Source organism: Saimiri boliviensis, chromosome 9 (genome assembly GCF_048565385.1).
Source record: "Saimiri boliviensis isolate mSaiBol1 chromosome 9, mSaiBol1.pri, whole genome shotgun sequence".
Lineage (NCBI taxonomy): Eukaryota > Metazoa > Chordata > Mammalia > Primates > Cebidae > Saimiri > Saimiri boliviensis.
In genome coordinates this window covers 53,510,752-53,799,109 of record NC_133457.1, presented here as the reverse complement: position 1 = coordinate 53,799,109, position 288,358 = coordinate 53,510,752, and the positions used below count along the sequence as shown (strand labels likewise).

At 40.0% G+C, this 288,358-nt stretch overlaps 2 protein-coding genes and 2 pseudogenes across 4 annotated transcripts; 3 read left to right on the top strand and 1 right to left on the bottom strand.

Moving 5' to 3' along the window:
- Positions 1-29,412: 29,412 nt before the first annotated feature.
- On the top strand, positions 29,413-30,299 carry LOC120360847 (small ribosomal subunit protein uS2-like; annotated as a pseudogene).
- A 38,650-nt stretch (positions 30,300-68,949) lies between these two features.
- PPP2R3A (protein phosphatase 2 regulatory subunit B''alpha) lies at positions 68,950-230,331 on the top strand. Of its 3 annotated transcripts, none has more exons than XM_039461890.2 (14): positions 68,950-69,076; positions 108,511-110,946; positions 135,893-136,159; positions 149,448-149,551; positions 156,961-157,063; positions 175,320-175,394; positions 183,354-183,440; positions 187,886-188,042; positions 193,956-194,004; positions 196,972-197,061; positions 207,292-207,467; positions 208,614-208,732; positions 212,404-212,510; positions 229,725-230,331. In XM_039461890.2, exons 2-14 carry the CDS (start codon positions 108,958-108,960, stop codon positions 229,846-229,848), a joined length of 3,447 nt encoding a protein of 1,148 aa, XP_039317824.1. In that variant the 5' UTR covers positions 68,950-69,076; positions 108,511-108,957; the 3' UTR covers positions 229,849-230,331. The 3 variants fall into 3 exon arrangements, with proteins under 3 accessions (XP_039317824.1, XP_039317825.1, XP_039317827.1); XM_039461891.2 differs by lacking the exon at positions 68,950-69,076 and adding an exon at positions 69,368-69,635; XM_039461893.2 differs by lacking the exons at positions 68,950-69,076; positions 108,511-110,946 and adding an exon at positions 131,631-132,250.
- LOC141585731 (protein downstream neighbor of Son pseudogene) lies at positions 161,086-163,668 on the top strand (annotated as a pseudogene).
- Positions 230,332-234,104: 3,773 nt separating the features above from the next.
- Positions 234,105-276,512, bottom strand: MSL2 (MSL complex subunit 2). The gene is made up of 2 exons (XM_003930945.4): positions 275,263-276,512; positions 234,105-237,423 (listed from the first exon to the last, which is right to left on the bottom strand). The coding sequence occupies exons 1-2, from the start codon at positions 275,402-275,404 to the stop codon at positions 235,832-235,834; spliced, it is 1,734 nt and encodes a 577-aa protein (XP_003930994.1). The 5' UTR covers positions 275,405-276,512; the 3' UTR covers positions 234,105-235,831.
- Between the last annotated feature and the right edge of the window lie 11,846 nt (positions 276,513-288,358).

Here is a 288,358-nt window from a genome sequence, read left to right as displayed (position 1 = left end):
GGTAAAGCTGGGGGATTGGGGATACTCTCAGTCCAGAGTCTGGAGCTCAGTGCTGCTATTTTATGAATTGTATAATTGTAGCTATATGTAACCAATTTCTAAAGCTTCTTTGCAAGAAGGAAAATATTTTTAAGCCAGAATGCCAACTTATTAATCTATCCATTGGGGATAGACATTTATAGTGACTGAAATACTCCTTATAGCTATTTAGAGTGACTGTTCCTGTTATTAAGATAACTAGAGCCCTGAACCAGTCATCAAAATGTTACCCAATGAGTACAGAATAAGTTAGATCTGAGCTGATGTGGAGAGAGGAAAGAATAGCTTATGGAAGTTCTAAGGTCAGATTAAAGAGGGTGTTCTCTTTTGTTAATATACTTTAAGTTCTGGGATACTTGTGCAGAACAAGCAGTTTTGTTACATAGGTATACACGTGTCATGGTGGTTTGCTGCACGCATCAACCCATCACCTACATTAGGCATTTCTCCTAATGCTATCCCTCCACTAACTCTCTACCCTCTGACCCGGTATGTGATGTTTCCTTCCCTGTGTCTATGTGTTCTCATTGTTCAACACCCACTTATGAGTGAGAACATACAGTGTTTGCATTTCTGTTCCTGTGTTATTTGGTGAGAATGAAGGTTTTCAGATTCATCCATGTCCCTGCAAAGGACATGAACTCATCCTTTTTTATGACTGCATAGTATTCCATGGTATATATGTGTCACATTTTCTTTATCCAGTCTATCATTGATGGGCATTTGGGTTAGCTCCTAGTCTTTACTATTTTGAATAGTGCTTCAATAAACATATGTGTGCATGTGTCTTTATAGTATAATAATTTATAATCCTTTGAGTTTATACCCAGTAATGAGATTGCTTGGTCAAATGGCATTTCTGGTTCCTTAAGGAATCGCCACACTGTCTTCCACAATGGTTGAATGAATTTATGCTGCCACTAACAGTGTAAAAGCATTCCTATTTCTCTGCATCCTGTCCAGCATCTGTTGTTGTCTGACTTTTAATGTTTGCCATTCTAACTGGTGTGAGATAGTATCTCATTGTGGTTTTGATTTGCATCTCTCTAATGACCAGTGATGATGAGGTTTTTTTCATATGTTTCTTGGCCACATAAATGTTAAAGAAGGTGTTCTTAACCAAAGGTCTCAGACATAGGCCTGGGTTTCAAGAGATCTATGACCCTGATGAAATTACATGCAAAACTGCATATGGATGTGACCATGTGCATTTTTCCAAGAAGAATGTTTATAGCACATATAGTTTCTCAAAGGAGTCTGCGATCTCCAAATGTTCATGAACCACTGAGAAACACAGAAGAGACTCAACATAGGGAGAGAGGAGTCCAAGGCGGTTCTGAAGAGTTTGTAATCAGGAGCCAGAGCTGAGTCACAGAGTGAAAATTCTCTAATAAAAGGAAGAAAGGTCAAGCAGCAGCCTGATCTAGGCCAGGTGAGACGTCACAAAGGTCAGTGCCATGGATCAGCCACAATGACTCAGGGGCCCCCAAAAGAGGTCTCACTCATATGTAGAACTGCCAGCACACCAAGCCAGAGTTCCTGTCAATCCTGCCAACTAGTTTACCTAATTCTGCACGATCACTCACAAACAGATGGGACTAGGTCCTATTCACCCAACTTCAGTCTAGCTCACAACCAATCCCCTTGTGTTGAGCACTGGACTGCTATTTCTCTTATCGCACGTTCATTCCATGATATCTCTATGGGCAGACAAGACACCATGGGAAGAGAGGATAGGTGTTGGCCCCAGGAGGCCAGCAAAAACACGAGTATTACCTCTCACAAGATCTTTTGTCAGAGTAGACAGTTGACACATTAGGCCAAGGTGGTCATTCAAATTTAAAATTTAATTGATTAAAACTAAATAAAGTTTAAAATGTACTTCTTCAATCATACTAGCCATTAGTTACAAGTCAATAGCCATATGTTGTTAGTGGCTATCGTGCTAGATAACACAGCTATAGCTAGTTTCCATCATCACAGAAAGTTCTTCTCTGTATAATCCAGCACTTAAGTCTATGACACAAACAATAATTACAATAGTAATTCAGAGAAAGGAAGAATCTAAAGTGAGCAGAAATTGTTCTAAAGAGCTTCACGAAGGAACTAAAATTCAAGATGAATTTCAGGGAATGAGGTAGAAGCCTGGGAAGGAGCATTTCATTCAGTCTGCAGGAGAAACAAAGGTAATAATTAGGAGAAAAAAAATTGGTCCAGGCTTGGAGGGAGCCTGGTACATGTTTATGATGAACATATATTACAGGGATGGAAAGATGAGTGAATGTCAGGAAAAGAGGTAAGTAGGCAAAGTAGAGGGAGACTGCACAGGAATTTCAATGTCTGGCACAGTAACGTAGGCATGACAATAATTGCTAGTAACACTAGTTATCACTTATTAAATGCTTATTGTGTTTCAAGTTTTGTACCAAGAGATTTATATAAATTATTAAATATAAATTATTACATTTACTCTTCACAGCACCAGGAGGTTAGGTATTTTTAACTCTATGATAAGAATGACAGAAACTGATTTTGGGGGAATTTAGGTAACATGCCCAAGGTCATGCAGTGAGGAAGTGGTGGGCTGTGAAGAAGTGATTTAAACTAATACCATTGTCACCAATGCCTTCACCTTATATTTTCATCCTCCCTGCTCATCCTCCAGAAATCTTTCTTTTTAACTGGGAAGGGCTTTGCCTCCACCCTTTACAGTATAAATCCACAGTTTCCAAGGTGTCTCTTCTGAAAATCCCTTTACCTTTTTCTGAGGCTTAGGGGAAAATACTCTCTTTACAGGGAGCCCTTAGCCATTTAGAATGCATAGTATTAGCAAGAACAGGAATATGGCAGGAAGCACTTGGAAAATGGCAGCGATAGGCCCTGCAGCGCAAACAAAAAGTGTATTTTAAAAAAGGCCCTTGTACTCAAGGCTTCACCAACTTTTCAAGTGATATCTGTCCAGAAAGTTATCTCCCTGACTTCAGAGTCCTTCTGTCTATCAGATGTGCAAGGCAGGGTTCCTGGCCTCATGGGCTCTCGTCACCTTTGTGGTTCCTCTCATTGTTTCTTATTCTTCTAAGATACTTTTGTAGGTTTGTGTTTGGGAGTGTGCATGTATGGACACTTCCCTCCCTTACTATCATGACTACAATTTGAGCTGGCTGCTCCTGGGCAGACCCATAACGATAGATTGGAACAAAAGGCTTCCCACAGGAGAAAGAGAACTAAACATGCTTTTCTATGCCTCTGTGCTTTTTCTATAAAAACAGAACACTTTATTAAGCTAATAAAGCACAATAATTTATCTCAAATTATTATAGATAAAAATTGATCACAGCATTTAGAGCAAGATTTAAAGAAACATGCATACCTTGTTACTACCTTTAACAGTCATCATTCACTGTTTAATCTAATTTTGGCACTTGCTCCACACTTAAACTGGAATATGCCTTGTGTCTTTCCTTGGAGTTAAAATCCTCTGTAGGGTTGATACTTGGCTCTTTTTCTTTGGGGCATTAGAGATTTTGGCACCAACAAGTATTCTACATGGATTCTCTCCAGCTTTTTACAGTTTGAGCTGCCTTCACACAGCTGATCAGTGAGAAGGTGCCCTGCTGCAGTCTTAGCATTCTAATTAACAGTCTTGCTATCTAATCACTCTGCTCTTCTACATGAGAGAGACTGACCTTCTACTCCACAGCATTGCCAACAGCCAAGAAGAGAAAGTGATTAGAGCCCAGCCACATAATATCCATGGCACGGAACGCACACACTCACACACATACACGTGCTTGGGAAAAGATTATGGAAAACCCCAGAAGAAAGGGAGGACCAATCAACCCCCTCCCAGCTTTTACCCCTGCTTCATCTGCTGCAGCCCCTCACTCTTCTAAAAGAAATGATCACAACTGCCATTATAACTGCTTCGGGCAGCAATTTGCTTTTCCTACTTATCTTGGCTTCGATTTTAATAGGTGTCTTTTTGATAAGTATCTTCAATATGTATCTAAGATGAAAGTGGAATTTTTTTGAATTTTTGTCTTTAAAAAACTATAGCAAGAAATAAACAAAAGAATAGAAAACACACGTAGAATCGTAAGTGAGGTTACAGGCAGATTTCTCATGTTTAAATTACCAATGGCTTGAAAAAATTATTTGGCCAACACCATTTACTGAAATCACCCAAATTCATCAAAATTTACCTCACCTCTGACTTATTTAATTTTCCCAAAGTTAATGGACCTCTATTTTTCTCAGCAGAGTTTGGGGGCAGATTTGCTCATGACCTGTATGACCCATGTGGCTGGGGCCATCAGTCCCAAATTCTGTCTCATACAAACGCAATCTCTTCACACTAGAAGTTGGTATGCTTACCAGTGATCATAAATGAAGTACAATTTCTTACTTCCTGCCCACGAGAGCTAAGCAGGTTTCTTAATGTCTTAATGTAAGCTGAGGCCACTTTTGCCCTAACTTATAGACTGCGCAAGAATGAACTACCGTTGAGTTTGATTGCTTATAGATGGATTTTGATGAAGTGAATTTGAAGAAGATTGAAGGCTGCTTACAGTGCTTTAAAAGATCTTTATTCTTTTTGTTAAAAAAAAAAAAAAAAAAAAAAAAAGCTAGATGTGATTGAGGCCAATTAGATCCTGTGTATGGTCTATGGAGATGCCTGCAGTCCTCAACTCATTGACAGAACGAAGTCATAGACATACCCAGGGCCCGGTGAACTAACAAATCCTCCCTGGGTCAGAAGCCATCTTTGCTCATGCGTGCAGATGCTCCTAACACATTCAAGAGCTCATCCCCTCCCCCCACCCACTACCACCTTCCCACTACCACCCACACCTACCCCTTCACTTCCACTCCCAAGACTGTTGTAAAAATGAGAGCCCTTTATGCAATAAAAATGCATATGACCAAAGAGGGGAAGCCATTCAATTCCAAACCTCCACAGTTCCAATCTAGCATTGTGTTCAATCCTACTTCCCTTCAGTATAGCTTTCCAAGTAGTTTATTTTTTGTCATTCACTCTAAATTGAGCTTGTATTGGTTACAGTAGGCTAAATTTATACAACAAACACATCCATGGATGTAATAGCTCAAACACAAAAGCAGTATAAACTTGCTCACGTAATAATCCAAGGCAAGTGTTTCAGAGTCAGCAAGAAGCTCTTCTTTACCTACTGATTCAGGGATCCAGTCTTCTTCCAATTTGTAGCTAAACCAATCCCTAGAGCCCCATCATCCTCTGCATTCAGCTGGCAGAAAGGAAAAGACACTGGAAAGGTCCACCTGCCTCTTAAAGGCCAGAGCTCAGAAGCAGTACACAGCACTTCCAATCACATGCCAATGGTGAGAACGGGTCACGTGGCCCCAGCTACTACAAGAGAATAGAGGAAGTGTAGACCACCTGGACAGCAGCTTCCTATGTCTAAGTTGAAGGGAAGAACAGGTTTTGGTGGGCAGCCAGTAGACCTGGCCACCAACCTTAAAGAAAGGGGAGAAGATTTGGTTAATGGAAATCACATAGGCAAATAAAAGAAGGACTCTGACTTTAGTCCTTTCTTTGAATTCGTTTTTTTCTTTTGAATTATTTGGATGAGTTTTCTCAAAGCAATCTATGCCTTGCAATTTTGTTCATATACTTATTTGTATTCTTTTCTCTGAAGCTGTCTACTAAAAGATTTGAGACAGATACTAAAGTCAGAGAGGAAGAAAGAATGATATTAACTTTTGTTCAAGGCCAAAGCAAACGTTATAAACCAAAATGCTTTTGCCAGGCAAAAGGTCAAGGAACTTGGGGGAAGTCTAGTTCTCCCATAAATATGGTCCCTGACTCCCTCCTCGATGTGATTTTCCACCCATCTTCCCCTCATGCACCACATTCTAGCTTCCCTGCCCTGCCTACTCTTCCCAGAAGAATCTAACCACAATTCTACAACATGATACTTGCATCTGTTCTCACCGTCTGGAAAACTCTTCCTTCAGATATTAACATGGCTTGCCTTCTTATTTAATTCAGGTACCAAACGAATGCAGCTGCTTTAGAAAAGCACCTCCTGACTTTCTTACCCAATTTAAATAGTATCCTCTTCCCAGCCCCCAAATCACCTCCACCCTTTTATTCTTCTTTTTCTTCATAATACTTATCACTGCTACTATATCTTACACATTTGTTCATCCATTTACTTATGCCCACTTTTCTCACTAGCATGTAACCTACATTTAGGCAAGGATTTCACTGCTGTTATCACCATCAACTTAGACATATGTGGCACAAGGTAGACGCTCTGTATTTCCTGGATGAGTGAATGTATTTGATTGGGTACAAACAAAGCCATACAAACAAATACTATTCGACCTACACTAATACTCAAAAAGTTCTCACCAAAAAAGGAGACTCTCTTGTTGTTCTAGTTTTTTTCCCCCTTTTTAAGAGGTAATAAGTGACAATTGGATATCCATATACCAAAGAATAAAGTTAGGCCTCATCTTACACTATACATAAAATTTAACTCCGAATTGTTTATAGACATAGATGTAAAAGCTAAAACTATAAAATTCTTAAAATAAATAAATCTTTGTCATCTAAGCATAATGGTTCATGCCTGTAATCCCAGCACTTTGGGAGGCTGAGGTGAGCAGATTGCTTGAGTCCAAGAGTTTGAGATCAGCTTGGGAAACATGACATGGTGAAATCCTGTCTCTAATAAAAATACGAAAAAAAAAAGCTGGGTGTTGTGGCACATGCCTGTAGTCTCAGCTACCTGGGAGGCTGAGGTGGTAGGATCACTTGAGCCCAGGAGGTCAAGGATGCAGTGAGCCTTGATTGTGCCACAGCACTCCAGCCTGTGGGAGACCAGGGTAAGACAAGAAAGAAAAGAAAAGAAAGAGAGAGTGAAAGAGAAAAAAAGAAAAGAGAGAAAGAGAAAGAAAAAAAAGGGAAGGGAAAAGAAAAGAAAGAAAGAGGGAGGAAGAGAGAGATAAAAACAGAAAGAAGAAAGAAAAAGAAAGAAGAAGAGAAAAAAGAAAGAAAAAGAAAGGAAAGGAGAAAGAAAGAAAAAAGAAAGAAAGACAAATCTTTGTGACATTGGGTTGGGCAATGCTTTCTTAGATGCAATAAAGGCATACGTGATAAAAGAAAAAATAAGCAAGACTTCATCAAAATTTTAACCTTAGCTCTTCAAAGAACACCATCAAGGAAGCAAGAAGACAACCCACACATAATGGGAGAAATATTTGCAAATCGCATATTTGATAAGGGCTTATACCTAGAATACATAAAGAACACTTAAAACTCAACAATAAAAAGGCTAATAACTCAATTTTAAAATTGGCAAAGGATTTGAATAAACATTTTTCCAAAGAAGATATACAAACGTATGTTCATTGCGGCACTGTTTACAACAGCAAAGACCTCAAACCAATCCAAATGCCCATCAATAATAGACTGGTCAAAGAAAATGTGGAACATATACACCATGGAATACTATGCAGCCATAAAAAACGAGTTCATGTCCTTTGCAGGGACATGGATGAATAGGGAAATCATCATTCTCAGCAAACTGACACAGGAACAGAAAACCAAACACTGCATGTTCTCACTCATAGGCAGGTGTTGAACAGTGAGAATATGTGGTCATAGGGAGGGGAACATCACACATCACACACTGAGTAGATTGGGGGCTGGGGATCTAAGGGAGGAACAGTGGGAAGCAGGGAGGCTGAGGAGGGAAAACACTGGGAGAAATGCCTTATGTAGGTGACGGAGGAGCAGTCGGAGACTACAATCCACCATGGAATGTGTGGACCTATGCAACAAACCTGAGGGATATGCACATGTACCCCAGAGCTTAAAGTACAATTTTAAAAAAAGAAGATATACAAATGGCATGTGAATTATCTCTCAATTTTTTAAGAAAGAGTAATGAGCCCTTTGTTGGGTTTGTTTCAGGAACAGACTTTAGATCCATATCACACCTACACTGTTGATACTTTATTTAAACCACTTACAATGTTCTAGAGTTGTGGTGGTCCCAAAGTATGGTCCCCTAATCAAGGACATCAGCATCCTCAGGAACTTGTTAGCCAACTGTCTGGCCCCACTCCAGACCTACTATATCAGAAACTCTGGGGTGGGACCCAACAGCGTGTGTGTTCATAAGCCCTCCAGGAGATCTGATGCTCACTAAGGTGTTAGATCCACTTCTCTGGGCAAAGAGGAGCATAAGATATCTTTCCTTAAAATAAATCTGATGGCACAAAATTCCTACCCATCTCCACCCTCCAGACATTGGAGGAGCTCTATTCTTTCTTTTTCAATAAGAGGCAGGGCTACTTTGCTCTTTTCCACTTTTCTTTCTCCATGCCTGCTCTGCATATGGCTACTCATTCCCACCTCTCTGATTTTCTTTCTCTATATGGCCACCCTGGTAGAGATGATATCCCAATATTTAGCTTTGGGGTAGCTAGAAAATCCCACTTTTTGTTCATGAGATCTTAGGCAAATGGACAACTCAGTCTCTTACCGAGTACATTGCATTAGCATGTTGGGTATTTGATTCTGAATTTGTTATTGTCCCTTGGGTATACAGCTCCCTTGAAACTCTGTGGGTAAAGGGGTGCTGTCAGGCTAGGTTGGAGGCATTTCAGGTGCCTGCCTGAATGACTTCATAATAGCATCAAAACCACCCTCAGCCTCTAACATCCACCAACATGGCAGTTATCATATCTCCCAGGTTTACACATGTTTACTTTGCTTACCAAACACCTACCCCTCTTAAATAAACCTACTTCATTTACCCACACTTCCAGCTACGTGGTTAGTATGATCAGAGAGCAGTTCATGTACACAATCTTTATGTGCTTATCAGAGAGTTTTGGGAAGCTTGCAGGCATAGGCAGTTGGTCTACGGTTTCTGAGGGTCAGCAGTAGAACCCTACTGCCTTAGGCAGCATAGCTAGCTGCAGGCCTATTCCCCACAAGAAAGCAAGCCTCTTATTTAAGTGTTGATTATAGGTCACCTGCCCTTATGAGGATCATGCCTGGGCAAACAAGTGACTTCTATCAGCCATGCTCAAGGTGTATGCATATGTGTGGATACAATACATCAGGGGACATGAAAATAAATCCCTCACTGGCTCCCTTTCTGCAACAGAAAACAGAAAACAGAAATAGAGAGAAACTTAACAACTGCAAGCTCAGAGCCAAGTTATCAGAAACCAAATTAAAGCTGTTGGGTATTTTTGTTCAAACATCTCTACCTCTGAAATCTAATTTCTTGCAACTTTCCATATAGGATCCTGTGTTGTATTATTTATAAGAAAATAATATTCTACCCTCCCTTGACAGCATTTCCAGGCTGCAGAAACCACTGCAGCCATGAAGTAACAGAATAATTTTGGTAATGTTTCCATAGCTACCTTGCTTCGAAGTGAGGTTTATTCTGTTTTAAAGTCTGCTGACCTATTCACAACCTTATTTGAAGTATTTTCAATCTAATCCCTTGTCTACCTATTATTGTCTAATGTTCTTGTGATTTCTATATTTAAGGAGGCCTTGGGTGCATAAATATATGGTAATCAGGACCTACATTTAGATATAACAATATGATGATTTTTTTTTCTATTCTTTTCCGATGTGTGTTCATTCTGTTCCTCCCTTGCGACGCAGGGAAACTTCCGGAGGATTTTGGAAGTAAAGGCTGTTAAAGGTACACTGGTGCCCTCTGGTGGTCACTCTGGCCTTGTGCTTTCCTTCCCAGAAACCTTAGACAATTGATTTTGCAAGAGGTTAATGAAAAAGGATACCTCAAAATGCCATTGCTAATTGTCATAGGTGTCCTTGTGTCTGTCTTTTGCCCCTTGCAGGCATGAGGGTCTGTCTGAATAGCAATGTAACCCTGAGGGACTCAGGCCTCTGCTCTTCCCTTCCAAGTCAGGCTTCATTAATAAGAAATGCTGTTCAGGGGTTAGGCCTCAGAAAGTGACCTGGGACACACATATGGAGGAAGACGGCAGACCAAACTACTCTCAGAAAGGCTCTGAATGAGGAAAATCCACAGAAAGAGAAGGTGGGGCTTCACCTCAAGAGAGCACAGCTTATCAAAAAAGAGAGCAAGGAACAGATAGCACCATCTGCCTTTTTAACAGCTGAAAATATAAACTCCCCTGCTGGCTCAGAAAGCACAACCAAACAATCTATAAAGTACTAATTAATTCACTATGATTCATTTTTATTCAATGGACATAACAGGGGTAGATAATACATGGCCCAGCGTTGTCCAATGGAACCTTCTATGATGATGGAAATGTTCTGTATCAGTGTTGTACAATACAGTAGCCACCAGCTCCTTGGGCTGTTGAGCACTTGGAATGTGAATAGTGAAACTGAGGAACTAGATTTTTTATTTTATTTCATTTTGGTTAATTTAAATAGCCACATGCGGCTAGTGGCTACCATATCAGACAGCCCAGGTCTAAGGGTACAGATAACTACAATATAACTAGAATTCATAGTATAAGCGTAGACAAATAAAGTTCCATGGTGGAAGGGGGAAGTAGGGACGATCAGAAAAGTTTCAAAAAAGAGAAGACATTTAAGCTAGACCTTGAAGAATGAGTTGATCTTATTAGCAGAGATCAGGAAAGCATTCCAGACATCAGAAACAGTATGCACAAAGGCAGGAGGTGGGAAAATTTTAAGTAAATGTTGTAGAAAGAGTTGTGGAGTGTCTTCAATATGTGGCTGGATGTAACATGGGAAATGTTGAATGAAAGCAAGGAAGAGGAAGCCTTGGATTCCTTGAAGGGTATTTTGGCTAAAATCAATCATCAGTAAAACCTGCAACAACTCCTCCACTAAAAGAGACTGGGAGGGGAAATGAGAGCCTGCTCTAATATGGGAGAGCCTGGGTTCCCAGGAGGCTAGGGACTCCATAGCAAAAGCCACTGGAGCCTGTGTGTGGAGGAACTGGAGGGACGAGGGCCTCAAGGCCGGGTGTCAGGAGGAAAACATTGCAACAGTTGGCCCGATGAGAAAAAGGGAGGGCCTTAACAAGAATGAGGACAGAGTGATTCCCACTTGGTCCCCCTTACCTCCTACACAACTGTCATGCTATTGTGACTCTAGTGGAACCAAAGACCGGAGTCAGAGCAGCGACACACCCTAAGACATGCTCTTCAGCAATCAAAAAAGTAATGTCAAAATAACTTGCATTCTTTCTTGAATTTCTCGAACACTTTGGAGCTGCCTCAGGTCATCCCCCTGCACCTTGAGGGCTGTGAGCCTCAAAGAAATTTTCTTGTTTCTCCCATCCACTCCCTCCATGTACCATAGCCACTCCCGCACAGCTCCCCAAAGCTGCCCAGAAAACTCTTCCTGCATCATTAGGCACTGAGCCCCCATCCTCCCTCCCACTCCCTTTCCTCCCACTTTCCAGCTCCCTCTCCATCCCTCAGTCTCCGTTTTTTTGTCCCTCCAAATTCTAAGAAACAGTTGCCTCTGTTGTTTAGGCAAGAGCAAGAAACAGAACCCACAAACCAAAAACAATCTTTAGGTGGCAAGGAAGGGTGAAAGCCAGAATTTTTATTGACTCACCCGCCTCCCATTCCCAAAAAAGGACTGTCCCATAAATGAATGGATCTCCTACTTCAAGGTCTCCCTTCTCCTCCTCCTGCTTCTCTTTTGTCTCTTTCTACAGTAATTTCAAAGTAGGGTCCTTAGACCAGCAGCATTGCATCATCCGGGAACTCATCAAAAATGCAAATTCATGAGCCCCACTTCAACCTACTGAATTACAAACTCTGGGAAAAGAGCCCAGGAAAATGTTTAAATGTGGCCTCCAGGAGACTTGCATTACATTAAATTTCAGGACTCACTGGTCTATCAGGCCAGGCACAGTGGCTCATACCTGTAATCCCAGCACTTTGGGAAGCTGAGGCAGTCAGATCACCTGAGATCAAGAGTTCAAGACCATCTGGTCAACATGGTGAAACCCTGTCTCTATTGAAAATACAAAAATTAGCTGGGCATGGTGGCGGGCACCTGTAATCCCAGCTACTTGGGAGGCTGAGGAAGGAGAAGTGTTTGAACTCAGAAGGTGGAGGTTGCAGTGAGCCCAGATTGCACCATTACACTCCAGCCTGGGTGACAGAGTAAGACTCTGCAGAAGAAAGAAAAGGAAGGAAGGAAGGAAGGAAGAAAGGGAGGGAGGGAGGGAGGGAAGGAAGGAAGGAAGGAAGGAAGGAAGGAAAACATACACACATATACACACACACACACACACAAAGGTAATGGGGAGTTTCCCAGGCAGAGACATAAATATTCACACCTAATCCTCCTCCCCACAAGAGTCCTGGCTACACATGATGGCCCACAAGGAAAATGAGAGAATCTGGAGGCACACTGGGGTGAACACAAGAGATGGCCAGCAGAGGCATCAGGCAGCTCTGGACATGGGGACGAAAGCATGCCTGGGGAGAAGATTTCTATTTTCCATAAAGGAAGCAAATGTGAAGACCATCTCCTAACACTTCAATGCTGGGTTCCATCTCACCCACTGCATCCTTGAAATGCCAAGAGTGAGAGACTAAACTGCTGCCACAGTCCCACTGGTGGCCCATTCTGCCACCCAAAAATCATATTAGAAGGTGCACTTTCTAGTTCAGGTCCTAAGCTGCCTCTGAGGTGGGAGAGAAAGAGTCTGTAGATGTGGATATTATAATCTGCTTCTTCCTCCAAATTGTTTTTTTGTTTTGAGATGGAGTCTGGCTCTGTTGCCCAGGCTGGAGTGCAGTGGTACAATCTCGGCGACTCACTGCAACCTCTGCAACCCGAGTTCAAGCAATTCTCCTGCCTCAGCCTTCTGAGATTGCAGGCACCCACCACCACGCTCAGCTAGTTTTCATATTTTTAGTGGAGATGAAGTTTCAACATGTTGGCCAGGCTGGTTTCGAACTCCTGACCTCAGGTGATCTGCCCGCCTCAGCCTTCCAAAGTGCTGCGATGACAGGCATGAGCCACCATACGTGGTCCTTTCTCCAAATAGTAAATTCAGTTGAGGATTTCTTCTAGGATAAAAATGAAGCCATACCTAACATCACATTTCTGCTTCCAACTCCAGCCCCAGAATCTCAGATTTATAACTTGGTTACTAAATCCTGCCTGCTCCAGATTAACTGCTAGTCTGGCCTCCCTTTCTCTTAGCAGAGATACTACCAGCCAGCAGGAAGAATTGGAGGAGTGAGCTTTCAAGATAGTATGAAGTCCAATATTGTTATCCTGACTGAACCCTGCCCGCCTCGGTTCTCCTGCCCCCTGGCAGGCTACCTGCTGCAGGACTTACATAGTAAGCACACAAGACAGAGCATACCTCTTGATCACCGGTGCACACGTACAAACCCAGCCTGGAAACAGCAGTTGTGGTCCACCTCGCCACACGTCCATTCTAGGTGGCAGGGCAGTCCTGCCCAGAAAAGTCCTTCTTTAATCACTGTAAGACCTGAAAATCCTCACATAGAAGATGGCATCTCTCTGTCTTCTAGCCAGCCCATCCTTAAATCATTTCTGATCCATTGTATTTACATTATAAATCAGGTCTAGTATTTTCTACCTTTCTGATGATTTATTCTGCCATTCACAAGTTACTTTAGAAGTGTGCTCTTTAAATTTCAAAATGTATGAAAGCTGTCAGTCACATTGTTACAGATTTCTAACTGAATTGTATTGTGATGAGAAAATATAGTCTGCCTGCCAGTAGAGTTATTTGAATGTGTGTGTGTGTGTGTGTGTGTGTGTGTGTGTGTGTGTGTGTGCCTTAGGTTGTCTTTCATGTTTTCTATGTCTTCATTTCTCTGTACTGTAATTCAGTTCATCAATGTTCTCTTCAGTCCTAATTTGCTGTTTAACCCATCCGTTAAGCTTTTAATTTCAATAACTGTACTATTATCATTTCTAGAAAGTATATTTAGTTCTGTCTTTGAGTTCTGTGTTTTTAACAGATACACAAATTTCTCATGTTTCATGGCCTTTTTTATATCTTGAATCATAATCATCTAGGAATTCATTCAACACACACTTATTGGGAACCTAGAATGTACCAGTTACTATGGGAATTGAAAAGTGTATATTATTTCAAGGAAGCATGAGTTCAGTGAGAGAAAAAACACAGTACATAAATTATAACATAGTGTGTGAGGACTAGATAGATATTTGGCTAGGATACTATGGGAAAATTGAGTAGAGAATCTCACTAAACACAAAAAAGATCAGAAAAGCCTTCCAAAAGTATATGAGCCCTGGACTAAGTCCCAAAGCTTAGGAGAGATTAGTCAGGTGAGCAAATGATGTGAGAAGAGACGGCATGAGCAAAGACAAGAAAGTAAATATATGTATAAAGAGTGCCAAGAACAACTCTGGCTCGGGTGTCCAGATCTTAAAGTCCTGGGGCTGGATGGAGGATGGGGTTTGAGGGGTAGGCAAAGAAAAGAGATGGAAAATAGAAGTATGATTACGGGCCAGGTCATAGAAACCCTGGTAAACCCAGGAGAGGAGCTCAGAGAGTATCAGATATACAATGGAGAACAAGAGCAAGCAAGCTGTCGCAGGGGAGCATGTGGCCCACTGTAACTGAAAAATCCACAAGTGACAAAGAAATGCCAGTGTTAGACGAAGTTGCTCTTGCGTTAGATCACATAGAATGGTCCTGTCTGCTCCAGTAAATAACATAAATGTGTCAATAGACTGAGGAGCACACACCCTGATTAAAGAAAAATTAATTATGAAAGAAAGAAAGAGAGAAAGAAAGAGAAGGAGGGAAGGAAGGAAGGAGAAAGAAAGAGAGAGAGAGACAGAAAGAAAAAGAAAGAAAGAGAGAGAGAAAGAAAGAAAAGAAAGAAAGAGAGAGAGAAAGAAAAGAAAAGAAAGAAGAGAAGAGAAGAGAAGGAAGGAAGGAAGGAAGGAAGGAATTGATTAAATGGACAACATGCTGGCCAAACAAACCACTTGCTGGCCTAGATCATTTTCTTTTTTTTTTTTTTTTTTTTTTTTGAGACGGAGTTTCGCTCTTGTTACCCAGGCTGGAATGCAATGGCGCGGTCTCGGCTCACCGCAACCTCCGCCTCCCAGGTTCAGGCAATTCTCCTGCCTCAGCCTCCTGAGTAGCTCGGATTACAGGCATGTGCCACCATGCCCAGCTAATTTTTTGTATTTTTAGTAGAGACAGGGTTTCACCATGTTGACCAGGATGGTCTCGATCTCTTGACCTCGTGATCCACCCACCTCGGCCTCCCAAAGGACCATTTTCAATTAGTGTGTGTAAGAAAGCACTGAATCCCAACTGCTGAATTTTCCAGAACTTAATTTGTGTAGTATCTGTAGTTCTCTGGATACCCAAATCCAGCCTTGTGTCTAGTGCCATCTTAAAGTGAATATCGAGGGAAAGTTGAGGGAAGAGAATTCCATGTGACCTCAGAAACCCAGCTGAAGTTGGGATATAGGGTGAAGAACCCTACATGGTTGGCTATCAATGGTTCCTGAAGAGTCCACCCACTCTCTAAAAGCTTTGTCCAAGAACAGGACACTCTGAGGTATGGCCTTGCATGTGCCCTTCATGAGCCTAGAAATTCTTGGAAAATCATAGGCACTGGAAGTGGCATCATGTCCATTGCTTAGTAGACAAAACTGCACCCACAGTCTCCCAGGTCTGAAGCCTGAAGGAAATCTTTAAAAACGTACCCAATACTTTCTAGTGCTTGCCATAGGCCAGACTCTGTTCTATAACCTTTAAATGCATTATCTCATTATTTTTTCACAATATTCCAATGAGTTAGGTACTTTTATTACTCCCACTTTAACAAACAAGGAAACTAGATCACACAGAGTTTAAGTAACTTGCCCAAGATCACACAAGGAAGTGACTGAGGCAAGAGTCTAGCCTAAGCAGTCTGGTTCCAGAGCCTGTGCTTTTAACCTCTAGGCTCTTCTGACTCTCAAGAGTTCAAAATTGTTACCATGGACACTGCTACAAAAGGAAAAGTCGCAACATCTATTACAGTATTCACTGGTCTTCATCTGTACCAAATCAGAAGGTACATCTCCCTGTCTACAGAAAAGTTACACCTAACCCCTCTACACTCTGTTGTATGAAATCAAGAGAAGGCAGGCTTATCCTGGCCATGGATTCTCTGGAGAACAGCCCCATCTATGTTCATCCCCACTGATGATGTTCCCTGGGGATGTTCTCCAGAGAATCCATGGCCAGTATCACCTTTTCTCCCACTGACACTCAGTATATTCTCAAAGCTATGGCAATATCATCATTGATTGGCCTTGGAATATAGAGAACTACAATGGGAAAAATACTGTTGTATTCTTCTGTTTGATTTTAAAGTTATGGCAGTTCTAATTGAAATCGTGGTTTACTAGGCTTTATAGAGTGACAAAACACCACATCCATATGAAATCAGAGCATTCTGTTTGTCATCCCTTCATGATCAAGGTGTCCATTTCAAATTACTTCTCTCCACTCTCTCCACTTCTATGACTTCCTCCTTTTTCCCACACTCCCTCCTTTCCTTCCATTATTCTCCTCTTCCATCTATCCCCCATTGTCTTAGTCGATCATATTGCTGTAAAGGAATACCTGAGCTGGATAATTTATACAGAAAAGAGCTTCATCTGGCTCATAGTTCTGCAGGTTGTACAAGAAGCATGCTACCAGCTCCTGCATCTGGTGAGGGCCTCAGGCTGCTTCCACTCATGGCAGAAGGCGAAGGGGAGCTGGCCTGTGCAGATCACAGGGTGAGAGAGGAAGCAAGAGAGAGAGAGGGAAGGTGCCAGGTTTTTTTTTGGTTTGTTTTATTGTTGGTTTTTTTAACAACCAGCTATCTCAGGGAAAATATAGAATAAGAATTTAGTTGCTTTCCACCAGGGAGGGCATTAATCTACTCATGAGGGCTCTCTGCCTTGACACGAACACCCCCCATGAGACCCCACCTCTAACATTGGGGATCAAATTTCAACATGAGGTTTGGAGGAATCAAATATCCAAACCATAGCACGCACTTTCATATTTTTCCTATGGGGGAGAAGGCCCACTGCGTTGGGTGACATGTAGTGAAAGAGACTCAAACTGGAGTACAACTCCTCAGATTGAAATGTCAACTCTCTAGGCTTCATTTCTTTGTCTAAAGATGAATATAAGAATGTTTATTCTCAGAGTTCATAAATATTTACTTAATAGCTACAGTGCACTGGGCACTACACTAGGCATTGGGGATACATCAGTGACTAGTAATACAGGTGGTCCCAAACTTATGATGGTTCAACTTAAGATTTTTTGACTTTATAGTGATTTATCAGGATACCCCCATTTTTAAGTAGAGAAGCATCTGTAATTATATGCCAGCAATTGTAAGAGGTGCTAAGGAAAATCATACACAGTGCTATCACAGCGTATAGCATGAGAGTCTGTCCTTCCAAGAAAGGGCTTAGAACTACCACAGTAAAATAAATCGAAGTGTATTAAAGGACTTTGTAAACTGTAAACTAATATAGAAATGTAAAGTATCATAATTTATATTCCGATCTATTTCTCCTCTCTCTCTTTCCTCATTTCTTTACCTTTCCTTCTTTCATTTTTGGTACCCTAGGGTCAACTCTAGATTATCAAACAAGGATTAACAATTACCAGATGGTTATATAATCAGAAAAACTCCAGTAAATATTTAGGAGGAATGGGATGAAATGTAGGGTATAGAAATACAGATGAAGCTTCAAGGATTGTTTATATAAAGTTAACATTTATTCTTTAAATAAAGTTAGCATCTCTTGAGTATCCACGTCTGCCAAATGCAGCGTTAGGCACTGAAGGTACAATGAAGCTCACATCTGGAGACAGCAGAGCACACAGTACAGTATGTATTTGAGTGACAGAGAAGGAAGAGGGTGTGCAGAGCACAGAGGGAGGCTTCAAAACCAGCCTGCAGTGTCAGAAGCAGCTTTACAGAGGACACAAGGTCCAAGCTGAGTCCAGAGGACAAGTAGGAGTTGCCCAGTTGGTCAAACTGAGGGAAATCCGCATCGCCTCAAAGCAGCAGCATAAAAATAGGCACGGAGCAGTAAAGGACTTTAGAGCAGTACGAGGAGTGCATTTCAAATAGTCTAAGGACCAGAGCTTCCTCTCTCCTAGAAAAGCCACAGAGGGAGAACACAAGATGGCAGTGGTGCGATGGGACTGCATGAAGCAGCGAGACCTTGATGCATCAGACAAAAACCGAAACTTATGATAGAAGTTGGCAAGAAATGGGTACTCCCTTGCCCTTGGGGGGCTTGTGAAATGGAGGACAAAGTGGCAATATGTATCAAAAGCCCACAAACGTTCAGGGTCCTTGGCCTAGCAATTCAGCCATTAGATATGTAGCCTAGAACACGGTTTACAATAGCAAAGACCTGGAACCAACCCAAATGCCCATCAATGATAGACTGGACAAGGAAAATGTGGCACATATATACATGGAATACAATGCAGCCATCACAAACAATGAGTTCATGTCCTTTGTAGGGACATGGATGAACCTGGAAACCATCATTCTCAGCAAACTGACACAAGAACAGGAATTCAACACTGAATGTTCTTACTTACAGGCAGGTGTTGAACAATGAGAACCCACGGACACAGGGAGGAGAGAATCACACACTGGGGTCTGTTGGGGGGGACTAGAGGAGGGACAGTGGGAGGTGGGAAGGTTGGGGAGGGATAACATAGGGAGAAACGTCAGTATAGGTGACAGGGAGATAGAGGCAGCAAACCACCTTGCCATGTAGGTACCTATGCAACAATTCTGCATGATCTGCACATGTGCCCCAGAACCTGAAGTACAATTAAAAAAAAAAAAGAAAGAAATGCAGCCTAGGTAAAGATTTTCATACAAGAAGGTCTAAAATGGCATTGTTTTCAAATGGTGAGGAGCTGGAAACAAGCCAAGGTCCAACACTGAAGTCTTAAATGAACTGCTACAGTAAAATAGCAGATGGCCAATTGCAATCATGCTTTTGAACAGCATTTAACGATGAAGAAAATATTCATAATATTAAGTACAAAAAGTAGGATCTGAAATTACGTATACAGTATAGTTCATATTTTATTTAAAACTTTTCCATGGACGTATGTACACGTGTATGTGTATGTAAAGAAAAAAGACTGGAAGAAAAAAATAAAATGTTGGCCGCGGTGGAATTACATGCAGTTTTTATGTTATTCTTTAAGCTTTTTTCTAAATTCCAAATTTAAAATATTCTATCCTAAATTTATAATAAACATTGTAAAAGAAAACATTAACAGGCTATCTCTAAGAAATTAAGTCAAAGTTGATTCATTAAATTCCATTTTGGGGAATAGGGGTGGGGAGACAGAGTTTCACTCGTTACCCAGGCTAGAGTGCAGCGGCATGATCTCGGCTCACTGCAACCTCTGCCTCCTAGGTTTAAGCTATTCTCTTGCCTCAGCCTCCCAAGTAGCTGGGATTACAAGTGCCCACTACACATACAGCTACTTTTTTATATTTTTTTGTAGAGATGGGGTTTCACCACATTGGCCAGGCTGGTCTTGAACTCCTGACCTCAGGTGATCTGCCCACCTTGGCCTCCCAAAGTGCTGGGATTACAGGCACACCTGGCCTGTTAAATTCTTTATGCTTTCCAAAATATTTTCCCAAAATTTTATGCCTTTTTTTTTTTTTTTTTTTAAAACAGGGTCTTACTCTGTCACCCAGGCTGGAGTGCAGTGGGGCAATTTCAGCTCCCTGCAACCTCCACCTCCTGGGCCCAAGCGATTCTCCCACCTCAGCCTCTGGAGTATTTTGTATTTTTGGTAGAGATAGGGTTTCACCATGTTGCCCAGGCTGGCTACTGCTTTTTAAAAGAAACCAATGAAGAACATTTTTTACTAGGAACCCAGAATGCTTAGAAAACAAACTGCCGCCGGGCGCGGTGGCTCAAGCCTTTGGGAGGCCGAGGCGGGTGGATCACGAGGTCAAGAGATCGAGACCGTCCTGGTCAACATGGTGAAACCCCGTCTCTACTAAAAAAATACAAAAAATTAGCTGGGCATGGTGGTGCGTGCCTCTAATCCCAGCTACTCAGGAGGCTGAGGCAGGAGAATTGCCTGAACTCAGGAAGTGGAGGTTGAGGTGAGCCGAGATCGTGCCATTGCACTCCAGCCTGGGTAACAAGAGTGCAACTCTCTCAAAAAAAAAAAAAAAAAAACTGCCATTTTAGGGATTAGTGATTAAGTCACCTGCTAGGGACAGATGTTAGCTTAGTGGAGAATGATGTGGGGGCTCCCTCCATGGCCCCAGGACCAGAGGACCTCCTACTGCCCTTCTACCTTTTCTGTTCTATGCATATACCTTTGAGAATGAGAAATAGGCAGGACTTTTGACCTTGATCTTTAACCTGCAGTTTTAACTCTGTTATACCATTTCTCTGTAACCTAGCATTAAGAGAGTTTACAGGTGGGTGGGCAAAGCCAGCCCATTAAGCTTGGAAGACACTTCCTAGAGAGCTGGGAGAGGATACTTCACATGAAGGACATCTTTCCAAAATAAGTACTCAGATCCTTTTGTAAAGTATCTCCTTGCCATTCATTTTTTACACCAGATTAATTAACAATTTTTCAGCAAGCACGACAGGTAGGGATTTGGAGCCTGGGTCACTTCCTCCATCTTTCTTTCTCCTTGGTGTATTTGTTGTGCCATATGGAGCTTGAAAGCCATTCTTCCTTTGTTAGAAGAGACAGAAGTGGCCAGGCATGGTGGCTCATGCCTGTAATCCCAGCACTTTGGGAGGCTGAGGCAGGTGAATCACTTGAGGTCAGGAGTTCGAGACCAACCTGGCCAATATGATGAAACCCCATCTCTACAAGAATATAAAAATTAGCCAGGTGTGGTGGCACATGCCTGTACTCAGGAACTACTGTACTTGCCTGCCTGTACGTAGGCCAGCTACTCCCTCAGGAGGCTGAATGAGGAGAATCACTTGAACCCAAGAGGCAGAGTTTGCAGAGAGCCGAGATGGCACCCCTACACTCCAGCCTCGGCGACAGAAAAAAGAAGAGACAGAAGCAACACCAGAAGACCGTAATTCTCCCTCAGTCTTCATTATTTGCAAATATTGCCCTAAATTTCCCTAACGGCAAGCCTACACCATGTTCTTCTTGCTCCATCAGGGCTTTTTAAAAACCCTTTTGCTTGTCTTTAGCCTTTCTGTTTCCTCCACAAGCTTTGGCTTGCTCTGATTGTCAGCCTTCCTGAAACTCTTCTCCTGGCATGACAGGCCTGGGCCAGCCATGGATTCCCATTGTACCCCATTCCTATAGGAGTCTGTTTACCTCACTGTGTAAAAATGTTAAATATATTTTGTTTCCCAGATTTTGCACCTTTGTGCATAGATCTCAAAGCTTTTTGCATACTATGACCCACTGACTGGATGCTTACACCTGAAAATATCTTTGTTTTCATATTTACTTTATGCTATAGTGGTTATCTGCCCTGATACTTGGGTTCATGGTTTTATTAGACCAATTTCTCCCTTCCCCTTCACATTTGGGGTGAAATCTCTCAAGTAGGTAGGTGTTTCCTGTCAAACAGGTCTTCCCAGATTTAGTGCAAAGCACTCAGTAATCTCTGCCCAGAAGTGCTGGTATCAGAAGCCACAGTCTCGAAAACCAACGCCTGCTGACACCAGGTGTAGCCAATATTTCAATTTTCGTTCCTCATTATTCTTCACAAGTGGCAACCTTTAAAATGGAGGTAACCTTAGTTTTCTGTGTTTTTTATAAGCGCCTCCAAAGCCAATGAAGAGATATGGCAGAGTTCTTCTGCCTCCAAGACTCACTGATTTGTATGCAAATCTGTAGGTGTGAGTGTTGATCAATACCACTGCTATCTCCTGGTAGGTGTTGGCCACATTCTGCTTGCCTGCAGAATGCCTGCTTGCCTCCAGCAAGACAACTCACCCTGCTCCCTGCGTCAGGCCACTTGGCTCCCTAGAAGGGAGTTGGTCACCAGCTTCCATGACTCACCTCTCTCTCACTGGGTGGGAACAGCCTTGCTCGTTCCAGCCGGTGCCCCGACACTTCAGCAAGCTCCCTGACTGTAGAGTGCGGTGTGCTGCTGCGCAGGCGCACAAAGACACCGTCCTCGGCCCAGGCCAAAACAATTATGCTCCACCAGCCCCTCCTGATCACTGTTTTCCTTGCAAGCTTCTTGAAATTGGCCTAAGTTCTCCTCCCCTCTTAGAAAGGCTTTCTTTCTGCCTTCCTGCCTGACGTGCGTCTCCCTGCAGTCTATGCACCCCTTCTCCTCTTCAGTGTTGAGGGAGCCCCCAACAAGGCTTGCACCATTTCTGCAAGCAAGGAGAACCAATTGTGCTCAAAGCACTCAGTGCTTGCTTAGGCAAGAAGCTGAACATGGTGCAGGCTGCAACAATTCTCTAGGCCCTTGGTTTTCCTGGCCCTCCTTGCAAAGAAGCACTTGTTCACCAGTTGGTTCTCTAGAAAGCCTGTTCACAGTTCTCCTAAAAGTATAGTTCTTAAATTGGCTGAATCAGCATAAATCAGCAACCTCTCACTGTTAATAACAATTCATTAACTCTAGTGAGCTCTCAGCTGTAAATGTTTAAGAAGCAACAAACACAAAACACACAGGAACATCTTACACTCAAAATGGTCATAATTTTCCCCTCACCCCTAAGGGAAGGGGTAAGGGGAAAAATGCCAGATCGAGCAAATAAAAATGTAGGAAAGCCCCTTTGCTGGGTCTTTAGAATAGAGACTCAGCTGGGAGCTTTCAAGAAAAGTAAGGCACCTCACCTAACCATGCCTTGCTTTTCCTTCCAGGGCCTCAAGTCTCACCTCCACAGCTATGGAATTGTAGATACAAAATGAACCTTAGAGACAATCTCCTCACTCTCATTTTTTAATCTATAGCAGATACAAATTTTCACTCACAGGCTCAGAGGTGAAAAATGTGATTTTATTATAATTGAACTTGGTTCTTTTTTTTTTTTTTAAGATGGAGTCTTGCTCTGTCGCCCAGTGCAGTGGCATGATCTTGGCTCACTGCAACCACCTCTGCTTCCCAGATTGAAGCAATTCTCCTGCCTCAGCCTCCCGAGTAGCTAGGATTACAGGCATGCACCACCACACCTGACTAATTTTTGTATATTTTTTTTAGTAGAGACAGAGTTTCATCAGGTTAGCCAGGCTGGTCTCAAATTCCTGACCTTGTGATCCACCTGCCTCAGCTCCAAAGTGCTGGATTATAGGCGAGAGCCACTGTGCTGGGCCAGAACTTAATTCTTAAGTTCTCATTTCTGTTTAATCTTGCCAGTTCAGAGTAACTCTTTTCAGGGTTTTTCTCTCAGGTCCTTTTGGGTTAATAGTCAACCAGGTGAGGATTCTCTGTGTGTTCTCCTCCCCTTACCCAGAATCTAAGTTCAGGTGAGGTACATGTGAGGTGTAGCTTATGTTTCATTCTGGCATTTGAGGGAATGGGTGTCAGTTGGGCCTACAGCCATTCTCTCACCGTAAGTCTCTGGTGGGACAGCCAGCTTCTAACTCAGTCCTCAGCACCCAGCACCTGTGTTCACTGCTGCTGTCACCAACCCTTCAAGGCCTCTACTTGCCAAGTTGAATGGGTTGTGTCCTCCTCACCTAGGAATGCCAGATTTAGCAAATAAAAATGTAGGATGGCCAAGCACAGTACTCACACCTGTATTCCCAGCACTTTGGGAGGCCAAGGTGGGCAGATCACATGGGGCCAGAAGTTCAAGACCAGACTGGCCAACATGACAAAACTCTGTGTCTACTAAAAATACAAAAATTAGCCAGGCATGGTGGCACACACCTGTAGTCTCAGCTACTCAGGAGGCTGAAGCAGGAAAATCACCGGAACCCAGGAAGCAGAGGTTGCAGTGAGCTGAGATCACACCATTGTACTCCAGCCTGGGTAACAGAGCAACACTCCATCTCAAAAAAAAAAAAAAGTAGAATGCCCAGTTAAATTTAAATTTTAGGTAAACAAGGAATACTGTGGTTTGGGGTCTACCTACTGGCCACCTTTCAGTACTTTCTCACAGAAGTAGAGGAACCCAAACATCCCTGTCTCACCCAGGGAGGCAGGCCCTCACATAGATCATCCTTCTTGTCCTGTGGATGAAAGATAAAGCCAGAGAAAACCACCCCTATGTGTGTGACTTCCAAATACACTGTGCCCTCTTCCTCCAGGAAGCAGGGCCCGGCCTACACCCCAGAATCCAGTCCTATGAAAAGTCCCTCTTCATGTTTAACAGGTATAGTGTTTCAGTTTGTAATAATGAGAAGTTCTGGAGATGGATAGTGGTAATGGTTGCAAAACAATGTAAACGTACTTAATGCCATTAAATTGTACACTTAAAGCAGTAAATTTTAGGTTGTGTATATTTTATCACAATTTTTGTTTTAACGGTCTGCCTTCATGGAGGGAAAGGAAGTAGGGAGAAGACAAGGACTGCCTTCTTCGATTATAAATTAAAACGTCAGGATGTTTAAAGTTTGCACTTTGGGACTCTGCGGTCATTCTTAGTTAAGATGCATTCACTTCCTCTGCCCTCCTCAGTGCTTTGGCTTCCCCAGTGCTTCACTGGAGGCAAGATGGCTGCAGCTGGTTTGGCCTCACAACTGTGTGTGCAACAACAGCTGTAAAACGAGAACATCCCGCTGCTGCTAGGAGCACGCCTAGAAACTGATGTCCCCCGCAGAAGAACCAGTAAACCTCTTCTCACACCTCATTGGCTCAAACTGGCTCAAATGCCCATTTGTTACCCAATCCTTGACAAGGGCAATGAGCATCCCATAGGACCAGTCAGGCCCAACTCTACAGTTAGTTGTCAGGCAAAGGTGGAGGAGGGTTGGATGCCTACATAAAAGTGGCTCTGTTAGGAAGGGGGAATGGAGAGACGAATGCAGTAGGTAGAAAAGCCAGCATCCAGTGCATAGGGGCTGGGTAGGGTCAAATTGCACTTACACTATATGGTGCTTATTTGGGTGTTTCCAAGTCCCGAAGAAAAAAAAGAAAAGAGGGATGGAGGGAAACTGAGAGGCAGAGCCAATTGCTCCATAATGTGACACATCCTGTGTGACCAGAGAAAAATCAAAGTCTTAAGTAAATTGTACTCAACCAATTGGTGTAAGCTCTGCACAGCTGAATCCTCAGATGCTCTAGCCCTTGTTCACTGTACCCCACACCTACCCCAGCCACCATGGAGCCTGTTTTTCTCAAGGATCCCTCATGGTCCACGAGGACACTTTCTGCAGGTGAGATGCTTTCTATGTCCTCAAATAAGAACACCTGTCAGGCCAATGTGATTGGTAAAGGACATCCTTTTTAAGACTAATGACTTAAACATGCAATTGGATTGATGGGATTTTTTTTTTTTTTAATTTCAAGTAAGGCAGAGGCAAAATTACATGGATTTGGGAGAGATTTAAAATGAATGCAGCAGACCAAGATGTTATGACCCACTTAGAAGCAGTAAAATAAATGGAATAATGAAAGTAGAATTTGGTATGTAGTATTCTTTCAGGTCTGGGAGCCCACAAGAAAAGAAGTTTTTATAAGAAGTTTTGAAAAGCCAGATAAAACCGTACAAGTGTATCTCATCCAACAGAGATTCTTTCTAAAATAAGAAGTGAAAAACATGGCTTCCCTAGGGGAAGGATGGAACCTTTCTAATAATATTTGTGTTTAAGTTCACAGGTGCAGAAATTGAAGAGAATCTGGAAAAGGTAGTTAAAATCACCATGCTGTGCAACAAACAAAACAGACGTGAGGTAACATTTGTCTGTGGAACTTTGTGCACTATTTCCTCCAGCAAATATGCCACACATCATTTAAATAAACTTTTTTAATATTTAAAATTCTATAATTTTTAGAGAGTGTGTTTATGACATGGTGATGTGCACTTACCTGCGTTTGGCAAAGTATGTTAATCATTTATTCCACAAACATTTCCTAAGCATCTACTTTGTATTTTTAACTGCCTTCATATGTGTGTAGGTTTCATATATAAACATGGTATTATAAATATTTAAGAACTATCTGAAGAAAGAACATGTTTTTTCCGCCTACACATACCCTTTAAAATATGTTCACACCAGTGCATTGTGATTAGTTTGATCTGTTTGTTTCTTTGTTTACTAAAAAAAAATGGGACATCAAATTGTTTCTAAATTAATTTGAAGGTTTGCAGCAAAATTATAGCTTTTACAGACATCAAAGCAATAGCTTAGAGCAATTGTAAAATAATAAGTAAATAAACTAAGCTAAGAAATGAACATGGCTATTTTAATTGAGTGTTCCTATTCTTTATTAAAGAGGATAAAAAACATAAATTCTCATGTCAGTTATTTTTCCTTATAAAAAAGACTGTGATAATCTTTAGTTCTGTTGATCACTTTGATAAAGTGGTGTTTTATTATATTACTTGTATTAAAATTTTCTCTGCAAAAACTGTAAGCCTATCTCCATGTCCTATCTGATCTGTATTTATAAATAGAAATTTGCTAAATTTACAGTACTTTGTAACCTTTCATAAATTGAATTGTTCATCAAGTTTAATCAATTTGAATTATTTATGGCTATAATTGTGTTGAGTAAAAAGTGATTGAAGTTAAGATTTTGAAAAGCTGGCCATAAATTGAGCAACATTAGTTTTAAATGGAACTATTCCATCATAGATTTCATTGTTCAGCCATATGAATAGTACCAACAGAAATTATCCGTGGCAAATAAAATCATTTTTATTTAATTATGTTTTACCTTTGTCAATTCAGAATGGCCATTCCTCTTTAAATATAATGCATCTGTTAAAAAAAAATTCTCTGGACAGCTGTGGGTTCAGTCGTGCAATTTTTATACTATGTCAACCAGGAAAAACATCATGGAGTATTTAATTCATGGAGTTTGGGTGGATACTTGCAACCAAAATAAAATTCTGCTTACATGTAGCTCTGGGACTGTGCCATTGGTTTCCGGGAATGCAATCTGGCAGCAATCAGAACACCTGGAGGAAAAGCGCCAGCCGGGGTACCTTAAGAGAATTGAACATTGCAATCTGATGGTGGCCGTGGTTGGATTCCTTACAGATTCTGTTTTATCCTCATTTGACATGTGGCTGGTAAGTGATGAAAGGGGATCACGGAAGATCTGTTGGATAGAAGAGGTCTGTGCACTTTCCACTACACACTGCCTTGCTAATCTGTGAGCACGAATTCAGTCCAGGCTACGGGCAACATTAATTGGAGGTCCATCCCTCCTGCCTGCTCATTCCCAGTGATCCTAGACCCAGTAGTGGATTATGTATTGTAGATAACTTTCACTTCCATCTTTCCCCCTTAATTTATATCCCTCGCACCTCCCATGCCATCTCTTAAATTACCCTCTTCTGTCCCACTCCCCTGATTGTTTCTAATTCAGTTGGAAAGTTAAACTTTCTCAGAGTTTGGTTGGCAGTGGGGTATAGCGGACAGAGTACAGACTTTGGCTTATTATCAAAAACACCTGGATTTTGATCTCTGGTTATCTCAATCTTGAGCAAATTATCTCACTTCTTGATTTCCTCATTGACAAAATGAGGATAATAATAATATGTGGGGATAATAATATATCAACAGACTGTATGGAGGAGACTCCATGCTTCAGCCACACTGGCTCTCACCCCTACCCCTTGACATCTAGCTTCTCTGTCACTTTGCTGAAACAGGGAGACTTTCCCAGTTTGTTGCTTGTCTCTTAAGGTTGCATATGGTGACTTTTGACATTTGGATCTTTTACAATAAAAAAAGAAACCAGAAAAAAAAATAAGGTAAATAAGTAATGGATTTCAGGATGAGGAAGTCTTTTCAAAGCTTAAAAGCATTGGAAATTACTTTTATATAATCCCTGCCCTGATGAAGCTTATATTCTAGCTATTCTCACTTGTCTTTTCTTCCACATAAACTTTAGAATAATTTTGCTGTCATCCCCTTTAAAATCCTATTAGCAACTTTGACTAGGATCATATTAAATTTAAGGGGCAGGGTGATCCATGCTGGCATTAAGGCCTTTATCAGAAAAGCAAAAGTTTTTCCAGAAACACCTAGCAAACTTCTGCTTATCTAGCATTGCCCAAAACAGTTACACACATGACTGCCCTTCCCTGAAAACGCTGCCAGATGATGTTTAACTTCTAGACTGCAGAAGGGACGTGGGAGAAGGGAGACAAAGATTGAGGCTGAGTGAGCCCACCTGCAGGGTCTACCACAAAGTCCAAATAAGAGGGGACCAGAGGCAGGAGCTACTTCTATGAGCACCTTTGCAAGACGGGTCACAAGGAGTGTTGCTGTTTGCTGAAAAGGTCACTTTTTGTCTGTCTTTACTGCAGGCAGCTAAGCAGCTTTGTTACTCTAAGGACTTGGAACAACTACTAGGGATAGTGTCTGTCTCTTGCAAATCAAAGTCTGGAGCAGCCATCAGAGCAGTGGTCTTATGGAGGCCTCTCTCAAATGCCTATAGGTGTTGCATCTTTGAGCAAATACTATAGGTTGCCTATCCAACCAGCCCCATCCCATTCTTCATAGCTAACAGAACCACAGTTTTGTTCTGGTAGCAACGGTCCCAGCACCCATGGTTGAATCATGTTTGGTCATTCGTGGCAGTTGCAGCTCCCTTTGGCCAGTGATCGGTCTAGAGATGGGCAGCAAGGCCCAGCTTTGGCCAATGAGATGGAGGGGGAAGTCTACTGGGGCTGGGAGAGGTTCTAGAAAAACACTGTTTTGCCTAATAAAAAGACACATTCTTGTGAGAAAACCTGTTTCTCCCTGCTCCTTTCCCTGCTTTGAACATGGTAATATGTAGACATGATGCTTGGAGCTGCAGCTCTTCCAACTTGCATGTACAAGGCTAAGCACAAAAAGCCATTTTTCCAGGTTAGTAGAATGGAAACATAGAAAGAGCCTAGGTCCTTGATGATTTTGTTGAGTGAGCCAATGTGTCACACCTGGAAAACAACAGGAGCCAATGTATCACACCTGGAACTGCCTACCTCTGGACTAAACATGAGACAATTAAATGTCTTTATCATTCAAACCACTTCTGGTGGAGTTGTTTATTACTTGCAACTAAAAGCATCTATAATTGATATGGCCCTTAAAAAGGAGAGAGGAGGAGTGCAACGTGAGTCAGATGATTCTTGAGTAAAGACCTGGTAGGGCTTTCCGAGCTACCTGCTGAGGGCTCCATACGGCGTTGTTCTGGGCTCCCGTCGCAACTTAAAGGGAAACTTTCACAATGTCCAGAGCCCTTGATGTCCTGCAAATGAAGGAGGAGAATGTCCTTAAGTTCCTGGCAGCAGGAACTCATTTAGGTGGCACCAACCTTGACTTCCAGATGGAACAGTGTATCTATAAAAGGAAAAGTGATGGCATCTACATCATAAATCTGAAGAGGACCTGGGAGAAGCTTCTCTTGGAAGCTCTTGTCATTGTTGCCATTGAAAACCCTGCTGACGTCAGTGTTCTAGCCTCCAGGAATACTGGCCAGAGAGCTATGCTGAAGTTTGCTGCTGCTACTGGAGCCACTCCAATTGCTGGCCGCTTTACTCCCGGAACCTTCACCAACCAGATCCAGGCAGCCTTCCGGGAGCCACGGCTGCTTGTGATTACTGACTCAAGGGCTGACCACCAGCCTCTCACGGAGGCGTCTTATGTTAACCTACCTACCACTGCTCTGTGTAACACAGATTCTCCTCTGCGCTATGTGGACATTGCCATCCCGTGCAACAACAAGGGAGCTCACTCCGTGGGTTCCACGAGGTGGATGCTGGCGCGGGAAGTTTTGCGCATGCGTGGTATCATTTCCCGTGAACACCGTGGGAGGTCATGCCTGATCTCTACTTCTACAGAGATCCTGAAGAGACTGAAAATGAAGAGCAGGCTGCTGCTGACAAGGCTGTGACCAAGGAGGAATTTCAGGGTGAATGGACTGCTCCCGCTCCTGAGTTCACTGCTACTCAGCCTGAGGTTGCCGACTGGTCTGAAGGCGTGTCGGTGCCCTCTGTGCCTATCCAGCAGTTCCCTACTGAAGACTGGAGCGCCCAGCCTGCCATGGAAGACTGGTCTGCAGTTCCCACTGCTCAGGCCACTGAACAGGTAGGGGCAACCACTGAATGGTCTTAAGCTGTTCCTGTATGGGCTCTTAAACAACATATAAGATTCATGGAAAATAAACATCGAGTTTCTTAAAAAAAAAAAAAAAAAAAAAAAAAAAAAAAAAAAAGACCTGGGAGGGAGCAGATATCAATAGATGCTAATGAACTAGCAAAATCTAGGTATTCATATGAACGTGACCTCTTCCATATCCAAAGGCAGTGAGGCCTAGAAACAATCAAGTTATATCTGTAATTTGGGAAGAAATGACATGTTTATACAATACGCGCTTCCCTTTTAGGAAGATAGTGTAATTTCCCCGTTATTTAATTATCTTCTATCCCCGAGTTTTCTGATTTTTGTCATATGTGCCTAACTTAGTTCTTGTTAGGTTTATTCCTAGAGATTTTATGTTTGCGGCTCTCAAGATGTCAAGGTTCCCTGGGGATCTGTCTTCTGCCCTCTTTTCACTTAATAATTGCCCTAAATGACAGAGCCTCTTGCTCCCACCCCACCCTAAACCTTACTTCAAACTGCTACTTCTCCATTCTGGGCAAATACACTTAACCTCCTACGAACATAGTCTTTTCTTGGACTGTTTTTTGGAGGTCATCCAACGCTGATTGACAGAAAAAGGTAACATTTGGAATCCAGTGAGCTTGAGGTTAAAATATGTCATGTCAGCAATTGCTAAACAACAGTACATCAGATTAGGTCAAGAATTTGTGAAATGTTTGTGCCAAGTGAAATGTCAAAGCACAAAGTGTATGAAGGAAAAAAAAAAATCTCCGTGCCAGTCAAAATGTCATTCTCTCCTACAGCAAGTAATTTATTTCTTTCTGTCATTGCTGTTCTTGTTTCACATGTATTAATGCTGCCTCTAAATAATTGAAATTAATAGTGGCATTATCAATGGTTTGGAGTAAAAAACTAAACAGCTAATTTAGAATCACTCAGTCAATTTGGGGCTCATTTTGAAGATGGAAATTATTGACCCAACCTTAAAAACCGTGCCTGACTGTCCAAAGCATTTATACTGCAGCCATTATTTGTTCTGTTAATTTTTGTAATATATATAAAGAAAGCATAGAAGAGGATAGTAGAGAATGAACTTTTTTTTTTCATGCTGTATCAGGAATTACAAACAAGATAGAAATGCTATAAGTAGGATTAGTTGATCCAGGTAGGCTTTAACAAATGGAATGCCAGTGGCTTGTTGAATCAATTATGAAGCATAATGACTCAATGTTCGTCCCCATTTTCCCACTGGTTTTAATTTCTAAATTGGCAGAGCTTTCCAGAACATGGCTCTTCTCCATACCATTTGCTTTCTCTGAGAGCAGCTTTCTGTTGCACAGTCATGGCCAAACAGTAGGGAGCTGGTCCTGCTCTTCATGCTACAGCTGCCTGGTTAATAAACCAAAATGCTTCTCTGTAGGCATCAGGGCCAGGACTAGGGTGAGGTGAGCAAATGCCTGGAGCACAACATTTAAGGAGGCACTCACTCTCAGGTGCTTCCTTAAATGCTGCACCCTGTGCAGCTCACATGCCTCACCTAGTCCTGGCCCTGGCAGGCATTACTGCTGTCCTTGGAATTGGAGAAAGAAACTCGGAAGTAAAGAAAGACTTTATAAATCTTCTGACACTAAATACTGGGTTCCTAACAAATCATTAGAAGTTTTACATTCCAAATTTGAAGAGTAATAACGTATTGCTAAAAATCAAAGAAACTTCCCAAAAAAGGAGCCCAATTGATGACTCAGAATGGGCTCAACAGCCTGAAAGGACCATGTGGGACCACCATGTTCCAGAGTTTGGGATCTAATTTTTAGGTTTGGATCTCAACTTTATCAGAGACATGGTCAAACTGAGCAAAACTGGATAAGGAAATTAAAAATCACTCAGAAACCCAATTTACTAGATTAGAATTGTAGATATTTTCCAGTGGCAATACACTCTGGTTTAATCTTGAGCCACCCCTCCCCAGAGTTAGGGTACCTGGGACAAAATATTGTCATCAGACGGCTGCAGGTGAACACCAAAGAAACAAAGAGGAGTGGATGGCAAGGTATTCCATCCAGGCCCAAAAAGTCCTATCTCACCCCAGAATATTGCTCCCTCTGTATCCATTCACTCAACAAATATGAATTGCACAACTACCATGTACTCAGCAAACTCTGTCAGGTCAACCTTCAAAAGAATCTCAGTCCTTTACTTCACCCCACCTGCACAGTAACCGTCTAATTCAGGCACCATCTTCTCATACCTAGAGAAATGGAACAGGCCCCTAACTGGTCTCTCTGTTTCCACCTACTGTCCATTCTTCAGCCAGCAGTCAGCCTGATTCCTCTAAAATCTAAGTCAGCTCATGATACACCTCTGCTCAAAACCCTCCACTGGCTGTCTTCCTGTTAGAAAAAAAAAAAATCCAAATTCCATTTTTTGGCTGCAAGGCCTATGAATCTCACCCCAGCTCCCTCCCTGATTTCATTTCCCACCACTTATGCACCTCACTCATTGCACTCTGGTTACAGAGATTCATCCTACTCCTGGGACACGCCCCAAGCGTGCTTCTGCCTCAAAATCTCTGCACATATCCCTCCTGCTTGAATAATTTATTCCCAGATCTCTGCATGGCTCCGTCTGCTTAATGCTTAAATATCTATGCTTAAATGTCAGCTTAGAAGCTTCCATAACCACCTCATCTAAAACACAGCCTTTTAACACTTTCTGTAATTTTCTGATGTATTTTTTTTAACCATCTGACAACTTTTCTGTCTCCTCCCAATAGAAGGTAAACTTCTGAAAATGTTACTTTTTTGGTTTTGTTTTGTTTTGTTTTTTTCATTGTTATATTCCCAGCACCTAGAATGCTGTCTGGAACATGGTAAATGCTCAAAATCTGTTTGAAATATTTGTTGAAAGAAGAGTGAATACATGTAGGTTGTGTATAGTTCTGGTCACTAGAGGGTAGCATTCTTTGGTGACTTAGGACTTTTCCCTGGCCTGGACAAAATAGCCTTTCAAGACTCTCTCCCTTTGCTTTCTGCTGGACTCGATGATGTACATGAAGGAAACAGAAGGATCAAGGCAAAACCAAGATTTTTAGCAGGAGCAAATGGAAGAATAGGGTTCCATTTATTGAGCCAGGGACAACTATGAGCGGAGCAGATTTGGGGGCTGAAAATCAACAGTTCATTTTGGATATGATAAGTTTAAGATGCCTCATATATATGCGGGTGGAGAAGTATAGTAGGCAATTGGATATGAATCTGTGATTCAGAGGAGAGGTCCAGGCAGAGTATATAAATTTGGCAGCATGTGGAAAGTATTTAAATTCATGGATTGTTTGCAATCCCCTGGGAGTAAGTGTAGACAGAGTAGAATTCTGAGGTCTAAACCCTGGGGTTTAGATTTGAGGGGGATAGCATTTAGAATTGAGGGGAATGAGAAAACACTAGTGAAGGGCGCTATAAAGGGGAGCAGAGGGAAAAGTAGTAGGTGAAGGAGGATAGGAGTCTAGGAGGAATCTTTTAAATGTTAGTATAGTCAATGCAATGGAAATGATCCAGCGAAGTGGGAGAAATTAATGAGGCAGAAGAGAAGGACAGTTGCAAGAGCAAGTTTCTAGAGTGGGAGAGAGGGGCTGGATGCAAAACAGAGTCTTGGATAGAAGCACAGACAGTTTGCCCATCATAGCATGAGGAAAGGCAGAATCTCTAAGCACAAATGCCGGAAGGTAGGTGGATGTGGTGGTAGGAGCTTGTGGAAGTTTTTTTCTGGTTGCTTCTGTTTTCCTCAGTGAAATAATGGATTGGACGTTTCAGTGGGATGGGAGAATCACAAGGAATCAGGTATTCAGAGGAATGTATTGGGTAGAGGTGAGGAACTAGGATGTTGAAAAGTGACATAGAATGCGGGGTGATAGTGTAATTATCAAAGTGACTGGGCTGAGGGTATGGCCATAGAAGTGGTGATTGAGGGGGGAATGGAGACAAAACTAGAGGTGACTGTCCAGGAGATTGATGGAGGGTCCTTTCTGATGTAATCTTGGGCTGATACACATGTGAATAACATTAGCTACTGTTCCCTGAGTGCCTCCTAGGTGCCAGAAGATAAGTGCAATTCTCTACAATCCTCACAACTCTACAGCAACCCCAAGAATTGGAGATTGTTATCCTCTGTTTCATCAAATATGAAAAAAGTTTCATTAACTAGCTCAGGGTAGGACAGCGACATGGATGCAGGATTCACACTCAGGTCTTCTGACCACTAAGCCGTGTCCTTACCCTTGGCCTACACCATACATCACTGCACCACCTGCAAGCTTTAGTTCATGTCCACAAGTTACATATGAGTTTGGCCAGGACCAAGAAGTATTAAGTCTCAACTTTCGTTGTTTGAGCCTGAGGCAAGAGACAGATCGAGAGGCTGCCTGCTTCAGTCTCCTGAGAGAATAAGCCTTTTTAAACTAATCTAGGTTAGTGTCACCTTGAGCACTGGAAACTAACATAAGAAGGCAAGTTTAGGCCGGGCACGGTGGCTCACGCCTGTAATCCCAGCACTTTGGGAGGCCGAGGCAGGTAGATCACGGAGTCAGGAGTTCAAGACCAACCTGGCCAATATGGTGAAACCCCGTCTCTACTAAAAGTACAAAAATTAGCCGGGTGTGATGGCGGGCACCTGTAATACCAGCTACTCGGGAGGCTGAGGCAGAGAATTATTTGAACTTGGGAGGTGGAGGTTGCAGTGACCCAAGATCATGCCATTGTACTCTAGCCTGGTGACAAAGCGAAACTCCATCTCAAAAAAAAAAGGCAAGTCTAACCATCATCATAGTCTGTTTGGATTTGTTTGCCTCAGAACAGGCCAATAAAGTGAAAGTCACCCCCTGAGGCAAACAAACTCAAATGGACTGTAGACAAAGACCTTTGTCTTACTACAGCAGGAGACCGGTGGAAAATATTCTGTAGTCCAGGCCAGGGGACTTCTTGGTCATTCACAATGTGCAAACCCCTCTTCCACATTGATACCCAGGCCTGATACCCAATCACTGGTATTTTTTAAATGTTCTACTGCAAGGCCAGGGCTTCTTATTTCCAGGAGATAATTTATACAAGTGATATGTAAAGATAGTAGAAATGGCTGGGCACAGTGGCTCACACATGTAATCTCAGCACTTTGAGAGCCCAAGGCAGGAGGATCGCTTGAGGCCAGGAGTTCAAGATCAGTCTGGACAATATAGTGAGACCCCTGTCCCTACAAATAATTTCAAATTAGCCCAGGAGTTCAACGTTCAGAGTGATCTGTGATTGTGCCACTGCACTCCAGCTTGGGCAACAGAGCAAGACCTGGTCTCTAAGGGGAAAAAAAAAATACAGACATGAAAGTTTCCACAAAATTCATATATTTCTTACTGCAGTTGGGAGAAATTTGCATGTTTTTTGCTTTGTAATAATTCTCTTAGAGAGTAGAGAAATTCTACCTCTCAGTATCACAAATGGGAAAAAGAACAGTATAATTGGATGCCATCACTGCTAATCATCTAGACCAGAACTGGTCCAGTTCTGTTGGACTGGCTCTAGTCCAATAGAAGTTTCTGCATTAAAGGAAATGTTCTATACCTGTGCCTTCCAATTCATTAGCCATTAACTACACACGGATACTGAACACTTAAAATGTAGCCAATGCAAATTTAAAAACTAAAATTTCTATTTTATTTATTTAAATTTAAGCCATATGTAGCCAATGGCTGCCATATTGGACTAGGTAGCTCCAGATTATAAAACAGGAGGCCAGGCCACCTCAGCCCTTTGAATACAGTGACCAAGTTTGTCCACAGAACCTGGCCATAAAGACCCTTGCTTGGTCAGCTCCTCCTAAGAAAAGATGTCTCCACTTCTTACTCCTTTTCTTTTTTTTTTTCTTCAAGGCCGATATGTTTCTTTTTTTATTATTATTTTTGTGTTTGTCATAGATGGTTGAATGATTTCATTTTCATTTATAAGCATTACATTAATTTCCACACAAAAACCCAAGATGGCATATGTCTGACTTTAATTGGCCAAAATTCAACCCATGAATTTGGACATCCAAGACCAAAATGAAAACGTTGCTTGACCTTTCCATTAGTAGACATCATGGGTGCCCTTTGAAAAATCAGCAGGCCTCCTGACCTCTTAAACACCAGTTTGCCATGAGTCCATACCGAAACAGGGAGCCAATGCCTTGCAGCACCTAAATCAGGCAAGTAACTTCATTAATGAAGCCAGGACACCTCTACACCAAGGCTGCCACCCACAGATATTTCCTGGTTTCTGCTCTATGGCAATACCTTTTTGAACAGATGTGGTATCTTCCATTTGGGGATTATAAGTTCTTCCTGCCAGTTTTCCTCAAAACTCTCAAGAAGAGTAAATTTTTACAAAAAAGCTTACTTCCATGACCCCGAAAGGAATAAATACAAAGACACCTACTTTTTCAAGTATATATTTTCCACAGCTTTAGATGGAGTCAACATGTGTAAAGTTTTAAAAATTTCTCTCAGTAAGATAGGAACCAGGAGTATCAAAGAGGGCAAAACAGGAACCAATAATTGAAGGAGAACTAAGCAAATGCAAATAATCATTCCATTGATAGAGAGAAATGGGCAAAATGAAAAAATGATAGAATTTCAAGAGTGGTTGTTAATTTATATTGAAACACCCTTTGCAATTCTGACAATGGCAAAGACTTCATTAGTGCAAATAATAATTATAATGGTATGTTCTTTAATAGAATTTAAATAAGGCTTCAAATAATTACATAGGCTAAAACTAACATTTGGAAACCTTAATTCTGTTTGGAAACCTGTCAAGCATACCCTTCAAACCACCCTATGTTTTCTGATTTGAGGACAATTACATTCCATGAAGTTGCTCCAAAACACAATTTGTAGTTTTATCACTTTCAAAGTTTACATTGTTTGGTGGAAAAATGGGGAAATACTCTGGTCAATGGTCAAAATAAATAAATCCAGCTAACATGCCAGGTAGTTCCCAGGTTTGTATGATTCTCAAATATCAGTATGTTCACTCCTTTTCAAACAAAAGTAGAAACCCAATGTGATCATTTTCTATTACTGCAACTAAGTGCCACAAACCTTGAAGGTTAAACCAACACATATTTATTATCTCACAGTTTCTATAGGCCAGAAGTCCATGTACAGTGTAGCTCAACTGGGTTCTCTGCTGGGGTCTCACAAAGTCCAAGTCTAAGGTGCCAGCAGGGCTGTATTCCTTTCTGGAGCTCCAAGGAAGAATCCACTTCCAAGCTCATGCAGGTTGTTGACAGAATTCTGTTTCTTGTGGTTGTGGGACTGAGGCTTTTGTTTCTTTCCTGGTTGTCAGCTGGGTGCTTCCCTTAGTTCCCAGAGTCCTGTCTCTGATTCTTACACATGGCCCCTTTTTCGCAGTTGCAACAGCACATCAAACCTTTCTCATGCTTGGAATCTCTCTGAGGTCCTGCTCTGCCCTACTCTGACCTCAGCTAGGAGAAAGCTCTGCTGTTAAGGCTTCACATGATTCCCTGGGACCCACTCAAAGAATATCTCTATTTTGAGATCAGTTGATTAGTACCTTAATTACATATGGAAAGTCTCATTTGCCAATTAACATAACCACAGGAGTAACACCAGGGGGCAAAAGTCCTGGGGCCAAAATTCTACCTATGACAACCTAATAGCAGAGAATGGAGAAACCAGTGAGGCTACAGTTGGTCATTACTTAGTGCCTTCTTGAGTAGAAAATAAAGCAAGCTTGTTGAAAAAAAAAATTTTTTTAATTTGTTTTGGACAGGCACAGTGGCTCACGCCTGTAATCCCAGCAATTTGGGAGGCCACGGCAGGTGGATTGCTTGAGCCCAGGAGTTTGAGACCAGATTGGGCAATGTGATAAAACCCTATCTCTATAAAAAACAAAATAAAATAAAAGTTAACTGGGCATGTTGTTGCATGCCTATAGTCCCAGCTACCTAGAGGTCTGAGGTGTTGAGGATCACCTGAACCCGGGAGGTTGAGGCTGCAATGAGCCATGATTGTGCCACTGAACTTCAGCCTGGGCAACAGAGTGAGACTCTGTATCAAAATAAATAAATAATATATTATTGTGACTATTTTCTCTTAGAGTCCCAAGTCATCTGTTTCACCTCATTATGAAAACAAACCGGCAACGTGATGCTCATCCCTAACCTCTGTCAAGGATCCTCAAATATTTCAGGTTACATTCCTTGGAGGGTCCTAATCTTTGGGATAGTTTGAGCAAGGCAGGAGAGCTGCTACATCACTTTGGAGATCTTTCTCTTCACAGGAGAATCTACCAGCAATTCATGCACTCTTTCCCAGTTTAGCCAGTGCTGAGTTAGATATTAAGTCAGGATAAGGACAACCTGGCCTGGAGGCTGTTAATTAATAAACAAACTTCATATGCAAACTAAGCTACTCAGCTCCGGTTAGCAGATTCCAATAAGAAAATGAAGTGAGTGGAAAAGTACTTCCTGCTAATTAGGTGAAAGGAGACACTGAATTTTCAAGTTCTGAACAAAGAGCTGTTTTGTGTCTGTCTTCCTCCTGGGGAGATGGGAAGAAGGTATCTTTGGGCCAAGAGTTCAGAGAGAATGCTGAGAGAGGATCGAGCTGTTACCTGAAAGAGTGAATAAGGGACAAGCTGATCCGTTTTCCAAGAGTGAGGGTCCATGTGGTCTGGGAAGTCTCATGAGAGAAGTTAGCTCAGAGGGCCATAGTGTTGAGAACCAACCACTGGTTTCAGAAGGTCACCATTCTACTCCAGGACTGCAGAAGCTGTCAATTTCATTCCCTCCACCACCTCTGCCCATTGTATCAGGAGCCTCTTAAAATGCACCTACAGGTTAAGCCCTATTACAGATTCTGGGAGCCAACGGCCTTAGCCAGGGATAACGAACATAGAGAAGAAAATCTACCCAGCTAGCTCCAGGATTTCTCTTAGAGGAGAAACTCTCTTGTTTAGGAAAATACCTTGAAAAGCCAGGCGGGAGAAAAGAGTGAGCCCTAGGATTGAGGCTGGCAGGAGTTAACAAAGAAGCTGCTAAATTTCTCTGCTTAGAAAAGGTAAAGGGACTTGGAGTAGGAGTGAGAAAGCGGGGAGATGGAGGAGACAGGAGATAAGGAAAGAGAGAGTTCACACAGTGGGAATCTGGAGTGCAGGAGCTGGCAGAAATGACAAGGCTACTTTTAAGAACAGGACTGTCTGATATTAACTCTGCATCATTCATTGTCTAGTACTGATCCGTAGCTCCCACCAGCAGTTAAAGTTCCACAACATGCTGCTAACTGCCGTGAGAGGTGCTTCAGGAGGAAACCAAGGAGAAGGAGCTAGGTCCCTTGATTTGATCCACATTGAGATGGGAAAAAAAACAGCCAAAGTTGGAAATCAGAGCAGGAATGACCAGGAAACTGCTAGCCCATGGCACTGTGCATAACCTGGGAGGGCACTGTACTTCCCCAGGATGGGGCTTGAGTCAATCTTAGCAGATACTAAGAGTCAGACTGACCCTAGCTGACATCTAAGTTGCATAAAGATTAGATTAGCCACTCAGTGATTAAGCATTGTATCTATCTTGTTCCTTTTTCTACCTTGATTCAATATCATGGTTTTCCCAAAACATGAGTGTATAGTTTTGTTTTGTTTTCCCTCTTGGACCAAGTTTCTAGCTTCACATCTAAATCCTCTATGACTGGCCACCTGTGCACTGTAGGGTTCATTGAGGTGTGGTCACCCTGACAATAGAGAGCAGGTGTCAGTAGACCCATTGCTGTGATGATGAAGATTCTTAGGAGCAGCTTTAGTATAAGATCATCAGGTCAAGCTAGTTTAGGGGCTGAATTCTTATCCTTCCTAACCCTGAGGACTCTATAGCTGAGAGTCAATGCTCCCTGGAAGACATCAAGGGATGAGAGTATGTTACCAACATAAGGAAAAGTTTGGTTAATTTATCGGAACCCTTGTGTAGATGCACTTAACAGAAGGCCTGAGAGCATGTACAATTCTCCTCCTTTCAATTAAGATCTAATAGTTTTACCCTCCCACCTTAAGGCTGGCTCATGCTACAGCACAAAATAATCTCCCAGCCATGTTGCATTCATTTGGAGGCCTGGGCAGAAGCCTATCATTGCTGACCGGCCGTAAGGGTGGGTAGCACCAAGCTTCAAACACCACTGATATCCTCTCTACATGGGCTTACGCACCCCTTATGTCTGGGGCCTGTGCTTTACCACTCTGACATGCCTTGCCTCCAGCCTAAATGCTAGCCATTTCAATGGCCTGTCTTTTCCTGTTAGCATCACCTCTAACTTCCCCTTAGCTCATCCTCCTTCTTCTCCCTCTCCTACAACCCAACCCCTTCTGCTGGCCCTCTGAAGCCCTCATCCACTGGTTAACTCTTTTCTTTACAATGAAAATCTTTCCCCCATTGGTCTCCTTTCTCCTCCTACCTTAACTGAAACACAGCCCTTGCTGAAGCACATTGCCTTTCCTACAACCCCCTGGAAGTGAGGATGTTGGTTTTTCACACATCCAGTGCTATTTAAGGAAACGGACACGTTCACTCTTCTGGCTCCATATTACCATATCCAAACTCTTATTCTTCATTGGTTAGAAAAGCCCCTTACCCTGTTTTGTGGCCACTGATGTCATCTATTCTGCTCTTCGTCGTTCACTCCACATTCACTAGACCTCCATGGAGCCCTCCTCCTCAAATCCTGCCAAGATTTCTGGTAGCCACTAGCCGCTTCCTCTCCTATGGCTTTACCCTAAATATAATCACTACCCACAACTATTTCAACTCTGTCAACTTTAACTCTGATATCACACCAAAAACCATTACCAGTCCATTTTCCAGTTTTCTTTCTTTTAAAGAAAAAAACAATTACTCTTTGACCTCATTTAGAGTGCTAATCCATGGATCTCTCTATTTGATCCTATGCTATCTCCCATCTGCCTTCACTGTCTCACCTACTGAGACCCTATGTGCTATCCATCAAACCAGTATTTTGCCACTATCTTTTTTTTCTTTTTGAAAAGTGTGATTTTTTTAAAATTATACTTCAAGTTCTAGAATACATGTACAAAATATGCAAGTTTGTTACATAGGTATTCACATGCCATAGTGGTTTGCTGCACCCATCAACCCATCATCTACACTAAGCATTTCTCCTAATGCTATCCTTCCCCAGCCCCCCAACCCCTGACAGGCCCCAGTATGTGCTGTTCCCTTCCCTGTGTCCATGTGTTCTCATTGCTCAACTCCTACTTATGAGCGAGAACATGTGGTGTTTGGTTTTCTGTTCCTGTGTTAGTTTTCTGAGAATAATGGTTTCCAGCTTCATCCATGTCCCTGCAAAGGACATGAACTCATCTTTTTTATGGCTGCATAATATTCCATGGTGTATATGTGCCACATTTTCTTTATCCAGTAGGCAATTGATGGGCATTTGGGTTGGTTCCAAGTCTTTGGTTCCAAGTGACTAGTGACGCAATAAACATACATATACATGTGTCTTTACAATAGAATGATTTACAATCCTTTGGGTATATACCCAGTAATGAGATTGCTAGGTCAAATGGTATTTCTGTTTCCAGATCCTTGAGGAATTGCCACACTGTCTTCCACAATGGTTGAACTAATTTACACTCCCACCAACAATGTAAATGTGTTCTTATTTCTCCACATCCTCTCCAGCGTCTGTTGTTTCCCAACTTTTTAATAATCACCATTCTAACTGGCATGAGACGATATCTCATCGTGGTTTTGATTTGCACTTTTCTAATGACCAGTGATGACGAGCCTTTTTTCATATGTTTGTTGGCTGCATAAATGTCTTCTTTTGAGAAATTTCTGTTCATATCCTTCACCCACTTTTTGATGGGGTTGTTTTTTCCTTGTAAATTTGTTTAATTTTCTTGTTGATTCTGGATATTAGCCCTTTGTCAGATGGTTAGATTGCAAAAATGTTTTCCCATTCTCTAGGTTGCTGCCTGTTCACTCTGATGATAGTTTCTTTTTCTGTGCAGAAGCTCCTTAGTTTAATTAGATCCCATTTGTCAATTTTGGCTTTTGTTGCCATTGCTTTTGGTGTTTTAGTCATGAAGTCTTTGCCCATGCCTATGTCCTGAATGATATTGCCTAGGTTTTCTTCCAGGGTTTTTATGTTTTTAGATTTTACATTTAAGTCTTTAGGATTAAAGACTTAAATCTTAAGTTAATTTTTGTCTAAGGTGTAAGAAAGGGGTCCTGTTTCAGTATTCTACATATGGCTAGCCAGTTTTCCCAATACCATTTATTAAATAGGGAATCCTTTTCCCATTGCTTGTTTTTGTCGGGTTTGTCAAAGAGCAGATGGTTGTAGATGTGTGGTGTTATTTCTGAGGCCTCTGTTCTGTTCCATTAGTCTACATATCTGTTTTGGTACCATTATCATGTTGTTTTGGTTACTGTAGCCTTGTAGTATAGTTTGAAGTCAGGTAGTGTGATGCTTCCAGCTTTGTTCTTTTTCTTAGGATTGTCTTGGCTATATGGGCTCTTTTGTGGTTCCACATGAAACTTAAAGTAGTTTTTTCTAATTCTGTGAAGAAAGTCAATGGTAACTTGATAGAGATAGCATTGAATCTATAAATTACTTTGGGCAGTATGGCCATTTTCATGATACTGATTCTTCCTGTCCATGAGTATGGAATGTTTTTTCATTTGTTTGTGTCCTCTCTTACTTCCTTGAGCAGTGGTTTGTAGTTCTCCTTGAAGAGGTCCTTCACATCCCTTGTAAGTTGTACTCCTAGTTATTTTATTCTCTTTGTAGAAATTGTGAATGGGAGTTCACTCATGATTTGGCTCTCTGTTTGTCTCTTATTGGTGTATAGGAATGCCTGTGATTTTTGCACATTGATTTTGTATCCTGAGACTTTGCTTAAGTTGCTTATCAGATTAAGGATATTTTGGGCTGAGACAATGGGGTTTTCTAAATATACAATCATGTCATCTGCAAACAGACAATTTGACTTTCTCTCTTCCTGATTGAATACATTTTATTTCTTTCTCTTGCCTAATTGCCTTGGCTACAACTTCCAACACTAGGTTGAATAGGAGTGGTGAGAGAAGACTTTCTTGTCCTGTGCCAGTTTTCAAAGAGAATGCTTCTAGCTTTTGCCCAGTCAGTATGATATTGACTAACTATCATCAGAGAATACTATAAACACCTCTATGCAAATGAACTAAAAAAACTAGAAGAAATGGATAAATTCCTGGACACATACACTCTCCCAAGACTAAACCAGGAAGAAATTGAATCCCCAAATAGACCAATAGCAAGTTCTGAAATTGAGGCAGTAATTAATAGCCTACCAACCAAAAAAAGTCCATGACCAGATGGATTCACAGCCAAATTTTACCAGAGGTACAAAGAGGAGCTGGTACCATTCCTTCTGAAACTATTCCAAACAATAAAAAAAAGAGAGAGTCCTCCCTAACTCATTGTATGAGGCCAGCATTATCCTGATTCCAAAACCTGGCAGAGACACAACAAAAAAAGAATATTTCAGGCCAATATCCCTGATGAACATCAACATGAAAATCCTCAACAAAATACTGGCAAACCAAATCCAGCAGCACATTCAAAAGCTTATCTACCACAATCAGGTCTGCTTCATCCCTGATATACAAGGCTGGTTCAACGTAAGCAAATCAACAAACATAATCCATCACATAAACAGAAGAACCAATGACAAAAAACACATGATTATCTCAATAGATGCAGAATAGGCCTTTGATAAAAGTCAACACCCCTTTATGCTAAAAACTCTCAGTAAACTAGGTATTGATTAAATGTATCTCAAAATAAGAGCTATTTATACCACTATCTTTTATTGATCCAGTCAAATATAGAAGCACCTGAGAATAGGCAAATTCATCTATAAATGAAACACTGAAAACAATGAACAGTGTTCTATGTAAAAGAAACACTAATGACAATCTTAAGATTTTTCCCCCAGGGGCTGGCTAATATTTAACGACTAATTAAAGTCTAAACAAAAGCACATCAGGTGCCTATAGGTAAATTCTGCTTGGATTTAGATAGAGCCAAAGATGTACATCATTTCCCAGTTGGATTTTGAGAAGTATTGGAACAGTGGGACTTAGAGAATCCTATTCAGAAACAACTTTATTTGAGACAGGGTCTCTGTTGCACAGACTGGAGTGTAGTGGCTCAATCACTGCTCACTGCAGCCTTGACCTCCAGAGCTCAAGTGGTTCTCCCACCTCAGCCTCCTCTCTTTGCCTGCTGCAGCACCAGCTGCCCCAGCTATTAGTAGAACAGAGACAAATATCTGGGGCCTGCAGTTCTTACACAGGCCTATCGCTGGATGATTGACTCCAGAGAAGACTTCACAGAAGAGTGTCTGGCCAAGCTGCAGAACCTGTTCTCTCTGTACCACTGCCACATCATCATTAACTGCACAAGGACTTATCCCAATGGTCTGAATCCAGGAAAAGCTATTATAGAAATCTATAAGGCAACCTATAAGGAGAAGAAAGCTTCAGCTTAACTGTGTCCATACTAAACATGATTTGTAACCAGCTCAAAGGTGAACATAATTTATATCTAATTTGAGTTCTTTTAAAGATCTTGGTTTTCCATGAATACAAAATGTATAATAAAAAGTTTAACAAATAAATAAATGTTATTCTACTTTATTAACAACAACAAAAAAATACTAACCTTTAAATCAACTCTGTGCAGGAAGCTTTGACCTGGACAAATAGGCTTTACTCTTCAGGTGGCAGGCACCATTGTCCTTTTCCTTCTCCCCTATAAGCCATGGCTCTTTGGAGTTGAGTTCCAGAATCTTATAAGAAGACGATTGCATCTTCAAAGTTTGCATCCAGCAAAGAGTTAGGAAAACAGTTGCTAGGAGTTGTAATAAGGAATAGGAATGTAGAGCAAAAAAAAAAGCCAGAGATTGGGGGAAAAGATCAACAATAACAATAAAAGACAAAAATCTAAGTCAAGTGCAACAGATTTATCTCATTTACAGGCCGAGGACTATGGAGCCACAAGAAGGGCCCACTCAAATAACTGGAGAAAACACAGTGAGGGGGCACTGAGTAGAAGAGAGTCACTGAGGCACGAGGGAAATGGGAGCATGGGCCCACCTCAGGAAACAGGGCTGCCAGGATCAAGGTATGAAGCAGACTGCATCCACCTGCCTGACATGCAAGGACAAGGATTTCCATCCCTCCACACCACCTGGTGCCAGTAACTTGGGCACCCAGGCACAAGAGGGCTTAAGAATAATTAGCCCCTCCCTGATAGGGGATGACTGCAGGGAACCTGGCATCTCCACCTGCAGGTTTAAATGCAGCCAAATACTTACACCCAAATCCCACTGATTTGTGACACTAAACCTACTGATTTGCCAGTCTCTCCTTGGAAGGGGTGACATTCATAGGAACAGCTTTGATGGCACTTTGAGGTAAAGGCTAATAACACTTGATTCATCCATTGATCTTTTACTGAAAGTATGATATTATGTACAAGCAAAATACAAAGTCAGCCCCAGAGTGTCTGCAAGATTAGAGCTGAGGTTTGCATTGAGTTTGCTACCCCCAGGCAAAGGGAGGACCTAGAATTTTCAAGCAGGGCTGAAGCAATCACTTTGCTCGTATGTGCCAGCCAAGTGACTAACTCGCAAACATGTTTAATATGAAACAGCATTAGGAGACTGAATTTAGCCTCAGGGAGATCAGTTGCTAAACAGCTCAGATTATAGCTGTAATCGCTCAAATGTGGCCACTTACAGTGTCTCTCCAAGTCTTCAGAGGCACACAGCTCTGTGTACAGGAAAGGGACTGCCCTTGATGTTGAAAGATCAGAGTTCTTGTTCCCATTCTGTAGCAGTTTGTCATGTGACTTGGATCAGCCTTGTCTGAAAAATGAGGCTGAAGCCTTGTCCATTAAATGGGGCAACGCCTTCCCTGTCTACCCTCTGTGGTAGTTTTGAGGATCGAGTGAGAAATATTATGAGAATTAAATGTGATGATGAAAATGGTAGAGCACTATGTACCAAGTGTTAGATTATACACAAGTATCACAAATCTCCTTCTACACTTTCATTGGTACTAGAGGGAATTTCTTTAAAATGGCAGGAATGAGGAAATCAAAACAATAAGATTTTTGGTTCATACTTTAATATCAACACAATCGAAAGCACCAATTGAGCTGTTTATTGTGGACTTTTGTCATCCCAGGCAGTAAGCTGGAGTATTTTCAAAGAGAAGATTAGAGCTCCTTCTTCAATATTATCTAGGGCTATCAATTAGACCAGCTCTGATATTTTCTAATGGGTGCTTTAAAGAGATCCCTATTTGAGAAATGTATGCAAGTATTTCTCCTATCTGCAATTACACAGGCAAGAAAATAAGCAAAAGGATCTTTTATCTTTCTTTCTTTCTTTCCCTTTTCTTCTTTTTGTTTCTACCCATGTGTATATCTCACAGAGGAGCTAGGGTGCAGTGGGTGAGCTGGGTGAGGTGAAGAAGGCACTTGCTTCAAGTGCAAATTTAGTGGAACACCCAAAAACTCAAAAGTCAAGATATGTAATGTTTTAATGCAATATTTTTAAATCAATGCAAAGAACCATGATGAACAACATATCAAAATTGTGAATAAAATTGTGAAAAATTGTCTCAGCCATGCTGAGACACTTTTGAAGGCTGAGACAAAAAGAAAAATCAGTAATACTGATCCTGTCTTTATTGAAAATTTTGCTATTTTGTTCATCATGGATTTTTTTCATTCATGTTTATGTATCACATAGTAGCAATATTTTTCTTTCTTAGGGGCATTTAAAATTATAGTCTGCTTTAATATCGTTGGCATTTTTGATTTGGTTAAATGCTTTCTAAGTGGTATTTGAAGCAAGCATAACTCCTGGCAATCAAAACCCAACTTGACTTTGTCTCCTACAGTTTTCTTTAAATATTTATTCAGTGAAAGTGAACTTCCCTACTCCTGAACAAAAACTGGGAGTCCCATGGCTTTTCTGTTCAAAACTCTTAAATAATGGAAAAGCTTCACAGCCATTTTAAGTCACAAACACAGTCTCAGTTTTGCAGTTAAGGCTCACACCTGTAATCCCAGCATTTTGGGAGGCTGAGGCGGGCGGATCACAAGGTCATGGTGAAACCCTGTCTCTACCAAAAATGCAAAAACTAGCAGGGCGTGGTGGTGCATGTCTGTAATCCCAGCTACTCAGGAGGCTGAGGCAGGAGAATCACTTGAACCCAGGAGGGGGAGGTTGCAGTAAGCCAAGATCATGCCACTGCACTCCAGCCTGGGTGACAAAAGCAAGACTCCATCTCAAAAAAAAAAAAAAAAAAAAATTGCACAATCTGCTGAAATCATCAAAACTCATAACTTCACTTAGTAGTAAATCTCCCTTCTACCAGCTGAGACTGGAAACCTGCAGTAGGATGGGAAGATCGGGCCTTCTGCTCTCTACCCTCCACGGCTCACACCTCTCTCTCCCACTCAATATCTGATGTTTTGTTCTCCCCTAAAATGGTAGGAGTTTGGTAGGGAGAAAGAGGAAAGGAATAGACCAGTTCTTGCCTCACTTGATGGCTTCATAGTCCCTGGGCAAGGAAGATGGTTAACAGGGACCCTTTCTTTCTGGACATTTTTATTGGGTCATCGGAACTTCCCGATGGGACCCACTCTTCTCGTGTAATGTTTATCCATCTGGGTGGTGGGTATGTGGATGTTTATTATGTAATTAGCTGTACTTTTCTGATGCTTTTGATTATTTTTAATTTTCTTAATTAAAAAAAAAGAACTGAAAGGAAATAAGGGGGAAGAATTCTAACTCTACATGCAAACAACCTTTGCTGAATAGAAATTTGCCTTATCAATCTCTCTCTGTCTCTCTCTATCTATCTATCTGTCTATCTGTCTCTCTCTCTCTCTCTCTGTGTGCGTGTGTGTGTGTGTGTGTGTGTGTATTGCCAACCATTTCTCCTCTCCTGGCCTTCATTTTTGTCACCTACATAGGCCTATAAACATAAAAGTTTGTCTAGATTGAGATTAGCTCCCTTGCCCTGTCACATGCTAGTTTATTTCTTACTCCTTCTGAATAAGCAGAGCAATACTCCACTGGTTTCTAATTTCTTCAAGAATAAATGGCCCTGGCCAGAATCCAGTCCACTCCCAGTCTCCTGGGACCTCATCAAGAGAACTGGAACATCTCTGCCCTCAACCTCAAAGGCAGAAATCAGCAAGAGTCCCACAGCAGGAAATGCACTATGAAAACAGCAGTGTCCTCAAAGGCAGAAAACACATCTTTTTCTCACCACTGAGAGTTCCACCTTACTGCCTGTCTCCAGGCATTAGAAAGGAAGACAGAGAAGATGTTGCAGAGGCTAAATAGTTGCTAACATCTTAATAAAACAATTACCTTTATTGTTTAGCTTCACAATACCAACAATATTTTACTAATGTATTCGAATACTTCTTCTCCATAGCAGTCTTCGATATTCTGATTTACCAGTAATATTTAAATGCACAGTTGTATTTTGCCTTCTAGGATCTATGAAAGTTGGAACTGGAAAACAATTTCAATTCTTACACACTCCAAAGGCCCTGCCCAGATTTAGGACAATTCAGGATATCTATAGCAAAGCACATTTCCAACGTGACACGTTTAAGGACCATAAGAAGGAGAGTACTAGCTGTGGGTAGGTTATGTAGACAGATCAACAAAACACAGAGAGAAACCAAGACGGGGTCCAACCCCTCTGTGACTAGGACTGATTTTTATTTCTGGGAGTTACTTGCACCAGCAGACTGGGCCCAGGAATGCAGAGCATTAAGTGTGGGAAGGAAAAAAAGCATGGGGGGAGGGGCAGAATGCCCAGCATCAGTCCAGGAGTCAGGTCTGCACCCATCCATATCCCTCACTTGCCTCAACCTCCTTCTAAAACCTGCTGCTCTGGGATTGGCGGGGGGTAGGGGGGCTTCCTACAAACGAAGAGAAAATGGTGGTAGATGAGGCTAATTAAAAAGTAAAATGTGAAAAGTGTGCAAAATCTCCCAGAACAGAAATAAGATTTTAGGAATCCATGAACTCAGGTGGAGAAAAAAAAAAAAACCTGCATTTTAATTTTCACTAATCTGTAGGTGAAAGTCTAGTATTTCCTTTTTTTAATGAATGGAGACAATAAATCTTTGCAGTAGTAGTAGTAGTCATGACTGTCACCAAAAGAATTCACAGATATTTTTAATTAACTTTATGTTGTTGTAAATATCTTGAAATAACATTTTTGTTCATCATTGCTCTAAAATTATGATACTAAATAAATCTGTCACTAGGTGTTGATATTTAATCTGTTAATTAAAATTTTTATACGGTAGTGTGCCACATAACTATCGGTCAACAACAAACCACATATACCAGGATGGTCCCATAAGAGTATAATGGAGCTGAAAAAATTTCACCTAGTAACATTGTATTAATAGCTGTCACAGCTTTGTAGCACGACCCTGTGTTACTCAGGTGTTTGTGGTGATCCTGGTGTAAATAAAGCTACTGTACTGCCAGTCCTATAAAAGTCTACCACATACAATTATGTAAAGTACACAACATTTGATGATAATAAACATTATATTACTGTTTTATGTATTTACTATTTATCATTTCAGAATGTACTCCTTCTATTTACTTTAAAAAAAAAAAAAAAGGGCCGGGCGCGGTGGCTCAAGCCTGTAATCCCAGCACTTTGGGAGGCCGAGGCGGGTGGATCACGAGGTCAAAGAGATCGAGACCATCCTGGTCAACATGGTGAAACCCCGTCTCTACTAAAAATACAAAAAATTAGCTGGGCATGGTGGCACATGCCTGTAATCCCAGCTACTCAGGAGGCTGAGGCAGGAGAATTGCCTGAACCCAGGAAGCAGAGGTTGCAGTGAGCCGAGACCGCGCCATTGCACTCCAGCCTGGGTAACAAGAGCGAAACTCCATCTCAAAAAAAAAAAAAGTTAACTGAAAAACAGCCTCAGGAAGTTCTGTCAGGAACTTCCAGAAGAAGGCAATGTTATCAAAGGAGGTGACAGCTTCGTAAGTGTTAGTGCCTCTGAAGACCTTTCAGCACAAGATGTGGAGGTGAAAAACAGTGATATTGATGATCCTGATCCTGTGTAGGCCTAGGCTAAATGTGTGTGTTTGTGTCTTCATTTTTTTTAAAAAAGTCTAGAAAGTAAAAAAAAAAAAAAAAAAAAAATCAAAAAAGTTTTAGTATAAAAAGTTTATAGAATAAGAATATAAAGAAAGGAAATATTTTTGAAGTTGTACAATGTGTTTTGGGTGGGGGAGGTTGTTTTGTTTTTGTTTGTATTTTGGCCTCCTTTTGTTTGCCCAGGCTGGTCTTGAACTCCTGGTCTCAAATGATCCTCCCACCTCAGCCTCAAATGATCCTCGCACTTCAGCCTCCTGAGTAACTGGTATTACCCCACACCACTGCACACAGTTTGTGTTTGTGTTTTAAGGCAAATGCTATTACAAAAGAGTCAACAAGTTTTTTAAAATTATAAAGTTTATAAATTTAAAAGTTACACTAAACTAAGGTTACTTAATTCTCAAAGAAAGAACAATTTATTATGTAAATTTAGTTATACTAAATGTACAGTGTTTATACAGGCTGTAGTACTGTACAGTGATGTCCTAGACCTTCACAGTCACTCACTATTCACTCACTGACTCACCTAGAGGAACTTCCCATCCTGAAAGTTCCATTCATGAAAAGTGCCCTATACAGGTGTATCATTGTTATCAATTTTCTTTTTCTTTTTTTTTTTTTTTTTTTTTTGCTTTTACCATTATTTTTAATTGACACATAATAATTCTACATATTTTTAAGGTACAGTGTGGTATTTAGATACATGTATACAATGTATAATGATCAAGTCAGGGTAAATAGCATATACATCACCTCAAAAATTTATCATTTATCGGGTTTGGAAACATTCAAAATCTACTCCACTAGCTATTTGAAAATACCACAATAAATTGTTCTTAACTATTGTAACCGTATAATGCTATAGAACTCTGGACCTTATTATTCCTATCTAGCTGTACTTTTGTGTCTATTAATCAACCTTTGGCTATTCTCTCACCCCCTTACCCTTCCCCTAAATAGAATAGCAAACACTATTCTACTCTCTACTTCTATGAGGTCAAGTTTTTTAGCTACCACATATTGCTATTTATCTTTCTGCACCTGGCTTATTTTATTTAACATGATGTACCGTAAGTTCATGCATGTTGTCACAAATGGCAGAATTTTATTCTTTTTCATATCTAAATAGTATTCTATTTTGTGTATATATCAAATTTTTTATCCACTCACCTGTTGATGGACACAGGTTGATTTCCTATCTTGGCTATTGTGAATAATGCTGCAGTAAATATGGGAGTGCAGATATCTCTTCAACATACTTATTTCCTTTCCTTTGAATATATACCCAGGAGTGGGATCACTGGATGATGTGATAGTTTGGTTTTTTTGTTTTTTTGTTTTTTTTTTTGAGGAAACTCCATATTGGTTTTCATAATGGCTGTACTACTTTACATTCCCACCAACAGCGTATAAGAGTTTCCTTTTCTTCATATCCTTGCCAGCATTTGCTATTTTTTGTCTTTTTGATAATAGCCATTCTAACTGGGGTGAGATATGTCTTGCGGTTTTGATTTGCATTTCCCTGGTGATTAGTAATGTTATGCATTTTTTTAGATACCTGTTGACCAGTTGTATCTCTTCTTTTGAAAGTGACCATTCAAATCTTTTGCCCATTTTTAAATTGGATTATTTTCATTTTCGCTGTTGAATTGTTTAAGTTTTTTGTATATTCTGGATAATAATGCCTTGTCAGATGAGTAAATTGAAAATTTTCTACTATTCTGTAGATTGTCTCTTCCCTTTGTTGATGGTTTGCTTGGTTGTGCAGAAGCTTTTCAGATTGATACCATTTGTCTAGTTTTTCTTTTGCTACCTGTGCTTCTGAGGTCTTCTCCATAAAATCTTTGCTCAGACCAGTTTTCTGGGGCATTTCCCTGTTGTTTTTTTTTGTTTTGTTTTGTTTGTTTGTTTTGTTTTGTTTTGGTTTTGGTTTTTGTTTTTTTGTTTTTTTCTAATAGTTTCACAGTTCCAGGCCTTACATTTAAATCTTTAATTCATTTTAGTTGATTTTTTTTTTTTTTTTTTTTTTTTTTTTTTTTTTTTTTTTTTTTTTTTTTGCATTTGAGAGAGTTAGGGCTCTAGTTTCATGTTTCTACATATGGACATCCAATTTTCTCAGCACCATTTATTGAAGAGACAATCCCTTCCGCAATGAATGTTCTTGGTGGCTTTTTTGAAAATCAGTTGGCCATAAATGTGTGGATTTATATCTGGATTCTGGATTCTGTTCCATTAGACTATGGTCTGTTTTTATGGCAGTACCGTGTTATTTTTGTTACTATTGCTTTGTAGTATACTTTAAAGTCCAATAGTATAATGCCTCCAGCTTTGTTCTTTTTGCTCAGGATTAGCTATTCAGGGTCTTTTGCTGTTTCATACAAATTTTAGGATTTTTTTGCTATTTCCGTGAAGAATGTTATTGGTATTTTGATAGAGATTGCATTGAATCTGTAGATTGCTTTGGATAGTGTGACCATTTTCACAATTTTAAGTATTCCAATTCATAGTCATGAGATGTCTTTCCCTTTTGTTGTGTTCTCTTCAGTTCTTTTGTCAGTGTTTATAGTTTCCCCTCAAGGGATAATTTACCTCTTTGGTTAAATTGATTCTTAGGTATTTTATATTATTCATTGCTATTATAAATGGGATTGCCTTCTTGATTTCTTTTTCCTCTAGTTTGTTATTGGCATATAGAAATGCTACTGATTTTTGCATGTTGATTTTGTATCCTGCAACTTTACTGAATTTGTTTATCACTTTAAAGAGCTTTTTGGTGTAGCTGTTAGGGTTTTCTATATATAAGATTATGTCATCTGCAAACAGGAATCATTTGACTTTCTCCTTTACAATTTGGATGCCCTTTCTTTCTCTTGCCTAATTACTCTGGCTAGGACTTCCAGTACTATGTTGCATAAAAGTGGGGAAAGTGTGTATCCTTATCTTGTTCCATATCTTGGAGGAAAGGCTTTCTTTCATTTTTCCCTGTTCCGTATGATGTTGGCTGTGGGTTTGTCATATATGGCCCTGTTATGTTGAGGTATGTTTCTTCTCTCTCTCTTTTTTTTTTTTTTTTTTTTTTAGACAGAGTTTCGCTCTCCTTACCCAGGCTGGAATGCAATGGCGCGATCTCGGCTCACCACAACCTTCCGCCTCCTGGGTTCAGGCAATTCTCCTGCCTCAGCATCCTGAGTAGCTGGGATTACAGGCACGTGCCACCACGCCCAGCTAATTTTTTGTATTTTTAGTAGAGACGGGGTTTCACCATGTTGACCAGGATGGTCTCGATCTCTCTGACCTCGTGATCCACCCGCCTCGGCCTCCCAAAGTGCTGGGATTACAGGCTTGAGCCACCGCGCCCGGCCGAGGTATGTTTCTTCTACACCTAACTTTTTGAGAGTTATTATTATGAAGGGACATTGAATTTTTCTCAAATACTTTTTCTGCATCTATTGAGAGATTGTCATATTGTGATCATCTGTTTATGTGATGTATCACATTCTTTATTCTGTTTATATATCGTGTTTATTGATTTGCAAATGTGGAAACATTCTTGCATCCCTGAGATCAATTCCACTTGATTATGGTGAATGATCTTTTTCTTGTGCTGCAGGATTCAGTTTGCCAGTATTCTGCTAAGAAATTTTGCATCTATATTGATCAGGAATACTGACCTATAGTTTTCTTTTTTTGTTGTATTGTCATCGGGTTTTGGTATCAGGGTACTGCTGGCCTTGTAGAATGAGTTTGGAAATATTCCTTCCTCTTCAATTTTCTGGAAGAGTTTGGAAATCATTGGTATTCATGTTTAAATGTCTGTCAGAATTCTGCAGTTAAGTCATTGGGACTTCAAGGTTTTTTTTGTTTGTTTGTTTTGTTTTGTTTTTGATGGGAGATGTTTTATTACAGATTCCATTTTATTACTTATGATTGTTATGTTCAGGTTTTCTATTTTCTCTTGATTCAATCCTGGTAGATTGTATGTGTCCAGGAGTTTATTTCCACTAGACTTTCTAATTTGTTGCCATACAGTTGTTAATAATGGTCTCTAATGATTCTTTTGCTGTGGCATCAGTTGTAATGTCTCCTTTTTCATTTCTGATTTTATTTGTGTCTTGTCTTTTTATCTTGGTTAGTCTGACTGATGGCTTGTAGATTTCATTTATTGTTTCAAAAAAAAACCCAACATTTTGTTTCATTGATCATTTGTAATTTTTTAGTCTAAATTTCACTTGTTGATCTTTATTATTTCTTCTACTAATTTTGGATTTTGCTGTTCTTGTTCCTTGAAATGCACCATTAGGTTATTTATTTGAAGTCCTCCTACTTTTCTGATATAGATATTTTTGGCTATGCACTTTCCTCTTAGTACTGCTTTTGCTATGTCCCATAGATTGTGGTATGCTGTATTCCCATTTTCATTTGTTTCAAGAAATATTTTAATTTTCTTCTTAATTTCTTCATAGACCCATTGGTCATTTGGGAGCATGTTGTTCAATTTTCTTCTATTTGTACAGCACATAAAAAGATTTCTAGTTTTATTCCATTGTGGTCCCAAAAGATACTTGATATGATTTTTATCTTTTTGAATTGTTTAGACTTGTCTTGTGGCCTAAAACATAGTCTATTCTGGAGAATGTTCTATGTACCAATGATAAAATGTGTATTCTTCATCATTGTTGTATATAGTTCTACAAAGGTTAGTTAGGCCTATTAGGTCTAGTGTGTAATTCAGTTCTGATGTTTCTTTGTTGAGTTACTATCTGAATGATCTGTCCATTACTGAGAATGAAGTGTTAAAGCCTCCTACTATTATTGTATGGCAATCTATCTCTCCCTTGAGATCTGTTAATGTTTGTTTTGTGTACTTTATATACAATTTAGTGTTGGCTGTATAGATTTTATAATTGTTATATCATTTGCTGAATTGATCCCTTTATCATTATATAATGGCCTTCTTCGTCTCTTTTTACTGTTTTTGACTTAATCCTTTCTGTATCTGTTTTATCCTATGTAAGTTTAGCTACTCTTGCTCACTTCTGGTTTTCATTTGTGTGGAATGTCTTTTTCCATTTCTTCACTTTCAGTTTATATATGTCTTTACAAGTGAAGTGACTTTCTTGTAGGCAGCATATAGTTGAGTCTTTTTTATCCTTTCTTCCAGTCTATATCTAGTAAGTGGGGAATTTGATGTCTTTACAGTCAAGGTTCCTATTCATAGGTAAAGATTTACACCTGTCATTTGTAATTATTTTCTGGTTGTTTTCTGTATACTTTGTTTCTTTCTTTTTCTCTTATTGTTTATAACTGAAGTTTGGTGGTTTTTCATAGTGATAAGATTTGATTCTTTTCTCTTTTTCCTTTATGTATCTACTCTACCAGTGACTTTTATATTTTTGCACATTTTAATGATAACAACTATTATCTTTTTGATTCTGGATCTAAGACTCCTTTGAACATTTCTTGTAAGGCTCATGTGGTAGGGATTAATTTCTTCAGTTTTTGCTTCTCTGAGAAACACTTTATTTCTATCATTTTTGAAAAGACAGCTTTGCTGTATATAATATTATTAGCAGGCAAATTTTTACTTTCAGCACTTTGAGTATATCATCCCATTATCTCCTGGCCTGTTAGTTCTGCAGAAAATTATGCTGTTATTCTAATGAGAATGTCTTTATGTATGACTGAACACTCCTCTTGCTGTTTTTAGCATTCTCTATTTGTCTTTCCCTTTTCTTTTTAAGACAAGGTCTCACTTCATCACCTAGGCTGGAGTGTAATGGCATAATTATGTTTGACTGTAGCCTTAGCCTCCTGGTTCGAGCAATCCCCCTGCCTCAGCCTCCTAAGCAACTGGTACTACAGGCATGTGCTACCATACTCAGCTAATTTTTCTTTTTTTTCTTCTTTTCTTTTTTTTTTTTTTTTTTGGAGAAACAGGGCTCATTATGTTGCCCAGGTTGGTCTCAAACTCCTGGGCTCAAGTGGTCATCCTGCCTTGGCCTCCCAAAGTGCTGGGACTGAAGGCATGAGCCACTGCACCCAGCCCATCTTTGCCTTTTGACAATTTGACCATAATGCTCCTTAGGAAGCATCTTTTTGAGTGAAATCTACTTGGGGATCATTGTGCTTTCCATATCTGGATGTTCATATCTCTTCCAAAACTTTAGAATTTTTCAGCCATTATTTCATTAAATACATTTTCTATGCCTTTTTTCTTCTCTTCTCCTTCTTGCAGCTCCTATAATGTAAATACTTGCTTGCTGAATGGTATCCCATAAGTCTTGTAGACTTTCTTCACTCTTTTTCATTCTTACTTCTTTTCTTTTCTCCATCTGGGTAATTTCAAATGGCCTATCTTAAAGTTTAAATATTCTTTCTTCTTCTTCATCAAGCCTGCTATTGAAGCTCTGTATATTAGTTTTTACTTCGTTCATTGAATTCTTCAGCTGTAGTATTTCTGTTTGGTTCTTTTATCTTATTTCTCTTTGTTGAATTTCTCATTTGTGTCATGAATTGTTTTCCTAATTTCGTTGAATTTTCTATCTGTATTTTCCTGAATCTCATTGAGTTTTCTTATGATCACTATGTTGAATTCCTTTTCTGGTGATTTTCTGATTTCATTTGCAGTTGGCTCTGTTATTAGAGAGTTATTATGTTCATTTGTGGTATTATATTTCCTTGCTTTTTCATGTTTCTTGTGCCACAGTGTTGGCTGTGCATTTGGTGGAACAATTGCCTTTTTCAAACTTTCTAGAGTGGCTTTCACAGAGAAAGACTTTCACCTACAGTTGGATTTTAGTGTGCCAATTTGGAAGGGTGTGGCGGTTTTGTTTGTGGATAGGTATAGTGGTATAGTCTCCATGCAGCTTCCTCAAATGTGTTCAATGTCAGCATTAACTGTTGGTATCTCAATAGCCTAGGCTGTGGAAGTTTGTGACAGTGGCAATGATGGTGAAAGTTGTTCATGTTCTTGGTGTCAAGGGCTTTGGGAATCCTCCTATGCTCATGTTCCCCACAGTGAGGAGACTTAGTGAACTACATCCCTCTTGGTGTCATGTGTGACATGGCCTGTAAGCAGCTGCAGCAAAGCTGGGTTCCAGGTGCAGGTGCTCAGAGCAATTGTGGGACCAGGGTCCTAAGCTCAGGTTCTCATGAAACTATTGTGGCAACTGGGTCTCTGTCACAGGTTTGGATATTGGTTGCCCACAGAACCAGGATTTGTGCCTCTGAGGCACTCCCTATAAGTTCAAGCCCAGAGGGTAGGTCGTAGCTGTGATTCTACATCCAGGTAACAAGGCACAAAACTGGACTCACTCTAGAGAAGAAGGGGTGCTCTGGAGGTTTGGGCCCAGAGAGCGGGGTTTGGCTAAAATTTAAGAACCTGAATCATTAGTGCTCAATGGCAACTTGGGTCCCAGTGGATGAGGCACTGTGTAGTAGTGACTATAAACTGTAGGCAGTATTCAAGACTTTGTGAAGCCAGGTACAGTGACACCATGTACCCCAGAATGGTGTAGTGCAGCTGTTTGGGCCCTGGGGATGACAGGGAACAGCACAGCAATGACTCTATTCCCCAGAGAGTATGGTGTCTGAGCAACTCAGACTCTAAAAGTCTAGTTCAGCTCCAGAGAATCAGGATACTAGAGTTGTTTGGCCTATAGCATGACATGTCTCAGCTCACTAATCTGTTTCACTGGGACTCTAGGTACTACTATATCCGCTTGGCCCTGGAATATGCAGCTGATCAGGTTGGCCAGGGCACCAATTCCCGAAGGGGCAATGTGTTGCTTCAGCTCAGGCCTTAGGGAGATGACTGTTCCATGTGGCCCAAGGCACCATTTTCCTAGGATAGAGGGCACTGCTTCAGCTTAGGTACTAGGGTTTAGGACCACTTTGAGGGGCCAAGGCAGTTTCCTGTGATACATGCACTGCTTCAATACAGGCACTGTGAGGTATAACTACTTTTAGCAGCCAAGATACTGTTTTCCCAGGAGGCAAGATACTGCTTCAGCTCCAGCCTGAGAGAAAAAGGGGAGGGGCAGATAGTAAGCTCCACTTCCAATTGGTCTCATAAGTAAAGGTCTATGTAACAGTTGCTTACAGCTTTCCTTAGGAACGTTAGGCCACTGAGCTGGGTTGATTCAGTGGTGACTTAGACTCAGGGATCAAGGGGAGCCTTGGCTATTTACCCCCAGAGCAAAGCATACTCCAGCTGTAGTAGGCAGAATTGCTTGAACATAGGAGGCAGAGGTTGCAGTGAACCAAGATTGCACCACTGCACTCCAGCAGCCTGGGCAACAGCACAAGACTCCATCTCAAAAAAAAAAAAACAAAAAACAAAAAAACAAACAAAAGATATATTTGATACACAAATACTTAACATTAACTTCTACTCCAATATTAAGGTCTACCGGGTAGTTAGCCCTCTGATAATACCACACAGTAATCAAAACAGCGTGGTATTGGCAGAGGGATAGTCAAATCAATAAATGGATTTGACTAGGAATAGAGAACCTAGAAATAGAGCCACACAAATATGTCCAACTGATTTTTTTAAATAGACTTTATTCTTCAGAATAGTTTTTAATTTACAGAAAAAATAAGCAGATAGTACAGAGAGTTCCCATATGCACCCAGTTACCTTGTTATTAACATCTTATATCAGTATGGTACATTTGTTACAATGAAGGAACCAATATTGAAACATTATTATTAACTAATAGCCAGAATATAGTCAGATTTCCTTAGTTTTTAATTGTCATTCTCCTTAGACTCCTATTGGCTGTGACAGTTTCTTAGTTTTCACAATCTTGACAGCTTTGAGGAGTATTGGTCATATATTTTTTGGAATGCCCCACTTTAGGAATTTGTCTGGTGTTTTTCTCGTGATAAGGCTGGGGTAATAGGCTATAGGGAGCAAGATCACAGAAGTAAGTGTCATTTTCATCACATCTCATCGAAAGTACATACTATCGATGTGATTTATGACCATTGACATTGATCTTGATCACCTGGCAAAGACAGTGTTTGTCAGGTTTCTCCACTGTAAAGTTACTTTAACACCCTTTCCAGACTGTTCTCTCTGGAAGGTAGTCACTATAGACAAACCATACTTAAGGAGTGGGGAGTTATGGTCCCCTCCTTCAGGGAGGAGTATCTGTATAAATTATTTGGAATTCTGCATGGGAGATTCACCTGTTTTCCTCCACATATTTATCATTCAATCTTTTTCTCAGTACACCCTCATAATATTTATTTTATACTTTGGTCTATAACTCCAACACTGCTTTTAAATTTTGTTACTCAAATTGCTCCCACTTTGGCCAGTGGAAGCTCTTTCAGCTGTCTCTTGGGCTCCTTTGACATCAATGTGGATTTTGTTGTTGTTATCACTTCCTTACTTTCTGACACTGCGAGATCTCTAGGATTATCTCGTATAATTTTTACCCCAGTCCAAGCATCAGCCATTTCTCCAAGGAGCCCTGGTTCCTTTCACTGGAGAATGGTATTAGAAACCATGACCTGAACACTAGGTGTACTCATGTACTTGTTGCAAGTGGGATGCCCAATTGATTTCTGACAAATATTCAAAAGCTACTCAGTGGAGAAATAATAACCGTCTCAACAAAAGGCGTACAGCAATTTGACATTCATAGGCCAAAAAAATGGACGTTGACCTAAAACTCACATCTTATGGAAAAACTAACTCCAAGTAAGTCATGGATGTAATATAAAATATAAAGCCACAAAACTTCCAGAAAAAAAACAGTAACTGTCTTTGTGATCTACAGCTAGGCAAGTTGTTTTTAGACTTAACACCAAAAACGTTATTATAAAAATAAACATTAATAAATCGGACCGCATCAAAATTAGAAACTTGCTCATGAAAAACCCTATTACAAGGATGACAAATAACTTACTACAGACTGGGAGAAATATTGGCAAACCACATATTTCACAAACAGCTGCCATTTAGAATATGTAAAGAACTCTCAAACTTAAGAGTGGAAATACAATCCAATTAGAAATGGACAAAGACATGAACAGACACTTTACCAAAAATGTTATGCAGGTGGTAAATAAACACATGAAAAGACATTCAACAATATTAGCCATTAGGGAAATGCAAATTTAAACCACAATGAGATAGCACTACACAGAGAAATGAAAATTCATGTTCACACAAAAACCTAGACATGAAATGTTCCTACCAGCTTTCTTCATAATCCCCTAACTAGAAACAACCCAGGGGTCCTTCAACAGATGAATTGTCACACTGTTGTACATCTTTACTATGGAATTCTATTTGGCAATAGAAAGGAATAACTAACATACACAACAACTTTGGTGAATCTCCAGAGAATTATGCAGACATGAGTGATTTGCAGGAGCCAGGGGTGTGGTGGGGTGGAGGGATTGACTGCAAAGGAATAACACAAGGGGATTTTGAGAGGTGACGGAAGTATTCTTTATCTTGATCAAGGTAGTAGTGGTCATTACATAACTGTAAGTGTCAAAACTCATAGGACTACACATTTAAAAGGGCATAGTTTATTGTTTATAACTTGTAACTCGCTTTTTTAAAACATGAAAAATAATAGAAGATTTTAAAGCCAACCTCCACTTAGCTCAATTACTAAATTAACCAGCATTCTCCATTCCTTCTGTAAAACATACCTACTGGCACCCAGGACACCTACAGCTGATTACTGGCAGCTAGCAGATCTCTCTCCAGTTTACTGGTGGTGTGTTCTGCTCCCATCAGCACAACACATACCAAGAATCAGTTGTGTTTGTCCCCAAATCTGCAGATGTTAATTTTGTTATTATAATCTCATTTAACTAAATATGACATAATCTCATGAAAGATAAGTGTAGGAAGAAAAAATTATTGTTGCTATGAAAATTAGAAGTGCTTTGGAAAGACTTGCTAATGGCAACTTGCTAAAACATTTTTTAAACCAAAAGTGGATGAGATAACTATGAAAGGTTGCAAAGAAACGTAAAAACCTAAAATCAATTTACATTTACATTGTTTTACAGAGGCTTATAACATAATCTAAACTGGAAATCATGGAGGATACACTACAGGAATAGTTTATGCAACAAAGATGTCTTGGAAGTCTGATTAACAGACTCATACTCAAAGAAAGGGTATGGCAAATGAATGTGTATTTAAATGTTCTTAACTAAACATTTATATATTCCAAACATTTAACTTAAAATGTTAAACTATGTATGAAGTATTATTTACGATTCTTCACTTTAGCTGAATTTTTCCATAAGCCAAACTTATGCAGGCTCCAAATAAGAGTGAAGAAATGACTCAAACCCAAGATTTAACACTTTTTGTGTTGAGTTCAAGAAAAAGCTATTTTTTAATCATCTTGGCAATTTAGGTGTATTTTGTTTGACAGATGGGATATTTGACATGTTGAATTTAGACTTGTGATTTCAATCTGAAAAGTTTAAAAGAACTTAATTGATGGTAGATTGAATATTTAAATTGGAGATGTATAAAAGTTGAATTAATTATGTCTGTAAATTGAGTTTGAATTTTTCAGAGAATTCGAGTTACTAAATCTACAGCTTTTGAGTTATTAGATTTGTAAATGGAGTTTAAGTGCTTAGGAATATTGGTTTATTAAATTTGTAAGCTTGTTTGTTGAGTGCTTAAAGCACTTTAGAGAATCGGATACACTGCATTTATAATTGTAGTTTGAAATATGTAAGAATTTCATCACCTTAATAAATAAATAAATAAATAAATTTAATCTATCTTATTTAAAAGTTGATGTTAAGTTATAACTGAACTTATAAATAAAATTTGCCAGTTTAAAGTTAAGCTTAACCACCTAATAAAAACTAGATTTTAAAATCAGATATCTTTAATACATTTAACATTAATTAAGCAAAAGTGGCCATAGGTGTTTGGGTTTTTTTTCTCTCTCTCTTTGTACAAAAGCCTGCCTCATACATTAAAAAACTCAAATGATGAAAGGTTTAACTTTTCCCAGTCCAGGTTCTCACAAAAGAAAACATCTCCTTATAAACCTTCAGGCAAAGCTCATGACCTAGCCATTCGACCACTAGATATATACTCAAGAGAAATGAAAGCATATGTCCATACAAAGAATGGACATGAATGTTCATAGCAGTCTTATCTGTAATAGCCAAAAAATGAAAGTAACCTAAATGTCTATTAGCAGGTGAATGCATAAACAAACTGCTGTGCAGCTATGCTGCAGAACATTATATAGCAATAAGAAGGGATAAATTACTGATAATGAATCAGTACAATACGGATGAACCTTGAAAACATTATGCTACCTATACAAAAGAAGTGAGATACAAAAGGCATGTATTATATGACTCCATTTATATGAAATGTCCAAAATATTTATTAATGCAGAAAGTAGATTAGTGATTGCTTATAGCTGGGAGTGGGGATGCATGGAAATGAAGAGCAGCTTAATGAGTATAGAGTTTCTTCTGGGGGTGATGAAAATGTTCTAAAATTGATTTTAATGATCATTACACAACTCTGTGGCTATACCAACCACCATTGCATTTTACGTTTTAAATGGGCAAATTACATGTTATGTGAATTATGTTTCAATCAAGCTGAGAGAAAAGAAAGAAAGAAGCAAGGAAGGAGGGAGGGAGGTAAGGAAGGGAAAGAAAGAAAAGAGAGAGAGAGGAAGGAAGAAAGGAAGGAGGAAAGGAAGGAAGGAAGGAAGGGAGGGAGGGAGGGAGGGAAAAAAGAGAGAGAGAAGACAGAAAATAAATCCCTCCTAGAGGGAAATATTTCTGGGAATATCTTGCACATATATGCAACAATTTTATTCTGTTGTGAATGTCCTTCTTCATACTGTACTCTTCTTAAGGTCTTGTGTGATGCATCTGATTAATCCCAGGTCATGTACCCTCCCTTAGCTGCAAAGGAGGTGATAAAAATGAGTTTTGGTTTACACTTTGGGAGTCAGGACTCCTAACAGTAGAGATTCCTCAAATATAGGAAAGCTCTTCTACAGATGCTGAGAAACAGAGACTGTAAGAATGTGACAGACTGGCGCCGGGCGGGCGCGGTGGCTCCAGCCTGTAATCCCAGCACTTTGGGAGGCCGAGGTGGGTGGATCACGAGGTCAAGAGATCGAGACCATTCTGGTCAACATGGTGAAACCCCGTCTCTACTCAAAATACAAAAAATTAGCTGGTCATGGTGGCACATGCCTGTAATCCCAGCTACTCAGGAGGCTGAGGCAGGAGAATTGCCTGAACCCAGGAGGCGGAGGTTGCAGTGAGCCGAGATCGTGCCATTGCACTCCAGCCTGGGTAACAAGAGTGAAACTCCGTCTCAAAAAAAAAAAAAAAAAAAAGAATGTGACAGACTATTCACTGTTCTCAGTTACATGTGGAAAATGAGTTTAAGCAGGGGAAGATAAGAGGCAGAGGGACCAGTTAGGTGGCTGGTGCAGGTCCGTAAAGAGAGATAGCAATGACTTGAACTGAGGCTGCATTAATAGAGGCAGAGTAGGGAAGAGCTTTGATAAATGATTTGGAAGAAAAGCCAGCAGAATGTGGTAATTTGTTGCCAAGACAGATGAGGGAAAGGATAATTAAGAAATTCTGGCTTAAGTGACTGAGTGGACAATGGGGCCTTGATTAAAGATAAGAAAAGGACATGGAGGAGGAGCAAGTTTGTGAGTTAGAGTCGGGAGGAGGGTATATACTAAATTTTAGACATGTTATTGGTTTCTAATACAATTGCACTGTGGTAAAAGAGCATACTCTTATAACTTGAATTTCTTTACATTTAGACTTGTTTTGAAGTACTAAATCTGATCTATCCTGGCAAATGTTTCCCGTGCACTTGAAAAGTATGTGAATAATGTTATTACATGGAGTGTCCTACAAATGTTAGTTAGGTGAAGTTGCTTGAAAGTGTTATTCAAGTCTTCTATATCTTTGCTGATGTTCTGACTACTTGCTTTATCGATTACTAGGAGTAGGGTATTAAAATATACAACTATAACAATAGAATTGTCTAGTTCCCCTGGCTCCTATCTTTTTTTTTTTTAAGATGGAATTTCGCTCTTGTTGCCCAAGCTAGAGTGCAATGGCCTCAAGTGAACCTCCTGTTTCAGCTTCCCAATGTGCTGGGATTATAGGCATGAGCCACCAAGCCAGCCAAAATTGTTATTTTGAACTATTGGTCCTAGAGGTCACATACTGTCTCATCTCATTGAAGTCAGTTACTGGTCCCTTGCTTTGCCCATTTGAGGAAGTTGTGGTTCTCTATTTGCTGTTGTTTCTTGTGATGCATATTCGTGTCTTTTCATTAAAGGATAATGTATTCCAGACTTCTCCGTCTGACTTGTTTTGGATTTTATTGGATATATTTGCTTAAAGATTCTTCACTGCTAGGTTGCTGCCTCCTTTTCAGCTCTAGGTGGTGCCTTAAGACCAGGTCCACCTCAGCTCTAGTAAGTGGAAGGTATCCTGGGATATCCCAGCAATGCGGGAAGGCCGGCTAGGGATTTGTGCCCAAAGTATCTGCAAAATGTAACTCCTATATTATGTTGCTGCTGAACAGACACTAATTTAGTGTCTCCTTTGGCTGAGTTACAGAGCAGAGTTTCCAGTTCTGAGGATGGTAGTCCCGCCTCCCCACTTTACCTTTGCCCATCCTCAGGGATATTTCTCCCTTAAGGAACTTTCAGTGTTTCTGTGGACTAAGACAGGGACAAGTCTCCTGCCAAGGAACCCAAGATGGTGGGGAAGCTGATTGTCCACCTTGATCTCACTGTTTCCAGTGTATAAACTGATTTGGGAGAAAATTTTTTGAATGCTTGGTGCTGGACAGAATGGGGGAGGGGCATCCTGAACGTAGAAGTCCTATTCTCTTACCATCTGCTTGGAGCTTTTTCATTTATTTGTGGCCCTCGAAACTGTCTCATCCTCATATTTCAGTTCTGAGATATTGTTAGTGGTAATTTTGGTGTTGTGTATTTGGTTTTGGTCTTCTTTTTCTGGGGAAAGAGGGGAGCCAGCTTGCTTCTATGCTGCCATTTTAGAACAAGAAGTTTCACATTTAATATGATTATTGATATGGTTGGATTTAAGTCTATCAACTGCTGGACTGGAAATTGGAAGTCTATTGCACTTCTTGGATCTGTGAGTATATAGTTTTCATAAATTTTGGAAACTTTTGGCTAGTATTTCTTCAAATATGTTTTGTCTCCACTCCTCTCCTTTGGAGATTCCACATATTAGGCCACTTGTAGGGCTCTTTAGCTCACTGACGCTGTTTTCATTTAAAAAAATGTTTCCCTATGTTTCATTTTGAATAATTTCTATTGAGGTGACTAATCTTTTCTTTGGTAATGTCTAATTTGCCATTAATCCAATCTAATGTAGTTTTATTCCAGACATTATAGTCTTCATTTGTAGAAATACAATTTTTGTCTTTTTTACATCTTCCCTTTTTAATGTGTACTTAGCTTTTTTGATATTTGAAATATAGTTAGAATAATTGTTTTTTGGTTTTGTTTTTGTTTGAGATAGAGTCTCACTCTGTTGCCCAGGCTGGAGTGCAGTGGCATGATCTCGGCTTACTGCAACCTCTGCTTCCCAGGTTCAAGTGATTCTCCTGCCTCATCCTCCTGAGTAGTTGGGATTACAGGTCCCTGCCACCAAGCCTGGCTAATTTTTTTGTATTTTTTAGTAGAGATGGGGTTTTACCACGTTGGTCAGGCTGGTCTTGGACTCCTGACCTCAGGTAATCTACCCACCTTGGCCTCCCAAAATGCTAGGATTACAGGCATGAGCCACCATACCCAGCCATAGTAATTGTTTCAATGTCTTTGTTTGCTAATTCTAACATCTGTGACAGTTCTGGTCTATTTTTGATTTGTTGATTTTTCTCTTCATTATGGGTTATATTTTTCTAAATCTGATCAACCCTCTAGAAACTACCCTTTATGAGAAATACAAGGGTAGAGGCACATAAACATCACAGCCATCAGCAAAATGCAGAATGTGGAAAATGCTTTATAACAAACAACCTATTTCTTCAACATATAAAGTACAAGAAAAAGGTGTAAGACATTTTAACCTAATGCAATGTGAGGACCTTGTTTGGATCATGACTAGAAGAAATAAACTATATAAAAGATTTATGAGAGAATTGGGAAATTTTGAACACTGTCTAGATGTTAATAAATTATTAATTTAAAAGACAATTTAATGATTTTGTGGTTGTTTTTAAAAATAGACCTTATCATTGAGAGATGCGTAGTGAAATATTTATGGATGCAATAATATGCTCCATGTGATTTGCTTCAAAATAATTCAAGGAAGAAAAGAGAAGGTGAGGGTACAGATGGAACAAATTGGCCATGGGATAATTGTTGAAGCCAAGTAATGAGTGCAGATGAGTCCATTATATTATTCTGCCTTTGTTTTCAATATTCAATATTTTTACAATAAAAAAATTTCAGATGTGTTCTTGTTTAATAAGACTTGCCCTACTCTCTTCTTCCACCTTGTAGAATTAATTGTGCTCATGACTGTTCCCCTACCATTGTATAACTTAAACATTTATTTCCAATTCTTTCTCCCTTACTTGGCCATATGCTCCTTGAGAACAAAGATTGTATCTTCTTTATTTTACATCATTTGTATTCCCACCACCTAGTATAGTCTGGGTATTCAATACATTGTGGTGAATTGGCAACTCCGTAGCCCCAATTCACCATGCTCCTCATGACAGAGAGTTTAACTCAATTGTATTGAATCAAATTTCCAGTCAGGTATTGTGTGCTTTATACATTCAAGCTGTAAGATGTATAAATGCATGGCAATGGTGCCAAAAGAGCCCTAATGTAAAAACACTGGCAATAAAACTGTCAAGACAAACCAAGCATCCAGGTTGGCAGGCTCAGCAGTTTTGACATTGTTTTATGGTACACTGTGTACTTCCCCTTCTTACCGATATGCATTGCACTGTGACCTTTGCAGAATTCTGTCCTGCCCTGCCTTTTTCACAGAATTGCTCTCAGTCTCAAATTTAAGATACAATATGCCTGTGAAAGGGCTTTGGAAATGGAAAAGCAGTATAAAGTTGAAAGTATAACAGTCTCTTTCTCTGTAAGGCATCAAGGCATCTCACAAAGTACATTTTAGCTACTGGAATGATTGACCTTGGGTGAAATTTCAGTATGTAAAGCTTGTTTGAGGTTATCTTACATAATTTTTTCTTTCCTTGTGCTATACACACACACACACACACACACACGTGCATATACGTTTAATGTACATGTATATACACATACATATGGCACCTAGTATATGCCTGGTACTATGATAGATGCTGGGTGGACAGTGAGAACAACCCAGGTGCCCAGGACGTGTCCTCACCGCCCACCTAATCCTTTTAAGTCTTTACATACCTCTCATCCCCCACTCCCATGCTTCTTACTCATTGTTTTCCATCTCCCAATTGATTTATTCAGTATGTTATTTATATGCTTGTGTATTTATAGATTTATCTTTTTATCAAGATTTTTACGAAGATACTCAACTGGAGGTTCCTAATTCTGGGGAAATTTCCATAATACAAATATATTCTTGTAGAGGGTATGATTATGGGCTTGTCACCTTTGAGTTCTTGTGGCAGTTAAAAGGAGGGCAATTTTGGAAGGCTCTTCCAGGCCGTGTCCTTCCAGCTATTAATGAGGTTCTGTTTCAGAGCAGACCATATTACACGCTGTTATTAATAAATCTGGCAAGTGGTTATAAGGGTGTGTGTATCAGAATAATCCATTAAGCTGTACATTGGTTTTATATAGCTGTCTATATTTGTGTTTTATTTAACAAGAACAGTTAAATGGCACTTCTTTTATTTTTCACACAACTTCTTGGGCTGAGTGAAATGTGGCGCAGGTGCAGCCCTCCAAGAGAGGACTGTCTGGTCAGCAGCACGCTGCCCTCAAGGGGCCTCCTTGAAGGCCCTTTGAAGAGAGCAATACAACTAATGACGATAACAATTAACAACGATGACAATACTGACGATGACAATTACTAATAAATCCAAGCAAGAGGCTTGCATCCATCAAATAGCAGCGACCACCACGAATCGCGTCCCCACGGGGCCGCCAGAAAGGAGACTGCACTGGCCGGGCCACGGCGGCTCTCGCGGCCCCCCTGGAGGCCCCCTTCCTGCCGTGTCCAGAGGGGCGGGGCGGAGGCTGGGGCGGGGCTGGACGGGGGCGGGGCCTGAAGTGCGGGCGGGGCTCCAGGCCGGCAGCAGAGGGTGGGGCCGAGGAGGAGGAGGTGGAGGAGGAGGAGAAGGAGGTGGGGGCCAGCGGGTGGCTGGGCGGGGCGCTTTCGGGCCTCCGCTCTTCACGCGGAGCATTCGTAGCCCGAGAGTCCGCGCCGCGGGGAGCTCTGGAGGTGAGCGCTGCCCGCGAGCCGAAGCAGCCGTCCGAGGAGGAGCTGCGGGCACCGAGGTAGGCGTGGGGACACTGGCCGCGCGGCCTGAAGCCTTTAGCTCCCTTGCCCCGGCCCGAGGTGGTGGCGAGGCTGGGGGGCGGCGCGCGGGGGCCGGGGCGGGCGGGGCGGGGACCTGGGGGCGGGGACCGGCCAGGCCGGAGGGGCCACGGGGAGCTGACTGGGCTGTGGTAGTCGGAATTCCAGGCGGTGCAGTGCCTCAGCGCGACCGGCGGGTCCCGGGACACTGCAGCCCGGGAGGTGTGGAAACCGCCTGCCCCCGGGGCGCCCGCGAGGAGGGTAGGCGGGGGCGGCCTGGGCCCTCCCACTTTTCCAGGGCTCCTAGGCCAGTTCGCCCGCGCAGCCCTCGGTAACTTGTTAACAGGAAAGCCTGGCAGAGAAACAAATGCCAGCGTTTTGGAAGAACTGAGAGTCACGTCGTTAAGCGCTGAGGCTTTCTTTTCTTTCCCCGCCCCCTGCCCAACCTCGGCCCGACTTGGCCAAAGAAGGATGTGTCACCAGCTCCGGGCCGCGGGCGGGATCCCCGGCCCTCCTGGAGCGGGGGTACCTGAAACAAAGGTAAACGGAGGCCGGGCGGCCCCTGGCCCTGCACCGCGGCCGCGCTGGAGCGGCTCGGCGGGTCTCTCCCGCGCCGATCCGGCCGCCGCCGCGGAGGGGCGTTCTCCTAGGGGACCTCTCGATGGAAACCAGCTGGCCGGGCTTGGAGTTGATACTGCATCCGAACTCAGTTGTGCTCACGTTATTTGCAGTCCTCCCACTCTGGTAAAGCTTAAGGAAATTTTATCCAGTCTTAGTGGTCAGCAAATGTACGGGAAGACAAATTGCTGTTTGTAAATTATAAGGTATTTTCTAATTAGGAAATAGTCTGAAAACGTTAAATTCTTTAACACGTAAGCAAAAAAAGAGTAATGCCTTCCAACATCTGAGGAAGTGTTCCTCAAGTCTTCATTTATGTACAAAACATCCCCCACACCTTTGGTGCCAGGCATTTTTCTTTGTTCTTCCTTAGTCTCAGGCCTTAGTTTCTTGTAAACAGAAAACCCAGCACCTAGACCCTAAGAATTGCCATACTAGGTCAGAGCATGCGCGTCCAGTTCAGTAGGCAGCGGGCTTGTGTTGTAGTAAAACACTTTTGTGGTTTTATTCTTAGTGATATTGCTAAAAATTATCTCAATTTCTTTCAATAGTATCCATGAAAGCCTTTTTAAAAATCTAAACCACTGTTGACACAATTTATTTACATTTATTGCATCCACTTGGCTTTTTAATCACCTCTGGCAGAAGAACTTAATGGCATGAGATGCTTGTGGGGAAAAAAAAACCAGATCTTTTATACAATCTAGGAGCTCAGAAATCTAGGAGATTTCTAGGAGAACGGGGAAACATATCAAAAAGGTTTAAAAAAAACAAAGCTTTGGTAAAGTGTTACTGGGCCAATCTGGCTGTTGAGTTCAAAAATAGCTTTATCCACAGACAACCTGAGCATTGAGCAGTTAAAGATTTATTTGTACTTGTAAGTATTTGCACATTTTAAAATGTAGCTTAACATTCTGGAAAGTGAAGGGCCTATCTGACTTTATCTTGGGCTGAATTAATTTGGCCTTAATGTTCAGCTGAAACCAGCTACTCTGAAAGAATGGAAGTTTTGTTTCAGTGAGAAAGGAAAAAAGGAGATGAATAATTTTGGAATATGGGTACTTAAGGGGGGACACCTGTTCAAATCATAACTCTGCTTTTAAACTCTTCAGAGACTCCTCATTGCCCATGATGAACATAGTCCCCAGTGATCTGGCCCCTCTTACCTTTCAACACATAGCTGAAGCTTTACCTCTGCCCTGAAGCTTTGCTTGACACCCCTTACCACCCAAAAAGAAAACAGATATTTAAAATCACCACCCTCTGGAGTGCAGTTGACAACTCTTTTGAGTATTACCATCTTCTGAGTCAGTGTTTCTCATTTGTGGTTCTGTTGGCATTTTAGGCCAGATAATTTCTAGTTGCGGAGGGCTATTCTGTGTAACATAGGATGTTTAGCAGCATTTCTAACCTCTACTGAGTAATAGATACCAGTAACACTGCACACACACAGTTGTGAAAATCAGAAATGCTTCCAGACATCACAAATGTCCCCAGGAAGACCAAAATCAGCCTTAGTTTAGACACTGTTGTGAACAGACTGCTGCCTTAACACCAGAGAGGCAGCATCGTCCTCATTTGTTTATGTGTTTACTAAGCTTGAGGGCGGGAACAGTTACTCATTTATTTAACAGATTTCTGAAGGCCTCTTTTGCCAACTGGACACTAGGTTAGGTATGGAAGTAAATTGGTAAAAACAACTCTGCATGCCTGGACCTTAATAGTCCAAAGAGGGTGACATGTATACATTATATAAATACACAATTATTTCATGACAGTTGTGTTAATTTCTGGGAGAAGTGCAGGCAGCTCTGAGTGCATAAAATAGATGTCCTGATGTAGTTTGGAAACTGGGAAAACTTTATTCTCTCTCATTTAATCAAAAACATGTTTTTGATTAAATGAGAGAGAATAAAGTTTTATTTACTTGTATACAGGTGTGCAGTGTTTAATGGGCCATTTAAAAGATTTTCAAGTGTAATTTAAGCACTGGTTTTTGTCTTAGATGTTTCCATCACAATCTAATTCTAGTTTAAGATGTGTCATAAGGCCTGACACAGTGGCTCACACTTGTAATCCCAGCACTTTGGGAGGCTGAGGCAGGCAGATCACGAGGTTAGGAGTTTGAAACCAGCCTGGCCAGCACTGTTAAACCCCGTGTCTACTAAAAATACAAAAATTAGCTGGGTGTGGTGGCAGGTGTCTGTAATCTCAGCTACTCAGCAGGCTGAGGCAGGAGAATTGCTTGAACCTGGGAGACGGAGGTTGCAGTGAGCCGAGATCAAGCCATTGCACTTCAGCCTGGACAACTGAGCTGGACTCCATCTAAACAAAACAAACAAAAAAAAAGATGCACTGTAAAAAGCAAGAGAAGTATGTTTCAAATATAGAAGTGTCATCAAGTAAAGAAAGATGTGGACCAGAAATGATCTGTTGAATTTAGCAAGATTGGAGTCTTGGAACTCAGCAAGAATCGTTTTAGATTGGAAGAAGCAGAAACCAAAATGAAGTAGGTAAAAAGTAAGGAAATGGGAGTGGTAAATGTTGGAAACTCTTTTGAGAAGTTTGCCCAAAAAGAGGAAGTGGTGAGGAAAGGATAGGCATCTTACATGCCTGCATGGTAGGTGTTAGTCTGTTGGTTACTCACTAACTTTTTAGGGATGTAGTCAGTGGTGTCTGATTACCCCTCTCCCATATTCATAAGTGGTCTCGTTTTGGAGACTTTCTACTTTTTACTGAGAAGAAATTTTGCCAGAACTTTTGAGGCTTCTGAAGGGGCTGACTCAGATTTTGGTTATTAGGCATAAGTTTCTTTCTTAACTGGAAAGCAATAGAGTCCTAAAGGCCAGCAGCGATCTGGGCTCCAGTGACCCTGACATCATCCACCCATTGAACTGATGAACAAAGACTATATTGTTGGTATGTTGAAAATGGAATACTTGGCTATGTTATGGAATGTGTATCTAACTGTGAGATTCCCAGGAATAGTTTTTGCAGCTGTATTTTTTCCAATTAGCTTGATATTATAGCTTGATTTTCCAGTTGCATGCATGTAAAAACTTTCATACTTTGAAATATTTATCATTGATGGTACCTGAGGGAGATGGATATAAATTGGAGATATAGGCCCTCACTGAGCTCAGAAAGAAGAAAGCAGAAAGCATTGAGCAAACTGGCTTCCAAAAAGTTGTGTGAAGGCTCTACCTCAAAGACTTAGGGTTACAGTGACTATTTAGGATGGATTGTAATGCCAGTGGTCACAACCAGTTTGTCTTTTATCCATATCTGCCACATTGGCAACTTTAACTTGGCAGAGAGGCTTTAAAGATCAGTTTTGTGCTTCATATTTCTAAGAGTTGTGGTCTACCAATAGAACAGAAAACACACGGGGTGGAAAAGGCCAAGAATTATTGATGAAGAATGGTTTTGATTAATTGAAGACATAAACCCGATTGCTATACTCTTTTGAAAACAGGAATATCATCTTATGAGGGAGCAGACTTCATAGCTGTCATTGGTTTATCAATTAGGTGGATGATGGTTAACTTCAGTATGAAGGATGACTTTGTGACATGAAAGCAGATCTTGGTCCAAGATAGTTTATAAAGGGAGTCCATTATAAGAAAATATTTTATTTAGAAAGTTGTATATGCTTGGACAGCTGTAGGAATTCCATCATCACAAATATGGTTAGGTACTACCATGCCTAGATGGCAGTAGATAGAGGCAAAAGTCTGTTACCAAGGTGATCTAGAGCTCCTTTGGTTTGTGGAGGAAACAGGATGGCTGAGTGGGGAGAGGACTTGGAGTCAGTTCCTGAGTGTAAAGCCTGGATTTGTCAAGGATGAAGTCTGTGATTTTTTTTAAATTGAGGTAAAATTTTAAAGTGTACAGATCAGTTCAATATATACTTTCACGTGCTGTGCAACCATCACCACTATCTAATCGTAGAGCATTTTCATCACCCCAAAAGGAAACCCTGTACCCATTAAGCAGTCACTCACCATCCCCCTTTACCCCTACCACGTGGCGCCCACCAGTTTGCTTTCTGTATGTATGGACTTACCTATTCTGAACATTTCATATAAATGGAATCATACAATATGTAACTTTTTGTATCTGACTTCTTTCATTCAGCATAATGTGTACAAAGTTCACTCAGGTTGTAGCATGTGTCAGTACTTCATTCCTTTCTTTGGTTGAATAATATTCCATTTTATGGATATGCTACATTTTGTTTATCGGTTGACATTTAGATTGTTTATACCTTTTGGCTCTTATAAATAGTACTGCTAAGAGCATTTATATGATTTTTTTTAATACCTGTTTTCAATTCTTTTGTGTATGTATCTAGAAATACTGCTGGATTATGCAGTAATTGTGTTTAAAAAGTTTTTGAGGAACTGCCAGACTGTTTACCACAGATGCTGCACCCTTTTAACATTTCTATCCACAGTTTTTGAGAATTCTAGTTTCTCCACATCCTCACCAACATTTGTTGTTTTCTGGTTTTTTGGTTATAACCATCCTAGTGGGTGTGAAGAGTGGTGCCTCATTGTGGTTTTGATTTATATTTCCCTAATGACTACTGACGTTGAGCATCTTTTCATGTGTTGGCCATTTGTATATCTTTGGAGAAATATCTGCTCTAGTCTTTTATCCATTTTTTAATTGAATTGTCTTTTGGTTGTTGAGTTTAATAGTTCTTTATATATTCTGGATACACATCACGTTTATGATTTGCAAATATTTTCTCTCTTACTGTGTGCTGTTTTTTCACTTTTTTGTTAGTGTTTTTTGCACAGAAGTTTTTAATTCTTGTGAAGTTGAATTTGTTTTTTTCTTTGATTGTGTATGCTTTTGGCATTATATCTGAGAATCTATCACCAAATCCAAGGCCCTGCCAGTTTACCCCTGTGTTTTCTTCTGGGAGTATATAGTTTTAATTCAGTTATTTGATGGATTTTGAGTTATTTATTGTGTGTGAGGTAACGATTCAACTTCATTCTTTTGCATGTGAATATCCAGTTATCCCAGCATAATTTGTTGAAAGATCTTTATGATTTTATGCAAGTCTGAGACTCTTGAGTTTTCTCATTTGTGAAATGAAAGTGATAAAAATACTTGCCTCACAAAGTTGTTGTAAGATTAAACAAGAAAGGGTATATGTGTTACCACTTTGAAAAGTATGTATCATTAAACGAATACTCATGATTATTATTGGCATGCCACATATAGCTTTCATTTGGTCAAGGCCCCATAGATCGAAGCCCTTCAAGGACCATCAGATGTCTTCCCTGTTAGCGCACAGTGGATCACAACATGACTGGAGGACTGAGATCCATGTTGTACTCCTGAGTCCAAAGTCACAGGGCCTCAGATGCAAGAGGTAGTTGGAGAGATTGCAGCTATCCGGAATTGAAAGTGTACTTTCTTGTAGGGTATGTGCTTATTGAATTCTGTTGCTATTCCTCAGAAATTGAGGATTGTCTATTCCAGGTGTTGAAAGATCCTAAAGAGTTTTCAGGCATAGTGGGAAATTAAATGGCAGTCTCTTCTTATTGGACCAAGAATCCTCATGTTTCACTCAATCACCTTTCAAACTTCTAGAACTAAGACTGTTTCAATGGTTAGTTACCTCACTTAGTTCAATCAACAAGTATTTATTAATTATATGCCAGGCACTGTTCTAGATACCGGAGATATGGTGCCTTTTAGTACAAGACCAAACCGTCTTGACTTTGCATTCCCCTCTTAATTTGTTTTCTACAGTTACCTAACTCACTGCCTGCAGTTCCTTTTCCACCATTCTCTCTTGAATCCACATTAATCAGGCGTCTTCTCCCACTGAAACACTCTTGTCAAGCCCACCACTGACCTTCACATTGCTAGCTCCAGTGAATCAGTTCTCAGTCTTCCTCTTACTTGACCTTTCAGCAGAACTTTACACAGTTGATTATTCCTCTTTCTTTGAAATGCTTCCTTCAGTTAGCTTTGCTGCATTCTCTGCATTTCCTTTCACCTTATTGGAGGTTTATTTAGTCTTCTGGCTAGTTCCTCATCATCTTCCTGACCCCTAAAAGTTGGAGCACTGCAAGTCTCATTAATACTGTGTTCTTCCTTATTTACTCTATGTCCTTGTCATTTCACTGAGTCTCACGACTCTAAATACCATCCAAACACTGACAACTACACGTTGACTACCAAATGTATGTCTCCAAATTAGGAAATAACTTGCAGTAACGTCTTTTCCTTGCTTGTGTCCTCCTTTAACTGCCTATTCCCAACACAGCAGCCAGAGGAATCTTGTTAAAAGTAAGTTATCCACTCAGAGGCTTTACACTTACCTACAAGGCCCTTACATAATCTAAACTCCTCTTTGTCTCTCCGACCTCATCTCTTACTACTCTTCCCTATGCTTGCTTTGTCCCAGTCAGAAAGGGGACTTTTTTTCTTCTTCCAACAAGCCAGGCATGTTAATTCCACAGGACTTTTGCTTTCCCCTAATAAAGCTTCCTCCCTCATTCTCTATCTCCCTTCCCTTTCAAACTCTGCTTCCCAACACTTTGGGGTAAAAGGAAGGGGTATTCAGTCACCCTAGCCCCCTACACTGAGCACTAAGGCTGCCCCCTTCCTCTTGTGTGTTTATTCATCTTTATACTTTCATTTGAATAGAGTTCCTCCAGTTGAAAAAGCAGTTTGGAAACTGCTTCTCTGTGAGATTAGAAATAAAAAGCAGAGATTAGTGGTTGTGAATGGAAATGTCATTAAGGGCTTAGGAATCCTAGCAAGGGCCACATATCCCTTCCATTTTGTAGATCATAGGCATATTTCCTATTTTACAGCCTTGGGGATTGGGCCCAGAATATTGCTGTTGTGAGTACTGATGTGCTGCTACCAATGCCCAGTGGTCCATCAAGCACTGTGGCTCAGGTGTTAGCATTTTGTCTTCTCTCAACATGGTGCATCTTGGCAATCTTGTTATTCTTCTAGCAGAAGGTTGAGACCCCTTTCCCACAGTGGGCCCTCCTCAGTGAGTGAAGGCTCACTGGGTGCTGGCAGCAGTATTGGGATCCAAGTATTAAAGGCAGTTGAGGATTCTGTGTAATGAAGAGAGTGTGTTGATTCTACTGAGAAATGCCCCATACCTTAAAAGGGCAAACAGGCCAGGCTAGTGACAGTCTGTCTAGTAGCAGGTTCAGATTCTTCATCAGGGGCAGTGTTTCTCAGCCTTTGTATGCAAACCTACAGGCCTTTATGTGGGCCCTCTGGTGAGTTCATGTTATTAAAATCTGGAATGGTGTCTGTTCCGATTTGTTCTCTTAGAAGAAAAGGTATTATTTCTAATGAATTTTTAGCCAAATATTATATAAATAGTCTCTTTGCTTTCCTTTTCCTAAATGAGCTGATTTCCTAGATGATAAACAAGTAGATAAATAAATATAATTTCAGATAGTGGTAATAGTGCTATGAAGAAAATAAAACGGGCTTTTCCCCTAATGATGAACACTTGGATTGTTTCCCATTTTTCCTTATTTTAAACATTACTACAATGAACATCCTAGTATTTGTGCAACTGCGTGAATATTTATGTTAAATAGATTCTGAAAGGTGGAATTGCTGAGTCATATAACTAAAATTTTAATAACTGACAAATTGGTCCCCAAGATATCTGTACTAATATTACATATATAAGACATATGTAATCTAATTAAAAGCACTAATAATATTGAATACATTCGGCCGGGCGCAGTGGCTCAAGCCTGTAATCCCAGCACTTTGGGAGGCCGAGGCGGGTGGATCACGAGGTCAAGAGATCGAGACCATCGTGGTGAACATGGTGAAACCCCGTCTCTACTAAAAATACAAAACATTAGCTGGGCATGGTGGCTCGTGCCTGTAATCCCAGCTACTCAGGAGGCTGAGGCAGGAGAATTGCTTGAACCCAGGAGGCGGAGGTTGCGGTGAGCCGAGATCGTGCCATTGCACTCCAGCCTGGGTAACAAGAGCGAAACTCCGTCTCAAAAAAAAAAAAAAATATATTGAATACATTCTCTTTGTGAGAGTAATAAACATACTAGAAGGCTAAAAATATTCATACCCTCACCAATTTGTGAATTTCTGCCTCTTTTAAAAGTTATACAAAATGATATCTCCTTGTTTTAATTTTTATTTCCCTGGACTTGAATATCTTCTCCAAAGTTTTTGATCATTTGTATTTATTTTTCTGTTTATTGGGTTGCATAGCAGAGACTGCTGGTTACCTCCTATCATTCATTTTTCTTTCATCTTTAGTAATAGAACCCCAGCTTAAGCCAGGCACATAGCTGCGCATCTGGAACACTTTACCTACTTGGAGCTAAGTATAACCATGTAAGTTTTAGCTAGTGATATATAAGCAGAAGGGTTAGGTGCGACTCTCTGAAGTCTCCTTAAAGAAAGAAAGCACTCCCTTCTTCATCCCTTCATGTGTCATATTTGTTGGAACACAGATGTAAAGACTGGACTGAAGCCCTGATGGCCATCCTAGACCATCAGGACCATCATGGTAGGTCAGTTAGCCAAAAAGGCCAGTCTCTTGAGCATTTGGCAGAGCTGCTGCATGAGCTCTTACCTTCTTTTTCATGAGAGGGAAATTTAACTTGTATTTTGTTTAAGCACTCTTATATTGCATTTTTCTAGAATATATAATAGGTGCTTGCCTTTTCTTATTTATTTATATTCTAGATACTCATTCTTTATTATAAAAATGGCATATTTTCCTCTAGTCTGTTGGAATCCTCTCCCTTTATTGTATCTTTTGTTAAATAATAATTTTTAATTTTGATGGCAAATTTACCTAACTTTGCTTTATATGTTACTTACTTTTTTAATACTGACTTCTTAATGGATGTCTTTTCTGTCCCAAAGATACACATAGAATCTTACTTTTTAATACTGTTTTTAAAATTTACATCTTTAACTTCATCTGGAATTTGTTTTTGTGAATAATGTGAGGGAAGAATCTTGTTAAGTTGGCCATTCATTTGAAATAATAATTTTAATAATAGGTGGCATGTCAAATTATCAGTTACTAAATTCTCATATGTACATAAGTTGGTTTTAGGACTCTGGTCCCATTGATCTTTGTTTCTATACCATTAATACATTTTAAATTCCAATAGTTTTATAATATTTTTTCTTGGTAAGGCAAGGTTCTCCTCCATTCTTTTAAAAAAATTAAATATATTTAAAATTAAATTGCTATAGCAGAATATTTGTGAAACATGTATATAAGGTGTAAAGCATAGCAATACAGTGAACACTTGTTACCCACCATTCAGTGTAAGAAAAAAACATTACCATTCCCCTGTCGTCCCACTCCAAAGTTGTCTTGACTCTTCTGGCACATTTTCTCATTGATGTGAAATTTTTGAATTCCATTACAAATTGCTCTCAGAATCAATTTATATCATTTACATTAATAATAGTTCTGTATCAATAAAATATTTAAATATTTTTCCATGTAAAGACAACAGTTTGAATGGTGTGATGCAAATACACAGTCATTAGAAGAAACTGGTCGAATATAGTCATGATCCCTAATTGCTTATTGTCTACTTTGGTGGTTTTTAACCATTACACTGTTTTTAATTGTTCTTAGTTGCATTTGTGGTTTAATTTGTACTCATAATGGACTGTTGGTTAAAGATGGAACATGTGTGTAACACATGTTAAAATATAAGTTAATAAAGAGCATGAAAATATAATTCTGCTATATTATTTTAAGATGTTATTTATTAAATGCATAAGTTGCATTCAACTGATAGGCATTTTTTTTTTTTTTTTTTTTTTTTTTTTGGAGATAGAGTCTCACTCTCTTGCCCAAGCTGGAGTATAATGGTGCAGTCTCCGCTCCACCTCCTGGGCTCAAGCAGTTCTCCAGCCTCAACCTCCCCAGTAGCTGGGACTACTGGGAATATAGGTGTGAGCCACCAATGCCCTACTAATTCTTGTATTTTTGTAGAGACAGGGTTTTGCCATGTTGCCTCTGCTGGTCTCAAACTCCTAAGCTAAAAGCTATTCACCTGCTTTGGCCTGCCAAAGTTCTAGGTTTGCAAGTGTGAACCACCCACCACACCTGGCTGATCAGCATTCTTATAAAATACCAAGATGTATCTAATATTTTTTAAACTACCATGATTAGAGGAAGCCAGGTGAAGGGTGTTTCTGTACTATCTTTGGAACTTTTCTGGAAATTTAGAGTTATTCCAATATAAAAAGTTTTAAAAAATCATGATAAAGATAGAAACATCAGCCAGGCATGCCTTATATTTAAGTTATACATTTATTTACATATGCATGTAATTGTCATTTGCTATTTCCTATTCTTAAGCCTGCTCTAGAGAAAATAATTTTCAGGTTGGTTCACCAAATACAAATAGTAAGGTACTCTATTAAATCTCATGAAAGATAGCATAGGCCTAATCAATATAAGATGCTTTAATTTCTAAAATGAATTGTCAATTGAAAGACCCAATGTGGTATTAAATAATTAGGAGGTGGTTTTCTTGAAAAATAATTCATTTTCAGCTTTCTATATGATTGGTGTTGTAGACAACTGGATGTGTGGGTTTTTTTCGGGAGGGGGAGGAGTTGTAATTAATTGTACTGTTTAGGTAGTTAAAATTCTAAAAAAGAAAAATTTAAACACTTGAAAATTTGAAGAAGAAAAGATATAGGGTGATTCTATCCAATTTGGCTTTTCATTTATTGGGAATAAAAATCTACAATATGTCTACAAATAAATTCTCTCAAAGAGCAGTGTGAAACCATTTGTCCTGCCTTGACATTTAAAAACTAAACCCCCAGATTATCAAAATAAGCAGCTGATCTTTATAAGCTCAAAAATGGAAGCATCAGGTTATAGATGCAGTTTGTTATTTTGGATGCTATAATACAAGTTAATTTTTCATCTATATTTTAATATACATTTGGTGCCAAGTCCATCTTCTCATCAACTTGTAATTTTCTTTACATGACAGAATAGTTCATTTACTGTGAACAGAAGTCAAAATTTGTTCTTAAATATTATCAGTATTATTAAAAATTATGCCACATAAACTTTATAATACAATATTTAATGATATGCTGATTTAAGATAAAGCAATATTTTATCATGTCATTAAAAAACTTTTTAATGATTTAAAAAATTCCTAAGGAAGTTTGCAATATTACTTTTTAAATATTTATTTGGCTGGGTATGGTGGTTCACGCCTATAATCCCATCACTTTGGGAGGCCAGGCCAGTGGATCACCTTAGGTCAGGAGTTCCAAACCAGCCTGGCCAACATGGTGAAACCCCATCTCTACTAAAAATAAAAAAATTAGCTGAATGTGGTAGCACATGCCTGTAATCCCAGCTACTTGGGCGGCTGAGGTAGGAGAATCACCGGAACCCAGGAGACTGAGGTTGCAGTGAGCCAAGACTGTGCCACTGCACTTCAGTCTGGGCGACTCAGGGAGACTCCATCTCAAAAAAAAAAAAAAAGATTTATTTGTCAAATAAAAAGTTGGGAAGCACTGATCTGCATTAAAGGCCTGACCACTGAAATTGTACTGATTGATGTTCGATTGGATCAGGATCCAGATTGGCCAGCCTGGAAAAGACATACCATCATCAGTGTGGGAACAGGATGTGTCACATGATGGGTTCCTTTAACTGAAGTGCACAGCATTGCTGCTCATTTTAAAAGGGTAACAAGTTTCCCCTCTCAATCCATGTTGTTGCTTTGGTTATAAAAATGGGCACATGGGCACACTGCATCTCTCATCCTGCCATCGTTATAATAAAAGATTAGAATGTCCAAAACATACTGGGCAGAAGAAGAAATATTGCAAGAATCCATTACATAGGACAAGGGATTTTTGGCAACAGATGAAATGAAGAGAGATACCAAAAGAGGGAAGGAGGTAGGGTATTATGAAAGCAAGAGCCGAAAGAAAAACAGAATATCAATTAAGGTGTATATTTGCATGTTGTAGAAATTGATTGGTTTTAAGGAATAAACATCCACTTAAGTATATCCTCTATAAGTAAAAAGATTGTTTATTAAATACAAAGGGAACACATCAGTTCATTCAAATTTTATTAAGTACAGCCAGCCATCATGGAAAATCAACATGATTCTCTATTCTCTCTCTATGTTATGTCTGCTCTGTTTTCTTAACACCACTGTCTCCTGCCATGTTGCTCATCATAGATGCCCCAGAACTGTGGCCTCAGGCACAAAATGATAGGGTCTTTAAGATTCAGAGCTCTCAGCTAATGGAACGTCTTTCAGTTTCAATTTCAAGTCCCCAGGACAGAAAATATAATTGGCCTACCTTGAGTTAGTGTCCCAACCAAATTTTCCAGAGATTGGAAAGCATGTGACACATAGTTCTCCCATCTACCCTGTGGACAAGGCTAGTCTCTAAGAAGTGGGTATAAGTCAAGAGGAAATGAGTGAAATATCTTGTTCAGTACATAAAGAAGACTTGTTTGAAGAGCAGTTAATTGCCGTCTCAAGCCTTGGGGGATAAAAAGGAGCATAACATATGCATAAACCCCTTCTTAAAAAAAAAAAGTTGGTAAGATATAATAGTTAAGAAAGGTTGAGTCAGTTTATAACATGAACTACTTTTGCCCCGGGCAGCTTTATTACCCCAATAAAATTTATAGACAATTCTCACCCAACAGGAACAAGGGGCTTTAGGAGGTGAAATGAAGTACATGACTGGAACTTTAAGTATATAACCAAAAATTTCCATAAGGTATATAGTATAGACTCTTGTACATTGGTATAGACATCTTGGGCCAAAGTCTGTTTCCCCTTAAGAGCCAGCTACCATCATGATAAAAGTCTGTTTAGGCCGTTGCCAAGTCAACCTGGTGATTTCCATGAAGTTCCACTCAGCTCAACTAGCTTGGTAACCACTGATGTTCAAGTGTCTTGAGTTTTCCCATGGTTTGTCTTGAGCCCTTCCTACATAGCAGGTGAGTGACAGCAGGGCATTTACGAGGAACACCACCAGGTGTAGGTATACTGAATGAGACTGGTAACATCAGAAGCTCTTAATGGTTTCCAGTCATCAATACATGTATGTCACTTTGCTTAAAGGACCAAGGCCTGGTTGACTTGGCACCAAAGGTATATTAAAATGTAGATTAAAAATTAATTTGTATTATAGCATCCAAAATAACTGCATCTATAACCTGATGCTTCTATTTTTGAGCTTATAAAGATCAGCTGCTTAGATAACCAAATGTCTATACAGGAATGTGTTCTCTGGGGATTCGGACATAGGCTCTTTAAGTTTGATAATCACATTGATGTGGGTCCACCTTATTGGTGAGCCAGAAGGCTATTCAATAAGTAGACGTCTGTAAAGTAACTTACCTAGCAATAGTAGATTCATAATTGAGTATCTTGCTGGCAGTCTTTCTCAGTTTACATGTTGGTTAGTTGTGCTGGGTCTTACAGCTGTAGCGGATTGTCTTCTGTACTTTGCCTCTTGGTATTAGAGGATTTTGGATGGGGGCCAGGGATGCTGCTCTTAGGTTAAAAGCAAAGGCTATATTTTTTCATCAGGTAGAATGCCAAATGAAGCTGAACAACTCTCAGAAATGGCCAGGAGGGCCACTTTATCCTATATGGAGCCAGTCAACCCCTCTTTAAAACTGATTACAAAAAGCTACTTTTTTTCTAGTCTAGACCTTGGTCAAGGAAACTGAAGTGGTGGTATATTAGCAAATTGCCTTCCTTCTTTCTTGTTTTCCTTCACTGAGTGCTTATATATTCCAGGCCCTGTTTTAGTGTTAGGATGCAGTGGTGACAAACAAAATCCTTGCCTTTGGAGTGTGCATTCTATTGCAGGGATAAAGACAGTAAATGTGTAAACAGTAAATAAATCCAAGAACTTCTAAGTTCTATAAAGACATGAACTCGCGTAATGGGGCAGAGAGTAATGAGATGGGGCCATTGGTCAGGGAGAGGAAGAAGCCATTGGAAGAACTGAAAAAAGGCCAAGGAAGAATAGTACAAGATGAGGTTAGGTAGGTGGCTAGCAGACTGGAGCAATTATAGACTATGGGAGAGGAGTTTAAAAAGAAACACAATTCGCTCTGATTTGTATTACTCTGGTTGTGCTGTTTGCAGAATGACTGGAGTTTGGAGAGGCAAGAGTAGAAGCAGGGAGACCAATTAGAAGTCCATTACAGTACTTCAGGTGAGAGAGGATGATGGTTAGGTTCATTATTCCAATAATGGAGACTAAAAGTGGTCAAAATTAAGAGTTTTTTTTTTGAGACAGTGTTGACAGGTCTTACTGAAAGAGTTGATATCCTAGGTATGGGCTGCAAATATGGCAGGTGGCCATTCCACTTTTTTTTTTCTTTTTTTTTTTTTTTTGAGACGGAGTTTGGCTCTTGTTACCCAGGCTGGAGTGCAATGGCACGATCTTGGCTCACCGCAACCTCCGCCTCCTGGGTTCAGGCAATTCTCCTACCTCAGCCTCCTGAGTAGCTGGGATTACAGACACCTGCCACCATGCCCAGCTAATTTTTTGTATTTTTAGTAGAGACGGGGTTTCACCATGTTGACCAGGATGGTCTCGATCTCTTGACCTCGTGATCCACCCACCTTGGCCTCCCAAAGTGCTGGGATTACAGACTTCAGCCACCGCGCCCGGCCCCATTCCACTTTTATGAACTTGGAAACACCTAACAAGACACCTGTAAAAAGTTCTGTTTCACGGGGCCGGGCATGGTGGCTCAAGCCTGTAATCTCAGCACTTTGGGAGGCCAAGACGGGTGGATCACGAGGTCAAGAGATCGAGACCATCCTGGTCAACATGGTGAAAACCCATCTCTACTAAAAATACAAAAAATTAGCTGGGCATGGTGGCGCATGCCTGTAATCCCAGCTACTCAGGAGGCTGAGGCAGGAGAATTGCCTGAACCCAGGAGGCGGAGGTTGTGGTGAGCCGAGATCGCGCCATTGCACTCCAGCCTGGGTAACAAGAGTGAAACTCTGTCTCAAAAAAAAAAAAAGTTATGTTTCACAATAATGTACTCCAGTTGTGCATCTACTGGATTGTCAGGTTCTTTGTCTATATAATAGGTAATTAATAACAAACTCTTATTGGGCTTCATCTAGAAAATAGAGGGATTCCTGCAGTCCAACATGTAGGATGTCAGCTGAATGAAGAACTTTGGAAGTGTCTCAGGTTCTCATTATACCCTTCAGGGCACCTGAGGCTGAATGGCCATCAAAGGTTGGTGAAGCAGGGTAGGTTGCTGTCCTGACCCTAGAGTTAGACCCGTCAGCTCAGCCTGACATACCACATGTATGACCAAGAAATAAAAAGCAAGTCATGAACAACCTTGCTGGCTGTTATAGCAGATAACTCTATTTATTCTCAACGCTCCCACTCTCAAATTCCTGACTCTGTGGTCAGTCTCCATACCTGTTCTGGCCTTTTGATTTGGACTCCCCTTTGGCTTCTTGAAGTTGAACCTTGCTCTCAGTTCTGCTTTCCCATCTGATCTCAGTATCATCTTCCCCAACTTCAGCCACCCCCCACAGCACATACATACACACACCTCTTTCATAATATTGAATGAAAAATTTCCTGCTGAAATTGCAGCCACAGAACCCCACTAGAGGTGGTACTTCACATTCGTGTCCTATGGATGTTTTTGGTTAGTTAGGTAGTACTTTTGAGCCTACAGGATCATAACTTTTTGCCTGCATTTGTCTTACAGGCAGATGAGTACTTCATGTACTTTTCCAGTTGCCAAGCTCAGTACAAAAATGAACTAATAACGTTAAATGTGGTAAGATTTCATAGTCATGGTTGGTTAAATAGTGGGCATCAGTGGGGTGAAGAAATAAGATACTAAAGCTGTATCCAGGGCAAGAGCTAAGCAATGGGTTCTGTCAAGGGACACTTGAGGACTGTGAAGACTCAGCTCAAAGTAATCTGCATTTTCTTCTTACAGATATTTCCACTAGGCTTTTGCCACATTTCTCTACCCCAGTTTAATTTGGGGGTGTGCTTCTCACCATCTGACTGTTTAAGAAAATATTATTAAATTTATATTTTATACTGTGCACTGGCTATCTGTTGGGGATATGAGAATGAGTAAATTGTGTGGCTTCCTAACTCATCTGCATCTCCCTGATTCATTACACAGCCACCTGAATCCCATCGTTCTCCTTCCTGAGAAACTGTAACAGTTTTATAAATGCTTAATACTAAAAAGACTTTGCAAATAAATGGAAATTATTTCAAAAAGTTTCTTCTTTTCAGAGCATCTTTGCTTTTGTATTTATGTTTTCTCTAAATCAAATCTTGTGTTTTACTCTTCTGTTAAGTTTCTTTAAGTTGGTTTGTCTTGCCCTGATATTTGTATTTTTCCGCATTTAGAGCCTTCTGCGTTTTCTGTTTGCCTCTTGTTGATTTAATCTCACAGGTCACTTTTTTTTTTAAGTCAAGTTTTATGCTTAGCCTTATGGCATGTTTTGTATGTAATTCTATTTCTCGATATGATGCCACTTGTGAATATGCTTTTAATTATGTCCTAGTCAGTTATATTATTGAACAACCTTATTGTCTTCATTATACTTACAAAGACTGACAATATACTTATAGCCTGAAGTTCAGAGAGAGGTAGCACTTAACATTATTCATTGTTTTTTTAAGAGCCACCTGTAAATTTTGCTCTATTAACTTTATCTGTTATGATTTTCTTTTTACAGCTATTTTATGTGTCACAGTTTATTACTCTCTAATAAATTTATCAGGTTTTCAAACTTTTTGGAAAACAAAATTGGGGTTTAACAGAAATCCACCTTTTTGATCATCCTATCAGGTTACTATAGCAACTTCGGTATTCTATAGATTTTCTCTCCCTCCTTCCCTTTCTGACTACTCTTCCCTTACCCTTCTTTCCTTTCCTATTTTGAGAGTTCCTTCCCTAGAAGTTAAGAAATCTGGAATTTTAGCAGGGATTTAAGAACTGACTACCCCAGCTCCTTTAGCCTTAATGTAGACATAGTGTAAGGCAAAAGAGCTTTGATATTAGAGAAACCTGGGCTCAAATCACACTTCTACTTTTTGAGTATGTAATGAGCAAATTTTGTAATTTCTGTAAGTCTCATTTTTCTTGTCTGTAAAATAGAGATAACACTTCAGTGTTGACATAAGAATTAAATTAGATAATGCATTTAAATACTCAGCACAGTCCTAGTAATATGGTTTGGCTTTGTGTCCCAACCAAATCTCACCTGTAATTGTAGTCCCCAAATGTTGAGGGAGGGACCTGCTGGGAGGCGATTGGATCATGGGGGCAGTTTCCTCCATGCTGTTCTCAAGATAGTGTGTCCTCATGATATTTGATAGTTTTATAAGGAGCTCTTTCAGCTTTGTTTCCTCTCTCTCCTGCTGCCATGTAAGATGTACCTGTTTCCCCTTCCACCATGATTGTAAGTTTCCTGAAGCCTTCCCAGCCATGCAGAACTGTGAGTCAATTTTAAACCTCTGTATTAGTCCATTTTCACGCTGCTGATAAAAACATATCTGAGACTGGGCAATTAACAAAAGAGGTTTAATTGGACTTACAGTTCCACATGTCTGGGGAGGCCTCACAATCATGACAGAAGGCAGGGAGGAACAAGTCACATCTTACATGGATAGTGGCCGGCAAAAAGAGAGGTTGTGCAAAGAAACTCCTGTTTTTTAAAACCATTAGATCTCATGAGGGGCATTCACTGTCATGAGAACAGCACGGGAAAGACCTGCCCCCATGATTCGATCACCTTCCATCAGGTCCCTTCCACAACACCTGGAAATTATGGGAGCTACAAGATGAGATTTGGGTGGGGACACAAAGCCAAACCCTAGCAACCTCTTTCCTTTATAAATTACCCAGTCTCAGGTATTTCTTTATAGCAGTGTGAAAACAGACTTATACACCTAGCATATATAAGTACTTTTAAATGATGATGTAATAATATTAATCTTCTCTTTGAGAGCCCAGTACAAGAAGGGTCAGCATAGCAGCATACCTCTGTCTCTGTCCCAATCCTTCCCATTTTGTTTCTCTCTCTCCCTCACTCGCCCTCTTTCTCTCTCTCACACACACACACTCCTCTCCACCTAAGGAATACAAGCCCAGCATCAGAGGATGCATGCCTAGTTCCCTCCTCCTTGCTGTTTATCTGTTGATGAAGGTAGCATGAATTCCTGCAGAGGGTAGTCTTATACCTAATGTATAACCATTCCTTTCAGCCTGTCAGTGGAGGCATACAGTAAACTTTTTGGTAAATGATGTATCTCCAGACGTGTGGTTGTTAGGATGTACTCTTAGATGTTCTAAAGGCTTAGGATATGACCATGGGTTAAAGTGGCTGAGGGTAGAGAACAAGATCGGCATTATTATTGGTGTGGGAAAAAAGGTCAAGAGAATAAAAGGACAGAATATCAGTTGAATTATTTGTTTGGATACTAAAAATAAGATTTATGACAGAAATAGTGTTGGAGTGACAGCCAGAAGCTAAAATCAAGGAATGAAAGGGAGTGACCTTGGGAAGCCATAAATGACTGCAATAAGGAAGGATAGCAGGCAGTGGAGATGCTATGTGACTCAGAGCAGAGGATTTTTAGAGAGGGCAAAGGGCGGATGATCTGGAAACAGTAGTGAGGAAAAAGAACTTACCGGGTCTCATGTTCTGAGGAGTATGGAGGAGAAAAAGTCATCATCTAAAAGGGATACAGGGAAAGCAGCATTCTCAGCGAAGAGTTCAGTTTCTGTTTAGATATGAAGGTAAAGGAAGTTGAAGAAAGCTTCAGAGGTCAAAAATATGAGGATTTTGCTGATAACTGCTCTTGAGTCCCACGAGGCTCAGCAGAAGGGTTAAGGTTTCAGGAGGTGGAAGGGTAGAGGCTTAGATTTCACCATCAGTCACTATCTTCTCTCCCTTGTATAGATCCTCAATTCCTTTGACCCTCTTTCACTTCAGCAATCTTGCCTGGTTAACCCACAGAGTCAGTTAAATCCAATTCTTTGCTTGTTCTATTCCTGTAAAACCATGCTGCTGAACTTGCCTTACATTAATTATCATAATCTGAAGTGGATCCCTAATGATGCCTGATTATTATAGTAGAATTCTCCAGCCCTTTTTTCTCACTTCATCTCCTCTTAGATGACTATTTCTTCAGTCTCCATGTTGGATATCGTCTCCCTACTCTTCACTCCTAACTGATGGCCTTGCTTGCTGTTTCGCTAAGAAACTGAGTCAGGAAAGAGCTTTATCACCACAGATACCCACTACCTGCAGTAATATCCATATACTCTGCTTTCTTTCCTGTTAGTGTGAAAGAACTACCCTGAGTTCTTTGTAATTCTTTCTCTTGTATCATCAGCTTTCCTTTCTACTATTCTCCTATGCATGGATATATGCTTTCATTTCTTCTGTGTTAAAAATAATCCCTCGACTCTGCTTTCTCCTTTAACTTTTGCCTTATTTCACATAAACATCATAGCAAAACTTATTTTAAAAATTATCGGCCAGGTGCAGTGGCTCATGCCTGCAATCCCAGCATTTTGGGAGGCCAAGTCGGGCGGATCACGAAGTCAGGGGTTCAAGACCAGCCTGGCCAATATGGTGAAACTTCATCTCTGCTAAAAAAAAAAAAAAAAAAAAAAAATTAGCCAGGTGTGATGGAACATGGCTGTAATCCCAGCTACTTGGGAGGCTGAGGCAGGAGAATCACTGGAACCTGGGAGGCAGAGGTTGCAGTGAGCCAAGATCTCACCACTGCACTCCAGCCTGGGCCACAGAGAGAGACTCCATCTAAAAAATATATATATATTTTTTTAAATTACCTATGTTCTGTTGCTTATTTTTCCCTTCCCATTCTTTTTTGAACTGAAGCCAGTCAGACTTCTTCCTCCGTAATTCGAGTAAAACTGTTCTTTTCGGTTATCAGTGATGTCCACATCTGTCATTTCTCAACACCTGTCTAACTTAACATTCAGGAACAGAGTTGGTCGCTCACTTTCTCCTCCTTAAAACACCTTTACTTGGCTTCTAAGATACTTGTCAAGAACTATGAAGGATCTAAGATTTTACTGTGTTTGTATACTAACAAGTTAGTGTGCCACAGTTGCATGTATAATGGTAGAAGACATGAGACTTCTGGATCAGAGACAGAGACAGTTTATTACTTACAGCAATAACATAACCAGAGTATCAGTATTTTTGTACTGGTTTCCTGATTTCTATTTTCCCCAGAGCAATTTGAAGAGGCCAGATGATACCTGTACACACAGTAAGGCTGTGTTATTGGAAGGGAAACTTGATCTTAAGGAACCCAAATCTTTTGTAATGGACAATAAGCAAGCCTGCTCTTTGTTCCAGAAGGAAATATTATCTTTATTATGCTGGACAGTAACCTGTTGCTGTGGAGGGAGACACTGTCTTCCAAGGCTATTCAGTATAAAAACACCTTTGAAAAGATAGGCTGGAACTGTCACGTGTCACATCACTGACTATCAAGAGCATGCCCCACAATATTTGCAGAAACGTGAGAGACGTATGGAGAATTGTATCACAGTAATTCTTCCCTCTCTGGCCATTTTTTATCAGTCTTTTTTGCTGGTTCTTCTTCACTTCCTCATAATTTAGATCTGTACTGTCTAGTACTGTAGCCACTAGCTACATGTAGCTATTTCAATTGGCTGTATTTCAGGTGCTCAATAACCACATGTGGGAAGTGACTACTGTTGCATGGTGCAGACATAAATATTTCATCATCACAGAAAGTTCCATTGGACGGTGCCACTCTGCATGTTTGAAGTGCCCCATGGCTCAGCCTTTGGATATCTCCTCATACAGATGGGTATCTCTGTATTCCATCCCTTGGTGATCTCATCTAGTTTTACTTTAAACTATGACTCCCAAATTTGTGTCAATCCAGATCTGTCCCCTAAACTCCAGGCTCAGTTCTCTAGCAGCCTTCTGGACACCTGTACCTGAACATCTTAATAGGCATCTTAAAATTAACATGTCCAAAACTGAACTACCGATCCTCCTTGCAACCACTACTTCCTCTCTCACAAACAAATCTATTCTTTCTTCAGTCTTTCCAGTCTCAATTAATGGCGTTCTCATCTTCAGTTGTTCAAGGAAAAAAAAAAAAAAAGTTTTTTTAAAAACTCTGAGATTTATTATTGACCTCCCTCTTTTCCATAAAACCCACTCATGTATCCTACTGGCTCCTCTTTGAAAATATATCCAGAATCTGACCACGTTTCACCCTGCCCCTACTACCATAACCTAGTCCAAGCCAGCATCATCTTTTGCCTGGATTATTCTAATAGCCCCCTTTCTGGTCTCCCTCTTCTGCTCTTGTCCCTATAGCTTGCTCTCATCCTAACAGCCAGAATGATTTTGTGAAGAACATCAGGTCATACCATTTCTCTGCTTAAAACTCCTCAGTAGCTTTCCATCTCACTTAGGTAACAGCAAAATCTAGCACACTGGCATTCTCCTTCTTGCTAAAACATTCAAGCTGTACTTCCACCTCAGAGCCTTTATATGTGGTGTCCCTTTTGCTTTCTTTTCCCCTAAGCCACCCACTGAAGACACCAGGCCAGCTGTCTTATAGAATGATCCATATCATGAATTTCTCTGCTTCCTCATGGTATTAACTTATTTCTCTATATCCTGCATTTTCTGGAATTGGACATTAGATGTAAATGGTTGATTGATTAAATATTTTTGGTGAGGAAATACCATCAATGATGCTGCAGTCTTCACACTGAATCATTTTGGGAGACACATATGATGTGATTGTCCCACCATTAGTGATGCCCAGTTTGTCTAACGTGTTAAGGTGGAAAATGTTCATATCTTTCCATTATGTATTTACATTTTCCCCTTTGTGGTTAACAAACTGAAGGGGGAATGTTATTTTTTTTCACTCTGTTATTTTAAGAACACTTTTTACTTTGGAACTGCTTTTTCAAGTAAAACTTTTTTTTTTTTAAGAGAGCCAATATCTAAAACATATAAAAAGCAGAGCTGTTCTTGTTGCAGTAAGAAATGCAGCTTCCAAGGGAACTCTGTCAAGCACAGTTTGTAACCCACAGAGCTTACCCAAACACTTGGGAAAGTGGAGACCCAGAGGATACATGAAGTCTTAAAGCCACCTGGAATCTCATGAGAAAGTACACCTTCTATTAGAGTATACTTTGGGAGTTCTGCCACTTCCTTGGAAAGCTGTGGTTGTGGATGTTCATTAGAATGGGACTTGGTTTTTCCCTGGCAGTCCACCCGCTGTTTTTAGTTGTCTCAGTGCTTTCTTGACATTCTATCTATCTGTTCTGCAGATGTGAAGATTTGAAATTACTTCATTTATAGTATGTGTTGGGTTGCAGTCCTTTTTTGTTTCCCTCTTGGAAATAATTCTTCAGCCACAAAGAATTCCAGATTCAGACATTATTCATCCATGTCTGGAACACAAAAACCTCCTGAACTACCATATGTCTTACCTTCTTTGTACCTTTAAAATATTCAAAATGCTGCCACTGCTGAAGTCAGTTTTCTCATTTGCTCATCGCTTGCTTCGTTTCTGTACCTTACTTACCATACAGCCTAACGTGCCTTACTAGAGAGTTAAATGAGTAAATTTACTGTGCCCATACAATGCCTATAGATTGTATACTATGGATTTTTATTTTCAGGGAAAGGAGTTTCTCTATATTAAGTGGAAGAAAAACAGGCAATAAACTATAATTTAATCTCACTTTTGTTTAAAAAATTATATGCACAAAAATCTCCATGACTGTTTATATGTATATGTATTTTTAAAGTCCAAAAGGATACTTACAAAAATGTTCACATTAATACTACCTCTAGCTGTGATCTTTGCTTTCCTCTGTGTAATTGCTCTGGTATCACTCTCACTTTTGTCTGCAGTTTGTCTTATTTCTGTGGTCATTACTTTTATAAAGGTTAAAACTATTGTTAAAAACAAAAAAACCGTAACTTTGGTTTGTCAATTCCAAACTGCATTGAAGGCAAGTCCAGGCTTTACTCTAGCTTACTGCCATCCATACCATTCTCTGGGATTCTTCTCTTACCATCCCACACAAGCAGCTTTTCCCTGATCTCATGATTCTATTTCTTTTACAGTAGGTTCTTGATCAGCCTCTAGAATTTAGACTCTGAAGACCCTCTCTGCTCACTTCTATCAAAACTATCTTGTCAGGGAAGGGAAGGAGGCTGTAAAAATGATGTTCTAAAAGGAATTGTCCTAGAATGTGATCTTCATCAGGACCCAGGAGGAGCTCAATAAATATCTCTTAAATGAATTTACCTGTTAATTTTAGCTCATGAATTCCTATAAACAAGCCTTGTTTGTTTTCTATAATGCTCTGAAAATTTGGAGTACTTAATATAAACTTAATACAGTCCTTTTAAAAATATATTCATACTTTAGTTAACAAATTTTGATTTCTTGTTAACTTTGACCAGAATTTGTACTTGTACAGGAATTTAGAAAAGGACAGCTCTAGTTTTGCGATAGAGATTAGTCACTTAAGCCCCTGAGCTCCCTTCATTTGTAGCCTTACTGATTCTCTTCTAAACTCTGCGGAGGCCTTCTACCTGGCCTACCCAGCTTCTTCTTGTGTTCTCAAGTCTGTCCTCCACAATGCTGCAAGAGTAATATCCCACAGTGCACATTTGACCTTGTCTCCTCCCCCACCTCCAATGTGTAACTGCCCAGGGGCTTTCTGATGCTCTGTTGCCTTTGCCCCAATCCTTCAGCTTTGGCTCCTGGAAGCCTGTCTTCAAACTTGACACTCAAATAATACCAGGTTCCTGCTAGCTCTCACATATCCCATGCTGCTTTCTGCTTTGCTCCCTCTTCTCACAGGATGTTTTCCCTTTCTTCAGCCAACTACTGCTTCTTTATTCCAGGACTGGGTTTGGCAGATAACCTCTCTGATGTGCCTTCCTTTTGCCTAAAGGTTATGTATCTGCTTTCATGCCTACTCAGATTGTGAGCTGCTTAAGGCATAACCATAGAGTTCATAGTTCTTTATGTTGAAGGGTACCTGGTCTGTGGTGTGACTCAATGTTTATTAAACTATGTTGTAAAATACATGTGTTCTTCTAAGTTGCCTAAATGCATTTTGCCTATAGAATGTTACCTGATTTTTATGTTTGCCTCCAAAATAAGAAAAATACTTAGAAAAGGAAATTGTGTGAACTAAAGTAACTTAAAATACAGCTAGACAGAGACAAAAACTATTGGTGATATTTTGGAATACATAATAAAGAATTTTTTATATTAGAAAATGGTAAAAATTTAACCTCAGATATTCCTTTTGGAGATAGTTCTCAGAGAAATCAGTAGCTTTGCAAATTACATGCATTAAAAATTAATAGCCAGTTTTTCATACTTCTGACATCAAATAATACAAAATAGTTTTCTGGTAAATGTAGCCCTTTCCTAATTCAAACCAAGAAAAAACAAATTTTGCTTTTCTCTAGACCCCAGAGCCATCTTTAATCCTGTTTTTCCTGACGAAAAGATGAAATCCCAGTGAGGGAAGTGACTTGACCAAGTTACCGAGCTGGTCAATGCAGAAGCTGAGATCAGGAGCTCCTGACTGACTCACCTTGTGCTTTTTCCCCTCAGCCACATTTTCTGTTTCTCCACTGTGGTAAAAATAAAAGTAAGTTTTTAAGTACTTCCTAATTCCCATGTGCTCAAATCAGGTCTGCTGCTGAATGTTTTTATATTACCCTTAGCTTCATTCAGACATTAGCCCTAAACTAAAGCATTAATTGTTCTTTGATACCCATATATACCATTTCTTTAAGCATCAGAAAATCTTTTCTGTAAGAGATGTTTTATTTTCTCAACTATATTAATTTTATTTTTATTTATTTTATTTTAAATTTCTCAACTCTTTTTGAAGTGGACACAACAAATAAAATATTCCAGGTCTCCTTTTTTGTTCCACAAATAGGCCTTACAGTACATTTTTGGTATTCCTTTAAACTGTTCTGTTGGAAGCAGTTTCCACACTGAGTCATCGCCCCAACATTGCCTATGTTTTCCAGGCAAAGTAATAGTTTTATTATTTCTAAATGACTCATTACTTCTGAATCATGACATGTCCATGTTAAATAAAAAAGTTTTTGAGACAATTTTCTAGTTTTTTCTGCTCTCAGTCTTCAAGTGATCCACCTAAATGACATGGACATTCAGTCAACTCTGTCTTTTGTCTATGATTGATGTTGATCATTTCTTCTTGAACCCTTTCATTAGCTGAGATAAGCAGTGGAATTTCTTTACCTCATACTCTGCTCCAGATGTTTCCTGAAGTGGAACAAATAAATAGCAACAAAGTATGTGTAACACGATTCTACAATTTCCATCATTACATTAATGTTTAAGATTATATTAACTTCCCAAATTTCTCCATGAAATTAGGGAGAGACACCCAGAAAAGTGTATCTCTAATGTTTGCAGGGAGATGAATTCAGCTTCAGTCATGGACATTCAGGAGAAAATATTCCCCATGTAGTTGGATATACTTGGCAGTGAAGAGACAGGAATTAAATATTTGAGAGGAAGCACCAGATAAAGGTTTTAAAGCCACAAGAGTGGACAAGATTGAGCATATGTAGGATGCAAAAGGGGGCAAAGGACAAAACTCTAGGAAGGCTGGCACATAGAGGACAAGAAGAGAGATGCAAGAAAGGAAACAGACAGTGAATTTTCAAAGGGCAGGTGGAGAACCAGACAAATACATCCCAGGAGTCAAGAGAGGAAAGTGTTTCATTCTTTTCAGCTATAAAACCATTGAAAATCCTTATGACCTTAGGATAAGCAAAGATCTTAAGGTAGTATATACAAATGTTTTAACTCTAAAAGAAAATAATGATTAATTGGATTGATGAAAATTAATTCACAGGATTAAAACCTCCTACTCTTCAAAAGCCACTGCTGAGAAAATGGAAAGAGAAGCCACAGACTAGGAAATAATGTCTGTGGGGTTTTTTGTTTGTTTTGTTTTGTTTTGTTTTTTAGAGACAGGGTTTGACTACATTGGCCAGGCTGGGCTTGAACACCTGACTTCATGATCCACCCACCTTAGCCTCCCAAAGTACTGGGATTACAGGCCAGAGCCACTGCATCCAGCCAAGGACCTGTGTTTAAAATATATACATATATATATATATATATATATATATATATATATATATATATAAAATGAACCCTTAGAATTCAGTAATAAAAGATTCTGTATAGACACTTTACAAAAGAAGATATCTATGAATTTTTAATAAGCATATGAAAAAATAGTCAACATCATTAGTCGGCAGGGAAATGCAAATTAAAACCACAGTGGGTTACCACGTCACACTCACTAAGATGGCTAAAATTGACAAGTATCTGAAAGGATGCAGAGCTACTAGAGCTCTCAGGTGCTGCTGCTAAGGGTATAAAATGGTAGAACCACACTGGAAAACAGTTTTGCAGGTTCTTATAAAGTTAAATGTACATTTATCATGATGAAGTAATTCTATTGCTGATTACCCAAAAGAAATGAACACATATTCACAAAAAGATATTTTTACTTGATTGTTCATAGTAGCTTTAATTCATAATAACCTAAACTAGAAACAGCTCAAATGTCCATGAGCTATATGAATATACCAGAATGTGTTTTATCTATTCAAAAAATGGATAAAACACATTCTGGTATATTCATACAGTAGAATACTACTCAGCAGCAAAAAGGAATGTATGATTGATAACAGATAGTAAAACGGATAAATCTTAAAACTAAGTGCTAAATGAGAGAAGCCAGAGAGAAAAGTACATATATAACTATGTTAATATGAAGATCTAGAACTGGCAAAACTTAATCTATAGTAATAGAAATCAGATCCGTGGTTGTTGGATATTGTGGGTGAGGGAAATTGGGAAAGGGCCTACAGATAATTTTGCAGTGTTAAAAATGTTCTTTTTTAAGGCAGTGGTTACATGGCTCTTGTCAAATCTCATTGGACTGCATACTTAATATGTTTTTATTGTATGTAAATTATCAGTAAAGTTGATTTCAGAATAAAAGTGAAGCTCTAAAAAGCTGAGGGGAAGCTCTGTGTTCGTGGGCAGCATTTGTCAATTAGTGGACTTCACTGTAAGGTGATCATGTAGCTAGGTGATGTTTCTGTTTCTCCAGAAAAAGATTATTTTTAATCCACAGTGGGTCCTAGGAGCTGGAAGTAGTAAGCCTGGTTTTTGGTGACCTGGTTTCTGGCCTCTTTTATTTTCAATCCTTTACTGCTGTCTTTGTCTGATGCCCCTGATGTTGGTGTTTTTCTGGTTCACCTTTTTCCTCTCAGCACATAAACTTTCTATTTTCAGCAGGGTGAAAGAAGGATGATTTTCTGAGTTTGTGGAGTTGGGTAGGGAGAACTAACTATTCTTTTACAGATGACTTTTAAATAGCCCTCTATGTTCAGTCCTCTACCCTACTCCATTTTCTGTGGTACCTGCTACCAACAAACCTTGCCTTTCTTTGGGTTGTGCAGGGTAAATTGGTTTGCTTGCCATCAGTAAACTGAGTCACTTATCATTCCTTCTTCTCCTTTCTGTCTTCATATATAGTGATCTGGGATTACAGGTGTCTCCTAGGTTTTTAAAGATGGAGTTTGCCTTCCTGTTTCTCGTTCTTCTTGTTTGGAGGAGACCTTAAAACTGTGAAACCCATGCTGTACATTTTCAACCTTACCAATACCACACTCCTTAATACTTCTCCAAACACACAAGCCTTTTTCTATCTCTTCTTCCTTCATAGAATTCCTTTTTGTTTACAAGGCCCAGTCCAACCCAGTTTTACCTGATAAGGCTCTTATCTTTCAAAATCCAGTGCTTCTCCATCCTAACTTTCCTTATCTGCTGCTTCTAAACCATTGTTTCATAGCAGATCTGCTTCATTAGGAATTGCCACATAGCAGTTTATTGTGGAATTTTCCATAGTCTCTGGAAAGTACTTGTTAGAGTAATCGTAATCTGCTTAAAGTGATGGTAATGGTAAGTGCCTGATAAATATTTGCTGAATGAACTCTGAAGATGCATATGAACCACTTAGCCAGAAATTAGGAAAACAGATTCTGGCCTTTTGTGTAGATGAAAGGACCAGTAGAGACCAAAGGCCTGGGGGGTGGGGCTGGCAGCATGCCACAGACCTGAGGTGGCGTAAATATACACATTCAGAACAATTATTATTTCCCAAGTAGTCTTTTTTACTAGCGGCATAAAGGAGACTATAATAGATATTTAGATTGAAATTTTTTCTTTTTCTTTTTTTTTTTTTTTTTTTTTTTTGAGACAGTTTCGCTCTTGTTACCCAGGCTGGTGTGCAATGGCGCGATCTCGGCTCACCGCAACCTCCGCCTCCTGGGTTCAGGCAATTCTCCTGCCTCAGCCTCCTGAGTAGCTGGGATTACAGGCACACGCCACCATGCCCAGCTAATTTTTTGTATTTTTAGTAGAGACGGGGTTTCACCGTGTTGACCAGGACGGTCTCGATCTCTTGACCTCGTGATCCACCCGCCTCAGCCTCCCAAAGTGCTGGGATTACAGGCTTGAGCCACAGTGCCCGGCCTCTTTTTTTTTTTTTTTTTTCAAAGATGGGTTTTCACCATGATGGCCAGTTTGGTCTTGAACTCCTGACCTCAGGTGATCCACCCACCTTGGCCTCCCAAAGTGGTAGGATTACAGGCATGAGCCACCACACCTGGCCTTAGATTGAAATTTTTTCTATTTTATATCAAGATTATAAAACACTCATTATTTCATGTACCATTAAGAAAGAAAAAACTCTATTGACTATGATAGAATGCTTATCATCTAGAACTTTTTTTACTTATTGAAGGAGTTCTGTGGACTTATGTTGACAGATTTTTTTTTTTTTTTTTTTTTTTTGAAACGGAGTCCTACTCTGTCGCCCAGACTGGAGTGCAATGGTGAAATCTCAGCTCACTGCAGCCTTCAGCTCCTGGGCTCCAGCCATTCTCCTGCCTCAGTCTCCCAAGTAGCTGGAATTACAGGCATGCACCACCATGCCCAGCTAATTTTTGTATTTTTAGTAGAGATGGGGTCTCACCATGTTGGCAAGGCTGGTTGTGAACTCCTGGCCTCAGGTAATCTGCTCACCTTGGCCTCCCAAAATGCAGGATTATAGGCATGAGGCACTGCACCCAGCCTGACACATATTTTTAATTATATATCACTCTTGTGCATACATAAATAAAATACAGTGGAAATAATTGGTTAAAATATTTCTAGAATTTCTTCCATCCAGATTCAGACTCTTTAAAATCACTTTTTAATTTAGAGCCACCTATGTTCATGCTTTCTTTCTCTGCCATCCAGAGTATTTTAGTGATGAAGCATTTCATTTCTTTTTTGAGACAGAGTCTCGCTCTATCGACAGGCTGGAGTGCAATGGTGTCACCTTGGCTCACTGCAACCTCTGACTCCCTGGTTCAAACGATTCTACTGCCTCAGCCTCCCCAGTAACTGGGATTATAGGCACATGCCACCATGCCCAGCTAATTTTTATGTTTTTAGTAGAGACGGGGTTTCACCATGTTGGCCAGGATGTTCTCAATCTCCTGACCGCATAATCGGCCTGCCTCAGCCTCCCTAAATGCTGGGATTACAGGCATGAGCTACTGTGCCCAGCCAAAGCCTTTCTTAAAAGAGTCTTCTGCTATGATCTTTGGGAATTTTCTGCCTAGACATTCTGCATTTTTTTTTTTATGATGGTGTTTTCTTAATCTTACTAGAGTGTGTTCAATAAATGACAACTGTGTCACAGTTCTGCCTGGCCAATAGGGGTTTTAAGATGCTACCAACTAAGATGTATTTCCATTTCAGTGATGCTAAAATGTCCCCAAAAATATATTTTAGAATTGAAAAATACTGTAGCTCAATAATTAATGTGATTCTGGCACCAAAAACTTTCTCTTTGTACCTATTACTTGAAGACTGCTGCTTTTTAAAAATGTATTTATAACCAAACTTTTCTTCTAAAATACTGCTTTTTGTGTGAAAATTTTCAAGGTTTTCTTTTCCACTTTGAGTTTTCTTGTCTTCTCATTTATTTTGCTTAAAGTTAGCAGAGGCACTTTTATCTTTATCAACTTTTAAAAGAAGCGTGATGAAAAAATAGACTGTCTACATCTCAAATGATTTAATGAAGTCTCCGCTAATATGCAGAGAAATATTTGTTGGTTAATCTAAGAATTAGAGTCAAAGTGTATTGCATAAACAGATGTCATCCTAGTGGGAGATTTTTAGTAAACTGCTAAGGGACTTTTTCTCTCCTTTGCTCCTTCCTGGTCAACATTATTCAATCAATAAACATTACCTCATACTTCTCCTGTGAGTGCTTACACCTACTTGAATCTCTTGCTGCAATTCTTTTTGTATTCCAGCCTTCATGAGAAGCCCTGGATCAATCCAGTCATTTGTACCATCTCTATTTCTACATCAATCCTGCTGAATGTTTCACGATCTGTCCTTACTTTTGCCTGTTTCTAATCAGATACTCCTTATTTTCATCTATTTCGGATTTTCACTATCTTCCCAAATTCCTTAATACCTCTCCTGTCTCCTAATCTTTAATAAATAATTTTACTTTCAGTTTCACTGAGAAAAGTAGAAGCTGTCATGGAAAAAAAAAATCCTTATATTCTTCTTCCATCTATAAATTGGTTTCTTTCCTCCTGCCTCACTGGGAAAGGTACCCACCTTCCTCTGAGACTAATCCCCTCACCGAGGCTTTGGCTACTAGTTCCTGTGTCCTCAAAGCTTCCACTGCATCTTTCCCTTCAACATGTACACAAGCTCAAATATCTTCTATCCTTTAAGAAAAAATTCATATCTCCATTCTCTTCTAGCTGACATTTTATAGCCCTCCTTTTCTTAGCAAAAAAAAACTGGTGGAAAATCTGGTCTACCTACACCACTTCTTTTGACACCAAGTCCCTGAAATTGCACTTGATAGGGGTACCAGCAACCTTCATTTTGGCAAATCAAGTTTTTGTTTTTCCTTGATCACTTAGTAACATACAATGCTGGTGACCTCCATTTGGAAAGCCCCTTTTTCAGTCTCCATAAAACTGCTTTCTCCTGGTTTTCTTATCTTTTTCTCTTTCTTAGGCTCCTTCTAACTGTCCTGTGGCCACCCCCACACAAAACAAAAACAAAAAGTCTGTCTTTGAAGTAGCAAGACAAGTCTCCCAGTACTTAAGCCAGAAACCCAAGATTCCTCCCTGTCAACTTTCCCCTCCTGCCGTTCTGTGGATTCTTGGGCTAGTTCTGTGGATTCTTGGGCTAATCTAATCGGTGCCCTCCTCTTTGTTATTACTGTCACCTACTTGATAGATTTTTATAATGACCTCCTAATTGATTTCTAAGTCTTTAGTCTGGTTCCTCTCTATCTATCCTCCACTCAAGTGCTACAGTGATCTTTCTATAACAAATCTCATCACGTTACTCTAGCCTAAAAGTCTTTGTTTTTCTCATAGCTTTCAGAATAAAGTTCAGACTCCTAAGTTTAAGCATACAAGGCCAACTGTGGTTTAGTGCCTGCTGCTCTCTTTTCCTGCCCTCTTGCTTGTCTCTACACTCCCCCCAGTGAAACTAGCTGGAACTACTTGTACTTCGGGACTCACTGTGCTGTGTTCTGTCTCTCTGCCTTCACTTATGTTTCCCTCTACCTGGAGTATTCTTCCCTTCCTTTTTGTCTAAGTAGCTCTCATTGATCCTTCAAAATTATGTACCTACATTGCTATATTTTTGGGAAGCTTTTCTTGACTCTTCAGTCTGATTTAGATGCTCCCTCTCAAAACAGACAGAACGGGAAGAAAGGCTTCACAAGTGAACAATGACAAAATGTCTAATAGGTGAGTGAGAAGATATTCAGGCTTACCAGCATTCGAGGAAATGAAGGTTAAAACAATGTACTTCCATTTTTTCATCAATCAAATTACAAAAAATTTAAAGAGAGGAATCAGTCCAGGAAAACATGGGGAAACAGGCTGTCTCCTAGACTGGCGCTACATATCTAATGACCTTTTTTGAAAAAGTATATACACATACACACCTTTTGACTCAGCATTTTACTATTAAGAAAATATAGCTATATAAAGTATATGTAAAAGAATGTTTATCACTGCTTATTTGAAAACAAACAGTAAATAACCTAAATCTTCAGCAATAACAGATGGCTAAATGAATTATTTTATTTATATGACAGAATGTTATTTTTTCATTAAAATGATTTATGTCTATTTTGACATGGAAGTAAGTTATAGTATGGTCCAAATTTTGTAAAAAAAAAAAAAATCTTTATAATTTTTCATAAGAGAAAGTTAAAGTATATTCATAAGAATATCAACAGTGTTTATTTCTACTTGTGAATACATCTTTTCTGAAGAGAACATTTATTAATTGTGGGAGCAAAATGGGAGAAATTTGCCCTCACTCCTGATAGCTGCTGTGCTTGCTTGCTTCTATCCCTGCCTTCATTAAACATTGAGCACTCTGAAGACCATCACTATATGTCATTTGGCATCATTCTCCCAGGATCTGGCACAGAGTAGGAAATGTTTGGTAAGTGAATTAGAGCAATAACAGCAATAATATTTATTGTGCATTTCCTGTGTCTTAGGTATTGCCGTAAGCATCTGACATGTGTTAACTTAATCTTCATGAGATGGTTATTATTATTCTCTCCATTTCGCAGTTGGAACAGACTGACAGGGTTAATCAGCTTGTATTAGGCCACACTCGCAGGATTGGAATTCAAACCCATGCAGTCTAGCTTTCTCTTAGACTTAGAATAGCATTGTGGTTCCAAGTTAGGTTGGATCTCTGATTGAAAATAGTTGGATTTGATTTCATGTCTAAGATTCCATCTGGTTAACTGAACATCAGTTGAATTATGGTCTGAACAAAAAGGCAGAATTTGACACCCATAGGTGTGAAATACCAGGGAAAGTAATCTTTGATGCTTTGGCTTTTTTTTTTTAATCAAATGATTTTAGACTCGAAATTTCTCATAAGTAGTTGGTGGCTCTCCTTGGGGTTTGGTTTTCTACTATTGATGTCCTTTCAAAACATACTCAAAGACCTAAATTTGTGATTTGTTCTTTAAGTCTTACCCCCATTCCCTTTTTCTTTCTCAGCAAGATGACTCATGAAAAGTTCATCAGATTTTATTTTTAAAACTCAGTAGTGTTCATTTTTGCCATATCTTTTTCTTCATATTTTCTTTTAAAGAATTTCTGAAAGCTGCTTTGTTATTTAAAACCGTACTCTCTGGCTGGGCACAGTGGCTCACACCTGTAATCTCAGCACTTTGGGAGGGCAAGGCGGGTAGATCACGAGGTCAGGAGTTCGAGACCAGCCTGGCCAAGATGGTGAAACTCCATCTCTACTAAAAATACAAAAATTAGCTGGGCATGATGATGGGCTCCTGTAATCTCAGCTACTCAGAAGATTGAGGCAGGGAAATGCTTGAATACAGGCGGCAGAGGTTACAGTGAGCCAAGATCACACCACTGCACTCTAGCCTGGGCAACAGAGTGAGACTCCGTCTCAAAACAAAACAAAACAAAAAAACAACAACAAAAAATAAAGCTATACTCTTTCATATGGTAGCCACTAGCTTCATGTGGGTATTTTAATTAAGATTAATTAAAATAGCCCAAAGATTTAAACAGGTACCTCTCCAAAGATGACATGGGGCTGGTCAATAAACACATGAAAAGATGTTCAACATCAGTAGCTGTTAGGGAACTGTAAGTTAAAACCACAGTGAGATATCCTTACACACCAATTAGAATGGCTAAAATAGAAAATACTGGCAGTACCACACATGCTAACAAAGATGTGGAATCAACCACATCTCTCATATGTTGCTGGTGGGAATGTAAAATGGTATAGCTACTCTGGTAAACAGTTTGGCAGTTTCTCATAAGGTTCAAGATATACTTTCTATAGAACCCAGCATTCACACTTGTATTTACCCAAGAGAAATGGAAACTATATTCACACAAAGCCTCTGTACTAATATTCATAGCAGTTTTGTTTGTAATAAGCCAAAACTGGAAACAACATAAATACCCTTTAATGGGCAAATGGGTGAACAGTGATAGATCCATGAAATGGAATACCACTCAGCAAGAAAAAGGAATGAACTGTTGATACATGTGGTAATGTGAGTGAATCTCAGAAACATTAAGTGAAAGAAGCCAGTCTCAGAAGATTACTACTGTATGACTGCATATGTAAAACATTTTTTTACATTATAAAATTATAGTGGGGGAAAATAGATCAGCGTTTGCTGGGAATTACAGACAGGGTGAGCGTGTGGCTACAAAAGGGTAGTATGAGGAATTTTTTAGGGGGTGATGGGAAAGTTCTGTATTCTGATTGTGGCAGTAGTTATTATACAAGAAAAGAGGGAGAAAAAAAGAGGGTGAGTGCATGTAAAACTGGTAAAATCCAAATAAGGTCTGTAGTCGATAGTACCAATGGCAGTTTCCTGGTTTTGATCACTGTACTATGGTGATGTAGGGTGTCATCACTGGGGGAAACTGGGGAAAGACTTCACAGGAACTCTCTGTGCTTTTTTAACTTCTTTGTGAGTCTAAAATGACTTCAAAGTTTAAAGTTGTTGTTTTTTTTTTTAAATCAAAATTCCATTCTTCAGTTGCACTAGCCTCATTTAAAGCACGCAGTAGCGCCATGTGGCTAATGTGCCATGTTGGTTAGTGCAGATAAAGAATATTCCCACCAATGCAGGAAGTTTTATTGGACAGCACATGTCTGACTTTAGCCAGTGTTTTTCCTTCCTTGACTGTTTCAAATTCCAATATAACAGGAATACTTTCTTGTACTTTCTGTCACATTACCTTATTGACTAGTTGTTTTGGTTATATTCAGAACTAAATACTTCCCCTCTTTATTTATTTTGAAATTTTAGAGAAAAACAGTTGTTTTTATGTCAAGAATTTTTTTGGCCAGGCTCAGTGGCTCATGCCTGTAATCCAAAACTTTGGGAGGCCAAGGCAGACAGATCACCTGAGGTCAGGAGTTTGAGACCAGCCTGGCCAACATGGTGGTACCCTGTCTCTACTAAAAATACAAAATTAGCCAGGTATGATAGCACATGCCTGTAGTCCCAGCTACTTGGGAGCCTGAGACAGGAGAATTGCTTGAACCCAGGAGGCAGAGGCCACAGTGAGCTGAGATGGCGCAACTGCACTCTATCCTTGGCAAGACAGAGCAAGACTCCATCTCAAAAAAAAAAAAAAAAAAACAGCCGGGCGCGGTGGCTCAAGCCTGTAATCCCAGCACTTTGGGAGGCTGAGGTGGGTGGATCACGAGGTCAAGAGATCGAGACCATCCTGGTCAGCATGGTGAAACCCCGTCTCTACTAAAAATACAAAAAATTAGCTGGGCATGGTGGCACGTGCCTGTAATCCCAGCTACTCAGGAGGCTGAGGCAGCACAATTGCCTGAACCCAGGAGGCGGAGGTTGCGGTGAGCCGAGATCGCGCCATTGCACTCCAGCCTGGGTAAACAAGAGCGAAACCCTGTCTCAGAAAAAAAAAAAAAAAAAAAAAAAAAGGCATTTTTGGACACATGTTTTAATAAGCATTTGGATATTTAAGTTTTCCAACATTTATGTATTTTGCCTCTGGACCAGTTTTATAACTGGATTAGGAAATAATCCCAATCTCTCATATAGTTTTCCTACTATACTTTATCAACACTATCCTTTGCGTTTACCTTTCCTTTTATCTTTACCCAAAAGCCCTTTCAAAATCTTGGACTTCTCTAAAAAGGTCTGTTTCTTCCCTGTGTTTTGGATATACATCTCTTGAAAAGGTAGCGTGACCATATTCTCATCTTTTGTTCTATAACATTTTTCCTCTTTGGCTTTTTTATATTTTCACTTAAGAATTACTAGTCACCTCCTTTACTTTGAAGTTTTTTTCCAATTCAGCTTCATCTACCTTGCGTGATCTCTAATTTTATAGTTTTATATAAACCACCACTTGAGATTTGAAGACAAGGAAGTGGACGATGAGACAATAGGTTAAGATCCATTTATATAGCAACAAAGCTAAGATACTGGGGGACAAGAAGAATGAGATGTGACCCACCGGAGGAAAACTACAGAGAGATAAAAGAGTATCAGAATTCAGATTTATATCTCCCTGGGTGAAAAATCTGAATATTGTAATGATGTCAGTATTCCTTCAAAATAATTTATAAGTTTGTTAAAATTGTAATCAAAGTCCAGTAGTATTTTTCTTGAAATTGACAGTTCAACAATTCATCTAGAAGACCATCAAAGAACATTTAGAGGATAAAAAAAGACTCATATCAGTTAACAGGGTAGAAAAGAAAAGAAAAAGAATCAGAACTAGGGATTGAGGAGGCAATGCTAGGTAGTAAAACTTAATAAACAGTAATTTACAATAGTGTAGTACTGGTACAAAAACATAGTAATTACTGGATCCAAAGAACCAGGAAATATAGTCTAGCCAGTATAAGAATTCAAAACAAGAAAGTATTCTTCATGAATTAATTAATTGTACTAATTGATTCTGTATTCAGTAAGTCTCTAATACCTAAATGGGCAACAAATAAAACTAGTTTACCCAAGAACAATAAATAGGCAAAATGAATCATTTTCCATTATTAAATAAAATGTGAAAACAATGAGGTACTGTTTCTCATTATTAAATGAGTAAAGATTTTCTTTTTTTTTTTTTTTTTTTTTTTTTTGAGACCAAGTCGCAATCTGTTGCCAGGCTGGAGTGCAGTGGCATGATCTCAGCTTACTGCAACCTCCACCTCCCGGGTTCAAGAGATTCTCCTGCCTCAGTCTCCTGAATTGCTGGGACTACAGGTGTCCACCGCCACACCCAGCTAATTTTTTGTATTTTAGTAGAGACGGGGTTTCACCATATTGGCCAGAATGGTCTCAATCTCCTGACCTCACGATCCGCCATCCTCGGCCTTCCAAGGTGCTGGGATTACAGGCATGAGCCACCGTGCCTGGCAGATTTTCATTCTTATGACACCAGTGTAGTGATGGTGCAGTGAAAGTAATACCTTACTTCACTCCTTCCCATCATTGCCTCATTGTACCATCCTAGATCAAGTAGTATCCTACTTCTGTCCTCCTACATTCTACCTTCAGCAAATCATGTTGGCTGTACCTTTGAAGTATAGACAGCATCTAAGTATCCCCACAACTGTTATCCAAGCCTCCCAGCCTTCTTGCCGGCCTATTGAAGTAGGCCCTAACATGTTTCCATGCTTCTTATCTTGCTACTCTGAAGTCTCTGAACATAACAGCTAAAATTACCAATTTAAAATGGAAATGTGATCATGTCATTCTTCTGCTCAGTAGCCACCAGTTGTTTCCCAGCTCACTTAGGGTTAAGACCAATAAAACTTAACAGTTAAGACCACAGTGCTCTACAGACTCTGCATGCTTTAGACTCCCACCTTTCCTTTCTGGCTATGTCATCTCCCACATTGTCCCCTTGCTCCACCCACTTTGGTTTCTTTGCCATTCTTTTAGTAAATAATATATGCTCCACTCTAGGGCCTTTGCACTTAAGGTTGTTCTGCCCTGGAGGATATACCTCATAATACCTCCTTGGCCTGCTCCCTCTCTTCTTTCAGGTCTTTGCTCTTCAGATGTCAGTTAGTCTTCTCTGACCCCTCTTCATAAACAGCACCCTCCCAACCTTTCTAAACCCTTGCCCTGCATCGTTTTTCTCCTTAACACATGCCACCATATGATAAGTTTATATGTTTAACTTATATATTGGGTTTTCTTCCCTTTGTTTGATTTGCTGCTTTATCACTAGCATTTACAAAGAGGCTGGTATACACAGTAGGTGGTCAGTATTTGTTGAATAAATACATTGACAAAACCTTCTTGGAAAGCAACTATAGTATGTTTTAAAAGCCATTTAAAAAAAAAAGTGATGAGTAAATTCTGTCCACTTGATGCAGAAAAGAGAGAGATATCTGCATGGGGCAGGGTCTGGGAGATGAGATCAAGATCAATAATGAAAGCTGGTTTTTCTCTCAGTAAGCAAGGAGAAAATTATGGGAGAACTAAGTGTAGAGGAAGTTTGAGACTCAAGAACAGGTACTAGGTGTTGATAATCTTTGAGAAGACTAAATTGATGGAAGCAAAAGGTTGGTGCAGGGGCATAGTAGAAAATGCGATTCTAGATGGATGGGCACAGGTGTTGAGGGACTTAAAAGTAAGTCAAAAGAAGTAGACTTGTTATGATCCATGAGGAGATCAGAAGTGTGAATTCTTAAGCTGTGAGGGATGAGAATGCCGTATAAATCTAAGCTTCTTAGTATCATGTAAGGAGCGTACAATAAGAAATTCATCTCAGAGGTAAATGTGACAAGGCAGTGTTGAGGTAATATTACTCTAGGCAGTAAGGAGTGTAAGGTGTGATGAAACAAAGGCATGAGTTGAATATCAGCTGTAAAGGGTATGGCAGATAATAAGGCTTGGTGATTAACTGCATATGGGATGCAAAGAAAGAGGAAATTAAAAGTTCCAGTATTAAAAAATATTTCCTTTTAATTATTTTCTCTTTTATTACAGGTTTCTTTGTCATTCGCAGAAAAATGGATCATTTAAACCTTTGGAGGACTCAGTTACCACAGTACTTCTCTACTACCAACTAAGATTTATGACAGTAAATTTCTAACAGCAAATTTCCATGTTATAGAACCGTTGAAGAACTAAAAGAGGATATTCTTTCATCAAAATAATTCTATGGTATCATGATATTACTAAATAAAATTTAAAAGCACAGTTAGTAAATTATTTAATTTGCTAGTACAAGCACACATGTGCATCAGCTACTGTATTCTGATAGTTACCAAACCTCAAATATAAATGGTTTGCCTTCAAGGCAAAAGCCATTATATATGAAAGAAACCACTGAACATTGTTATTAAATATACTTTCAGCTAAGTGTCATTTAGGAGAATTCATGAAGCAAGTTCTAGAAAGTTCCAAGTCCAAACAGTAAGTGGATTTGATATTATGGCAGCAACTTACAGACTTGTGGTTAGTACTGTGAACCACTATAGCAGCGTGGTGATAGACCGACGTTTTGAGCAAGCTATACATTATTGCACTGGAACCTGCCACACTTTCACACATGGAGTTGACTGCATTGTGGTACATCATAGTGTTTGTGCAGACCTCTTGCACATCCCTGTGTCTCAGTTCAAAGATGCAGATCTGAACTCTATGTTTCTACCCCATGAAAATGGGCTTTCCTCAGCTGAAGGAGACTATCCCCAACAGGCCTTCACAGGCATACCCAGGGTCAAGAGAGGATCTACATTTCAGAATACCTGCAACTTAAAGGACATTGCAGGAGAAGCAATCAGTTTTGCCAGTGGGAAAATAAAAGAATTCTCCCTTGAAAAACTCAAAAACTCTAACCATGCAGCTTACAAAAAGGGAAGGAAAGTTAAGTCTGACTCATTTAATAGGAGGTCAGTTGATTTAGACTTGCTTTGTGGCCATTATAACAACGATGGGAACACCCCGTCTTTTGGTTTACTGCGGAGTTCTTCAGTTGAGGAAAAACCTTTGTCTCATAGAAACTCGCTTGATACGAACCTGACTTCCATGTTTCTTCAAAACTTCTCTGAAGAAGACTTGGTTACTCAGATTTTGGAAAAACATAAAATAGATAATTTTTCTTCTGGGACAGACATAAAGATGTGCTTGGACATCTTGTTGAAATGCTCCGAGGATTTGAAAAAATGCACAGACATCATAAAACAATGCATAAAGAAAAAGTCAGGGAGTAGCATCAGTGAAGGAAGTGATAATGATACAATTTCTAGCTCTGAAGCTGTGTATATGAATGTAATGACCAGGTTAGCATCATATCTGAAAAAGTTACCATTTGAATTCATGCAGTCTGGGAATCATGAGGCTCTAGATTTCACAGAACTGATTAGTAATATGCCTACCTTACAGTTGACTCCCTTCTCCCCAGTATTTGGCACTGAACAACCCCCTAAATATGAAGATGTTGTCCAGCTCTCGGCTTCTGACTCTGGACAATTTCAGACTGTTGAATTGCAAGATGACAAGCCTAATTCCAGGAAAATGGACACTATACAATCCATTCCAAACAACTCCGCAGATTCCTTATATAACTTAGAGGTAAATGATCCTAGAACTCTAAACGCTGTCCAGGTTCAATCACAGTCATTAACCATGAACCCTTTAGAAAATATTTCTTCTGGAGACTTAATGGAAACTCTTTATATTGAAGAAGAGTTAGATGGAAAGAAAGCGTTAGATAAAGAACAACAGACAGAGAATGGACCCAGTCATGAGTTGTTAAACGAACGTAGAGCAGAATTTCCAGAACATGCTACTCATCTTAAAAAATGTCCTGCCTCAGTGCAAAATGAAATTGGTAAGATATTTGAGAAATCATTTGTTCATCTGCCTAAAGAAGACTGTAAATCAAAAATTTCTAAAGTCGAAGAGGGAGATCAGAGAGATTTTACAAATTCCAATAGCCAAGAAGAAATAGATAAATTGTTAATGGATTTGGAATCATTTTCACAGAAGATGGAGACTTCTCTAAGAGAGCCACTTGCAAAGGGTAAAAACTCTAATTCTTTAAATAGTCACAGTCAGTTGACTGGTCAGACCCTTGTAGATCTTGAGCCTAAATCTAAAGTCTCTTCACCTGTAGAAAAAGTCTCACCTTCCTGTCTAACAAGGATTATTGAAACCAATGGACACAAAATAGAGGAAGAAGATCGAGCCCTCTTATTGCGAATCCTGGAAAGCATTGAAGACTTTGCTCAAGAACTAGTTGAATGCAAATCAAGCAGAGGGAGCCTATCTCAAGAAAAGGAAATGATGCAAATTTTACAGGAAACCTTGACAACTTCCTCCCAGGCCAATTTATCAGTCTGTAGAAGTCCTGTTGGTGATAAAGCCAATGATACTACTTCAGCAGTTTTGATTCAGCAGACTCCAGAGGTGATCAAGGTAAGACCCAGCAATTTTGAGCACTAGGAACTCTTCAAAAAATGTTTTAGTGTTTGAAAATTTTATGAAAAGAAACTATTTTCTGTTGCCCATTTTTTGTTCTAAAGCTCCTGTCCTACACTAGGAATGATCTCACTCTGCTAAGAGCCAGCAAAAAGCAAAGATTTTACAAGATGATAAAGGGGGGAAAAAAGCAAAGACTTTAGACTTAAACAGACTGGTTTCTACAGCCCTCCCCATACCCTTCATCATCTCCCCAGCTCCGTGACCAAAGAAAAATTACTTAGCTTTAATATCCTTATCTTTATGGTGGACATACTAATGATCAAAATAACTCATGTGAAACATAAGCAAGGTCCCTTAAACAAAGTAGGCATTTAATATTAGTCCTCACCTTCCCCAGCCAACGAAGAGACCAGTTGTTACTGCATGCCTATGTAGACCTGTGTAAGGTTAGAGTACAAAAGAAGACATGATTCTTTTTTTTTTTTTTTTTTTTTTTTTTTTTTTTGAGACGGAGTTTCGCCCTTTTTACCCAGGCTGGAGTGCAATGGCGCGATCTCGGCTCACCGCAACCTCCGCCTCCTGGGGTCAGGCAATTCTCCTGCCTCAGCCTCCTGAGTAGCTGGGATTACAGGCACGTGCCACCATGCCCAGCTAATTTTTTGCACTTTTAGTAGAGACGGGGTTTCACCATGTTGACTAGGATGGTCTCGATCTCTCAACCTCGTGATCCACCCGCCTCGGCCTCCCAAAGTGCTGGGATTACAGGCTTGAGCCACCGCGCCCAGCGCGAAGACATGATTCTTAAAGAGCTTTAAATCCACTTGTAGAGACAAAACTAACATGTCTGAAACAGTTCATGAGCATGTAAACACCATTCTGAAAGTATTGTCTTAACAGTAGACCTTCAAAAAAGGTAAAGACTAAAGAGTAAGATTTGATTCTCCAGGCAACTGAGAATAAATAATCAATCTAGAATCATAGAAGTATTTTCAAAAGGTTTTTAATCTATCCCCCTACTGAAAGCACTGCTTTTGAATACTCTCAGAAAGGTAGTTGTCTTCCTATTTTGTTTACATATGTGTGTCTTAGCACAAGATTATTCCTTGTTCATTTTGTAAGTCCAGCATAGGTTAGCAAGAGGCTCTGCCCTACTTCACTCAAGCACCCAGGCTGATGGAGCCTCCATGTTCTTACTGCTGCCCAATTGACCTATCTGGAATATGTGACTTACGAGTTCGCTGAAGGAGGGCAACAAAGGGGTGATGCTTTTAATTGCCTTGTCCCAAACTTGAACACACTTCGTTTCTGCTCACAGTACAATGATTCCCAACCTAAAATCTGAGAAACATAGAAAAGCGCATGGAATATTTGTTAAGCACTGCCTCTACCACATGAATGAGCTATATGTATCAACATGTATGAATTCACAGACATAAAGCCAGATCTACAAAAGCAAGTTGTAAAATAAGGATATGAATCATTTTGAGATACATACATTTTTACATAAAGTATGAGGAAATACATGGATACACAAAATACAATGTTAATGGTTAATCTTGGAGGAAGGGAGATGCAACTGAGGAAGGGCGTAAAGGGGGCCTGAATAGTATTAGTCATTGGGGTAGTAAACATGTAACTGTTTTGTCATGTTGTTCTTATGCTTTTTTATATTCTTAAATATTAGTAATTTTTAAAAAAACTAATTGGATATTTGAGATGGTATTTATGTGGCCAAGTTAAAATACAAGTTGCATATTAGGCGGCTTCTCGTTACAACTTTCATTTGAGCGAGGTGGGTGGTGGGAGGGGGTGCGGGGAGGGAATGCATATTGTCATCAGGTGAATCTTTCCCTGGTACCGGTTGAGCATCCAAAATCCAAAGTGCTCCAAAATTTGAAACTCTCTGGTCAGCATGATGACACAAGCAGAAAATTCTGCACCTGCCTTTGTGACAAACACTATCAAAACCTTGTTTCATGTACAAAATTATTTAAAATATTGTATAAAATTACCTTCAAGCTATGTGTATATATGAGACAAATGAATTTTGTGTTTAGACTTGGGCCCCATCCCCAAGATACCTCATTTTGTATATGCAGATATTCAAAAATCCAAAAAATTCTACATCTAAAACACTTCTGGTCCCAAGCATTTTGAATAAGGGATACTCAACCTGTATGTATGTGGCTGCTATTCTCCTGTGGACTTTTTTAGTTACGAGAGACACTAAAATTTAAAACAGTGCATACTTAATAAGATTATTAAGAGATGATTTGGGTCTAAATATTACAGGTCTTCACTGAGCATGTCTGTGAAATTACTTGGTGTGAATCTCTTCATTTGTTCACAGGTGTTAATGTCTTTAGTTTACTTGGGTCAACACTTGGGGGGAAACTTGGAATTAATCACAAAATAAATAAAAAATCCCTTGATGTGGATTTTTTTTTTCCACATGGCACATTGCAGTACACAGGCAATACTGATGTCCTTAATAGTTTATAAAGGAAAGAAAATACCTACATAGCAACCTCAAAATGTTAATAATGTCATAAGAGTGACCAGTTATTGTGAACTAAGGCATACTAAGACATTTAAAGGTATTATCTCACTATTTTTCCTCACAATAACCCGTCTATTCATTGAAGAAATATCTACTTTCTCTCATGACCTATTCCAGTGTCTTAAAACCACTATAACCAGAAACTCTCACTGTGATACTTTTTTTAAATTTTACTCAACCCTCTTCACCCATTATCTTCTGTGACGAAAATAAGGCAAATTCTCTAAAAAGAGGTAGACTGCATAGAGTAAAAAATGCCTGAGCATCACCTGTCTTGTGTCCCTGGCTAACACCTCATGAGTGGGTTCCCCATAACCCCCAATCTAGGTACAGCTACCTTAAAATGCCACACTGGACTCTAAATGTGCTTCCCAGTTTTCTGACAAGTATGGACTGAAATCAAAATCTTATTAAAAGACTGTCTCCTGCCATTCTTTCAAATAAGTTTCAATATCACAGAATAGAATAAAATTTGATGAGACTTCTTGATAAAAGTTGAAAAAATAATTAATGAAAAGCTAACTTAAAGAGACAAGTAATATAAAATGTTTAATTCAGGAGGATGCTTAATGCAAGAAGACAAACCATTCTTCCTCGACTCAGTTGCCTTCCTACTTGTCTTTTTTTTTTTTTTTTTAATCCTGCTTTTCTTCTCATGAAAAATTTAAGCAAGGAATTGGCAAACATTTCTGTGAAGGGCAAGATAGTAAATATTTTAGGCTTTGTGGGTCAGAGTCTCTGTTACATAGTGTTATTTGCCTTTACAACAACAACAAAAAAAGTGCTTTAAAATTGTAAACCATTCTTAGCTCCAAGACTTAGTAAAACAGGCAGTGGGCCAGATTTGGTCCATGGACCAAACTTTATTAACCCTTGTTTTAAGCAAATAGAAAAGTATGGTGAATGATATAAAAGCACTCTTACCACCTACCACTTAGCTTTGTGAAATCTTAGCATTTTACTATTTGCTTCAAATCTTTTCCAACTACCTTTTGTCCTAGGAGAATTTAAGAGTCTAAATGGATATATCATGAATCCATTATTTCTCTCAAACCTAAGCTCTGTGATAGTTTTATCTTGATGATCAAGGGCAACAAACATTGTTCTAACAGAACTTAGGGAATGTAAAGGGAAATTTCAGGCTGCTCTGCTTATATTATTGTGAATTCCAAGTTAGTAAAATCCACACACCAATAAGGGATAGAGAGTAAGAAGCCTACCTGTCATTCAGGTGGGAACGTTTTCCCATTGGTTTTCTGGAGTTTAAAGTCAGAGCTTAAGCACGCAGTCTTCCTGATGACCTAATTCACATCTGATCTTCTCTTTTTCCATTCAGCCTCCAAAAATGTTATCTCAAGCTCCCAAATGTACCCGTGGTAAAAATGAAATATTAAAATAAGTATATGGAAGGAGATGTGTGAGTCTCTTTTAAGTTTCCACATCTGGGCTCCTAACCTCTGTTGGCCTTTATTTAGCATTAAATTGCTATTTGTTGAATCGATAAACAAGTAGGTGGATGAATAACCAAGTGAGAGGATTTTCGCTTGCCTGCTTTGTCTCCTTCTCAAATGGAAACTGCTCCTTTGCCTGAGGGCCATCCCTTTCTCTGCTCTTTGCTTCTCAAGGATGGGTGCATAAGGATCTGACATCAGAGTGCCCTTCTCGGACTTCAGGATAGTTAGTGCCTCTGCAAGACTCAAGTATCTTACCTAGACCACTAAGTCTTGTAATTCCTCTAGCCTTTAACACCTAAAAAACGACAGCACCCTAGGAAGGGTCCCATCACCTTTCCTGGCAAGAGGAGAAGACATCAGGAGAGTGTAGACCGTTTTACTTTATGGGGGGGGGGGGGGGGCAGAAATCCCTTGATTATACACTGTAGCCATTTTGAGAAGAGTATGCTTTCTTGATCACTGTTGTTCCCACAGGCTTTTTTACAGTATGATCATATATGAACTCTTTGTTTAAAATTTGAAAATTTTGTAACACTTTATTTTCTCTTTAAGGAATTCCTATATATTCATTGTTCTTTTGCCCATTCTTAGAAGTTGCTGTCTTCCTCCTCATGGATTTGGGTTGGAAAAGGATAGTTCTGGCCATTTAATTTTAGTACAATTGTTTGTTTTTATTTGTTTTTGGGTGCCCAAGAGAGTCAGAAATCCTTAAAGCTGGGTGTGATTTCTGTTGTTACTAGAACTCACTTTGCTTTCTTCTATCCCTGAGCAGGAATTTGTATTTGATATTTCATTCTGGAGGAAATAAGGGACCTTCCTAGGTTAATGATCCAACATTTAGGCTTCCTCAGTGTTTAGATAGTACACTGTATAGTTTTGTATGCATATTTAAATGCAGAATAATTAGGAAAATAAATTTAACATTTTAGCAAAGCACACTTTAGGAACTTTGTTAAATGTTTCTTCTGGAGCATTAATAAACACTTTCCTCTCTTTACTTTTTAGCTTTATATCCATGCCTTCATTAACATTAGCCAGTCATGTCACTGAGGGAGAATATTTCTTATTCCCTTCTTCAACTGCTTTGTAGGTGCTCATGGTGCCTGGGTTCAGTGCTGGGAATGCTTGAGTAGAAATCAAGACACTTAGCAACACAACAGGAAATCATCCTCTCCTCCTCTTAGTTACCACCAAGCAGATTAATAAAAGTAAACAGATCTGCCTGGTAGCAAATAGGAATTTGCAGAATGAGCCCAACCTGAATATCCCCCTCCACCTTTGGTGGCTTCTGACATCAGGTTCCTTTGCATTAATACCTTCATTCTTTCTAATTAACATGTCCCCACCTATGTTCACAAGAGCCTGGTAAATATATATGTACTGATGTAGAAAAGTCAAATATGTCCCCACCTATGTTCACAAGAGTCTGGTAAATATATATGTACTGATGTAGAAAAGTCAAGATAAAGTTAAAAATGTAAATTGTAAGACATGTACCATTATGATCCCTTTTTGTTAATATATTTTTATGTATACAAAAAGTTTGGAGTATGTATGCTCCGTATTATTCATGTTCCTCCAGAAATAGAAAGTGAATCTTATGTTCCTGATAAGTTTGCCCTTTCCCAGCCTCCATACCACCCTTGGCAGGAGTGAAGAGGAGATCCCAGATAAGCTTGATCCATTAAGCCCACAGGCCTGCCCAACCCTCATAGCTTGACCACCACTCCCTGACTTAAGGTCATCAGGACTAATCTCTCTAATATGCCCTTCATCCCTGTTTACATTAGTCACCACCAAAAGTCCAGGAATCCAGACTACCCCGCTTCCCCCACCCCACTTTCCTCCTCACACTGCTGTTACATATCTTCTAAATCCACTTCCAACCCTACCAATTTAGATTGTCACCATGTCCTTTTGAACTCTGAACTCATGATGATCGTTCACTAGCAGAGTTTCCTATGTCTCTCTCTTCTCTAAACATAGTTTCCTATCTCTTCTCTAAACATTTTCCTTCCTATTATAACTGAAACTCATCTCTTCTTAAGGATACTGTAGCCAGTGAAATGGTGGCTGTATTCTTTCTCATTCCCACCACTATCTCACTAGGCCTGGAGCAGGCAGTAAATGTTCTTGCATTTCATTGCTCTTCCAGACTATTCTCCTGGCTGCCTCCCTGAAACCAGCCCCACCCCAACTTTGAACTAGTATGGTTAGACTCTGCTATCCTCTACCCCTTCTGATTGTAGTCATCTACCACCCCAGTTTACTTATTTCTTAAAGGTTTTATGTCCTGGCTTTATGACACACTATTCAGTATTACTCGACACCATTTGAGACTTCAGTAGATAAAGTATCCAGGACAGGAGCTTCTCAATTCCTTGATCTCCTCTAATGAGTTTGTCCTCTGCCCTTCTTTGTTCATTTGCTGGCCTTATGTTTATGTCAGTGGTTTTAAGAGTATGGTTCCCAACTAATAGTATTAGCATTGCCTGGGGGCTTGATAGAAATGCATATTCTCATTCCCTAGCCCAGACCTAGTAAATCAGAAACTCTGGGGGTAGGGCTTAGCATTTTGTGGATTAACAAGCCCTCCAGGTGATTCTGATGCATGATTATGCCTGAGAACTACTGCCATAGTTCATCACTAAAATCATTCCCTTGAATATACTCTCAGCTTCCTTGTCATGCCCTCATTTCGTGGTACCCACCTGAACAGCTCCAGCTGAAATTGTGTTCTCTGTCTACTCTGAGCTTTTATTTGTGCAGCCGAACTTGGCTAGAGAAGATCAACAACCATGCTGAATGATCTTACTTTAAATTCATGACCACCAACCTCCAGTGGGTCGTTAGTATTGTCTGGCAGTCCTGCTATGTTTCCCTAGTCTATTCACTTTCCCACTCTGCAGGTGCCTTCTTCCCTGTCCTCTAACCTCCAGCGTCTTTCCCATCCTCACCCTCAGCTAATAATCTTTTTCCTAATACACTGACAAAACTAAAGCAATCAGAAGAGACCATTACCCATCTCCTACCCATATCAGTACTCCTATCTTCTCCCTTTCCTTCTATTTCTATTCATAAACTATCCAAGCTCCTATCTTCAGGCCAGGCCGATACTCAAGCTTTAATAATAGATCCCATCCCCTCCCATCAACTCACAAACACTCCTGCAGAGATTGACCCATTTCTCCCCTGCAGTCATCAGTTTTTCTCCTCTGCTGATCACTCCTTCAGCAGATAGACAGCTACAATTCTCCCAGCTTTAAAAACAAACCGCCATGTTGGCCAGGATGGTCTCGCTCTCTTGACCTTGTGATCTGCCTGCCTCGGCCTCCCAAAGTGCTGGGATTACAGGCTTGAGCCACACCACGTACTAAAAATACAAAAATTAGCTGGGCGTGGTGGTGTGCGCCTGTAGTCCCAGCTACTTGGGAGGCTGAGGCGGAAGAATTGCTTGAATCCAGGAGGCAGAGGGTGCAGTGAGCCGAGATTGTGCCACTGCACTCCAGCCTGGCGCCTGGCAACAGAGTGAGACTCTGTCTCAAAAAAAAAAAAAAAACTGCTAGTGCTCCAACATACCATTTGAGATAACACTCATTTGTCTGCTCTTCTTCACTCCAGGGCTCTTTAAAAGAGCTGTTATCATGGTTTCCAGTTCTTCCCCTAGCCCTTCTCTTTCTACATATACCAGAAGTACCTGTAATCCCATTTGCTGTTCCCTCTTCCTGCAACACCCCCACCCCCATACCTGCAGGACTCACTCCATCACCACATCTGTCTTGTTAAAAATATCACTTCACGGCCGGGCGCGGTGGCTCAAGCCTGTAATCCCAGCACTTTGGGAGGCCGAGGCGGGTGGATCACGAGGTTGAGAGATCAAGACCATCCTGGTCAACATGGTGAAACCCCGTCTCTACTAAAAAATACAAAAAACTAGCTGGGCGTGGTGGCGCGTGCCTGTAATCCCAGCTACTCAGGAGGCTGAGGCAGGAGAATTGCCTGAGCCCAGGAGGCGGAGGTTGCGGTGAGCCGAGATCGCGCCATTGCACTCCAGCCTGGGTAACAAGAGCGAAACTCCGTCTCAAAAAAAAAAAAAAAAAAAAAAATATCACTTCACTGAGGCCTTTTTGCACTAAAAATTGCATGCACACCTACAGCCTTGCTATTCCCTTTCCCCCTTTACTGTTTTCTTTTTCTAACACCACCCCCTGATATATTATTTCAATTACTGTTTGTTTTTCTCCCCTGACTCCTACCACTAGAATGAAACCTCTGTGATAACAGGGAATTTTATCTGTTAAACATTCGCTGCTACATCCCAAAACCTAGACTGGTAGCTGGCACTCAGTTGGTGCTCAAATGATATTTGTTAATAATTGTCACTTTGTATAGGGACTTTTGTTTCTATGTTATGTGTCTGTAGTCTTTAAATTTTACCTTACAACCAACCTTACCCAAGAAGAAAAAAATAACAAAGGTAGTTTATCTCAATTCTCTTAGATACCCTAAGAGATCCACCATTTTAGCCAGGCTTGAGTCCCTGAAACCAGGCTTCCCAATATGATTATCTTTAAAATCGGATAAAATTAACTGTGTAAACTGATCACTTCAGAAGCTCTGTTATACCATACCTTGCAGTCTCCCTCCTTCGTAAGAACTGAGAATTATGTAGAGATCTTTGAATCATAGTCATCTCCCTTAAGATTGCCAGCAAACCATAACCAATCTAGACTAGATCTGAGGGTTTATTCTGTCATCCCCTCTTATGGATCTATTTTTGGAAACCACAGTTAAGGTGTTTACCCTGGGAGGTGCTTTGACATCCAAGAGACATATTTGTTGTACTTACAGCATAATGCTCGTTGACACCAGGGTCGTTGACTATCAGTTCCAAGCTTCTGTTTTGACATGTGTGAATTCAACTGTCACCCACAATTACTGAGAAATCATACACGCGCACACACACACACACACACACACTCACTCTCACTCTCTCTCACTCTCTCTCTCTCTCCTCTCTAAGGAAGACACTGGGGCAGAGTATTTTATAGCACCATTCACCAAGCATTTATTTAACATGGCAGTGTCAGTGAAATGGAATCCCTTCATTTCTTTTCTCTCCATATTTATAGGTCAAAAATGAATTATTATGGTCTCTGATGAGCAATCTCTAATTGAATTAATTCCTCAAGGAGAGAAGGAAAGAAAAAAGCAGACTAAGAAGTACAGAGAACTCTAAACACTAGAAATTCTAGGGGTCCCAGAATTATTATGCCTGATAATTTTAGGCTCTAATTCTTTCTTGCTGCCCCAGATTCTAGAAAAACATCTACCCCAAGTATTAGGAACACTGTAAAGCCAAAATAATCAGATTTTGTGGGTTCTGTTATTAGTCCTGGAATGTGTTCCCATAATTTGGAGTCAATTGAACCAACACAAAAATACTTGTTAAGTCTCCTCTGTCATACACATGCCTTCCTATTTGCTGCAGCCAGTGAAGTCAAGGCTAGATAATTAGGCTAGGAACAAATAAACTATAGGTAACTACTGCCACCTGGCTTCCTTCCCCCCACTGGTGTTTCATTATTATTTTTTATTTTTCTAATGTTTTATATATATATTATATATATATATGTGTATATATATATATACATATATATATATTATATATATATATATATATTTATCGCACTTTAGGTTCTGGGGTACATGTGCAGAACACGCAGTATTGTTGCATAGGTACCTACGTGGCAAGGTGGTTTGCTGCCTTCATCCCCCCGTCATCTATATCTGGCATTTCTCCCCATGTTATCCCTTCCCAACCTCCCTACCCACCGCTGTCCCTCCCCTATTCCCCCCAGCAGACCCCAGTGTGTGATGCTCTCCTCCCTGTGTCCATGTGTTCTCATTGTTCAACACCCACCTATGAGTGAGACCATGCAGTATTTGATTTTCTGTTCTTGTGTCAGTTTTCTGAGAATGATGGTTTCCAGATTCATCCACATCCCTACAAAGGACACAAACTCGTCGTTTTTTATGGTTGCATAGTATTCTATGGTGTATATGTGCCACATCTTCCTTGTCCAGTCTATCATTGATGGACATTTGGGTTGGTTCCACGTCTTTGCTATTGTAACAGTGCTGCAATGAACATTCGTGTGCATGTGTCCTTATAGTAGAACGATTTATAATCCTTTTGATACATACCCAGTATTGGGATTGCTGAGTCAAATGGAATTTCCATTTCTAGGTCCTTGAGGAATCGCCACACTGTCTTCCACAATGGTTGAACTAATTTACACTCCCAACCAACAGTGCAAAAATGTTCCTGTTTCTCCACATCCTCTCCAGCATCTGTTGTCGCCAGATTTTTTAATGATCACCATTCTAACTGGTGTGAGATGGTATTTCAATGTGGTTTTGATTTGCATTTCTCTAATGACCAGTGATGATGAGCATTTTTTCATGTTTGTTGGCCTCACTCGTGAAAAGTGTCTGTTCATATCCTTTGCCCACTTTTGAGTGGGTTTGTTTGTTTGTTTCTGGTAATTTGATTCTCAGCTTGGTCATGGTTAGTGTATAGCAGTGCTACTGATTTGTATACTTTGATTTTGTATCCTGAAACTTTACTGAATTCATTTATCAGATCTAGGAGCTTTTGGATGAGTCTTTAGGGTTTTCCAGTTATAGGATCATATCATCAGCAAACAGCGACAGTTTGACTTCCTCTTTACTGATTTGGATGCCCTTTATTTCTTTCTCTTGTCTGATTGCTCTGACCAGGACTTCCAGTACTGTGTTGAATAGAAGTGGTGAAAGTGGGCATCCTTGTCTTGTTCCACTTCTCAGGGGGAGTCCTTTCAACTTTTACCCATTCAGTATAATGTTGGATGTGGGTTTGTCATAGATGGCTTTTATTACCTTAAGGTATATCCCTTCTATGCTGATTTTGCTGAGGTTTTAATCATAAAGGAATGCTGGATTTTGTCAAATGCTTTTTCTGCATCTCTTGAGACGATCATGTGATTTTTGTTTTTAATTCTGTTTATGTGGCGTATTACATTTATTTACTTGTGTATATTAAACCATCCCTGTATCCCTGGTATGAAACCCACTTGATCATGGTGGCTTATCTTTTTGATAGGCTGTTGGATTCAGTTAGCATCTGTGTTCATGAGAGATATTGGTCTGTAGTTTTCTTTTTTTATTATGTTCTTTCCTGGTTTTGATATTAGGATGATACTGACTTCATAGAATGATTTAGGAAGGATTCCCTCTTTCTTCTTTGAATGTATGATAGAATTCAACTGTGAATCCATCTGGTCCTGGACTTTTTTGTTGTTGACAATTTTTTTTTTACCATTTCACTCTTTCTACTTGTTATTCACCTGTACAGAGCTTCTCTCTTTTTTTTTTTTCCTAGTTTAATCAAGGAGGGTTGCATATTTCCAGAAATTTATCCATCTCTTCTAGGTTTTCCAGTTTGTATGTGTAAAGGTATTCATAGTAGCCTTGAACAATCTTTTGTATTTCTGTGGCATCAGTTGTATTATCTCCTGTTTATTTCTAACAGAGCTTTTTTGGATCTTCTTTATTCTTTTCTCAGTTAATCTCACTAGTAGTTTATCAATTTTATCTTTTCAAAGAACCAGCTTTTTGTTTCATTTATCTTTTGTACTTTGTTGTGGTGGTGGTGGTGTCGTTGTTTGAATTTCATTTAGCTCTGCTCTGATCTTTGTTATTTATTTTCTTTTGCTAGGTTTGGGTTTGGTTTGTTCTTGCTTTTCCAATTCCTTGAGGTATGACCTTAGATTGTCTATTTTCACTCTTTCAGACTTTTTGATGCAGGCATTTAATGCCATGAACTTTCCTTTTAGCACCACCTTTACTGTATCCCAGAGGTTTTGATAGGTTGTGTCACTACTGTTCAGTTCAAATAATTTTTTAAATTTCCATCTTTATTACATTGTTGACCCAACAGTCATTTGGGAGCAAATTGTTTAATTTCCATGTATTTGCATGGTTTTGAGAGTTCTTTTTAGAGTCGATTTCCAATTTTATTCCACTTTGATCTGAGACAATACTTGATAAAATTTCAGTTTTCTTAAATTTACTGAGACTTACCTTGTGGCCTATCATATGGTCTGCCTTGGAGAATGTTCTGTGTGCTGATGAATGGAATGTATATTCTGCAGTTGTTGGGGAATGTTCTGTAAATATCTGTTAAATCTATTTGTTCTAGGGTATAGTTTAAGTCTGTTGTTCCTTTGTTGACCTCCTGACATGATTACCTGTCTAGTACATTCAATGGGGTATTGAGGTCCCCCACTATTATTGTGTTGCTATATGTCTCCTTTCTTAGGTATAGTAGTAACTGTTTTATAAATTTGGGAGCTTCCATGTTAGGTGCATATATATTTAGGATTCTGACATTTTCCACTAGTCCTTTTATCATTATGTGATGTCCCTCTTTGTCTTTTTTTAACTGTTTTTGCTTTAAAGTCTGTTTTGTCTGGTATAAGAATATCTGCTCTTGCTCCTTTTGATGTCCTTTTGCATGGAATATCTTTTCCACCCCTTTACCTTGAGTTTATGTGAGTCCTTATGCATTAGGTAAGTCTCTTAATGACAGCAGATACTTGGTTGGTAAATTCTTACCCATTCTGCCATTCTGCATCTTTTAAGTGGAGCATTTTAGGCCATTTACATTCAACATTAGTATTGTGATATGAAGTACTATTCTATTCATCATACTAGTTGTTGCATGAATACCTTGTTTGTTTGTTTGTTTTTTTCATTGTATTATTATTTTATATGCCCTGTGAAGGGTATGCTTTAAGAAGGTTTTATTTTGATGTGTTTTGAGGTTTTGTTTCAAGATTTAGAGTTCCTTTTACCAGTTCTTGTAATGCTGGCTTTGTAGTGGTGAATTCTCTCAGCATGGTTTGTCTACAAAAGACTTTATCTTTCCTTCATTTTTGAAGCTTAGTTTAGTTGGATACAAAATTATTGGTTGATAATTGTTTTGTTTAAGGAGGCCAAAGATATGACCCTGTTCCCTTCTAGCTTGTAGGGTTTCTGCTGAGAAATCTGCTGTTGATCTGAGAGGTTTTCCTTTATAAGTTACTTGATGATTTTGCCTCACAGCTCTCAAGGTTTTTTTCCTTCATGTTGACTTTAGATAACCTGATGACTATGTGCCTAGGTGGTAATCTTTTTGCAATGAATTTCCCAGATGATTTGGATAGCTAGATCTCTAGCAACACGGGGGAAGTTTTCCTTGATTATTCCTTCTGTTATTACCTTTTTAAACTACTCAGCTTGTTAGTAATACAATATGAGAAGACTTTTTACAAACAGAGATATAATTCACTTAGTATACAATCAATCCACCCTCTTAAGTACACAATTCAGTCGTTTCTTTTGTATATTTGCAAGATTGTATAACCATCATCAGCACTAATTCTAGAACATTTTCATCACCCCAAAAAGAAACATGTATTTGTTTACTATTTCTCCCTTTCCCTAGCTTTTGGGAACCATAATATACTTTCTATCTCTATAGATTTGCCTATTTCTGGACATTTTGTATAAATTATTTTGACTGATTTCTTTCACTTAGTATAATGTTTTCAAGGGTCACCCTATTATAGCATGAATCAGTATTTCATTCCTTTCCTTTTCTTTTTTTTTTTTTTGAGACAGAGTTGCTTTGTCACCCAGGCTGGAGTGCAGTGGCACAGTCTCAGCTCACTGTTACCTCTGCCTCCCAGGTTCAGGCAATGTTTGTGCCTCAGCCTCCCAAGTAGCTGGGATTACCAGGCATGTGCCACCAAGCCAGGCTAATTTTTGTATTTTTGGTGGAGATGGGGTTTCACCATGTTGGCCAGGCTGGTATTGAACTCCTGGCCTCAAGTGATCCGCCTCTCTCAGCCCCGCAAAATGTTGGGATTTCAGGCATGAGACACTGCACCTAGCCTACTTTTTATGGTTAAATAGTATTTCATTGTTTGGAACACCGTATTTTGTTTATCATTTCCTCGACATTTGGGTTGTTTCCATTTTTTGGCTATTATGAATAATGTAGCTGTGAACATTTGTATATAAATTTTTGTGCGGACAGACTGTTAGCATATTTAGATTTTTCCAAACAGCTGTCTGACTTTTGTTAATCAGAAGCACCCTCATGATATCCTGGAACCTACACTTTGATACGTAACTTTTTTTTTCTGTAGCATCTTCTGAGCAAAATCCTTTGGTGTCACTTCAGAATGACTATGCTGTCTTTGTGGACCCGCTTCTAACACTCACTTCAATACAAGTCCTCACCTAGCTGAGCTGATTTCCCTGCCTCTCTGTGCTATGTGTTTCTGTCACTCAGAGTTTTATAGCTTTGCTGCCTGCATTATCCCAGCTGATGCTATCATCTCAGTCTCCATAACCACGTTCAACCAAGGCTGTTGAATGACTTTATACATGTTTATATGTAAAATAAAGGGCTAGGCCAGGCACAGTGGCTCACACCTGTAATCCCAGCACTTTGAGAGGCTGAGGTGGGCAGATTATTTGAGCCCAGGAGTTCGGGACCAGCCTGGACAACATGCAAAACCCTGTCTCTACTAAAAATACAAAAACTAGCGGTGCATAGTGCCATGCACCTGTAGTCCCAGCTACTCAGGAGGCTGATGTGGGAGAATTGCTTGAGCCAGGGAGGCAGAGGTTGCAGTGAGCCAAGATCACGCTACTGCATTCAAGCCTGGACAACAGGGCAAAACCCTGTCTCAAAAAAATAAAGGGCTAAACTTATTTTGGTACAACACATTGCGTATATAATACTGTTTTTTTTTAAACAGTTATATACAAATCAGAATAAGATACTTCTTCAGACAAATGTTCAAAATTGTTTTCTTTATCCTGTGTAATTAACCCATTTTTTCTTAAAATATTCCATGTAGCTGATTTCCCCAGAAAGGAAAAAATAATATTATAAGTCACTATTGTCTTCATTTTTCAAAGGGGGAAGGGCAAGGAATAATAAGAGGGTTCAGAAAGTTCTAAGAAATCTATCCTGAATTTCAAACTAAGCCTAACAGAATGAATTCTATAAATGCAGAATGTGTTATGTCTCACAGTTTTATTCTCCTCTGTCTCCTACCCAATCTCACCTTCCTTCAAGGTAGAGGCTCATTTTAAACTTATTCCTCAGTTTTATAGGTCCTTTTAATACAGGATGTGGGAGCATCTTTTCTCGCTTGGGATATTAGAGACTATCCTGAAAAAGAAAACAATTATTTAGTTTTTAGGGTCATAATGAAGAGGCCAGCTTCTCTTCCGTATAACTCTGCCAGAGGGAACCTGTAAAACTCATACCCAGCAACCTACCTGGTTCTTTCTGAGAAAGACTATCACCCTTGCCCAAGCATGCTTATTCTGGAGAAAGATATATATATATATGGAATAGTAAGGCAGGAAAGGACCCCCAGACCAAGACAGCTGGATCTCAAATTAACAATTGATGTGTCCCAATCACCCCCACAGCAGAGAGCACCAGTCTCTTGCCTACTCAAGCTCTCTTATCGTTGTCATCCTGAAGACTCAGACTGAGCACATGGTTCAGATGGGACTGCCTGTGTCTTCAGACAGGGAAAGTTCATGAGTCATTTGCAGGCCAAGAAGAGATGCAGGTAGCTGTGCAGGAAGCACCTACTGGTAGTAATCGGCTATCTTGTTAGGTTGGAGTTAATTATATGCTGCAGCAAGCAGGAAAAAATATTTTTTGGTTTATTCCAGAAAGACATTCGGAAAAATTTTACAATGGCTTTTTCCACTGTAACTGTGCATAGCTCCTAATTTTCTGTGTGCTCAAACCGAATTTATAACTATGTGTTTATGATTCTCTTTTTTTTTTCTCATTCTGGTTAGTTCCTCCAGGAGAAAGCTGTCACCCAAAAACAGCTTTTCTCTTACAATTCCCAGCCCCATTGATTGTACTTTCCCTTGTGATCAAAGCAGAAAGAGAATAGAGTAGATCATAGATCATACATTTCTCTGTAGTGAAATTCCCCTATACCCCCTATACTTGATCTTTTCCTAGAAAAGAAGAGGTCACTCTAAAAACCATGTTCTTGGGTGGTGCTATATTCCAGTTGTAATGAACTCCTTGAAACTAACTCATGTTCTCAAATCCTTTCAAAAACCAAGTACATATATTAATACTTCCATTCAAACACAAGTAAATAAGTAAAAAGCAAATAAGCCAACTTCATGCTAGTCTTCCTCTGTCAGTAACTCATTGCCACAGCCCACTTCTTTTCAAAGCCCTTCACGGGTCCTGGTCTTTTTGTCTCTCTGAATTTTTTGGAAAACATTTCGATATATCAAAATTTACAGATAATTTCCTCATCAAAAAACAAGAAGAAATATTTTCTTGCTTAAGAATTTAACACCAGGGCAGGGTTTTAACCACTGTTCTGGCTTTGAAACTTAGCAGATTTATAGGAAGTAAAGAAAATCAAAATATTTCTCGTCCTTTGCTCCAAACCAACATTGTACTAGAAAGCGCAGTAAGAAAAAGAAGAGGCTGCATCTTTATCGTCTCTAGAGTTTCATACTAAGCAAGTGTCTGGCACATAATAAGTGGTTATAAAAATGTTTGTAGAGTAGTTGAATGACTATAAAATTAACCTTGCCCTCAAGAGTTTAGACACTACTGGAAAATAATGATCACGTTACAAAATATTATGTTAGAAGCTCTTTTACCTGAACATAATTGAGTTTGATAGCAGGGAATCATAAACTATATATGTGTGTACTATAAAATGTGTATATTAAATATTTTAACTCAGGCATTAATTTATTCTGATGTCTTTTAATATAGGGCCAAAGCCTTTTCTCTGAGAATGAGTCTCCTACATAATTAGAGTTCTGTGACATCTTTCTTTGATAAATCACACTCATAGTATGTTTGTTAATCTGATTTACAGTTTTAGTTTCTTTAAAGTAGAGAGAGCATAGTAGTAAAGCACTTTGAATGTAGACACCTTGGAGACTTCAATGATTTTTCTCTTTCATCCCACCCTTAACTAATTTTACAGTAAAATCTTTTTAGTAGTTTACTTTTACTAAAACTTAGGGTTTTTTTTTTTTTTAATTTTAGAATAACTCTTCTTTTCTGCACTCCTGTTCTGTTAGGTTATGTAATTGAATTGAATAATTACTGTGAAAAGCACAATCAGCATAAACAGACTGGGGACAAATGCAGCTGACTCTTAGTAAGCACACAACCCAACTACAGTAGGTAAGAAATACGAGAGCGTTAGAGAAACTATTAGCCACGAATCCATGTGTGATGGGCATTAGTAGGTCTGTTTCATAGGCAAAAGGGAGAGCATTGACTGATTAAGATACTAAGTGGAGGTCATTTGAGAGAGGTTATATAGTATTTCACTAAGTGCTATATACATAAAGTTAAGAATTACAATAAAAGGACTTAAATAATCAGGAAGTCTTCATGAAATAGAGTTGGATCTTGAAAGATGATTACAATATATAATTTGAGGACGGGGTATTCTCTGAGAAGGAATGAACCTACCAACCTAAAGCCACAGGTTGGTGTTGGGAAGGAGAGGAAATATAACTTAAGATATGGTTTAATTGAATAAGCATTAAATTGTAAATATAAAGGCCTAGTTGCATTCCTACAAATCTTTTTGACGTTTTATTTAGGAGATGAATAATGAGGGAGAAAAAGAGTATTCTAGTCAGGAGTGTAAGGAAAAAATACAGGAAAGCTACCCAGCTCAAAGAATTAACATGGAAGCCCAGTGAGAGAGAAAATTGAGAAAACAAGGAAAGGCTCAGGATGAAGCATAAAACTAGTGGTTTTCAGTTGTAATCCTCTCAATCATAGTACATATCAAAAGCTTTCAGATAAAATGTGGTGTGAACAGAAGACTCTACCACTTTAAAGAAAATTTTTAAAACACAGCTTTAGATGTATAAGCCTATTGTATACATTATAAAGAGCTGTCAGAATGTCTTGAAAAGAAATTAGTAGAAAAAAGCAGACTTAAATTTTTAGGAAACAGTGGAAAATGAAAGAATTTAATTCCCACTAAATTAGACAAAGGTTCAGTAAAAGAGGGTTGTAAGTTATTTTTTTGTTTTATATATCCAAAGGATTATAAATCATTCTACTATGGCCGGGCGCAGTGGCTCAAGCCTGTAATCCCAGCACTTTGGGAGGCCGAGGTGGGTGGATCACAAAGTCAAGAGATCGAGACCATCCTGGTCAACATAGTGAAACCCCGTCTCTACTAAAAATACAAAAAATTAGCTGGGCATGGTTGTGCGTGCCTGTAATCCCAGCTACTCAGGAGGCTGAGACAGGAGAATTGCCTGAACCCAGGAGGCGGAGGTTGCGGTGAGCCAAGATCGTGCCATTGCACTCCAGCCTGGGTAACAAGAGCAAAACTCCGGCTCAAAAAAAAAAAAAAAAAAAAATCATTCTACTATAAGGACACATGCACACGAATGTTCATTGCAGCACTGTTTACAATAGCAAAGACCTGGAACCAACCCAAATGCCCATCGACAATAGACTGGATAGGGAAAATTACGCAGCCATCAAAACATATACACCATGGAATATTACGCAGCCATCAAAAACAATGAGTTTGCATCCTTTGTAGGGACATGGATGAACCTGGAAACCATCATTCTCAGCAAACTGACACAAGAGCAGAAAATCAAACACCACACGTTCTCACTCATAGGCAGGTGTTGAACAATGAGAACACATGGACACAGGGAGGGGAGCACTACACGCTGGGGTCCGTTGGGGGGAAATGGGGTAGGGATGGGGAGGTGGGGAGGTGGGAAGAGATAGCATGGGGAGAAATGACAGATACAGGTGAGGGGAAGGAAGGCAGCAAACCACACTGCCATGTGTGTACCTATGCAACAATCTTGCATGTTCTTCACATGTACCCCCAAACCTAAAATGCAATAAAAAATAATATAATAATATTTGGTGTATATTTTGTAGACATAGAAAATACTGATTGAATGATGTGGTTGATTGAAAATAAATATTGAGGCCGGGAGCTGTGGCTCAAGCCTGTAATCCCAGCACTTTGGGGGGCTGAGACGGGTGGATCACGAGGTCAAGAGATCGAGACCATCCTGGTCAACATGGTGAAACCCCGTCTCTACTAAAAATACAAAAAAATTAGCTGGGCATGGTGGCGTGTGCCTGTAATCCCAGCTACTCAGGAGGCTGAGGCAGGAGAATTGCCTGAACCCAGGAGGCAGAGGTTGCGGTGAGCCGAGGTCGCGCCATTGCTCTCCAGCCTGGGTAACAAGAGCGAAACTCCGTCTCAAAAAAAAAAAAAAAAGAAAATAAATATTGAAATCTAAATATTAAATGTGAGAGAAAACAGCTCTCTCTATCAATGGGTTCTGCATCTAGTTAGAAAATATATGGAGGAAAAAAGTATGGTTGCATATGTACAGACTTTTTTTCTTGTCATTATTTTCTAAACAATAGAGTATAACAGCTATTTACATAGGACTTAGATATTACGAGTAATGTAGAGATGCTTTAAAGTATGTGGGAGAATGTGAGGAGATTGTATGCAAATATTACACATTTTATTTGGTTTTGGTTTTGGTTTTGGTTTGAGGAGTTTCGATTTTTGTTCCCCAGGCTGGAGTGCAGTGGCCCAGTCTCGCTCACTGCAACCTCCACATCCTGGATTCAAGGGATCTCTCTCTTATCTCAGCCTCTCAGGTAGCTGGGATTACAAGCACCCACCACCACACCTGGCTAATTTTTGTATTTTTAGTACAGACAGGGTTTCACCATGTTGGCCAAGCTGGTCTCGAACTCCTGACCTCAGGTGATCAGCCTCCCAAAGTGCTGGGATTACAGGTGTGAGCCACCCTGCCTGGCCATATTACACATTTTGTATAAGAGACTTGAGCAGCTGTGGATTTTGGTCAGTGGGGGTCCTGAAACCAGTCCGCCACGGATACCAAAGGATGACTGTACTTTATGATTAACTTACAAATAACTATGCGGCAGATATTTAATGTATGATAAAATAATGGAGTATTTCTTAAATCTTAACTGATTTCTTTAAAGCTTCTCAAAGGAAGAAGTCTTATAAATTCAGTATGTACCATGTCATTGCTGTTTGATCGTCTTTTCTATCCTTTTTTAAGTCAAATTTCACTTGCTTATATGTAAAAACTTCTTTTCTGTGGCATTCAATTGTTCTACTTTCTTAACCAATATTTATGAGACCAGATTTTCAAATGTGTTCATAATCAGTTAAAGAAAATATGTTTGATAACTTAAGATTTTAGTTTGATAACTAAAATATGTTTGATAACTTAGTTTAACTATGTTTAAACTAAGATTTTAAAAAAAAAAGATTTTAAATCTGAGAACAGTAGATCTCTGTAAATTCCCATTTGAGGATGAAAGTTTCTGTTTTTCCTCTTATTTTGACTGAAGAGATTTGGAGATTTTGCGATATTTACTTCCCTTCAAATAAGAAATGAAAGACTATTATTAAAATAATAATTTTAAATTCAAAGTTCAGCTGTCTATTCTTTTTTGATAAAATATTAAAGAGAAAAAGCCAAAAATGTTCTACATACTCTTTGTCTTCTAGTTTGAAAAGAAACTGCTCTATGTGGATTGACACCTCACATACTCTGAGTTTAAGAAGTTAGCATTATCTGAGAAGGTACTATTTTTAGGTCCAGCTGTAATGTTTCTAACTTTGGTACGCAGAGTAGTGGGTGCTTCCTTTCCCAGAAGGCTCCATATTCTCAACATGTGCAGGTCAATTTGACATAAAGCTGCCAACAAGGAGCAACAGGCCCATTGCAGGCTGTGTTTGTAACTTGAAAATTATGAACAGGTATTGGGAGCCACAGACTGTATTTGGGAACCAGCTGCATGTCAGAACAAGCATGGATTGTGGTCCCTGGAGGCTGGGAGAGCACAATGCTTGAATTTCATTTCTTTGGGAGATAAGAAGAAAAAAATACTTTCCTACCTAACAAGATTGACAGCTTGCTAAATCTGATTATCTTCAGAAGTGTGCTGGACAGTTGCGAAGTAAACATTCACTTTTCAAAGATGATGATCAAGGAAACATCTCTACGAAGGGACCCGGATTTAAGGGGAGAGCTAGCTTTCCTGGCAAGGGGCTGTGATTTTGTTCTCCCTTCACGGTTTAAGAAGCGGCTGAAGTCATTTCAGCAGACACAGGTTTGATATTTGGGTGTTTTTTTTAATATATTTTTATTACTAATAAAACCATCCAGTGAACTAACTCACAAATAATTTTACAGCTCCCTTGTATCTTGATATTAGATCAAGGAATTAATGTGTGTCCTCTATTCAGCTATTTGCAGAAAGCTATTTGTAGAGGGATTCCAACAGGTTTAAAAATAGACCTTCTGGACCTGGAGTACAGTACTCACATTTTTCTCTTGTAGAGAGGGAATCTAGTTTTAGAGACAACAAATACAACTTAACAAACATCTTACAATTTAGCTAGAAAATTACTGGAATTTTTAATAGGAATATCCTTGAGAAACTAGAATTTCTGTGTTAAAAGCCTTGTGTGCACTTTGAATCAAACAGATTATGTTTTAGCATACATGCACATCTCTAACGAATGTTTGTTTAAAAAAGTATGTTAATCCTAGAAATTTTTTTAAAAGCGAGATGTATTTGTCTATAAAGACAATTGTGTGTGTGTGTGTGTGTGTGTGTGTGTGTGTGTGTGTCATAATGTATGTAGATAACAAAGAATGGTGGTTACTTCCAGATCGTGAAAAAAGGTCTTCCCTAAGCAAGCTGTGCAATTGAGTCCTTTCTGCCAATGATGAGTACTTTACAGAGTCCCTGCTTTCTTGCTTATAACCTATGGCAGTGTTTCACCAAACAAGTACATAACATTGAGTACAATATACATCAAGGGCTATACAAATGCTGGCCATCCAAAATCTGGCAAGAAACCATTGTTTTTTATTATTATTCTGACCCAGAATAATCTCAAATTATTTGGGTAAATATGAAATTGCTTTTTTTGTAGGTCAAATATTGGAAATGCTACAGTGACATAGCATAAGGAGACTATTCTGAATGAATATCTAAATGATACTGTATTTATAGGGAAAGACTGAAATGGATAATGGAAATACTTTACTCAGCTATTTCTATTCTAATGCTGCTCCTAGACTGGACTGATACCACTGTATCCAAAGTGAGCAGTTGCTAAACTTGCCAGTACATCTGGCAGAATTTTTATTACTAGGTTTTCTTCCATAATGTTTGTAAAGTACCAGTTTTATTTAGCTACTTTAGGTGAAAATTATATATCTGCTGTAGAACTCAATGGAAAGTAAATTGAAGATCCAAAAGCTGAAAATAAATGCATTAGTGTTATTTTCCTTTTAAATATTAATATCAGTTTTATTATATATGGAATTGGCCAATGAATTAATAAATAGTTGCCTATCAGTGAATTGCTCTGTGTTAAGTACACTAAGAAAAGCAGAATATAATATTTTATAATCAGATATTCTCCCATTCAAATAAAATCTTTGGCAGCCAGTGTTCTAAATATCACTTATTTCTATCAAAGCAAAGGTATAGAGTTAACATTGAAGACCTTGCTGTAAACCTTTCCCACTAGTGTGTATTCATGAGACTCTCAGGTTTCATACCCACTTGCACCAGTGGTCTTAATTCTATGGGCATAACTGCCCCGGAAGTCACATCACAGAAAACATTACGGGGAAACAAAGAATTTGGTGATTGTACACCTAAATCTCACAAATCTCTTTCAGCATAGAATAATGGAAAAGAAATGACACTAATATAAATAGCCTAGGTAAAGCCCCTGAAGTATTCTATGCCTTACTTTAGAATTTTAAGAACACTTTGAACAATAATAATAATTACTGACTTATGGGACTATGTAATATTTACAGATTTGGCATTAAGGCAGAGACAAATGTTTACTTGAAATAGATTATCAATTTGTTAATTCAGAAATGGTTTGTAAATTTCAAATTGTTTTACAGATGTAAATGATTATTTTATTGACTATTGAATTTGAAGGATTATGCCAAATTATGCTTCATCTAATTTTTTGAGAACCCCATCCTTTGGTCTTGTCATTCATTTTCTTACATGATAGCTAGATCTATGCCCAGCACTGTTCTGAACATCTTATAATTTCCTTTAATTACATCTTATAATTTCCTTTAATCCTTACAACAACCTTCTAAGAAGTAGACGATGTAATTTGTTTTATTATTGAAATTCCAAAAGGTTAAGTAACCTTTTTGATGTCACAGACTAGTAAACCATCAGTGTTTTAAGTTTTTCATGTTTCATTGGCATCTCTTCCCTTTGTTCTGTTTCTTCCTTGACTATTGCAGTATATAGGGGACATAGCAAAGACATAGTGTGACAACTGGCCTTCATATCCCTAATAGTCTTAATATATGAGCAGACTCCATTCTTTGTATTAGTGTCAGATATGAACAGAGGGAAATTGGGCTATTATGACACAAATAGGAGATTTAACCATTTTCATTATATATTTATGTGACTAAATCTTATCTCTTTATAAAACTCAGATTTTTAAGGGTAGCTAAGATTTTTATTCTGAATTTTTAAATTATGTTATAAACCTATATGTTAAGAAGAAATACGATAGTCAGTTCTACTTCTTACAGATACATCATTGTTCAAACTTTAGACATGGCATTTGGGTAATTTAAGGAAGAACATTTGAATAATACTTTGTGTTCATAATAACTATAAAATATATTTAGCTAGTCCAACAGTTGTGTTCATCTTTCATACTTTATGTAGCATCTAATACAGTACCATGCTCATGAGCCTTGAAATTTGGCTGTTAATTAAGAATAGAAATTAGAACTATGAAAATCCTCATGAAATCTTTTTTGTTTTTTCTGCTAAGAATCTCAGAACTAAATTTAGTCTTTATTGGTAAGATAAATTTCCACCTGAATAATAGTGTACCTCCCCTCCCTTTTCCCTAAATCATGGGCATTCTTAACTTCCTCATTGCTTTTTGCCACTCTTTACTGACCTTTCTAATGTCTCTTTATAGTATACCATATCAAATCATTTTTTAAAAGAGGAATATAAACTGTAAATGAGTTATTAAACTGTAAAGGTAGTTTGGTTGTGATAAAATTAATGACCATGGTTTTTGCCTGTTAGAGCATACCACAAATAAGATAAATGTGAATCTTGGAGAAAATAGCATGGCCCTAGTGGCAAGTAAATCAGCCAGGTAGAGGACATTTCAGAACTAAAATGCTTTAATTTTCTTTACAAAAATTTTCTAAGCATCAGGGGCTGGCAGTGATTCTACCTCAGCAAAGTCAAACTAGAGAAGATAAAAGGAGCCCCTTCCCCAAATACTTTTTGAATCTATATATTTAAAAAGCACTTGTTTCTGCCTGTTGAAGGAGAGGTAAAAGTCAAAGAAAGACCAAGAACTGTTGAAAAGAATGTATTAATCCAATTCCAACAGAGTGAGAATACACCTTGAGATTCTTAATATATCAACTAACATTGTTCTTTGATTCTTTTGAAATGTCTGCCAAATGGTTGATAGGAAAATGTATGTATTTTTTAAACAGAAATCTATGTAAACTTGAATACTGGCAGATAATAAATTAATTAATTAATTTAGTGCAGATAAGCATTCCCTAGAAATATGCTTACCACTTTTTAGAGTGCAGTGAGCCCTTAATCTCTCCTGTTTCTGACTGTGGTTTCTTATATTGCTGGTGAAGATTTTCAGTAAATGAATACTGTTTAAATTTTTTATGTCTCATAATCTTATTTTTCTTCTAGATTCAAAATAAACCAGAAAAGAAACCTGGAACACCACTCCCACCTCCAGCCACCTCTCCAAGTAGTCCCGGACCTCTCTCCCCCGTTCCCCATGTGAATAATGTTGTGAATGCACCATTGTCTGTAAACATTCCACGATTCTACTTTCCTGAAGGACTCCCAGACACCTGCGGTAACCATGAACAGACTTTAAGCAGAATTGAAACTGCTTTCATGGATATTGAAGATCAGAAAGCAGACATTTATGAAATGGGGAAAATTGCAAAGGTAATCTAACTACTGAATGATTTCTAATCTCCCATTCTCTAGAAACCCCGCTCTCCCTCTCTTCACTGCCTCTTTGCTCTGTTTTTAAGCATGCGTGGAGTTGTTTTTTTCCATAGTGGTCTTCCATTTCAACCTCCCATTTAATATAAGAATCCCTTCCAAGACATCACCACTCATAAATTCATTCTCTGCTTAAATCCTTACAGAGACTAGAAGCTTTACCTTGCCAGGCAGCCTGGTCCATTGTTAAATAGCCTTGTTTGTTAGAAATTTTTTCCTTGTGCTGAATAGGAATCTGATTTTTAGTCTCAGCTAATTATTACTGCCCTAATGCCAGACAAAGAAGCATTAGGCCATCTCAATATAGTCATTTTACCCAGAAGTAAATGGATTTGACAGTAGGAAGCAAATCTTTGGAACTTTCAAATATATCCAGCTGCTTCTGAGTTGAGATCTTATCCCCCTAATGTCAGGACTACTCTGACTTGGTTCTGTGCCTCCAGCCTCCTCCCAGAACAGTTAATACTTAGTATAACCATCAGATTATATTTGATTATGCTATTTCCCAGTTTAGCAATATTCAGGAATTCCCACCCTTTATAGCAGTGCTTTGTTTTGTTTGGGCTTTATATTTATTATGCATGAATATTGTAGAGTCAGGTCACACTTCAGGCTTTAGCAGTAGTTTTAGGCTGTGCTTCAAGAGGCAGAGGGGGTTTAGTAGGCTAAGGGCTGCATGGAGGCAAGTAGGAGACCAAGTAGGAATACGTAAGAGCCTATGCACGTTTCCACTGGGAAGGAGTTCCCCAGCTTTCAGGAGTAATATTAAAAAGTTTGAAAACTACCATTCTTCAGGGTAAACCTCAGACTTTTCTTCTTGGTATTCCATGTTTTCCACAGCCTGTCCCCATCCAGACCTGCCTAAAACTTTCCTGTATGAGCGTGACCCTCTTGCTTTCTCATAGGCACCCCTCTGCATTTGGTCTCTCAGAGTTCTGCTTCCAAGGTGGGCTTCCACTCCTGCACTCTACTACCACAGTGGAAGTGTGCATGGGCTCTTAGGTATTCCCACTTGGTCTCCTACTTGCCTCCATGCAATCCTTAGCCTGCTAAACCTCCTCAGCATCCACTTTGAAGACCTAGCTTCCATTGTGTATTATTGGTGAAGTCCTTGAACCCTCACTTTGTCATGTCCTTCCCTACCTCTGACCTCACAGAGCATTTGTCATTACCTGAGGCAGTCCATGAAACCTGTCTGTTTCATGAGCATTTGTCATTGCTGTTAAATGTTATGTAACTAGACTGATTTTAAAGGAAATGAAAAGGAATTCTTTTCTTTCTTCATTCTGCCTTCTTAAAAATTGCTTGTGGATCTCTTAGATGTTTCTAATGAAAAAGAAACTAATTCCAGAAATAAGAGCTTATCTGTTTCCATTCTGTTTTACTTTTGCAGGAACTGCAGTTCTGTAAGTACTTAACCTGAAGTCATGGAGCTAGTTCATGTTGGGAGGGAAGTCATCTAACTTCTAGCATGGTACTGTTTCTACATATGTCATCTCCCTGAATATGTAGTAAAAGTAACCAACTTCCAGTCAATAGCCACCCAAATATATTACAGTTTCTTTAAGGGAATTCAGAGTTTTCTTACCCAGTTCTTCTAGAGATGGCTGTTGCATTAGATGACAGAACCCTGATGATAAAATTTCTGAAGGGGCTGGAACTATGGCTCTAAATCCAAAAGATAAAATTTAGCAAAGGTGAATGAAATCTGCATTTGGAGGCAATATGGTAACTACGTAAATGCCAACAGAGTATTTCTAACATGAGAGCAATGTGCGTGAAAGAGACAGAAGGTTTCATGGATTGCCTCAGGTAAGCAGACAGAGAAACTCTTCACATTAAGGCATAGTAGTTCCCTGGTACAGTACTGAGGTCACCATGTCTGGAGAGCCCCTCTTCCTCTGAATATTCCCAACTGCTGACTGAGGAGCCCATTCTCCCATGTCTTCCTACTGCTCTGCCTCCACGTCATTTACAGTCTGGCCTCCCATTCCTGTGCCGTGGTAGCTCTGCCTTGCTTCGTGGCTCAGGGTATCACTAGCACTCCACAGATTCTGAGACAGGAGAGCAGAAAGCCTAAAGACTCCACAAGGGAGTCAAGGGAGGTGTCAAAAAGAATATAGTCAAAGCAGGGTAGAGGTCTCTGGAAGGTGGGTAGCCAGAGGAACAAATTTGCCATTTATGTGCAGTGAGGATCAGTCTGTATGTGGCATCAGAAAAAGACAGCGGTGTTGAAACTGACAAATAACATGGATAAGTTTTAAAAGATAGGCTGGGCTTGGTGGCTCAAGCCTGTAATCCCAGCACTTTGGGAGGCCGAGGCGGGTGGATCACGAGGTCAAGAGATCGAGACCATCCCGGTCAACATGGTGAAACCCCGTCTCTCCTAAAATACAAAAAATTAGCTGGGCATGGTGGCGCGTGCCTGTAATCTCAGCTACTCAGGAGGCTGAGGCAGGAGAATTGCCTGAACCCGGGAGGCAGAGGTTGCGGTGAGCCGAGATCACGCCATTGCACTCCAGCCTGGGTAACAAGAGCGAAACTCCTCCTCAAAAAAAAAAAAAAAAAAAAAAAAAAAAAAAAAAAAGATAGAAAATTAATTCGTTTAGCCATAGTAAGTCATTTACATAACAATTTGCTACTTATACATAATAATCATGTGGTGCAATAGCCATTATACATGTATATGTCTCATTAACTTGTCTGAATTATACTTAATTATAGCCCTAAATTCCATTCATGGGCACCAAGCCTTTGTGTTCATTGCTCTCTTAGATCTTAATTGTCAGCTCAGGTAACAAAGTAAACTGCATGTGTCTTTAAAAAGTTAAAACCAACATTGCATATAAAAATGAGAAAAGGATGTGTGACTGGGCACAGTGGCTCATGCCTATAATCCCAGGACTGTGGGAGGTTGAGGCAGGAGGGTCACTTGAGCCTGGAAGTTCAAGATCAGCCTGGGCAACATAGTGAGACTCCATCTCCACAGATGATAATTTTTTTTTTTTTTTTTTTTTTTTGAGATGGAGTCTCACTCTTGTTGCCCAGGCTGGAGTGCAATGGCATGATCTTAGCCCACTGCAACCTCTGCGTCCTGGGTTCAAGTAATTCTCCTGTCTTAGCCTCCTGAGTAACTGGGATTACAGGCACGTGCCACCACACCTGGCTAATTTTTGTATTTTTAGTAGAGACGAGTTTCACCATGTTGGCCGGGGTGGTCTCCAATCTCATGACCTCATGATCCACCCACCTTGGACTCCCAAAGTGCTGGGATTACAGGTGTGAGCCACCGCGCCCGGCTCAGATAATTTTTTTAAATTAGCTGGGTGTGGTGATATGCGCCTGTGGTCCTAGCTACTCAGGAGGCTGAGGCAGGAGGATCACCTGAGCCCAGGAGGTTGAGGGTGCAGTGAACCATGATCATGCCTCGATACTCCAGCCTGAGTGACAGAGTGAGACCCTGTCTCAATAAAAAGTTGGGGGAGATGTGTATATAATTACCTGAAAAGATATCATGAGTGTGTCAGTTTGTATTTTATTTTTGCCTCTTTATTCTTAAAACTGTTTATTTAAAAACTGATTTAATCATATCTTCCAGTTAACTAATTCTCTTGTTTTTTTTTTCAATTTTATTTGTAGTTGTTGGAAAACAGGTGGTGGTTGGTTACATGAGTTAAGTTCTTTAGCGGTGATTTGTGAGAATTTGGTGTACTCATTACCCATCACCCAGGCAGTATACACTGTACCCCATTTGTAGTCTTTTCTCTGTTACTCCCTTCCCATCCTTTCACTCTTAGTCCCCAAAGTCCATTGTGTCATTCTTATGCCTTTGCATCCTCATAGTTTAGCTCCCACTTATGAGTGAGAATATACAATGTTTGGTTTTTCATTCCTGATTTACTTCATGTAGAATAGTCTCCAATCTCATCCAAGTTGCTGCAAATTCCATTAATTCATTCCTTTTTATGGCTGAGTAGTGTTTCATCACACACACACACACGCCACAGTTTGTTTATCCATTCGTTGATTGATGGGCATTTGGGTTGGTTACATGTTTTTGCAATTGTGAATTGTGCTGCTATAAACATACATGTACAAGTATCTTTTTTGTATAATGACTTCTTTTCCTCTCGGTAGATACCCAGTAGTGGGATTGCTGGACCAAATGGTAGTTCTGTTATTAGTTTTTAAAGGAATCTTCACACTGTTTTCCATAGTGGTTTTACTGGTTAACATTCCCACCAGCAGTGTAGAAGTGTTCCCTGTTCACCACAGCCATGCCAGCATCTACTGTTTTCTATTTTTTTATTATGGCCATTCTTGCAGGGGTAAGGTGGTATTGCATTGTAGTTTTGATTTGCATTTCACTGATGTTGAGCATTTTTTTACATTTGTTGGCCATTTGTATATCTTCTTTTGAGAATTGTCTATTCATGTCCTTAGCCCACTTTTTGATGGGATTGTTTTTTTCTTGTTGATTTGTTTGAGTTCATGGTAGATTCTGAATATTAGTCCTTTGTCAGATGTATAATTTATGAAGACTTTTTCCCACTCTGTGGGTTATCTGTTAACTCAGCTGACTGTTCCTTTCACCATGCAAAAGCTCTTTAATTAAGTCCTAGCAATATATCTTTGTTTTCATTACATTTGCATTTGGGTCATGAAATCCCTGCCTAAGTCAATGTCTAGAAGGGTTTTTCCAATGTTATCTTCTAGAATTTTTGGAGTTTCAGGTCTTAGATTTAAGTCCCTAATCCATCTTGAGTTGATTTTTGTATAAGGTGACAGATGAGGATCCAGTTTCATTCTCCTACATGTGGCTAGCCAATTATCCAAGCATCATTTGTTGAAAAGGGTATGATTTCCCTACTTTATGTTTTTGTTTACTTTGTCAAATGTCAGTTGGCTGTAAGTACTTGGCTTTATCTCTGGGTTCTCTATTCTGTTCCATTGGCCTATGTGCCTATTTTTATAACAGTACCATGCTGTTTTGGTCACTGTGGCCTTATAGTGTAGCTTGGAATCAGGTAATGTGATGCCTCCAGATTTGTTCTTTTTGCTTAGTCTTGCTTTGGCTTTGCAGGCTCTTTTTTGGTTCCATATGAATTTTAGAATTGTTGTTTTCTAATTCTGTGAAGAATGGTGGTGGTATTTTGATGGGAATTGCATTGAATTTGTAGATTGCTTTTGGCAGAATGGTCGTGTTCACAATATTGATTCTACCCATCCATGAACATGGGATGTGTTTCCATTCATGTGGTCTGTGATTTTTTTCAGCAGTGTTTTCTGGTTTTCCTTGTAGAGGTCTTTCACCTTCTTGGTTAGGTATATTGCTAAGTAGTCGTAGGCGTAGGCGTAGGCGTAGTTGTAGTTGTTGTTGTCGTTTAGGCTGTTGTAAAAGAGGTTGAGTTCTTGATTCTCAGCCTGGTCACTGTTGGTGTATAGAAAAGCTACTGATTTGTGTACATTAATTTTGTAAACAGAAACGTTGCTGAATTATTTTATCAGTTCTAAGAGATTTCTGGAGGAGTCTTTAGGATTTTCTGGGTAAACAATCATATCAGCAAACAGTGACAATTTGACTTTGTCTTTCTTGATTTGGATGCCCTTTCTCTTGTCTGATTGCTCTGGCTAGGACTTCCAGTACTGTGTTGAAGAGGAGTGGTGAGAGTGGCCATCATTGTCTTGTTCCAGTTCTCAGAGGGAATGCTTTCAACTTTTCTCCATTCAGTATTACATTGGCTGTGGGTTGTTCTTAGATGACTTTTATTATTACATTGAGGTATGTCCCTTATATGCCAATTTTGCTGAGAATTTTAATCATAATGGGATGCTGGATATTGTCAAATGCTTTTCTGCATTTATTGAGATGATCATGTGATTTTTGTTTTTAATCCTGTTGATGTGGTGTATCCTCACATTTATTGACTTGCGTATGTTAAACCATCCCTGCATCCCCGATATGAAACCCACTTGATCATGGTGGATTATCTTTTCGATATGTTGTTGGATTCAGCTAATATTTTGTTAAGGATTTTAGCATCTATGTTCATCAGGGATTTTGATCTGTAGTAGTTTGTTTGTTTTTTGGTTATGTCCTTTCCTGGTTTGGGTATTAGGGTGATGCCAGTTAGGGAGGGTTCCCTCTTTCTCTGTTTTGTGAAATAATGTCAATAGGATTGGTAGCAATTCTTCTTTGAATGTCTGGTAGAATTCTATTGTGAATTCGTCTGTCCTGGACTTTTTTTGGTTGGTAATTTTTAAATTACCATTTCAATCTCACTGTTTGTTATGGGAGTGTTCAGAGTATCTAATTCTTCCTGATTTAAGCTAGGAGGGTTGTATCTTTCTAGGAATTTTTACGTCTCTTCTAGGTTTTCTAGCTTATTTGTGAAAAGGGATTCATACTAGCCTTGAATGATATTTTGTATTTCTATGGTGTCAGTTGTAATTTCTCCTGCTTTGTTTCTTATTGAGCCTATTTGGATTTTCTCTGTTCTTTTCTTGGTTAATCTCGCTAATGGTCTATCAATTTTATTTATCTTTTCAAAGAAGTAACATTTTGTTTCATTTATCTTTTGTATTTTTCAATTTCATTTAGTTCTGCTCTGATCTTGGTCATTTCCTTTCTTTTGCTAGGTTTGGGTTGGGTTTGTTCTGTTCTTTTCTTGTTTCTCTAACTTCTTGAGGTGTGACCTTAGATTGTCTTTGATCTTTCCAGCTTTTTGATGTATATGTTTAGGGTTATGAACTTTCCTCTTAGCACTGCCTTTGCCGTGTCCCAGAGGGTTTGATAGGTTGTGTCACGATTATTGTTCAGTTCAAAGAATTTTAAATTTTCATCTTGATTTCATTTTTGACCCAGTGACCATTTAGGAGCAGGTTATTTAATTTCCGTGCATTTGCATGGTTTTGAGGGTTCCTTTTGGAGTTGATTTCCGGTTTTATTCCACTGTGTTCTGAGAGAGTGCTTGACATAATTTCAGTTTTCTTAAATTTATTGAGGCTCATTTTATGGCCTCTCCTATGGTCTGTCTTGGAGAAAGGGCCATGCACTGTTGAATAGGATGCATATTCTGCAGTTGTTGAATGGAATGTTCTGTATATAGCTATTAAATCCATTGGTTCCAAGGTATAGTTTAAATCCATTGTTTCTTTGTTGACTTTCTGTCTTGATGACCTGTCTAGTGCTGTCAATGGAGTGTTGAAGTCCAAGTCCCCCACTATTATTGTATTGCTGTCTTTCTCATTTCTTTGGTCTGTTAGTAATTGTTTTATAAATTTGGGAGCTCCAATGTTAGGTGCACATATGTTTAGGATTGTGATGTTTTCCTGTTGGAAAAGGCCTTTTATCATTATATAATGTTCCTCTTTGTCTTTTTTAACTGTTGTTGCTTTAAAGTTTGTTTTGTCTGATATAAGAATAGCCACTCCTGCTCACTTTTGGCATTCATTTGCCTGAAATGTCTTTTTCCACCCCTTTACCTTAAGTTTGTGCAAGTCCTTATGTGTTAGGTGAGTCTTGAAGTCAGCAGATAGTTGCTTCGGTGAATTTTTATCCATTCTGCAATTCTGTGTCTTTTAAGAGGAACATTTAGACGATTTACATTCAGTGTTAGTATTGAGATGTGAGGTACCCTTCCATTCGTCATGGTATTTTTGCCTGTATACCTTGGTTTTTTGTTTTTATTTTTTAAATTGCATTTTTGTTTATAGGTCCTGAGGCATTTAGGCCTTTTAAACTTTAAAGAAGTTCTGTTTTTATTTGTTTCCAGGATTTGTTTCAAGATTTAGACCTCCTTCTAGCAGTCTTGTAATGGTGGCTTGGTAGTGGCAAATTCTCTCAGCATTTGTTTGTCTAAAAAAGACTGTATCTTTTCTTCAGATATGAAGCTTAGTTTCACTGGATACAAAATTCTTGACTGATAATTGTTTTGTTTGAGGAGGCTGAAGATAGGGTCCCAAACCCTTCTAGATTGTAGGGTTTCTGCTGAGAAATCTGCTGTTAATCTAATAGGCTTTCCTTTATCGGTTACCTGGTACTTTTGTCTCAAAGGTCTTAAGATTCTTGCCTTCATCTTAACTTTAGATAACCTAATGACAATGTGCCTAGGCAATGATCTTTTTGCCATGAATTTCTCAGGTGTTTTTTGTCCTTCCTGTATTTGGATGTCTAGATCTCGAGCAAAGCCGGTGAAGTTTTCCTCAATTATTGCCCCAAATATGTTTTCCAAACTTTTAGATTTCTCCTCTTCCTCAGGAACAGCAATCAATCTTAGGTTTAGTTGTTTAACATAATCCCTGTCTCCCTGGAGGCTTTGTTAATATTTTCTTTTTTTTTTTTTTTCCTTTGTCTTTGTTGGATTGGGTTAATTTGAAGACCTTGTCTTTAAGCTTGTCCAATTCCATTGCTGAGACTTTCCAGAACATTTTGCATTTCTGTAAGTGTGTCCATTGTTTCCCGAAGTTTTGATTGCTTTTTGTTTATGCTGTCTATTTCCTTATTTCTCCCTTCACGTGTATCATTTTTTGGATTTCCTTATACTGGGCTTTGCCTTTCCCTGGTGCCTCCCTGATTATCTTAATAACTAACCTCTTGAATTCATTTTTGGGTAAATTAGGGATTTCTCCTTGGTTTGGATCCATTGCTGGTGAGCTAGTGTGATTTTATTGGAGGAGTAAAGAACCTTGTTTTGTCATGTTACCAGAGTTGGTTTTCTGGTTCCTTCTCATATGGGTAGCCTCTGTCAGAGGAAAGGTCTAGAGCTAAAGGTTCTTGATCAGATTTTTTGTCCCACGGGGTGTTCCCTTGATGCAGCACTCTCCCCCTTTTCCTGTGGATGTGGCTTCCTGAGAGCCAAGCTGTAGTGATTATTATCTCTCTTCTGGATCTAGCCACCCAGCAAGTCTGCCAGGCTCTAGGCTGGTACTGGGGGCTGTCTGCACAGAGTCTTGTGATGTGAACCCTCTGTGGGTCTCTCAGCCATGGATACCAGCACGGTATTTGGGGTTTCTCTCAGGTCCTGCAGGAGCAGTCTGCTTCTTTCAGGGGGCCTGTGGGTCCTCTCAGGTTTCCTGATTTATTCCTGCAGTTGTTCTGGAGCCAAAATTCACAATGCAAGCCTCCACACACTGCTCTGTCTGTCCCAAGTCAGAGCTGCAGTCTAGTCCTGCTTTCCATCCACCTTGATCCCCTCAGTCGTCAGAGACGTTTTAAGTACTCCTAATTATCTTTTAATTTAGCTTTTACTTGGCTATTGCAGTCTATTAGTACTCACCAAGTCATCCTTATTTTCAACAGTTCTTTACTATGCATGCAAGTCTTTTTTGGTACCAGACAGTGAGCTCTGTGTCTCCAATACTAACTGTTTGTATTCTTATCATAGGTTGGCATAGGAAAAGGAGAAGAGAGGCAACCTTTAAGGAGTAAGGAGCAGAGAGTTTGTTAGAGCAATAAATGAATGTTCTTAAGGGTTCTTGTAGTTTATAAAGTTATTTGGAAGGCCAGCTTGAGTTTGCCACCTACTCTTAGTGGCACTCAAGTGTAGCTGTTGTAAAGACTGGGATCTGTTAAGTGCCTCGAAAACAGTTCATGAAATCTGCATCTGTTGGTGAGGTTTAGCTCGTTCATCTTAGACCTCAAATAGCCCTGAAGAGCTTATTGCACACATCTGGTTAAGTTCTCGGTGTGTAGTTTGTACTTTTTTGCACAGCTTTAAGTAATGATAGAGAAGAAATGAATAGAGAATGAATCTCAGAGAAACAAAATCAACATAGGAACAGAAACAGAGAAACAGTAAGAAAAGCATTTTTCAGAGACTGGGCCAAAGGATTCATCATGGAGTTTTAACTTCTAGCAGAAAGTTGAGGAAAAAGAATAAGATACTTTTCTGAACCATACAAAGCCCTGCAGCTTCTCTTTTTCTGGCTGACATAGCACCATCTTAACCCATTACCCCTGTGGCCTGGAAGGTAGCCTCTCTGTGCCTGAATTTCTTCATCTGCAAAATGGGATTTAAAAAAAAAAAATGCCCTAGTCTACATGGGGATCATGTGAGGACCAAATGAAATAACAAGCCTGAGACAGTTTAAAATGTTGAAAGAAGATTACAAATACTGGGTAGTCATCTCCTCCTGTGTGTATCATTAGACAACCTTGCTTTGGATTATTTGTGTTGTTGGCCATTCTTAGATCAAACCATAAGTGTTAATCAGGTTTTCTTTGCTCCAGCAACTTTGATTACCATATATTGATTCTCACTGCCTCCTCTAAAAATAAGTTTCCTAAATCCATTTTCTGTATCTCTGTATACCCACTTGCTATTCACTGTCTTCCTTTGTAAAAAACAAAAACAAAAAAATCAGTATTCACACTTCAACAAGAAAAAGCTTGTTCTCTCCTCTGTTAATAAAAGTACTATTCTCTTGCCTTCAGATTAATCCCATTTACTGTTTAGGTTTTTATTGATCTCCTGGCTCTTTTATCTTAAATCTTTGATTTTTAAGCAGCTGCAGGCTAGCCATACTTTTTTTGATAGAGCGTAATGTCCATAGCCTTTACGATTCTTCCTTCCCATTTTTTCCCTTCATCATTTTTCCAAGGGTGTGTAATACCCTCCTACTGTTTAACACTTGGCTACTCAGGGTACCCCACTATGAGAACAATAGGCTGACCTTTTCCAGTCTACTTCAGAACATCTTTGCTCTGTACCCTGTCTCTGAGGATTTTGCCATTGGGTCATAATTAGTTTATTAATCTTCAGAGACTTACTACTTCTTATGAGCTGATGTATATGCATTTTAACAGGAGTCTTCTGGAGAAAAGACCTTAAGAGAACGAAAGTTGCTTATTTAGTGGAATTTACCCCACAGAAAGTAGTAAGTACATAGCCCCTGGAAGTGTTTCTAATCAGGAAGTTAGAAGATTTCTGATCCCTTCCAATTCTGAAAAATTCATGAGTGACTCTAATGGTGGGAGTTTGAAGCACTTTGGTAAGCCAGTTCCAGCATCTCCATACACCTTCTGTTTGTGGCTCCCCTGCCTCCGTGATATAGATGATTCTTTCCTGGTAGTTGCCACTAGCCTATCACTAAGTCTATCTAAGAGCATTTTCTTGGCAAACCACCATTCTGCATGAAAGGAGAGTCTGGGATTGGGGAAGATTGATTCAACAGTTTATACAGCCAATGCATATTAATTGTGAGCTTTGTACCTTGACAATCATTATTTATAAAATAAACAAAAATCACATGGTTGCTAAGCAACACCTTTCCTTCATTCTTGACCCCAGTGGAGGTATGAGGTATTTAGCCTCTGGACGTAAGAAATCTTAATTTCTGCAAGCAAGTAGAATACTCTGCTTGCAGACATGCTTTAGTGGCCCTGGCAGCAGCAGCCTCTTATTTCTGCCCTGTCCTTACCTCCCTTGGCTTGAATCTTGCCTTCCATATCTCCATGAGCTCAGCCGCCTGGGTATTCTTTCAGGATAACTAATGTCAGACTAGGTCGTCTTCAGGCTCCTGTGGGGATTCCCCTGTGCACTGAGGCCTCACACACCAAGAGCAGCTTCACCTAAACCTAATGTTGATGCACAAATAGTCTTCCTCCATAGGAGAGGCTTCCTTCTGTAGACTGAGCAATGGATCCTGGGTCTAATGTGAATAATAATATATTTATCTTATAACAGAATATGTCTTGTTGGAGAGTTTCACATTTGGGAATATGTTTTCTGTATGTCTAGAAATTGAGATGATTTGGAGACTATTTCTCTGCTAATAGTAAGGATTGTATTATTACCTGTAGCAGTGATCCCCAACCTTTTTAGCACCAGGGACAAGTTCCGTGGAAGACAATTTTTCCATAAATGGAGGTAGGATAGGGGATGGTTTCAGGATGAAACCTGTTCTGCCTCAGATCCTCGGGCATTAGTTAGATGGAGCTCACAACCTAGATCCCTCGCGTGCACAGTTCACAATAGGATTCGCTCTCCTTTAAGAATCTGATGCTGCCACTGATGGGACAGGAGGGTGGAGCTCAGGTAGTAATGCTCACTCACCTCCCCTTCACCTCCTGCTATGTGGCCCAGTTCCTAACAGGCCATGGACTGGTATCTGTCCATGGCCCAGGGGTTGCAGACCTCTTCCTTTTAATTAAAAAAAGTTGTCCTTTTACTAAATTTACCTCCCTTTTTCCTAGAGAATTTTTTCTCCAGTTTTTTTTAATTAAAGAGCTTTTTATTGAGAAAAATCAATTCCTTTTAGGGTATTAAAATTGTTTTATGTTCATTTCCAGTCTTTCCTAAGGCTTTGTAATCATTTATGGTAACTTCTAATATAGAAGTAAATGTTAGCATTTGCCTTTCACCTTTTACCTGAATTATAACCATTTAAATAGATATGATAGCTGTTTTCTTGAGCAGTCTAGAATTTTCTGGTTCTTCTTTAACCTGGGACTTAATAACATAATAGGCAAAGGAGAGAAAAGAAGATAGATAGTGGAGCATAGTAACACCAAAAGACCAAGTAATAAAGGTGGCTGTATTTTTCTGCTTAAGGAATGAATGAAGGGCATGTATACAACTATGACATTCAGTCATTTCTTTTTCTTCTTAGAAGATAGTAAATATATAAGAATGGTAAGCTGAGTATGGTAGCGCATGCCTGTAATTCCAGCACTTTGGGAGGCTGAGGCAGGAAGATCATTTGAGATCAGAAGTTCAGGACTAGCATGACCAACATGGTCATTCCGTCTCTATTAAAAATACAAAAATTTTCTGGGTATGATGGTGGGCACTTGTAATCCCAGCTACTTGGGAGGCTGCGGCAGGAGAATTGCTTAAACCTGGGAGGCGGAGGCTGCAGTGAGCCGAGATTGTGCCACTGTACTCCAGCCTGAGCAACAGAGCAAGACTCCATCTCAAAAAAAGTGGTGGGAAGGGATGCTGGTCGCTTTAACTGTCAGGTTGGGGGAGAGAATCACTTTAGATGAACTTGGAGAAAAGATAAATGGATTTCCATTTTCTTCATTAAGTATGTTCTCTTATTTTGTTTCTCCTCTGCCTCTCTCTGAATCTACCCTAGTTGATATATTTGCCTGTGCTCTAGTTTTGTTCTAAGGGCTCTTCCATCCACTGTGGCATGAAGGGGAAGAGCCACAAAGACCTTTCCTTTGGCCATGTCATCTCTTCATTCCCTCTTGGCTTACACTGTATGTGTTTTATATTTGCAGGTCTGTGGCTGTCCTCTCTATTGGAAAGCCCCCATGTTCAGGGCTGCAGGGGGAGAGAAGACAGGATTTGTGGCAGCACAGTCATTCATTGCCATGTGGAGAAAGTAAGTATATGAGCAGTCACTCTGGGGCTAGGCAAAGAATTGTGTGACCCTCATGACATGCTCACTAAAGGTCACCTACTTTACTCATTTATTCATTTTCCCTTTGCCCTTTGTATCAACAAGAAAAATTCAATTATTTACAACCATTTATACCCACACACAAGTTCTTTGGTACAAGCCTCTGTCTTAACCTCTTTAAACAGTAAAGCAGATCTGCAGAAATCTTTCTTTAAAAACTATTTGATAGTTTCTTAGTTTTACTTGTTTTTTCTTGTTTTTTGTTTTGTTTTATTTTTTTGAGATAGAATGTCGTTCTTCTGCCCAGGCTGGTGTGCAGAGGCCCAGTCATAGCTCACTGCAGCCTCAAACTCCTGGGCTCAAGTGATCATCCCACCTCAACCTCCCAAGTAGCTGAGACACAGGCATGTACCACCATACGTGGCTAATTTTTTATATTTTGTATAGATACTGGATCTCACTCTGTTACCCAGGCTGGTCACAATCTCCTGGTCTCGAGCAATCCTACCACCTCAGCTTCCCAAAGTACTGAGATTACAGGCATGAACCCCCACACCCAGCCAATTTTACTTGTTAAATTTGGAATTCAGGATTTGAAACTGGCAGCAGTGAAATAAAAGCAAATAAGAACTCTCCTTTAAGGGGGGGCAAATCACATTTGTTACATGAGAATACAGTTTCATTCCCATATGATCTAGTTTAGAATTATATCTAGTTGATTTATTAGAAATACTGAATTCTAATAGATTTTAGTCATCCCTTTTTTATTTTTTATTTCATTTTTTTATTTTTACTTCTTTTTTTGGCCGTCAGCTCCCATAGCAGTCATTCGTTTTTGAAAGCTCCAGTTAAGGAACCAAAGGACTAGTATATTTATCAAGATATTCCTGGAGTCTAACATTCTGACAAATTTTCTGGAATTCAAACCCAACATCTTTCTTCTTTATCTCTTTTTTCTCCGTTCTTTCTTCTTTAGGATTTATTTCTTGTATATTTATACATCTTAGCTAAGTATCACAGCTTGCCCCTCCTGCCTCTTTTAACTGATCAGTCCCCTCATTATGCATGTTCTTTTCGCCTTTTCTAAGCTAAATATCCTTCCTCATAAACTATTGGGAAATGCTACTCACCTATTATTATTGTTGTTATTATTTAACATCAACCTATAATAGCAGATTGAGCAGACACATTTTTTATAATTTTTTCATTTCACCTAAAAGCCCTTAATAGGATAATGCTTGAGAATATAGTAGGTGATTAATAAATGTATTCTTATTTTTAAAAATCTAGCAGCAGGTCGAGTTCACCAAGTTTTTCTTACATTACGTTAGAACTAAAGAGTATATGTTGGTGGAGCATATTCTTACTTACAAGTGGGAGCTGAACAATGAGACCACATGGACACAAGAAGGGGAACAACACACACTGGGGCCTGTCGAGGGGTGGATTGAGGGGAGAGAGAGCATTGGGAAAAATAGCTAATGCATGCTGGGCTTAATATCTAGGTGATGAGTTGATAGGTGCAGCAAACGAGCATGCACATGTTTATCTATATAACAGACCTGCACATCTTGCACATGTACCCTAGTACTTAAAATAAAAATTTTGAAAATAGAATATATTGGTGGATAAATCAGCAACCACCACCGCAATAGCTGTATTCTTTTATTCAGGTAAATTGTTTAAATTTTATCTGTAGGGAAGACATTTCTGCAAAAAGCAAAAAATGAGGGAAAGGCATGAAGTACAAGTCTCCATTTTGGTTAACTGCAGGAAAATTGCTTGCGAAGTTATATAGCGTAAGCAACTATCCCTATCTTTTTTTCATCAAAAAAATTCTATGAATAAGTGTGTCTCTAAATTAAAGTGTTATTTTATGGTTAGATATTAAAATGGTTTGAGTGCCCTCTAGTGGGAACTCCTCTTTGAGCTCTTAAAATGTCTTTTAAAAGCCAGGGTGCTTTAAGGGAGCCCCGAGTGTGGCTATTTTGGGAGACTAAGCAGCTAAGCATGGTGGTTTGAGTTACCGCATTGACCTTGGTGAAGACGTATTTAGTTTTGTAATTTTTTTTTACAAATTGTAGCCTTTGCATAAAGCAATGTGGGCTCAAGTATATTAAGACTTTCAAATACAAAAAAAATCACTAAACAGATAATGATAACAGAATTAAAACATTTTGGTGTATACATACATATGCTGACTTGCTCCAATAGCTCTACATAATCTTAAAAAACTAAAGTCAAATCTAAAAGTCATAAGACTATAGGGAGATAATTTCATGTCAGACTGCTCATGGGTTGGAGGCCTCAGTATCTCTCCTCCAAAGGGTTCTGTTACACTTCCTTTCCCTGTGCCACTGCCCTGTACTCTGACATATATTTTTCTTACAGTCAGGACATTTTTAAGGGAAAGACATTGCTCCACAGCATACTAGAGTGTCAGCTTCTGGGCAGAACTCATCTCAAATGGAATCGATAATATTGCTTCAGTTTTATTATGCTTTACTTTCTTTTACCTTTTCACATCAATGTGTCTTTTGTCCATTAACAAAACAATATTTTGTCTTAAAAGTTCTGAAAGATACTGGTTTAGAATAGCTATGTTTACCTTCATTCTTTAGCTTTCATGACTGTTATCATCTTTTCTCCTGCCATAGAGTTGACCAGCCAGTAACATTGGCAGAAAATTGTAATTCATCTTTTCTTTCTATTTCATAGCAAAAGACCATTTCTGATGTGACTTTGTCCTCTCAGAGTAGCTGTCATCTGTCATGTCTCTGCTGTTTTTATATCTTACTGCTAGCTATTCTTGTTTTAAATATAAAAGTAGTTCTTTTGAAAGACCTTACTGTTTTTCTATTGTGATCATCCCACCGACTTTCTAATCCTGAGAGGTGGCTCCTATTAGCATCTATTACATGAATCTTTTTCTGAAGCATGTATTTATTTAACTTCAGAACCTTAAGCATGTTGAAGAATAGTAAGGAGAATAAGTATAAAAATTATACTGTAGCTCTATTAATCACAAATGAAGTATACATCTGTTTGATCAAAAACATTTTTTTATTTTTCTTCCTTAATCACTTACTGAATGCTAACTATATGCCAGGTATTGTGTCTGGCCTTCAGGATAGTTGGGATACAAAGAAAGTAAGACATAGTTTTATACCCTGTAAGAAGCTTACAGTCTATTGAAAGAGTTACACCAACCCATGTGCACTGGCTTTCACCTGTAATCCTAGCTACTCAGGAGGCTACGGTGGGAGGATCCCTTGAGCCCAGCAGTTTGAGGCTTCAGTGAGCTATGATCACGACACTGCACTGCAGCCTTGACAAGAGAATGAAACCCTGTCTCCAAAAAATGAATAAAGGAAAAAAAAAAAGACAAGGATGTGAAGACGGCCAAGAAGACACAGCCAGGAAGAGCCTCCCTTTCCTACCAAATACCGAAACCAAAACATGGAGTAAACCAGCATACTTTGAACAGATCTTTTGAGAGAGAGCACTGAGAGTCAGTGGAGACATGATGCAGTCACTGGGGCTGAAGAGGGAGGAAACTGAGAACCCTGCATGGTCTCTGAATGGCTCCTAAGGAAAGTGTGAACAAAGTAACTGCAGAGGAGGCCACTCGCTGCAGACCTCTGGGATCTTAGCTGCAGAAGATCCCACAGCCACCATGGACATTTGAGTTGGCAGAGAAACTGCTTGAAGAGTTGGCAGAGACAGAGCTCAAGGCTATACAGAACGCACAGGGTTTTGTGTGGGAACAGCTGCAACAAAACACAATTGTAGGCCTCTAAGAGGCTCTAACCTTTGTTGACTACCATACCTAGAGAGAGTAGGGCTGTCTTTTCCATAGGACCAGGGTACATCTGATCTGTCTACTGCCCCCTGTCCTCCAGCACCCTCCCAGCGTTCCTGTCTGGCTGCTCCCGTAGGAGCAGGCACACAGTACAGCCTCCACTGCCCCGCCAGAGCACTTTTGCCAGTTGCCGCCAATGGAGCACTTCTGCTGGTGGCCTGAGAGCACCTTGGCTCACCCAGCACAGCTGGTGTTCGACCTCAAAGAACCAGAGAACAAAACTATAGGTCCAGTCCCAGGCCCCCAGGGTTGGAGCACACAGCCCAGGAGTGCCAAGCTGAGACTTGTGGTTGGAACTCAAGTGGAGGAAGAGCCCTCACTCTCGGAGCACTGGGAAGAGTGAGATACGGGTTTGTGGAGTGGCATAGGAACTGGGCCAAAGCCTTTCCCCAACGGAGCCTGGCAGTCTGGAACACCTAATAGCCCAGTGATCTGGGTGCAGAAGTCTTTGGACAAACTAGCTGGTTGGGCCAAATTCTGGGCAGTCACCAGGAGACCCTGTCAAGGAAGCGCAAGCTGGGCAGTTCTCACTGCCGTCTGCTGGGCAAAAAAACCTAGGCTGTGAGTACCACACCAGCTACACAGGCAGCATTGCCCTGCCCAGGGATCCCTCACCTTTGACCTCCTGAATCTACGAACCCACCCACAGGCATACCCCCAACCTGCAGTCTTATCGGCAGTCCTTACTCTTAAGCGCCATCTACTGGGCTACAGCTTGAATTACACCACCAAAAAATTCCAGCATGAAATTGCCTGAGAAAACTCAGTACAGGATTCTAGCCACAGACAGATTCCATACAGGCCAGGCACGGTGACTCATACCTGTAATCCCAGCACTTTGGGATGCCAAGGCAGATGGATCACCTTAGGTCAGGAGTTCAAGACCAGCTTGGCCAATGTGGCGAAACCCCGTCTTTACTAAAAATAAAAAAAATTAGCCAGGCATTGTGGCGGGTGCCTGTAATCCCAGCTACTCCAGAGGCTGAGACAGGAGAATCGTTTGAACCCGAGAAGCAGAGGTTGCAGTGAGCCAAGGTCACGCCATTGCACTCCAGCCTAGGCAACAAGAGTGTAACTCTTGTCTCAAAAAAAAAATTTTTTTAAGACAGAAAAGATCCCATACATGGCCCTCTGAAAGCATCCAGAAATGAAGCCAATTGGCTATACTCAGCTTATACCACAGTCAAACCCTCAAGGGAAATAAAGAAAGTAAAAACAAAAAGGCTCTATCCAAAGGACAAAGGACAGCAACATCAAAAGAAAAAGGAACACCTGCCTTGACAGAAGAGAAAGAACCAGCACAAGAGCTCTGAGAATTCTAAAAACCAGAATGTCTTTTTACCTCCAGATGATCTCACTAGCTCCCCAGCAATGGTTATTAACCAAATTGAAGCAGCTGAAATGACAGAATTCAGAATCTGAATGGTAAGAAAGCTCAATGAAATACAGGCCAAAAGGTGAAATTCAATCCAAGGAAAACAGTAAAATGATCCAAGAGGTGAAAGATGACACAGCCATTTTAAGAAAGAACCAAACTGAACTTCTGGAATTGAAAAATTTATTATGGGAATTCCATAATACAACTAGAAACATTAATAACAGAACAGACCAATCTGAGGAATGAATCTCAGAGCTCAGAGACTCCTCCTTTGAATCAAAGAATTTTAAAAATGAATAAAACCTCTCAGAAATATGGGATTATGTAAAGGGACTAAATCTATAGCTCATTGGCATTCCTGAGAAAGAAGAAGAGAGAGTCCGCAACTTGGAAAACATACAAGGATATAGTCCACAGAAATTTCATCAGTCTCACTAGAGAGGTGAACATGGCTGAACTCCATGGAGCAGTTTGGAGATTTCGCAAAGAACTGAGTTTACCATTCAATCCAATAGTTCCATTTCTGGGTATATACCCAAAGAAAAATAAGTCATTCTACCAAAAGGACTTACGTACCCATATATTTATTGAAGCACTATTCACAATTACAAAGACATGGAATCAACCTACATGCCCATTAATGGTGGACTGGATAAAGAAAATGTGGTACAGGTACACCATGGACTACTATGCAGGCATAAAAAAGAATGAAATTATGTTCTTTGCAGCAACATGGATACAGCTGGAGACCATGCAGAAATAGAAAACCAAATACCACATGTTCTCACAAGTGGGAGCTAAACGTCAAGTACACATGGACGTAAAGATGAGAAAAATAGACACTGGGGGATATGAGAAAGGGTAGGGACGGAGGGAGCAAGAGCTGAAAACCTACCTATTGGTACTATGCTCACTACCTGAGAGATGCATTCATTCATACTCCAGACCTCAATATCATTCAGTAAACCTTCTAAACAAACCCTTATATGTACCCCTGGACCTATAATAAAAGTTGAAAAAAGTTATTCCGATAAGATGATGCTACTGTGGAACAGCCATGACAGAAATAATAAGCACGTGGAAGGACACAGGTGGCCAGTGAGATATCCTGGAAGGGGAAGTAAGGGAAAAGGGTATTGTGGTAAGGATGGTAGCATATACAAATGTCTGGTGTGAGAGGGTATGGAACATTTGTGCAACCACAAGTACAGGAATGGTAAGAGAAGGAGACATGAGCAAGTAGGATCAGATTCTGAAGGCCCTTCTATGTCAAGTCAAAAAGCTAGGACTTTAGGCCAGGTGCGGTGGCTCACACCTGTAATCCCAGCACTTGGGGATGCCAAGGCAGGTGATCACAAGGTCAGGAGATCGAGAACATCCTGGCCAACATGGTGAAACCCCATCTCTACTAAAAATACAAAACTTAGCTGGACTTGGTGGCACACACCGATGGTCCCAGCTACTCTGGAGTCTGAGACAGGAGAATCACTTGAACCTGGGAGGCAGAGGTTGCAGTGAGCCGAGATGGTGCCACGGCACTCCAGCCTGGGCGACAAGAGCAAAACTCCATCTCAGGAAAAAAAAAAAAAAAAAAAAGCTGGGACTTTAGCCTACTTCGCAGAAGAATTTTAACTTGGACAGCGACATGATCAAATGTGTTATTTAGAAATACCAAGCAAGAAACAAGAGCCTGAGCAGTGGGAGACAGAAAGGGGCAAATTTGGTAGAAATGAAACAACATGGTAGTTGACAGACGTGGTGATAAAAGGAAGGGAAGAATTCATGATGACTCCCAAGTTTCTAGCTTGAACCATTAAGTGCTTGGAATGCCAGATGAGGTTACTGGAGTCCTGAGGAATGTTTCCTGAAAATATTTCAGACAGCTGTTCCTTCCTTTCTATTTCCATTGTACCATCAAGCCTTATTACCTCATGCTCAGACCACTGGAAGGGAAGAGGGTCTAATAGGCTTCAGTATTCAACCAACCTTATATCATAGACAGCTCATTATTCTAAAACATCCGTTGATTGTATAATTTTCTTACTTGATTCTTGATCTAAGTGGCCTTCAGATCAAACTGAAATTACCGACTATTGATGTTGTTACCATTGTTTGTTCAGAGGAGCTAATCTTCCTATGTTTCTTTTATAGGTTGCTGAATAACCATCACGATGATGCCTCTAAATTCATCTGTCTTCTAGCAAAGCCCAACTGCAGCTCTCTGGAACAGGAGGATTTCATCCCTCTACTTCAGGTAATTTTCATTTCCTTTTGAAAATGGGTTCTAATTTTGGAGTTTCAGCAGTTTTTTGTTTTTTTTTTTATTTGCAACTATCACATGTCCATTTCGCTACATAAATCTAGAGATCAGATTTCTAGAAGAGTGGTTTTCAAACTTGTTTTAGTAGTAAGATCCTCTCGTTAAATGAAATCTAAAACAGAACCCATTGTAGTAGCAGATAGATAAAACAGGGCTACTCCCACTAAAGCAGAGGAGAGGGGCTACACAGCCTCTCCCTTGCCAACCCACAGCAATCACTAAAGCACCTTCCGAAATGTTAGATGCAAGAAGATAACTTCTGTGTTAGGATAGAACATAGCTAATAACCTGGTGGAAAGAAAGAAAAGGCCATGATGTTACCAGAATCAGTCTTATGAACGCTGGAGTCTTCGCTCACTGCCTCTTGACTCTTTATTTAAATACAGTTTTTAAATGCTTGGTTTTCTGATTCTTCAACCCAAGATATATTTGAAACAGAAAATTAGAGTAGGAGAAGGGAAGGAGGATAACTAGAATCAAATGTACAGAGATCTGCAAAAACATTTGCTACCAGACTGCAAAAGTAGTCAGGAGAGTAAGAAACACTAAGGGGGGGAAAAAAGACGCAAAAGCTCTAAATGTTCTCTAGTCTGGGGGTAATTTAGGATAACGGCAGTAGTTCCAATCCCATTACCAGATTTCAGCTGAGATTAGTAATTTATTCTGGTAGCATAGACTCTATATTACTTGTCTAGAAAACTCGCTTATAGGGAGCAGCTTTCACTGAACCAGATAAATGAAACAATGGTACTGTACTTCTCATTTTTCCTTCTCTATGTGTGAAATTTACTCTGTGTGTTGTATACCCATATATTATACATGTAAAAAAGGGTAAGTCTCAGACCTGAATAAGCCTCAGATCTATCAGAAGTATAAGTTTCTGGATTTGAATTTCTGACTTTAGCCCTCATTTACCAGGTTGATGGTTATTTTTAAACTAGAACTTCATGAGGTTTCTCAGCCTTGAGCTATGCCACAGTTCTGAGGTCTTACATGGTACCAAAGCATTAGGGTTGGGAGTTACTGCTGAGACATCTGCCATCCCTGGCTAGAAGATTCCCTTCAGATCCAGAGGTCTTTGCTTCTTCTGTGCCATATGTCAAGCCCCAGAACCTTTGGTGGAGATGTCCATGGCCCATCTGCCTGGATGCACATACAGCTGTTTTCTTTTGAGGTTTTAGCTGCCTTTCTAGAGGTGTTGCCAGGCACCAGGATCCCTTTGCTCCTGTTATCCACAGACTTCTCTTTCTTTTTCCTGAGGCTAAGAGATCTTCTCGGGAGAAGTCTCTTCCTGCCATGTCCCTTTATGCTTCTCTGTCTCTGCCTTCAATTCTTCCTCCTTGTATTGTCTGCTTTCCTTCCAAGGAGGGGTGAGCTCCCTATTCACCACTTCAGGGCAGAGAAGAAAAGTGACTTCAGAATCTTAATGGCTTTTATGGCACCGTGTGCATTGTAGGCTTGTCCACTGCATTTAGCCTAGTTGACCTTTGTTAAGGCTTTAGTGAGAAGAGATGTCCAGCAGAAAGAGCCCACTTGGAGAGTGTTTTTATCTAGGTCTTCCCATGAGAATCAGTTACATATCAGTATTGGACCTGTTTTTACTATACAATCCTTCATAGCCTGAGATATTACTTGTTTAATATTCTTATTTTCATATCTAAATATTTGATTTTTCTTTTTTCTTTCTTTCTTTCTTTCTTTTTTTTTTTTTTTTGAGATGGAGTCTCGCTCTGTTGCCAGGCTGGAGTGCAGTGATGTGATCTCGGCTCACTGCAACCTCCCCCTTCTGGGTTCAAGTGATTCCCCTGCCTCAGCCTCCCAAGTAGCTGGGACTACAGGCTTAGACCATGAAGCCCAGCTAATTTTTGTATTTTTAGTAGAGATGGGGTTTCACCATGTTAGCTAGGATGATCTGGATCTCTTGACCTCGTAATCTACCCACCTTGGTCTCCCAAAGTGCTGAGATTACAGGCATGAGCCACTGGCCATAATATTTGGTTTTTCTAAGCAGATCACAAATTCTTTGAAGTTAAGATAAGCTTTTCCTTCCTGTCGAATGTGCATCTTTGTTTTAGGTGTTACAGTAAATCCTTGTTAGCTCTTAGAATGGATACCTAAAGAAAGGCATAAAATACATGGAAATAGTTGAGGTTTTTTTAAGTTCTACTCATGGCTGCCTGATTTTTTTTTTAAAGATTTGTGCTTAAATATACTCACACAAAACACCCAAATCATATGTGCACTAGTCGATGAATTTTCACAATGTAGGCATATCCATATAACTAGCACACAGATCCAGAAACAGTATTACTAGCACCTGCAAAGCCCCTCTTGCTCCATCCCAGTCACTGCCACCCAACGATAACCACTGCCCTGACCAAAAACACCATAGGGCATAGATTTTTAATTATAGTAACAATTTTCCATGCTTAAAATGTGAAGTTTGCTTCTGATTTTATTTTATATTCAGGGCTTTTGGGCTTGTCTAATTTACATTATAGTTTTGATTATCCTTAGACTCATCTACTACATGGTTTTGTTCCCCTCAAAAAAATACTCATGAGAGTGAAGATTCTTAATAGTTTTTGGTGTTTAATTAATACCTAATAAATATCCAACATGAAATATTCCTACCTATGTTTTGTGAAATCTCAAATCTTCAATATTTGAACTACATTGTAATAAAACATTAAGTTTTATTACCAGTTCTCTATCTGCTCCCCATCCTCCCTCTCTAAGTCCATTCTTGGCCTTGCTCTGACCCTGCAAACTCATCTTTGGGGCTCTCTTGCTGACTAACTTCTGGTTGCATCTGGGCAATGGGAAGCATTGCCAGTAAATGGGAGGACAGAGGAGAGAGAAGCTGGCATTTCTTCCCTGCTCTCTGCTTCGGCACGGTAACTGTATCTCTCTGTAATAAAGCTTCTGCTGGACAGCCCTGTGTCCATGGTTCTAGTGCCTACTAGGCTGTCCTCCTTTTGTTCCTTTGCCCTCAGGACTTGAGCAGTATCCTCCTGTCAATAGTCTCTGGGTGACTCATTATTGCCTTGTTTTCTCCCTTCATCCTACCCACAACTCTATACCTAATCTTTTCAGGAAAGCTTTATACAGTGAATTCTTTTTCCTGTGGGGACCCTATGCTGACTGATGAAATTCTGAGTTTTATCAGAGCTTTAATAAAAGCTTTGACAGGAATGTAAATTAAGTTTATATTAAGAAAATTAGAAACAGACAACAACAAAACCATAATTATGAGTTAATGGACATTTATGTATTTCCCTTAAATCTAAGGAGAAATCTTATTTAGGAAGAGGACTTGTGGAGTATTCTAGTAAAAAGGACAAACTAAGTAGACACATTATCCTCCCATTCTTTCCCAAACTCTTCTGAAGTTAAAGTATAGAAATTAAAAAGGAATAAACCCATGGAAGCCAATGGAATGGTAGAGAAAATCGGTGTGTAAGAAATCTCAACATATTTCTTGAAGATAGAATGTGATCACATGTCCTTTGCGGGGCTATGGATGAAGCTGGAGGCCATTATCCTTAGCAAACTAATGCAGTAACAGAAAACCAAACACCACATGTTCTCATTCGTAAGTGGGAGCTGAATGGTGAGAACTTAGGAACACAAACAAGGAAACAACAGACACTGCAGTGTACTCAAGGGTGGAGGGTGGGAAGACGGAGAGGAGGAGAAAAGAGAACTATTGGATACTGGGCTTGATACCTGTAACCTGTGGTGAAATAATCTGTACAGCAAAGCCCCTTGACATGAATTGACCTATGTAACAAGCCTTCACATTTACTCCCAAACCTAAAAGAAAAGTTTAAAAAAAGATTCTGTGATCTTAAAATTGTAAATAAATAGTTCAGTAGTAACTGGATTTATATGGACCAAAAAAAAAGGAAAAAACGTAAGTGACCAGAAGTAGGCTAAGGAAACCACAACCTAGAATGAGGAGCTGTGTGTGGGCTGCAGTGGAGAGGTGAGTGCCTGTGCTCATCAAGGCCCAGAGCAGTTGTAAACTCAGGGTTGGTTGACCTGATGAGAGATACTGGAAATGGGGATTCACTGAAGGTTGGTATATACAACAATCACTAGTTGACTCCTTTCCTGGTTCACAACTGTAAAGTGCAGCCTGGCATTTATTCAAAAGCATAAACATGCTAACAAGACAATAAAGCATGTAAAGCTTCTAATGTGACAGCCACAGATTCAAGCTGTCCTGATTTCTCTTGATTTTGGCAGTTGGGGATCTAGGGAGGTCTCACCAGTTTACTCTAAAATAATGCCTGTCAGTCAGCACACCCACTCTAAATGCACAGAACCCTGAGGCAGATTTGGCACCCAAGAAAGACACCTGTTGAAAAATAGACCTACGTATATTTCTACAGAGGAAAATTATATCAACTACTTTGTCCTTCTTAAATGTGAATGGACAAATCATAAGAGGAAAACGATAATCATGAAAGAAAAATAAAGGTTTAAAAAGCACATACACAGAAAAAGTAGCCCAGAAAAGAAAGAAAACTAATTCAGGAAACAGAAGAGATGAGAATTTCTTTTCTTTTCTTTCTTTTTTTTTTTTTTAATAAATATGGTGTTTTATTTTCTGGATTATAAAGTGAACAAGTACTTAAATACTATTATTTCTTTACCCAGTGCTTTTGATTTCTAAGCACTTTTATTTTAAAATGTGAATTATGGCTGAGTATGGTGGCTCACGCCTGTGATCCCAGCACTTTGGGAGGCTGAGGCAGACAGATCACAAGGTCAGGGGATAAGAAACCATCCTGGCCAACATGGTAAAACCCTGTCTCTACTAAAATACAAAAAATTAGCTGGGTGTGGTGGTGCGCACCTGTAGTCCCAGCTACTTGGAAAGCAGAGGCAGGAGAATCACCTGAACCCAGGAGGCAGAGGTTGCAGTGAGCCGAGATTGTGCCACTGCATTCAAGCCTAGCGACAGACCCAGATGCCATCTCAAAAAAAAAAAAAAAAAAAGTGAATTATACAATCCCCCTTAACACACACACCTCCCTATAAGCACAGTAAATACTAGTTTGCCATGACAGTTTAGCATACTTCACAATTCTTAACACTATTCTATGTGGAATAAAATGCCTTTTTATCTGAATTAACATACGTTTAAAAAATTAGTATATGTGAAAATAAAGAAATTATAAGTTAGTAGGAAAGATGTTAAGATAGAAGGATCACCAGTCAGCTACCTTAGTAGATTATGTCTACATTTATTTTCTACTTTTATAAAACAAGAACCTGCTAACAGTCTTAGGTAAATGGTAAAGTCACATATTTTTGCCCTGATGCCATTAATCACAATGCCATGAGATAACTGCTATTTGTTTAGTCTCAATTTCCCATTTGCAAGGAAACACATTAATTCAGTTTTCTACTCACTATACAGTTAGGTTGTAGGGATGTAGATACCTCATTTGAGTTACCTGAGTTTTTTGTCCTTATATCTAAAAATCTAATCTGAAAATAGTAAAAGTAGAAAACACTGATTTAAAACCTTAAATGCTACTGCTCAGTGAGTGTATGTAATAAAAGTTAATATTTATAAACATTTCAGTATTTTAAAGTATATTTCTTTAACTTCAAGTATCTTGAATTTCCTTGCTAGAAGGCTTTTTTTCTTAAAGATTCCATTTAGGCTTACTTTGGTGTTCAGGATCTCCAATTATAGATGTAGAGGAGATGGGTATGCAAAATAAAATTTAAAAGTCAGACATACATTCTATCAAGGTACCTCAAGAGAAACATGAAGTACAAATGGATCACAGACCTGAGTCTGCTGGGTTGGTGAAAGGAATCAACGCCTTTACATTGCTCAATTTTTTGATCAACTGTAAGAATTTAATTGATACCTCAGGTCCACCGGCGGGACTTCTTCCAACCCTCTTATCTGCTGTTGCTTTCTGAGATGCCACAATGCAAATGTTTAAGGCATGAACTGTAAATGTGAAGACACAGCTCTTCCTGGATACATAAACCAATTTAGTTTGGAGATTACAGGTCCTGTCATGCCTCATTCTCTGCAGTCACTGACCATGCTGCTTAAATCTTCACTGAGCAGATCTTTCCCTGCAGTACTATAACCACATAAGCCAACTGCTGTATTTAACATCTGCCTGCCAATGGACAAAGTACTTGATACAGAGGTTGTTGATAAGAAGCTTACTAATTGTGGTTTGCACCCTAAGAATCTAGAGCAGCTTAGTGAAATACCATTACTTGGGAAATCATCTTTATAGAATGTGGTGATGAAAATTTTTAAAAACCAAATTATACATACTGATATAAATGATTGGGGAGAAGCAAATCTGTACAGAAGAATTGCAAACAGTTTAGTAGACACTGCAGTCTTAAAGAGGGGAACACAAATCACCATTCTTAAGAGTGGGCTGTGCTTTCTTAGTGATTTCAGGAGTAACTTTACAGTGGAGGAACCTGACAAATACTGCCTCAGCCTAATGATCAAGACCAACATCAGCAGTCATCAATCATATTGATAGTATGTACCTTTGACGAGATGTGTTGCAAAGGGCATGTTACTTCTGTGGTCTTTCTCCCAAAAATCCATAAACCCAGTCTAATCATGAGGAAAACATCAGGCAGTTTCCAGAAATAAAACATCCTATGCAATACCTTACCAGTACTCACCAGAACTGTCAAGATCATCAAAAGTAAGGAAAGTCTAAGAAACTGTCACAGCCAAAAGGAGTCTAAGGAGACATAACTAAATAGAATGTGATGTCCTGGATAGAACACTGGAAGAGAAAGAAGACATCAGGTAAAAATTAAGGAAATATGAATAAAGTATGGACCTCAATGTGTTGATATTGGCTTATTAATTTTAACAAATGGACCATAAAGTAAATGTTAAGGTGTTAATAATAGGGAAAACTGGGTACAGGGTATATGGGAACTCTCAGTGCTATTTTCTCAATTTTTTGTAAACAAAACTAAAACTATTCTAAAAAAAAAAGTAATTTTAAAAAATACTATATTAAGAAAGGTTATATAAAATAAGCGGGTGCAGCGGCTCACACCTATAATCCTAGCTCTCTGGGAGCCCAAGGTGGGTGGATCGCCCTAGGTCAGGAGTTCCAGACCAGTTTGGCCAATCTGGTGAAATGCAGTGAGTACTAAAAATGCAAAAATTAGCCAGGCATGGTAGCAGGCTCCTATAATCCTGGCTGAGTTATGAGAATCGCTTGAACCTGGGAGGTGGAGGTTGTAGTAAGCTGAGATCACACCACTGCACTCCTGACTGGCCAACAGAGTGAGACTCTGTCTCAAAAAAAAATAAAATAAAACATTAAAAAAAAAACCTTTATCTTATACCATATATAAAAATCAACTGAAAATGGATTAAAGATTTAAATGAAACTGTAAAGAAAACATAGGGGTAATGCTGAATGACACCAGTCTTGGCATTGATTTTTTTGGATATGAACCCAAAAGCACAGGTAATAAAAGGAAAAAAAGACAAATGGAATTACATCAAAGTAAAAAGCTTCTGCACAATCAAGGAAATAACAGAGTAAAAAGAAAACCTACAGAATGGTTGAAAATATTGGCAAACCATATATCTGGTAAGATGTTAATATCCAAAATGTGTAAGGAACTCAGAACAACTCAATAGCAAGAAAATAACCTTATTTTAAAATGGGCAAAGGCAACAAGTATGTGAAAAAATGTTCAGCATCACTAATCATCAGAGAAATGCAAATTAAAGCCACAAAGTGATACCATCTCACCCCTTCCCCAGTTAAAATGGCTTGTATCAAAAAGAGGCAATAACATGCTGGTGAGGATGCAGAGAAAGGGGACTCCCCCCACCCCATACATCATTGATGGGAATGTAAATTAATACCTATGGAGAACAATAGGAATGTTCTTCAAAAAACTAAAAATAGAATTTCCATATGATCCAGAAATATCCAAAAGAAAGGAAATTAGTATATCTGCACTCTGTGTTTATCACAGCACTATTCACAATATCCCAAATATGGAATCACCCTAAGTGCCAATCAATGTATGAAGAAAATATTGTATATATACACAATGGAATATTATTCAGTCATAAAGAATGAAATCCTGTCATTTGCAGCAATATGGATGGAACTGGAGGCCATTATGTTAAATGGAATAAGCCAAACACAGAAAGACAAATATCACATGTTCTCATTCATGTGTAGAAGCTTAAAAGGTGGATCTTGTGAAGATAGAGAGTAGATTGGTGATTGCCAGAGATCAGGAAGGGAAAGAGGAGGGAGAAGATGAAGGGTAAAAGGGAATATAATGTATTTTTTGCCACTAAACTATACACTTAAAATGGTGAATATAGTAAATTTTATATTTATATTTTACCTCAATACATTTTTTTAAATGGCAAAGAATCTAAATAAACATTGCATAAAAAGAGCCAAGTGATGGCCAACAGGTATGAGAAAAAATGCTTAAAATCACTGATAATCAGAGAAAAATAAATTAAAACCCCAGTGAAATATCATGTCACACCTGTTAGAATGGTTGTTATCAAAAAGATGAAAGATAACAAGTGTTGGAGAGGATGTAAAGAAAAGGGAATCCTTGCACACTGATGGTGAGAATGTAAATTAATACAGCTGCTAAGGAAAACAGTTTGGAGGTTCCTCAAAAAATTAAAAATAGAACTACCATATGATCCTACAATCCTACTACTGGGTATATATCCAAAGCAAATGAAATCAGTATGTCAAAGAGATAGCTACACTCGCAGGTTCATTGCAACATTATTCACAATAGCAAAGATACAGAGTCTACCTAAGTATCAGTGAATGGAGGCATAACAAAAATGTGAACTAGGTGTTGAAGGAACAAAGCTCAAAATAATAAGAGCCATGTATGACAAACATCATACGGAATGAGCAATTACAATGGTGTTGCAAGTTCCGACCAGGCAGTCAGCCAAGAGAAAGAAATAAAGGGCAGCCATATAGGAAGAGAGGAAGTCAAACTCTCTGTTTGGAGACAACATGAACCTATATCTAGAAAACCCCATAGTCTCAGCCCAAAAGCTTCTGAAGCTGATAAACAACTTTAGCAAAGTCTCAGGATACCTAATGAGTGTGCAGAAATCACTAGCATCCCTATACACCAAAAACAAGCCAAGAGCCAAATCAGGAACAAACTCCCATTCACAATTGCCACAAAAAGAATAAAATACGTAGGCATACAGATAACTAGGGAGGTGAAAGATCTCTACAAGGAGAACTACCAACCACTGCTCAGAGAAATCAGAGATGACACAAACAAATGGAAAAACATTCCATGCTCATGGATAGCAAGAATTAATATTGTTAAAATGGCCATATTGTCCAAAGCAATTTATAGATTTAATGCTGTGCCTATTAAACTACCATGACATGCTTTACAGAAATAGGAAAGAAACTGCTTTAAAATTCGTATGGAACCAAAAAGAGCACGAATAGCTAAGGCAATCCTAAGCAAAAAGAACAAAGCTGGAGGTATCATACTACCCAACTTCAAACTATACTACAAGGCTACACAGGATTGTACTGGTACAAAACAGATACATAGACAAATGGAACAGAATAGAGAACCCACAAATAAGACTGCATGCCTGTAACTGTCTGATCTTTGACAAACCTGACAAAAGCAATTGGAAAAGGATTTCCTATTCAATAAATGGTGCTGGGATAACTGGCTAGCCACATGCAGAAACTGGATGCCTTGCTTATACTATATACAAAATTTAACTCAAGATGGATTAAAACTTAAATGTAAAACCCAAAACTGGCCGGGCGCGGTGGCTCAAGCCTGTAATCCCAGCACTTTGGGAGGCCGAGGCGGGTGGATCACGAGGTCAAGAGATCGAGACCATCCCCGTCAACATAGTGAAACCCCTTCTCTACTAAAAATACAAAAAATTAGCTGGGCATGGTGGCACGTGCCTGTAATCCCAGCTACTCAGGAGGCTGAGACAGGAGAATTGCCTGAACCCAGGAGGCGGAGGTTGCGGTGAGCCGAGATCGCGCCATTGCACTCCAGCCTGGGTAACAAGAGCGAAACTCTGTCTCAAAAAAAAAAAAAAACCCAAAACTATAAAAACCCTGGAAGACAACCTAGGCAATATCATTCAGGATAAAGGCACAGACAAAGCTTTCATGACGAAGATGCCAAGAGCAATTGCAACAAGAGCAAAACTTGAAAAATAGGAGCCAATTAAACTAAGGAACTTCTGTACAGCAAAAGAAACTATCAACAGAGTAAACAGACAACCTACAGAATGGGAGAAAAATTTTATAAACTATGCATCTGACAAAGGTCTAATATCCAGCATCCAAAAGAACGTAAATATATTTACAAGAAAAAAAAAAACTCATAAAAAAGTCAGCAAAAGGCATATATGTGGCCAACAATCATATGAAAAAAAAAACTCAACATCACTGATTATTAGAGAAATTCAAGTCAAAATCACAATGAGATACCATCTCATACCAGTCAGAATGTCTATTAGTAAAAAGTCAAAAAATATAATGGCAAGGTTGTGAACAAAAAAGAATGCTTATACATTGTTGGTGGGGGTATAAATTATTCAACCATTATGGAAGACAGTGTGGCAATTCCTCAAAGACCTAAAGATAGAAGTACCATTTGACCCAGCAGTCTTATTACTGGGTATGTATATAAAGGAATATACATCATTCTCTTATAAAGAAACATACCATGTATATTCATTGCATCACTGTTCACAATAGCAAAGACATGGAATCAACCTAAATGCCTATCAATGACAGACTGGATAAAGAAAATGTGGGCCGGGCGCAGTGGCTCAAGCTTGTAATCCCAGCACTTTGGGAGGCCAAGGCGGGTGGATCACGAGGTCAAGAGATCAAGACCATCCTGGTCAACATGGTGAAACCCCGTCTCTACTAAAAATACAAAAAATTAGCTGGGCATGGTGGCACGTGCCTGTAATCCCAGCTACTCAGTAGGCTGAGGCAGGAGAATTGCCTGAACCTAGGAGGCGGAGGTTGCGGTGAGCTGAGATCGCACCATTGCATTCCAGCCTGGGTAAGAAGAGCAAAACTCCGTCTCAAAAAAAAAAGAAAATGTGATACAAATACCCGCCATGGAATACTATGCAGCCATAAAAAAGAATGAGATCATGCCCTTTGCAGGTACATGGATGGACGTGGAGGCCGTTACCTTTAGCAAACCTAACAGAAAACCAAATACCACATGTTATCACTTATAAGTGGGAGCTACATGATGAGAACACATAGAGGGAAGCAAACAGACACTGGGACCTATTCAAGGTCGTGGGGGTCGGAGGAGGGAGAGGGTCAGGAAAAATAACTAATGGGTAATGGATTTAATACCTGGGTGATAAAATAATCTGTACAACCAAACCTTCATGACGCAAGTTTACCTATGTAACAAATCAGCACATGAGCCCCAGAACTTAAAACTTAAAAAAAAAAGAAAATATTTTATATATATATATACACACACACACACACACACACAATGAAATACTATTCAGCTTTAAACAAGGAAATTCTATTATTTGCAACAACATGGATTAATTTGGAGGGCATTATGTTGAGTGAAGTAAGCCAGGCACAGAAAGACAAATACTACGTGATCTCAATTATATGTTAATCTAAAAATGGTAAACTCATAGAAGTAAAGGATAGAATGGTAATTACCAAGTGATACGGTTTAGCTCTGGGTTATCACCCAAATCTTATGTTGAATTGTAATTCCCAATGTTGGAGGTGGGCCTGGTGGGAAGTGATTGAATTACAGGGGTTGTATCTGATGGCTTAGCACCATCCCCCTAGTGCTGTCTCATGATACAGCTCTCAGGAGATCTAGTTGTTTGAAAGTGTGTAGCACCTCCCCCTTGCTCTCTGACTCTCTCCTGCTCACCATATGAAGATGCACTTACTTCCCCTTCACCTTTTGCCATGATTGTAAGTTTCCTGAGGCCTTCCCAGGCATGCCTCTTGTACAGTCTGCAGAACTGTGAGTCAGTTAAACCTGTTTTCTTCATAAATTACCCAGTCTCAGGTAGTTCTTTATAGCAGTGTGAGAACAGACTAATAACCAAGGTTGGGAGGATGTTGATCAAAATACAAAATGTCAGCTAAATAGGAATAATTTCAAGAGATCTATTTCACAACATGGTTACTATTATTAATAATAATGTGACCTCAAGAGCAGAAAATCAAACACCGCATGTTCTCACTCATAGGCGGGTGTTGAACAATGAGAACACATGGACACAGGGAGGGGAGCACTACACACTGGGATCTGTTGGGGGGAAATAAAGGAAGGACAGTGGGGGGTGGGGAGTTGGGGAGAGATACATGGGGAGAAATGCCAGATATAGGTGATGGGGAGAAGGCAGCAAATCACACTGCCACGTGTGTACCTATGCAACCATCTTTTTTTTTTTTTTTTTTTTTTTTTTTTTTTTTTTTTGAGACGGAGTTTCGCTCTTGTTACCCAGGCTGGAGTGCAATGGCGCGATCTCGGCTCACCGCAACCTCCGCCTCCTGGGTTCAGGCAATTCTCCTGCCTCAGCTTCCTGAGTAGCTGGGATTACAGGCACGTGCCACCACGCCCAGCTAGTTTTTTGTATTTTTAGTAGAGACGAGGTTTCACCATGTTGACCAGGATGGTCTCGATCTCTCGACCTCGTGATCCACCCGCCTCGGCCTCCCAAAGTGCTGGGATTACAGGCTTGAGCCACCGCGCCCGGCCTATGCAACCATCTTGCATGTTCTTCACATGTACCCCAAAACCTAAAATGCAATTAAAAAAAAGTCCTAATGGAAAAAATAATAATAATGTGTCCTATTCTTAAAAATTGCTAAGACAGTATATTTTGCTTTTTCACTACAAAAAAAATTGAGATAATACATGTTAGTAACTCAATTTAGCCATTCCACAATAAATACATATTTTGAAACAATGCATTGTATATGATATATATGTACAATTTTATTTGTCAATTTAAATGTAAAAAAAAAAAACCCAAAAACTCTATGAAAACAGAATGCTGTGTTAAAAATTAAAAAAAATTAAAAAAATAAATAAATAAACTCTATGAAAACAGAATGCTGACACAAGAAAAAGCTGTTAAAATTTTAAAATGTAAGTACCAAAAGTTCAGCATAAAACCTGGAAACTAAAGTTGAGGATATCTCCCAGAGAGAAAGAAAGAGAAAAAGAAAAGGGACATAGAGGACCACTTCAGAAAGTTTAGCATCTAACTAACTGGAGTCTGGGGAAGAAAAAAGGGGAAAAGTGGACAGAAAAAAATCATAGGATAAAATAATACGGATCATTTTCCAGAGCTAAAAGGTATAAGTCTTTGGTTAAAAAGAACCACTGAGGCCAGGCACCATGGCTCATGCCTGTAATCCCAGCACTTTGGGAGGCCAAGGCGAGTGAATCACTTGAGGTCAGGAGTTTGAGACCAGCCTGGCCAACGTGGTGAAACCCCATATCTACTAAAAGTACAAAAATTAGCCAAGTATGGTGGTATGCACCTATAATCCCAGCTACTTGGGAGGCTGAGGCAGAAGAATTGCTTGAACCTGGGAGGCAGAGGTTGCAGTGAGCTGAGATCGTGCCACTGCACCCCACCCCCACACACACCGGGTGACAGAGTGAAACTCTGTCCCAAAAAACAAAAAGCCACTGAGTGCTGACAATTATGAATTTTTTAAGACACATGCATAAACATGTCCTTGAAGTTTTAGAAAAATGTAGATGAAGAGACTAGGATGGTATTAGAGACTCACTGGCAACCTTCAGGAAATGGATTTGATCTTAGATTGCTGTATCTTGCCAACCTACTAATTAGGAATGAGGTTCACATAAACCTGATTCCTGGACATTCATGGACTCAGAAAATTTATCTCCTTTATCAGTTACCTCTTTATTTCTTAGACAGTTACTTGCATATATACTGCAGCAGAGTAAGTAAACCAAGAAAGAGAAATGTGTAAGATTTAGGACACAGTGGATTCAATCCAGAGAAGCAATCAAGGGCAGTGTCAGGATGGTAACTGAAGAGCTGCCAGTTCAGAAGAGAAGGTGGTAAGATTTCTCCAAGCAGGTCTTCTCCATGATGGAGGAGGAGGGAGGCAAGGAGCAACTCTGTGCAATACGGTTATATTTGAGAATAAGGAAACAAGCTACTCAGAGCTATGATGAAGGCACAGCATTCTGTATCTGTAAGTTAAAGAAAAACAGAAACTCTAGGAAAAATGAAAAACCTGTGTAAGACAGCCACGATCTAAACAAGAAGCAAACTAAAATGTAGCATGATTATGAACAGCTGATGCAGTTAGAAAAGACAGTTTAATGCCAGAAACAATTTTTGAACATTCCAAGAGCCTGATGCTGGACCTGTACACAATGAAATACCTTCCTCATAGATTGCCTGGCCTAATGTTCAACCATATTTGTATAGTCAAAATATCATAAAAAGGGTTTATAGTACCTAAAATCACTTGTATGGATAATCTATAGGAAATTTTATTGTGGTTGTAGAACAGTATGAAAAAAACTTGAACAACATAAAAGTCAAAATATTGCCAATAAAACATGAAGGGAAAAGAGGGAGAAGAGAAAATAGGGATGGGGTGCTATTATCCTATGTAAAAGGAAAGTAAGGAACTAAGATGAATGCAATGTAGATAGACAGCTGGGCACAGTGGCCCACACCTGTAATGCCAGCACTTTAGGAGGCCAAGGCAGGTGAATCACAAGGTCAGGAGATCGAGAGCATCCTGGCCAACATGGTGAAACCTTGTCTCTACTGAAAATATGAAAATTAGCTAGGCATGGTCATGCGTGCCTGTAATCCCAGCTACTCAGGAGGCTGAGGCAGGAGAATTACTTGTGAGCTGAGATCGTGCCACTGCACTCCAGCCTGGGGATGGAGTGAATGAAAGAAAGTAAGAGAAGGAAGAAGAAGGAAGGAAGGAAGAAGGGAGGGAAGGAAGGAGAGAAATGAAAGATAATTACATGGATAAATGTTTTACAGCTTACAAAAATAATCAACAGAAGAACTGAACATCATAACCTCAAATATTGGAATAGGGGAGTAAAGTAGGGCAGTATAAATGAGCTAAATCCACATATTTCCTAACAAAGAATCAGCATTTTCTAAAGTTGATAAAGTAATAAAGTAATTATAGTTAAATACATGTTCAATTATAGAGGTAACCAGCAAAAGACCTAAAGGTGTGATTAGAAAGAAATGAGGCTAAAGATGAAAGGGTGGGGTAGGTTGGTAGAATGCTTATTTATATAAATGCTTGTATTATGCCTTGATTTTATACTATGTGTGTATATATAAATTTTTTAAGTTTTTATTATGGAGAATTTTGAAATGCATACATACTGGTATAGCAAAGCCTCATGTACCCCTCTCCTAGTCCCAGTAATGATCAGAAACTAAGAAGGCAGAGAATAGAAAACCAATAGCACTTTTAATAAATTGAAATTTTGGTTATGGGAAGTTATTAACAAAATGAACAAACAACTAACTGATTAAGAAAAAAAGGGAGAATACACTAATATACAAAACAAGAAATAACAGGAGGATCTCACTCCGTTTTCCAGGCTGGAGTGCAGTGGCAGTTACAGCTCAGTGCAGCCTCAACTATGTGGGCTCAAGCAATTCTCCCACCTTAGCCTCCCAAGTAGCTGGGACAACAGATGTGCACCACCACCCCCAGCTAATTTTTTAATTATTTATAGAGACAAGGTCTTGCCATGTTGCCCAGGCTGGTCTTGAACTCCTGGGCTCAAGTGACCCTCCCACCTTGGCCTCACGAAGTGCTGGAATTACACATGAATCACCTCACACAGCCAGAAGAAACTTTTTAAAAATCATAAAAGGCTACTTTGCAGACATCTAGGAAAATAAATTTGAAACCCTAGATGATTACAGTTTCCTAGGAAAATACGTATGACCCAAATTGACTCTATTTTATTTAGAAAGGTAAACAGACTAGCATTTATAGAATAAATACAGATATTATTACAAAACTACTACACAAAAAAGCACCAGGCCCAGGTAGTTTTACAGTGGAATTCTATCAAACCTTCAACAACCAGATAGTTCAAATCCTCCATAAAATATTTCAGAGTATTGAAAAGGAAGGGCCGAGTGCAGTGACACACCTGTAATCTCAGCACTTTGGGAGGCCAAGGCAGGTGGATCATGAGGTCAGGAGTTCAAGACTAGCCTGGCCAACATGGTGAAACCCCATCTCTACTAAAAATACAAAAATTAGTGGGTCATGGTGGTGGGTCCCTATAATCCCAGCTACTGGGGAGGCTGAGGCAGGGAATTCCTTGAACCTGGGAGGTGGATGTTGCAGTGAGCTGAGATTATGCCACTGCACTCCAGCCTGGGTGACAGAGTGAGACTATGTCTCAAAGAAAAGGAAGAAGAATTTCAAACTCCCTGTATGAAGCAAGTGTAACACTGATACCTAAATCAGGAAAAGACAATCCAGAGAATAAAACTGCCAACAAATATAGCTTCAAGATTAATGATAAAAGATAATAAATAAAATATTACCAAACAATATACTGTGACTGAGTGGGATTTATTCCAGGAAGGCAAGATTGGTTCAATATTAAGATATTTATTATGTTAAGCTCTTCCTGCATTGCTGTAAAGAAATAACGGAGACTAGGTAATTTATAAAGAAAAGAGGTTTAATTGGCTCACAGTTCTGCAGATATTACAGGAAGTATGGTGCTAGCATCTGTTCAGCCTACAGTGAAGCCTGAGGGAGTTTTCAATCATGGCAGGACAAGGGGAAAGCCAGCATCTCACTTGGTGAGAGCAGGAGCAAGGTGTTGGGGAGTTGCCGCACAATTTTAAACAACCATATCTCATGAGAACTCAGTATCTCGAGGACCACACCCAGAGGATGGTGCTAGATCATTCAAGAGAAATCCACCCTATGATCCAGTCACCTCCCACCAGGCCCCCATTTGCAACACGGGGGCTTACAATTCAACATGAGATTTGGCAGGAAATAGATCCAAACCATATCATTTGTTAATGTCATATGTCATATCCAAGGGAAAAAATTTCTCCACATTTGAGATACTTTCTTAACATGATGAAATACATATACCTTAATGTTAAAGCCAGTATCTCTCTTATTTAATGGGAAAACACTACAGGCATTTCAACAAAGATCAGGAACAAGGCAAGGATGCCCACTATCTCCACTACCATTCAGCATTGTACTGTAGTAACTGTCTAAGACAAAACAAGTAGAAGCATAAGATTGGTTAAAGAAGTAAAAGTATCTTTTTACAAATGACATGGCAGTAAAGTCTACTAAAAATACAAAAATTAGGCATGGTGGCACATGCCTATAGTTCCAACTACTTAGGGCGCTGAGGGAGGAGGATCACTTGAGCTTGGAAGGTACTGAGCCAAGATGGAGCCACTATACTCCAGTCTGGGTGACAATAATCTGTGGGATGAACTTTTCTGATGTGCTGTTGATGTGTTAGAGTTATAGTACATACCTCAGAGACATTTGATTCACAAATAACCAAACATAGCTAAAATCAAACTAACTTTTTTTGAAGTATACTACATATACAGAAAAGCACACATAAGTATGCCTATAATGAAATTTGAATTTAATAAAGAATTAGCTGGGCACGGTGGCTCAAGCCTGTAATCCCAGCACTTTGGGAGGCCGAGGCGGGTGGATCACGAGGTCGAGAGATCGAGACCATCCTGGTCAACATGGTGAAACCCCGTCTCTACTAAAAATACAAAAAATTAGCTCGGCATGGTGGCGCGTGCCTGTAGTCCCAGCTACTCAGGAGGCTGAGGCAGGAGAATTGCCTGAACCCAGGAAGCGGAGGTTGCGGTGAGCCGAGATCGCGCCATTGCACTCCAGCCTGTGTAACAAGAGCGAAACTCCGTCTTAAAAAAAAAAAAAAAAAGAAAGAAATTTTAAGTGCATTATTCATTCTAAAATAGCAGGTTTGCTCAACTGGCAACATATACAGAAAGGAAAAGCTTCTATAGGCATAATTTTTGTATGCTTGTTAGTTTAGTTTTGGTTTTGATCTTTTTCAGGATGTGGTGGATACACACCCTGGTCTCACGTTCCTGAAAGATGCTCCAGAATTCCACTCTCGCTATATCACCACGGTAGGCTGAGTCATCTTTTTTCTTAATATAACTCCATAAGTCACCTTTTTATCACTGTCTACTATCCAGAATTTCAAATATCTGTGCAAAAGGTAACATGGACTGTAATGATTCTTTTCAGTAGAAAGAAGGTAAAAATGAAATTGAATTCATAATTTCTTCATTTTTACCTATTTTCCTTCGTTTGTGCCTAATACAATATTAAAGTAATATATTCCTTTTGTCTGGTTTTATGAGGCATACCTTTTGCTGTGTTATGAATATTGATATCCAGTTGATCTTTAACATTTCCAAATAAGACTGAAAAGAATTTTCAACAGCCTGTCCCTGTCCCAGAAAAAGATTGGTGTCTCTAGTACCTCAAAGTTAGACCTGGAAATGATAATGAGAAATAATTTGTGTGAACAATGTAAGAATTTAAAATATACAAGCCATATATAGTCAGCCCGATTAGAAAAAAAAAAAAAAAAATTTAAAATAACAGTGATCACATTCCCATTTTGTGAGGAGCTCACACTCCCTGTTTCTCAGGCACAGCGTCATTGGGTCTGTCCCAGATAGTGCAGGAACGATGAGTGAGTGCACGCAGGCCCACAGGGCATGGAGTAGCCATTTCATGCACCCTGCCCTAACTCCCACATTATCTTTGGGGACATTCCACAGACCAGCCCCAGGGCCATTCACAGACACATTCTTAAGTGAGATGGCCCTTGCCTGTGGCTCAGATTCCTCAGCTAAACGGGGCAATCTCCTCTGAGGACCACCCTCCTATACTTAGGGTACAGTTTGTTGGCCAAGGATATGTGAGGTTCTGCCGAGTTACAAAATACTACTGTTTTCTTCTCCCGCTGTAGAACTTTATTTTTCATTCAGTGCTTTTGCATTGGCTTTTTTGTTCTCCAAGAGTTGGGTTGGAAAAAGAAAAAATTTTGTAAGATTTTATTTGAACCAGAAGGTGTCACTGTTATTTAAGACAATCTCAGAAGTTATTTTTTCCTGTTAACTGTGACTCTCTGCTAAATTACCTCTACCACAATCAACCTGGCCTGTCGCCCTCATTTCAAACTTTGTTTATTTCTAATTGGTCTCCCTGTTACCACCCTGATTGCCCTGTAGTCTAGCCTCCACAAAGCAAACAATTATCCTTTTAAAAAATCACCCAGATCATGTCACTCTTCTGCTCAAACCCGCCAGTAGTTTCCCAGCTCATATAGAATAAAACCCAAAGTCCTTGCCAAGACTCTCCATTATCCTCCCACACCCTGGCAACCCCTGCTTTCTGATCTTATCTCCTACTCCCACTCCTTTGCTTACTCTGCTTCAGCCACTATGAGCAAACCAAACCCACTTCTGCCTCAGATGCTTTGTTTCCTCTTCCCTTTGCTTGGAATGCTCTTCCTACACATTTCCACATTGTCACTCCCCAACTTCATCCAGATATCTGCTCAGTTCCCTTATTTAGGGAGGCCTTCCTTGATCACTCTCTGTTTTTGTAACCTTTCTTTCTCTACCCCCTCCCCCTTCACTCTGTTCCTTTTCCTGCTTTTTCCTCTTAGCTCTAATCATCTGATATTTAATTTTTTGTTTGTTTATTGTCCGTCTCCATCTCTGTAATATCAGCTCCATGTGAGCAGGAACTTTGTCTATATCCTCAGTACCTGGAATAGTACATAGAATAGTACCCTGGAATAATACACACAGTCAATATGTACTGAGTGAATACATGAAATTATCCATGTTTAAGAATTCTAGGCCAGGCGCAGTGGCCCATGCCTGTAATCCCAGCACTTTGGGAGCCTGAGGCAGGCAGATTATCTGAGGCCAGACATTCAAGACCAGCTTGGCCAACGTGGTAAAAACCCCATCTCTCTTAAAAATATAAAAATTAGCCAGGCGTGATGGTGCGCATCTGTAGTCCCAGCTACTTGGGACACTGAGGCATGGGAATCACTTGAACCCAGGAGGCAGAGGTTACCGTGAGCCGAGATTCTCACCACTGCACTCCAGCCTGGGAGGCAAAGCAAGAATCTGTCTCAAAAAAAAAAAAAAAAAAAAAAAAAAAAAAAAAAAAAAATTCTACACTAGCTCTGGCTGCAATCCCAAAGGGAATTATTGGGTTCTGAATATTGACTGTTGAGGAAACACAGGACATATTAACACCATAATTTACACTCTTAAGAGTTGGAAAAGATGTTAGAAATAAACTAGTCCAACCAAGTTGGAATTAAACTAGTCCAAACTATTGGCATGTATTCTTAGAGATGTTAAAGAACAAAAAAGCAAAATGGAAATAAATTTTTTCTCTATGCTTTCTAGTTTGCTATTTCCTTTTTTCCCTTTTGTGATCTTAATGAACACGTACTTTAATATTTTTTGAAGTACTTGGACATTCAGTGGTATTTGGTCATCCAGCAAGTGGTCCCCAGGAAGTTTTATATTTTAGACTGAAAAGCCATGAAACCATTTTGTTCACATATAATTCACATTTTCTAATAAATAGTGTCATGTTAATAATAGTTGAACAAAATGAACTATAGTGGTCAATAGGGTACAATTAATTATCTCTGCTGTAATATTTTCATGACATTGCATAACTTAACATTTGTTACATTTACACTTTGTTAATAGTATTATGCTGCTTTATCTCCAATGCACAAAAGTGAATCTATTACTCAGAAATAGTCACTTAAGTGTAAAATACTTGTGATAAAATGATAATATGGCAACTCAAAACAGCACCATAACATAAATAGTAAACAAGACCTAATCGAGAACGTTTCATGTGAATATGTACTAAGATAAGTGAATAACTGCCATTGTGATAAACTCACGAAAAGGGCAAATAAAAAGTATAAAAATAATATCTGGAAATAGAATTTTATTAGACTGGTTATCTGTTCTCCTCAGTGCGTTTTCTGTTATGAAACTTGGTCAAATAATGGCATGAAGTCATTGAAACCATTGCATTATTTCAGAGTACAGTGAGTTTTTCTAGAACAAATATAAAATAAGGCCTTTTTGTATGAAATTAATTTTATTTTTAGACATAAAAGTGACGAAACTAAAAAGGCCATCATTCTCTACCCTGCTCATGGCAAAAACAGATAAGATCACACTATTTCTAAGACACATATAAAGCCCAGCCTCAGAATTAATTACAACTGTCTCAGAAAAAGCAAAATTATTTTATCATGTGACCCTATTGAATGGTAACATAACCGTCATGGCATACAGTATAGAAGAACAATTATTATGTTTGCATGCTAGTGTTCCTTAGTTTTTCAGTTTGCATTTGGAAGAAACCACTGACACAGACTGTGATTCAAATATTAGCTTATGTGTACATATATGATGAAGGAAAGTTAGAAAACTTTTGTTTTCTATGTATCATTGAAAATCTGTGTTACAGGAAAAGACTTTGTTTAGTTAATTTGTCAGTGTTTTTAGACTGGAAAAATAGACCACCAACTATGTGTACAGCAAAAAAGGACATCAGTACCCAAAAAAGGGATTGAACCTAAAGTCAGTCTGTATTCTTATTTCCAAAAAGAGTTTGCAGTTGAGAAATAAGTCTTTGATATTGAATGAAAATGAAAATTACAAATACCAGCAAATCGTCGCCCTTGAGTGCAGTTTTACATGCTGTGCAAAAATTGCCATTGAATAAAAGGTTTTGCTTATCCAAACCGACATATGCCAACTTCTGAGGAAAGAAGTGCTCACTTGAGTTTTTAAAATAAGCAATGAGATTTAAAATACATCTTTATGTCACTGGTGCTGGCAGTAAAGATATTTCTGTGGCTTGCTCCACTGTGTGTCTTAGGGATATATTCAGTATCTTCATTGGCCTGAATCCACCACTGTAGGCTGAAATGCCAGGATTTTCCTCGTGGAGGACAAGGTACTGATTTTCCTAGATGACTAAGCTATGGCGGAGATGACTCACACTAAGAGCTTACTAACTCTTCCCCCGTGAAGACTTTTCCTCTTAACAGAGAAAAAAAATATTTTTATTAGATATATTTTTTAAAGTCCTAACTCTACAGAAGACCATGAAGAAATACTTCTCTGAGCTGCGTTAACCAAAGAGTGAATTCGAAATCTGTTCACCGCTCCTGCCAAGTGAGAGCCAGGCTTCTAGCATTGGAGTTTGTTCCTCTGTACACATACATAGTAAAATTATTTGTAACTTCTAGGTCTGTATTTAATTCATTTGTCAAAAAACTATATGACAGAGCCATCAAACATTTCCATCCCTGGTGACCTGTATTTGTGAATTCGAGGTTTCCAATTCAATAGATACCAAGAAGAAAGGAAACTGACTTATGATTCAACTTGTGTATCAAATTGACTAAAGACCCCTTGGTGAAAGATGGCCAAATTTCATTTCTTTCACTAGTAGTAAATAGTTGTTCTAATTATGATTTTTTTAAATTTTATTTGATATTTTAAATAGTGATGAATTTTATTTACCTAAAAGTGAGCGGTTGGAAAAACAATAGTAATTAATGTAGAGTCAGCAGCTACATGCTTTACCACTAGATGGTGCTCCTACCTCAACCATCTAAAGTGCTGAATCAGTGATGTGGAAACCAACAAATGTGCTGATGAAGTATGGTTTTCCTTTTGGAACCAGATTATTCGGAGAATATTCTACACAGAATAAGGAAATTTAGGCTGTGAAAAAATGGGATACAAATACATTGTTTTATAGTATTAGAAAAGTAGGTTAGCACAGGCTAAAAATAGGAAATGCCTAACAGTCAAACTGCAGGTTTTTAAAATTCTGTTAAAAAGAAGAGGAGATAAAATAAGCAAGAATGAAGACAAATTACAAAGTTTTATAATTTTTAACACAGTAATTACATAAGTTACATAAAGCTTTTGAGTATATAAATATAAATTTTAGATAGAAAACTCATACTGTGAGATAAATTTACATTCAAAGTAAAGAAATAAGACAAAAATCGCCCAGGCATCGTGGCTCACACTTGTAATCCCAGCACTTTGGGAGGCTGAGGCTGTGGATCACGAGATCAGAAGTTTGAAACCAGCCTGGCCAATATGGTAAAACCCTGTTTCTATTAAAAATACAAAAATTAGCTGGACATGATGGCACACACCTATAGTCCGAGCTACTCAGGAGGCTGAGGCATAGAATTGCTTGAACCTGGGAGGTGGAGGTGGCAGTGAGCCAAGATCACCACCACCGCACTCTAGCCCGGATGACAGAGCAAGACTCCATCTCAAAAAAAAAAAAAAAATCTTCAACAGAAAAACGTGGAGTAATTAATAATATGTATTCAAATTGACTTTAACTTGAGAGAGAGGGGACATGGAATTATGATGTGAAATTCTTAATGTTTATTTTCATACATAAAATTTTTGTGCTAAAAATCCTCTTATCATTTTTATATAAACTTCTGCCAAGCTAGTGCTAAGAATGCAATATTGAGTAAGACATGTTCTCTGTCCTCAGTGTCCTCAGAGTCTGAGTGGTTGGGGCCAGTAGAGAAATTCGACACTGGCTAGTCCCAGCTCCCGCCTAAGTCAGGAATCCTGTCAGCTTCTTCGTCAGTACTTGCTGTGAAAAGAAACTTCATACAAACTCATTGCTTTATAGGGCTAATTTTAGGAAAGTCTTCCTTATATTGAAGCATTTCAGTATAAACACATTTCTGTCTAGCAGTTCTAATTCTTCCCTTTGGTGCAACACAGAACAAGTCAGCTTCTTCTTGCACCCAATAGCCACTCAGATCTTGATCACCTCTAAACTGTAGTCTTATTTTTTTCTCAAGATTAAACATTACTATATTAGTAGCATCTTTCACAATCATTTTGAATATAGTTACACTTCCCTGTTTTGTGTTTTTTGCACATTTTATATGATTCTGTCTATAAATAATAGAGAACAAATACTGATATATATGAAATACTAATTAGAGACCTTTCTTGGGTTGGCATCCATCTGCTATGCAAAATTCTGAGTAGAGTTGTTCAAATAGTTATGAAGCCAACTGTATTCTCTTAACACAAAGATAATACAAAAATCTTTGTTCCACAACTTTCAAACCTCATTATTTTATCAAGTAGTTATGGCCAACCTGATAAACAGAAAGCACCATATAAGATACTGGAATACAAGTCAAGAAAGACCTGGTCTCTTAGTGTTTGGAGGTGATGATGGTCAGATGCACCAGTGTTTAGAATGTAACCACAGGGACAGCTAAAGGAAGCTCAGGTGGTAGTGGGAGGAAAGCAGGCAGAACTCTAGTCAGTCCCTGTTCTGGGGCCTCCCATGGAGTGTGGCACCCTCCAATTCTGGAGGGTCAGAGAGGTTAGCCCTGATAGCAGGGGTGGGGTGGTGAACGCTGGACAGCTGAAATCTAGACCTTCATCCTGGTATTAGTTTTTCCTTGTTCAGTTGAAGAATCACTCTTTCTGCTGAAGAATCCAAAAAAGAAAGGTGGTTTAGTCCCACATTAGGCCAATTCTTGGGAAAGATGTCCAAATATCTTGCCTCTTTTGTTGTTCTTTTTCAAAATAGCTTGAAAAAGAGATCTAATCTCTTCCATGATAAAACCACTAAAGATAAAGGATTTCTGTATTATTACACTACCAAAATAAAAGCAAAATGCAGCCCCACCCCCCACCCCCAAAAAAATAAAGCTGCTTAAATTACTCTTCTTACCACTGCTTCCTTTAGGAGAAGAAAAGTAATCTGTGAAAGGGAAATGAAGTAGGTAGGAATGACTGCAGGTAAAATTGTTAATAATACACTGTGACCTCCTACCTCCAGGACTGCAGCTTCCATCTTCCTTCTCTGATCCTCTCCTACAGCACAGCACACACATCCTCAACCTAGACACATTTGCTGCTTGTCTCTTCTCCCATTCTATCCATGGTTTTCTCCAGAGTTGCAATTCTGCTGAACTCATTAAAACACCAGGTAATAAGGCCAGGCACGGTGGCTCATGTCTGTAATCCCAGCACTTTAGGAGACCAAGGCAAGTGAATCACCTGAGGCCAGAAGTTCAAAACCAGCCAGGCCAACGTAGTGAAACCCCATCTCTAAAAAAATAAATAAAAAGTATATATTTATATTGGCCGGGCGCAGTGGCTCAAGCCTGTAATCCCAGCACTTTGGGAGGCCAAAGCGAGTGGATCACAAGGTCGAGAGATCGAGACCATCCTGGTCAACATGGTGAAACCCCGTCTCTACTAAAAATACAAAAAATTAGCTGGGCATGGTGGTGCGTGCCTGTAATCCCAGCTACTCAGGAGGCTGAGTCAGGAGAATTGGCTGAACCCAGGAGGCGGAGGTTGCGGTGAGCTGAGATCGCGCCATTGCACTCCAGCCTGGGTAACAAGAGCGAAACTCCATCTCAAAAAAAAAAAAAAAAAAAAAACCACCAGGTAATAAAAAATATGTTCATGCCCAAATAAAAGTTAGGATATAACTTATCCCAGATGTATTTGAATTTCCATAGAGAGTCTTGAAGACTCTTGGTCTCAAGTGAATAAGATGATAATAACCAGAATAAGGCCCTCTTGAATCATACCACCTTGACAGCCATCCTTCTGACCAGTTAATCATTAAGCCAACCCAGCAGATATTTCCCACCTCATATACCTTCCCAAAACATTGAGCCCAGTAAGCATTACTTAAATCAGGCATTACTGTATAAATTAGAGGTAAACAAAAGAAGTGATGTGAAGGCAGCTGGGAAGTGAAGACTTGTGAACAGAAGATCTTTTTTATTCTCAGAAGTATAGAGGCAGATTTAGAAAATATAGATGTAGATTTAAAAATACAGTGTTGATTTTTACTAGGAATTACACTTAACATAATCAAAAAGCTAAAAGTTAAATTGGTCCCAAGTATGTTCATAAGATGGCCTTTGAGAAAGTAGTGATCTTTAATGTTTTTATTTGGTTTTATTTTCCTTTTGGAACCAGGTTATTCAGAGAATATTCTACACAGTCAACAGATCTTGGAGTGGAAAAATTACTTCGATGGAGATAAGAAAAAGCAACTTTTTGCAAGTATGCCTTTCATTAGAATTCATATGTAATGAGCAATTGAAGTAATTTTCTTTATTTAACAAATATTTGAGTGCTTACTCTATTCAAAGCACTGTCAGCCGGGCGCGGTGGCTCAAGCCTGTAATCCCAGCACTTTGGGAGGCTGAGGCGGGTGGATCACGAGGTCAAGAGATCGAGACCATCCTTGTCAACATGGTGAAACCCCGTCTCTACTAAAAATACAAAAAATTAGCTGGGCACGGTGGCGCGTGCCTGTAATCCCAGCTACTCAGGAGGCTGAGGCAGGAGAATTGCCTGAACCCAGGAGGCGGAGGTTGCGGTGAGCCGAGATCGCGCCATTGCACTCCAGCCTGGGTAAACAAGAGCGAAACTCTGTCTCAAAAAAAAAAAAAAAAAAAAAGCACTGTCAGTATTTAGTCATTAAACAGTTGTCCAATACTTCTCCTGGGACACTGGAATGTTTTGGGTGAAGGGGTAAAAACGAAGAGAATAATAAGGGATCTCTGCCTGCAGGCATGTACTCTGGAGCAAAAGAGAAAAATATAGAGACACCACATCTGACTTGATAAATTCCATAGACATGAATAAAAACATATAGAGAAGGCTTCACGATAGATGAGCCTGGAGGGGTGGGCTGGGGCTAGGTTGGGAAGGGTCTTGGAAAGGCATTAGAAGATTTTGAAATTGATCTTTTCAGCAATGATTCTGTATCCAGCACCTGCTAGAGAATAGTACTAAAAATTCCTTTTAAGAAAGAATACATTTTATTCAATTATTTTATTCATTTTACCAAACGAGAGAGAAAGTATTGACCACTAGTGGGAGCCTTTTACCGAAGTAATCTTCATGCCTGATTAAGCTTCTATAAACATTAAAAAAAAAATGAAATTGTTCACACTTGGGAGATAGTGAAATGTTTTATTTTTATGAATCATACTAAATGAAATTTAGGCTAATAGTACAACCTTATTTACTCTTTATTTTTTCCTATCTTTATCTGAGACAGACAAAATAATGAAGACTTGGCAAAATTAGCAGTCTATGATGGATATACAAACTTTTTTTATTCTAAAATGAACAATCATCATCACAGTCAGTGTTGATATTTATTGAACCCCTGATGCCTGCCTGGGCTCTCAGTAGGTAATTATGGGATGGGTTAAAATGGCAGTAATTCCATAATACCTCAAGAGTAATAATAATAATCTTCCACTTTCCTGAAGCACATTATAGATTGTAGTTTCTGAATCATTTTTATAATTCATACTCTTTTTTTGTTTGTTTTTTGAGACAGAGTCTTGCTCTGTTGCTCAGGCTGGAGTGCAGTGGTGCAATCTCGGCTTACCACAGCCTCCACCTCCCGAGTTCAAGTGATTCTCCTACCTCAAACTCCCAAGTAGCTAGGACTACAGGCGTGTGCCACCATGCCCAGCTAATTTTTGTATTTTTAGTAGAGCCGAGGTTTCACTATGTTGGCCAAGCTGGTCTCAAACTCCTAACCTCATTATCCACCCGCCTCAGTCTCCCAAAGTGCTGGGATTAAGGTATGAGCCACCGCACCCAGCCTAATCCATATTTTTTCTTTTTTGGCTTTTAAAATTAGTCCATTTTTTTTTAACCAGTTGATAAAATTTGAGGCCCAAATAAATGATTTGTGTAAGATTACACACCAAGTAAGTTGCTGAACTGGAAAAAGAACTCAAGTGTTCTGCTTCCTAAAGCATGAATTATTTTCTCCTCCCTTTCCTTCCCTGCGCTTTGCCTTAGTCTTCCTCTTGGTACATAAACAATACTCATAAAACATTCAAATAATATGAACACATCTAGAGTAATAAATAAACAGAAGTTGCTATTTATTCTTCAGTCTACTATTTTAATCCCTTTCCGCAGAGGGGGACCCTTATCGTCTGTGGTTTTATTCTCTTGTAAATATATACATGTAGTATATAGTTTTGTTTTGTATGGCTGCTATTTTGAGAGTTTTTAAAAATATATGGGTTCATATTATTCTGTTAACTTTGTTTTTTCACTTAATAGTGTCTCAGGGTTCTGGGTTTATTTCCATTTATATAAATCTATCTCATTCTTTTAACTACTGCATAATCAATTGCATGGCTAAAATGTAATTAATTACACATTCCTCTGTTGGTGTTTAAATCATTTTCAGAGTTCCTCTATTACAATGATCCAGTAAACATCCTTGTTCCCTCCTCTTGTGTGTGTATGAATAAGAATGTCTATAAAATAGACCCCTGGAGGTAAAATCCTGAATCAAATAGTATGTGCATTTTTAATTTGATAGATTCTGCCAAGTTACCCTGCAGAAAGCCTGCACAGCTTTCACTTACTCAGCAACAAAAGTTACTGTCTTCATTTGATGCCAGTCCATTGGGTAAAAATGATAGCTCTTTGCTTCTAACTATGTGTTTTATTGTAAGTGTTCTGCTTCTTACATATCAAAGGGCATTTTATAAAACAAAATATTACAAGCAAGTTTGGAAAACAGAAGATAAACTATATTTTATCACCCTTATACAACTAGTGTCATTTTTGTCTGGATTCATCTAGTCTCATTCATATGAATGTACGTATGTTTAGGACTTTACATTGTTCTTAGTGGGTACAATCTTCTATATTTTGTACGTACCATGTCATGATTTTCAGTGTAAACTTTTTGTTACTGGCTGCATAATCTTCTATTGATCAGATTTACCATAACTTAATAATAATAATTTATGTTGTTGTTAATTTGCCAGAGCACTTTGGTTTACCAGTGTTTATATTTTAAAAAATAATTTTTTGTCAGAATACTAACATTTGCATTATGAAATAATCCTCTTTGTTCCTTCTGTTTTTTACCTTGCACTCTATATTATTATTATTTTATTTTATTTTGTTTTATTTTTTTTTTTCTGAGACGGAGTTTCGCTCTTGTTACCCAGGCTGGAGTGCAATGGCGCGATCTCGGCTCACCGCAACCTCCGCCCCCTGGGTTCAGGCAATTCTCCTGCCTCAGCCTCCTGAGTAGCTGGGATTATAGGCACGCGCCACCATGCCCAGCTAACTTTTGTATTTTTAGTAGAGACGGGGTTTCACCATGTTGACCAGGATGGTCTCGATCTCTTGACCTCGTGATCTGCCCGCCTCGGCCTCCCAAAGTGCTGGGATTACAGGCTTGAGCCACTGCGCCCGGCTATTTTTTTTTTTTTTTTTTTTTTGAGACGGAGTTTCGCTCTTGTTACCCAGGCTGGAGTGCAACGGCGCGATCTCGGCTCACCGCAGCCTCCACCTCCCGGGTTCAGGCAATTCTCCTGCCTCAGCCTCCTGAGTAGCTGGGATTACAGGCACATGCCACCATGCCCAGCTAATTTTTTGTATTTTTAGTAGAGATGGGGTTTCACCATGTTGACCAGGATGGTCTCGATCTCTCGACCTCATGATCCACCCGCCTCTGCCTCCCAACGTGTTGGGATTACAGGCTTGAGCCACCGCACCCGGCCCTATACTATTATTGATACATGTTTCTTTTTTGTTAAATTTAACCATGTATATTTGTCCATCTTTTTTTTTTTAACCTTCATTATACTTTTTTAGATGTATCCCTTATAGATGCATATAGGTAGGTCTGTTTTGGCGGCATGGTTTTGATACTCAATCAAAAAACATTTTAATAGGGAGATGTAATTCACTTATCTTTATTGTGACTATTCATATATCTGATTTTATTTCTGCCATTTCATTTTGGTTTTTTAATATTTCTTCTGTTTTCTGTGGTTTGTTCTTCTAAGTCTTTCACTTCTGAAAATGTCTTTATCTGCACACTTATATAATAATTTGGCTGACTAGAGAATTGTGGGTTCCATATCATTGATTCTGGTGTTTGCCCTAGGGGAATACAGTGTGTCAGGGAAGACCCAGGTTTACTTCCAGCTCTGAGCCCCACATCTCTACCTGCCATGCCTATGCCAGGCCACCGTGTATCATCTGTTGTATATATGAGTAACCTTTGTGATATATACTTGATTTTATTACAAAACCAAATCCTCTATGTAGATGCTTACTCCTCTTAATATTGCTCACATAACTTTGAAAGTTAAAAACTGTTTGTTTCTGGCCAAGTAATTAAGACTGTGATCTAATTGTTCTGTGCATGCTAGTATCTGACCTCTGACCAACATAGTCCCCAAGGTAATGGTACTTTCCTTCCCCTGCTTTTATATCCTCCACAGCATCCAGCCCTTCACTGAGCATATTACAGAGCTCAGTAAATGCTTATAGATTGATCAGTTGCTTAAAGATATGATGAGGTTGCCTATTGAAAGGTTTCTGATTTGGTACCAGAAACAAAATTTTAAATTCAGTTTAAAACAAATTCACTAGACTCTGTACGGTGGCCAAAGCTGCTTTTTCATAATTTTTAAATTCTTGTTTTCATATCATTTCAGACCCTAGCACTTTTGGAAGAAGAGGAAGATATAAACCAAATTACAGATTACTTCTCCTATGAACATTTCTATGTTATTTATTGTAAATTCTGGGAACTAGATACTGATCACGACCTCTACATCAGCCAGGCTGATCTGTCTCGATACAATGACCAGGGTAAGTGATTCTGTAGATGCTAAGACTTAACCATTTTGAAGAATTATGTAAATCATCACTACTCATTAGGAGAAATTTCCATTTCCTCAATTCTAAACCTAATTAAGTTCTCTTTACAAGCCAGGAATTTTTAAGAGGGGATGAGTGAAGATAATATAATTTTTTGTTAAATTAATAAAAGGCCAGATGTAGGAGAAAGGAGTTTGGAGGTCAGTAAGCAGTCACAGTCTTAGTTTTGATAAAGCGATGAGTCTTTATGCTGGTGTGTATTGTCTGATGATGAGTTGAGTAAGATTCACACCTGTGTAAATCTGTTTGAAAGAGACTATGTATGCATGTTTATAAACCTTTCCATTTAACAATATTTCTGTAAAAACCCAAGGATGAAAATAATGTTTCTAATTTGCCAAGTTTTGTTTTCAAGGATTCACAAAAACTTACTTTTGGAAATTGAGTTCCATATTGTCTCTGCAGATGAATTTTGTGTGCTTTCTTTTGTCAGAAAGCAATTACATATCACATGATAATACCCTTTTTGCTTCATTTTGCCAGTGTGAAATCTAGAACCTATTGGCTACTGATTTAACATTCTTATTTTTTTGAGACAGAGTCTCACTTTGTCACCCAGGCTGGAATGCAGTAGCATGAACGCGGCTCACTGTAGCCTCAACCTCCTGGGCTCAAGCCATCCTCCCACCTCAGCCCCAAAGTAGCTTGGACTACAGGCACATGCCACCACACCTGGCTAATTTTTTTTTGTGGTTATATTTTTTGTAAAGACAGAGATATGGTTTGGCTATGTTCCCACCCATATCTCATCTTGAATTGTAGCTCCCATAATCCCCACCTGTTGTGGCAGGGACCCAGTGGCAGGTAATTGAATCATAGGGGTGGTCTTTCCCATGCAGTTCTCGTGATAATGCATTAAGTCTCATGAGATCTGATGGTTTTATAAAGGGAAGTTTCCCCGCACATTTTCTCTTGCCTGCCACCACGTAAGATGTGCCATTTCTTCTCCTTTGCCTTCTTCCATGATTGTGAGGCTTCCTCAGCCATGTGGAACTGTGAGTCCACATGGACTCACAGTTAAACCTCTTTCCATTGTAAATTACCCAGTCTCAGGTATGTCTTTAGTAGCAGCATGAGAACAGTCTAATACAGTAAATTGGTACCAGTAGAGTGGGATGCTGCTTTAAAGATACCTGAAAATGTGGAAGTGACTTTGGAACTAGGTAAAAGGCAGAGGTTGGAACAGTTTGGAGGGCTCAGAAGAAGACATGAACATGTGGGAAAGTTTGGAACTTCCTAGAGACTTGTAGAATGGCTTTGACCAAAATGCTGATAGTGATATGGACAGTAAAAATCCAGGCTTAAGCTCAGGTGGAGATGAGGAACTTGTTAGAAACTAAAGTAAAGGTCACTCTTGCTATGCAAAGAGACTGGTGGCATTTTGCCCCTGCCCTAGAGATCTGTGGAACTTTGAACTTGAGAGAGATGACTTGGGGTATCTGGTGGAAGAAATTTCTAAGTGGCAAAGCATTCAAGAGGTGACAGTGCATAAAAGTTTAGAAAATTTGCAGCCTGATGATGCAGTAGAAAATAAAAACCCATTTTCTGGGGGGAAATTCAAGCCCACTGCAGAAGTTTGCATAAATAACCAGGAGCCAGATGCTAATCACCAAGGCAATGGGGAAAATGTCTCCAAGGCATGTCAGAGACCTTCATGACAGCCTCTCCCATCACAGGCCTGGAGGCCTAGAAGAGAAAAATGGTTTTCTGGGCTGGGCCCAGAGTCCCCCTGCTCTATGCAGCCTCTGAATATGGTGTCCTGCATCCTAGCTGTTTCAGCTCTAGCCATGGCCAAAAGGGGCCAATGTTCAGCTCAGGTCATTGCTTCAGAGGGTGAAAACCCAAGCCTCGGTGGCTTCTTTGGTGTTGGTCCTGAGCATACACAGAAGTTGAGTATTGAGGTTTGGGAACCTCCACCTAGATTTCAGAGGTTGTATTAAAACATCTGGGTGTCCAGGCAGAAATTTGCTGCATGGGCAGAGCCCTCATGGAGAACCTCTGTTAGGGTAGTGTGGAAGAGAAATGTGGGATTGGAGCCTCCACACAGAGTCCTCACTGGGACACCAACTAGTGAAGGTATAAGAAGAGGGCCACCATCCTCCAGACCCCAGAATGGTAGATCCACTAACAGCTTGCACCATGTGCCTGGAAAAGCCACAGACATTCAATGCCAGCCCATGAAAGCAGCCAGGAGGGGAGCTGTACCCTGTAAAGCCACAGGGTAGAGCTGTCCAAGACCATGGGAACCCGCCTCTTGCATCAGTGTGCCCTGGATGTGAGACATAGAGTCAAAAAAGATGATTTTGGAACTTTAAGATTTAATGACTGCACTATTGGATTTCAGAGTTTCATGGGGCCTGTCACCCCTTTGTTTTGGCTAATTTCTCCCATTGGGAACACATATATTTTAACAAATGCCTGTGTCCCCATTGTATCTAGGAAGTACCTAAGTTGCTTTTGATTTTACAGGTTCATAGGTGGAAGGGACTTGGGTTGTCTCAGATGAGACTTTGGACTGTGGACTTTTGAGTGAATGCTAAAATGAGTTAAGACTTTGGGGGTACTGTTGCGAAAGCATGATTGGTTTTGAAATGTGAGGACCTGAGGAGCCATGGGTGGAACAATACAGTTCGGATGTGTTCCTACCCAAATTTCATCTTGAATTGTAGTTCCCGTAATCCCCATGTGTCATGGGAGGGACCCAGCAGGAGTTAATTGAATCACGGGGGCAGGTCTTTCCTGTGTTGCTCTCATGATAGTGAAGAAGTCTCACAAAAGCTGATGGTTGTATGAAGGGGAGTTCCCCTGTACACATCCCTGCTGCCATGTAAGATGTGCCTTTGCTTCTTCTTTGCCTTTGGCCATGATTATGAGGCCTCCCCAGCCTCATGAAAGTATGAGTCCATTAAACCTCTTCCCTTTATAAATTACCCAGTCTCAGGTATGTCTTCATTAGCAGCATGAGAACAGACTAATGCAGATGAGGTTTTACCATGTTGTCTAGGCTGGTCTCAAACTCCTGAGCTCAAGCAATCCATCTACCTCGGCCTCCCAAAGTGCTAGTATTGCAGGTATGATCCACCATACCTGGCCTGACTTAATATTGTTAACTAAGCACCAAATACATTGATTCATTCTTCTCTCATAAGATTGGCCGGGCCGGGCACGGTGGCTCAAGCCTGTAATCCCAGCACTTTGGGAGGCTGAGGCAGGTGGATCACGAGGTCAAGATCGAAACCATCCTGGTCAATATGGTGAAACCCCATCTCTACTAAAAATACAAAAAATTAGCTGGGCATGGTGGCGCATGCCTGTAATCCCAGTTACTCAGGAGGCTGAGGCAGGAGAATTGCCTGAACCCAGGAGACGGAGGTTGCGGTGAGCCGAGATCGCGCCATTGCACTCCAGCCTGGGTAACAGGAGCGAAACTCCATCTCAAAAAAAAAAAGAAAAAAAGATTGTCCATGTTCTGTCCTTAAATGCTTTCTCATGTTGATTTTTAAATAATATTGTTGTTTTTTACATATAGCAGAGTATAAATGTTAAATAAATGTATTGAATCTTGTTTTTCTTTTTTGGTGTGTCTGTTACTAATGGTTTGCATCTTAAGAAAAGGCTAATCGGGCTGGGGGCAGTGGCTCATGCCTGTAATACCAAAACTTTAGGAAGCCAAGGTGAGTGGACCACTTGAACCCACAAGTTCAAGACCAGCCTAGGCAACATGGTGAAACCCTGTCTCTACGAAAAATACAAACATTGAAAAAATAAATAATTGCTTTTAAATGACAAAATAAATTCAAAAATTCATCAGCCTGTGGTGGCAAATGATTGTAGTCCCAGCTACTCAGGAGGCTGAGATGGGAGGGTTGCCTGAACCTGGGGAGGTTGAGGACGCAGTGAGCCATGATAGTGCTGCTGCACTCTAGCCTGAGCAACAGGGAGACCCTGTCTCAAAAAAAGAAAAAAAGAAAAGGCTTGTACATGATGTCAGGTTTCACTGAGCTTTGCATATTTAAGAAAGTTCTTGCTTTCAAATTCTCAGGTACCAAGCAGACATCGAGGGGAAATACTGAAATGTACTTATTGGTCAACACGTTAGTATTGTTACCTCCCTTTTTCATGTAATCATAACCTTCTTGTCACCAGAATAACATAAAGATGAAGATATTCAGAGGGATGTCAGCTTTTTTAGCTATGCACCTTCCAGTTACCGATGAACACATTGTCTATACAACATGAGCCAGCCTCCAGAGGTCATGCACAACGCTGTGGCTCTAAAACTGCCTCTTTGGATGATATAACCATAATTTCTCATTAAATCCCCAAATATTGTATATACTCACATAGCAACTCACTAACTTCAGAAAAGCAGGTATCTAGGCCTGCATAAATGAAGGGGCCACTGAACACTACATAATTATCCACTCACCAGACTGTCCTTAATGAGACAACATGAAATAACATGATCTTCAATTTTAGGAAACCAAACCTTCCCAAGCTAAAAAAAATGCCTTTAAAAAAAAGATTTTGAGGCCGGGCGCGGTGGCTCAAGCTTGTAATCCCAGCACTTTGGGAGGCCGAGGCGGGTGGATCACGAGGTCGAGAGATCGAGACCATCCTGGTCGACATGGTGAAACCCCGTCTCTACGAAAAACACAAAAAATTAGCTGGGCACGGTGGCGCGTGCCTGTAATCCCAGCTACTCAGGAGGCTGAGGCAGGAGAATTGCCTGAACCCGGGAGGTGGAGGTTGTGGTGAGCCGAGATCGCGCCATTGCACTCCAGCCTGGGTAACAAGAGCGAAACTCCGTCTCAAAAAAAAAAAAAAAAAAAAAAGATTTTGGCTTTGCAATTAAATATCCTTGCCTTTCCTATATAACCCTCTTTTTTTCTATCTAGTACAAATTATCAACACCATTATCCAATGTTCAACAAAATATAAAAGGTCTTTATATAAGCTTTGGTGTGTGGCCAGGCATGGCTGTACCAATACACATATTCCCAACTTTCTTTGGCCAAACTAATTTACCTTTATGCTGACTGTACCTTAACTGTATGCAGAAGAATTTGATGCTGATAGCTACCAAGTCCCTAGTGACCTTACTGCTGGTCCTGAAATTTTAGTTCAGGATTTTAAATGGCTGTTCCCATTGCCTGGGGAACCTGTTAAAAGAAAGAACAGGTCTCTAGGTTGGTCTCGGTGTGTCTGTCTGTCTGTCTGTGTGTCTGTCTCTCTCTCTCTCTCTCTCTCTCTCTCTCTTTCTCTCTCCCCCCCCCAACATGCTAACTTAAACTATAATTGTCTCTTTGAATAAAACTTCCTGATGAAATTTCTAAAAATATTATATCATGTTAAACTGTAGACTTTTATGGAATGGGAATAGAAGAAAAATCCGTTTGTAGTGTGTTTGAGTAGCTTTTAAAAAACTACTTGAAAGCATTCTCCATTGTTTTAACTTTGTTTTATTTTACGTTGTTTTAGGACCTTCCACAATCAGTTCCCTTTTGAATTTAATGTAAGGATAAAATTTGTCTTGTTTTTAGGAAAATCGGTCTCATTGGATAAGATTAATACAAATCCTATACATTTTTGTCTTAGTTGTCAGGATTTTCAGACCTAACTTAGCATTAAGCTATATTAATACTTCCCAGATGTCAGCCACATTCATTTGCCTGTTTTTTTTTAAATTATTTTAAAATTATGCATAAATTAAAATGTACTTTCATCATGGACGATGGTTATGGTTTAGCTTGCAGCTAACAAAAAGCCAGTTTATGAAAAGTATTGCCTTTATGGAGCATGATTCTAAACTAGCTTTATAATTTTTTTTAAATCTACATTTAGCTTCATCAAACAGGATTATTGAAAGGATCTTCTCTGGGGCAGTAACAAGGTAAGAAAACGTTTAATTCTGCGTTTAAAAATGAACTACAAGTAATACTGTAACCATCTCATTTTAGCAATGCTTCCTGAGTAATTTGGCAGTGCTACTAGACTAAATATTATCCTATAAATCATAGTTATGGGTCAATACAAGACAGTAATTCTTTTTAAAAAAATAATTTCAACTTTTCCGATTCAGGGAATACATGTACAGGTCTGTCACATGGGAACAACGCGTGGTGATGAGGTTTGATGTATGGAGAATGCTGTCACACAGGCAGTGAGCACAATACCCAACAGGCAGCCCCTCAGCCCTCACTCTGCTCACTCCCTACCCCCTTCAGCAGACCCCAGTGTCCGTTGCTCCCATCTTTATACCCATGTGTACTCAATGTTAGCTTCCACTTACAAGTGAGAACATATGGTATTTAGTTTTTTGTTCCCGTGTTAATTCGCTTAGGACAATGGCCTCCAGCTGCCTCCATGTTGCTGCAGGGACATGATTTCATAATTTTTATGGCTGCATAGTATTCAGTGGTATATATGTACCACATTTTCTTTGTCCAGTTTACTGTTGATAGGCATCTAGGTTGATTCCATGTCTTTGCTATTAAGAATAGTGCTGGATAAACATACAAGTGCATGTATATTTTTGGTAGAATGATTTCTTTTGCTTTGGGTATATACCCAGTAATGGGATTGCTGGGTCGAATGGTAGTTCTAAGTTCTTTGAGAAATCAACTGCTCTCCACCGCAGCTCGACTCGTTTACATTCGCACTAACAGTGTATAAGCATTCCCTTTTCTCCACAGCCTCACCAGCATGTGTTACGTTTAGACTTTTTAATAATTGCCATTCTGATGTTCTGAGATGGTATTTTGTTGTGGTTTTTATTTGCATTTCTCTAATGATGAATGATGTTGAGATTGTTTCATGTTTGTTGGCTGCCTGTGTGTCTTCTGAGAAGTGTCTGTTCATGTCCTTTGCCCATTTTTAAATGGGGTTGTTTTTTGCTTGTTGATTTAAGTTCCTTATAGATTCTGGATATTAGACCTCTGTTGGATACATAGTTTGAGAATATTTTCTCCAAATCTGTAGGTTGTCTGTTAAATCTGTTGATAGTTTCTTTTGCTGTGCAAAAGCTCTTTAGTTTAATTTGGTCCTAATCATCAATTTTTGGTTTTGTTGCAGTTGCTTTTGAGAACTTAGCCATAAATTATTTGCCTAGGCTGATGTCAAGAAGGGTGTTTCCTAGGTTTTCTTCTAGGATTGTTATAGTTTGAGGTCTAACATTTAAGTCTTTAATCCATTGTGAATTAATTTTTTTATATGGTGAAAAGTAAGGGTCTCGTTTCATTCTTCTGCATATAGCTAACCAGTTATCCCAGCACTGTTTTATTGAATAGGGAGTCATCTTTTCATTGTTTTTGTCAACTTTGTCAAATATCACATGCTTGTAGGTCTGCAGCTTTATTTCTGGGCTCTCTATTCTGTTCCATTGATCTGTGTGTCTGTTTTTGTACCAGTACCATGCTGTTTGAGTTACAGTAGCTTTATAGTGTAGTTTGAAGTCAAGTGCTGTGATACCTCTGGCTTGGTTGTTTTTGCTTAAGATTGCTTTAGCTATTTGGGCTTTGTTTTTGGTTCCGTATGAATTTTGGAATACTTTCTCCCCCACCCCCCCAAAAAAAATACTTCTCTGTGAAAAATGACATTCGCTTAATAAGAATAGCATTGAATCTGTAAGATTGCCATGGGCAGTATGGCTATTTTAACAATGTTGATTCTTCCTATCCATGACCATGGTATGTTTTTCCATTGGTTTGTGTGATCTCTGATTTCTTTCAGCAGTGTTGTAGTCCTCCCTGTAGAGATTTTTCACCTTCTTGGTTAGCCATATTCCTAGGTATTTTATTGTGTGTGTGTGTGTGTGTGTGTGTGTGTGTGTGTGTGTGTGTGTGTGTAGCTATTGTAAATGGGATTGCATTCTTGATTGGGCTCTCAGCTTGAATGCTATTGGTGTATAGAAATGTTACTGATTTTGGCCGGGCGCGGTGGCTCAAGCCTGTAATCCCAGCACTTTGGGAGGCCGAGGCGGGTGGATCACAAGGTCGAGACATCGAGACCAACCTGGTCAACATGGTGAAACCCCGTCTCTACTAAAAATACAAAAAATTAGCTGGGCATGGTGGCGTGTGCCTGTAATCCCAGCTACTCAGGAGGCTGAGGCAGGAGAATAGCCTGAGCCCAGGAGGCGGAGGTTGCGGTGAGCCGAGATCACGCCATTGCACTCCAGCCTGGGTAACAAGAGCGAAACTTGGTCTTAAAAAAAAAAAAAGAAATGTTACTGATTTTTATATGTTGATTTTGTATCCCAAAACTTCAATGAAACTGTTATTAGTTCTGAAAGCCTTTTGGCATAGTTTTCAGGCTTTTCTAGGTATAGAATCATGTGGTCAGCAAAGAGAGATAATTTGACTTTTCCTATTTGGATGCATTTTATTTCTTTCTCTTGCCTGATTGCTCTGGCTAAGACTTCCAGTACTGTGTTGAATAGAGTAGTGAGAGTGGGCATCCTTGTCTTGTTCTTAAGGGGATTGTTTCTGGCTTTTGTCCTTTCAGTATAATGCTAGCTGTGTATTTATTGTAGATAGCTCTTATTATTTTGAAGCATCTCCCTTTGATGCCTAACATGAGTATTAATCCTGTATCTAAATACAGATAAGAGTATTTTATCCCAGTGATTATTCACATTCCCATTAAAAATCAGATTTCTTTTCTTTGTATTTGCAAATGCCTTCTGGTTTCACCCTATAGGCCTTTGAAGATAAGAATGCTAATTGCCCTTTATAAGGCATCTAGCATTCTAATTTTTAAAACAATCAACTGACATAATACTTTATTTCTTAGCCTATCTTCCTGATAAATGGTTCTGAGTAATTGCTCAGGAAATTTTATAACCATGTGTTTTCTTCAGGGGAAAAACAATACAGAAAGAGGGAAGAATGAGCTATGCAGATTTTGTTTGGTTTTTGATCTCTGAGGAAGACAAAAGGAATCCTACCAGGTATGACTTCCAAGTTTCCTTTGCCAAGATGCTAAACACATGCACAAAGCTGAAAAAGTCGTGGTGCATATTATACCTAACAAAGCCAACTCAACCTGGCAATACTAAGGTGAATTAGACTGTCTCTGCCGTCTTAGAGCTCTCAGTCTTGGGAGATTGGTACTGAATCCATGTTCATGGCATATCAAAAGAAGTGCTGTTATCCACAGAAACAAAGGTGAAATGATATGTAAGCTGATGACAGCTAGGGCTAGTAAGCATTCATGTGGAATATGGGAATAGATACTGTGAATTATTTGTTTTATCATCTTACTGGTTCTGTGGTAAACCTTTACCATTAGAGAGGGAAAACAAATTGTGGATGACTAATATATAAGAACACATCCTCATTCTGCCAGTTGAATAGTCTGTGCTTTTTCTTGGCACTCTCAGACACACCTTAATAGGATTTATGAATTCACACATTTCTTTCCATCTCTTGTTTAAGCAAAAAATGTAGATGCCTTACTTCTTATCCCTACTTTGTGTAACATAATGGACTGTAGTTTGTTTTCAGTACCAAGGGAGGGAGGGGTTACAGTCTTTTTTTTTTTTTTTTGAGACGGAGTTTCGCTCTTGTTACCCAGGCTGGAGTGCAATGGCACGATCTCGGCTCACTGCAACCTCCGCCTCCTGGGCTCAAGCAATTCTCCTGCCTCAGCCTCCTAAGTAGCTGGGATTACAGGCACACGCCACCATGCCCAGCTAGTTTTTTGTATTTTTAGTAGAGACACGGTTTCACCATGTTGACCAGAATGGTCTCGATCTCTTGACCATGTGATCCACCTGCCTCAGCCTCCCAAAGTGCTGGGATTACAGGCTTGAGCCACCGCGCCCGGCCGGGGTTGCAGTCTTTGATGGTGCTTGCAGGTATAACTAACTCAGCTATGTTAATATTGGTTTAAAAAGTTATCTAAATGTTGAATATGACCAGGTATGGTGGCTCACGTCTGTAATGCCAGAACTTTGGGAGGCCAGGGCAGGAGGATCACTTGAGGCCTGGAGTTTGAGACCAGCCTGGGCAACATAGTGAGGCTCCATCTCTTCAGAAAAAAAATTTTTTTTTTGAGACAGAGTTTCGCTGTTGTTACCCAGGCTGGAGTGCAATGGCGCGATCTCGGCTCACCGCAACCTCCGCATCCTGGGTTCAGGCAATTCTCCTGCCTCAGCCTCCTGAGTAGCTGGGATTACAGGCACGCGCCACCATTCCCAGCTAATTTTTTGTATTTTTAGTAGAGATGGGGTTTCACTATGTTGACCAGGATGGTCTCGATCTCTTGACCTTGTGATCCACCCACCTCGGCCTCCCAAAGTGCTGGGATTACAGGCGTAAGCCACCGCGCCTGGCAAGAAAATTTTTTAAATAGCTGGGAATGGTGATACACACCTGTAGTCCTAGCTATTCGAGAGGCAGGAGGGTCACTTGAGGGCAGGAGTTTTTGAGGCTGTAGTGAGCTAGGATCATGCCATTATACTCCATCCTGGGTATCAGAGCAGGACAAAAATCTCTAAAAAAATAAATAAATATTGAATATATTGTTTAGAAGTTGTTGAAATAAAAATAAGCTATTTCTTGAACAGCTTGTTAGATTATTTTTAAATAACTTTGTTTTCCATTTCAAAAGTAATAATTTACTTAGAAAACACGAATGAGCAGCAGAAAAATAAATTTTAATACCAGCAATTTTAACACCCAGAAAAAAAAAACTATTAAAAATTGGTATATATGGTAGTCTTTTTCTTTTTCTTTCTTTTCTTTCTTTCTTTTTTTTTTTCTTTTTTTTTTATTTTTTTTGAGATGGAGTCTCACTTTGTCACCCAGGCTGGTGTGCAATGGTGTGATCTCGGCTGACTGCAACCTGTGCCTCCTGGGTTCAAGTGATTCTCCTGCCTCAGCCTTCTGTGTAGTTGGGATTACAGGTGCACACTACCATGCCCAGCTAATTTTTGTATTTTTTTTTAGTAGAGACAAGATTTCACCATGTTGGTCAGGCTGGTCTGAAACTCCTGACCTAATGATCTGCCTGCCTTGGCCTCCCAAAGTGCTGGGATCACAGGCATGAGCCACCACACCCAGCCAGTAGTCTTTTTCATATACAGGCATAGTATCTCTTATCTGAAATTCTGGAATACAGAAGTGTTTCAGTTTTTGGATTTTTTCAGATTTTGAACTATTTGTGTTATTCTTACCAGTTGAGCATCCCAAATCCAAAATCCAAAATGCTCTAGTGACTGTTTCCTTTGAGTATGAGTTTTGATTGTCTTTTTGGTACTTGAAGAATTTTGGATTTTTGGCTGGGTGCAGCGGCTCACACCTGTAATTCCAGCACTTTGGGAGGCCAAAGCAGGCAGATCACTTGAAGTCAGGAGTTCGAGACCAGCCTAGCCAACGTGGTGAAACCCTGTCTCTACTAAAAATATAAAATGTTAGCTGGGCATGGTGGTACATGCCTATAATCCCAACTACATGGGGGTCTGAGGCAGGAGAATTGCTTGAACCTAGAAAATGTAGGTTGCAGTGAGCTGAGATTGCACCATTGCACTCCAGCTTGGGTGACAAAAAATATGGTGACCTCAATGAAATGGACCAATTTCCTTTAAAGTCACAAATTAATAAAACTCACCTAAGAAGAAATACATAACCTGAATAGTCAGGTATCTATTAAAGAAAATTAAATTTATAGTTTAAAACCTCCTGAAAAAGAAATCTCCCAGCCCAGATAATTTTACCATATGCTTATAGTCATTTGAAGAAGAAATAATACCAAATTCTGCACCACCTTTTTCAGAAAACAGGAAGGGGAAGAATAATTCCCAACTCATTTTGTAAAGCCAGCATTACCTTGGTAACAAAACTAGATAAACACCTATAAGAAAATAAAATTACAGACTGACATCCCTGACCCAAAATCATTAACAAAATACTAATAAGTCAAGCCTTAGTTCCTCAGACTTTCAGGTCCCTCTTCCAGAATCTGCAGATGCCCCAAGGGAAAAATGGTCCCAAATGCTAGGTGCCCCTCTCTGGATTTTCTTCTTCTATATCTGGATTCCATAATGCTTCACTGCCCTGTTAATCCTCCAGCACCTTTGAACTGTTTTTTGTTTTTTTTTTTTTCCTACGCAGGGTCCCCTCAATTTCCTCAGTAGAAACTTGATCCCACTTAGGTAATCATTAGCAGACGTGGAGCTCTTCAGATCAGCTTTTCACATCAAGAGATCCATAACTGGATTCTCATAAAATATTACCAACAAGTTTTTTGAGTCAAAAGCTTTCTTAGACCTCCTTCTTTGGTGCTCCTTTTCTACCTTGCATGTTGCCTTTCTCCTAGCCTTTTCTCTTTCATTCATTGATCCTTATGCTCTCCAATATTCACAGAATTATGTCTGCTTAATCTACCACATCTTTCAGATATTATTGAGATTCCATTATTTGCCAGTGACTAGTATTTTATATGTAATGGCTTATTTAATCCTCCTATCACTATGAGTTGAGGTAGCAATAGTCCCATTTTTCAGTAGAGGAAACAGAAGTTCTAAGAGACTGTGCAGCTATTAAGTGTCCTAGCTTGGATTCAAACTCAGGTTTGTATCTCTCCCAAACCTGAACTCTTTATCACTATAATATATATGGCCTGTCATGCCAGACAGCATTCGTTTGCATGTCTATCTTCTTTCCATCTAGGGCTGTAGACTCCCTAAAAGAGAGTTCTTTTGGTGTCGTGAAATTTCTGTTGCTTAAGAGAATCAAAATTAGTCCAGTTATAGAAGAAAGTAACTACTGATTTTGCCTTATTGATATTTGTTTCCTTGGTTTCTAGTAGCACTTACTAGGTACCCTGTGTGTTATTCTTAGTGGTTTACATTGCTTTACTAAAGCAGAGTATGAGCAGAAAATAGTGAATTTGGACAAAAATATCTATACAGATGCTCCTCCACTTACCAGTAGGGTTACATCCTGATAAACCCAGCATCACTTGAAAATATAAATAAAAAATTATTTAAGATACCTAACCTATTGAACATTATAGCTTAGCATAGCCTGCCTTAAATATGCTCAGAACACATCTTAGCCTACAGTTAGACAAAATCATGTCACACTAAGAATACTCTATAATAAAGTGTTGAATATCTCATATAATTTATTGAATACTATACTGAAAGTGAAAACAGAATGATTGTATTGGTACTTAAAGTGCAGTTTCTAATGAATGCATATGGCTTTCACACCATCGTAAAGTCAAAAAATTCTAAGTCAAACTAAGTCAGAGACTGTCTATCGAATCAAAATCAAACTCTTTTTTAAGAAAATAGAATAGGCACCACTTTGCAGAAATTGGGTTTCTGGCTTATAAATTACATGGGTAGAAAAAAAACTGAATTTTGTTTAAAAAAAAAAAAAGTAATATATTCACTAAGGTATGATTAATCCTCTGTGAATGCTGCACGAAATTAGGATCTAGAATCTTTCCTATGCCTAGTAACAGAGGTAGATGTGGAAAGTATCTGGGTAGTTTCTTTTCTGTGGACAGACTCTTGGAAACCCTCTTTTGGTATGTCCGTTAATCTCTCTGTCCTGGTTTTTATCATATTCTGCTTCTACCTTAGTCATCTGGCTAGGTGTCACCTCCAGCAGCTATTTCATTCACCTTTGTTATACCTAAGGGCACTAGGCCAGTGCCTTTCACAGTAGTAGATAATAAAATATGTATACTGAATATGCAACAGAATATATATTCAGTTACTGCCTAAGCAATAATGGAATTTCCAATAACTTTCTTCTTGAATAGCATACAGGAGTTTATATTGGGGTAAGAAATCACGGGCTCAGCACTTAAATTTCATTCAGTCCCAGGAAAGGACAAGAAGTAATCTTGGCTCACGCCTATAGTCCCAGCTACTTGGGAAGCTGAGGCACAAGAATCACTTGAAGTGCGGGGTAAGGAGCAGAAGGTTTCAGTGAGCTAAGTGTCTAGTACTTTTTTTTTCTTTTATGATTTTTTTTTTTCAAATCCACATAGAAAAAGTAGATGTGTAAAGTATCCAGTACTTTTTTTTTTTTTTTTTTTTGAGACGGAGTTTTGCTCTTGTTACCCAGGCTGGAGGGCAATGGCGCGATCTCGGCTCACCGCAACTTCCGCCCCCCCACAACCTCCGCCTCCCGGGTTCAGGCAAGTCTCCTGCCTCAGCCTCCTGAGTAGCTGGGATTACAGGCACGCACCACCATGCCCAGCTGATTTTTTTGTATTTTTAGTAGAGATGGGGTTTCACCATGTTCACCAGGATGGTCTCAATCTCTTGACCTCGTGATCCACCTGCCTCAGCCTCCCAAAGTGCTGGGATTACAGGCGTGAGCCACCGTGCCCGGCCTATCCAGTACTTTTAATAAGAAAATTTCCTCTCAACATGTCCTACATGTATTAACCATCCATCCAGCCCCTGCTGCTAAAAACTTTCAGGGACAGGTAACTATCCACTGAGGCAGCCTGTTTCATTTTTCTCTTTCATTCGTTGAACCTTATGTTCTCCAATGTTCACAGAATTATATCTGATTAATCTACCACATATTTCAGATATTTAAAAGCAGTTATCATGTGCCTTTGGTAAATACTCAGGCAGTAAGTCTATCTGTTTGCATTCTAGCAGTCTAGCTTTCTTTCTCTCTAATGGGCTATTACAAAGAACTGAAATGTATGCTTCAACTTTATTTATTGTAAAGATAAGATTCTTATTTAATTGAAAATGCAAGCAACTAAAGTATTTCCATTTCTTTTTCACAGTAAAATAAGTTGCATTTCATTTCAGTCCTATTAAATCCTTATTAAAATCAATATTTACTTTCTTCCCTTTTGCTTGATTTTGGTTCTTTTAAGTAATGAGGACTTTCAAGACACCAAGAGATCTTAGAGACCAGTCAGAGGACAGTCCCCTGCCCCTTTTGTACTAAAACCATTATTACTTTAAAAAAAAAAAAAAAAGGAAAAAGACACAACAGTGTAACAACCAGTTATTATTACGTGTATTGCAGCCCTCTGCAACTATTCAAGGTTTTTCCCCGCAATCAGGAATAGTTTCACATTGGGGCAGCATTCTGCCCCTTTTATATTCTAAGAGTAGATATGATGTGACTGAACCTCACCATAGCCAACCTGTTACCTCATATTCAATAAACCCAATGAATGTCCTCTTTGTTCTTTGATATAAAAACATTAAACATCAAGTTGCTACAATTTTTAAAATATATTTCTCAAAAAGACCTTGCCCAGTCTGGCCAACATAGGAAGACCCAATCTCTACAAAAAAATTTTTTTTAATTAGCCAGGTGTGGTGATACATGCATGTGATCCCAGCTACTCTGGAGGCTGAGGCAGGAGGCTCACTTGAGCCCAGGAGGTTGAGGCTGCAGTGAGCTATGACTCCACTACTGCACTCCAGCTTGGGTGACAGAATGAGAGCCTCTCTCAAAAACAAACAATAAACTTTCCAAGTATTACATGTTCAATTTTTTGCAATAACGTAAACTATATCTTTCTCAGAAAAAGTATACACAGATCTTAATGTGGCTTACTTGAAAACAGTCAATAGTTACAACTTAGTTATTTTCACATTTCTCTCCCCAAAGGAGATTTTTTTTAAAACCATTAAAGGTGTGGTCCTTAATATTGTTTCAGGCCTACAAGTGGGAATTTGAACAACAGTCTCCTAGAGCCTTCTCTTGAAACGTTTTACTTTGCCATGAATTTGTGGTTCTTTAGAAAAATATTGTTCCATATTACCAGCGAATGTTGTTGCCTTCATAAAGGATATAGGAGAAGAGATAATAACAAAGTGTTGGAAACTGGAAAGCAAATAAACATAGCAAACCACTTGAATCCTAAGCCAGCAGAGGGAAAAACCAAGAAGCAACCAGACATACCCAGCAAAACCTCCAAACATTCAGGATTTGGGGATACCAGGAACCTTGGAAGTGAGTGGTGGAGTAAATGTAAAGCCAAAAACAGGAGACCTGATAGAAAGTTTGTTTAAATGAACAGTTGATCTTCAGGTTATGTCCTCTACCCTAGCATAAAACTGGTGCTTTATTCCCTGAAGAGTATAAAACAGAGGGCCTCTGGACTAGGGAGAACTGGGCACAGTTGAGATGTGGATGCGATCTTGAAAACAGATGAAATGAGTGTATGCGTACTGAATGCTGAGACGCCCAGTCTTCATTCCTCACTCAGCTAACAGAATGCTGCCTACCTGTCCTGAATTTCCAAGCAAGAAACTAAAAGATGCTTTTCTTGGGAATGGACCTGCCCAAAAATAAAGACCTGAAGATTTGTCACTGGGTCATTCCCAAGGAAAAAAACCCAGTCCATTCATTTTACAGTAAAGCCCAGAGTCAACAGACCCACTAATCAGAACCTCCAATCAGCTTTTTAGCACCTACTCTCAAATATGAGCAGAGAACAGAGGATCACTAGATACCTGAGGAAAGCCTCTTACACAAGAGATAAAGGCCACACTAATGGGTGTGGGGGGGGAAGATAACTTGGATAAAACAGAGACTTTCTGAGAAAATAAAACTTTAACAAGAAAGGAAACAGTGATTAATATCCTCAGAGAGATATAAGAAGAAATTATAATCACAGGACACGAACAGAATGATACTTTTTATGAAAGGAAAATTCAAGAAACCCAAAAAGCTCTGAGCAATCAAAACTACAATAACAGAAATAAGAAAACAATGTTTAGAAGATAAATCTGTGTAACCTTCCCAGGAAGAAACCCCCACCCCCAAAAAAGATGAAGCAATAGAAAATAAAGACAAGATATGAAAATTGGAGAACCTCAAAAAAAATTCACATAATTAGAAATTGAAATATGGTACAAGTCACATAGGTTTAAAATTCAGCCACAATGGAAAAATTTAGAAATAGGTAAAATTAATTTAGTTATGTATCTGTTTTGTATTTGTACTGAGAAAACATCAAATTTGATTAGCCACATTTCAAATGCTCAAAAGGCCACGTGTGGCTAGTAGCTATACCATACTGGGCTATGTAAATCTGAATAACAGTTTTTTTAAAAAGGTGGGGGGGTAGGAAAAAGATATGAAAATTTTCAAAGACTGAAGGGTAGTAGTTTCCAAACTGAATAGGTTCTCATAAAAGCCCAGCCAAATAGATGAGTTAGATCTCAACCAAGGCACTCCATCATGATATTTCAAACTACCAAGAACTCAGAGAAACCTCTGCAGGCTTCTCAGAGGAAAAAAACAAAATGGGTTATAGTCAAAGGAATAGATACCAATAAAGCTTTAGACTTCTCATGAATACTGATAGACAATATGGATCAATACTTTTAAAAAGTATGAAGGAAAAGGCCAGACACAGTAGCTCATGCCTATAATCCCAGCACTTTGGGAGGCCAAGACAGGAGGATCCCTTGAGACCGGGAGTTCGAGACCAGCCTGGGCAATATAGTGAGACCCTGTATCTACCCAAAAAAAAAAAAAAAAATTTTTTTTAATTAAAAATTAGCCAGGCTGGGTGTGGTGGCTCACACCTGTAATCCCAGCACTTTGGGAGGCCAGGGTGGGTAGATTGCCTAAGGTCAGAAATTTGAGACCAACCTGGTCAATATGGTGAACCCCATCTCTACTAAAAAACACAAAAATTAGCTGGGCATGGCTAGGGGCACCTGTCATCCCAGCTACTTGGGAAGCTGAGGCAGGAGACTCGCTTGAACCGGGGAGGCAGAGGTTGCAGTACAGATACTGCACCAATTTACTCCAGCCTGGGCAATAGAGTGATAGAGTGAGACTCCATCTAGATTTAAAAAAAAAAAAAAAATTAGCCATGGCATGCACCTATAGTTACAGCTACTTGGGAAGATTGCTTGAGTCCAGGAGTTCAAGACTGCAGTGAGTCATGTTGTGCCTCTACACTCCAGCCTGGGCAGCAGAGTGAGACCCCATTTCTAAAGTGAAAAAAAAAAAATCTGCAGGCAAACCACCACCAACCTCTAATTCTATAACCAGCCAAAATACCAACCATATTAGAGAATAGAAAAAAGGCATTTTCAAAGATCCGAGATCTCAGAAAATATACCTGCCATGCTCCCTCATTTAATAGGCTACTGGAGAATGCACAGAGTAACAAAATAATGAGGACACAAAACAAAGAATGAGGAAAATGTGAGAAACAAGAAACAGGAGAAAGGTGAAAGGAATCCCTAGATGAAACTGTGAGCCAGGCCTAGAGTCCAAGTAGCCCAGATGAGAGTAGGTCAGAAGGAACCAAGGAAGACTTCATCAAGAACATACAGCTGACAGAGCACCTTATGGGACTGAGTGTGGATTTAGACAACCAGCAGAGATTTAGGGGTTGAATTAGTAACAAGTACACGGAAAACGAAGCAAATAAGAGATAAAAGAAAAATAGAAAGTTATAAATTCTAAATGTTAAGCAAGTTAACTTTATTAAGAGGATGAGGAGGGCAGGTAGGCAAAGTGGTGAGAAATTGTAAAAGAACTAACGTTCATCTTTCATGGTGTGAAATCAATACATTGGTTTTTTGGTTTTTGGTTTTGTTTTTTTGGGAGGTTTTTGTTTTTGGTTTTTTTTTTTTTTTTTTTGAGGATGGAGTCTCATTCTTTCGCCCAGGCTGGAGTACAGTGGCGTAATGTTGGTTCACTGGACCCTCCACCTCCCAGGCTCAAACAATTCTCCCACCTCAGCCTCCCAAGCAGCTGGGAATACTGGCATGCACCACCATGCCCAGCTAATTTTTTGTATTTTTAGTAGAGACGGGGTTTCATCATGTTGGCCAGGCTTATCTCAAACTCCTGAACCTCAAGTCATCTCCCCGACTCAGTCTCCCACAGTGCTGGAATTACAGGCATGAGCCACCATGCCCGGTGCTTAAACAGTTCTTAAAACAAATACAAGAAAGGAATGATATAGGCATGTTATCTGAAAATAGGAAGGTAAAAAGCAAAATAATGAGGTGTTGAACATGGTTGGTTCTGGGTAAAAAAATAAAGGGGAGAAGGGGTATACCATTTTTTCTAACAAACTTGGTAAAACTATATGTAACCCTGAAGTGTACATAATATGTAACTTTTCTTTTAAAAGATACATAGTAAATCTGGATGAATAAAAGATCTTTACCAGGCCCATGATAATGAATGTCCTTATCGCCTAGCATTGAGTATTGGTTCCGCTGCATGGATGTGGATGGGGATGGCATACTCTCCATGTATGAGCTGGAGTACTTCTATGAGGAGCAGTGTGAACGGATGGAAACCATGGGAATAGAGCCCTTGCCATTCCATGATTTACTGTGCCAGATGCTTGACCTAGTGAAGCCAGCCACTGATGGTGAGACCAAGCAATGGGACATTTGCACTGTTCACCTATGTATGGGGTGGGGGAGGGGTCACAGAATCCTAGATTGTCCTAAATTATTTAACTTTTCAGTCTTCTAACCAGGCTTCCCAGTACAGAGGTGTTTAAAGTTTCTCCTTGACTATTAGTGTAGCAACTTTTTTTTTTCTTGAGATGTAGTCTCGCTTTGTCACCCAGGCTACGGTACAATCTCGGCTCACTACAACCTCCACCTCCTGGATTCAAGCGATTCTTCTGCCTCAGCTTCCCAAGTAGCTGGGATTACAGGAGTCTGTCACCATGCCCAGCTAATTTATGTATTTTTAGTAGAGATGGGATTTCACCGTGTTGACCAGGCTGGTCTTGAACTCCTGACATCAGGTGATCCACCTGCCTCGGCCTCCCAAAGTGCTGGAGTTACAGGCATGAGCCACCACACCTAGCCTTAGTGTAGCAATTGATGGCGAGTCTACTATTTAAGAAATAGGAATTCAAGGCCGGGCACGGTGGCTCATGCCTATAATCATCACCGGGAGGCTGAGGCAGGCCGATCACGAGATCAGGAGATCAAGACCGTCCTGGCCAACATGATGAAATCCCATCTCAAAAAAAAGAAAAGAAATAGGATTTTACACCAGGCACGGTGGTGTAGCTCTAGTCCCAGCTACAGAGGCTGAGCTGGGAGGATTGCGTTATGATTGTGCATGTGAGTAGCCACTGCACTCCAGCCTGGGCCACACAGCAAGACCCCATCTCTTTTTTAAAAAGAAAATGAAAGCAGGGTTTGGGGGATGAAAGAGGATTTTTCCTTAGACACAGAAAGCACATGAGGAGAGATGGGAAGGAACTGCTTGATGGGCACAGAGTTTCCTTTTGGGGTGATGATATTGTTACAGAACTAGAAAGTGGTAATGGTTATACAACATTGTGAGTGTACTAAAAGCCACTAAATTGTGCACTTTAAATTTGTTTAAATGGTGAATTTGTTAGTGAATTTTACCTCAATTAAATTTTTTTATTTTGAAATAGGACTTTTATAATAAACATATATCTATACTTGTAGACATCAGTGAAAGTTCTTTTTCTCTTGCCAAAATAGCTCGTGATGAAATTTTACCAGATTTGTTTATTTTTATGTAGGCAAAATAACTCTAAGAGATCTGAAGAGATGCAGAATGGCTCACATCTTCTATGATACTTTCTTTAATCTGGAGAAATATTTAGACCATGAACAGAGAGATCCCTTTGCAGTCCAGAAGGTATCAGTATAATTTTAACTTTTATTCGAGGGCTGCAGTATCAGGGGCTGTGTGTGCTACATATTAAAATGGTGTCTACATGCTGGAATTTCAGTAAAGAGAAAACATTTACAACATTTCATTAAAGACTAAAAAGAGGCAACAAAGGACTTAGGGCACATGTCTCTCCACAGCTGATCATCAGGTTTAGGTAACCTGCATCTGCCTAAGCACTTTCCATTGAGTGAGCTGTATAGCTTATCTGCTGATAAACACACTGGAAACTTGTTACAAAGAAGTAGTTTGGAAAAAAAATTGTCCTTCTAACTTTTAAAAATATATCAACAGGGCCAGGCGCAGTGGCTTACACCTGTAATCCCAGCACTTGGGGAGGCTGAGGCAGGTGGATCACGAGGTCAGGAGATCGAGACCATGCTTGCCAACATGGCGAAAACCCGTCTCTACTAAAAATACAAAAAAAATTAGCTGGGCATGGTGGCGTGTGCCTGTAGTCCCTGCTACTGAGGAGACTAGGGCAGGAGAATCGCTTGAACCCAGGATGTAGAGGTTGCAGTGAGCCAAGATTGTGCCACCGTACCATACTCCAGCCTAGGTGAGAGAGTGAGACTCTGTCTCAAAAAAAAAAACAAACAATAGGCACATCTGTATTAGAAACTATAGTGGCCTTGATTCAGTTGTAGCATTCACTTTCAGGATTCCATTGTAAAGAGCTTTCCCCATTGCAGTGAAACCTAGAAGTTTTCCATGATAGAAAACCTTAAAATAATATAACACTATTTTAAGTGTTAATGATTGCTATACATGGCTATCAGTTTTGAATGTCATTCTACATCTGAATAAAGATGAATACCGTTCCCTAGACACAAAAACGTGGACCTTCAGAAAACCCTGGATATACAGTCCATGTTAAAAATAAAAATGGACAGGAGGCTGAGGCAGGAGAATTGCCTGAACCCGGGAGGCGGAGGTTGCGGTGAGCCGAGATCGCGCCATTGCACTCCAGCCTGGGTAACAAGAGCGAAACTCTGTCTCAAAATAAAATAAAATAAAATAAAATAAAAATGCATCTCCACTGCCCTTGTGTTACATACAAGAAAGAAAAAATAAATAAATAATAAAAATCGAATATCACCCATTGTTTTTACCATTCCTCTAAGAAGTAAAAATTATGTTAAGAATAGACTATTTCGGGCCGGGCGCGGTGGCTCAAGCCTGTAATCCCAGCACTTTGGGAGGCCGAGGCGGGTGGATCACGAAGTCAAGAGATCGAGACCATCCTGGTCAACATGGTGAAACCCCATCTCTACTAAAAATACAAAAAAATTAGCTGGGCATGGTGGCGTGTGCCTGTAATCCCAGCTACTCAGGAGGCTGAGGCAGGAGAATTGCCTGAACCCAGGAGGCAGAGGTTGCGGTGAGCCGAGATCGCGCCATTGCACTCCAGCCTGGGTAACAAGAGCGAAACTCCATCTCAAAAAAAAAAAAAAAAAAAAAAAAAAGGGCCAGGCGCGGTGGCTCAAGCCTGTAATCCCAGCACTTTGGGAGGCCAAGGCAGGTGGATCACGAGGTCAAGAGATCGAGACCATCCTGGTCAACATGGTGAAACCCCGTCTCTACTAAAAATACAAAAAATTAGCTGGGCATGGTGGCGCGTGCCTGTAATCCCAGCAACTCAGGAGGCTGACGCAGGAGAATTGCCTGAACCCAGGAGGCGGAGGTTGCAGTGAGCCAAGATCGCGCCATTGCACTCCAGCCTGGGCAACAAGAGCGAAACTCCGTCTCAAAAAAAAAAAAAAAAAAAAAAAAAAAGAATAGACTATTTCAGTTGAATAACAATAAACTATAAGAAGCTTTTGCAGTCTTTTTTCTTCTACATGTTCCATAACTGTTTGACCTAAATAGTAATAAGAATATGAAGATTACCTTCTCAAAACAAATATTCTGCAGCCGATCTCCACATACCAAGTTACATTATCACTGGTTTAAAGTCTATTTCATTGAATTTAACATGCTCCATTGTTTTATATTTCTCTAAGCAAAAACAAAACCCCAAATATCGCCAGTTGTAAGCCTGTGATGCATTGCAAGTTCATAAATGTTAAAAGAGATGGGGTCTTAAAATGAATTAAGTATAGTAATTAATAGTGGTCATTGTTTAGGAACTCAACATTATTTTTGGCATAACTAACTCATGTTCAGCTTGGAAAGACAGTTTATCTGAAACATACAATTCAAGAAAACTCATGAAAGTGTGTGGTCTTTTCCCTCTTACTTTCTTTGTGATACCATTTTTGCTCTAAAATTTTTACCTTTAAATTTTACTTTTCTTTATAAATGGTGTAATTATTGATATTTGTTCTGATCTACAAAGAACATTATTAGCCAGAAAGTGCTTAATACATTCTGGGCACTGTGTTAAAGAGATACTGTATATATGAAGATGACAGAGATACAAGAGCAAAGGTGGCAACAGGAAGTGATATGGAGAGAAGGGCTGTTGCCAAGAAGATATCACAGCCAACATGGTATCTGAGTTGGCTTTTAAACAACAAAAATTTGCCAGAGAATGGGGGTTTAGGGAAGGTACATTTCAGGCAGGCCTGTGCAAACCACAAGTAACTCTAGGTGGCTGCTGTGCACAGTGCCAGAGGAGAGGGGACCAGAGAAACGTCTCTAATTTCAAGGTTAAAGAATCTAGACTTACCAGATGCTGTGCCTTGTGCTTGTAATCCCACCTTCTTAGGAAGCTAAGACAGGAGGATCACTTGAGGCCAGGGGTTCAAGACCAGCCTGAGCAACATAGCGAGACTGTGTGTCTACAAAAAAATTTGAAAATTAGCAGGGCATGGTGGCATACCTGTAGTCTCAGCTACTCAATAGGCTTAGCCAGGAGAATCACTTGACCCCAGATTTTGAGGCTGGCAGTAAGCTATTATTTTTTTTTCTTTTTAATTTTTTTAAAGCCAGTCAAATTTAGCAGTGGGGGGTTGTATACCAACTTTAGTGACACTAATGTTAATAAGTTCTGATAACCCACTACCATCGGACCAGCTGGCAGTAAGCTATTATTACACCACTGCACTCCAGACTGTGCAACAGAGTGAGACCCTGTCTCTTTAAAAAAAAAAAGAAAAAAGTTGGAATCAGCCAAGCACAGTGGCTCACACTTATAAGCCCAGCACTTTGGGAGGTTGAGGTGGGCAGACACCTGAGGTCAGGAGTTTGAGACCAGCCTGGCCAACATGACGAAACCCCATCTCTACAAAATACAAAAATTAGCTAGACGTGGTGACACTCGCCTAGAGTGTCCCAGGTACCTGGGAGGCTGAGGCAAAAGAATTGCTTGAACCCAGGAGGCAGAGGCTGCAGTGAGCCAAGATCTTGCCAGTACACTCCAGCCTGGGCAACAGAGTGATACTCGATCTCAGAAGAAAAAAAAAAAAAAAAAGGTATCTATGCCTAAAAAATCTAGCAGATAAACAGTTAAAATTTTGCCATTTGACATGTAGAAAATTACCATAGGAATGTTACCTTAGCACCTCTTTAAACCTGTTGAAATGAAATATTTTTGAGGTAGGATTTTTTTCAGCAGTATACATTTGTGATTATCTATCTCCAGTTCTTTGTTTTTGATTATTTTTGTTTCTTGTGGCTGTCTTCTTTCCAATCAGGATGTTGAGAATGATGGTCCTGAGCCCTCTGACTGGGACCGGTTTGCTGCTGAGGAGTATGAGACTCTTGTTGCGGAGGAATCTGCCCAAGCACAACTCCAGGAAGGGTGAGTGAGTTTCCCTGTCTTGTAGAACTTTTTAACAGGAATGCGCATGTCCAGAGTATTAAAACCCCCTTACAAAATCCTTTTCTATTTTTTCCATTTTTGAATAGCATAAAAATATAATTTAACCAACTTTAGTTAAAAGAATATTTTTTCCAGCAATCTTCACTCACTTCCTGATAGAGTCTTCTCAAGTCCATTTCCTTTAACAAGTCTCATCTTTCACTGGAAACCAAAATCACCGAGCAATCAAACTGCTATTTTGTGATATTGATAAACTCTGTAGATAAAGAGGAGGCTAAAATAACTAAAATACCTTCAAATAAATAAAGATGATAATGTTTAAAACAAATCTTTATTACACATGGTTTTGTGCAGGAAGTAAAATCTACATGCTATTTCTGCTAGTCAGGGCATAATTCCATATAGGGACCATGTTAAGAAATTTATGCAAGAATTCGACTGCTCGGATCATTTCAGCAACTTTATAATTTGCTGGTTTTTTCCATCATCTTCTAGTAGCTCCTTTTGCAATTCCTCCAATTCTTTCTTAGTCATAGCTTCTCTAAAGGCCTCAATTAATCTTTCCCATTAATGTAACATACTTTTTTTTTTTTTTTTTTTTTGAGACAGAGTCTCACTCTGTCACCAGGCACCAGGCTGGAGTGCAGTGGCACAATCCCGGCTCACTGCAACCTCCACCTCCCGGGTTCAAGCAATTCTTCTGCCTCAGCCGCCCGAGTAGCTGGGACTACAGGCAGGCACCACCTCACACAGCTAATTTTTGTATTTTTAGTAGAGATAGGGTTTCACCATGTTGGCAAGGATGGTCTCAATCTCTTGACCCCGTGATCCGCCCACATTGGCCTCCCAAAGTGCTGGGATTACAGGTGTGGGCCACTGCACCCACTCAGTAAGCTAGTTTTAAAACTCACATGGCATAATAAAGACACAGAATAGCAGTAAGTTATGAAAAGAAACAAAGGTACAGTGGGGTACAGGGGAGATGGACTATATGAAGCCATAGTAATTAAAGCAAGTATAGTATTCATGCCAAAACAGAAAAATTATGCATAGTAATGGGTAGCATATGATAAAAATAGCATGTTACATGTGTCAGGAAAAGGCTAGTCAGTAAAATGTTAGTTCTCCATGGTGGGGTGAAATAAATGCATATTAAACTAATATCTGCATGCAAATAAAGACCTTAAAAGCATAAAAGTAATGGAAGAAATGTATAAGGAAATTATTTATAGATTTGAGTAAATTTTAAGTGTAACCAAAAAAAGTGACAAAATTCTGTATCACAATCAAAGGGCAAACTGGGTTTCATCATATGGCCAATACAATTTTTTTTATAAACAGGTTCTTCAAAATCAATAGTAAAAGCATAAATATTGTCCAGTTCTAAAACAGTCAAAAGACAGAAATTTTATGCAGGAAACAAATATTCCTGCTTCACCAGTGTTAAAATACAGTAGCCAGATGTGATTATTTTAAATGTGTAGTATCAAACAACACAGCCACAAAATACATTAGATAAAAATTTCCAATTATAGAGATTTCAACATTTTCATTCAGTAATTAATAGAACAGTTGCAGACATTCAATTAAGGATACAGAAGACTTAACAGTCAACATGTTTGATTTAATCATTTTTAGGGCACACTCCACAAAACAACAAAAATATATATACACTATTTCATCCAGGTATGCACTGAACTTTTCCAGACCATGTATTAGGCAGATAAAATAAGACTTGATAAATTCAAATAATAATAATAATATAAATATGTTGTTTGATAAAAAATTGAATTAAATGGCCAGGCACGGTGGCTCAAAGTGCTTGTAATCCCAGCACTTTCGAAGGCCAAGGCGGGCAGATCACAAGGTCAGGAGTTCAAGACCAGCCTGGCCAACACAGTGAAACCCTGTCTCTACTAAAAATACAAAAAGTAGCTGGGTGTGGTGACGGGCACCTGTAATCCCAGCTACTTGGGAGGCTGAGGCAGGAGAACCGCTTGAACCAGGGAGGTGGAGTTTGCAGTGAGCCAAGATCACATCACTGCACTCTAGCCTGGGTGACAGAGCCAGACTCCATCTCAAAAAAAAGAAAAAAAATTGAATTAAATTAGAAATCAACAGCAGAAATCTGGGAACCCCAAAATATTTGGAAATTAAATGACACACTCTTAAGATGCATGGGTCAAAGAAAAAACCACAGGGAAATTCAAAATTATCTTTAAATGAATGAAAAGAACATATGAAAATAGATGGACTGGGCACAGTGGCTCATGCCAGTAATCTGAGCTCAAAAAGAAATGAAAAATTAGACTAGGCCTATATCAAATAAAGATACCGAATTTGTTATTAAAAGTCTTCCGCATAAGAAAAATCTAAGTCCATATGACTTCACTGGTGAATTCTGTCAAATATTTAAGGGGAAAAAAAAATCAGTGTTTCCCAAGTATTTCCAGAAAATAATAGTAGGAGGAAATACTTCCAAACCCACTTTCTAATACCAACGCCAGACAAAGATGTCTTGTCTTGTATATCAGACATCACAAAGAATTAAAACTACAAATCAATATCCCAGCCAGCCGTGGTGGCTCATGCCTGTAATCCCAGCACTTAGGGAGGCTAAGGCAGGAGGTTGCTTGACCCCAGGAGTTTCAGACCAGCCTGGGTAACATAATGAGACCTTATCTCTATTTTAAAAAGAAAGAAAACAAAGTAATATCCCTTATGAACATCAGTACAAAACTTCTTATAAAATATTAGCATATCAAATCCAGTGACACATAAAAAAGGATTATGTACCGTAACTTAATGGGGTTTATTCCAGAAATGAAATGTTGGCTTAACATTCAAAAATTAATTAATGTAATACACCATATTAATAGAAGAAATGACATAAAGCACATGATCATTGACAAAACCCAACATCCATTCACAGTAATTCTCACCCAAGTAAGGATTGAAGGGAAGTTGCTCAGCCTGATAAAGGGCATCTATAGTTAATATCATAATTATGGTTTTAAAAAAATGCCTTTTCTCTAAGATTGAGAACCTGGCAAGGATGTTTCTATGCCTCACCATTTCTACTCAACCATTGTAACTGGGGGGTCCTACCCAGTGCAGTAAGGCAAGGAAAACACTTTTTAGAGGCAATCAGATTGGAAAGAAAGATGTAAAACTGTATATTCATAGATGATATGACCTACAAATCAAAAACTAAGGAATCTACATAAAAGTAGAATCTACAGAAGTATTAAGTAAATTAGCATAATCTCAGAATACAAGCTCAATATACAAAAATCAGTAGTATAGTATTTCCACATACTAGCAATGAGCACTCCAGTGATGAAACTGAAATAAAAAGAATAATTCTGCTGGGCGCGGTGGCTCACGCCTGTAATCCCAGCACTTTGGGAGGCTGAAGCAGGCGGATCACCTGAGGTCAGAAGTTTGAGACCAGCCTGACCAATATGGTGAAACCCTGTCTTTAAAAAAAAAATTTTAAAAAAAAAGAATAATTCTATTCACAATCATATCAAAAAGAATACTTAGGAATAAATATAATAATAATACTTATAACACTAAAACTTAAAAAAAAATTAAAAATTTAAAAAAAAACAATGCTGAGAGAAATTAAGGAAGACCTAAATAAATGTAAAGATTAGAAGGCTCAGGGTTGTTAAAATGTCAGTTATCCCCAAATAATCCCTATCAAAATCCTGGCAGATTTAACCTAATCCCTATCAAAATCCTGGCAAATTTTTGTTGTAGAAATTGGTAAACTAATCCTAAAACTTATGTAGAAAATGAAAAATGCCTAGAAGAACCAAAACACATTTTTAAAAGAACAAAGTTGAAGAATTAGATTGCCTGATTTCAAAAATGTACTGTAAAGCAAACAATCATCAAGACATTGCAGCACTGATATGTATACACAAAGATCAGTGTAAAACTCCAACTAATTTTCAATCAAAAGAGAAGATAGTCTTTTCAAAAATGATGTTAAAATAATTGGATATCCATGTGCCAAAAAAAGAACCCCAATTCATACCTTGTGCTATATATAAAAATAATTAAAAAGGGATCATAGCCCTAACTGCAAGAGCTAAAACGATAAAGCTTCTGGAATGAAAACATCATAGGAAAAATCTTTTGTGACCTTGGGTTATGCAAGAGTAATTTTTAAAAACTGATACACTGGACTTCCTTCAAAATTAAAAACTATTGTTCTTCAAAAGACACCATTAAGAAAATGAAAAAACAGACCAGGAGAAAACATTTCCAAAATATTCTGATAAAGAACTCTAACAAAAAGACTATTTGGAAGGCCAAGGCAGGTGGATGATGAGGTCAAGAGTTCAAGACAAGCCTGACCAATATAGTGAAACCTCATCTCTGCTAAAAATACAAAAATTAGCTGGGCATGGAGGCACACGCCTGTAGTCCCAGCTACTTGGGAGGCTGAGGCAGGAGAATCACTTGAATCTAGGAGGCAGAGGTTGCAGTGACCCAAGATCGTGCCACTACACTCCAGCCCAGGCTACAGAGCTAGACTCCGTCTCAAAATAAAAGACTAATAACCCAATTTTTTAAATAGACAAAACATCTGAATACACACTAAAAAGAGGTACAAACAGTAAATAAGTATATGAAAAGATGTTCCGTATCATTAGTTATTAGGAAATTGCAAATTAAAACCACAGTGAGATATACTACACAGCCACTGGAACAACTGAAATCACCAGTTGGCAGTAGTATGGAGAAACCAGAACTCTCATACACTGGGCTGATGAGGATGTAAAACTATACAGCTTCTTTAGAAAAGTTTGGCACTTTGTTAAAAAGTTAAACATACATTTGTTATCTGAATCAATAATTTCACTCCTAGAAATCTACCCAAGAGAAAAGCTCACCCAATGTTCCTAACAGCATTATTCCTAGTAGCCCAAAACTGGAAGTAATCCACATGTCCGTCAAACTGGTGAACTGATAAGCAAAATATATCTTTTCATAGGAGACTTTCAAGCAAGGGGGAAAAAAAATTATATGTGTATATGTAATATATGTATTTTTATAGCATTCTACCATACAATCATATATATCATATATAAAATCTCTTATGTCTTATATTACACTCCAGCCTGGGCAACATACATGTCATGTATAAAATCTCATATCACATAAAATTTTATATATGACATATATGGAAAATCATATATATCATATGTATATAAAATAAAGGAATTAACTATTGGTAATCACAACATGGATGAATCTCAGAATAATTAAGCCAAGTGAAAGTAGCCAGACCAAAAAATCGTATATGTAATATATGATTCTCTTTATATAAAATTCTAAAAAATACACACTAACCTATAGTGACAGAAAGCAGATCAGTGGTTGCCTGGGAAGGGGAAGTGATTATAAAAGGGCATGAGAAAATGTGTGGGCAGGTGTGTGTGATGGATATTTTCATTATCTTGATTGTTGTAATTTCACAGGTGTATACAGAAGTCCAACACTGTTAATTACACATTCAATAAGAGTAGTTTACTGTATATCAATTATATCTTGAAAATGAAAGAAAAAAATAAAAACTAATAGTTGCAATAGCATGAATTAATCTTTATAAACATCATTCTATATTAAAGAAGCCTGATACTAAAGACTACATATTATATGATTCCATATATATGAAACTTCTAGAAAAGGCAGACTTACAGCACCAGAAAGCAGATCAGTGGTTGCCTTGTTCCGAAAATGAGTAGAGACTGAATGCCAGCAAGCCCCAGGGACAGGAGGGCAGACAGGAAGATAAGTGTTCTAAACTTGGATAGTGGTGATGGTTACAGAATTGTAAATATTTACTAAAACTGCAGCTGGGCACAGTGGCTCATGCCTGTAATCCCAGCACTTTGGGAGGCCGAGGCAGGTGGATCATCTGAGGTCAGGAGTTCAAGACCAGCCTGGCCAAGATGGCAAAACCCCATCTCTACTGAAAATATAAAAATTAGGTGACAAAAATTAGGCGACAAAAATTAGTCAGGCGAGGTAGCGCATGCCTGTAATCCCAACTACTTGGGAGGCTGAGGCAGGAGAATCTCTTGGACGTGGGAGGCAGAGGTTGCAGTGAGCCAAGATTGTGCCATTGCACTCCAGCCTGGGCAACAAGAGCAAAACTCCATCTCAAAAAAAAATTTTACTAAAATGCACTGAACACTTAAAATTGGTGAAATCTATGTATGTAAATTATACCTAAATAAACCTGTTTTTAAAAAGGCAAGAGCCAAAAATCTTTAGTTTATTAAATTAGCAGCAATTTTTTTTTAAATTTATTTATTGCATTTTAGGTTTTGGGGTACATGTGAAGAACATGCAAGATTGTTGCATAGGTACACATGTGGCAGTGTGATTTGCTGCCTTCCTCCCCATCACCTATATCTGGCATTTCTCCCCATGCTATCTGTCCCCAACTCCCCACCCCCCACTGTCCCTCCTTTATTTACCCCAACAGACCCCAGTATGTAGTGCTCCCCTCCCTGTGTCCATGTGTTCTCATTGTTCAACACCTGCCTATGAGTGAGAACATGCAGTGTTTGATTTTCAATTAGCAGCAATTTTTAAGGATAGTATTAATAAATGTTTGCATTCCTACTGTACATTAAGCATTATTGGGCATTATTGGATACTGGTGAATGCAGACAGGATGGGAAGACATACAGACACAGTTAAAATATAGTGTCTTCACTGCTGTCTCATAGAAGCAGCAAATTGCAGAAACACCTCACTCTAGGCTCACTGCAGGAAGACAAGCACTTTCAAACGTTGCTAGTAAAAGCATACTGGCCCAATATCCCTGGAAAGTAATTTGACAATATGTAGCAACAGGTTTAATTTATGCCCTTTCACTCCCTAATAGTAATTCTGAGTATCTATTCTAAATAATCAGAAATTTGAATAGAATTACACAATAGGCATTGGTCCACAGGTAATTCTAAAATAAGTTCAAAGCAATACAAATGTTCAATAATAGAATGGTTAGATAAGTCATGGTATCTCTGTGTCTTAACATGCAGGTATTGAAATGTACTTGAGGCTAGGCACGGTGGCTCACACCTGTAAAGCCCAGCAGTTTGGGAGGCCAAGGCAGGCAGATCACGAGGTCAGGAGTTTGAGACCAGCCTGACCAACATATGCTGTCTCTACTAAAAATACAAAAATTACCCAGGCATGGTGGCGCATGCCTATAATCCCAGCTACTCAGGAGGCTGAGGCAGGAGAATCACTTGAACCTGGGAGGTGCAGACTGCAGTAAGCTGAGATTGTACCACACTACACTCCAGCTTGGGCAACAGAACAAGACTCCATCTCAAAAAAAAAAAAAAAAAAACAAATGTTTTTTGAAAAAAATATTGAAAATTTTTAATTTCACAGAAAAATGAAGATTACAAAATTTTGATACAATCTTAGTACTTCAAATGTGTCTCTGCATATACACAAGCTAAAGGACAACACCCCAAAATATTAACAGTCATTAACTCTGAGCTGTGGGGTTGTTAGCAATTTGGCTTTTTATACTGTTCTATAATTCATAGTTTCATGTAATGAGCATGTATTGTATTACTTTAATAGACAGGAAAAAATTATTTTCTTCTCTATCTGTTTATATAGGTAATGCATGTTCATTGCAGAAGAGTTAGAATATAAACAAAAATCTACACCTAAAATTCACCATCCACTGACAGGCTGTCTTGTCACTTTGGAGTATATCCTTCTAGACATTTCTGTGCAACTAGATCATTTTACAAAAATGGAATTTGTACTACTATTGTTTTATACCCTGCTTTAAAGGAAGAAGAAATAGATAGTAGATCTAAACAAACAGACATATGTTCACCTGAAAAGAAGAGAAACTAATGGCAGCTAAAGAGAATAAAGAATTGGCCCAAGAAAAAGTTTTTTCAAGTTGTGGTAGCACTGAGAGAACATGCCAGTGTGCCTGGAAGGAAGAAAGAGGAGGCAGGGGGTTGCAGACAGAAGTACAGGTGAGGAGGGGTCACAAGAGGAGATGCAGAGACCAGCTGTAGTGAAATTCTACCAGTGTATATGAGAGGCTTGCTGGATACCCCACTTCTCATGTTGTGGGAGATAAGGCCTACACAGAACACATGTGGGTTATGAGGTCCCAAGGGGCAACAAGGCTTACAAAAGCCACAGTCTATAGAGCAAGCACTAGAATGTGAACAAAGGAAAGGAAAAGGCCCGTTTATAGGAATAATAACCAACTGGTGCAAAAGCAAGGCCAGTCCTAAATTCCCAAGGCTACACCAACTAGGGTTCAATCTCAAGAAAGAATCATACATATGTCAGGGTGAGTCTAACTGTCAAACAGAAATTGCCAGACTCGGATATCAGGGAGGAATATTGGTACCACAGAAAGAACAGAAGCTTAGGAGCCAGACAGATCTGGTCCACTCACCAGCTGGGCAGGTTACTTGACTCCTGAGACTCAGTTTCAGATGGCACCAGCAGCCAGTTCCTGAGGTGGTTGGTTGGTTGTGAGAATCTAAGATACTATATGTAAACACCTGGCACATGGTTCATGATAAATAGAAGCTATTACTACTCCATGTAGGAGAAATACAATATAACATTATGGGCCCAGCGCAGTGGCTCACACCTGTAATCCCAACACTTTGGGAGGCCGAGGCAGGCAGATGAAGCCAGGAGTTTAAGACCTGTTTGGCCAACATGGCAAAACCCCATCTCTACTAAAAATACAAAAATTAGCTGGACATGGTGATGTGTGCCTATGATCCCAGCTACTCAGGTGGCTGAGGCACAAGAATCGCTTGAATGAACCCAGGAGGTGGAGGTTGCAGTGAGCTGAGATCATGCTACTCCAGTCTGGGCAAAAGAGCAAGACTGTCTCAAAATTAAAAAAAAAAAAATATATATATATATATATATATATATATATATATATATATATTATTTATATACATAAAACATCATGGTTATTAAGAGCATGAAATTTGAAGTTAGACGAACCTAAATTCAAATACGTGCTTTATCACAACCTGTGTAATCTCAGGCATCCAAGCCTCAGCATCCCCTATAAAAATAAGGGTACCATTTACCACACTGAGCTGTTTTAAGGATTAAATAAGACAGTGTGTATGAGGTCCTTAGGCACAGTGTCTGTGTAATAAATAAAAAATGGCTGTTACTACCACTTCTGTGATCACATTACCTAACCTCTCTGGACTAGAGTTTATTCAGCTGTAACATTAGCATTCTATCACTTACCTTGTTCCCTTCATTCCTAGGGCACATTTTACTGCTTGACACAGTAAATATCTGTTGCATGAACAGCAGAACTATACTGAGAATTAAGAGATAATGTATAAAATAATGAATCTAACAGTGTCTGGTATATAAATGCTCTAAAACAAATGGAGGTATTTGTTTTACCATTAGATTGTGAGCTCCTCGGGGGCCAAAACCTTTTCTTAGTCTTGTAATCCCAGCACCTGGCAGACTGTTAGGGATGTAGTAGGTCCTCAGCAAATGTTTACTGAAAGGCACGGACCTCAGTAATACAGCAGCCACCCTCACTACAAGGATATCTACAATAGTCCAGACGATTTGACCCTTCAAAAACAACTTAAAATTCTCCACCTACTTACCGTCTAACAACAATCACAGGTACCCATTGTGCCAAGCATCTGTACCTCCTGATTTCAAGGCTGGTACTTATGTAATGTCTTTAATAAGTAACCTAGTAATTACTACAGTTCTCAGTGAGGTCAAGGAAGACCAAAGCTTCCGTAAGTATGAGGCTGTAAACGTTGCAAATTAACATGTCTAGCACACAAAGTGATCATAGCATACAACAGCATTTGTATAAATTCAGCCCTCTTAAAGGGAAGTCAGAAAGACAGGGTACCAGTTACTTAATCCGAGTCAACTAAATGTATTACCTATATGAAGATAACAGGTTATACTGTATTTATAATTAAACTTTTTACAGTTTATACAATGGAGGACATTAAAAATGCCACAGAAATTATATAAAGCAGGTTAAGAGTCTTCCATGTTACTATCCTAAGAAACTGAGACCCTCAATAATCAGAAACAAGCTTCGCTGCCAAGTTGACTAATACTCAATTACCTTAGATTTTTAGTTAAGAAGGCCAGGCACAGTGGCTCCTGCCTGTAATTCCAGCACTCTGGGAAGCTGAAGTAAGAGAACTGCTTGAGTCTAGGAACTTGAGACCAGCCTGGGCAACATGGTGAGAACCCATCTTTACAAAAAAAATTTTTAATTAGCCAAGTGTGCTGGTGCGCACCCATAGTCCTAGCTACTCATGAGGCTAAAGTGGGAAATGCTTGAGCCCAGGAAGTTGAGGCTGCAGTGAGCTGTGATTGCACTACAGCACTCAGCCTGGGCAACAGAGCGGACCTTTAAAAAAAAAAAAAAAAGCCTTTTGCATTAAAAAGCTTAAAAATGCTTTCTTATAGTTACAGTTGAATAACCCAGATTAAATACATTTTTTTACTTTGAGTCTTCATCTGATTAGAAAAATACAGTCTTGATGCAGGAAAAATGGAAAATATAGAGATTAAAATCACTCTTGGTTCAGTGATCTAGGGATAACTATTATTTTATACTTCGTATATTTCTTTCAACACTTGTTACTAATGTGGTCAGGCCATTTAGTGCTTCAGTGTTCTCAAGCAGTAACTCACATCCATTTCCCTATTATTAGACATTTGGGTAGTTTAGAAGAACTGTTTTCTACTGTTTTTAAAGGCAACTTTGTTGTTTATATTAAATATAAACTTATATGAATTACTCTGTCAGAGATCTACATTTACCTCCATCAGCACTGGAAAATAAGGCACTGTAGGTAAAGAAGGCCAGCCAGAAACCCATCAGAGCAGCCATCCAGGAGTGTAACAAGTGAGAGGTAAGGAGTAGTCCGAAGCCCAAGTCTCCTCACAGAGGTGGAAGAATGTAGCAGAGAAACAGGGATACAGGGAGATGCAGGGATGTGTGTATATATTAGGGTATAGGGAAAGAAACAGAATGACATGCATTATTATTCCAAAACATGAGTTATAGTATTACAGATATACTAGTGTTGAGTTATTTTTAATAATGCTTAATAAACAGAGCCTCTACATGGGCCTGAAGTTAATGATATGTTGTGGGTTTTTTTAGACATTGGAAAAAACATATCAAAGCCCAATTTTAATTTATTTCAACAGATATTTACTGGTACCAAATCTATGCCAGGCACTGTGCTTGGTAATAAACATGAATGAGACCCTGTCCCTCAAGTTCATAATTAGAGTATATTTAGCCCACATTTTATGCTGTCTACATCCACAATAAGTAAGAATTAACAATAGATAGTTCATGATTCTGGGGAACTGCAAGAGTTCCTTAACCATCAAAAATGAAGTGAGATCCACTTCCTGGTACAGCAAAGTAAGTGGTACATATTAGGAAACTTTAACAAGAATTGAAACCAAAGATTTTCTGGTCACTACATAGGTTAAGGGAATTCAGTGAACCAAATATCCAACTTCTAAATATTTCAGCTAATCCATGTTATATAAGTTGCTTCAGATATCTATTTTTAACTTAAAACTATAAAGATACATCATATACTTCTATTTCTGAAGCACTATAGACTCCAAACTAGAGAAATACTGAACATTTTATTCTATGCCTGTAGGTACCATGTCTTAGATTTGCCCAGATAATCCCTAAATCAAATACTCCTTTGTCCCTGTAAATAGTCAGAATCCTAAAAATTGAAATCAAAACAAAACGCCCAGACAACACCCTAAAACTGCATACAATCCTTTGTCAAACCATGTATGTGTCAGTCATTCTCTCTGCCCATTCCAGCTTTTGTATTTCCATCCCTGGAATCTGCAGAGCCCACTTTAATACTTTTGCCCAGAAACTGCTCATCTGAAAGGGAAAACTTACTTAGGGAATTAAGTTTCTAAAGGCAGTGGTATTGCTGGCCAAATTACATGAGCCATTATATCCCCTCATACTAACAATACTATGTTGAAGAATTTGTTATCGGCCAGGGTTGGTGGCTCAAGCCTGTAATCCCAGAACTTCGGGAGGCTGAGGCAGGTTGATCAATCCCTGAGGTCAGGAGTTCGAGACCAGCCTGACCAACATGGTGAAATGCCATCTCTGCTAAAAATACAAAATTAGCCAGGTGTGGTGGTGTACCCCTAAAGTCCCAGCTACTGAGGAGGCTGAGGCAGGAGAATTACTTGAACCTGGGAGGCAGAGGTTGCAGTGAGTTGAGATCACACCACTGCACTCCAGCCTGGGCAACAGAGCGGGACTCTGTCTCAAAAAAAAAAAAAAAATTATTCTCAATTTGACACCTATGATTTCTAGTAAATTGTTGGTGAACCCTGTGAGTTCTGCTTTAATCCTCTGACCATTCAAAAATGGCCAGTTATAGGCTGGGCACAGTGGCCCATCCCTGTAATCCCAGCACTTTGAGAGGCCGAGGCAGGCAGATCTCCACCTGAGATCAAGAGTTCAAGACCAGCCTGGCCAACATGGCAAAATCCCGTCTCTACTAAAAGTACAAAAAGTAGCCGGGCATGGTGGTGGGCGCCTGTAGTCCCAGCTACTCGGGAGGCTGAGGCAGGAGAATCACTTGCTGGAAGGCAGAGGTTGTAGTGAGCTGAGATTGCACCATTGCACTCCAGCCTGGGTGACAAGAGTGAGACTTTGTCTCCAAAAAAAAAAGCCAGTTAACAGAAAACACCTCATAAAATTATCTTCATTTGAGCCCTGAGGAGTAACACTGACCTCCAACTAAATGCAGAAGTAGCCATGTAGGAGTCAGTTGACATATTTTATTCTCCATGTTCTCAAGAATTTCGGGAGAGCAGGATAAAGATTAAGATTCTCACAGATCTGACTCAAGAAGAATTCTGGGGCCAAGCTTAGTAGCTCACACCTGTAATTCCCAGCTCTTTGAGAGGCCAAGGCAGGAGGATCACTTGAGCCTAGGAGTTTGAGTCTATGATCATCCCACTGTGCTCTAGCCTGGGTGACAGAGTGAGACTCTGTCTTTTAAAAGGAGTGAAGAATCAGGAAACCTGTAAGGGACATCTCAGATTAAAGATGAATACAAGCTAGCCAAAGAGGGAAGTGCATTTCAGGCAATTGAAAAATATGCACAGTGGCATTAGGTCCCAAGACCATAACCCATTCCAACACCTTAAACAGCCAAGACCATAACCCATTTCAACACCATAAACAGTCTGGTGTGGCAGTAGCAAAGGTATGTGGCAAGAGTGTAATCCAAACCAGAAAGTATGGTACCCTGAACTTAAGCCAGTGGTGGCAGGGAGGAAGAGGCAAGATTGTATCCATATGGTCAACTGTAGTGGTTGGTGTAAGAGACTGGCACAATTTGAAGAGGTGAGGAAAGAGGAACTTGGGATAGCTAAGTTTCCATCTTTGAGTGGGTAGACGACGGTGCCATTCACTAAAATAAGGAGAAACAGGGAAGTAGGAAATAGGAGTTCAAGTTTATACATGCTGCTATTCTGAAAGAGCCATCTATATGGTAGGCAGCTGGATAGATGGAATTCTCTGACTTAAGAGGCTGAGGCTGGACATAGTTTAGAAACCACAAGTGAGTAAGTGGCAAGTAAAGCCATGGGAAAAACCAAACTTACCAGGGAAGTACAAAACGAGAAGAGCTCATGAGTCCAGAACCTGGGGCGCGCTGGAATTGCATGAGCAAGAGTTCTAAGATGGGCAATTCTATTATGAGACATCTGGCACATAGTAGGATGTTTAGCACCATCCCTGGACTCTACCCACCAGATGCCAGTAGGACCCACTCAGTTGTGACAATCAAGATGCAGACAAGACACAGACCTATGTCTCCTGACATTCCCAAATGCCCCCAGGGGAGCAAAATCCTCTAGTTGAGAACCACCAAATTTAAGAGGCATCTCCAGGATGCTGACAAAGGAGGGTTATTGAATGAACTTCGTTTTGAAAATGTTTTATTCGTGCCCAGCGCGGTGGCTCACGCCTGTAATCCCAGCACTTTGGGAGGCCGAGACGGGTGGATCGATCATGAGGTCAAGAGATCGAGACCATCCTGGTCAACATGGTGAAACCCTGTCTCTACTAAAAATACAAAAATTAGCTGGGCATGGTGGCGCACGCCTGTAGTCCCAGCTACTCAGGAGGCTGAGGCAGGAGAATTGCCTGAACCCAGGAGGTGGAGGTTGCAGTGAGCCGAGATCACGCCATTGCACTCCAGCCTGGGTAACAAGAGTGAAACTCCGTCTCAAAAAAAAAAAAAAATGTTTTATTCAAAAATGACATACACAAAAATGTGTAACTCCTCCCCTAATACAGGGCTAGGTGTCACTCACCAACACACCAAAGTCCCATTAAGTGATCAAACCCAGATTGAAACCTGAGCTTTAGAGTCCTACTCCAGAGCTTATGCTCGGAGGCTAAATCACTTAACCTCTAATTCCGTAAGGTCTCCATCAGGTTGCAAGTGCTGTGAGGAGAGTGCTGCTTCAGTCTTTTTCATCATTGTAATCCTAGCATTTGGCTCTCATACTGATCAACAGGAGTTCAAGTATTTACTGCATGAGTCTCACTTCACACTTAACTCTGAAAATATGCCTTATTCATAGACCTACATTGAGTTATTTGACACTGACAGCTTACGTACAGCAACTTAGGGCACCAAAGTGAAGAAAATGCTCCCATCCTGACAGGAAATCAGCAGCAGTGGTTTTGAGAATTTTGCTCCCCAGAATAGAGTCCCTGTCATCAACCATTTCACTTGCATTAGAGGAAAAGTGCCTCTCCTATTGCCTCCTTATCCAGCACATCCCATGCCACATTGAGGCCTCAAAGACATGGGGGAAGAGGAGTGGAAACAAATTAAGAATGGAACAGAGTATTTTTATTAAATGAACAAATTATAATTTTTAATAGTATCATAAACTGGTAGTCATAGGGAACAATTTGCTATTAAGTAGGCTTTTTTCCCTTTTTTTGAGATGGAGTTTCACTTTTGTTGCCCAGGCCAGAGTGCAGTGGCACGATCTTGGCTCACTGCAACCTTTACCTCCTGAGTTTAAGTGATTCTCCTGCCTCAGCCTCCCGAGTAGCTGAGATTACAGGCACCCGCCACTATGCCTGGCTAATTTTTGTATTTTTGTAGAGACAGAGTTTCACTATGTTGTCCAGGGTGGTCTCGAACTCCTGACACAGTGATCCACCCGCCTTGGCCTTGCAAAGTGCTGGGATTACAGGCGTGAGCCACTGAGCCCAGCCCCAAGCAGGCTTTTTATAAAGTTTAAACCTCTAACTTCTATTTAAAAATGTTGGCCCTAGGCTAGACACAGTGGCTTATGCCTGTAATCCCAGCACTTTGGGAGGCCAAGGCGGATGGATCACCTGAGGTTAGGAGTTCGAGACCGGCCTGGCCAACATGGTGAAACCCTTCTCTACTAAAAAAAAAAAAAAATAGTTAGGAGTGGTGGTGCATGTCTATAATCCCAGCTTCTCGGGAGGCTGAGGCAGGAGAATCACTTGAGGAAGGCAGAGTTTGCAGTGAGCCAAGATTGTGGCATGGTACTCCAGCCTGGGCAACAAAGCAAGACTCCCATCTCAAAAAAAAAAAAAAAAAATGTTGACCAGGCACGGTGGCTCATGCCTGCAACTCCAGCACTTTGGGAGGTCAAGATGGGTAGATCACTTGAGGTCAGAAGTTTGAGACCAGCCTGGCCAAGATGGTGAAACCCCATCTCTACTAAAAATACAAAAATTAGCTGGGCATGGTGGCACATGCCTTTAAGTCCCATCTACTTGGGAGGCTGAGGCAGGAGAATCACTTGAACTTGGGAGGCAGAGCTGAGATCACGCCGTTGCACTCCAGCCTGGGCGACAGAGCAAGACTCCATTTCAAAAGAAAAAATAAAAAACAAAACACAAAAAAGTTTTAGAAACTTGAATAGGTGGCATCTACTGTATATACCTACCTCAGCATATCTTCCCTCTCTAGTTGGCCTTTGTACCTTTTTGATGGACTGTTATGTCCACAAATTTCTGCTTAAATATTTTGGGAGATCCCTAATGTCAAATACTGTTAAGACATTACTAATTGATGTATGTTTTTCTGATGTACTTATCTACATCTGAGGCTCAGAGATACAGCCTCAGAATCTTTATCAATATATTTTAGGCAGCCACATCATTTCCAGGAGAAAAATATTGCATCTCTGCCGAAAGCCAATCTTAGGGGTAGCCTGGAGGATACACAATTTAGGGGATACCAGCAAAACCTAAAAGGGTTAGCAGGACATCTTCCCAGGATAAACATCTAGGTCTAGGTATGCTGTAAAGTTCTACAAAGTAGAATAATGGGAAATCTATGAACCAGCTTCAGTCAGTTCCATCTACACACTTGGGACATTTATTTGTGTTGCTTGGAGCCACAAAGGGAAGCTATAAAGCAATCTGAGAGTAGAGAAAGTTTGCACTCTGGGTGATCACAGTGGCTCAAGCCTGTAATCCCAGCACTTTGGGAAGCCAAAGCAGGCAGATCACCTGAAGTCAGGAGCTCCAGACCAGCGTGGCCAACGTGGTGAAAACCACATCTCTACTAAAAATACAAAAATTATTAGCTGTGTGTGGTGGTGCACACATGCAGTCCTGGCTACTCGGGAGGCTGAAGCAGGAGAATCACTTGATTGTGGAAAGCAGAGGTTGCAGTGCAGAGCAAGGCTCCGTCTTTTAAAAAAAAAAAAAAAAAAAAAAAAAAAAAAAAAAAAAAGGTTTGCCATTCTGAGTGGAAACCACTTTACTGAGGAAAGTCATGTAGAGCGCATACCTTATGGACCTCAAATTTTCTTAACCTAGTACCATTTGTAATTCTCCCACCAACCCCAGGGAAAGCTTGATACACAACATTTTCAACAAATTCTGACATGGACTTAAGCTGTAAATAACAGAAAGAAGAATGTTTTCTGCTGTACAGCGTTGTAGTGCAGTTCAATTGTTCACAGCCTCCATTGAGCAACTAAAGGTTTTGCCATACCGATTTCTACCCAAACATTGAAACTTTCATCAGGTAACTCACTTTTGCTTTATTTCAGCTTTGAAGATTATGAAACAGACGAACCTGCCTCACCCTCTGAATTTGGAAACAAAGGCAATAAAATATTAAGTGCAAGCCTTCCAGAGAAATGTGGAAAACTTCATTCAGTGGATGAAGAATAGCTGCCAGTGTCTGCAGTGAAAAGATGTGTATTTTAAATGTTTCTTTCTTGTGAAGAGATTTCTCGTTTGCATACTGCTTTTTAAAGACTTTGATTTCTCCAAGTGTGTATCTGTACTAGGAACTTTGTTTTTAAGCAATAGGTCTGGATACACATTTAACTTAGGAGACTCTCCAATTTGCCTCAAACCTCTTACAGAGCTTTTCCTCAGAAGTGGTACCATCGCCTTCCAAAGTCAGCACTCTACACCCTTGAATGTACCAAGGATTTCCTGGGGACAGTGCCAAGCACAGTTCTCTGCACAGAAGCTGACTGCGGTTGCCTCTGTGTTGGCTGGCATCCCTGAGTCCCCTCTGGGCTCCTATGGAGCCTAGAAGAAACCTTCACTTGCAGAAAACTTGAGTCAAAAAATTCTGGAACTTGAAATAGTAGTAAGGGCCTCCAGAATTGACTTAGCCCTAGTAATAAAAGCACTGCCAAAACATCTCAGAGACTTCTTTTAATTATATGTGTACTGGAGTTCAAAGATCTTGAACTTACCTGGTTTAATGTAATTTCACGGTTACTGCCAAACCACTAGTCACTTTACATCCTCAGGTATCGTAACCACTGGGCCTTCCAACGTTGCTGGCAAGCTCTGGTAACCTCCCTGTCCTGACTGTGGATCTTACATAAAATCTCAAGAAAAAAACTTCTTAAATGAAGACACGTACAGAATTTGACTCACATTTCTTGGAAAAAGCCCTTTTAACTATCTTTTCTTCAATGAATTATTGAATGATGTATTTAATCTCCAAATTATGTGATACTGTTTTCACTCAGAAGGCCTGCTTGAAGACATAAAGGAATAATTATACATTAAAATTCTTACTAGAATTTTCTCCCAGAATTAGACTAGCTAATCATAAAGGCCTATCTTAAACGTTATTCCTTAGTTCATGTTGAAAAAACTACTACTCCAGATATTTCATCCACTTTCTTACCAGGGAAATGGAAAATAGTGATACAGCCATAAAAGCAAGCTATTATTTACTGTAGTTGTAGAAGTATTCACTACCGAATCCTACATTTTTCAGCAGGCCACAGTCCAGCCAAATCCTATGATACCCTTGAAGATAAGCTGTTAAAAAGGATACTTCTGATATAAGTAAAACCTCCAAGCAACTTAATAATCCATCTGTCAGTCATCACCTTTTCCCCTAAATTTTTTTTAAACTAGTTCTGAAAGTGTCAAAAATTGGTTCCCTCCTTGCTGGCATAAAGGCCAAGCAGTGAAATAAACCTTGGGTTAGGGTTATGGTAAGCAAAAACCAAGAGAATTTACGAAATACACTATGAACTAGTATAGTAAGAGTTAATCCTAGGAATCCTTCCTGCCAGTCTCCTCTGTTTCTTGTAACTTTATGATTAGAACTGATCTTCCATTTAACTGTTACAGAAAGCAGTAACTATTCCAACTATTTAATAGTTCATACAAAAAAATTAAAAGCTTAAAAATGACAATTTTTAGGAAATACAATATTCAATAACCTAAACACATTGATAAATTATTAGGATTATTTATGTGATAAAATTTCCTCCCAATCCCATCTAACCTTTTACCAGGGAAGAAAAGCGATTATTTCAGAAATACAAAAAAAAAAAAAAAAAAAAAAAATACTTTTCTTAGAAGCCAGATATGGTTTAAATGTTTTATTATCCATAATGATCTAAACCACTAATCAGATTCACCAAAAAGTAAAAATAAAATTCAGTTTTACAATATACATTTTTTTTAAACTATTTGGCTTTACTTTTTTACCTTGGTTCTCCTTACTGAAGTCCTCTTGCTTTCAATTTGATCAACATCTGGTTTTTGAAGTCTCTAATTATTGGCTGGGCATGGTGGCTCACGCCTGTGGATCCCAGCACTTTGGGAGGCCACTGGAAAAGGATCACTTGAGCCCAGGTGTAAAGACCAGCCTGGGCAACATAGTGAAACTCCGTCTCTACAGAAAAAAAACAAACTTAGAAGGGCATGGTGGTGCACACCTGTAGTCCCAGCAACTTGGGAGGCTGAGGCAGGAGAATCACTTGAGCCCAGGACTTCGAGGCTGCAGTGAGCTATGATTATGCCACTGTACTCCAGCCTAGGCAACAGAGCAAGACCCTACATATTTAAAAGTCTCTAATTACAAAAGTACAGTCGTCAATACCATTCCATTTCAGATGGACTATTGTTAATAGTTTACCCACATTATCACATTTTCAGGAATTATAAGAATGTTTATTGTACTCCTTTCTTGGAACTGAATGCAAGGAATGTGAATTGTGAGGGATTAAGGTAGAATATATTTGACTTTCTGGTAAAGATCATGGTAAATATAATCATTATTGCCAAACTGGAATTTTCAAGTTACAGTATCCCAGGACCCTTGATAAAAGCTGAGGGTTATCATGACCTTAATACTAATTCAATGAGAAGTGAGTTTAATAGCGTAACATTACCAAAGTAATCAAACTAATAATAAAGTTCCATATATCTTCCCTGCATCTTACCTATGTCACTGTGTATCATTCAAAGTGTTTATAAAACTCTAGATTGATCAAATGAGATTTGCTCAGCTTTTTGATGTGTTTGGAGATGGCTGCATGACTTTTTTTTCCCCTTTTAGCAAAACTAAATAAAGTTGTCAAATATGAATCACGTTCATTAAGGTAATTACTACACACTTGTGCATTTAATCTCATTTGCACCTCATTTTTATGTCTGCAAGAGTTAACACTGTAAACAAGCTTGAATGTCAGAGAATAACTCTGAGTCCATGTGAAAACTATAAAGAAAGGTCTTTGTAGTAATACTGAGAAATGATTTCTTCCGGGGATAGGGAAGAAGAACAGGGTTTGGGAATGAGGCGGAGTTCACAGGAGTTAAGATAGACTTTAGCCTCATCTATAATGCATTATTTTAAAAGAATGTGTAACTGAGTGTTTGGGGGCACCTAAATTTTGTTTAAGAGACAAGGTCTCACTATGTTGCCCAGGCTGGACTTAAAATTCTGGGCGTAAGTGACCCTTCCCCGCCTCAGCCTCCTATGTAGCTGGGATTACAGGCACACGCCACTGTGCCCAGCTTTTAATTTTAAAAAAAGTATAAAATATCATCCAAGTATTAGATTCAGTTCAAATATTACACTTTGAACTTAGTATTTTCTAAAGCATTTATATTTGTTATCTATGATATGGTTAGGAACAATTTAATTTTCATCTGATTGCCATAAACTTTTACTCTTCCAACAAGGTCGGAATTGTTTTAACTAAGCATTCAATGAAATAAATGGAATTATTTATCCCTAGGACCACACTACACCTCCTCATGGAAATGCACACTTAATAAGGCTAACCAAAAAGATAAAATTATCAGTGCTAAAACTATTAGCTAAGGTAAAACATCATTTCATCATTTATATTAATAACAAGGACTCAACAGTTCAGGATGTGTCATATTAAATGCTGCTGTTCTTTGGTGGTTTCAAATCCTGATGAAGTAAATCGGTTACTTCAGTAATAATCTCTCAATCATCCCTCGTTAGCCATTTGTCAGCATTCCTAAATAACTTGTAATATAAAGAAAAACAATATAAAAATCAAGGCACTGTAATTACTCTTCCCCAGATGTATATAATACAGACCATTCAGAGCATGCTATCCCAAACTCCTCAGTATTCTACAACATAGAATTAGAAAACTATCATTTATTGATAGATTTAAGGTGTAATACAGGTTTCCAAAAATGTGGCAGTGAGAATACCAGCATAAAAAAGAGAAACTTGTGCTAAAAACAACCTGAATTCATCATTGGCAATATTACATAACAATCAAAGCCCTCACATACTAATGATTTCCACTTTGTCTATATTGCCAACCTCCCATGCATCAAAAAAACAAACAACAAAAAAAAAAACACAAGATTATCAAACTTGGGAAGCAATAAAGTACTCTGAGTTTTAAGATGATAATATTAGGAAAGTTTGGTCGATTTGCAAAATATATCCTCATCATCCATGTGTACAATCTCATTTCTAATCATTTTTGCAGTGATCATTAGTGAATAAAGAACAAATTTACAACTTTATATAGCAGGGCATCTGGGTTCAACACAAAACTGTTACAAACTTTAGGTAAATACATGTTTCATAAGACACTGCTAACATTTAAAGGAATTAAATAAAATTCCAAATCTTGGAAAGCAAATAAAGACAAGACAACTAAGAAGCATTTTCCACCATTTACTCTTGTTATCAAAAATAGTTCAACTCTTCTTGCAAAACAAAAACAAAATAGTACATACTGGACACATACATCACATTTTTCTTCCTATGGCTTTAGCCCACCCCCACCCCACCAAAAGAGACCAAAAACAAAAAACAAAACGAAACAAAAAAAAAACCCAACGACAACAACAAAAACAACTCTACCTGACCACATTCACAGAAAATGACACCAGGATACACTACAAAACAGAAGGAGGTGTCATCTGCTCTGTGTCCAAAGGTTTCTTCTCCATGTCTTGTACTAGGCGAGTAACCATCATTGAACATGCTGTGTGCCAAATCAAAACATAACTTCAACATATGTCAGATCTTACTAGAGATGGTGAACGTAGTAGAAATTGGAAATGTTCCAGCAGTATTTTTCTTTAAATAAGCACTGTCAAAGCTGCAGCTCTTCTTTTAAATCATAGGTTATTTCATTATACCTAGTCAGTCCTTGTTTTATTTGGGCTGTGCTCTTTCAAGCAACTGACTAGATTTCCCTTCAACAGAATGTTTGTGACTCACTTGTCTTCCCCATAAAAATTAACGGGAAGAAGTGCATTTAAACTGAAACATACTTTGTGCTTTACATGCAAAAGAGCATTCTAAAGAAAATCCTCCTAGCTTCAACCTACCTAAATGCACAGGCTTCATAAAAAGGCATGTTTATTAGGCCTCTATAAAGAAGCCTTCATAATGAACAACATCCAAAAAAAAGGGGGGGGAGCATATTCAAAATAAAGACTGTAGCAAATAAACTATTAGCAAAAACAAATATCAAAGTGGCGGCCAGTGGCAATAAGTACAATACATAAATCTGGGTAAGTCTGGGGGCATTATTCTGAAATTATTTTAAGTAAATCCCAATTACTAAATAAAATCTTTTTATAATTTTTCACAAACTCTGTCACATACTATATAGTCTAAATTCAATTACCTTCAGAATAAAACTACTCTCCTTCACTTCATTTATCCAATTAGAACACTTCTCAAAGTGAAGGAAGGATTTATAATTTTTTTCCCCTAGAAATGAATGACAAACAGCTAAACATTTGTAGTCTGACAGAATTTCAGTTTACCTTTTTAAAAGATTTCTTAAACATTCTAATGAGGGGGGAATTTTTTTTTCATAATACTGCTGATTTAAGAACTGCTACATACACCAGTAGCCAATTTTCATGATCAGAAATGGTATGATGTCAGCACAAAGGTTGAACTGGACACTTCAGCTTTCCAACAGGAGAAACATCAATGCCATGTGAAGGCAGCACTGAATTTCCTGAACTAATGGCTACTTTTCCACAAAAAAATTAGCACAATCTTTATGGACTGACTAGATACCACTTCCTTACATTTAATCATAAACTTTGATTATGCACAAAGCATGACCATAAACAATGAGGTTAATGTTATTTTCCTTGCCAAAGTTCATTTTGTATAAATCAGTTGCATCAACTTTGTTCTCAAACTATAAGGTTCTGTAAGAACTAAGGACATATAGTTGTAGGGTTACTCCTCCATTATCTGCAAACTATTTCCCCGACACTAACACATATAACTTAGCAATGAAAACACTTGATACAAGTGATCTATATGCAGGAGCTCCGGCAAGTTAAACCAACAGAACCATAGCTGCCGTAAAACTGTAGCTATTTCCCTACCAGGAGTAGGTTTAAAAGACCCACTGCTTTAACAGTCGAATCTCATGTCTATAGCTTCATCCAAACTTTTATCATCATGTGTACTGGCAGCTAAAAACGTCGTTACTGGGGACCCTGTGACATTTATTACACTGGTGCTGGTACTAGCGTTACGCACAGCAATGCTAGTCACATTAATGCCCAAAGTGAGCCTGGTCTGCTCCAAGGCCTTTTCTGGCACAGCAAATGCCTCCAGCTTCTTCTCCCCATTGGCCATATAGGAGTTTTGGCAGCCACGACATATACAATCTAAGCAGGCTTTGCGGTTAGAGTAGCAAGGGCAGCGTTGGCCTCGGCATGTAAGAACACTTGGATTTTGAGTAGCACGCCCACATTTACACCCTTTCTTTTCCTGGGGTTTTTTGTACACAGTCTTGGTAGGACTTCCTGGCATAAAATGATGACTAGGAATCTTTTCCTTTACTGCTTTGTCTTTTTTAAGAATACCTGGCTTGGTTTTTGAGTGAGATTTCTTGGATCCATGTTCATGACTCTTTTTCATGCTTTTAGTAGATAAAAGTACAGTTTTGCTGATTTTAGGCGTTGTGCCTCCATTGGGAACAGTTGCTATAGGTTGAAGAGAAATTTTGCTCTCCCGTTTCACTGTCACAGGAGCAGATGCCCCCAGTGTTGGGCCTCGGATAATGGTAGAAATTGGAAGTGGCTGAACTTTCTCACTGTCGCTCTCTGATCTGGATCGTTTTCTATTCAATTTTGCTACCTTCGGAGTTGCTGCTGTACATGATAACCCATGAAGTGCAGGACTGGTGGACATAAAAACATTATGGCTAAGAGACTGGGAAGAAAGCTGCAGAAAAGGTCCATTGGATACAGTGGCTTCCAAGTTTGGCTGCAAATTAGGGCAACAAACCTCTGTATTTGAAACAGTTTCTAAGCTGCGGAGTACTTCCTCAACACTCAGTAACAGAGAGTCTCCAGGTTTTATATCTTCACTGAAACTGCAGATATCAATGCCTGTGGAACATAAGTCAGTGGATACTGTGTCACAAACAGGTGGCAGGCTGTCAGATAGATCCTCAGTTTTAATGTCAACAGTGTTACATACATCAATTGTATTTGAATGTTCAGGTGAAGGAATATTTATACCAAATCTATCTATTGAAAGCCCATTATAAGTAGGCAAACCATTGATAACAGAACTGCCAATAGCAATGCTGAGGGTGCTTTCAGACATTGGAGATAAACTAGCTTGAGGATCGGTTGTAGGTTCTGAGGTTGAAGGTAAAGGGGAATGTGTCAAACACAAAGTAAAGGATGAATCTGAGGGTTTTTCTGTCTCCTCACAAAACAATGATCCATCATTAAGCAAAGCCAAAATATCAGAAGAACAGTCAACTGCTTCTATTATATCCCGTGCCAGTGTAGTCTGTGTTATATATTCGCATAGTTTTTTGTAGCAGTTCACTAGGATGCTTAACTGCTTGTTTTCCTCAAACTGCTCATAGTCTTTGCACCAGCTACACGAAGGTTTCATCATCATTTTCTTGCCTTTACAAGTTTTGCAGACATAGTGTTGGCAGGTGGAGTTGGTGGGTGCAATAGGATCTTGTAGCAAATGTCCTAAGGGGGAGAAGGAGGAAAGCAAAGATTTAGTAAAATAAATTTAGCGTTTCATAAACTGAAGTTTAGATGACATAAGTAATCTGTCAAAATTAAGACGAACTAAACTCACTAGACCAGATAACAAAAAATATTATCTTAGAAGAAACGGAAGAATTCTCAATTAGCTCACTTCATTTCATGCCATATTCCCCATTCCTTTATCTCAAACTAAAATGATCCTTGATTCTGTGTCTCTCTCTCCAAGTAATATGTTCTGGTCCACCTTCTTATCCTCTTCCTCCAAAGGCTATAAAAAATAAAGTTAAAGAGGTGAAGATCAGACACCAAAAGCACAAACTAGGGTTAAAATCCTTTGGATTTTAGGTGTGGTGGCGTGTGGCTGTAATCCTAGCTACTCAGAAGGCTGAGGTGCAAGGATGGCTTGAGCCCTGGAGTTCAAGTCTACAGTGACATAATCCTGTCACTGCACTCCAACCCAGGCGACCAAGCGAGACTCAGTCTCAAACAAAAAAATCTTTTGGACCTAACGTAAAACAACATGGTAATGCTACAACATACTGAACCTGACAGCCAAAGGATGCAGTGAGTCAAGACTGCGCCATTGCACTCCAAGCCTGGGCAACAAGAACGAAACTCCGTCTCAAAAAAATAAATAAATTTGAAAAAAGAAAGCGGCATCCATCTCAGGGAAACCTGGCCTTCAGAGATGACAGCATTCGGCCTCAGGAAGAGCCTGGAATTCGTCCTCAGTCTTCCCAGCTTGCGCTGCCCATGGGGATACAGGATAGTAAGGAGCGAAACAGAACCTGCTGCCTGAATGCGGAAACCTGCATGCTGGGGTCCTCTTGTGCCTGCCCCTCCTCCTTCTACAGACAGAACTCTGAGCATGATGTCAGCAAAGAGAACTGTGGGTCTGTGCCCCATGGCACCTGGCTGCCAAAGAAGTGTTCCATGTCTAAATGCTGGTATGACCAATTCCACTGCTTTCCTCAGGCATTTCTACCTGGCTGTGATGGCCCTGTGATGGATGAGCACCTCATGGCTACCAAGACTCCAGAACTACTACTGTCTGCATGTATCATATTTAAAATAATGAATACTTTTCCATAATGATCTCTAACACTTCCTTACTGTACCAACTACTTCTTACCTCTTTGCTCTGCCCTCCCCCCAAAAAACTACTTTTTTCAAAGTCAGCCATACCTCCATTGTGCCCAAGTCCAGTACTTCTTTATACATGTAATTCTACCAAGGTCTCCTTAATATGTTAAACAACTGAATTACATCTTCAGATTATTAAAGATTAATCCTAATGTGGAACTTAGGATACAGTTTTGAGTAGAGTTGATCAAAATCAATTAGTCTCTTTAAAAGGAAAAAAAGCCTCTTTAAGGAGGGGAACCAGAGTACTAGTAAAGGAAGTCTGTCTGCATGTGAAAGGGAATGGGAAGCAAGTGGGAGAGAGGCTGGAAAACATAAAATGGGTTACATGATTAGGTGGGGGTAGAGAAAGAAGTTAAAAGGCTAAATGAAGGGCAAGTTTCCATCATCTATAGAAAGCTATGTAAGCGAAGGACTTCCCCTTTTTTTCTAAAGGCAATGTAAAAAGAAAGACGTCTCCTTAGAAAAAAAAAATTATGCCTCAGTGTCCCCAACAAAATTGCTTAATAAATTAGTTTTCTCCAAGCTATGCAATTCTTTTAACTGCTGAAGAGAAAATGTTCACAATATATTTAGTCATAAACTGAATGATAAAACTACATATTGTAAAGCCCATTTTTAAAATACACTGTATCTGTGTATATACAGTAAAAATGTATGTGTGTGTGTGTGTGTGTGTGTGTGTGTGTGTAAAGCAAGGTCTCAAGTCAATAACCAAACCTTACTTTCACCTTAACAGGAATCCCAAACTAAGCAGGTTAAAGCAAGTAATAAAGATGATAGCAGTCAATAACCAAACCTTACTTTAACCTTAACAGGAATCCCAAACTAAGCAGGTTAAAGCAAATAGTAAAGATGATAGCAGGCTGGCTGCAGTGGCTCACACCAGTAATCCCAACACCTCAGGAGGCTGAGGTGGGCGGATCACCTAAGGTCAGAAGTTTGAGACCAGCGTGGCCAACATGGCAAAACTCTGTCTCTACCAAAAAGAAAATAATTATCCAAGCATCGTGCACACCTGTAATTTCAGCTACTCAGCAGCTGAGGCAGGAAAACTGCCTGAACCTGGGAGGAGGAGGTTGAAGTGAGCCAAGATCGTGGCCACTTCACTCCCACCTGGGCAACAGAAGCAGACTCTGTCTCAAAAAAAAAAAAAAAAAAAAAATTAGCTGAGCGCGGTGGCTCAAGCCTGTAATCCCAGCACTTTGGGAGGCTGAGGCGGGTGGATCACGAGGTCAGGAGATCGAGACCATCCCGGTCAACACGGTGAAACCCCGTCTCTACTAAAAATACAAAAAATTAGCTGGGCATGGTGGTGCATGCCTGTAATCCCAGCTACTCAGGAGGCTGAGGCAGGAGAATTGCCTGAACCCAGGAGGCGGAGGTTGCGGTGAGCCGAGATCGCGCCATTGCACTCCAGCCTGGGTAGCAAGAGCGAAACTCCGTCTCAAAAAAAAAAAAAAAAAATTAGGCCAGGCGCCGTGGCTCACACCTATAATCTCAGCACTTTGGGGGGCCAAGGCAGGTGGATCAGGAGTTCAAGACCAGCCTGGCCAAGATGGTAAAACCCCATCTCTACTAAAAATACAAAAATTAGCCGAGCATGGTGGCGGGCGCCTGTAATCCCAGCTACTTGGGAGGGTGAGGCAGTAAATTGCTTGCACCCGGGAGGCAGAGGTTGCAGTGAGCCAAGATCATGTGACTGTACTCCAGCCTGGATGACAGAGCAGGATTCTGTCTCAAATAAATAAAAATAAATAAATAAATAAATATAAATACAGATTAAAGCAGAAACCAATAAAAGAGAAAGCAGAAAACCCTGAGAAAAAAGTTAAGTAACACCAAAAGTTGGTTGCTTTAAAACAGGCGTCCCCAAACTTTTTACAATAATGACAAAGAGTATACAGATTGTTGGACATGTTTAAGAAATTTATGACTTTGGGATTTCCGAAGAATTCTCAGAAATTCTGATTTCTTTCTGAATCCTCAAGTTTTAATATTTGTGGAGAATTTAGAAACACTAGACTTGGCTATAGTCCCTTCAACAGAGGAGCCAGAACCATTGTGGCTAGTGCAGCCTCCTCAGGGGAATGATGGGGAATTTATGGGGCTAGAGCAGATGTCTCCAAACTTTTTACACAGGGGGCCAGTTTACTGTCCCTGAGACTGTTGGAGGCCGCCACATACTGTGCTCCTCTCACTGACCACCAATGAAAGAGGTGCCCCTTCCTGAAGTGCGGCGGGGGGGCGAATAAATGGCCTCAGGGGGCCGCATGCAGCCCGCGCTGTAGTTTGGGGACACCTGCTCTAAAAGATCAAAGAGTTTGGCAAATCTTAATTTCTAAGTAAAAAAGAAAACACAGATTACCAAAATCAGGAATGAAAGTGGTCAGAGTATCACTAGTGCCCTACAAGATGTGAAGAATTAAGAAAATCCTATGAACAAGTTTATGCCAACAATTTGAGACTACTTAGATGAAATGGACAAATTTCTTTAAAGACACAAATGACCAAAATTGACTGAAGAAAAGGTTTTAAAATTGAAAAGACTTGTAGTAAAAGTTTTAAATAGCTACTGAAGATTCTCCTCAAAAGAAGACTCCAGGGCTAAATGCCTTCACTGGTAAATTCTAAAAAATAATTAAAAAGAAATAACACCCAAACACAGAGGAGGAGAAAACACTTCCCAACTCGTATTTAAAGGCCAAACTACTCTGAAAATAAGGCCACCAGACAAAAGAAAATACAAACCAAAATATCCCATAAACATAACAAAATCCATAACAAAACATTCAAGAGAATCTCACAACATACAATACCTGTTCTCTCTCTCTCTCTCTCTCTCTCTCTCTCTGTCACACACACACACACACACACACACACACTAGAAATACAACTTTAACTTGATGGTGGTGGGCATCAATAAAAAATCTAAAGCCAATTTTTCTTTTTCTTTTCTTTTTTTTTTTGAGACGGAGTTTCACTCTTGTTACTCAGGCTGGAGTGCAATGGCGCGATCTCGGCTCACCGCAACCTCCGCCTCCTGGGTTCAGGCAATTCTCCTGCCTCAGCCTCCCAAAGTGCTGGGATTACAGGCTTGAGCTACCGCACCCGGCCTAAAGCCAATTTTTCTTAAAGATAAAACACAATACTTTCCATCCAAAAATGAGGAACAAGGAAAGGATGCCTGCTTTTGCTACTTCTTTTCAAAATAATACCTGTTCTAGCTGGTGCAGTAAGGTTCAAAAGAAAAAAAATCAAAGGCATCAAGACTAAAAAGAAACAGGTAAAACTGTTTTAGTAATGGATTACACAATTCTGCTTACAGAAAATCTCAAGAAACGCACACAAAAACTATTAGAACCAATAAACAAATTTAGCAAGGTCATAGCAGAAACAATATATACAAAAGTCCATTGCATTTTCCATTTTATATGCTAGGAATGAACAAATTAATTTTTTAAAATTCCATTCACAATAGCATCAAGAATATACTTAAAATACTTATAAAAACTTTAGCAAAGACTTCTACGCTCAGTACTGCAAAACACAACTGAGAAAAATTAAAGAGTATCTGAATGGACATTTCATATTCACAGATTAGAAGACTATCAATATTGTCAGGATGGCAATTTTCCCTAAAATTGATCTATCTGTAAATTCAATGCAATCTTTAATCCCAGGCAGCTTTTTTTCTTAAAGAAATTGACAGGCTGATTCTAAAATTCATATACAATCACAGAGGACAGGCAAAACAACTTTGAAAAACAACAAAGTTACAGGACTTACACTACCAAATTCCGAATTTTACTGTAAAGCCATATTAATCAAGACAGCATGGTAATGGCAAAAGTACAGACATTTAGATCAATGGAACAGAATTCAGAATCCAGAAACAAATTATCACATTTATGGTCAACCGATATGTTGGGTACCCAGATGATCCAATGGGGGAAAAGGAGAGTATTTTCAACATATGATATGAAAGAATTTGATATCCAAACACCAAAAGGAAAAAAAAACTTACACCCATACCTCACAACATACACAAAAATTTAAATGATGACAAACCTAATTTAAGAGCTAAAATACAGAAATTCTAGAAAAAAAATCACAGGAGGAAATCTCTGTGACTCTGTATTGGCCAAAGTGTCCTTAGATGTGACATCAAATGCAGAATCCACAAAAAGGAAAACAAAACAGTAAAATGGATTTTCTCAAAATTAAAAAGTTACTATGCTTCAAAAGACACCATTAATGAAAAAATAAGCCAGGCATGGTGGCTCACACCTGTAATCTCAGCACTTTGGGAGGCTGAGGTAGGCAGTTCATGAGGTCAGAAGTTTGAAAACAACCTGGCCAATGGCGCAAAACCTTGTCTCTACTAAAAATATAAAATAAAATTAGCCAGGCATGGTGGTGCACATCTGTAGTCCCAGCTACTTGGGAGGCTGGGGCAGGAGAATCGCTTGAACCCAGGAGATGGTGGTTGCAGCGAGCCAAGACCATGCCATTGCACTCCAGCCTGGGCGACAAAGCAAGATTCTGTCTCAAAAAACAAAAACAACAAAACAAAGAAATCAGTAAGATGGTAATATAATTTTAAAAGCAAAAATCTGAATAAACATTTCACCAAAGAAAATACATGAATGACTAATAAGCACATGAAAATATGATCAATATTATCAGTTACTAGGGAAAGTAAAACCATGGCACACTACTATCCATCCATTAGAATGGCTAAATTCAAAACCAGAATGCCAAAAGTTGGCAAAGATGGAACCCTGGTATATTACTGGTAAAATGTAAAATGGTACAATCACACTAAAAAATACTTTGGTTGTTTCTTTAAAAGTTAAAATATAAATTTGCCACAGAACCAAGCAAAATTATATTTCTAGGAACCTGCCTAAAGAAAAGTAAAAACACATTCACACAGAAAAAATGGCAGCATGATGGCCAAAAAATAGACACAATCCAAATGTCCATTAATTGGTGAGTGAATAAACAAAATGTATATTCATGCAATGGAGTTTAGCAATTAAAAGGAATAAAGTATTGGTACATGCCACAACATGGAACTTCCAAAACATCTGCTAAGTGAAAGAAGCAGATACAAAAGAGTACGTTATGTAATGCCCAGAAATGACAGAAAAGCAGAAAAACTGGTTACCTAGGGCTGAAGAGTGAAGCAGGCGTTAACTGTAAATGGGCACAATGTATGAAAGTGTTCTAAAATCATATTGTGGTGATGGTTACACAACTCTAAAATTTAAAAAAAACTTTAAGACAAAGGCGCCAATAGCTACAGAATCCAACCTTCTACCCAATGCCAATGCAAGGATCCCTTAAAGAGTGCCCTTAACTTCATCTAAGGAAGGACACAGGAGATGTGAAGGGGAAAAAATATATATATACTACAAACCACAGTGCAAGTTAAAGAAAAAAAATAAAAAATAAAAATACATATATTAAAATACATATATATTATACATATACATATATTGTATGTATAAAATACATACATATATATGGTTTAAAAGAATAAACAATAAGGGGGGGAAAAAAATCCCAGCAGTTTAAGAAGCCAATGTGGGTGGATCACTTGATCTCAGGAGTTTGAGACCAGCCTGGACAATATGGCAAAACCCCATTTCTAAAAAAATTAGCCATGTTCGATGGCATGAACCTGCAGTCCCAGCTACTAAGGAGACTAAGGTAAGAGGATGGCTTGATCCTGGGCCAGAGGTTGCAGTAAGCCAAGATCACAACACTGTGCTCCAGCCTTGGCAACAGAGTCTGCCCCCTCTCAAATACAAAATAAAAGGGCTACCAATTGGGAGGGAGAGAGAGAACACAGTGAATTAGGAAAAGATTACTCTAAGTTTAAGCTTATATATTTTACTTCCAAACCACGTAAATATTTTATATAATAGTATAACAAAACCAAAATGTTACAGGAAAACTCTAAAAACCAAAATAAGTAACCAGAGTTTTATATCAAATTGGTGGTATAACAATCCAAAGAGGGCCGGGCGCGGTGGCTCAAGCTTGTAATCCCAGCACTTTGGGAGGCCGAGGCGGGCGGATCACGAGGTCGAGAAATCTAGACCATCCTGGTCAACATGGTGAAACCCCGTCTCTACTAAAAATACAAAAAAATTAGCTGGGCATGGTGATGCGTGCCTGTAATCCCAGCTACTCAGGAGGCTGAGGCAGGAGAATTGCCTGAACCCAGGAGGCGGAGGTTGCGGTGAGCCGAGATCGCGCCATTGCACTCCAGCCTGGGTAACAAGAGCAAAACTCCGTCTCAAAAAAAAAAAAAAACAATCCAAAGAGTAACTATTTCAAATGACTATAACACAGAAAATTGGCTCAATCCTTGGGATCCTCATTTTTGTTTTCAGTAATAACATTGTTGGTGGCAGTGTTGACAGTAATTATAAAAGTATTGGTGTGTAACATGGGATTAAAAAGTCAATGTTAATGCCTTGAGGACTTGGATTTCTTTTCAGTAGGAAGGAAGGAAGAAGAAAGCTGTGAGAGAGAAAAGGTTACATTTAAAAATCCTGTAGACCTAAAATAAATAAATTTCAACTGGACTTACCACTATGAACTCATGTTTTAATTTAGAGAGAGAGAGAGTAAGAAACAGTGAGTTTGTGTGTCAGTCTGCGTGTGTGTGTGAGAGACAGTGAGAGTGTGAGAGTGTGTGTGTGTGTGTATTTATTTCCTAGCACTATCCATTGAAAAGGCCTGGAAACAAGGACCAACCCCAACAGCAATGAATACAGACGACAAGATTGAAAAACAATTTCCTTTACAAAAGAATCAGGGCTTCTTGGACAAATGGCTAATTTCAAGTTTGTGCCATAAATTGCACCAAGAGGAGTTCTGATCACCCTGTTATGCCAGAAAGCATAGAAGCTATCAAAGATCAAGACTCAGGGGCAAACCTGAAGAGATTCTCACTGATCAAAGACAAGAAAATCTAAACATGCAGGATATAGTTAGGTTTTGTGTCCCAACTCAAATCTCATCTTGAATTGTAATCCCTATAATCCCCATGTATCAAGGGACAGACCAGGTGGAGATAAGTGAATCATGGGAGCAGTTTCCCCTGCTGTTTTTGTGATGCTGAGTTCTCGCTAGATCGGATGCTTTTTGTTTGTTTGAGAGGGAGCCTCTTGGCAGGCTGGAGTGCAGCAGCACGGAGATCTGATGCTTTTGTAAGAGGCTCTTCCTCGCTTCACTCTCTCCTTCCTGCCACCATATGAAGAAGATGCCCTGCCTTCCCCCTTCCTGAAGGATATAGCAAAGTTCTTTCCTCAGATGAAACATATTCCATCTCCTTGCTCTAGCATTAAGTAGCCTGACTCCATTTGCTTCTTGGCAGCCTGGGCATGTGTTAATTTGTAACACAAATCTTGATTTAGGTAGATCAAGTCTTTTCTAAGTAAACTTCCTCTTTTTTTTGTTCTTTTCTGCCCCTTACCTATTTAAGCAAATTTTAAAGTATTAGCCAATCAGCTCTAGTTTAGACTATAAAGCCCAGGTCCAGCCAACATGCAAGATACAGCAATAAAAACCCAACTACATAAAAGATAAATAAATATTTTCACCTTCCCCTTGTTCATTGCACTCTCGTGGCAATATTGCTAGCGTGTAGCGCCCTTTCGGCAGAAAGTAAAATCGTCTTGTTAAGAAAACTTGTAGTCTAACTGCTAATTCTTCTTAGCAACACCAGACAGTAAGAATTTACTTCAAACAAAGTTGGTGGCCCGTACCTTTCACCTTTCCCTGTTCACCGCACTCTTGTGGCAAGACTGCTGGTAACTAAGTGCTCTTGCTGCAGAAAGTAAAACCACCCTGCTAAGAAAACTTACAGTGTAAGAGCTAATTCTTCTTAACACCACCAGAGAATAAGTATTTATTTCCCACACTTTCCTCTCTGCCAAGATTGTGTAAGTTTCCTGAGGCCTTCCCAGCCATGCAGTAAGGTGAGTCAATTAAACTTCTTTCCTTTGTAAATTACCCAGCCTCAGGCAATTCTTTGTAACAGTATGAAAACACAGTAATACTATACGCATAAATGCAATGAAATGAGGCACCTCTAAAATGTTCGAATTTGAGTTCCTTTTTTAAAAAATGAAAAACAAAATCAGTTTCAGGATACTAGTGAATCTCATCAGTCTGAAAATTAGTAAATAAGATCAAGAATCAAGTACCTGTCCTAATTAAACTTCATGAAATAAATCACCAAATAACCAAATCATAGAGAAGTTTCTCTTCACAGAAATAATACAGCTAATATGATAATCAAAACCTCCCTTAATCATGAAGCACCTCAAAGGATTCATACTTTACAGGTCTTTATTCTTCTACGAGGTCTTAGGAGAGTAACCGTGTCAACTGTTGAGAACAGTTAGAAAATAAAGTTAGAAAACACAAAACCTCAGCTCCACAGATTGCCCACCATTCCCCATCACAAATATCTGAAACTTAAACATTAAAGATGCGCACAGGCAAACTTTCTTCATGTACTCAGCTAATCACCCTAACTCTTAAAAGCTTCCCCAAAGGTTCTCTATACACCTCACAATGAAGGCAGCTCCACTGTCAGAAAAAAAGAGTCATTCACAGGAACTTCTTAGCTGGAATCATAGTTAACTGAATATCTAACTGTATGTCTCTAATGAATCCCCCACCTCCAACTTAAGAAATACCAGACAACATACTTAAATTTGTAAAAAATGCATCTTATCCTAGAAAATAAAACGGATGGGCAATATGCACCAAGGGGAAATACGTCAGTCACTGGCAGATTCTCCTATAAAAACTGTGGAGTGTTTAAGGAAAGGTTTGATTTAGCTTAAATCGTGTCCCATTTAGTTACACACAGAAGTACAAAAATACTCACTCAAAATACACACCTTCAGACTTTTTAAAAAATGTAAAGATCAAGAAAATAAAAACAAAACAAAACAAAACAAAATGTAAAGATCATGACCAAAAAAAATTTCTCACTGTACTGCCTTGAAACCTTATCTGCAACATTTCACAATTATCTTCCTTTCCATAATTTAAGTGGACATGTAATTAAATGATACTTATGTGTGCCCTGTCTAAACAAATAATGTGACACTGACCCTAAAAGTAGTATTCATTTTTGTGCCTCAACATTTTAATTTTTAAGTTACCAATTTGTTATTTACACTGCTTTTCCCCAAGTCAGCCAATTTTAAATTTAAGACATAGTTTTAGAATACCACAACGCTCGGCCGGGCGCGGTGGCTCAAGCCTGTAATCCCAGCACTTTGGGAGGCCGAGGCGGGTGGATCACAAGGTCAAGAGATCGAGACCATCTTGGTCAACATGGTGAAACCCCGTCTCTACTAAAAATACAAAAAAAATAGCTGGGCATGGTGGTGCGTGCCTATAATCCCAGCTACTCAGGAGGCTGAGGCAGGAGAATTGCCTGAACCCAGGAGGCGGAGGTTGCGGTGAGCCGAGATCGCGCCATTGCACTCCAGCCTGGGTAACAAGAGCGAAACTCCGTCTCAAAAAAAAAAAAAAAAAAAAAAAAAAGAATACCACAATGCTAATTTTTGGAATTTCTGGGAAAATATAACTTGGTAATTAATTGAATACAAAAACTAATATCAGATGTTTAATGCTCTTAACGAGTGAATCTTTTTATTATGGCAACATCAAACAGACAAAACCAGAACACAATACAAGTAACCTCCATATACTCATAACCCAGAATTATCATGAATATGCCACATTTAATTCACCTGCTCATCTTGTTATTTAAGTATTTCAAAAAGCAAATCCAGACTTTTTTTTTTTTTTTTTTTTTTTTTTTTGAGACAGAGTTTCGCTCTTGTTACCCAGGCTGGAGTGCAATGGCGCCATCTTGGCTCACTGCAACCTCCGCCTTCCAAGTAGCTGGGACTACAGGTGTGCGCCACCACGCCCAGCCAATTTTTGTATTTTTAGTAGAGACAGGGTTTCACCATGCTGGCCAGGATGGTCTCGATCTCTTGATCTCATGATCCACCTGCCTCAGCCTTCTGAAGTGCTGGGATTACAGGCATGAACCACTATGCCCAGCCAATATCATTAATTTTTAAAACCAGGTTAAGATTTGTTAATGGGTACGAAAACTAAAGGAATGAATAAGACCTAATATTTGACAGTATAACAAGGTGACTATAGTCACTAATAATCGTACATTTAAAATTAAAAGAGTACAGGCTGGGCACGGTGGCTCATGCCTGTAATCCCAGCACTATAGGAGGCCAAGGTGAGCGGGATCACCTGAAGTCAGGAGTTCAAGACTAGCCTGACCAACATCATGAAACCCCCATCTCTACTAAAAAGACAATATTAGGCCAGGCACAGTGGCTCACCTGTGTAACCCCAGTACTTTGGGAGGCCTAGGCAGGCGGATCATGAGGTAAGGAGTTAAGAGACCAGTCTGACCAACATGGTGAAACCCCGTATCTACTAAAAATACAAAAATTAGCTGGGTGTGGTGGTGCACAACTGTAAGCCCAGCTACTCAGGAGACTGAGGCAAGAGAATGGCTTGAACCTGGGAAGGAGAGGTTGCAGTGAGCCCATACTGTGCCACTGCACTACAGCCTGGGTGATAGAGTAAGACTCTGTCTCAACGGAAAAAAAACTTAGCCAGGTGTGGTGGCACATGCCTGTAATCCCAGCTACTTGGAAGGATGAGGCAGGAAAATTGCTTGACCCCAGGAGGCGGAGGTTACAGTGAGTCAAGATCATGCCATTGCAACAAGAAGAAAACTCGGCAACAAGAAGAAAACTCTGTCTCAAAAAATATAATATCTATCTGTCTGTGTGTGTGTGTGTGTGTGTGTGTGTGTGTGTGTGTGTGTAAAATATATATATAACATATATATATAAACTATAATGGGATAATTTGAAAAGCATAATGAAATTGTTCATAATACAAAGGATAAATGCTTGAAGGCATTTTACATGATATTATGCATTGCATGCCTTTATCAAACCATCTCATGTACCCCACAAATATATATACCTACTTATGTACCCATAAAAATTAAAATATTTAAATGCACATATCAGTTTAAAAAAAAAAGATTTAAGAGAAAGCAATGGGCCAGGCATAATGGCTCACACCTGTAATCCCAGTACTTTGGGAGGCTGAGGTGGGCAGGTCACTTGAGGTCAGAAGTTCAAAACCCACCTGGACAGAATGACCCAGGCTGTCTCTACTAATATGCAAAAATTAGCTGGGCGTGGTGGCAGGTGCCTACATTCCCAACTACTAGGGAGGAAGCTGAGGCAGGAGAATTGCTTGAGCCGGGGAAGTGGAGATGGCAGTGAGACTGCACTCCAGCCTGGGCGACAAATCAAGACTCCCTCTCAAAAAAAAGAAAAAAGTTTTAAGGCCCCAGAAAAGGGCTCAGCCACCAAAAAACATTTTGTTACCGGGTGTGGTGGCTCACACCTGTAATCCAAGCACTTTGGAGGCCAAGGCGGGTGGGTCACCTGAGGTCAGGAGTTCAAGACCAGCCTGAGCAACACAGTGAAACCCCATCTTTTAAAAAAAAAAAAATGTTTGTTAAGTAATACTTTTTTGAATCAACAAGCTTTTTAAGAGCAATAAACCCTCCCTCCTATTAGAACAGATTTAACATGAATCAAATAATTACAACATTAATATGCCAAAACTAAAACCTGGATTGACTGTCACTTATCCTCATGAATATCCCTGAGAAGAATCACTGCCAGCTAGCATCAAGATTTACAAAGCAGTGTAAAGTCTGAAAGAGCTTAAGTTTGAGAGACAAGCAGAACTAAAATAAATAAACCATTACTAAGTCTCAAGTTGCTTGCCTCTGTCTCTGAACAAGAGATGGCACTCCTTAGCATAAGTAAACAAGATTATCATTACTCTTGGAAAACTCTTCTAAATACATAGCTGATCCCAGTTTTCAAAAAGCAACTAGTAATTAACTCACTTCAAAATACTATTGGTAAAGGTGGCTGTACTACAAACTTTATGCTCATGTGCAGACTACCAAGTAAATTATGTCTTAATCACTTCTGAAGATTTTTTTTATTCTCCATTCTAACTGAAGTATTTAATCTCACAATATTTTGACCAAGTTATGAGAATTAAGTTTAAGGAAATAAGCAGAGGCGCAAAAAAAAAAAAATGAAATTGATAATGGCTCATACTTAACAAAACCTGTTAACAACTAAAAATAAACCTGTGAACACTGGACCTGGCAATAGCAATGATCATAAAATGGCAAAAATTATCATAGATTAAAATGTAACAAATTAATAAACATGACTAACAAGAGACTGTATCAATCAAATCCTCATTTTAAAATGCACATGCAAAAGAAATCCCAATGAAATTTTCAGTAAAAACGAAAAATGGTTAAGTTGTTCTGCAGAAAAAATAATTAAGGAATTAAACTACCTCAATGGCTTAACTTTGGCCTTTGACAATAATGCATCATACAATTCCAATTTAAATGTCATATGCACAAAAAAAGCATTTCTCAGAATCAAAACACTGTATTTACCACCAGCCTCCATCCATAATTCTTTTTCTGGTCATGCTTCTATTACAGCAAGGACTTATCAATACTTCAAATAATACAAATAATTTTACATAAATCTTTTATTTATGATTCATGAGGATCAAGGAAAATGAAGACTCACGTGAACATCATGAAATGACACTAACAGAAAGCAAAAAATAGACACAAGCAGGTGATGATTTATAATTAAAACCATCATATCATTTGTCCAAGATGCATTCTCAGAACCTAGAATTTTAAATGGTCAAGGTATCCATAAGAAGGTATCCACAAGTATCAAATCTTATAATACTTAGATATACGGAAAAATATTTGATTTGGAACAGAAAAAAATCAATTGTTGTTTAATACCTCAACCAACTTTTCCAAAGTAATGAAAGAGAAAACCAGCAGTACAGAACCCAATAGCTATAAAATATGTGGCATCCTACGAAAACAGAAAAGTTTTCCACTTTTGTTGATGAGAGCCACGTGAAACACCAGAGATATCCTAAGAGATATCTACATAGTAACTCAATAAAATACGCTTTCCATCACCCTAAATTTGCTTCCTAACGAATGGACCCACAACAAAAACAAGAAATAAAAAGCTGCCAGAGAAACTCGTAAGTTCTCAAGGTAGCTGGGAATGGTGGCTCGCATATGTAATCACAGCACTTTGGAAGGATCACTTCAAGCCAGGAGGAGCTCAAGATTAGCCTCGGCAACAAAGTGAGACCTTGACTCCACCCCTCTCCCCCACCCCCAAAAAAGAGTGTGCTCTTAAGACAAAAGAAGAAAAAGAATTAAAAGTGACAAAAACTTCACTTGTTAAAATAGAACAATAACATGCATGAGACTTTTTTTTTTTTTTTTGAGACGGAGTTTCGCTCTTGTTACCCAGGCTGGAGTGCAATGGCACGATCTCGGCTCACCGCAACCTCCGCCTCCTGGGTTCAGGCAATTCTCCTGCCTAAGCCTCCTGAGTAGCTGGGATTACAGGCACGCGCTACCATGCCCAGCTAATTTTTTGTATTTTTAGTAGAGACGGGGTTTCACCATGTTGACCAGGATGGTCTCGATCTCTTGACCTCGTGATCCATCTGCCTCGGCCTCCCAAAGTGCTGGGATTACAGACTTGAGCCACCGCGCCCGGCCCATGCATGAGACTTTAAAATCATTACTAAAGTAACAAAAAGAACACTAACAAGTTATCTTAAAATACTCAAAAACTTACTGGATAAAGAAAATGTGGCACATATACACTATGGAATACTATGCAGCCATAAAAAATGGATGAGTTCATGTCCTTTGCAGGGACATGGATGAAGTTGGAAACCATCATTCTCAGAAAACTAACACAGGAACAGAAAACCAAAAACTGCATTTTCTGACTCATAAGTGGGAGTAGAACAATGAGAACACATGGACACAGGGAGGGGAACATGACATACTGGGGCCTGTTGGGGGTGGGGAGCTAGAGGAGGGATAGCATTAGGAGAAATACTGAACGCAGATGATAGGTTGATGGGTGCAGCAAACCTCCGTGGCACATATATACCTACGTAACAAACCTGCACGTTCTGCACATGTATCCCAGGGAACTTAAAGCACTGTGATAAAAAAAATTAAATTAAATTTAATTTAATTTAAAAGCTCAAAAAGAAGTTTGTGTTTTTTTTTTGAGACGGAGTTTTACTCTTGTTACCCAAGCTGGAGTACAATGGCGCTATCTCGGCTCACCACAACCTCTGCCTCCTGGGTTCAGGCAATTCTCCTGCTTCAGCCTCCTGAGTAGCTGGGATTACAGGCACGTGCCACCATGCCCAGCTAATGTTTTCTATTTTTAGTAGAGACGGGGTTTCACCATGTTGACCAGATGGTCTCGATCTCTTGACCTCATGATCCACCCACCTCGGCCTCCCAAAGTGCTGGGATCAGAGGCTTGAGCCACCACACCCGGCCTAAAGTTTTTAAATATTAAGTTTTCTAGGTTCACTAATTCTAAAACCAATTTCCTCAGCAATTACTATTCATTGAGATAACATCCATTTTGACAGCCACTGTTTTCCAAATGGCCCAGATATCTTTACTGATCATCTAAATACACCTACAATCACATACACAGAAGAAAATACAGGGGGGCAGGGAAAGCTTTATTAACAGCAAAAAGACTTTTGTTGCCAGCCAAATCACACTGCTATGAAGCTCTTGATTCGAAGACAGGATGGTAACTTAAGCAATGACAAAACATTTGAATGGATGATGACAAGAAGCACACTTGATCTTGGAAAGGCACTCTGAAATGCTGCAAACAGAAAATCTTCCACTATTTTGTATAAGAATGTTGTCTTGGATTCTGCCAGGCAAATCTTTCCTGCACCATAAGGGCATGGCTTTTTTTTTTTTTTTTCCTTAAATCGCTATGGGTACATATTTTTTGTGCATATGTATGGGAGTACATGTGATGTCTGACAAGCATATAACGTATAATGATCAAATGAGGCTAACTGGAATATCTATCACCTCAAACATTTATCATTTCTTTGTGTTGCGAAAATTCCAAATCCACTCCTCTAGAGAGAGAGAGAGAGAGAGAGAGATTTTTTTGTTTTGGTGGTTTTTTGTGTGACGGAGTCTGGCTCTGTCAACTAGGCTGCAGCACAGTGGCACAATCTCGGCTCATGCAACCTCCACTTCCAGGTTAAAGCAATTCTCCTGCCTCAGCCTCCTGAGTAACTGGAATTAACAGTTGCGCACCACCATGCCCAGCTAAGTTTTTGTATTTTTAGTACCAAAATACAGCCTCCCAAGTAACTGGGATTACAGGTGAGCACCACTGCACTCTGCCTCTAGATATTTTGAAATACACAATGAATCGTCCAGACACAGTGGCTCACACCTGTAATTCCAGCACTCTGGGAGGTGGCCGACGCGAGAGGATCACAAGGTCAAGAGATCAAGACCATCCTGGCCAACATGGTGAAACCCTGTCTCTACTAAAAATACAAAAATTAGCTGGGCATGGTGGCACACGCCTATAGTCCCAGCTACTTGGGAAACTGAAGCAGGAGAATTGCTTGAACCCAGGAGGCAGCAGTTGCAGTGAGCCAAGATTGCTCCATTGCACTCCAGCCTGGGCAACAGAAAGAAAGTATCTCAAAAAAAAAAAAAAAAAAAAAAAAAAAACCAAAAAACCTGTAATCCCAGCGCTTCGGGAGTCCGAGGCAGGTGGATCACAAGGCTGGGACATTGAGATCATCCTGGCCAACATGGTGAAACTCCATCTCTACTAAAAGTACAAAAAAATTGACTAGGTGTGGTGGTGCATCCCTGTAATTCCAGCTACTCGCCCTGGCAAAAGAATCGCTTAAACCAGGGAGTTGGAGGCTGCAGTGAGCCAGTATTGTGCCACTGCACTTCGGCCTGGTGATAGAACAAAATTCCGTCTCAAATGTATATACATATATATATACACACACATACAATAAATCATTGTTCTTGTTTTTTTTGTTTGTTTGTTTTTGACATGGAGTCTCACTCTGTTGCCCAGGCTAGAGTGAAATGGTTCGATCTTAGCTCACTGCAACCTCCGCTTCCAGGGCTCAAGCGAATATTCTCCTGCCTCAGACTCCCGAGTAGCTGGGATTACAGGTGCCTGCCACCACACCTGGCTAATATATTTTTAGTAGAGACAGGTTTCACCATGTTGGCCAAGCTGGTCTTGAACTCCTGGCCTCAAGCAATGCACCCATCTCTGCCTCCCAAAGTGCTGGGATTACAGGTGTGAGCCACTGCGCCTGGCCACAATACATCTTTGTTAATTGGTGAGGCGCAGTCCAGCACTTTAGGAGACTGAGGTGGGTGGATCAGTTGAGGTCAGGAGTTCAAGGTCATACTGGCCAAAACGGTGACCCCCTCATCCCTACTAAAAATACAAAAAGTAGCCAGGCATGGTGGCGGGTGTCTATAATCCCAGCTACTCGGGCTGAGGCACTAATCATTTGAGCCCAAGGGGCAGAGGCTGCAGTGAGCCGAGATCACGCCATGAACTCCAGCCTGGGCAACAGAACAAGACTCCTCTAAAAAATAAAATAAAATTGGCCAGGCGCGGTGGCTCACGCCTGTAATCCCAGCACTTTGGGAGGCCAAGGCAGGCAGATCACAAAGTCAAGAAATCGAGACCATCCTGGCCAACATGGTGAAACCCCGTCTCTACTAAAACAATACAAAACTTAGCTGGGCATGGTGGTGTGCGCCTGTAGTCCCTGAGGCAGGAGAAGTGCTTGAACCTGGGAGGTGGAGGTTGCAGTGAGCCAAGATCAAGCCACTGTACTCCAGCCTGGTGCCTGGCGACAGAGCGAGACTGTCTCAAAAATAAATAAATAAATAAAAATAAAATTGGCTGGATGTGGTGGCTCAATGCCTGTAATCCCAGATCTTTGGGAGGCCAAGGTGGGTGAATCACCTGAGGTCAGGAGTTCAAGGCCATCCTGACCAACACAGAGAGCCCATCTCTACTAAAAATATAAACTTAGCCAGGTGTGGTGGCACATGTCTGTAATCCCAGCTATTCGGGAGGTTGAGGCAGGAGAATCGCTTTAACCTGGGACGCAGAGGTTGCAGTGAGCCAAGATCATGCTACTGTACTCCAGCCTGGGCAACAAGAGCAAAAAAAACTCCATCTCAAAAAAAAAAAAAAAGTCACCCAGGCATGGTGGCTCATACCTATAATCCCAGCACTCTGGGAGGCTGAGGCAGGCGGATCACCTGAGGTCAGGAGTTTTGAGACCCGCCTGGACAACATGGTGAAACTCCGTCTCTACTTAAAAAAAAAAATTTTAGCCGGGCATCGTGTTATATTGCCTGTAATCTCATCTACTCCAGAGACTGAAGTAGGAGAATCACTTGAGCCCAGGAGGCGGAGGTTGCAGTCAGCCAAGGTCGCACCACTGTACTCCAGCCTGAGAGACAAGAGTAAAAATCCACCTCAAAAACAAAACAAAACTAAAAATAAAATCATTGTTACTACAGTCACTCTACTGTGTGACTGAAGTGTAAGGCCTTTCCATACAGACTCAATCTAAGCATATTTGTTTCAAAGTACTTCACAGCTTTCCATTTGCTATAGGATGACCAAAAAGAAAAAAACTTAGTATTTTAAAATAACTTGAATTAGGCCAAAAAAGGAGTATAAGCCAGATCTCAAACTAGCAAGGGGATACTCCTTTAATTTATAAAAGGATGTAAAAAGGGGCAGCAGACCCTAACAATGATGGGAAGGAAAAGAGGCCAATTATATGCCAGTATTTGTTCAATATGTTTGAGAAAGTATTCTACTTTTTGCTCCATCCCAAAACATGTCCTAATGACGAATGCTTTCTGTATGTTTGACACTGTACAAAGTAATCATTTCTTTCATTATATTATTACGATTCTATTACTCAACATTTACCTGGTTATGTCTCACAAACATGAAAAAAAAGAGACATGTTAGATCCTTAAAAGTTTAACAAGTCAGCCAGGCACGGTGGCTCATGCCTGTAATCCCAGCACATTGGGAGGCCGAGACGGGAGGATCATGAGGTCAAGAGAGCAAGACCCTCCTGGCCAACATGGTGAAACTCCGACTCTACTAAAAATACAAAAAATTAGCTAGGCGTGGTGGTACGTGCCTGTAGTCCCAGCTACTCAGGAGGCTGAGGCAGGAGAACTGCTCGAAACCGGAAAACGGAAGTTGCACTGAGCCGGGATCATGCCACTGCACTCCAGCCTGGCAACAGAGCAAGACTCCGTCTCAAAAAAAATAAAAAATAAATGAAATAAAAAGTTTAGCCAAGTCATTGCTCTGTAACAAATCAAATGGAACTGTAAAGTTAGTCACTGCTAGAAATCAGATCCCTGGCCATGCAAATTCTTAAGACAGGTTAGTGAGCAGAAAGTTTATCAAGGGTTGCTCTCAGGATTATCACTTGTAAAGGAAGGAAGAAAGGGGCTGGGATGTACTCACAACAAAGGCCTCAGATGTCCCAACAGAAATTCTAAAAGCTCAGTGACTCCTTAGGGTTGTCCTATGCTGGGCCTAAGGAACCAGGTACTTTCATGAACCAGAACCTTGAGGCAGGCTACTCTCAGCTTGTGACCTTGAATGAGTTTGCTCTTTTCAGCCAAGTACAATTCCCAGACAGGTCTCACAGTCTCAGCAGCACACCCACTAGCTAAGAGAATGAAGTTCTCTAATCCTTAAGTGGGGATTTGGGTATTGCATCATGGCATCCGCTACAATCAGCAATTCTATAACTGTCCAAGTGTAGCAAATTTTGAGTAAAACAATGTCATAAATAATAATAGTGTGCCTCTAACAGATACGGTCCTCAGTTTCTTAAAGCTATTAACTAAATGTCTAGGTTCTTTTCAGCTGTAAAATTTGACAATTTCAAGACATAGGGCTAGGTATATAAAGGGTGTATCAAAAGTCTTGGATTTGAGTATCAGTATTTTATTAGGTATCATGTTGACTTGATAGGTATGTGAAAGTTTTACTCTACTTTGCATGTTGAAATTTTTTTTTTTTTTTGTAGACTGGGTCTTGCTCTGTTGCCTAGTCGCTTATGATGATGATGAGGTGCAGTGTCATGATCATGACTCACTGTAGCCTCAACCTCCTGGGGTTCGAGCAATCCTCCTACCTCAGCCTCCTGAGTAGTTGAAACCGGAACTCCTGGCTCAAGCGATCCACCCACCTTGGCCTCCCAAAGGTCTGGGATTACAGGTGTGAACCACCACATCTGGCCTGTTATATAGAAATTTTCTATAAACGTGACAAAATAAAGTCCAATGAAAGCTTGAATATTTCTACTTATGTCAATTTTCTCATGCTTCCATCATGCTTCCAAATTTACTGGTAGGTTTAAATATTTCAGTATTCTCCCTCTCTCCACCTCTCATCTTACTCATACTTAATCCCCTACAACACAAACACACACACAATACCCTTTTCTTCTTACCTCTTGGTAAGCCCTCCTCTTCCTCCAATGCGTTGGCTCACATACCTCCCATACTCTCCCACAGTTACCCATACCTAATGTTATTTATACGCTCTCTCACTTCCACCTTCAACCTTCCTTCCTATAGCAACTCCTTATCCAATTATTCCTATGCTGAAGCTTCTCACCAGAATCAGTCTTCTAATGAAAGGCAAAAATTGCTAATCCCAAATCTAGTGGGCATTTCTGGTTCATTATTCTTCCTTGAAATGCTCCCCTTCCTTCTCCCCTAACACTATCTCCCTTATCTCCTCTACATCCTCTTCTGTCTCCTCATCAATTTTAGTATTTCTCATGTTTCCTTAACAGAATCTACTCTCCTTATTCCCTTTCAGTCACCCTTAGTCATCTTTACTGAGACACAGACCCCTCTGACAATCTGACTATACAAATATGTACATCTTCAGTTCATGAGCTAATAAAAAAAAAAAATATGTACAAATTGCTGTACAGAAGCTTATGAAGATCATAAACCGTTTCCCCTTTTGAAACAGAGACATGGGCTGGGCATGGTGGCTCATGCCTGTAATCCCAACACTTTTGGAAGCCAAGGTGGGTGGATCACCCGAGGTTGGTAGTTCGAGACCAGCCTGGCCAACATGGAAAAATCCTGTCTCTACTAAAAATACAAAATTAGCAGGGTGTGGTGGCATGAGCCTGTAGTCGCAGCTACTTGGGAGGCTGAGGCAGGTGAATCACCTGAACCTGGGAGACAAGATAGTGCCATTGCACTCCAGCCAGAAGGGGAGGGGGAGAGAAAGGGAGACAGAGAGAGAGAAAGAAAGAAACAAGATGCTATTCCAACTAAAAGTGACCTACAGGGGTCAGGCACCGTGGCTCATGCCTGTAATCGCAGTACTTTGGGAGGCTGAGGTGGGCAGATCACTTGAGGTCAGGAGTTCAAGACCAGCCTACCCAATATGGCGAACCCCATCTCTACTAAAAATACAAAATCAGCCGGGCATGGTGGAGTGTGCCTGTAATCCCAGCTAGTTGGGAGGCTGAGGCACGAGAATCACTTGAACCCAGAAGGCAGAGGATGTAGTGAGCTAAGATCGCACCACTGCATTCCAGACTGAGGGACACAGTGAGACTCTGTCTCAAAAAAAAAAAACTGACCCATACTCCTTTCCAGAGCAATTGCCCATAAAGCTGTTTTAACTACTATTCATAAAGTGATTACTTCTGAATCTGTATCTCTAACTCAAATCTTTCTCCCCTGAACTTCAGACCCAGTATCTTAGTGCCTACTAGGAATCTCATCTCTCACAGATGACTTGAGCTTAACATGAGCAACTATAAATGTTATCTCCCATAAATCCCCACCTAAAAGCTCGCTCTTCCTCCAGCATCCCTTATTTTTTTGGTACTGACGCTATCATTGATTCAGAAACTAAAGACCCTGAAACCATCCAGACTCTTCACCTCCATTCCACATCCAATTGTTCTCCCTGCATGTAGTTTATAAAAATCGGCCAATTTCAGGGCCAGGTGCGGTGGCTCAAGCCTGTAATCCCAGCACTTTGGGAGGCCAAGGCGGGTGGATCACGAGGTCAAGAGATCGAGACCATCCTGGTCAACATGGTGAAACCCCGTCTCTACTAAAAACACAAAAAATTAGATGGGCATGGTGGCGCCTGCCTGTAATCTCAGCTACTCAGGAGGCTGAGGCAGGAGAACTGCCTGAACCCAGGAGGCGGAGGTTGCGGTGAGCCGAGATCGCGCCATTGCACTCCAGCCTGGGTAACAAGAGCGAAACTCCCTTTCAAAAAATCTGCCAATTTCACCCTTCAGGTTTTATTTGCATGACTACTCCTGCCTTAGTTTAACCTTCATCATTGTTCACCCTGAATACTAAGTTTTCCAGCTTATCTCCATGCCTTACCTACTTCTAATCAATTCATCTTCCAAGCTGCCACCATGTGATCTTTCTAAAACACAAGTCCGATTATATGCCTTTCTCTTGAAAACCCTTGAAGTGAACTTCAAAATGTGAAGACTTTGGAATGACATAAGACCTTCCAGAATCTAGCCCCTACTACCTGCCTCCCACCCCAAATCTCATTTCACTAAACTTTCTCCAAGAACTCCATACACCATTCTTACCTACCACTGAACATCCCAAAACATGCAATGCTTACTCATCCTCCATGATTTGTTGTTCCTAGAATCTCCTCCTTCCTGCCTTGCATAGTCAATTAGTCTTCAAGAATCAATACAAATATGACCTCTAAAATGAACCCTTTCTTAATTATCCTCCCTCAATATATTGAAAAAGCACTTCACATATTCTCCTATTATGACACTTAATCACATTATATTGTCATTTTTCACCGGGTCTCACTTATTTATCTCTACATCTTTAAACTAGTGTTGGCACATAAGCCAGCCTTAATAAATGTACAATGAGTGAATCATAAAAAGAACATTAAATCTGGGAGTGACCTTGGTAATCACTTGTTCTGTGACCTCATTTTAACCAAGATGGACTTTCATGGATTACACAGCTGGTTACTAGCAATGACAAACAGAGGCTCAGTCTACTGATTACCAGCCTAGAATTCTTTTCACTTATCTAGCACTGTCTGTACTTCTACATTATTAAGTCCATGGCATGCAGAGACAATTTTAGCTTCTTGCCCCTTCCCAAAAAAGAATGATTACAGAGACTGAGCTATAGGCAGAATAATTAGCCACAAGATATATAATCTTTAATTGGAAGAAGAAACAGGAACAGGTACTGGCAATAATGGATAGTGACTGAGACAAGAAGAGGGAAAGGAAGTGGAGGATGGATTCTCAATAACAGGTTTGTGAAGATCAGGAAATCCTTACTGCACAAAAAGTGGAGCAGCACTAACTTCAGTTTTTAAAGTTAAGCTTAAATGCTTCAAGTGAATATATATGCTATAAAGCATTGTACTATCTTCTGTGTAAAAGAGATACCAACAAAAACAAAGCTCAGCCTATTTATTAGTCTAAGAATTTACAGCATCAGAAACCTTAGCTAAAGAATGTGCATGTGTATATTAAATATATATGTGTGTATAATGTATTCATGTGTAATATACATGTAGAAAATAAGTAAATATATATATATTAAACTCATGATGAGACTAAGCTGGTTTTCATTCATTTATACAATTTTTCTAGGAATGTAAATGGCAATAAACCAATGCTGATCAACCCAAATATATACATACACTCTATTTTTCTCGGGATGTGAGAGTAAACTATGATGAATCTGAGTCATAATCCATTCAGCCTAGATTCAGTCTCCAGCAATATCAAGGTATATATAAAAGTAGGAGAACAGACTTCTCCCACTGATGTCAAAAGTCTGAGACAGGCCGGGTGCAGTGGCTCACACTTATAATCCCACCATTTTAGGAGGCTGGGGGAGGAGGGTCACTCAAGCCCAGGAGTCCAAGACTAGCCTGAGCAGCATAGTGAGACCCTGTTTCAACAAAAAATAAAATTAGCCAGGCATGGTGGTACACGCCAGTGGTCCCAGCTTAGGAGACTGAATTGGGAGATCACTTGAATCCAGGAGTTTGAGGCTGCAAGTAAGCTATGATTGCATCACTGCACTCTATCCTGGGCAACAGAGGCCCCATCTCAACAACAACAACAACAACAACAACAAAGTATGAGATAAAGCCAAAACAATAATCATTTCACACTCAATTTATCTAAATTTCCCCATTTTTTTTTACCTTTTCCAAATGAAGAGTGAATTGTTTAGGCTATCTTCATTGAATAAAACATTTCTCCTTTCTTCATTACATATGTAAATAATTCATGGGGCCCAGCTACATGCCAAACACTGTGCTTAAGCCCTGCCACTCCATCACTTAGCAAGGCATTCTCAGACTTTTTCACGTCTGAATTATAGCACCAAAATTAAACCCCAAAATTAAAGATGTCGAGTATGTTTCCAAACCATAACTAGCAGGATATATTCTATTCTAGGTACATATACATGAAAATAATCTCTCTGGATTCAGCCAAACAAGAATGACTATACCATAAAAAGAAGGCAATATTTATCATTTCCAAACTGGCACAAATTAATCAACTGTTCTTGGACAAGTAAGACTATATTTTTGCCCAATATACTTGTGTGCAGGCTTATTTTAAAGTCTAAACTTCTTTAAAAACTTTGCAGCTGCTAGCCAGGCGTGGTGGGTCATGCCTGTAATCCCAGCACCATGAGAGGCCACAGCAGGCAGACTGCTTGAGTCTAGGAGTTCAAGACCAGCCTGAGCAACACATGAAAACCCCATCTCTACTAAAAATACAAAAAATCAGCCAGACGTGGGAACATGCACCTGTAATCCCAGATACTCAGGAGCATGAGGTGGGATAACATAAGCCCAGGAGGATGAGGCTACAGTGAGCCAAGATTGCGCCACTGCACTCTAGCCTACGCAACCAGAATGAGACTCTGTCAAAAAAACAAAACAAAACAAAACAAAAAAACCACCTTTTCAGCTGGGCACAATGGTTCATGCCTGTTATCTTAGCATTGGGAATCTGAGATCAGACTGGGCAACAGAGTGAAACCCTGTCACTACAAAAAAAAATGTCTTTTAATTAGCCAGGTGTGGTGGCACACACCTGTGGTCCCAGCTACTTAAAAGGCTGAGGTGGGGGCCGGTGGCGGTGGCTCAAGCCTGTAATCCCAGCACTTTAGGAGGCTCAGATGGGTGGATCACGAGGTCAAAGAGATCAAGACCATCCTGGTCAACATGGTGAAACCCCGTCTCTACTAAAAATACAAAAAATTAGCTGGGCATGGTGGTGCGAGTCTGTAATCCCAGCTACTCAGGAGGCTGAGGCAGGAGAATTGCCTGAACCCAGGAGGCGGAGGTTGCGGTGAGCCGAGATCGCGCCATTGCACTCCAGCCTGGGTAACAAGAGTGAAACTCCGCCTCAAAAAAAAAAAAGGGCTGAGGTGGGAGAACTGCTTGAACCCTGGAGACAGAGGATGGAATGATCCATGACTGCCCCCACTGCACTCCAACCTGAGCAACAAAGTGAAACCCTGCCTCAGAAAAAAATTTTTTTTTCCATCAGACAAAATTCCTGTGTCATGAATGCTATTTGATTTGGTTTGGATGTTGCCGGGCGCGGTGGCTCAAACCTGTAATCCCAGCACTTCGGGAGGCCGAGTCGGGTGGATCACGAGGTCAAGAGATCGAGACCATCCCGGTCAACATGGTGAAACCCCGTCTCTACTAAAATACAAAACATTAGCTGGGCATGGTGGCGCGTGCCTGTAATCCCAGCTACTCAGGAGACTGAGGCAGGAGAATTGCTTGAACTCAGGAGGCGGAGGTTGCGGTGAGCCGAGATCGCGGCATTGCACTCCAGCCTGGGTAACAAGAGCGAAACTCTGTCTCAAAAAAAAAAAAAAAAAAAAAAAATGTAAGCTAAAATGTAATACATTACACGGGCAAAACTGCCTATGTGCCCTGATATTTGGACTTCTTATGTTTTCTACCACAGTAAGAATTTTTTTTCTTTTTTTTTGAGACGGAGTTTCACTCTTGCTGCCCAGGCTAGAGTGCAATGGCATGATCTCGGCTCACTGCAACCTCTGCCTCCCAAGTTCAAGCAATTCTCCTGCCTCAGCCTCCAGAGTAGCTGGGACTACAGCCATGCACCACCACACCCAGCTAATTTTATATTTTTGGTAGAGACGGGATTTCTCCATGTTGGTCAGGCTGGTCTCAAACTCCCGACCTCAGATGATCCTCCCACTTCGGCCTCCCAAAGTGCTGGGATTACAGGCATGAGCCACCACTCCCAGTCAAGAAATTTTTAGCAGTTTTTCTATTTTGTTACTAAGAGATAAGCTAAAAGTGGCTTCAAACTGGCATCTACAAATACTTCAAATAATACATTCCAAGTATGAATAGAATAGTCTCTGGTCTCTAAAAAGAAAAACCAATACTGGGTAGCACTGTATTTTCTTTCTTTTTTTTTTTTTTTTTGAGACGGAGTTTCACTCTTGTTACCCAGGCTGGAGTGCAATGGCACGATCTCGGCTCACCGCAACCTCCGCCTCCTGGGTTCAGGCAATTCTCCTGCCTCAGCCTCCCGAGTAGCTGGGACTACAGGCACACGCCACCATGCCCAGCTGATTTTTTCTATTTTTAGTAGAAATGGGGTTTCACCATGTTGACCAGGATGGTCTCGATCTCTTGACCTCGTGATCCACCCGCCTCAGCCTCCCAAAGTGCTGGGATTACAGGTTTGAGCCACCACGCCCTGCCTATTTCCTCTTTTTAACATTGCTTTTTGAAATATCACCAAGAACCTGTTGAGATACAGGATGTCAACACAGACAACTTATAAAGAAAAAAAAGAAAAAAAAAAAAAGAGTCGGCAGGACTCAAACCTGTAATCCTAGGACTTTGGGAGGCCAAGGTGGGTGGATCATCCGAGGTCAGGAGTTCGAGACCAGCCTGACCAACATAGTGAAATCCCACTTGTATTAAATACAAAAAAAAAAAAAAATTAGCCAGGTGTGGTGGTGCATGCCTGTAATCCCAGCTACTTGGGAGACCAAGGCAGGAGAATTGCTTGAACCCAGGGGGCGGAGGCTGCAGTGAGCCGAGATCGTCCCACTGCACTCCAGTCTGTGCAACAGAAATTCCAAATAAAAAAAAAAAAAAGAATAAAGAGTAATAAAAATCATGAACCAAATATTTAGAATCATTTATATTTGTATGCTCACATCTAGTATTTCGTTACCGACTTTTTTAATGGTTCTTGTCTCTGTTGGTCTATTGAGTGGATATATGAAGAACTGAAACAATGCGAGTAAAAGTTAATAAAATACATGACTAAGACTAAAACAATATGAAACTTTCACAAAGGAAGAATTAAGCTGAATTATTAACTGGTTATGGCACCACTATTTGTCTCATGTCCATTTGACATCTCTTCAAATTACCTCATTTTAAAGGAAGAGAAATAGTTAAAATGTTTCATCTCTTTTTCTAAAATAACAGAAGTGCTTTTACTACAAGAACACTGTGAAATATGTTCTTGAACCTGAACACTAAGTTGAAGAAATTGTTCTACAGGTCTGTAAAGGGTAAGCTCCAAAAATTTGTTTGTAACTCCATCCAGCTCAATGTCTTAAAATCAAAACTTGAGTGGTCTGAAGAAAACATTTTTAAAAAATTTTTTAATGAAAACTTGAAAAACGACAAAAACACTGAAGGCAGCTTACAATCTTCACACAGCTTTTAAGAACAAATCTAAGTTCTTTAATTGTTGTAACACTGTCCAGTACAAGTTTATGCAACAATGGAAATGTTTTATATCTGCAGTGTCCAATAAGGTAGCCATTATTCACATGTGGCTACTGAGCACTTACAATGTTGCTAAGGATAATGGAAGACCAGAATTTTACATTTTACTTACTTTTAATTAAACAAAATTTAAATTGTCACATATGGCTAGTGGCTTTGTATAAAACATAAGTTTAGAATGTCATCTTACTCTGCTTCCAGACAAAAACAGAATAATCAGATTTACTCTCCTAACTGAAATAACTAAAAAACAGGAGAGAACAACAGGTTTTCAAATACTGACCAACAGGCAGAACAGGACAGTGATCCCTAGAAGGGGGAACAAATATAAACCCTACAACTGTCCCAGCTTATTTCCTGGGAATACTTTTCAGGTCAAAAGGCACCAGGAGGGAGAATCCAAAGCCTGGATTGGGGGCAGAGGTAGGGGGGAGGGTTAGGGGGTGCTTGGGGAGGAGAGCTTCCCTGAGTTGAGGAGAGCTGGAAGCCAAGACAGCGGGACTTCTCAGAGCAGAGTACAGAGACGACAGACCTGCACAGAGAAACAGGTCCAGAGTGGTATACCAGGTCCCTCTCAAGTCTTCAGCTGAGTACTGTTTAATCAGTACATGCGTGTAAAGGAAGCTACCAGAGAAGCCCCAGAAAGAAACAGTGGAAACAATCCCCGTAACTCAAGAAGCAAGAAGCAGAGTAATTCCTCCTACGACTACCCAAAGTGAGAAATCTCACAAGGCATCAGATGAGTAGTCAGAAGGTTCCTGCCTCAGTAGCATGGAAAAACTAGTCCCTAAAGGCTGCTGTGACTCTGCTGAACAAAAGCTTGAAAACAAGCCTTGAAAGAATCAGTCTCCAATTAACTTAACCTCATCCCAAAACAAAGCTCAAAAATACTTATAGTACAAAAATATCCAGCAGCAACGTAAAATTTTACAAGGTAAAACTCACAATAGCTGGCATCCAATCAAAATTAACCAGGCCATGGAAGAAGCAGGAATATATAACCCATGATGATAGGAAAATCCAGTCTGAGCAACAAACCCAGGAATGAAACAATGATAGAATTAGTAAATAAAAACATTAAAAATGAAAATTACATTAAGCCAAATGTGATGGCTCACTCCCGTAACTCCAGCACTTTGGGAGGCTAAGGTAGGAGGATCACTTGAGGCCAAGAGTTCAAGACCGGTTTGGGCAACACAGGGGAGACCCTATCTCTAAAAAAAATTCTAAAAATGAAAGGGTTTTTTTGGAGACAAGGTCTCACTCCATCACCCAGGCTGGAGTGGAGTGGTGTGATCTCAGATCACTGCAACCTCTGCCTCCTGGGCTCAAGCAATCCTCCCACCTCAGCCTCTCAAGTAGCTGGGACTACAGGCACGTGCCACCACACCCAGCTAATTTTAGTATTTTCTGTAGAGACAGGGTTTCGACATGTTGCCCAGGCCAGAAATTAAAGTTATTAAAATGTTAGTTATCGTAACTATATTCCGTAAGTTCAGAAAGGTTTCATAAACCTATCAACAGCTTCAAAATACATGAAGCAAAAGCTGGTAAAACACTAAAAAGAGAAACTGAAAACACATATAGTTGATATTTCAACATCACTCCCTCAGTAACTGACACAACTACTAAAAGTCTGTAAAGATAGAGGAGACAGTCAACAATACTATTGACTAACTTGTGAAAATGTTTTAACTGACCAGAAGCATGGTGAACCAACAACTGTTCTCTAACTACCAAACAATATAAATCCATCCTGACTCTTAGCTGGGTAATAAGATTTCGCAAAATAATTGAAGATCACAACATCATTAGAATTCTATGGTTCTGAGCGGGGCGCGGTGGCTCACCCCTGCAATCCCAGCACTTAGGGAGGCAGGGTAGGCAGATTACCTGAGGTCAGGAGTTTGAGGCCAGCCTGACCAACATGGTGAAATCCCATCTCTACAAAAACACCACAAAAAAAAAAAAATTGGCCAGGCATGATGGCAGGTACCTGTAACTCCAGCTCCTCAGGAGGCTGAGGCAGGAGAATCGCTTTAACTGGGAGGTGGTGGTTGCAGTGAGCCAAGACTGGGCCATTGCAAATTTTGGCTCTAATTCAACAACCTTTTATTACAAATGAAATAGAAAAACTAATTTGTCCAAGTCATCATAGAAGATAATCTCATCTGTAATCATATCTAAAATACTACAGATATAAACACAAAAATCACACTTTTAAAGGAAACTAAAGGATGCTACCAGAGTAATTTATGACACAACTTTTTTTTTTTTTTTTTTTTTTTTGAGACAGAATCTCACTGTTGCCCAGGCTGGAGTGAAATGACACAACTTCAGCTCACTGCAACCTCCACCTTCTGGGTTCAAGCAATTCTCCTGCATGCACCACCACACCAGGCTAATTTTTGTATTTTTAGTAGAGACGGGGTTTCACCACCTTGGCCAGGCTGGTCTCTAACTCCTGACCTCAGATGACCCGTCCAACTCCATCTTCCAAAGTGCTGGGATTACAGATGTGAGCCACCATGCTCAGCCAGGACACAACTTCTCAGGAATGACAAAAACTGTCTTCCAACAGTTGAAAAGCAAAACTGTACCAAAGGTTTTCTGAATTATCCAGAGGACAGAATTAAAATTAATGAAGACAATTACATACAGAGAAGGTGATTTGGGTAAAATGGAAACCAAAAAGAAAAAAAGACTTTTTTTTCCCCTAAAAAAAGTCAAACAATGGCATGGCTATTTTGCAGAATATTCAGCTCAACTGCCAGTACCATACTGCTAAAATCCCTGAAGAGTATTTTAATTGGGCTGTCCTTACATTATTTCAAACCCAGACTACCTCAACTCTTCAGGTTCCCCAAAAGTCAGTATCCTTCCTTACTTCATTTCTGATATGAACTAAGTCACCCTTTGACTCCTTCAATTTTTCCCATGTGCCTGTATCAAACTTTTTGTCAGTTCTTCATCACCATTGTATAGTTGTCTCTAGGTATCTGTGGGTGACTGGTTCCAGCATCTCACTTGATTACCAAAATCTGCAGATGATTCAAGTCCTTGATATAAAATGACTTAATATTTGCATATAACCTATGCATATCCTCCTCTATTCTTTTAATCAGGCATCCCCAAGTCCCAGCCCATGGACCAGCACCAGTCCTTGGCCTGTTGGGAACCAGGCTGCACAGCAGGAAGTGAGCCAGGTGGAGCAAGCAAAGCTTCATCTGTATTTACAGCCGCTCCCCATTGCTCGAATTACCACCTGAGCTGTGCATAAGATTCTCATAACAGCGAATTACCATCTGAGCTGTGCATAAGATTCTCATAAGAGCACAAGCGCTATAGTGAATTGTGCATGCAAGGGATCTAGGCTGCACACTCCTTACGAGAATAATGCTGTATGATCTGTGACTGTCTCCCATCACTCTCAGATGGGACCCTTTCAGGAAACAAGCTCAGGGCTCCCACTAATTCTACATTATAGTGAATTGTGTAATTATTTCATTACACACTACAATGTAATAATAATAAAGTACACAGTAAATGTAACATGCTTGAGTCATCCTGAAACCATCCCCCCACCCTGTGGAAAAACAGTCTTCCAGGTAACCAGTCCCTAGCACCAAAAAGGTAGGGGACTGCTGTTTTAAATCATCTCTAGATTACTTATAATACCTAAACAATGTAATACTATAAAGCAGTTGCTATACTGTATTGCTTAGGGAATCATGAACAAAAAAAATGTCCACACATGTTCAGTACAGTAACAACTTTCTTCCTAGTATTTTAGATCCAAGGTTAGTTGAATCCACGAATGCAGAACCCACAGATATGAAAGATTAGCTGTACATTTTTCAAGTATATATCATGTGAAAGCACTGTGCTAGACATACTTCCCAATTTAAGACCCGGAAACTTCTCATTTAATCCATTCATAACAAGATAAGCCCAACTGTGACAAAGATAACACAATAGATTTCAAATAATTAAAATGTTCTGATAACCGCAAAATGATTAAATGTTCCCTTTTCATTTTATGTTGTTCCCTTTCTTTTTACTCCCACCACTTTATTCAGGCCTCATTAAAGAATCCTCTTATTAAAGACTTCAATCAACCAAACCGTATTTTGCCAGGCACAGTGGCTCACGCATGAAATCCTAGCACTCTGGGAGGCCAAAGTGAGAAGACCGTCTGAGGTCGGAGTTCAAGACCAGCCTGGTCAATATGGTGAAACCCTGCCTCTACTAAAAATACAAAAAAAAATTAGCTGGACGTGGGGGGTGCCTGTAGTCCCAGCTACTCCAGAGGTTGAGGGAGGAGAATCACTTGAAGCCGGGAGATGAAGGTTGCAGTGAGCTGAGATCACACCATGCACTCCAGCCTGGGCAACAGAGCGAGACTCCATCTCAAATAAAAAATAAGTAAATAAATATTTGACCCCCAAAAATTTTTTTTGAGATGGAGTCTTGCTCTGTCACCTAGGCTGGAGTGCAGTGGCTCCATCTCATTTACTGCAGTCTCCACCTCCCAGGTTCAAGCGATTCTCCTTCCTCAGCCTGCTGAGTAGCTGTGATTAACAGGCGTGTGCCAGCACACCCAGCTAATTTTTGTATTTTTAGTAGAGACGGGGTTTCGCCACGTTGGCCAGGATGGTGTTGATCTCCTGACCTCGTGATCGGCTGGCCTTGGGCTCCCAAAGTGCTAGGATTATAGGGCACTGCCTCCAAATTAATCTTTTCTGAAACAATTTCAATTCACTATCCTACTTAAATACTTTTCAAATGCTTATTACACTGATTTGCAAATCCCCATTCCAATCAAGATGCGCAGTTAAAATGCAGATCAGAAGAGCCTGTCCACAGAGATTGTAATTCACTCAGTCTGGTGTGATGATTAGGAATCTGGGTTTTAATAAGCTTTTAGGTGATTTTGATTCAGGTGGCCTGCAGAACATATTTTTTAAAAAGAAAAGAAACAGGTCTACAGAGTGAATGTCACATTTCTTAGCCTGGCATCAAAACTCTGCACACAAAAGGCCCCTGAATAACCACTACAGGGCAAGGGCTCTTCCTTCCAGATAAACCCGATTTACTGCTGCTCACACAAACCAAAGGTTTACTCCTTCAGCCTTACTTAAAAATGCCCATAAGGTTGGGTGCGGTGGCTGACATCTGTAATCCCAGCACTTTGGGAGGCTGAGCCAGGTGGATCACGAGGTCAAGAGACCATCCTGGCCAACATGGTAAAACCCCATCTCTACTAAAAATAGAAAAATTAGCTGGGCATGGTGGCGCACACCTGAGACTGAGGCTGGATGATCACTTGAACCTGGGAGGTGGAGGCTGCAGTGGGTTGAAATCTCACCACTGCATTCCAGCCTGGGAGATAAACCAAGACTCCATTTCAAAAAAAAAAAAAAAAAAAAGGGTTTTTCAGGCCAAGAGCCACAGTGGCTCAACCCTGTAATCCCTGCACTTTGGGAGATCAAGGACAGCTTGAGCCTAGGAGTACAAGACCTGACTGGGCAAACAGAGCAAGACCCTATCCCTGCAAAAACTTTAAAAACTAGCTAGACATGACGGTGAAGACCTGTAGTTCTAGCTTATCAGGAGACTGAGGTGAAGAAGTGCATGAATCCAGGAATTTAAGGCTGCAGTGAGCTACGATGGCACAGCAAGCAACATAGCAAGATCCTGTCTCAATAAAAAGTTTTTTCAAACCACTTAAAAATAAGCCCACACGGCCGGGCGCGGTGGCTTAAGCCTGTAATCCCAGCACTTTGGGAGGCTGAGGCGGGTGGGTCACAAGGTTGAGAGATCGAGACCATCCTGGTCAACATGGTGAAACTCTGTCTCTACTAAAAATACAAAAAATTAGCTGGGCGTGGTGGCACGTGCCTGCAATCCCAGCTAGTCCGGAGGCTGAGGCAGGAGAATTGCTTGAACCCAGGAGGCAGAGGTTGCCGTAAGCCGAGATCACGCCATTGCACTCCAGCTTGGGTAACGAGCGAAACTCCCTCTCAAAAAAAAAAAACAAAATAAGCCCACACATAATACAAATTTAGAGAAACAAACTTTAAGGAGATAAAGGAAAACTGCAGCAAAAAGTTAAAGCAATGCACCTACGCAGTATAAAAGCCAAATTTCAACCTAATTGCAAAGTTTGAAGGGCTTTTCCCTCCCTCACCTCTTCCTCTGAGGCTGTCAAAAGCACCTACACGTAAATGATTGGACAGGAAGAGTGACGCAGAAAAAATAGAAAAATGTAAAATAAAAAATAATGTCTTCCCTAAGAATTTTATTATATATATAAGGATAATCAGACTGTTAGAAAAACTGCACTGAAAGGAGTTAAAAATACCTTATGACTGGAACAAAGGGTTACCAAAGGTTTAGAGGACAAAGATAATTTTTTTTTTTTAGATGGAGTTTCACTGCACTCCAGAGTGAAACTCCACTCATGGCAACCTCTGCCTCCCAGGTTCAAGCAATTCTCCTGCCTCAGGAGATCTTGAGATCTGCCTCAGCCTCTGGAGTACCAGGGAATACAGGCACCGGCCATGACATCCAGCTAAAATTTTTGTATACACCCAGCTAATTTTTTTATTTTTAGTAGAGACGAGGTTTCACTATGTTGACCAGGCTGGTCTCCAACTACTCATCTCAAACGATCAGCCCATTTTGGCCTCTCAAAGTGCTGTGATTACAGGCCCCCGGCCAGAGGTAGCTTTTTGCTGCAGTTAGCAAGGAAGATTTCACCAAGGAAGCAGGGAGTTGTTAGGCCTTCACCCGGAAGAAAAAAAAAAAAAAAAAGGAGTGTATTTTAGGCAGAAGAAACTTAAGAAAACAAAGATTTTTTAAAAAAAGAAAAAGCCAGGCGCAGTGGCTCACGCCTGTAATCCTAACACTTTGGGAGGCCAAGGTGGGTGCATCACCTGAGGACAGGAGTTCAAGACCAGCCTGGCCATCAAGAAGATGCCCCATCTTAAAAAAAAAAAAAGAAAACAAAGGTTTTTTTTTTTTTTTAAAGGAAAATACAAAGCATGTTTTAAAAAGGCAGAAACATCAATTCAGTTAAAACAGAAATTATGTAAAACAGCATATGAATAAAACAAAGAAAAGGTATTATAGGGTTAAATCTACAGGACCTGTTGAAACAAATCCCCTACTGTTTCAAGACAGAATTAAAGTTAATTTTTTTTACGTGTGTATTATCTTCATGAAATAAGATTAAACACGCACACGTTAATTTGAACGCATTCATGCTTTTGAGCTAAGGAAAAAAGTCTAGAACATACTTGGTACAAAGATATGTAAATGCTGGAGCTGAATTCAAATAATCAATGTTTTATTTATTTATTTATTTGGGTAACTGATTTTTTTTTTCTATCTCTTGATAACCACAGACTTAGGTCTAAAGAGATGGGATGAACCCTGAACCTACATCCGTATTACTGAAACTCATGCCAGGTACTCAGTTATACCGGAGAAGTAGAACTCACATCTTTTCCACAGGATGATGGGAAATAAGAAAGCTCTACTGTCAGAAAAATTCCCCTACTGTTGCCAAGACTAACAAAAAATAAAAATAAATAAAAAAGCTACAGTTGGACTTTTAAATGTAGTTTTATCTTTAATGCCATTATTTAAAGTCCAGGTCAGAACTTCAAAAAATGTTCAATTAGACCACCACTATATCCTAAAGCTATCAATAAAAACTTAAAACCTCTGAAGTTCTGATTAACAGTTTTTGGATAGTGGTGGTCTACACAATTCAAACCTTACCATTTCCCCCTTAGGAAGCTAGGTCTCACCCATCTAAGTAAACCGGACCTATCAGATTATGCAAATGTTAACTGATAATGACATCACTCTCCAATGCTGTTTCAGGAGGACAGGGGAGGTAGTGCCTCTACACCCGACCTCACCATAGGAGCACCCTACGGTCGGCCAAACAGATAAAGGAAAAAGTACAGTATATGGAGAAGGAAGCTATAGCAGCTCCATTTCCTCAGTCCTCAAGCCATCAAAATATGTAAGGACATTAAAATAAAACACTCCATAAAAGTGAGAGTAAAGTGAGAGGTTACCATGAAACCAAGCAAATTCTTAATAACATTTATATTTGTAAAACTTAAGCTAAAAGGAAAATGAATCTAGCCAAAAACACTCATTTTACACATCAAGAAACTGAGGCCCAGGGCAGTTAAGTGATTTGCCCTGGGCGACTACTCCTCTATATAGATGTTAAGTGTCAGTTACTAGTCAGAGCAGCACTTAATCATTTACTCACTTAAATGTTTATGACACTAAGTACCGTCTTGCAAAAACCACCACCGCCACCTCTTCTCAACCATTCAGTGTATTGTTTCAGATCTATATACAGAATGCTGGATAAATTTCAAATGAATATGAATTCTCCCTTCAACCACAACTGTCCCAAATTACTCTTCATCTAACATTAAATAAAATGGAAGGCTTAACGTGCCTGAATTTTCCTGGTTCTGACTAAACGTGGATCATCAAAACCTTAAAATTTGAAGTAGAATATTAAGTGGCGCATACATATTACTGCTTTGCCATTTGCCCTTTCCTTTGTATTACGTTTCAGTCCAGGTTTTCGAAAAGAAAGCAATTATTATAAATGCATAATATCATCAAATTATCATCAGTTTTGAGACATTTTCCTTAAACAATTTAGCGGGTTTTTTTTTTGTTTGTTTGCTTGTTTGTTTTTGAGATCGGAGTATCGCTCTGGCGCGATCTCCCGCCTCCCAGGTTCAAGTTATTCTCCCGGCTCAGCCTCCCGAGTAGCTGGTACTACAGGCGCGCGCCACCACGCCCGGCTAATTTTTATATTTTTAGTAGAGACGGTTTTCACCGTGTTAACCAGGATGGTCTCGATCTCCTGACCTCGTGATCCGCCCGCCTCGGCCTCCCAAAATGCTGGGATTACAGACGTGAGTCACCGCGCCCGTCCAGCACATCTCTTTTATCTTAAAAATAATTTAAACGTATCCTACCCAACACGAGTTAAATTTTTAACAAAAACATCTAAAACAACCCTTTACAAAGCCGAAGCATATTAAACCACAAAACGAAAACGTGGTAAGTAAAAATCCCACCAGCTAAAAAGCACTTGGACTACCACCAGCCTTCCCCGGCTCACTGTTAACCGTCAAACCGACAAAGCATTTGTGGAAGAACCTGGGGGAAAGTTCCGCACCGAATTCTCCAGCTGTGGGTTCATCAGCTTGGCCCACCACCCTCACAGAACACCAGTTTGGGGAAATGCAAACACGCCACATGTGCTTGTTTTCATCATGTTTAACCACTTTTAACCGCCGTAGGTACGAAATCAGCTCCCGCGGCAAAGGTTAAAAAAAAAAAGAAAAAGAAAAAAAAAAAACCAGCATTGTACATGCAAATTACCCCACTTAAACCACGACCACCAGATGAACCGAGGCCAATTAAACCATTTTGAACGTTAACGCCGCTGCACAAAGCGGTTTGAAAGGGTTTTCTGCCTTTCTGAAACGCCGGGCAAAAGTCCCTCGGCAAGTTTCAAAACTAATGACCGTAGAGCGCTGCACAAATAACAAAAGCTTAATACCAACCACCAGGCCGTCAACCCGCTCACGTTACCACTGCCCAGAAGGCTTTTTAAACACAAGCATTGAAAAGGGAACAATAAAAAGCGTCTTACCGCAAACACAGCACGAAAGAGACTGTCGGAAGTAAGGCAAGAGCCTGTTAATCTCAGTAAACGCCTTGGGGTCTCCGGGGTCGTAGTTGAGCACTAGGCGGCTCGCGGAAATGTAGAGAGCAGTAGCATTCACGGGGTTCATTGCAGACACTTCGACACCAGTGGCTCCCGGTTGAAAAAAAATTCCGGATCCAACTTTGTAAGCAGCCAGAGAACGACGGCGAATTTGCACCAATTCGGAAGAAATCAGAGCCGAACCATTGGCCCAACAAGTAACCAAAATCCGTGCAAGTTTGTGGAGCTGAAGCAATCCTCCCACACATGGGGCCTTGGCGCCCCTCCGTCCCTGAGACTTCCAGACCAAAAATATAAAAAAAAGAGAGACCAGCGTTCGAGTTCGTCCGGAGCGACCACAGAGCACAGAACGCGGCGGCTTGGGCGCTCGGGGCGGGACTCCGCGCTCAGTCTAGCCCCGCAGCTCGGCGGGCGGCCTGCGCTCGAGCAGCATCTCCGGACACCGAGGCGCCTCCTCAGATCCAGCTGGCGGGCGCGGGAGCAGGCCCCGGCCCGGTCCGAGGCGCGGCACGCTTCTCCCGGGCTGCAGAGCCTCTTACTCCATCCCAGCGCCGGGCGCGGAGGCGGCGGCCACAGCAAGGACGACGGTCGGGCGGCGGCTTCCCGGATCTAGTGCAAGACGCCGCGGCGGGGACGAAGGTTGCAGTCGCGGCTGGCGGACGCCGCCGCCGCTCTCTCCATATCGGACGCGGGGCCCAGACTGCGCCCTGGCTCTCCGCCCGGTAGGTAGCACCCCGCCGGTCCCCGAGGTGGCACGGCAGGCGAGAGTTCCCCACCCGGAGGGGAGGGCCGGGGAGGAAGTGCGCGGGCCGCCGCCGGCTGGCGGGAGGGGGCGGGGAGCAGGCCCGGCCGGGCCGCGGCGGCGCCCCTCGCTCCTCAGTCGCACACTCCGGGGTCACCAGACGCAAGCGCCGCCCCCTCACTGCCCGGCCATCTTTTCGGCGCCGCACACACAGACGACTCCTCCGCGAGCACGACGGCTGCCGCCGCCCTCGGCGCCTGCACAGCCGCGGGAGGCGAGCGCTCACACCGCCAGGCCCCGCCGCCGCCCAGCGCACACAGCAAGGCCCTGCCGCAGGCCCCTCCCCGTGCCTCGCCGCCCTCACCCCGACTCCACGCGCCACTCCAGGTCGGTAGGGCCCGGGCTGCTGCGGCCTTAATGGCTCCTACGGGCTGTACCGCGCCTTAGGCCCTGCTGGCGACGACGACCGTTACCCCAACGGGCAAAGCCACTGTCATCCCCGAGACTCCCCCGCCGCCGTCGTCGCTAGCGCTCGCACGCATGCGCAGAACACACTCTCACCCCTCCCCCTTTCCTCTCCCTTCGCTTCCCTTTTCCCCTGCTTCTCCTCTACGAGCCCCTTCTGCAGCCTCCCAGCGCTACCGGCTCGCTCCACGCATGCGCAAACCGCTAGCTAGCTCCTCCGCCTTTCGCCCTTACGCGTGCGCTTTGACCGCCCACCCAGAAAACCGGATAAACACATCAGCCCGCTCGCGCCAGTCCCTCACCGCTGCCAACCCACCCTGGGCTCACTGCGCATGCCTGGCTGTCCACTTCGGCTCTCAGGACGGAGCATGCTCTTTGCGAGCCGACAGCTCTCGCCGCCCCTCCCCCACGTGCTCTCAAATTCCCTCTCCCAGGCATGTGGGCTGTGGTGAAACATTCGTTAGCTGGCACATCCTTCCCCAGTGTGGGCTCAGGCTTCCTGCATTACACTGCTTCTGTGCCCGCCAACGCTGGGCCCCGGCTTGGTCGCGCCATGTGGCGCTCCGCACTGGCCTGAACGCGGCCTCTGGTCCTGACTAACCGCGGTGTGAGGAAATGGCCTCGCCCGGCCCCAAGCCCCGCCCTCGCGGCCTTTCTCCTGGAACTGCGCATCCCGACCGCGGAAAGGGCGCAGCCTCGGCCAGCTGACTGGCTGGCTCTCGCCGAACAGGGAAGGCTGCGGCAGTCAACGTGGCTGCGCGCCCAGTAGGCGCGCGGATGGCTTTAGCCGGGTCGCGGCCGCGGTCCGCACCTCCCTGCGGCGCTCAGCAGTCCGAGGTTTCTAAGGCCCTGGCAGGCCGTGTGTCAGCGTGGAGGCTCGAACCCCCCGCGCCCTCATACCCGTCGGAGCCGGGCTATTCCCACGGCCTCTGGTCCTTGGACTCGAGCGGCCTCGCCTTCATGATAGCGGATCAGGACTTCACCGAGCACTCACCGGAACAGAGTCTAGTTTTAAAAACAAAACGGAGGGAGGGGTGGTGAAGAAAAAAATTTAAAAAATCATAGTAAAATAAAGCGAACTCCTTTTTTTCTTCTTCTTTAAAGACGCAGGTTTTTCGAAAGACCTAGCCTTTCTGTGTGAACAGTTGTCTTGAAGAATAAATACATGGTCTTGCTCTAGAACAAACCCAAACCCTTGCAAATGTTTCGTGGGTTTTTTGGGGGTTTGTTGTTGTTGTTGTTTTGGGACGGAGTCACACTGTCCACAGGCTGGAGTGCAACGGCGCGATCTCGATCTCGGCTCACAGCAAACACCGCCTCCCGGGTTCAAGCGATTCTCCTGCCTCAGCCTCCCGAGTAGCTGGGATTAGAGGCGCACACCAGCACACTGGGCTAATTTTTTGTATTTTTCTTAGAGACGGGCTTTCATTATGTTGACCAGACTGGTCTCGAACTCCTGAACTCGTGATCCGCCCCCCTTAGCCTCCCGAGTGCTGGGACTACAGACGTGAGCCACCGCGCCCGTCCCTTGTTTTGTTGTGGTTTTTTTTTTTTTGGTTTTTTTTGTTGTTGTTGTTTTTGAGACGGAGTTTCGCTCTTGTTACCCAGGCTGGAGTGCAATGGCGCGATCTCGGCTCACCGCAACCTCCGCCTCCTGGGTTCAGGCAATTCTCCCACTTCAGCCTCCTGAGTAGCTGGGATTACAGGCATGTGCCACGATGCCCAGCTGATTTTTTTGTATTCTTAGTAAAGACGGGGTCTCGATCTCTTGACTTCGTGATCCACCCGCCTCAGCCTCCCAAAGTGCTGGGATTACAGGCTTGAGCCACCGCGCCCGGCCAATTTTCTGTATTTTTAGTAGAGACGGGGTTTCACCATGTTGACCAGGTTGGTCTCGATCTCTCGACCTTGTGATCCACCCGCTTCGACCTCCCAAAGTGCTGGGATTACAGGCTTGAGCCACCGCGCCCGGCCCTTTGTTTTGTTTTTTAAAACAAGCTTTTGCCTTATGTTTTTGCAGGAGATCAAGGGCACTGGGATATAAATAAACAAAAGCCTAACTTAATAGATGACTTCCCTCCCCTCTCAAAGTACAAAACCTTTTTTGAGTAGCACAAATAGTGACAGGCTATAGGACGCATTTATCTCTGTACACACCAAAGCTCCTCAGCATAATTTTTCGGGCACAGTAGGTACTCTCCACGTTTGCAAAGTCAAAATTATGATGTGTGTAAATCTTTCGTAGCGCATGTTACATATGTACACGTAGGCACGTGTATGGCACATGTAAATGTGGTACATGTTCGTTTTAGGGGCTTGCCATTTGGGGTGAGCAGAAATAGTTATCAAGAGAACCCGTACAATTTCGATTTGTAATTTATATTATCATTTGAAGGCAGGTGTGTGTTTCTTTTTTTTTACAGGACCTACCAGATTATCGACACTTAAATATTAAGGAATAAAAATCTAACTTCCTAATTTTGTTTAGCTGTGCAAAGTGTATTTGGTAGTTTTATATGTGGAAAATGACAAACATTCTAAAAGCCACTCTCATTTTTAAAAGCTCCATCTGCCAATTTTTTTTTCATAAGAGATCTTTTCTAAGCTCTCCTTCAAATAAAACTGTTATATGGTTCTATTTTTACTCCAGACTCTAAGGTCTTCTCCCACAACACACAGGTTGTTCTCCCTAAGAGGAGCAACACAGAGAGTGAAGTAATCAGCACTGTTTTCCGTTAAGACGGAATAAATTAGCAGTCACCCTAGGCAAGTGATTACTTGCAGGGCATTAACCTTGCTGATTTTCTCATAACTGAATTTTTACAAATCTCTTGAGATGTGCACACCCCAAATGAAGATTAATTCTATTGGTCATTCAGGTGCATGTACATGAGTGAGAAAGCGAAAACGTGTATTAATCCAGTTTTTGGGTTTTTTGGTTTTTTCTTTTGTTTGTTTGCAATAGCAAGATCTCACGTCACTGCAACCTCCGCCTCTGGGTTCAAGCGAGTCTCCTTCCTCAGCCTCCTGAGAAGCTGGGATTACAGGTGCCTGCTACCAGCCCCGGCTAATTTTTTATATTTTCAGTAGAGACAGAGTTTCATCATGTTGGCCAGGCTGGTCTCGAACTCTAGACCTCAAGTGATACACCTGCCTTGGTCTCCCAAAGTGCTGGGATTACAGGCGTGAGTCACTGCACCTGGCTTAAATCAGTTCTTTGTTAGCTTCTGAAATTGGCTGGAACTGGTGATAGATTATGGTACTTAGAGGCAAAGAATCATGGAGATATATTTCTTCTAATATTTATTGCCTTGCTTGAGCCTTGCCTGAAAAGGAAACAAATGAATTGTTTATAGAAAATAAAGTGCTTCAGCAAAAGAAACTATCAACAGGGTAAACAACCTACAAAACAGGATAAAATATCTGCAAATTATGCATCCAAAAAGGTCTAATATTCAGAATCTATAAGGAACTTTAAAAAAATCAACAACCAAAAAACAACCACATTAAAAAATGTGCAATGGACATGGACAGACACTTCCCAAAAGAAAACATAGGCCAGGTGCAGTGGCTCACACATGTAATCCCAGCATTCTGGGAGCCCTAGGCAGGCAGATCACCTAAGGTCAAGTGTCTAAGACCAGCTCCGGTCAACATGGTGAAACCCCATCTCTGCTAAAAATATAAAAAATTGGCCGGGCGCGGTGGCTCAAGCCTGTAATCCCAGCACTTTGGGAGGCCGAGGCGGGTGGATCATGAGGTCAAGAGATCGAGACCAACCTGGTCAACATCGTGAAACCCCGTGTCTACTAAAAATACAAAAAATTAGCTGGGCATGGCGGCGCGTGCCTGTAATCCCAGCTACTCAGGAGGCTGAGGCAGAATTGCCTGAACCCAGGAGGCGGAGGTTGCGGTGAGCCGAGATCGCGCCATTGCACTCCAGCCTGGGAAACAAGAGTGAAACTTCGTCTCAAAAAAAAAAAAAAATATATATATATATATATATATATATATATATATATATATATATATATATATAAAATTATCGGCCGGGCGTGGTGGCTCATGCCTGTAATCCAAACACTTTGTAGGCCAAGGCGGGCGGATCACCTGAGGTCAGGAGTTCAAGATCAGCCTGACCAGCAGGGTGAAACCCCATCTTAAAAAAAATAATAATAAGCTGGGCACGGTGGCTCAAGCCTGTAATCCCAGCACTTTGGGAGGCTGAGGCGGGTGGATCACGAGGTCGAGAGATCGAGACCATTCTGGTCAACATGGTGAAACCCCGTCTCTACTAAAAATACAAAAAACTAGCTGCGCATGGTGGCGCGTACCTGTAATCCCAGCTACTCAGGAGGCTGACGCAGGAGAATGGCCTGAACCCAGGAGGCGGAGGTTGCGGTGAGCCGAGATCGTGCCATTGCACTCCAGCCTGGGTAAGAAGAGCGAAACTCCGTCTCAAAAAATAATAATAATAATAATAATAATTAAAAATAAAAATTATCTATGTGTGGTGGCAAGTGCCTATAATCCCAGCTACTTTGGAGGCTGAGGCAAGAGAATTGCTTAAACCTGGGGGCAGAGGTTGCAATAAGCCAAGATCGAGCCACTGCACTCCAGCATGGGTGACAGAGTGAGTGCAAAAAAAAAAAAAAAAAAAAAATCCAAGCAGCCAATAAACATATTAATAAAATGCTCAACATCACTAATCATCAGAGAAATGCAAATCCAAACCACAGTGATATACCATCTCACCACAGTCAGAATGGCAATTATTAAGTCAAAAAGCAACAGATGTTGGGGACATTCCAGAGAAAAAGGAATGTTTATACACTGCTGATAGGACTGTAAATTAGTTCAGCCACTGTGGAAAGCAGTTTGGAGAATTTTCAAAGAACTTGGAACTACCATTTGACCCAGCAATCTCATTACTTGGTATATACTCAAAGAAATATAAATCATTCTACCAAAAAGACATGCACTCATCTGCTCATTGCAGCATTATTTACGTAGCAAAGAAATGCAATCAACCTAAATGCCCATCAGCAATAGGCTGGATAAAGAAAATGTGGCACATATACACCAGGAATACTATACATCTATAAAAAATAATGTCCTCTGTATCAACATGGCTGTAACCGGAGGTCATTATCTGAATTAACACAGGAACAGAAAACCAAATGCTGCATGTTCTCATTTATAAGTGGGAGCTAAACGTTGAGAACACATGGACATAAATATGGGAACAATAGACAGTAGAGCCTACTTTCTGGGAAAGGGTGAGAGGAGGGTGAGGGCCAAAACCTACCAGGGGCTGGGTGCAGTGGCTCACGCCTATAATCCCAGCACTTTGGGAGGCAGAGGCTGGGAATCATTTCACGTCAGGAGTTCAAGGCCAGCCTGGTGAATATGGCAAAACTCTGTCTCTAATAGTAACGCAAAAAGTAAGCTTTGCATGGTGGCACACCCCTGTAGTTCCAGCTATGCTGGAGGCTGAGACAGGAGAATCTCTTGAACCCAGGAGATGGAGGTTGCAATGAGCTGAGATTACACCACTGCACTCCAGCCTGGCCAACATAATGAAACTCTATCTGTACTAAAAATGGAAAAATTAGACAGGTGTGGTGGCGCACACCTGTAATCCCAGCTACTCCAGCCTGGGCTACACAGCCAGACTTGCTCTCAATAAATAAATAAATAAATAAAAAGTTGAAAACAATGTTAAAGGTGTTAAATTATATATACATGTTTTACCTAAATAAAAAAAAAACACTGAAATAAATGTAGTTTGATTATTTTTAAAAATACATTAAAGTACTTTAATTAATTATTTAGGAAAAATCATAGTCTCACCCAGGCTGGAGTGCAGCACTCGCTGCAGCTCTCAACATCCTGGGCTCAAGCAGTCCTCCCACTTTAGCCTCCTCAGTAGCTGGAACTACAGGTGCATGCCACCACGCCCATCTAATTTTTTTTTTTTTTTTGGTAGAGATGAGAGTCTAGCCACATGGCCTAAGCTAAAGCGATCCAACCCCAGCCTTATGCTCCCACAGTGCTGGAATTACAGGCATGAGGCACAGTGCCTGGCCTATAACTCAAATTTTTTTTTTTTTTTTTTTTTTTTTTAGTTCTGGGGTACATGTGCAGGATGTGTAGGTTTGTTACATAGGTAAACATGTGTCATGGTGGTGGGCTGCACCTGTCAACCCATCACCTAGGTATTAAGCCCAGCACACATTTGCTATTTTTCCTAATATTTTCTCTCCCCACATTCCCCCAGCCCTGACAAGCCTCAGTGTGTGTTGTTCCCCTCCCTGTGTCCACGTGTTCTCATTGTTCAGCTCCCACTTATAAGTGAGAACATGTGATGTTTGGTTTTCTGTTCCTGTGTTAGTTTACTGAGGATAATGGCTTCCAGCTTCATCCATGTCCCTGCATAGGACATGACCTCATTCCTTTTTATGGCTGCATAGTATTTCATTGTGTACATGTACCACATTTTATTTATCCAGTCTGTGGGCATTTGATGGACATTTCGGTTGATTCCATGTCCTTGCTATTGTGAATAGTGCCCCAATGAACATACACATGCATGCATCTTTGTAGCAGAATGACTTATATTCCTTTGGGTATATACCCAGTAATGAGATTGCTGGTTCTAGATCTTTGAGGAATCACCCACCGTCTTCCACAATGGTTGAACTAATTTACATTCCCACCAACAGAATAAACGCATTCCTATTTCTCTGCAACCTCACCAGCATCTATTGTTTCTTAACTTTTATTTATTTATTTATTTTTTGAGATGGGGTTTTGTTCTTTCACCCAGGCTGGAGTGCAGCGCCGTGATTTCAGCTCACTTCAACTCTGCTTTCCGGTTTTAGGTGATTTGCAGGCCTCAGCTTCCCAAGTAGCTGGGATTACAGGCACCTGCCACCACACCCAGCTAAGTTTTGTATTTTTAATAGAGAAGAGGTTTCACCATGTTGGCCAGGCTGGTCTCGAACTCCTGACCACGTGATCTGCCCTCCTCAGCCTCCCAAAGTGCTGGGATTACAGGCATGAGCCACTGCTCCCAGCTGTTTCTTGACTTTTTAATAATGGTGTTCTGACTGCTGTGAGATGGTATCTCATTATGGTTTTCATTTGCATTTCTCTAATGATCAGTGATGTTGAGCTCTTGTTCATATGTTTGTTGTCTGCATGAATGTCTTCTTTTGAGAAGTGTCTGTTCATATCCTTTGACTACTTTTTAGTGGGTCTGTTTTTTTATGGTAGATTTGTTTGAGTTCGTTGTAGACTCCGGATATTAGAGCTTTGTCAGATGGATAGACTGCAAAAATATTCTCCCACTCTGTAGGTTGCCTATACATTTTGTTTGTTTGTTTGGTATTTTTTGTAGAAATGGGAGTCTAGCCATGTTGCCTAAGCTAAAGCGATCTGCCCCCAGCCTCAGCCTCCCAAAGTGCTGGGATTACAGGCATGAGCCATAAATTTCTTAAACCATAAATTTAAGACAATGCTTTTTTTTTTTTTTTTTTAGACAGGGTCTCACTCTCTCACCCAGGCTGGAGTACAGTGGCAAGATCTGGGCTCACTGCAGCCTCTTCATTCTGGGATCAGGTGATTCTCTCACCTCAGCTTCCCAAGTAGCTGGGACTACAGGCACACACCACCATGAATTTTTAGTAGAGACAGGGTTTCACTATGTTGCCCAGGCTGGTCTGAACTTCTGGTCTCAAGCTCTCTGCCTTTTGAGAATGGAGTTATTTTCGTTTCATCAACATGTGTTTGCTGTGCCGTTACTCTAGCAAAGCCCTGTACTAGACTCTGGGAGGGTAAGACAGGCTCTGCCTTTGAGGTTAGAGGTCCTTTCTTACTTCTTTTTGTATCAGTTGGTTAACTTAGCAAAATTTTTCAGTCATGGTTTCTCATTCAAGCCAACCCCTCTGGACACATTTAGTTCAAGGGTGACTATGAAGTAGGGGAAAATTAACCTGGTACTGGGTGTACAAATTGATAGAATATTTCTGAAGGATAACTGGCAATATTAAAAGCTTGCAAAGTGGGCCGGGCGCAGTGGCTCAAGCCTGTAATCCCAGCACTTTGGGAGGCCGAAGCGGGTGGATCACTAGGTCAAGAGATTGAGACCATCCTGGTCAACATGGTGAAACCCCGTCTCTACTAAAAATACAAAAAAAATTAGCTGGGCATGGCTGTAATCCCAGCTACTCAGGAGGCTGAGGCAGGAGAATTGCCTGAACCCAGGAGGCGGAGGTTGTGGTGAGCCAAGATCGCGCCATTGCACTCCAGCCTGGGTAACAAGAGCGAAACTCTGTCAAAAAAAAAAAAAAAAAAAAAAAAAGCTTGTAAAGTTTGCAGAGCCTCACAAGTAGCAGTTTAACTAGCAGTTTCACATAAGTGACCAATTTATCCTAAGTTAGAGATTCCCGAACTTTTCTTGGTTCATGGTGCCTTTAGCATCTCAGTAATTTTTGACCACACTCTTAGGCCAAAATAAATATGAAAGAGTGTTTTAAGTAGTTAGGTCCAAACAACTTAATGAGTATTTATGCCCTAACTTGGTAGCTTTTTGAAAAGGTAGGCCAGGCGCGGTGGCTCACACCCGTAATTCCAGCACTTTGGGAGGCCAAAGTGGGAGGATTTCTTGAGGTCAGGAGTTCGAGACCAGCCTAGCCAACAAGGTGAAACCCTGTCTCTACTAAAAATACAAAAATTAGCTGGGTATGGTAGTGGGTGCCTGTAATCCCAGCTACTTGGGAGGCTGGGGCAGGAGAAGCACTTGAACCCAGGAGGCAGAGGTTGCAGTGAGCCCAGATTGCACCACTGCCACTCCGGCCTGGGTGACAGAGCAAGACAGAACAAGAAAGAAAGAGAAAAAGAGAGGAAGGAAGGAAGGAAGGAAGGGAGGGAGGGAGGGAGGGAAAGAGAAAGAGAGAATAAAAGAGGGAGAGGGAGGGAGGAAGAGGGAAGGAAAGAAAAGAAAAAGAGAAAGAAAGAGGGAGAGGGAGAGAGAGAGAGGGAGAGAGAGAGAGGGAGGGAGGGAGGGAAATTCATATACATTGAAAGAAAAGTATTTTTTTTTTTGAGATGGAGTCTCTGTCATCCAGGCTGGAGTGCAGTGGCATGATCTCAGCTCATTGCAACCTCTGCCTCCTGGGTTCAAGCGATTCTCCTGCCTCAGCCTCCCAAGTGGTTGGGATTACAGGCACCCACCATCACGCCTGGTTAATTTTTGTATTTTTAGTAGAGATGGGGTTTCACCACGTTGGTCAGGCAGGTCTCGAACTCCTGACCTCAGGTGATCCACTTGCCTTGCCTTCCCAAAGTGTTGGGATTATAGGCATGAGCCGCTGCCCCTGGCCAGAAAAAAAAAAAATTTGTATTTTAATTTTAAATAATCCTAATTAATCATGAATAGGATGTTTGTACCCGTTAGTCATGGCACAACTTCTCAACCCTAAAAATTAGATTGGATATCACCACCCTCATTTCCCAGATCACATGGATTTTTGTACAATGCTTTATTTTTATCACAGCAACAGCAGAACCCCAGCTTTGCAATGATATAACCCCATTGAAAAGAATGTATGGTGATTTCATGTTTAAACTAATTTTTACAGTACCCAACAGACATAAAATATTTTCCTCAAAAGGTTGAAATATTCTGCGGCTTTTCTATGAGTTCTCTATGGCATCTTGGGGCACCTTGGCACACTCTTTGGGAACCAGAGATCTAAGACAATAATCTAAGATTACGGTTTTTTTGTTTTGTTTTGAGACAGAGTCTCACTCTGTAGCCCAGGCTGGAGTACAGTGGTTCACTGCAACCTCCACCTCCCAGGTCCTGGTTCAAGCAATTCTCCTGCCTCAGCCTCCCAAGTAGCTGGGATTACAGGCATGCACCACTATGTCCATCTAATTTTTGTATTTTTAGTAGAGACAAGGTTTCACCATGTTGGCCAGTCTGGTCTTGAACTCCTGACTTTGTGATCCTCCAACCTTGGCCTCCCAAAGTGCTAGGATTACAGGTGTGAGCCACCATGCTCAGCCTAATCTAGAATTTTGAAGAGATTTTTATATAATAGTCACTGCAGTTGCTTATACTATTTTAAAAAGTAGAACCAATCCAAATTTCCAGATTGAAAACAAACTATATACTATGGATATATCTACATAGTAGAATATCATATAGCTATTAGAAATCGTGTTAAAAGGCCGGGCGTGGTGGCTCACGCCTGTAATCCTAGCACTTTGGAAGGCCGAGGTGGGTGGATCACAAAGTCAGGAGTTCAAGACCAGACTGGCCAACATGGTGAAACCCTGTCTCTACTAAAAAATACAAAAATTAGTGGGCATGTTGACTCATGCCCGTAATCCCAGCTACTTGGGAGGCTGAGGTAGGAGAACTGCTTGAACCAGAACCTGGGAGGCGGAGGTTGCAGTGAGCCGAGATCACGCCACTGCACTCTAGCCTGGGCTGCAGAGCGAGACTGCATCTCAAAAAAGAAAAAAAAAAGAAAGTAAAGAAATCATGTTAAAAATTAAAATGGGCCGGGCGCGGTGGCTCAAGCCTGTAATCCCAGCACTTTGGGAGGCCAAGGCGGGTGGATCACAAGGTCGAGAGATTGAGACCAACCTGGTCAACATGGTGAAACCCCGTCTCTACTAAACATAAAAAAATTAGCTGGGCATGGTGGTGCGTGCCTGTAATCCCAGCTACTCAGGAGGCTGAGGCAGGAGAATTGCCTGAACCCAGGAGGCGGAGGTTGCGGTGAGCCGAGATCGCGCCATTGCACTCCAGCCTGGGTAACAAGAGCGAAACTCCGTCTCAGAAAAAAAAAAAAAAAAAAAAAAAAAAAATTAAAATGATATAAAAATGTATTTATCGACAAGGGAAGATAGTCATAATATATTAATTTTTTTTTTCTTTTGAGATATGGTGTTTCCCACTTGTTGCCCAGGCTGGAGTGCAATGGCACAGTCTTGGCTCACTGCAACCTCGACCTCCCAGGTTCAAGCAATTCTTCCACCTCAGCTGAGATTACAGGCGCATGCCACCACACCCAGCTAATTTTTGTATTTTTGGTAGAGACTGGGTTTCACCATGTTGGCCAGGCTGGTCTTGAACTCCTGACCTCAGACGATCCACCTGCCTTTGCTTTCCAAAGTGTTGGGATTACAGGCGTGAGCCACCACACCCAGCCTATTAATTTTTTTAAACCCTGATTAATAGAACCATTTTGGAAAAACTAAATATCCGTGCATGGTGAAAAGATGACTATAAAGACATACACCAGGCCGGGCACTGTGGCTCAAGCCTGTAATCCCAGCACTTTGGGAGGCCGAGGCAGGTGGATCACGAGGTCAAGAGATCGAGACCATCCTGGTCAACATGGTGAAACCCCATCTCTACTAAAAATACAAAAAAATTAGCTGGTCATGGTGGTGCATGCCTGTGATCCCAGCTACTCAGGAGGCTGAGGCAGGAGAATTGCCTGAACCCAGGAGGCAGAAGTTGCGGTGAGCCGAGATCGCGCCATTGCACTCTAGCCTGGGTAACAAGAGCAAAACTTTGTCTCAAAAAAAAAAAAAAAAAAAAGATATACACCAAAATATTATTTTTTTCTGGATAGTGGGATGGTGGAAAATACTTCTTTTTCTTATTGTCTTTATACCCATTTGGAATTAAAACTTCCCTCTCTGTTCTCCAATATTGTCAAGTGCTTACTTCTTTTTTTTTTAAGGCAATTTTATAACTTTATTCGATGTATTTGATGATCAGCGATTAGT

Coding starts and splice junctions, on each gene's coding strand:
- MSL2 (XM_003930945.4), bottom strand. CDS start 275,404: ATGAACCCCGTGAATGCTACTGCTCTCTACATTTCCGCGAGCCGCCTA. Junction 237,424..275,262: donor TCTTTCGTGCTGTGTTTGCG/GTAAGACGCTTT, acceptor TCTCCCCCTTAG/GACATTTGCTACAAGATCCT.
- PPP2R3A (XM_039461890.2), top strand. CDS start 108,958: ATGGCAGCAACTTACAGACTTGTGGTTAGTACTGTGAACCACTATAGC. Junction 188,043..193,955: donor GTCTCGATACAATGACCAGG/GTAAGTGATTCT, acceptor ATCTACATTTAG/CTTCATCAAACAGGATTATT. Junction 212,511..229,724: donor CAAGCACAACTCCAGGAAGG/GTGAGTGAGTTT, acceptor GCTTTATTTCAG/CTTTGAAGATTATGAAACAG.